General features: G+C 44.9%; 27 protein-coding genes, 11 long non-coding RNA genes, 4 other non-coding genes and 2 pseudogenes across 61 annotated transcripts in view; 25 read left to right on the top strand and 19 right to left on the bottom strand.

Moving 5' to 3' along the window:
- LOC106866507 overlaps positions 1 to 4131 on the bottom strand; it is a 9569-nt gene extending 5438 nt beyond the window's left edge. Inside the window, exons 1-2 of one of the 2 annotated variants that reach the window (XR_002964623.1) lie at positions 3783 to 4131; positions 3427 to 3651 (exon numbers count right to left, since the gene is read on the bottom strand). This is a non-coding gene — a long non-coding RNA (uncharacterized LOC106866507). Of the gene's footprint in view, positions 1 to 3426 lie in introns of both variants that reach the window. The other variant, XR_002964622.1, reaches the window with a different exon arrangement.
- On the bottom strand, positions 2382 to 2504 carry MIR7740 (microRNA MIR7740). Its single transcript, NR_127026.1, has one exon. It is a non-coding gene; the product is annotated as a microRNA MIR7740 (primary transcript).
- An 8318-nt stretch (positions 4132 to 12449) lies between the features above and the next one.
- Positions 12450 to 17652, top strand: LOC100829498 (cation-transporting ATPase HMA5). The gene is made up of 9 exons (XM_003570166.4): positions 12450 to 12796; positions 13261 to 13875; positions 14143 to 14572; positions 14843 to 15168; positions 15639 to 15697; positions 15789 to 16131; positions 16220 to 16420; positions 16537 to 16794; positions 16978 to 17652. Exons 1-9 carry the CDS (start codon positions 12515 to 12517, stop codon positions 17452 to 17454), a joined length of 2991 nt encoding a protein of 996 aa, XP_003570214.1. The 5' UTR covers positions 12450 to 12514; the 3' UTR covers positions 17455 to 17652.
- Positions 17653 to 36329: 18677 nt separating this feature from the next.
- On the top strand, positions 36330 to 38798 carry LOC112271532 (inter-alpha-trypsin inhibitor heavy chain H2-like). The gene is made up of 4 exons (XM_024460775.1): positions 36330 to 36930; positions 37043 to 37581; positions 37676 to 38022; positions 38133 to 38798. The coding sequence occupies exons 1-4, from the start codon at positions 36918 to 36920 to the stop codon at positions 38311 to 38313; spliced, it is 1080 nt and encodes a 359-aa protein (XP_024316543.1). The 5' UTR covers positions 36330 to 36917; the 3' UTR covers positions 38314 to 38798.
- A 2213-nt stretch (positions 38799 to 41011) lies between these two features.
- On the bottom strand, positions 41012 to 46890 carry LOC100826763 (glyceraldehyde-3-phosphate dehydrogenase GAPCP1, chloroplastic). The gene is made up of 14 exons (XM_003570158.4): positions 46665 to 46890; positions 46118 to 46191; positions 45967 to 46025; positions 45832 to 45870; positions 45414 to 45514; positions 44059 to 44171; positions 43229 to 43328; positions 42976 to 43122; positions 42758 to 42818; positions 42535 to 42632; positions 42316 to 42458; positions 41795 to 41878; positions 41623 to 41712; positions 41012 to 41530 (listed from the first exon to the last, which is right to left on the bottom strand). Exons 1-14 carry the CDS (start codon positions 46752 to 46754, stop codon positions 41476 to 41478), a joined length of 1254 nt encoding a protein of 417 aa, XP_003570206.1. The 5' UTR covers positions 46755 to 46890; the 3' UTR covers positions 41012 to 41475.
- Positions 46891 to 57869: 10979 nt separating this feature from the next.
- Positions 57870 to 64035, bottom strand: LOC100821310. 2 transcript variants are annotated; one of them, XR_002964621.1, is made up of 3 exons: positions 64021 to 64035; positions 58447 to 59701; positions 57870 to 58310 (listed from the first exon to the last, which is right to left on the bottom strand). It is a non-coding gene; the product is annotated as an uncharacterized LOC100821310 (long non-coding RNA). The 2 variants fall into 2 exon arrangements; XR_731172.3 differs by lacking the exon at positions 64021 to 64035 and adding an exon at positions 59783 to 59797.
- On the top strand, positions 60134 to 63367 carry LOC100823066 (receptor-like protein EIX2). Its single transcript, XM_003570940.4, has one exon. The coding sequence runs from the start codon at positions 60262 to 60264 to the stop codon at positions 63163 to 63165; it is 2904 nt and encodes a 967-aa protein (XP_003570988.2). The 5' UTR covers positions 60134 to 60261; the 3' UTR covers positions 63166 to 63367.
- Positions 64036 to 65219: 1184 nt separating the features above from the next.
- LOC100842651 lies at positions 65220 to 73871 on the top strand. 5 transcript variants are annotated; one of them, XR_001406640.2, is made up of 15 exons: positions 65220 to 65422; positions 66431 to 66638; positions 67257 to 67307; positions 67562 to 67692; positions 67775 to 67897; positions 68002 to 68124; positions 68997 to 69055; positions 69679 to 69842; positions 70338 to 70391; positions 71002 to 71111; positions 71594 to 71707; positions 71916 to 72041; positions 72277 to 72342; positions 73074 to 73123; positions 73377 to 73871. XR_001406640.2 is itself a non-coding variant. In XM_014900155.2 (14 exons), exons 2-13 carry the CDS (start codon positions 66462 to 66464, stop codon positions 72302 to 72304), a joined length of 1266 nt encoding a protein of 421 aa, XP_014755641.1. In that variant the 5' UTR covers positions 65221 to 65422; positions 66431 to 66461; the 3' UTR covers positions 72305 to 72342; positions 73377 to 73871. The 5 variants fall into 5 exon arrangements, 2 of the variants coding, with proteins under 2 accessions (XP_014755641.1, XP_024316542.1); XR_001406638.2 differs by having other exon boundaries at positions 65221 to 65422; positions 69679 to 69848; XR_001406639.2 differs by having other exon boundaries at positions 65221 to 65422; positions 69679 to 69848; positions 73011 to 73123.
- Positions 73872 to 84382: 10511 nt separating this feature from the next.
- Positions 84383 to 84748, top strand: LOC112271931 (the record flags this gene model as incomplete). The annotated part of the gene is made up of 1 exon (XM_024462193.1): positions 84383 to 84748. A coding segment is annotated over one exon (366 nt), but the record flags the coding sequence as incomplete, so codon positions are not given.
- A 6332-nt stretch (positions 84749 to 91080) lies between these two features.
- Positions 91081 to 91733, top strand: LOC100822752. The gene has a single exon (XM_003570939.4). It carries the CDS (start codon positions 91148 to 91150, stop codon positions 91523 to 91525), a length of 378 nt encoding a protein of 125 aa, XP_003570987.1. The 5' UTR covers positions 91081 to 91147; the 3' UTR covers positions 91526 to 91733.
- Positions 91734 to 93004: 1271 nt separating this feature from the next.
- On the top strand, positions 93005 to 96269 carry LOC100838294 (nuclear transcription factor Y subunit C-4). Its single transcript, XM_003570111.4, has 2 exons — positions 93005 to 93200; positions 94897 to 96269. Exon 2 carries the CDS (start codon positions 94937 to 94939, stop codon positions 95702 to 95704), a length of 768 nt encoding a protein of 255 aa, XP_003570159.1. The 5' UTR covers positions 93005 to 93200; positions 94897 to 94936; the 3' UTR covers positions 95705 to 96269.
- A 3431-nt stretch (positions 96270 to 99700) lies between these two features.
- Positions 99701 to 102971, top strand: LOC100822441 (MADS-box transcription factor 29-like). 3 transcript variants are annotated; one of them, XM_010235331.3, is made up of 8 exons: positions 99701 to 99772; positions 100206 to 100487; positions 101461 to 101530; positions 101646 to 101807; positions 101933 to 101974; positions 102097 to 102138; positions 102226 to 102515; positions 102617 to 102971. In XM_010235331.3, coding segments are annotated over exons 2-8 (795 nt in total). In that variant the 5' UTR covers positions 99701 to 99772; positions 100206 to 100299; the 3' UTR covers positions 102618 to 102971. The 3 variants fall into 3 exon arrangements, with proteins under 3 accessions (XP_010233633.1, XP_010233632.1, NP_001288325.1); XM_010235330.2 differs by lacking the exon at positions 102617 to 102971 and having other exon boundaries at positions 102226 to 102519; NM_001301396.1 differs by lacking the exons at positions 99701 to 99772; positions 102617 to 102971 and having other exon boundaries at positions 100300 to 100487; positions 102226 to 102519.
- A 479-nt stretch (positions 102972 to 103450) lies between these two features.
- On the top strand, positions 103451 to 109161 carry LOC100833582. The gene is made up of 11 exons (XM_024460721.1): positions 103451 to 103606; positions 103711 to 103809; positions 104038 to 104170; positions 104791 to 105154; positions 105238 to 105318; positions 105427 to 105536; positions 105625 to 105722; positions 106975 to 107247; positions 107356 to 107499; positions 107721 to 107785; positions 108658 to 109161. Exons 1-11 carry the CDS (start codon positions 103555 to 103557, stop codon positions 108883 to 108885), a joined length of 1647 nt encoding a protein of 548 aa, XP_024316489.1. The 5' UTR covers positions 103451 to 103554; the 3' UTR covers positions 108886 to 109161.
- A 429-nt stretch (positions 109162 to 109590) lies between these two features.
- On the bottom strand, positions 109591 to 111535 carry LOC100828497 (glycine cleavage system H protein 2, mitochondrial). The gene is made up of 4 exons (XM_003570078.4): positions 111329 to 111535; positions 110361 to 110449; positions 110063 to 110233; positions 109591 to 109969 (listed from the first exon to the last, which is right to left on the bottom strand). Exons 1-4 carry the CDS (start codon positions 111414 to 111416, stop codon positions 109841 to 109843), a joined length of 477 nt encoding a protein of 158 aa, XP_003570126.1. The 5' UTR covers positions 111417 to 111535; the 3' UTR covers positions 109591 to 109840.
- Positions 111536 to 117193: 5658 nt separating this feature from the next.
- Positions 117194 to 120568, bottom strand: LOC112272039 (pentatricopeptide repeat-containing protein At2g35130). The gene is made up of 8 exons (XM_024462561.1): positions 120139 to 120568; positions 119636 to 119853; positions 119188 to 119420; positions 118828 to 119077; positions 118590 to 118735; positions 118296 to 118501; positions 118065 to 118189; positions 117194 to 117939 (listed from the first exon to the last, which is right to left on the bottom strand). Coding segments are annotated over exons 1-8 (1779 nt in total). The 5' UTR covers positions 120141 to 120568; the 3' UTR covers positions 117194 to 117340.
- A 370-nt stretch (positions 120569 to 120938) lies between these two features.
- On the bottom strand, positions 120939 to 124960 carry LOC100823772 (phosphatase IMPL1, chloroplastic). The gene is made up of 10 exons (XM_024462562.1): positions 124625 to 124960; positions 124016 to 124083; positions 123677 to 123810; positions 122994 to 123082; positions 122808 to 122865; positions 122661 to 122713; positions 122326 to 122424; positions 122098 to 122211; positions 121524 to 121625; positions 120939 to 121267 (listed from the first exon to the last, which is right to left on the bottom strand). The coding sequence occupies exons 1-10, from the start codon at positions 124880 to 124882 to the stop codon at positions 121169 to 121171; spliced, it is 1074 nt and encodes a 357-aa protein (XP_024318330.1). The 5' UTR covers positions 124883 to 124960; the 3' UTR covers positions 120939 to 121168.
- A 2433-nt stretch (positions 124961 to 127393) lies between these two features.
- LOC112271940 lies at positions 127394 to 128155 on the bottom strand. Its single transcript, XR_002965497.1, has 2 exons — positions 128119 to 128155; positions 127394 to 127846 (listed from the first exon to the last, which is right to left on the bottom strand). It is a non-coding gene; the product is annotated as an uncharacterized LOC112271940 (long non-coding RNA).
- A 463-nt stretch (positions 128156 to 128618) lies between these two features.
- On the top strand, positions 128619 to 128822 carry MIR167D (microRNA MIR167d). Its single transcript, NR_126877.1, has one exon. It is a non-coding gene; the product is annotated as a microRNA MIR167d (primary transcript).
- Positions 128823 to 130558: 1736 nt separating this feature from the next.
- Positions 130559 to 133969, bottom strand: LOC100822858 (phosphoglycerate kinase, cytosolic). Its single transcript, XM_003570060.3, has 7 exons — positions 133809 to 133969; positions 133520 to 133716; positions 132378 to 132455; positions 132019 to 132279; positions 131425 to 131742; positions 131077 to 131235; positions 130559 to 130995 (listed from the first exon to the last, which is right to left on the bottom strand). The coding sequence occupies exons 2-7, from the start codon at positions 133712 to 133714 to the stop codon at positions 130801 to 130803; spliced, it is 1206 nt and encodes a 401-aa protein (XP_003570108.1). The 5' UTR covers positions 133715 to 133716; positions 133809 to 133969; the 3' UTR covers positions 130559 to 130800.
- A 469-nt stretch (positions 133970 to 134438) lies between these two features.
- On the top strand, positions 134439 to 137824 carry LOC100846921. The gene is made up of 7 exons (XM_003570054.3): positions 134439 to 134888; positions 135340 to 135399; positions 135611 to 135859; positions 136034 to 136110; positions 136705 to 136781; positions 136875 to 137007; positions 137171 to 137824. Exons 1-7 carry the CDS (start codon positions 134480 to 134482, stop codon positions 137324 to 137326), a joined length of 1161 nt encoding a protein of 386 aa, XP_003570102.1. The 5' UTR covers positions 134439 to 134479; the 3' UTR covers positions 137327 to 137824.
- A 773-nt stretch (positions 137825 to 138597) lies between these two features.
- Positions 138598 to 139172, bottom strand: LOC112271947. Its single transcript, XR_002965507.1, has 2 exons — positions 138980 to 139172; positions 138598 to 138853 (listed from the first exon to the last, which is right to left on the bottom strand). It is a non-coding gene; the product is annotated as an uncharacterized LOC112271947 (long non-coding RNA).
- A 2065-nt stretch (positions 139173 to 141237) lies between these two features.
- Positions 141238 to 141704, bottom strand: LOC112271946. The gene is made up of 2 exons (XR_002965506.1): positions 141610 to 141704; positions 141238 to 141488 (listed from the first exon to the last, which is right to left on the bottom strand). It is a non-coding gene; the product is annotated as an uncharacterized LOC112271946 (long non-coding RNA).
- Positions 141705 to 155365: 13661 nt separating this feature from the next.
- LOC100821208 lies at positions 155366 to 162747 on the top strand (annotated as a pseudogene).
- Positions 162748 to 164043: 1296 nt separating this feature from the next.
- LOC100820910 lies at positions 164044 to 165513 on the top strand (annotated as a pseudogene).
- Positions 165514 to 167134: 1621 nt separating this feature from the next.
- Positions 167135 to 170366, top strand: LOC100838095 (ribonuclease H2 subunit C). Its single transcript, XM_003570025.4, has 4 exons — positions 167135 to 167311; positions 167406 to 167498; positions 169320 to 169495; positions 169953 to 170366. Exons 1-4 carry the CDS (start codon positions 167170 to 167172, stop codon positions 170016 to 170018), a joined length of 477 nt encoding a protein of 158 aa, XP_003570073.1. The 5' UTR covers positions 167135 to 167169; the 3' UTR covers positions 170019 to 170366.
- A 235-nt stretch (positions 170367 to 170601) lies between these two features.
- LOC100836032 (porphobilinogen deaminase, chloroplastic) lies at positions 170602 to 174020 on the bottom strand. The gene is made up of 5 exons (XM_003570019.4): positions 173722 to 174020; positions 172501 to 172906; positions 171872 to 172075; positions 171177 to 171354; positions 170602 to 171085 (listed from the first exon to the last, which is right to left on the bottom strand). Exons 1-5 carry the CDS (start codon positions 173886 to 173888, stop codon positions 170967 to 170969), a joined length of 1074 nt encoding a protein of 357 aa, XP_003570067.1. The 5' UTR covers positions 173889 to 174020; the 3' UTR covers positions 170602 to 170966.
- A 4167-nt stretch (positions 174021 to 178187) lies between these two features.
- Positions 178188 to 180275, top strand: LOC100833581 (peptidyl-prolyl cis-trans isomerase FKBP17-1, chloroplastic). The gene is made up of 4 exons (XM_003570011.4): positions 178188 to 178505; positions 178815 to 178937; positions 179547 to 179663; positions 179934 to 180275. Exons 1-4 carry the CDS (start codon positions 178251 to 178253, stop codon positions 180057 to 180059), a joined length of 621 nt encoding a protein of 206 aa, XP_003570059.3. The 5' UTR covers positions 178188 to 178250; the 3' UTR covers positions 180060 to 180275.
- Positions 180276 to 182813: 2538 nt separating this feature from the next.
- Positions 182814 to 186184, top strand: LOC100831130 (OTU domain-containing protein DDB_G0284757). 3 transcript variants are annotated; one of them, XM_024461686.1, is made up of 10 exons: positions 182814 to 183163; positions 183401 to 183605; positions 183908 to 183981; positions 184059 to 184113; positions 184503 to 184577; positions 184697 to 184770; positions 184876 to 184924; positions 185478 to 185562; positions 185737 to 185793; positions 185906 to 186184. In XM_024461686.1, the coding sequence occupies exons 2-10, from the start codon at positions 183444 to 183446 to the stop codon at positions 185950 to 185952; spliced, it is 678 nt and encodes a 225-aa protein (XP_024317454.1). In that variant the 5' UTR covers positions 182814 to 183163; positions 183401 to 183443; the 3' UTR covers positions 185953 to 186184. The 3 variants fall into 3 exon arrangements, with proteins under 3 accessions (XP_024317454.1, XP_024317453.1, XP_003570051.1); XM_024461685.1 differs by having other exon boundaries at positions 182815 to 183218; XM_003570003.4 differs by having other exon boundaries at positions 182818 to 183218; positions 185909 to 186184.
- A 174-nt stretch (positions 186185 to 186358) lies between these two features.
- Positions 186359 to 189392, bottom strand: LOC100829907 (O-fucosyltransferase 23). Of its 2 annotated transcripts, none has more exons than XM_003569999.4 (2): positions 188952 to 189392; positions 186359 to 188347 (listed from the first exon to the last, which is right to left on the bottom strand). In XM_003569999.4, exon 2 carries the CDS (start codon positions 188067 to 188069, stop codon positions 186744 to 186746), a length of 1326 nt encoding a protein of 441 aa, XP_003570047.1. In that variant the 5' UTR covers positions 188070 to 188347; positions 188952 to 189392; the 3' UTR covers positions 186359 to 186743. The 2 variants fall into 2 exon arrangements, with proteins under 2 accessions (XP_003570047.1, XP_010233876.1); XM_010235574.3 differs by having other exon boundaries at positions 189129 to 189191.
- A 6239-nt stretch (positions 189393 to 195631) lies between these two features.
- Positions 195632 to 199898, top strand: LOC104583944 (F-box protein At3g07870). Its single transcript, XM_014900741.2, has 3 exons — positions 195632 to 195727; positions 197980 to 198936; positions 199309 to 199898. The coding sequence occupies exons 1-3, from the start codon at positions 195632 to 195634 to the stop codon at positions 199459 to 199461; spliced, it is 1206 nt and encodes a 401-aa protein (XP_014756227.2). The 3' UTR covers positions 199462 to 199898.
- Positions 199899 to 200352: 454 nt separating this feature from the next.
- LOC106866576 lies at positions 200353 to 202685 on the top strand. The gene is made up of 2 exons (XR_001407317.2): positions 200353 to 201646; positions 202177 to 202685. It is a non-coding gene; the product is annotated as an uncharacterized LOC106866576 (long non-coding RNA).
- Positions 202686 to 202846: 161 nt separating this feature from the next.
- Positions 202847 to 209461, bottom strand: LOC100846720 (putative E3 ubiquitin-protein ligase LIN-1). The gene is made up of 7 exons (XM_010235572.3): positions 208390 to 209461; positions 208158 to 208290; positions 204696 to 205675; positions 204455 to 204599; positions 204121 to 204372; positions 203694 to 204003; positions 202847 to 203208 (listed from the first exon to the last, which is right to left on the bottom strand). The coding sequence occupies exons 1-7, from the start codon at positions 209367 to 209369 to the stop codon at positions 203084 to 203086; spliced, it is 2925 nt and encodes a 974-aa protein (XP_010233874.2). The 5' UTR covers positions 209370 to 209461; the 3' UTR covers positions 202847 to 203083.
- Positions 206285 to 207070, top strand: LOC106866577. The gene is made up of 2 exons (XR_001407318.2): positions 206285 to 206494; positions 206590 to 207070. It is a non-coding gene; the product is annotated as an uncharacterized LOC106866577 (long non-coding RNA).
- A 1514-nt stretch (positions 209462 to 210975) lies between the features above and the next one.
- On the bottom strand, positions 210976 to 218454 carry LOC100826550 (protein JASON). Of its 6 annotated transcripts, none has more exons than XM_024461252.1 (12): positions 218237 to 218454; positions 217696 to 218117; positions 217059 to 217139; positions 216851 to 216976; positions 213811 to 214299; positions 213641 to 213704; positions 213434 to 213510; positions 212763 to 212855; positions 212609 to 212685; positions 211667 to 212498; positions 211500 to 211582; positions 210976 to 211399 (listed from the first exon to the last, which is right to left on the bottom strand). In XM_024461252.1, exons 5-12 carry the CDS (start codon positions 213868 to 213870, stop codon positions 211324 to 211326), a joined length of 1362 nt encoding a protein of 453 aa, XP_024317020.1. In that variant the 5' UTR covers positions 213871 to 214299; positions 216851 to 216976; positions 217059 to 217139; positions 217696 to 218117; positions 218237 to 218454; the 3' UTR covers positions 210976 to 211323. The 6 variants fall into 6 exon arrangements, with proteins under 6 accessions (XP_024317020.1, XP_024317021.1, XP_014755401.1 ...); XM_024461253.1 differs by having other exon boundaries at positions 217696 to 217762; XM_014899915.2 differs by lacking the exon at positions 217059 to 217139.
- A 393-nt stretch (positions 218455 to 218847) lies between these two features.
- Positions 218848 to 223053, top strand: LOC104583441. 2 transcript variants are annotated; one of them, XR_002964906.1, is made up of 6 exons: positions 218848 to 219494; positions 219645 to 219694; positions 219815 to 219869; positions 219950 to 219992; positions 220174 to 222404; positions 222587 to 223053. It is a non-coding gene; the product is annotated as an uncharacterized LOC104583441 (long non-coding RNA). The 2 variants fall into 2 exon arrangements; XR_731171.3 differs by having other exon boundaries at positions 218857 to 219494; positions 220174 to 221837.
- Positions 223054 to 234853: 11800 nt separating this feature from the next.
- Positions 234854 to 237531, bottom strand: LOC104583440. 2 transcript variants are annotated; one of them, XR_001407061.2, is made up of 5 exons: positions 237091 to 237531; positions 236342 to 236804; positions 236094 to 236245; positions 235810 to 235869; positions 234854 to 235346 (listed from the first exon to the last, which is right to left on the bottom strand). It is a non-coding gene; the product is annotated as an uncharacterized LOC104583440 (long non-coding RNA). The 2 variants fall into 2 exon arrangements; XR_001407060.2 differs by having other exon boundaries at positions 234854 to 235132; positions 237091 to 237530.
- A 1118-nt stretch (positions 237532 to 238649) lies between these two features.
- LOC100824392 lies at positions 238650 to 246281 on the top strand. 2 transcript variants are annotated; one of them, XR_731168.2, is made up of 5 exons: positions 238650 to 239008; positions 239107 to 239219; positions 239523 to 239644; positions 239823 to 240135; positions 244294 to 246281. It is a non-coding gene; the product is annotated as an uncharacterized LOC100824392 (long non-coding RNA). The 2 variants fall into 2 exon arrangements; XR_731169.2 differs by having other exon boundaries at positions 238651 to 239008; positions 244311 to 246281.
- On the top strand, positions 242632 to 243049 carry MIR7752 (microRNA MIR7752). Its single transcript, NR_127039.1, has one exon. It is a non-coding gene; the product is annotated as a microRNA MIR7752 (primary transcript).
- On the bottom strand, positions 246201 to 248822 carry LOC112271494. The gene is made up of 2 exons (XR_002964570.1): positions 247870 to 248822; positions 246201 to 246456 (listed from the first exon to the last, which is right to left on the bottom strand). It is a non-coding gene; the product is annotated as an uncharacterized LOC112271494 (long non-coding RNA).
- On the top strand, positions 247328 to 247447 carry LOC112272153. The gene has a single exon (XR_002965848.1). It is a non-coding gene; the product is annotated as a U5 spliceosomal RNA (small nuclear RNA).
- Positions 248823 to 248930: 108 nt separating the features above from the next.
- On the top strand, positions 248931 to 251090 carry LOC100841334 (4-hydroxyphenylpyruvate dioxygenase). Its single transcript, XM_003569953.3, has 2 exons — positions 248931 to 250174; positions 250622 to 251090. Exons 1-2 carry the CDS (start codon positions 249051 to 249053, stop codon positions 250806 to 250808), a joined length of 1311 nt encoding a protein of 436 aa, XP_003570001.1. The 5' UTR covers positions 248931 to 249050; the 3' UTR covers positions 250809 to 251090.
- LOC100846509 (urease accessory protein F) lies at positions 250941 to 252651 on the bottom strand. Its single transcript, XM_003569969.4, has 3 exons — positions 252494 to 252651; positions 251489 to 252332; positions 250941 to 251187 (listed from the first exon to the last, which is right to left on the bottom strand). Exon 2 carries the CDS (start codon positions 252267 to 252269, stop codon positions 251496 to 251498), a length of 774 nt encoding a protein of 257 aa, XP_003570017.1. The 5' UTR covers positions 252270 to 252332; positions 252494 to 252651; the 3' UTR covers positions 250941 to 251187; positions 251489 to 251495.
- Positions 252652 to 253522: 871 nt separating this feature from the next.
- On the top strand, positions 253523 to 255053 carry LOC100845803 (uncharacterized protein At5g39865). The gene has a single exon (XM_014900378.2). The coding sequence runs from the start codon at positions 253687 to 253689 to the stop codon at positions 254737 to 254739; it is 1053 nt and encodes a 350-aa protein (XP_014755864.1). The 5' UTR covers positions 253523 to 253686; the 3' UTR covers positions 254740 to 255053.
- A 4838-nt stretch (positions 255054 to 259891) lies between these two features.
- LOC100838791 (auxin-responsive protein SAUR71) lies at positions 259892 to 260872 on the bottom strand. Its single transcript, XM_010235565.2, has one exon. It carries the CDS (start codon positions 260770 to 260772, stop codon positions 260401 to 260403), a length of 372 nt encoding a protein of 123 aa, XP_010233867.1. The 5' UTR covers positions 260773 to 260872; the 3' UTR covers positions 259892 to 260400.
- Positions 260873 to 277260: the final 16388 nt, after the last annotated feature.

The raw sequence follows: 277260 nt of genomic DNA, 5'->3' as shown, positions 1-277260 counted from the left end.
GGCAGATTCTCAGTCTGCCGCGGCAGACTCTGCCGCGCCTTCCAACTCTGTCGTGGCAGATTCTGCCGCGTCTTCAGCAGCGTCGCACCCTCCTGCACCGCCACCTCGAGCTCGCACCCGCCTGCAGAACAACATCAAGAAGCCCTATATCCGGACAGATGGAACGATCACCTATGTGGCTGTTCGTGACTCTTCCAGCGAACCGACTTTTGTCGCTGAAGCTCTAGCTGCCCCACATTGGCACGATGCCATGAAAGCTGAGTATGGAGCTCTCATGCTGAACCAAACTTGGCGTCTCGTTTCGCATCGACCGGGAGTGAATGTGATTGATTGCAAGTGGGTGTTCAAGACCAAGCGCAAAGCAGATGGGTCTATTAAGCGTTACAAAGCACGGCTAGTCGCGAAAGGTTTCAAGAAACGGTATGGCTATGACTACGAAGATACTTTCAGTCCCGTTGTTAAGCCTACCACTATTAGGTTGCTATTGTCCATAGCTGTGTCTCGAGGCTGGCATCTCCGTCAATTGGATGTCCAAAATGCATTTCTGCATGGACACCTTGAAGAAGTCTTCATGAAGCAGCCACCCGGATTTGAAAGCTCAGACCATCCCTCTCACTTATGTTATTTGGAGAAGGCATTGTATGGTCTCAAGCAGGCTCCACGGGCATGGCATGCACGGTTGAGCTCTATCCTATGTGAATTAGGATTCAAGGCTTCCAAAGCAGACATGTCACTTTTCTTTCGGTGCCAGCAAGGTGTGACAATGTTCTTGCTCGTCTATGTTGACGATATCATCATTATTAGCTCAACCTCCAGTATGGCAGATGCGCTCATCCAGCAACTTGGCAAAGCCTTTGCGGTGAAGGATCTTGGTAAGCTTCACTATTTCTTGGGCATTGAAGTACATGCACGTGGGTCTAGCTTGACATTGACTCAGAAGAAGTATGCTGAAGAGCTATTGATCAAGCTAAGATGGATAAGTGCAAACCGGCATCCACACCTATGTCATCGAGTGATCAACTCAGTCAGGAGGATGGTGATCCTCTATCAGCCGAAGAAGCCACACATTACAGGAGCATTGTAGGAGGTTTGCAGTACCTCACTATCACACGTCCGGATATCTCCTTTGCAGTAAACAAAGTCTGTCAATTTCTCCAAGGACCAAGCTCGGTGCACTGGATGGCAGTAAAAAGGATTCTGCGGCATATTCGGGACACAACCTCACTCGGCCTTGTCTTGACAGGCTCATCGTCAAAGCTACTGTCAGCATGCTTCGATGCAGATTGGGCAGGAGATGCAGATGACAGGCGATCAACAGGAGGTCACGCGATATTCTTCGGAGGCAACCTAATTGCATGGAGCGCAAGGAAGCAGGCGACTGTCTCACGCTCGAGCACTGAATCAGAATACAAGTCGCTGTCAAATGCAACTACTGAACTTGTTTGGGTTGAATCCCTTCTATGCGAGCTTGGCCTCATGACAGATCGTGCTCCAGTACTTTGGTGTGATAACCTTGGAGCCACATATCTCTCAGCCAATCCTGTGTTTCACGCCAGAACCAAATATATCGAAGTTGATTTTCACTTCGTCAGAGAACGGGTAGCTCAAAAGCGACTGCAGATCAAGTTCATTTCCTCAAAAGATCAAGTCGCAGACGTCTTCACCAAGCCCCTACCGACGCATCCGTTCGTCCGGTGCAGATGCAATCTCAACCTCCACTACCCGGTTTCGATTGAGGGAGGATGTTAAATATGTTGTACAGATAGAGTTAGTTGTGCACTACACTCGTTAATGAGCTGTAGTTAGAGATAGAGTTAGAGTTGTTAGTATCTAACCTAACACCCTAGTCGGTTTCAATCTGAACTAATCTGTACCATACTCTCGATATATAAAGCAAACCAGCCGGCCTGTGGAGAGCTGTGCGATTCCAACCAATCCCCTGCTTCTGTTACGTTTTACATCTGACATATCATGCACTGACTCTATCATTAATTTAACTATATTGTCATCACACTTGACCCTCTTACGTTTGTCACGATTGCCACCTCTAGGACACTTTGAAGTGGAGATCTCACTGTTGGTGTCATCGGGAAGACAAATGTGAATCATAGTGCACTGCAGGATCAACCTTGACATCACTCACATTCTTATCACCAATAAAATCCTTGCCACGAGCAGAAACATGGTCATAAGGTGTTTAAAGAACTGTGAACTCTCCGGTAGCGTGCTTATCCTGAAATATGAACCCCATCTCATCAAATGAAGCAACGGGCACATTTTGTCCTTTTGCCTTTGTTCTAAACAACGGAAGAAAATCAAAATGTTGGTTCAATATCGAAAAGACATGATAATGAATTGAAATATATGTCCACATAGATTAGATGTAGTGCTCGCATTCTTCATCCGAACAACCTCTGTCTCATCATATAATACTATCTTGTTGACGTTATAGAAATTATACGATGAGACCGAGGTTGTTCAAATGAAGAATGTGAGCACTACATCTAATTTATGTGAACATGTATTTCCATTTATTATCATATCTTTTCCTTATTGAACTAAGATTTTGATTTATTTTTTTCTCCATCGTCCATAACAAAGAGAAAAAGGGCAAAATACATCAATGTGCCATTGCTTCATTTGATGAGATGGAGTTTATATTTCAAGATAAGCATGCTACCGGAGAGTTCACACGTCTTCACACATCCTACAACCATGTTTCTGATAGTGCAAAGATTTTTTTGATAATAAGAATGCAAGTGATGCCAAGGTAAATCCTGCAACATACTATGATTCAGATTGTCTTTCCTACGACACCAACAATGAGAGCTCCACTTCAATGTGTCCTAAAGGAGACAATCATGACAAAGGTAAGAGGGTAAGTGTGATGACAATGCAGTTAAATACATGACATAATCTCTACGTGATATGTCTGATACCATGCGTTTCACACATGTGACTAATCCGAACTAGAACCTATACAAAATAATTGGTGACATGGAAGAATACCACTTCTTCATTCTATTTGAGCTATAGACATCTCTGGCAACCAATGAACGGCTTCTATGTTGAAGGGAGGGCCCATGCATTATATCAAAGAGTGGCCACAGATAATTATCCTACTTACGTGCCTACTGATGTGTGATTCATTTTAGTTGAAACTCTAAAAATAAGCGTTTATTTGAGCATTGTCTTCTTGGAAAATAATGTGTATGTGCCATGCATGCAATGATGTGACAGATTTATCCATTCTGAATAACAAGATTGTTAGTCAATTTATTATTTACCAATCAATGCATTATCTCAAACTAATTGTCAAGTTACGGTGATTCTCTATGAGTAGTTATTTACAACTTCAATTGTGTATGCCTTCAACCATCTGGTAGTCTGAGCGAATGGATAAGCAAATCAACCAAAAGCACTTACCCGAGAGCGGTCGCCGGCGCCTCCCGACGCTCCGCCGCTTCGTCCGTTCTATACTGCACGCGCCGCCGGCGACGTGCCCTCCGCCTCCTCCCACGGTGGCACGGTGGCCGCCGGCCTGGCGCTCGCCACATCCCTCCCCGAACGAATCCTCCACTGAACAGCGCGCGGTGGCGCAAACCAACCGGGCGAGATGGAATCTGAGGCGCGAGGAATCACGGCGGCTGCCTGCATCGCATCAGAGGACGGTGATTGGCCTGGAGACGAAACGAGACGCTTTCTCCGCGTCTATACGGCCGCGGAGATGGGCCTGCAGAAATTCCGGCCCATGGCCTACTCTCTCGTTTGCGTAAATTTACATCGCCTTTGCTTGGCTGTTAACTCGCTGGGCCCCATTCGCCTCTCTTCTTCTTCTTCTTCTTCTTCTTCTTCTTCTTCTCTAACGTCTCTCCGGCGAAACACGCCGCCGCCGTCGAGATCCACGCATTCTCCCTAGCTGCTCCGCTGCCGGAGAGATTCAAAGGGGATTCGGGTCACGCTAGCTTTGCGGGCGAGCGATGTTCGGTCCGCAGGCGAGCGGCGCGGGGTGGCGGCGTGGGCGGTGACAAGCTGGAGGTGGATGCATATGGACGTACCCGACGACGATGCATCCACGTACTATTGGGCCCAGTGTGATCAGATCCTGCGGATAATATGAATCAGGCTGGATTTGCGCCCACAAAGCCCATCACCTCTGATCGAGATTGTTTTTCTTCTTCTATAGCAACACGTGTGATCGTGATGTTCCCGCGTGTCCCGCGTGCTTGATTTTCCTAGCTTGGGCGGTTGGGCCAGCTTCGTGGTACGATCGCTGGGACCATTGACGGAATTGGGCGACCCGTGAAGATTTCGTCCTGGGCATCCAGGCCAGACCCCAGAGGTAATTTTAGCCGGGCGAGCTTCAGTGAACACTGTTCAGCTTCGGGCAACGGTTGCTTCGATCTGGTCATCATCAAATTTGGCCAACTCCCATTGCCCAACCAGAATTTGCATCTTCAAAAGCTTGCCCCTTCGTGTACACCGTGGTATATCGAGCTAGAGACACACCGACACTCACTCACTATGTCCAGTGTGCATAGGATTAGATGAGGATGGAAGTCACTTTGTGTTCTCAACTGCAATTCTGCAGAACACTGCTGGAGATTGGCGCAACGTGATCATGAGCTCAAACCAAACCTACCGAACGACTTAAATAGCAACAATAAGGTCTTTTTTCACTAAACTTTATAATTAAGGAGGGCGAATCACAAGTTTAGTACTCTAGTACGACTTAAATAGCAAATAAATAAATAAATTTTCCTAAAAAATAGCAAATAAATAAAGCCATACTAAACTTGTCTTTTCAACCGTATTGCAATTCAATTATAGGTTAGTAATGTGCAATTGAAGATGGCTAAAGTTTATCAAAATTTCACACATTCAAACAAAAAATTATTCCCTTGTGAGCGCGTGCTGGTGACTCGCTTTCCATCAGGGCGTCAACTTAATTGTATACAGATTACATACAAATTGTAGAGGGGGCTAGGACCTCTGTGTTTACTATAACCGTGGATGTGCAACACACGTTTCAGCTAGTGAGAGAGAAAATGTCCAACTGTTTGTAATTTTAATTACTAGTACTCCCTCAGACCCATATTACTTGTCTCAAATTTTCCCCAAATATGAATGTATATATGTTTAAAAAGCGTCTAGATAGATGTAGTACTCCCTCCGTCCAATAAAAGATGTCTTAACTTTGACTAAATTTGAATGCATCTATACACTAAGTCATGTCTAGATTCATCTAAAATTTGACAAACTTGAGACATCTTTTGTTGAATGGAGGGAGTAATATTTTTCAAGTAATTCTTTCCGGAGGGAGTAGTAGGTTTGATTTGTAATTAGTTGAGGTTTCTATATCTGATTGAAAGTTTTCCAAATATCCACGCATAGGAGCTGAACAATGACCGTTGCTGCTCCGCCTCCCCCGCGGCGTGCCACTCCGGCCACCACGGCCACCCTGCTGATGCTGCCCTCCTCCCTTAAGACCACGCTCCCGCCGCCGCCGTCCATTCCGGCCGGATTCCAACCCGAGAGGTATGCCCCTTCTGCTTCCCAGCTGTTTCCCGCTGGCTCTGCAGCTGATGCGCCGCGGCAGGCGCGTCGAGTGCGCTTCGATCTCCGAGCTTCTCCCTTGAGCGCCGAGCGGGTGGGTGGTCTCATTTACTCCGGCAGCTCGCAGCTTTCCTCCGGCTCCTCGCGCGGCGCTTGCAGGCCGGAGTCAATGCATCTCTGCTCCTCTTCGAACTGGCCATGCCCGCCTACAAGCCAAGATCTGCTTTTTCCTGCTGTGGAGGATTCGTTGCAGGGCTGGCATTTGGTGAAAGCTCCATTCTGGTGGAGAAAATCGACTGCCACAAGATCTCCTCAGCTTTCAATGCGTCCCCGGTCATCTCCAAGTTCTCCTCCGCATTCAAGCAGAATCCAGCGCTCCCCACCCCACTTCGGCCTCAACCCCTTCAATAAAAGGCCGGAGAAGTTGAAGAAGCACCAGATCCGCTGCCACCACTGTCTTGCGCTGGGACACATCGCCAAGAACTGCCGTGACCCGTGGAGGTGCACCTCCTGCCTCCGCTGGAGTCACTGCGCCCGGGACTGCAGGCCGCGTTGCTCCTCCCCTCCGGCTCGAGCCCAGCGCGCTCCACTCCCTCCTCCTGCGCAAGCTATGCCTCGCTTGGGGGATGCGAGCACCAGGCCCGCCTAGTCACACTCGGTGGTTCAGTGCACGCCGGACATGCAGGTTCAGCGCGCTCATCTTGAGGGGCACGGAGTCATCGCCTGGCTCGATGACGCACGGCGCGGTGCAGACAAGGAGGCCATCGCCGACGCCATTGCTTCGCACTTCGGGATTCGCCGTTCCGACATGCGTGCGGCGAACCACCGCGATGGCTTCTTCCTCACCTTCGAGCATCGTCGCCACCGGGAGACCGTGGCGGCCGCGTGCTCCTTCACTGCCAGCTTCGGGGTCATCAACCTGCGACCGTGGAGTGCCAGCGCCCACGCCGACGACGTCGCCCTGCGCCACCACGTCCCCATCTCGCTGGAAAACGTGCCCCTTGAGGCATGGAACGAGGTCACCGTGCGCTCCATCCTCGGTGACGCTTGTGAGCTGCACTACTTCGACTCGCGCTCCCTGCGTCACGAGGACGCGGTCATCCTCGGCTGCTGGGCGTGGACGACGAACCTGTCCAAGATCCCTCTGGTGCACTGGCTGACGCTCACAGATGCGCCAAAATCCTCCACTACGCCGACGACCGAGCGTCCCGGGCTTCAGCACCGCATCCTCGTGCACCCGGGGATCCACGAGGACCACACGAAGACGAAGGTGGAGACGAACGAGTTTGATTGGACTTATGGCGAGATTGACGGCCAGGGCTCGCGACGCCAACGCCTGCGCTCTCCAGCACGTTCTGGGCGTTCCAACCGCAGGCATGACGATGACGACGACGACCAGCGCCGTGGACGCATGGACGACCGGAACTCCGGCTGGCGCGCCTTCTTCTGCAGCCGCTCACGTGTGCCGCGGGATGATGGCCGGGGTGGCCCCGATGGTCGCCGCGCCCGTGATGATGACCAAGACCGGCAGTGTGGCCGTGACGGCCGGCGCGTTCAGGAGGACCGCCGTCGCTGCCGTGGGGACCGCTCGCCCTCCGTCTTGCGCCCTTGCCGCCCCATCCTGCTGGGTCGCGGCCTCGCCACCCTCGAGACCAGGGGCCGCAGCCGTACACGTCGTGGTCCAGCAACGTCGCCCACGGTGGGCGCCAGGACATGCCTCTGGAGGCGCCTCGCCCGGCTTCGCCGATCTCGTCGCTCGTCTCTGCCTCGTTATCTCCTTCCGCACTACAGGTGGAGATGCCCACTGCTTCCCGCTCCGCTGAAGCTGCCCCAGCCTGTGACGCCTTCGACATTGATGCCTCAAGCTCGCCTCCAGGTTTTGGGTTCGGCGGCCGCCGGTTGGAGTCGGACCTGTCCGTGCCACTGTCGCCCACCCCCACTTTTGCAGGTTCGACGGCCCTGTCGAGGACCCCATCCCCCCCTCCTCCATCGCGACGCTCGACGAACGCCTTCCTCCGTCGCCTCACACAAGCCGTCCCGGCTCCCCTCCTGCCGACTCCTGCCATGGCACGTCGCCGAGCTGCCGAGGCCACGGCGCGGGGCCTCCCTCTGCGGCGCAGCGCGCGGCTCGCCTGCCGAGGCGACAAGGGTGGCAACTCGGTTGCTGCGGCGCGTACGGTGCTCCTCAGGCGGCTCGGCATTTTCGACGTCGGGGGCTCTGCGCAGTCTGCGGCTGAGTGCTACTTGGACCTCTTCACGGGACCCCTGTCGCAGGCGGTGATTCAGGCGATCGCCACCCTCTGTGGCCTTGATGCCCCGGTGCCCCTGCCGTCCGTCGTCGCTCTAGACAGGGCCGGCTCCATCGCCGGCTCCGCCCAGTGAATCACCTGCTTGTGCTCCTCGCCACCGTCGACGACCCTTATTTTATCATGTTGCATGTTGATGTTAGTCCTCATTACTGTTCGTGCCTAGTTGTCTGCTCGCTGCTGTGGGATGGCATGGCCCTTGTCGAGCTCTGTTCTTTTTTCGTCAAATGTATCTGTTGCTACTGCTGCTGTTTGCTACCATGGGATGACACGGATGAACCTGCTCTATTTATGTTAATCTGTCAAAGCTCTGTACTGCTGCCCCATGTATGCATCACTGAGTCTGCCTTGTTTTCCAATGGCTGCTAAAAATTGCAATATTTGTTCTTGGAACCCCCGGGGGTTGAACTCAGGTGCTTGTCAAGATGCAGTCTGTGCTGTTGTCCGTGACGCTGCTGCCACTATAGTTTGCCTTCAAGAAACGAAACTAGACTTCATCGACTCCACGACTGTTGCGCGCACCCTTGGTCACTCGTTCGTCGACAGTTTCGCGTACCTTCCGGCAGTGGGCACCCGTGGTGGCATCCTCCTCGCTTGCTCAGCTGACCACTTTACTCTCACTAACGTCGCGCTCACTGAAAACACCATTTCTGCCACCATCACGTCTCGTGACGACGCCACGTCCTGGTCAATCACGGGGGTCTACGGCCCTCAAGGGGACGCTGAAAAAAGAGCTTTCCTTCAGGAGATTCGCCTCATTGCCAACTCCATGCCTCCTAAGTGGCTGATCCTAGGAGATTTTAATCTCATATACAAACCTGAGGACAAGAACAATGATAACATCAACCGCAGGCTCATGACCTTATTTCGGAATGCTCTCAATGCTTCCCATCTCAAGGAGATAAATCTTAACGGTCGTCGGTTCACATGGTCCAATGAGCAAAGAAATCCAACCCTTACTCGCATCGACAGAGTGTTTTGTTCGGCTGTTTGGGAGGCGACGTTCCCCTTTTGCTTCCTTAGGTCGCTCTCTACAAACTTTTCAGACCATTGCCCACTGCTCCTTCATGCTGATCTCTCCATCCCAAGATTTCGTGGCTTCAGGTTTGAGAATTTTTGGGCAAGTATGCAAGATTTCCCTGAGGTGGTGGCCTCGGCTTGGGCAAAGCCGTGCTCCTCCCTAAACCCCATCCGTCGCCTTCACATCAAATTGTCCCGTACAGCAAAAGCTCTCAAAGCTTGGAATCGCTTGAAGATTGGAAACACTAAGCTGTAGCTGGCCATTGCCCGTGAAGTCATCCTTCGCCTTGACTGTGCAAGTGAGTTGCGAGACCTCTCTGATGAGGAATTTGCACTCCGAAAATTGCTTAAATCCCGGTGCCTTGGCCTCGCGGTGATTGAGAGGGCAAAGGCTCGTCAGAGATCTCGCTTGCAGTGGCTTCGACATGGAGATGCTAACACGAGTTTCTTCCATCTTCGGGAAGCTACGAGGCAACGGAAAAATTTCATTCAATCTCTTGCAACCGAGCATGGGACGACATTCGTGCAAGAAGACAAAGAAAAGATTGTTCACGACCACTTCTGTGCTTCTTTAGGTACGTCTTCCCCGAGGGGGTCGGCCCTCAACTGGCGGGCTCTTGGATATCAACCTTCTGATCTCTCAGACCTGGAGCTCCCTTTCACGATGGAGGAGATTAAAGACACAATTTTCTCTATGCCTATGGACAAAGCCCCGGGCCCGGATGGTTTTACTGGCCTATTCTTTCGCACTTGTTGGAACGTGATCAAGGAAGATATGACAGCGGCCTTGTCTCGTTTGCACTCTCTTCAATCTGATGGTTTCGCTCTCTTAAATACGGCCAACATTGCCTTGCTCCCTAAGTCTTGCAACGCCACTTCGATCTCTCACTACAGGCCGATTAGCCTTATCCATGGGGTCGCAAAGATCTTTTCAAAACTTCTTGCAAACCGGCTCGGCCCGAGACTCGACGACCTTGTTTCTGCTGCCCAGAGTGCCTTTATCAAGCGTCGATGCATCCAAGATAATTTCCTTTATGTCCAAAACGTGGTGCAGTCCTACCAAAAATCAAAATCTCCGGCTCTTTTCCTCAAGCTCGATATTGCTAAAGCTTTTGACACTGTCAACTGGAGCTACCTTTTGGAGGCCCTGACGGCTCTTGGGTTTGGACGTCGTTGGCGTGATTGGATCTCCTTGCTCTTTGCCACTGCTACCTCTCGCCCCCTCCTCAATGGCTTGCCGGGTGAAAAAATTTCGCACCGCCGTGGAGTCCGGCAGGGAGACCCGCTGTCCCCTATGCTCTTCATCCTTGCGATTGAGCCCTTACACAGGCTTTTCCACTTGGCCTCGTTGCAACAGGTTCTATCCCCGCTGCCTTCTCATTCGGCAAAGCTTCGTGTTTCTCTTTACGCGGATGATGCAGCGATCTTCATCAACCCCATCGTTCAAGACCTGCACACCACTCAGCGCATCCTTGAATCCTTTGGTCAGATTTCGGGTCTTATTACAAACTTCTCCAAATCGTCTGTGCACCCCATCTGCTGTGATCACCTTGACCTTGACCAACTGCTCCTCCTTTTCCCAGGCAGCCGCATGGGCTTCCCATGCCGCTACCTTGGCCTGCAGCTCCACGTTCGCAAGTTGAAGCGAATCCATGTGCAACCCCTCATTGACAAACTTGCAACGCGTCTACCGAGGTGGAAAGAGACCATATTGTCCTCTGCTGGCAGGCTTACCTTGACCAAGACGGTCCTGTCGGCCATCCCGATCTTCCACATGTCGGTCTTCCCCATTGCAAAATGGGCCATCAAGAAGATGAACAAAATCAACAGATCTTTCCTTTGGAAGGGCAAAGAGGAGGCGAATGGGGGTCACTGCTTGGTCAATTGGTCCAAAGTTTGCATGCCTAGGAAGCTTGGCGGCCTAGGCATCCCTGACTTGGAGAAATTTAGTCGTGCCTTGCGTCTGCGTTGGTTGTGGTACGAGTGGACATGTCCTAACAAGCCATGGGTTGGAATGCTCCCTCCGGTGAACAAATGTGACCGTGCTCTTTTTTCTGCCTCCACCACGGTGCAGATTGACGATGGTCGTAAGGTGAAATTCTGGCATGACTCCTGGCTGGACGGTTTGGCTCCCAATGTCATCGCACCTACCATTTTTGCCATCACTAGGAGGAAGAACCGTTCTGTGCACGATGATATTACCGAAGGGGCTTGGGCCTGTGCTTTAAGAGGCAAGATCTCCAATGCGGTTCAACTAGATGAGTTTGTCTCCCTTTGGTTGAGACTTCAAGGTGTGGTCCTGAACCCCGACTCCCTCGATTCCATCACTTGGCGTTGGACCTCACATGTCTCCTATACCTCCAGCTCTGCGTATAAGGCTCAATTCCTCGGCTCCATCCATGCCCAACACGCAAACACTGTCTGGAAAGCCAAGGCCGAAAACAAGTGCAAATTCTTCGCCTGGCTTCTTGTGCAGAACAAGATCCTCACCGCCGACAATCTCGCCATCAGGGGCTGGCCACACACTCCTGGATGTTCCCTTTGCACTGATCCTCATGAGACCGGGACACACCTTTTCCTTCGATGCCCCTTTGCCCGCCAGGTGTGGGATAAAGTCCTTGACCACTACAACTTCAACATCCTTCAGCAGGTCAAGCCTTCTGACTACAGGGACACTTGTGCCTCGTGGATTCAAGCCTCCAAGACAATTGACAAAGAAAGAAGACAATATTTCAATGGGATGGTCATTTACATCATGTGGAACATTTGGAAGGAGCGCAACCGCCGTATCTTCCAGACCGTGGCAGCTCCTGCTTTTGTTGTCACGTCGCTTGCCCGTGACGCAATTGATACCCATAGGCTTGCTTTCCATTGTGTGACCGTGCCGTGAGGTTTCTTGTGGTTCTTCGGTTTTTTCTGTCCGTCCTACCGGCCAACTGCGTTTGGTCCGTTGGGATAGTCTTTCTCTGTTTCGTCTTTGGCTTTTTTCCTTCTTTCGACCTTGGTCGCATGTACATATACTTGGTTTTCTCCTTCTAATATTGCATGGCAGAGCTCTGACTTTCACGGAAAAAAAAAGTTTTCCAAATTAGTCACAACATAAAATATGATGTAGTACAATATACGGCGTAGGTTATTGAAATGCCATGAGAAGATACACTTAGCCGATTAGACGCTCTACAACTTTTCACATTTGCAGCGTTTTTAAATGCAAATTCATGCATGCTTTGAAGAAGATCAAGGCGGATTCCACTTGGGCATGACCTCTAAGTTTTTGACGAAACTTTTGGTTTATTCGACGAGCTAGTAAACAGAATCAGATCATTGTTTTAAAAATCAGAATAATTAAACCAGCGAGACTGATTCCAACGGAGCAACACTAATGACCGAGTCAAACAAAATCAGAATGAGATTAACGCCCCCAGATACATGCCGCCTACCTACCCACCAGATAAAGCACTAGTATCTGCAATATTTGCGAGAACACCCTCAAACCCCACGAGCAATCTCAAATTGACCCCTCGCGAATTTCCCATCATTATTACACCACTCGCTTCCTCCTCGGTCTCCCCCCTCTTTCCCATTCCCCTCCAAAATAATTGCCTCGGCCAGCCCGCGTGTCCCTGACGGCCATGGCCCACCTCCAGCTAACGGCGGTCGCCGGCGGCGGCCGCGACGACGAGATGGAGGAGGTGGCGCTGCTGGGGCCCTACGGCGGCGACGAGGGGGCGGCGGCGGAGGAGGAGGGGGAGGCCGGCATGCGGCGGGTGCAGGTGCGGGTCACGGGCATGACTTGCTCCGCGTGCACGGGCGCCGTCGAGGCCGCCGTCTCCGCCCGCCGCGGCGTGCGGAGCGCCGCCGTGTCGCTGCTGCAGAGCCGCGCCCACGTCGTCTTCGACCCCGCGCTCGCCAAGGTTGGTGGTCTCCTGCTCCCGTGATCCCTACCTCCCTCCCTCATCGCCTCGGGCGCGGCAGCAGATGTGATTGGGATCTTGGGAGTCGCGCCCTTGCGCTGAATTTGGCGCTGTGGATGGGGAATTGGGTGGATTTTCAGCGTCGTGTTGGTGATCAGCCGCGGAATTTGGGTAGGTCGAGGCGGGAAAGTTAGCTGCGTTTCGTCGGTTAAGGTGGTTAGGACAGGAAATAATTTGGCGAGTTAGTTCTTCGTTTTGGTGCGGAACTCGTGCTGTAGCTTCCTGATTTTGGCTCGCTTGTCCATGTTTTCAAACTGGCGGTTCCAGGACGACAACCCGAAATGATACTTTGCTGTGCTTGGAAGCAAGTCCAGTGATATTCATCATGTGGATTGCAACATGAAGACTAATTTGCTTGTACACAAAGTTTCAGAAATGGAACTGACATATTTTGTTGTATGCAGGATGAAGACATCATAGAAGCGATAGAAGATGCTGGATTTGAAGCAGAAATCCTCCCAGACTCTTCTGTTTCCCAGCCAAAGTCCCAGAAGACTCTGTCAGGCCAATTCAGGATAGGGGGAATGACTTGTGCTGCCTGTGTGAACTCAGTCGAAGGGATCTTAAACAAGTTACCAGGTGTGAAAAGAGCAGTTGTTGCATTAGCGACCTCATTAGGGGAAGTCGAGTATGACCCCACTGCCATCAGCAAAGATGAAATCGTTGAGGCTATCGAGGATGCTGGTTTTGAAGCTGCACTGCTACAAAGTAGTGAGCAAGACAAGGCTTTATTAGGTGTGATAGGATTGCATACTGAGAGAGATGTAGATGTATTGTATGATATCCTGAAAAAAATGGAAGGCCTGCGGCAGTTTGATGTAAATTCTGCACAGACAGAAGTTGAAGTTATATTTGATACAGAAGTTGTTGGTTTGAGATCAATTGTGGATTTCATCGAGATGGAAAGCAGTGGAAGACTGAAAGCACATGTACAGAATCCATATGTACGATCTGCTTCAAATGATGCGCATGAGGCATCGAAAATGCTTCACCTCCTTCGCTCTAGCTTATTACTAAGTGTAAGTGTTTATACATGCTATCCTCTAGGTTTATGGTTTTCATGGCATCTCTAGTTCATTCTATATTTTCTGTTGATAGTCATACTCTTAGCATAGTTATCAGTTTTCACTGTACTTATTAACTTATGATCATATTACTAATAAATAGCAGCCCCATGTGTTGTGTCATCTTGCCCTGATACAATTGCCATTATGCCAAATGCAATTTAAATGAATTGTTGTTGTTTTGTTTGCATACTGATTTCTCTACTGGTTTCCTTGCACCAGATTCCAGTATTTTTTATGCGCATGGTATGCCCTCACATACCTTTCCTTAACTCATTCCTACTCATGCACTGCGGACCATTTCGTATCGGAGATTTGCTCAAGTGGATGCTGGTGAGCATAGTACAGTTTGTTGTTGGCAAACGATTCTATGTTGCAGCTTACAGAGCCCTTAGACATGGCTCTACGAATATGGATGTACTAGTTGTTCTTGGCACCACTGCGTCGTATGTCTACTCAGTTTGTGCTCTTCTTTATGGGTCATTCACTGGATTTCATCCTCCGATGTATTTTGAGACAAGTGCAATGATAATTACATTCGTGCTATTTGGGAAGTATCTTGAGGTGCTTGCTAAAGGAAGGACATCAGATGCAATTAAGAAGCTTGTAGAGCTTGTCCCTGCTACTGCCCTTTTGCTTCTGAAAGACAAAGGTATGTGATTCGTATTGCACGGCAACTTTGCATACGTACACTGACAATGATTAGCATTTAGCAGTCTAAGAAAGCTCATAGCCAAGTTATTTTCATATGGTCACCTTCTTTGATGTTTCGCGCTGGATATTGATACTTAACTGATCACCGTGCTTACCGGATATTAATACTTACTGAACTGGATTGCAGCCTTGCATGCATACTCTTAAGCATTTCAATTGTAGTTCGTGCATATTACACATCAACTCATAGCACTGTCCTTGAATCCAGATGGAAAATATGTTGGGGAGAAGGAGATTGATGCATTGCTAATCCAACCTGGTGACGTCTTAAAAGTGCTTCCTGGTTCAAAGGTTCCTGCTGATGGTACTGTAATTTGGGGTACAAGCCATGTTGATGAAAGTATGGTAACAGGTGAATCTGTGCCGATCTGCAAGGAAATATCCAGTTCAGTAATTGGAGGCACAATAAACTTACATGGCATCCTTCACATACAAGCAGCTAAAGTAGGATCAGGGACAGTTTTGAGCCAAATAATATCTCTGGTTGAGACTGCCCAGATGTCTAAAGCACCCATTCAGAAATTCGCTGATTATGTGAGTACATTTGTCTATTTATGAAGTTTCCGAGTTATGAAAGTTGTCTCTGTTCTAATCTTAAACCCGTAAAGCATTTTCTGGTTGATCTCATTATACTTCTGAACGGATGTACTAGTTAAACAACATTGGCCTAAGTGCTTATGTTGTATTTTCATGCCTCTGAGGAAATTATATTACTCGTGGCAGTTCTCATACATCAGTGTTTACATTCTGTTTCCTGGCATGACCTGGTTGGTTTATATCAAGTCATGAAGTCTTGGAAAGCAGTTTCTTATACTGATTCTTCTTATTCTAAAATATTTTTTTGGGACGATCTTATTCTAAAATATTACGTCTATAGATGCAAGTGATTGTTTTTTGGGGATATGTACATCCTTTTTAACATACCGTGGCATTTTGCATTCTATACATTGTGGCTATGATAGTCGTTCCTTTTTGTGAATGATGACGCTATATGTTCTTTTTAGGTGGCCGGCATTTTTGTTCCAATTGTCATCACCTTATCCTTGCTGACATTCTGTACATGGTAAGTTTCATGGTTCATGCATCTGTCTGAGGTCAGGGGCGTCAGGCTACTACTAATGTTCAGATTTCTCATGCATTGTTGACTTCTGTAGGTTTGTATGTGGGTCGCTGGGGGCATATCCAAATTCATGGGTTTCTGAAACTAGCAATTGCTTTGTTTTCTCTCTCATGTTCTCCATCTCTGTTGTGGTAATTGCCTGTCCATGTGCACTTGGTCTGGCAACACCAACTGCTGTTATGGTAGCAACTGGAGTTGGGGCCAATCATGGAGTACTTGTAAAGGGAGGAGATGCACTGGAGAGGGCTCAGAATGTAAAGTATATCATCTTTGATAAAACTGGGACACTGACACAAGGAAAGGCTACTGTAAAGACAACAAAAATATTCTCTGGAATGGATGTTGGAGATTTCCTCACGTTGGTTGCATCTGCTGAGGTGAGGCAAATATTCCCCAGGGAATTTTTGCTTATTCATAGAGACGTGCAAACATGGTAGTCTCACTATGTTTTTTCTGTCAATTTAGGCAAGCAGTGAGCATCCACTTGCAAAAGCTATCTTGGATTATGCATTTCACTTCCATTTCTTTGGCAAACTCCCCTCACCAAAGGATGGCATCAAGAAAAGAAAAGAAGAGATAGTCTCTCAGTGGCTCTTGGAAGTGGCAGAATTTTCTGCCTTGCCTGGCAAAGGGGTTCAATGTTTGATCAATGGGAAGAAAATTTTGGTGAGTTATATGATACAGCTATCCTCGACTTGTCTCTCTTAACCACTAAGGGAAAGAGTTTGATATACTCCTACACCTGAGTAATCTAATTATCTGACATGTAAATGTTTATGTAGGTTGGCAACCGTGCTTTGATATCTGAAAATGGGGTAAACATTCCTGAAGAAGCTGAAAGTTTCTTGGTAGACATGGAACTAAATGCAAAGACAGGCATTCTTGTAGCATACGGTGGTACTTTTATTGGCTTGATGGGTGTAACCGATCCCTTAAAAAGGGAGGCTGCTGTAGTTATAGAAGGTCTAAAAAGGATGGGCGTTTATCCAGTTATGGTCACAGGGGATAATTGGAGGACTGCACTAGCAGTTGCAAAGGAGGTCAGTTGGAATTCTTTGTAGACTTGTAGTGCAGGCATCAGCATTTGAATTTTTTATCCTAGCACAGAAGGCATATCAATAAACATGAGCTCTGCTATGCTGCCTAAGTGATTTCGTGAGAAATAAATTTATTTGTTAATTTGTTGCTGCTGATATGAACAAGTTGCTGAAACTACCGTGCAGGTTGGCATTGAAGATGTCAGAGCTGAGGTTATGCCTGCTGGAAAAACCGATGTCATCCGCTCTTTCCAGAAGGACGGGAGCGTCGTTGCAATGGTTGGAGACGGCATCAATGACTCCCCGGCCCTAGCAGCAGCCGATGTGGGGATGGCCATCGGTGCAGGGACCGACATTGCCATTGAGGCAGCAGATTATGTGCTGGTGCGGAACAACCTGGAAGACGTCATCACGGCGATTGACCTCTCAAGGAAGACATTCAGCCGAATCCGGTGGAACTACTTCTTCGCCATGGCATACAACATTGTTGCCATCCCTGTGGCTGCCGGTGCACTCTTCCCTTTCACTGGCCTCCAGATGCCGCCGTGGCTGGCCGGCGCTTGCATGGCCTTCTCGTCTGTTAGTGTAGTGTGCTCCTCGCTGCTGTTGAGGAGATATAGAAAACCAAGGCTCACCACTGTGTTGCAGATGACAGTAGAGTGATTTGGAACCTGACGAGCCCGTTTTTTTTGTTAACATTTTTACTTGAAAGAAATGAAAAGTTTCTTTTGTCACCGAGTGATGATACATTTTTGAAACCTGTGCCTGTAAATAGCATATGGAGTATATTACTGTAGTGGTATCTAGAATACTGGTTCTTTCCCATGGAAGATTTTCAGTTTTGCACTGGATTTAATTTAATTGAGTAGCGGAATATTATGAACTGCGAACTTTCTTCATGGTTGCTCCTTTTAACTTAGGAAGCTGTGAACGAATCAAGGGCACATTTCCCGTTCTAACGTTCGCTTTGCAGCTCTGCAAAATGGCTTCACCTATGATTCGCTTAGAAGATATTCCCAAGTTTCTGGTCACGCATCAGTAAAGACATAGGAGTATCATCAGTCAACTCCATTTTCATTCTCATTCCATTATTGTCAACTCAAATCTTTAGCTGCAACACCAACACTAGAAGTTTAACATGCATGAAACAACCCTCACTCAACTCAAGCCCTCTTCGCCGCTGGTGGCGGCGGACCCTCCGGTGGCGCTTCAGGCGGCTCACCTCCGCCGCCGCCGCCGCATTCCTTAGTACACATACAGTGACTGTGGAAAACGGTTTTATGACAGTACCCGCCGGTGTAGCCCTCGGTGACGCAGACGGCAACGCAGTTTGTGTTGAATTTGCACGGTCCCCTGAATTTTTGGCTGCGCTCCTCGCACAGCTTCGCTTCCGCGCCTGCTCAACCAACCAAAGATCACAATCACAATCTTATAATGCAACGACTTGCGAAATTCACACATGTAGTAGATGTGTATTAGGGTCAGCAGTGGAGACGTTTCTGAATGGACTCACCCAAGGTTATGGTCAGGAGGAGCAGGAGCAAGGCAGCCGCTGCTCCCACCTTGGCTGCCATGGCTGGATCAAAGATGAAATGTTCTTTTTTTTAGGGATGATAAGAAGGGAATGGTGTCCATAGGTGCCTATTTATACACAGCTTTGGGTGCGTTCTAATGTTTGCTACAATACATGGACTGCATCTGAAATGGATACGCACGCTGCTACAAAACGGTCTATATGCCACGCAACATCAGTAACGGGTCCGATGCGACCGTTACTGATAAAGAACGTCAGTGTCTGTCGTGGCCACGACCGTTACTGATGAACCGAGCGGGCACCATCCGTCCCCGCCCAGCCACACATCAATGGCGGTCGCGCGACACGACCGGCACTGATGAACACTCATAGCTCGCGAGTTACATCAGTGGCGGTCGTTTAAGTGGCGACCGCCACTGATGATCCATGCATCAGTAACGGTCGGACCAGCTCAGCCGCAGCTGGTCGCGTATTAAGTAACGGTCGAGGATTTCCCAACCGACACTGATGTTACTCGGGTATTAAGTACGCTGCGCTCAGCCGCACCTGGTCGCGCCGCGCGTCATGACGGACCAGCTGCGGCCCCTTCCTCTCCGGCGACGGCGAGGTGCCGCCCGACCGCGCCATGGCCGCCGAGCTCCATTTTTGGAGCTTCGGCGGCCGGCGCGCTCCGATATTCGAGCCCTAAGCTTCCCTCTCCCTCCCGATGTCTCTCTCCCCCCCGATCTCTCTCGCCGGCCTCAATTTCTCTCCGAATTTTCCCAATTTAAAATTTTTGAGCTCCGCGGCCGCCGGCCGAAATGCGGCGTCCTCATCGTCGCTCGGAGCTTCCCTCTCGCTTGCTTGCTCTCCCTCCCTCCTGATCCTTCTCGCCGGCCTCCAATTTCTCTACGAATGTCTCTAATTTGAAAATTTTAGTTAGCTCCGGTTAATTAGCACATTAATCTCTTTGTCAATGATTAGGCTAACTATTTTACTTTTTTGTTTTCTTGTGTATTGTGTTGTAGATCGAAGGATCGTTCTTGGATGTACGCGAAGGAAAGAATCAATGCTCGATGGATAACCGAATGGACGGTCTTTTTTGGAGTCGCGAAAGGTGATATGGAACGAAAAGGACTTTTGATGATGCGTTGCCCATGTCGCAAATGTGGAAACACATGCATGATGAAGCCTGAAGATGTTCAGATGCACGTGCTGGCATCGGGTTTTGTCGATGGTTATTCTCGCTGGACTTGTCACGGGGAGGATGCGGTTGATGTCGGTAGCGGTAGCGAAGATGATGATGTCCTGCGGTATGATCTGGCGAATGATTCCGAGGAAGAAATAAGGGTCGATGAGGAGGCTAATGTGAAAGGTGAAGTAGCTCCACGTGGCAGGATTGCCAAAATGCTAGATGACCCGTATCTACGGGACCAGCTGGAGGACCCCGAAGATGAGGCAGAGTCTTCTCAGTTCAAAAAATTGTTGGAGGACGCAAACACACCCTTGTATGATGGAGCTGGCGAAGAAAACAACGTGCTCGAAGTGACGCTCGAACTTTTGAGACTGAAGGCAGCATCATGCTGGTCAGACAAGGGCTTCACGGGCTTGTTGAGTTACCTTGCTTCGGTTTTTTCACAGCCAAATAAATTGCCCAAGAGCACATACGAGGCGAAGAAAATTACATGCCCGCTCGGATTGGATTGCGTGAAACATCATTCATGCCCAAACGACTGCATGATATACATTGGAGAGTACGAGAACCACGAGAGCTGCCACATATGCGGTGCATCGAGATACAAGAAGAAAAACGCCAGAGCTGGCGAAGACGATGGGGAAGAAGTGATGAAGGGCAGGCCGGCAAAGACTGTCTGGTATCTTACGACAGGTGGCCGAGTTGAGCGTTGGATGCAGAACGTCAAGGATGCGAGGTATCTCGTCTATCACGATTCGGCGCAGGTTGCATTCGATCCTGACGGGCACTACCGTGTGGAGGAGGCTGGGGTTCTAAGACACCTTGCCGATGGGACTCAGTGGAGGAACTTGGACACGGCATTTCCAGATTTTGGGGCAGAGCCCAGAAACCGGAGGCTCGGTCTCAGCACTGACGGGATAAATCCTTTCGGAAACATGAACAACAAGCACAGCACATGGCCAGTGATCTTGTTTGTCTACAACCTTCCTCCATGATTAATCATGAAGAGAAAGTACATTCACATGTGCATGCTCATACAGGGTCCAAAGCAGCCGGGAGTTGACCTAAATGTGTATCTGCAGCTAGTGAAGGATGAGCTGAAGCAGCTTTGGAACCCTGGCAGAGTGGTTTGGAACGCAAACAGGAGGGAGTACTTCACGATGAGAGCAGCTTTTCTGACCTGCGTGCATGACTACCCGGCGAATGGAAATACTTCATGCCAGGTGACGCATGGCTACAAGGCCTGTACAAAGTGCGGGGAAAACACGACATCGGAGAAGTTGCCCACTTCATCCAAAATTGTGTACATGGGCCACCGAAAGTGGTTGGATGCTAAAGACCCTTGGAGGGATGACAAGGAAAGGCTCAATGGGAAGACGGAGCACGGGACAACGCCGAAGGAGAAGTCTGATATGCAAATCCTCGAAATTGTGAACGATTTTGAGGTTGTCCCTGGAAAGATTGCTGTGAAGAAATATAAGAAACCTCAAGGCGTCGTGTGGAAAAGGAGATCCGTATTCTAGGACTTGGAGTACTGGGCACATTTAGAATGCCGCCATAGCATAGATGTCATGCACGTGGAGAAAAATGTATGCGACAGCATGCTGGGGTTGCTGATGAACATTCCAGAGAAGACGAAAGATGGACCCAACGCATGGAAGGATCTGGAACTCATGTCTATCAGGAAAGAGTTATGGGGCAAAGATCAAGTGTCGGTAGCCGACAAGAATGGTTTCGTGATGGTGACCACCCCGTCCTCGACCGGAGCCCGCCCCCGACGGCCTCCTCCGCCCCGAGCCCGCGCCTCCCCGTCCACGACCGGAGCCACCGCCGCGCCTCCCCGTCCTCGACCGGAGCCCGCCACCGACGGCCTCCTCCGCCCCGAGCCCGCGCCTCCCCGTCCACGATCGGAGCCGCCGCCACGCCTCCCCGTCCTCGACCGGAGCCCGCCGCCGTCTTCCTTCTCCGCCCGTCCTCGGCCGCGCCGTCTCCGTCGTCCCCACAGGTGCCGTTTTCCTCCTTTGCCTCCTCTGCCTCCTTCTCTGCTGTTAATTTAGGGTTACGATTAGGAGTAGGGTTAGGGTTAGGATTAGGGTTAGGATTCTAATAATGTAGTTCACTGTTAGGGTTTGATTCTACATGTTCACTGTTAGGGTTTGAATTAAAGAGCATGATTTGAATTATGTAGCTATATTCTTTAGTTCACTATTAAGGTTTGAATTATGTAGCTATATAATTTAGTTCATTATTAAGGTTTGAATTATGTAGCTATATAATTTAGTTCACTATTAAGGTTTGAATTATGTAGCTATATAATTTAGTTCACTATTAAGGTTTGAATTATGTAGCTATATAATTTAGTTCACTGTTAAGGTTTGAATTATGTAGCTATATAATTTTGTAGGGTTAGTACATGGAGCCTTGCTGCTGCACATTAGCTTTATATGATGCTATCATATATATTCTTTGTTGTTGTATATGTATACAAGTGTTAGTTTGCTGATTTGTAAGAGCATGATTTGTAATTTGTCGTAGTGGATAACTGAGTTAGATGGGCACGCATGAATATACGCATTATAAACATGATTTTTTATATGCTAAATATACATGAGTAATGAATTGTGGGCCCGACCATCATGTCGGGTCATTGGAGAAGGGGCTGGCCATCGTTAATTTTCGGCCGATACATATTTGATGGTTTTGATGGCATAGGTACGAAATGGACAAGAGTAGCCAGAACCCAGTTCTTGATCGGGAGGAGGTAGATCGTGTCGATGAAGAGTCTTCATCAGGAGAGCAAATTGCCAGCTCTGGCTCAGGGCCCTCTAGATCAGAAGAGCGCAACAACGAGAGTAACCCGCAACCTTCTGAAACTCCCGCTAAGAAGTCAAGGAAAAAGACGCCGAGGGGGAGCGACAACTTGAAGGAGTTCTGTTACGTGGTCACCCGGCACTCTGATAGAGGCCGCCCAGAGTCGCCCGAGAGGGCACAGAAGGCCTTCGCAACAACCTGAGGAGCCGTTGCACGCCAGTATTGCAAGATCACCGAGGAGTGGGGCGACATCTCCCAAGTCGTTGGAGACATGTGCATCAAGGAGGTTGCAAGGAGGTTCCAAGTCACCGACGAGTGGCGCGAGCGATTCCTAGCGGCCGTCAACATAGTAGTCCGCAATGGACTTGCTAATTGGAAAACCACTGCTAGAAGGTGGATGGACAAACCGTACGAGAACATCAAGAAGAAATGGTTGTCGGTAATTGATGAGGCCGAATGGGAAAAGTTCAAGAAGGAATCGTTTGACTCTGCCTTCATTGCGAAGAGTGAACACATGAGGGCGCTGCGCTTAAGGAAGCCCTTGAATCACAGGCTAGGGAGTGCAGGGAAAGAGGGGAAGAAGAAGGTCTGGCGCAAGCAGGACCAAATTCTCGAGGCGGCAGGCAGGGTGCCTCCAGTGCATGACATGCTGGAGGACCAACGTGCTAGAGAATATGCACGTCAGCACATGACAGCCGAGCAGTGGGCGGGCATTGAGCCAATGCAGCCGCCTGTTAAAATTTTTACGGTAAGGGTTCACGTGCATTTAGTTGTTTTCGGCGTTAATTATGACACCCCTGATCCATATAGACTCACGTCCCGTCTTATATGATAACAGGAAAATGCCCACAAATGGGAGAAGAGCAGGAGGTCAGAAACCTCCGACAACTCCATGCAGAGCAAGAGGTGAGAGTCGGCTGTGACCGCCGGCTTGCAAAAGGTGGAGCACACGGGCCGTGTTCTAGGAGAAGGCGAAGGGGCCTGCTGGGATGATTATTTCCCACCTGCTCCGAAGCGAAGCAGGGTCCAGAAAAAGCTCCCTGCTTCTTCTGAGATAATAGAACAAGCTAAGGCGGAGGCGCGAGAGCAGGCATCTATCGTGTCTCAAGAGGTGTCGCGGGAATATGCAGTGCAAGCCGTCCATTATTTGGTGTCGGCATTGGCCAAAGACCACCCCGCCCTTGGCGCCATACTCGGGGGAGGAGTGGAAGGTTTGAGGAACCTCCTTCCTCCTCTTCCTCCTCTTCCCCCGTGAAAGAGCAGCGCCGCCTCCGACACACGTATGGAGGACGAAGAAACCTACACCCCAGGTTACAGTGCGGCTCCTAGCATGGACAACCCCCCCGCTAGCCAACCTTCCCCAAGCGAGGGCAGTCGGGATAACAATCAGGGTCCGAGCGACAACATCCTTGTAAGCAATCTTTTCAAACTCTTTTTCAATCCTTACCTTCATGAATAAAGATCTTACACACATATGCCTTCTTCTTGTTACGCGCAGGCACCGGTGAAGTGTCGTATCCACGTTGACGAGCCTGGGAAGCCTGTAGGCGCCATTGGCCGCCTGATGCCCAGACAATCACCGCCACTGGTGCACGGCATTCTCATGAACGACGCAGAAGTGAGTGTGATGGTGGACTCCGTCATCGACGACCATCGGGATTATGCTATCCCGCTACCTCCGGAGGAAGGCATGGATATCCTAAGCGGTTGTCCAAACTACCGAATTATGTGGCCTAGGAGCTTGGTATCCCTCTACAACCACCGCCGGCCCTCTATGACTCCATCTCCCTCCGCCCAGAAAGGTACTTCTCATTCACCGCTCGGCCTTTCCCCTAGGATACTTCCTCCTGTAGATGCCGGTGGAGATGAAGAGCGGGCATTGTCGATGCCTGCACAGCTCAAAGATAGCCAGACCACAGGGTCGGCACAAGCTGGAAGCGTCCCTCCCACCTTCTCTCTCTTGGGTGCCGCTGAGTTCATGGGTGGCCGCAAGATCGATGACAAGTACAACGCAGAGGAGCAGAAGGCATGGGACAGTAAGAAGAGGCATAAAAAGAGGGGGCGCGGCGGCAAGACCATCAAGGAGTCCTCCACTGTCACCCAAGATGAGATGCACCATGTGCCTGACATAATTGGAGTCTGGGAGGACAATAGGCCTGACATTCTCATCAAGAACTCATATCAAGGCCAGAGATTCGAAGACGGATCCTATTTCGTGGCTAGGGAGTTCGACCGGGTGCTTATTTACTATCCTGGAAGACCGATGGTCACCGAAGATTCCCTGCGTGCCATGTCCAGAGAGATGCAAGAGCTTCATCAGTTCTACATGCAAGCATTAGCGGGTTCTGAACAGCATGCCCAACAGATCAATGTTAGAATCCCACGAGACTATGGCTTCTTTGACCAAGAAATTGGGAGCATTCAGGAACGTCCTATCACCTTTGGTGTGGAGTTCAATGAACTGTTCCACCTCTTCAACCGCCAAAAGCTTGATATCAACCTCTTAAGGCTGTGGTTTGTCTACCAAATAAGAGAACTGCGGTGATTGGAGGTAAAAAAAGTAGCCATTCTAGACCCTGCGATGTTCAGCTACGGTGACATCGGTCTTGAGTCTGAAAAGGATGCCTCAAGAACCATGGCATCTAAATACTTAGTAGCATGTCTCGAGAAATACGCGGACGACGACTTCATCCTCTTCTTCCTTAATTTGGAGTAAGTTCAATTTTATATATGGAACCGTTTGTTTTTTCTAATTCAGTCTTTCTTATACACCCTTAGATACTAAAGTTTTTTTTTTTTGAAAACAGAGACCATTGGGTGACACTACTCATTTGTTTGTCTTGGTCCGCGGTGTACTACTTCGATTCACTGCTTCCGAAGAAGGGTGTTCGAGGTAGGTTCTGGAAACCCATCAAATCACTCATTAACACTGCCTGGAAAGTGGCGACCAAGGGAAAACTAGCTGGTAAAGGCTATAAAGACGAGCCTCACCACAACCACAGGTTCCCTTGCCAGTAACAGCCGCCCGGCAGTGTGTTCTGTGGCTACTACTGCTGTCACATCCTTATGGAGAATGCCAGCATGTTCAAGCATGAGTGGAAGGGGTCAGTCGCGGCGATGGAAGAGTACTGGCGGTCCCGAATGACAATGGGACACCGACCTAAATGGGTCGTGTATAACATTCAAAAGGAGTTCGTCCATCTCATAAACAATGAGGTCATCAATCCTAGTGGGGACTTCTTCGATCATGTGGAGCAAGTCGTGTCTAGGGTCCACCCACGACAATAGATTCATTTGTATTCTTTATATGCTTTCATGAAATTTTGACACTTTGTAATTATGCTTCTATGAAATTTTAACACTTTGTAATCAATGTCGTGAAGTGAGTTACATTTGTATTCTTTATATGATGCGGCTTATGTACAATTGTATGCTTTAAATGATGTGATGTGATGCGGCTTTATATGTATTTTTCTGTGATAAGATACATTCTGTATATAATTTGCTGGGCTGTATATAATTTGCTGTGTATTTCCTGTGTATTTACTGTGGTTTTATTATTTTTTTAAATACCAAAAACGTATCAGTGTCGCTCGACCGACCGACAGTGATGGAGCGACGCGACACGGTCGTGAAATAGCGACCGCCACTGATGTATGTATACATCAGTAACGGTCTTTTCGAACCGTTACTGATGATGTACGAAGTTTGTAACGACGGCCTCGACAGTTACTAATATGAGTTTTTGACCGTTACTAATAACCATTTCCATTTTAAGTTCGGCGTTGGGCTAAGGAGGCCGCGTATATCGTATGCATCCTGAGGATTCCACGTATATCCATCCGTGTGCCCGCCGCATCTTGGCTCTTGGATAAACATCTCACGTAAATGTAGCTTCTTATCTTAATACAACATAAAAAAGGAAATTGCAACTACACCCCCGCCGAAACAATAGATGTGCAGACTGGTACTACTCCAGTTCACATCGATGTTTTTCTTCCATGTGCCGACGTCCGCCAGAATTTGACAGATAATTTTTTTTTGAGGGGTGCGTTTGACAAATAATTGTCAGTGCATCATGGTCCGCCGGTCGTTTGACGAATTTCTCCGTGCATCATCCACCGTCGGCCCATCCCGCATTGCAGCTCAGTCCAGCACATGTTCTACAGCAGCACGTTAGAAAAATACTGAAAATCATAGGCCTCAATCATTTCGGTCCACAAAAATAGCACTCAAAAAAATAATAAGATCATCCTTAAACAAATCGTGATGTTAGGAAACAACATGTCAACTAGTTAGGACATGACATGACAATTATGAACAAACAACATGTCAAGTATGACCAAACGATATGATAACCGAGGCTAAACGATACGGTAACTAATTAGTACACGATATGGTAACCAGGGGCAGGCGACATAAAGGTAAGACCAAACAACAAGACAACTAGTAGCACACGACATGTGCGACCAGGCCCAAACAATATGGTGATTAGGTAGCACACGGCTTAACAGCCGCACTTAATATGAAACGGAGAGAAAACAAACCGTAACACCATAATAATTAAGACCATCATGCCATCACAGGAAAAGATTAAAAACAAATCACATGTCAAGCTGACTCAATCGACCGAGCTAGCACTCGATTCACTAATAAAGCCTTGTCCCGTACTACAAACGCGAGGAATTAATAACAGTAAAACTCCCCCACGGATATATATACAGAGGATGTAAAAACCGGTCTTCCGATCGAAATGCGTCTATTATTCGCACGGTGTCACGTGCAGTACAGCGGGTGCCCAAGAAGAAGGTCGTGGATCGATCAGGCATTATTCAAGGGCTGGAGGAGGCGAGTGGGTTCGGCGGTGTGCACTTGGAGCAGACGCACTGGCTGCCCAGGTGCACGTCGCATTCCCCTTCCTGGCACCCGTCCGACTTGCACCCCGCCAGGCACTCCGCGTCGCACCGCATCAGATCGTCCCCGCCGGTACCATCTACACACGATTAATTACAGGATAATACGGTTATTCTAACCACTTAACCAGGGAACGGAGGCAGGAAAAAAAATATAAGAAAGGTCAGGAAAAATAATTTATTAGGCAGGACTAAAGCATAAGAATATGAATCTCTCATGTGATGAAATTGCAGAATTACGCAGGGATTGAAGTAGAAATACAAAATCATTAGGGGGGACAGGGCCAAGGCCAGCCTCCGCCACTGCACTTAACAAAGACATCTAGCCATGCATGCGTCCGAATTATGCTGAACTTTAATGATACGATGGTTGTGTGTATCGATTGATGCACAGGCCGGAGGTTTTTCTTCTTTTTCAAAAAAATGCGCCTGAATTGTGCTTGCTTGCTTACCGCAAGGCAGGAGGAGTGACAGTAGCAAGAGGGAGGCGACGATGGTGGCCGCCATCTTGGTCTTGGAGGCCATGGCGTACGTACGTGGCCTTGGTTGGGTTGAGTCAGTCGAGACGATCTGGTCTTGGCCTTGCTTGTTGGGCTGGACAATGCATGTAGTAGTACGAGTTTATATATGATACTCCATAATCTGGAGAATTTAATGTGCGCGTGATTTCTGTGTAATTAACGGAAATCCGGTATACAATGTGCAGATATGGTACGATCGATTGGCTTTGATGATTGATTTGGTACGTGTGTGTGTGTCAAGGTTGGACCTGATAAAATAAACTCGCAAAAAAAAAACTCGCTTAATTGGCAGCAAACGTACCCGGGAGGTTTTAACGGCTCACGGTACGAGGAGAAAACCAAATTTAGAGCTTGCGTTACAGGCTTAAACAGGAAGTTGCATGTACTTTAATTCTGTACTCCCTCTCTGTACCGAAATTATTGTCGCGGCTGCTTCACAAACATCGTTTTACAAAAACGTCCTCAGATTTACAATATTTCCAAGTCATCGCAGCCTTGAGGAGCTGCCCCTTGTCGCGTCACCGCCGCCGGAACTCGAAGGCCCTCCTCTTTCACTGCGCTCCTCCTCCTCGGGCTGCGGCGGGGCGGCCCCTGCTCACCCTCCTTCCCTTCCTAAACCACCGATCTGGGCTCACCGCTGCCGGATCTGGCCTCACCGCCGCTGGCCTCGACATGGAAAGCTCCCTCCTCCTTGTGGCGCGCGGCGGCGGCGAGGGAAGCGCATCATAAAAGAGAGGGAGAGGGGGGAGGGTAGCGCGGCAGGAAGAGGGGGTAGGGGAGCGCGTTGGGTAGAGGGGGAGCGGCGGAGTGGGGCGCAGAGGGGAGGGGGAGGGCGGAGAGAGGGGAGGAGGGTGGAGACGGGCTTATAATGGAAAAGATGGTGATGCTCAGTTGTAGAAAATAGAGGGTGCTTTTCACAAAATTGTCGCTGAGACAATAATTTCGGGACGAAGGGAGTATATGGGTTTTAACATAAGTGGAGCAATGCCTTTCAAAAAATATCAATTGATCAATAATTTAGAAAATATATAATATCGGTCTGTATTCGAACCGTATTGTAAACTCATCTGTAGCTATCCTACTAATATGAAATGTATGTGTTCTGTCAGCTCCGAACAACCTGAATCATCCATGTACATCTGCATATAACGGTCCAGAAACATGTCCAACCCAAAACAGGAAGCCCACTTTAATCACCGATCACTGATTGTAACCTTGTTCATAAGTAATAAAGCTCACTTTTGTCCCGCAAAAAGATAATCACCGATCACATCTGACTAACAATCAAACAAACACGCTAATCACTTATCACGTCTAACTATAATTATCTAGAGCAAAAAGTAAAAAGTACAAATTTCAGTTTTGCGCTATTAATTGAATCAATGACCATTCTATTTTCATGCGGGGAGAACTAGTTCAATAACATGCATAGGGGACCTATAGTTATACATCGCATATTTTTATTAGAATTTGTCTGGACATTCTAAATGATGTAATCTCTCCATCCAACAAAACATGTATCAAGTTTGTCAAAATTTGAATATATCTAGACATAACTTAGTGTATAGATGCATTCAAATTTAATCAAAGTTGAGACATCATTTGTTGGACGGAGAGAATACAGTACAATATTTTTCTCATACTCTCTCCATCCACGAACAGCTGTGCTTTAAGATTTGTCTTAAATCAAACTTATTTTTAGTACGACCAATTTTACAAAAAAAAATAGTACCAATATATATGATATCAAAGTTGCTATATCATAGTCTAGATGCTGCTGTTTTTTTTCTACAGAATTGGTCAAACTTTAAAAAACTTTGACTTGATATGAGTAGATTTATTCTCGGACTGAGAGATTAGGTAAGAAAATCAGAATCGCAGGAAAATGTTCTTCAACCCTTGGCCTTACATAAATCAACAGAGCATGGATTTTGCTGGACGAGAAGCGGCTTCTTCTTCGTGGAACGATAAGTTACAGCACACACAGTCACCCACATCGCCGGCGTACGTGATTTCGCAGAGACCGCCTCGGTAGCCGGCAGCGACGCATCGCGCCACACAGGCCTCACGACTCTGACAGGTGGGGTCAGAAGCCTTCTGGCACTGCTGGCTATCTGTTAAAAAAAATCATCAGTACGCACACGTAGATCGTCGACGATATTCTCAAAAACTTCACACTATTCATATAGCCACCCGAATTAGATTTTTTTTTTGCTTGCATACGCATTACTACTAGTTTCTTTCCTTTTCTTTTATTAATAATACGCATATACTGTACTTTTGCGTGTGCTTACCGCAAGGAACGAGGAGTGCCAAAAGCAAGATGGAGGCGACGATGGCTCGGATCTTGGTCTTATTGGAGGCCATGGCGAATACTTACCTCGATCGATCGGTGTTGGTTGATTTGAGAAGATCGATCTGGTCTTGCAATTAAGGTCGGGTCCTGGGTTGAGTAATATATAGTCTGGGAAATTAAATGCGCGCGGCTTTTATAAATGGAAAGGTCAAATATAGTACTACATCCATTTCATAATTCTTGTCGAAATGTATTTAGACACATTTTAAGAATGAATATATTCTTTTTTTTTAGCAAATTTGAGACAACGATCGGTCGGTATATCAAGGGCTTGATAAAATAAGATACGCTTAATTAATTAATTGGCATCAAATGGATGGTTTTAACGGCGCTGGCAGCATGCATGCATAAGAAACCAAATTCAGAGTTTGAATTACTGGCTTAAATAAGAAGCAATGTATTACATTTATTTGTTTACTTATTATTGGATTTTAACGTAAATGAGCACTGCATGCATTTCGAAAATACCGATCGATAATTTGGAAATAACATTTCTCCATACTCGTACCGCGCGTACGTATCCTAATAAAATCATGACTTGTGTCAGATCCAAACGATCCGAACCACGCATCAGTATCCAACGCTCCACAGCAGCTCCATGATGTGAATCATGCATGTGCCCATCTCCAGTTTCCTGAACCCTGGATCAACAATCAAATCAAAATAGGAAACCTGGCCTAATAAACTATCTGATACTTTTCTTGTGCGGGTAAACTATCTAATACTATTATTATCAGTCAAATCAATGCTAATCGCCCATCACTTCTGATAGTGAATTAAATAAATCTATTAAAATAGAAAACTCGCTCTGATCACTGATTAATCACGTCTACCTAGCTACTTGTGGGTTTAACAAAACACAACATGCTTCTTCCTTAACCCAAGGAAACGGTGTCTTCCTTTTGCACACGTCGGTGGCGCACCATGAACGAAACTCGATGCTGCTTCTGAATTTCCAAACCACGTCAAAACCAAGGAAACGTTGTTGACTCTTCAAGTAAAAAAAAAGGAAACGTTGGGCATATCTCCAACCAAAAAGTGGTATAAATGGCATGAATAGAGATATAAAAAAGTTAGAGTGGCATTTCTTCAAGTCAAGTTTTTGTAATGGCATATCTCCAACCGGTGGAATAAAGAGTGGCATAGATCCAATTAACCCAATATTAAATGGTTGTGTGCATCGATTGATGTAGAGGCCGGGGGTTGCCTTCCTTTCCGAAAAAAAAAGCTTTCAGGAGTGGATTTGGGTCAAAAATTCAAATGGGATAATTTATGAAACAACTTTTGTTAAATAGGGTAAAAAATGAAAAACTCACTAAATGGCGTAAAAGTTGTAAAGAAACTTAAACTTAGAGGTAAAAAAATGAAATTCACTCTTAAGTTTATTTCGACAGTACAATTTTTGTGTGCAATACTTCGCCCGTGGATAGAAAATCAGAACTGAATCACCGGAAAAATATTCGACATGTATAAGGATTTCAAAACTGAAAGTTACCAAGATCTAGTCAAGCCTTACATAAATCAACAGAGCATATTATTTTCCTCCGTGATCACGCCTGCCAGTCGTCAGACCTTCAGGTCAGGGTTTTGGCTAGATAGAGACGAGAAGCTAGCGGACAAATTGCAGCACACGCATTCACCCACATAGCCGTCGCCTTTGATCTCACAGTAGCCGCCCTGGTAGCGGCGGCCACGCATCGCGCAACACAAGCATGGCGACTGTGGCATGTGGGGTTAGAGGACGTCTTGCACTGCTGCCCCATCTGCATGAGTAAACAAGATTGAGTTTCATCATTACATACGTGTCGATCTCATTACTACAGATCGGGCCTTTTAAGCTCTTCCTGATCACAGACGGATTAAAAATTGTTTTATATTTCCTCCGTTTCATAATTCTTTTCTCAAATTTGTCCAAAATGAATGTATCTATTCTTAAAAAATGTTTAGATACATGTAAGATTTTGACAAAAATTATGAAACGGAAGAGTACTACGTATGAAACGAGCATGCTTAATTACCACAAGGACGAGGAGTGCCAGTAGCAAGATGGAGGCGACGATCTTGGAGGCCATGGCGAATGCTCGGTCTACCGGCGTTGGTTGATTTGAGAGTACCGACCGGTCTGGTCTTGCTTGCAAGGTGAAAGGAAGCTAAAGGCGTGTGTACGTTGGTTTGCTCGCTTGGGCAATGCATGCATGCATGTACGTGTTTATATAAGTAGAATATAGAAAAATAAATGCCGTGATTTTGCATATATATAAATGGAAATTTCCGGTATGCATTTGGAAAAGTAACAATTGATAATCTGGAAAATATTGTTGCCCCGTATTCCTCTTAAATACTAAAGCCATCCTGTTCTGGAAGACGTACTCTTCGACCCAATGATCTATGCCCTGCCTATAGATGCTCACTTGCGACTGAAGATAAAAAACCATTTGTTCTATCTATACATGCCCCGGCAGCGAGACCCTATGACGATCACTGGAAATAAACACCCTGCAGCTCCAGCTTAATCTCTGGAAAAACTGAAGCGGCTGCTGCCCTAGCTAACATGCTCCATTTGGCCACAGTTGAGCAATATTCAGGTGTCAAATTACCATTGGGTATGTAATTAATCATTGTGGGCTAGCTGTCAGTAGTTCCCGAAGTCTAAGTCAAATTAAGAAGTATTCCTAGTACTTGCGAAAATTAAGAAGTATTCCTAGTACTTCCGAAGTCAAATTTATCTATTTAATCATCGTTGGCTGTCAGTAGCTCCCGAAGTGGAGCCAATAAGAACTACTCGTTGTTATAGCTTTGGTATACGAAGTAGGCACCAACCATGTGGGCAGACGATACGAGTACAACAATATGCGTGTTGTAGTGGAGATGTGTACTTTCCGATCAGTGAATTATTTTCTTATTTCCGGATGAACTTAAATTACCTTGTATTCCATGACTCATGCGCAGAAGTTTCCTCGCAGGTCTAGTTAGTCCAGTCTTCTATAATAAATTGAAGATCGGATCTTCCATGTGATGGATACATCAGAATATCAGATCTGCGTAAACTGAACCATGGCTTACTCCATTTTCTTTTTGAAAATGGGATATTGCATTAATCAGATAAAGGATTACAACCAGCATCCGAGACAATCACGTGCCGCACGCAGGCAGGCACCGTCTCACGCAACACCCCATTACAAAGGTTCAACTTACTAAAGTTTGCAGGGGCATGAGCTGCTACATTTCCACATGTGAACAGGATCCTCACATGTGGCCATCTGGCTTAGTCCTTTCTTTGTAGAGTATATTGGCACTAATAAGAAGTCTTCCTTGTACATGTGAATCGAACATTATTTCCCGATCCCTTTCTGAGTACATTTGCAATAATTTGATAAACACGCATCCATGCCATTGAATACTCCACACTTGCTTAGATCGACTAGATGACACATATGGTCAGCTAATGGTGGCCATGATTCGTGAGCTTGTTAGGTAGATCTGGTCAGTAGTTTAAATATGTGTCCATTAATTAGGTGGATCTGGTCACTAGGCAACTGAAATTGATTCAGTGACTATACTTCAGGAAACAAAGAACAGATAAAAAGTATATTCTAGAGTTTATATACACGAAGTAAAACATACAGTTGCAGAGGCCGGAGGATACCCTAAATCTATTGTAAAAAAACATGTATTCTTCCGTCCAACAAAGAATGTCTCAACTTTGACTAAATTTGAATGTATCTATACACTAAGTCATGCCTAAATACATCCAAATTTTGATAAACTTGAAACATCTTTTATTGGACGGAGGGAGTAAGTAAAACCTAGCCACAAAATCGATTCCGAAGAAAGTTGAACAGCAAAAACCTCAATTATTGTTCTTTTTTTTCTTGTCATTGTAATAGTTCCATTGCCAAATATCTCTTGGCATCTATTTGAGCCGTCGGCAGTTGGTCTCTTCCGAAGTCAAGTCAGATTAAGAAGTACATCATCTTTGGTCATAGGCTCGTAGTGATGTCGGCGTATATTAGACCATCCACCATGTGGGCAGAGCTAGCTAGCTTTTAGGTCAAGTAAAATAACTTCTACAATCATGTGGGCAGAGCTAGCTAGATAGATCACAACACATTATAGTCCGTTTGTCAATGATATTCCCAGTCTGTATCACTATGAATTAGAGCTCAATGATGAGATTTTACCGAAAACTCATGATACAAACTCATTGTGTTCATTATATCGTTCCCAATACCAGTGACCGTGCTATCTTCTCTTCCCTCGTGTCGTAAGGTGAAGCTCATTTTTCTCTAAAGAAACTGATAGCAAGAAAGAAGAAAAATCATACCTTCCCCTGGTTGTACTTATTCCAATTTCCAACGGGTTAGTAAAATCCAACTGTTGGCACTGTCAAATTACCATTGGGTATCTTAATTAATCATACTGGGCTGTCAGTAGCTCCCGAGTCAAGTCAAATTAAGAAGTATTCCTAGTACTTCCGAAGTCAAATTGCTATCGGGTATCTATTTAATCACTTTAATCATCGTTGGCTGACAGTAGCTCCTGAAGTCAAGTCAGATTAAGAAGTACAGCATCTTTTGTCATAGGCTCATAGTGATGTCTGTTGTGTATATATTAGACCATCCACCATGTGGGCAGAGCTAGCTAGCTTTTAGGTCAAGTAAAATAACTTCTCCTGTAATAGTGCAATTAAATTTATAGCAAAACAAAATTAGAAAACAATATATTTCCATTTCTAATTAAATTAAAAAATAATTCAAAAAGCACAGAAAAGCTTTTGCAACAGACCTTTGATCTTTATGTGGGGATGCCAAAAGGCACACATATCCTGTGGTGTAGAAAGGTCAACATAAAAGTATTAGCAAATTCGATTATTGCACCTGGGAACTTAAAATTTAGTCAAGTCTGTAAGTTCAATTATTCAAACGTTGGAACTATTGTAAAACACATTCCGTCGCCCATGTCAGATCATTGCCTACTGGCCACGAGGCTTATGAGGCCAGCGGAGGAGGTGGAGGGACACGTATGAGATGAGGGATTTAAAACGACTTTAGCGGCAACCTAAAAATCAGCGCTAAAGCAGAAAATAGCAGTTCTACACGCTGTAGTGAGTAGTTGTGAAGTGGTACCTTGCTATAGCACCGTTGTAGAGCACAATTTAAAACTTAGATTACAACACTACAAGTGGTTTTTGATTAAATGTTTCTAGAATCTTTCCTGAAATATATAGATTTACCGTGATGTTAAATATTAGACAGAATAATCAAGTTTAATAATTGATGAGGTACGCATTATAGTCCGTTTGTCAATGATATTCCCGGCCTGCCCAACATATCCAATATAACATATCATACTAGTATTGATTAGCACGCTAGATGTGAGTGGGTTACAAATTTAGATAACTACAGGAACCGTGTTAAAACAAATTCATAAATCGATGTTTAAATTAACTACAACTAATGGCAGAAAATGTAAAATACATTTAAAAGCAATAAAACCTATGAAGTATGTGACAAAATGATGAATCAAAAGAGAAAAAAGACCCAAAAAATGATAAAATTGATGAAGGGGCATGCATGGTTTGCACGGCAATATGGCGGGCCTTGTTGAGGTGGCATGTTGCATGTTGAGATAAATCATATACTCTCTCCGTCCAACAAAAGATGTCTCTATTTGTCAAAATGTGGATGTATCTAGACATGATCTATACACTAAGTCATGTCTAGATACATCCAAATTTTGACAAACTTGAGACATCTTTTGTTGGACGGAGGGAGTAGTTGGAATCTCCTATTTAGATATAGTCCAATTGTGATCGATAGGAATTGATGTGGCCGTATCCAGGTACAGAGGAGACGGCACGGCTTGTAATGGGAAAGGATCACATAGGCCATCATGCATGAATAGAAAATTAATACTTGCGCCACCTAAATTTTCCGCTCAATTTTGAACATCTGCGGTAGTTACATTTATAGAGCTGTGAAATGCATATCTGTAGTTCACTTATTGACCTTCGGGTGCTGCCTCTTCCGGGTACCCTGCAGGATATTTAAGGACAAGTTAAAAGCACCTTCCTCACTGCTGTTCTCTGAAATATCAGAGAAAAATCGAAATGCAAGTGTTTTTACGTGCCCAGTCGTCGTAATTGCGTCATATTGAGACTTAGCATTGCTGCTGACTTAGAACTCTCATTTCACCGCGCTGTTCAAATGAAAACTACTCCCTCTGATCCTAAATTTTTGACTCAAGTTTGCCCAAATATGAATGTATCTATTCTTAAAAAGCGTTTAGATATATGTAATATTTCAACAACAATTTAGGATCGGAGGGAGTAGAAAACATCCCTGTTGCTTTGTAGTTTTGCTGCCAGAGGAATTGGTTAATTCTTTCCTCTCTCCCATGCATTCCCCTTGTAATTTGTAAACCCTGTACTATTTGTGCATTTTTGACCCTTAGAGTGAAAATTGCATCGCGAAATTGCTTTGGCTTGCTGCCTTGTTTGATTAGGTAGATTTGTATTGCAAACACTAGTACCTGAAATGAAAATACCATCCTCGTGTAGAATTACTGCATGGATGGATGGGATGGGAGAGGATTAAGTACGACGCACCCTCCTGTACGATGACTATATTTTAATGAAGAGGGCTCGGGTCTGTCTATACCTCTATCGATCCATGCATCTCTGTGTGTATATATAGGACAGAATAGGCATGGGCTATGAGAACAAAGCAGCAGCAGCAATCAGCTAGGTAGCGAGTGGAAACATTGGTCTTCAGAGGGAGCGCTCTAGCTAGGAAGATCCAAGTCCTCGTTCGTCGCAATGCCTCTCCCAGGTTTTGTTTGTTTGTCCGTTCGTTCTTGCTCATTCTATTAAAACCGGCCAAGTAGTGCTTGTTTGATGGGAAAATTATTAATGCCAATTTGTTTTTTTAACGCCGCTGACAGGATTGAAAGTGACCCATGATCCTTGGGCACCGAGAAACGTGGGGCAAAAAGGCTGGGTCGGAGACGAGGTGCTGCTGGTTCTCGAAGCCCCTAAAGTTACGAAAATGGATCCCAGAGCCCCAGTGGACCTGGTGTTTGTGCTGGACATCAGCGGAAGCATGGGGGAGGAAGATAAGCTCGTGAAGATGAAAGGCTTCCTGGACCATGTCTTGGATAACTGGATCAAAATTCGTCACCACGTCGGCATCGTCACCTTCAATGACCAAGTTAATGTGCTCTGCCCCATTACTCGTATGACTGCTGACAACATTAATACGATGAAGGGCAAGGTCAAACGGCTTAGTGCTGATAGCGGGACCAATATAGAGGGTGGCCTCAGGGAGGCCGTCAAGCTCCTCCGCAACAATGAAAGTTCAGGCCACGGCGGCGTGATCGTTCTCTTGTCCGATGGGGATGAGAACATAGGGAATGCTGCAAGTGTTGATGTGGAGAATATCTGGGTTGAAACGTTTGGTTATGGCAAGCAGCACAATGCAAAGGTACGTATACGTTTCATCATTTTATTATGTTTCTAGAATAGAATAGAAAACCTAGATTGGTGTGTTTAATGTTACATATATTTTACATGTGCAGTTGCTCTCAGATATATCAAATTCAAGTCATGATGGCGGGTACAATCCTGCTCTCGAGCCGCACGCACTGACCACGGCGTTCTCCCCGCCCTTCTTCGTCATCGGGAGGAACGTCATCAGGGACCTGGACCTGACTCTGGAGCAGGAGCCAACAATGGACGTCTCCAATTTAGTAGATCCCAACAGCAAGCGCAAGCTCAACCGCAACCGCAAGGAGCAGATCACGTCTAGTGCCAAGAAAGTCATCCATATCGGCTCTCTCTTCAGCGAGCAGGTCTACAGGGTCACTGTTTCTTGGCCGATCACGGGCACTGCAACTGCCATGACAGTCAATTGGACATACAAGGAGTATGCTAGCTAATCGCACTCTCCCGCATTATTGCATGCTTTAATTAAGAGTTGTGTTAGTATTGATCATAACTAATACTCCTATGTGTGTGTGTGTGTGTGATGTACAGCCCGACCGCCGCTAATCCAAACGAGCCGATTCATGGGACGCCAGTGGTGGTACCTCCATCGCCGAGCGCCTCCCCAGCCACCGCCTCGCCCCCATCGCCGCGCGTCGCCACGAGCTCGCCGCCGTGCTCCTTCTCCGGCGGAGGTGCCAGAGAAGATCCTAGCGAAGACACCCCACTATAGGAGCCACGGGTCGGCGTTGCCGATCTCGGGCTTGACATGGAGCCAGGAGAAATGGCAGCGGGGAGGCGATGCTTGGGGGCGAGGCGGTACGGGACAGAGAGAACGATGACGGGGAGCTCGGCGGCTGCGTGGAGGCAGTAGACGTGCAAGGACGGCTGCACGTCGGAGCGGATGTAGCAACCCCGTCCGTGGAAGTACACGAGCACCGACGGCCGCATGTTTTTTTGCGTTCATTAGGTACGACCATTTGTGTGCATGGTAAGTGTCAATTTGTGTTCACTAAAGATGTCAATTTGTGTGCATCATCGGTGACAATTTGTGTTCATTAAGAATGGCAAATTGTATGCATTATTGGTAGCAATTTGTGTCTATTAGGGACATCAAGAAAATAGCCTTTGTGTAGGGTCGTTTTAAATGGAGGTTGTCACTCAATTTAGAGTGGGGGGAGATGTGAGATGCAGTGGAGGTGTGGAAATTTGTGCTCATCACTGATGGCAATTTACCTGCATTAGTGGTGGCAACTTATCTGCATTACGGTGGCAATTTATCTGCATCAGAGGTGGCATTTTATGTGTATTAAGGGTGGCAATTTGTGTGCATTAAGGATGGCAATTTTGTGCATTAAGGTCAACAAGGAGATATGGTTTGTGCAGGGTCATTTTGAATGGAGAAAATGTGTGATACGGTGGTGCATGATAGATTTTGACCAAAATATATGGGCATGGTTATTTTCATATTTTGTGTTCATTACGGAGGACAATTTATATTCATTAGTGGCGGCAATTTGTGTGCATAAGAACATGTCGATAGGCTTTTTTGGGTCATTTTAAATGGAGGTGGTAACTCAATTTGGAGTGGAGTAGGTGATGGATGCAGTGATGGGTGCTAGATTTTGACCAAAATAGATAAACATACATGGTTATTTGTATTCATTAGTGGTGGCAATTTGTGTTCATTAGTGGTGTGAAAATTTATATGTATCACGGTGGCAATTTATGTTCATTAGGGGTAACAATTTGTGTGCATTATCGGTGACAATTTGTGTGCATTAGAGGATAACTATTTGTATTTATTAAGTGAGACATGGAGATACAATATGTGTGGGGTCGTTTTGAATCGACGTGGTATCTCGATTTTTGGAGTGGGTGCATGGTTGATTTTGACCGAAATATATAGAATGGTTATTGTGATCATTAGATTATGAAAGTTTGTATTCAATAGGAGTGCCAATTTGTGTGTATTAGAAGATGACGGAGAACATGATTTGTGTGTGGTCGTTTTAAATCGAGACGGTAGGTCAATTTGAAATGAAGCGGACGAAAGATGCGATGGTGGATTGTGACCGAAACGGACGAACGTAGTTATTTTTGTTGATCAGAGGATGGTAATCTGTGCAAATTATAGACTCGTACAAAAGATTACGGTGCACTCACACGAAACACAAACGCCTGCTGCTCGCATGTCGCATGCAGCTGCTCTGCTGTTCGCATGCTGATGTGACCCCTGCTGCTCACATGCAAACACATCGCGCGAAAGGGCCACAGCGTGGCATCATGCATTCGCGCGTGAAGGGCTACAGCGCGGCGTCGCGCGCTATTCCACCCCTTTATAGTAATGCTAGGCAAAACCCTCTTCGTACTAGTAATGCAACAAACAAAACTCTTCCGTACATCATGATTTACGAATTTACGCCATCTAATTCACAGATTGGAGCCAGTGGATTCACGAGTAGGATGGATGACAGAATCGCGAACTGGAGATGTGTACCCCCATCGAGCTCCATTCACGCGAAGTGACGAATTGCGAACAGTGAATCCAAATCGTGAACCAAGCGAACTCCGAATCCGGCAACTATGACGCCAAGTCGAAGCCACCCTCCCGCTATCGTGTCTGGGCTTTATCTGAACTTCCCTGTTTCTTCTCCCTAAACAAGATCATGACCTCCAAATACACTGCTACTTTAGCAAATTTGTACGTGGGGGATCCGCTGAATAATTAATATGGATAAAATTATCCCTCCATGTCTCCATTTTTTTTTCTGAAAGGAGGGGGGGTCTTTGGCGAGTGAAATGAAATAGAGATGCACATCGGCTGATAAGCCGGATAAAATTATCCCTCCGTGTAGGGATGCACATCTTATCTAGTTTTCAACTGATATGACACTGATAATGATTGAATCCAAAAGAGTATCATGATCGTGCCAAATTTCCTTTCCATGATAAGAGCGGCAGCTGTTATTGTTCTATCAAGTATACTCCGTAGTTGTTTGCGGAGGGAATCATCGATCGGCCATGCAAGAACTTGATAGAACTTTAATTTACTGGTTATTGCCAGTTGCCACGTCCTCTACATATATGCGTCGATCTTGTTAATTTGGCGAACTAATTAACAGGGTAAAATCTGGCATCTGTGCTCTTGGGTTTGAGGAATAGAAGTATGCTCGGGCTACGTTTCAAATTTCCAGAAGCCATCCCAGTCATCAAATCCCACATAATAGGGCCCAGCCCATCTTAGTCCAATTAACGCAGCAATATAAAATATTGCACACCTACGACGATGAAAATCCTTAAACGCTATACCTACTGCAAACTGTAAAACGATAAGTAAATAAGTGATTGCAACAAACCATGGAATTCCAAAGAAATGACCATCATTGCTTCTCCTTGTTGTGGAAGAGATTAAATAACCTGTTGCAAAATTGCTACAAGGGAGCATAATCGTAACCTTGATACTCCCTCCGTCCCTAAGTGACGTGAATTTGTATAAGAACCTATAGAAATCCATGTCACTTATTTCGGGGCAGAGGGAGTGCACTTTATCCTGTTTTAACTCAATACAAATTAACATCTATAAGTCGTATTTTTATGAAAGAAAATCATAATCAGAACACAAGAGGAATTTCTTTAAAAGCAACAAATGAAATGACCGATATATATGAGATTGACTCAACAGTTTCACCCCCCTGTTAAGAGCGCTATGGAGTAGATTTCATCTCCTGCTACAAACAAGTCATGGATACAAGTTCCCAGTTCTGCTTGTGTTCAAAGCCACAACAAGGCCAATACCAGAAAAAGGGGGGTGGGTGGGGGGGGGGGGGGGGGGGGGGGGGGGCGGGGGGGAGAGGACCCTCAAAATTGCAACTTCCCAGATGACTAGTAGAGATCAGTGCTTGGCAGTGACGAGAGCCATGTGGGCAATCAAATCAAGAACTCGGTTGCTGAAGCAAGAAAACGAAGCAAATCAATCCATAAGGTGGCTGAAGATTCAAAGGGGTAACAACTTGTTTGATGCAGCGAACAATACACTCACCTGTAGCCCCACTCATTGTCATACCATGACACGAGCTTCATGAAGGAAGAGCTCAGGCCCATGCCAGCATTGGCATCGAATATGCTTGACCTGACATGGTGGGGAGACATCATGTTCTAGTGCCTTTAGGACAAATAATGATGTTGCTATGTGCGTAGACCAAAATTCTTACCTTGTATCACCAACAAAATCATTGGAAACCACATCCTCATCTGTGTAGCCTAGGATGCCTTTCAGAGCACCCTCTGATGCGGCCCTGAAACACGGGCATATGGATGAGTTGATAATAGCAAAGACAATGTTATGTATTTTGTTAGATCATAAATAAATGACTAAAGGAGAAGCTAGTTCTAATTAAGAACACGACCAAGAGTCAACAAATCACACAATCCGTGTCTATGCAAAGAGCAACAAAATTGAACTTTATTTCAACCATATTTTGTCATCACTTTCTACTTTCTGGGAGGTTCACGACATTCTCTACAAATACGCATCCTACATTTTGCTGTGAAGCACTCCAACCATTCTGTTAACCTTCAAATTATAGGTGATTAATATACCAGTCAACTGGTGCATAAGCCAATGGATTACTAAACACAACAAGTCAAACTGATATGTAAAGAATTGATCAGTGAACTGAAGTATCCTAATAGAACAGGTAATGTGCATGAACAATGGGATGGTTCTACATACTTGATGGCTGCTTTCACATCGTCATAGGAGGCACTTTTCTCGAGCCGGCAAGTCAAGTCGACAACAGAGACATTTGGTGTTGGAACTCGGAAAGCCATGCCAGTAAGCTTCCCGTTTAGCTCAGGGAGGACTTTACCGACAGCCTGACAGGACAGTAAGACCCGTCAGTCTACAGTCAAAATCTTAACAGAAACAAGACATGCATTTATCTCAAGATACCTTTGCTGCACCAGTGGAGCTAGGAATTATGTTTTGACTAGCACCACGTCCTCCTCTCCAATCTTTCATTGAAGGACCATCAACAGTCTTTTGAGTGGCTGGGACACAGAAGAACAAGCTTGTTATGACACACTTAATCTGAAAGCAACAATTACTCGACACAGACTGCAAAACCACATCCACATCTGTGACAACTGACAATCTCAAAGTATAGAAAGAAAACCTGTTGTGGCGTGAACAGTTGTCATGAGACCCTCAAGAATGCCAAATTCTTCGTGGACAACCTGCATATAATAATTGATGAGCATCATAACAATGGCAGAGTAGATGCATTCATGCATCACCTGAGTAGTTACTGTGATTCTACTGTGCAGTTAGCTTGGCAGGAAGTACATAGTAGTTAAGCAAAAAGGCAGGATAAGAAAGTGGGGAAGAAGCGACCTTGGCGAGAGGAGCAAGACAATTGGTGGTACAACTTGCATTAGAAACGACATTCATCTTGGGATCGTAGCTGTTCTCATTTACTCCAACAACAAACATGGGAGCATCTGCTGATGGAGCAGATATCACCACTTTCTTAGCACCACCCTACAAATAAGGTAGCAAAAGTTTCAACATTGTGTTCATTACAAAGTAATATGGTTTGCTAATTACATGGCGTTATCAATGATGAATCTCTGCCACAGGTCACAACCTTCAAGTGTACCGATGCTTTCTCGATCGTCGTAAAAATACCAGAAGATTCAACAACATAATCAGCTCCAAAGTTACCCCAAGGAATCTCTGCAGGATCTCTGGATATCACGGGAAAAAAAATGCAAATTCTTAACACAGACGTAGCAAAAGGTCAAAAAAAGATCTGAAGAGAAAACTGTCAAAGCAACAACCCAGAAATATGAATTCAGTCACAACCATCGATATCCAAATCGAAGTCAGGAAAGGATCATGAAGTGCTCCACATATACCGCAAGCATGCACTGATATGGATATTGTGTATGTTTGTGACCGTGCAGAATATGAGGTTCTGAACTCTGAATCAGTAATTAGATAATCAACTTATATTACTTTGGACAGTTTATTCAATGTCAAGTTAAACACGCTTCACTTTTATTATTTCACAAGGTTATGTATTGTAATACTATCTGACCAGCTGAAAAAGTATAAGAGGACTTGTATCTAAACAGAGATCTGAAGTGAATATTTCTCAGTGGTCCCGAAGTGTTTCAAGTTTGCGGGGAGATAATATTTAGAAGTAGTATTCACAAATTCACAGGGTAAAAAGACAATCAGGGCTTAATATGATACTATCTGGTAGTAACCGCGTAACAAGAGCAGGTCTGGGTAAGTCAGACCATCTCATGAGAGCACAATGGCACAAGTCCTCAAGAACGACCAGATCCAACTTTACTAGTAGCAAGATTACAAGGCGACAATGTCATGTATATTCAGCTATCAAGACATTTAAACAAACTGCACAGTAATATGTCGTACAATCAGCAAAACCTGACACACTCCCAGTATTACCTTTTGCTTGTAATTGTGATTTTCTTCCCATTGATCTCCAGGGTTGAATCATCCACAACCTGAATGGATCCTTTAAATGGACCATGTGTGGAGTCATACTTGAACATATAGGCCTGGAGAAGGGGGTGAATTATCAATAAACGAAAACAAAAGTACAACAAAATGCCACACACACACGCAAGGATGGAGTTGTTACTCCAACACTGAAGGAAAACAATATAATGGTATAATTAAATTTTGCCAAATTCCAGTGCGGGTCCTCCCAATGGATGGTTTTTGTCATGGCACCTAATGGATAAAATAAGAATACCAGACGCATAAAATTGGATGGTTGAACCATGCTTATGTGCTCAGAACACAATGCATAGATAAGATTTTCCAGGAAAAATAATTTGCATCAATCTAAACGGATAGAGAAGATAATCATCTTTCTGGACTAACTCGCTACACAGTTATACAAAGCAATATGGCCCTTTTCACCAACAGTCTCCAACAAACCTGCAACAGGTACGCAGTAGAATAGGTCCCCTATAGCTGCTTGCTAGTGTCGCATGCTCATTCAAACATTCTGCATGCACTATTATATTATTAACAGTTGTCCATGTTGCCATTGGTCTCCTATAGCTCCTTGCTAGATTAACATGCTCATCAAACACTGTACATGCACTATATATATTATACCAATGGATACAACATTTGTTCGTGTGGCAAAATACTCCACTACATTCATGGTACCATAACATTCTCTGGCTCATGCCACCTTGATGATTTCAAGCATCCACTGCCCTCTACCTTTCACAAACTGACCTCCTCTTCACCAATGCAAAACAATATCTCCCATCTCCACAGTCAGAATGGGAGAGAGTAGTAAGTAGCTATGAAGAGGAGGCCAGAGCATGGAAGGTAGAAGGAAGTGATTTAGAAATGTGAGCCAGATGATTCTCTTATACCATGAACGAGAGTGAATTATTTTACCACACAAACCCCTCATTGATATATAGCTGATAGTACACTAAAAGGTTTGAATGAATATGTGGAGTTATCAAGAAAAACTAACAAGCAGCTGTACGAGACCTATTGTCTTACGGCTACTCAGCTAGTGAGGAAGTTGTTATGCTATTGGCAGACCATGTACATAGTGCTATGCACATAACTGCACAGCAGGTAATACCAGAGAGATGATCATCTCACAACACTGATATTCAAAGGTAAGAGAAGCAAATACTCACAAAATTCAAGGTACCTAGCACATGAAACAGGAGAAAAAGTAGAAGTATCACAAACACTGTTCATTTTAGCTGGACTTTTCATGGCATGCAATATGATAACTAAATCCTTTTGCATTGTTCCCTCACCATGTACTTAGCATCAACAAAAGGATCATTGACAGCCACTACTTCAATATCATCTCTACTGGTTGCAATTCGCAAAACCAATCTCCCAATCCGCCCAAACCCTGTGATAACAAAAACAAAGGGCTAACATCAATAAAATTGCATATGTCTTACTGAATGTGCTTTTGACTGTTGGGTACCAAAGTGTTTAACTACCTCAGTAGGCCTGGCGTGACCAGCTTACAGGACTGAGAACTTAAGATACAATCCCAAGACCTTTATAAGATGATAACTAAACTATTTCGTTTTGCCAATATTGTACTCGTATATCAGAAAAGAAAAATACATGGCCTGGGAATCCAAGACAAAAATGCAAGGATTAATATGTCCCATCTAGATTGCACAGTTTCTGCACCAGTTTTGTACACGAGATGCTCACCATTGATGCCAACCTTCGTCTTCTCTCCACTTGAATATTCTGCAGAGAAAAACAAAATGATAACAATATATTATGTAATAATCATTAACCAAATGCCACTAGAAGCTGTGATGTTTGATGAACCCAACAACTTACGTGGGACAACAGGGGGCGCCTGCGTAGCAATCGCTCTAAGTGGCTGGATGTTCCTTGCACTTCAGCACACAAGCATTAGATACAACACATAGTAATCTGGTATTGCAGTTCACAAGGTAGTGACTATTAGGCATCAGGAGCAGGCACTCACGACGAAGAGGAAGCAGCGATGGAAGGGAAGCTGCAGCCAAAATGGGATGAGCCCGTGCTCCTCACGCACGACACCTATGCATAGCAGCCAAATCCCATCAATACGTGCAAGCAAAAATGCGTATGACACAACGTCCATCAAAGGAAAAGGACAAAATGATTCAGATGATGTAATCGACAGATTCCAGGCGGGAGTGGAAAGGAACAAGAGCGGCGGCAACACATGTGAACCAAACTGCATCTTAATTCACCCCTTGGTTAAAATTCGACGAAATTGGTGCTAAAAATTAGATAGCCAGACTCGTATACATTCGCTTAAACCAATTTCAGCTCGTATGTTTCGTTGCAACCCCCAAAGTCCAAACTGCCAAAATTGCTGAATTCCCCACATGCGGATGCCGACAGTCTCACCAAACCAAAAGCGAATCACGACGGGGTCGAATCTAAAACGCGGAATGGACACATACCAACCGCATGAAGCCCCCCTACCAACCCGTAGCAGCACCTCGGCGGAGAGCTATATGCGCAAGGAGAGAGAGTGTGTCTACCTTGGCGGGATCGGCGGCGGCGCGGGATCCGGCGGCGGACGAGGACAAGACCGCCGCGGATGCGCGGAGGGGCACGGAGAGCGCCGCCATCGGAGGGGAAGGAGATGGAGATTGATTGGTGCGTGCGTTAGGGTTTGACCGGGGCGAGAGGATCAGAGGAGGGACCGCAGGAGGAGTCACGGGGAGGAGGAAGAGGGAGGCGGGCGGGCGGGCGGGGAAGGTGGCGACTCGTGTGCCTTCTTTTATAAGAGAGGGGGGGGCAAGGTGGCCGTGCAACAGCAGCAGCCTTTGCGTCGCCTACCCCCTCCACCGAATATCTCGGTCTTGGCTCCATTCGTATTTTATAAAAGAGAGAAGATCTTAGCAATTTTGGTTTGCGTTTCCCACGAAGAACAGCTGTTGCAGGGGATTGTTATTCGTCTAAGCGCTGCCGTTGGTAGAGACGACATTTCCGTGATAGAATAAAGCTAAATGATTTATTAAAGTGTGGACATTACTACTTGGGTCTTTCTGCTCTACGCCAAGGCTGCCCTTTGGAACAAAAGATGTTCATAGGAATTTCACGGGAAAGAAAATTTACAAGAAATTTTTCTATGATGCCTTTTGGATTGTGGATTAGCATTGAGAACTCAATAGAAATGTTTTCTTTCTTTTTTGTGGGGTTTCAAAACATTTGCTCAAACCTCATGATTTTACAACTCCAATACAACACGCACTACTGCAAAACACAACATATGTGATGGGTCATCAGTGACGGACGGGAAAGACCCGTCACTGATGACCCTCATCAGTAACGGGCATATCGTGCCCGTCACTGATGACCCTTTATCAGTGACGGGCGTGCCCCGTCCATCAATGATGACATCTCATCAGTAACGGGTGAGCAAGAACCGTCACTGATGATCCATCATCAGTAACGGGCATGGGACGTCTGTCAGTAATGGTCCAATGTAAAAACTTGCAAAATTCACAGATACAAACATCAATGGCGGGCACAAGCCCCTATACCTGGGCCGGCCCAGCATATTTTAGGGTTAAGGGGTTGGTATAAAGTACCCCCACCTCTTCTCTCCATTCTCCCTCAGCCCCGCCGCCACCCCTCTTCTCTCCCACGAACTCTCTCTACTCCCTTATTCTTCTCTTCCACGAACTCCCTCTGCTCACTTCTTCTCTCCCACGAAGGCCCCTCCTCCAATTTCATCTCCCCTGCGCCCAAGCCCCCCCTCCAACTCCATCTCCCCCGAGCTCATCCTCCGTCAGCCCCGCGGCCTTCCTCAACCCCGACGCCGCCATGGCTTACCGCCCGCCCCGGCTCCGCCTCCTCCGGATCCCGCCGCGCGCCCCGGCTCGTCCCCGCCGATCCCGGGTGCCGCCACCGCCGCGATGAAGGCCAGCCGTTGGCCCTGCCTGGTCCGTCTCTTGCCTCTTTCTCTCTCTCTCTCTCTCTCTCTCTCTATCTCTCTCTCTCTCACCTGCATCTGACTGACGGTGATGGGGAAAACATGCTGCAGGTGAAGGGGTTGGTGGGGGACAATGTGGTGACCATCCGGCCGGGAGGACCACGCGCGGGCTTCGCCTCTGGTCATGGCTGCCACCGACGCGGTGGAAGGCGCCGCCTCCGGTCTCCGAGGATGGGTTTGGGGCGCCGCCGGCCCCTGGGCCGGTCGTTTTTTTTTAATTTCCCCAAAATGCATCAGTGGCGGGCGTTCGTGTGTGACCGTCAGTGATGGGGTAAACATCAGTAACGGGTAGTCCGCCCGTCACTGATGAACACCACATCACTGTCAGGAGGTTAGTGGCGGGCGGCCTGCCCATTACTGATATACTTTTTTGACCGTTACTGATAGCTGTTTTTGTAGTAGTGACGTGTCTTTATTTCTCCTTTTCTCTTTCTCTTAAAAAGACTTACTTGTGACGCATCCAAAAGGTTGCAATTCTTGTGTTTCAGATTCCCATAGAAATTCAGAGAACATGACATCTAATTTCTGCAATTTTTCTATTTCCTGTGTTCTCCATATCCTATGTTCCAAATGGACCCTTAGGTTGCGGTCAATTCTCATAATCACGTCCTCCACATGCAATTGAATTTTTTATTGTTTGGTTAATCGATATTTCTGGAATGTTTATCTAATATATTGTTTGGCTAACAAAAAAAAAATCTCGATTTAGTGTGTATTTATCGACAACAGATTATAAAATGAGTTGAGCTACTTAAATAGAGCCTATAAACCATTATTCTCCTTTTTACCTTACACCGTAGCCTCTCACTCGGTTCCTCCATTCAGGACCATCCCCACGGCTGCTTATCATTCTCCTCATATTTCAACAATATATACCGTAGTCTTCTTTTTTGCGAGATACTGTAATCTTCTTAACAACACCTCTAATCTAACACTAAAAAAGACCATTGTCTATCATTGACGTCATCAAATTCGGATCTCAGTGTTAGGAATACAACAACTTCTGTTAGTATCCTGACTTCTGTTAGTATCTTGTATCCTAGTTTCGGTAGAATATAAACCGAACTAGAATCCATCTCAATCTATCTCAATCTTGTTGTAACAACCATGTAATCCTGTGTTGATATAAATACAAAGCACGCAGCCTCCTACGGGAGGTGAGGAATGCTTCACCATTATTTACATGGTATCAGAGCCTCTCTTCCAAAAACACATCTAGTTTCAGATCTACCTTATCCATCCACACCTAGCCATCCATGTCGACATCGTCGTCCATCCCGGCTCCGGTCGCCTCCCTTGGAGCGCCACCATCCGAGAAGCTGACGCGAGATAATTTCTTGCTATGGAAAGTGCAGGTGATGCCGGCATTGCGAGGAGCGCAGATGACCGGGCTTCTCGACGAAACCGAAGAAGCACCACCGAAGAAGATCTCCGTCACCAAGGGAGATGAGACGGTGGAAGAAAAGAACCCGGCGTACGCGTCGTGGTTAGTAAGGGACCAACAGGTCCTTGGCTATCTGCTCAACTCTCTTTCCAAAGAGATCTTGACGCGGATGGTAGGGCTCGAACACTCTGCTGAAGTCTGGGGCACCATCGAGAAGATGTTCTCGTCCCAGTCTCGCTCTCGGATCACAAATCTGAGACATGCCCTCGCCAACACCAAGAAGGGCAACTTGACGGCATCCCAGTACATCGCCAAGATGAAGGGGTTCGCCAACGAACTCGTTTCTGCGGGCCGCTCCATTGAAGATGACGAGCTCGTTGAATACATCATCGCCGGTCTCGAACAAGACTACAACCCGCTCGTCACCTCCCTCAACTCTATAGATAAACTCTCTGTAAGTGATTTATATGCACAACTTGCAGCATATGACACTCGTCAGGAGACGTTTTCAGCAAACGGAGGTGGCAAAGGGCAGTTCCAATCCTCTGCCAATAGCGCGTCGCGTGGCCGTGGCGGTCACGGCAGAGGCCGTGGCCGTGGACGTGGCAATGATAGAGGCGGTCGCAACAGCAACCAAGGCAGGGGGCGTGGTGGTCCTCCTACTGCTCCACGCCGTGACATCACTTGCCAGATCTGTGGCAAAGTGGGTCATCCTGCAAAGGAATGCTGGTACCGCTACGAGGAAGATGACTACTCCAACGAACGTGAGGCCAACATCGCTTCCTACGGGGTCGACACCAACTGGTACGTCGACACTGGCGCAACCGATCACATCACCGGGGAGCTAGATCGGTTGCACGTCAGGGAGAAGTACAAGGGCAACGACCAAGTGCACACCGCAAGTGGAGCAGGTATGGCAATTGAGCATATTGGTCATTCTATTGTGCCGACCCCTGGCCGAAATCTCTATCTTAGAAATATTCTACATGTTCCAGAAGCATCTAAAAATCTTCTTTCCGTAAATAAGCTTACTGCTGATAATAATGCATTCTATGAATTTCACCCAACATTCTTTTCTATAAAGGATCAGGCAACGAGGAGAACAATTCTTAGAGGACCCAGCCGAAGAGGACTTTATCCCTTAGTCCCTGCATCATTTTCAAGTAGTAGCAAGCAAGTTCATGTAGCCTCCAAAGTTTCTGAAATAAAGTGGCATAGTCGTCTCGGCCACCCTTCTTTTTCAGTAGTTCAGCAAGTTCTTCAGAACAATAATATTTCTTTTGTTAAAGATCATAATAACGATTCGGTTTGTGATGCTTGTCAAAAAGCCAAAAGTCATCAGCTTCCATATCCTGTCTCCACAAGTGTTTCTGTTGAACCTTTGCAACTCATATTTTCAGATGTCCGGGGCCCGGCAACCCCATCTATTGGTAGACACACATATTATGTTAGCTTCATTGATGACTTCAGTAAATTCACCTGGATATATCTCATTAAAAAGAAATCCGATGTATACCAAGTGTTTCACAACTTCAAGAACTATGTTGAACGAAAGTTTGCTAGAAAAATTGTTACTATGCAAACGGATTGGGGTGGCGAATAAAAGCTTAATGCTCTTTTTCAAACACTTGGCATCTCTCATCATGTCTCGTGTCCCCATGCACATCAACAAAATGGTGCTGCTTAACGCAAACACCGCCACATTGTGGAAGTAGGACTATCTCTTCTTGCCAATGCATCCATGCCCTTGAAATTTTGGGACGAAGCCTTCCTTACAGCCACCTATCTCATCAATATTCTCCCCACCAAAGTCATCAACTTTGAGACTCCAGCCGAGCGCCTTCTGTCAGCCAAAGCTGATTATACTGCTCTTCGAGTGTTTGGGTGTGCTTGTTGGCCAAATCTCTGGCCATACAATAATAGGAAGCTTGCTTTTCGATCAACTCGATGTGTTTTTCTTGGCTATAGTCCACTCCACAAAAGTGTCAAGTGCCTAGATGTCTCCACTGGTCGTGTATATATCTTCCGCGATGTTGTGTTTGATGAATCTGTTTTTCCTTTTGCAACACTCCATCCAAATGCCGGTGCTCTTCTACGAAAAGAGATCCTTCTTCTCCCAGAAAATCTCCTCCTAAATTTGGCATCTTCTCAAGGGGCACAGTAGGTATTGATCATATGCCAGATTTGCCTGCTCCTAATTGTGTGCAGGTCAATAATGAAGAAGGTGGAGAAAACCCGGGCGAAGATGATGCAAATTCAGGTGAAAACGGTGAAACCACTGAGAACACGGAGCACGAGGATGATTTGGAGCAATCTGCCTCGGATCGCACGCCATAGTCAGTAGAAAACGCGTCCCCTGCGTCCACCGTATCCTCACCTGCCACGTCTGCGAGCCCAGGTGGAAGCAGACAAGTCTCAGGAGGATCTGGCCGACATTCTTCATCGAGCAGCGCGCCAGCAAAACTCCTCCGATGGAAGCACGGGATCCTCTGTGCCGGATTCACCTACACCGTCACCTCCTGTGAACAGGCGAACCAGATTGCAGCATGGTAAAAGATTTCCAAAAATATGGCGAGATGGTATGATTCCATATGGTATGCTATGTTCCACAGGTGAACCAAGTAATTTGGAAGATGCTCTTGACGACAAGAAATGGAAGACTGCAATGGATGAGGAGTACACTGCTCTTATCAAAAATAAGACATGGCACCTAGTTCCTGCAAATCAAGGTAAAAATATAATTGATTGCAAATGGGTGTACATGATAAAAAGGAAATCAGATGGAACCATTGACAGGTACAAGGCACGCTTGGTGGCAAAAGGCTTCAAGCAAAGATATGGTCTTGATACCTTTAGTCCTGTTGTTAAAGCAGCCACTATTAGAATTGTACTTGCTATTGCTGTTTCTAGGGGTTGGAATTTGAGACAACTAGATGTGCAGAATGCGTTTCTTCATGGCATTCTGAAAGAGGAAGTTTACATGAGGCAACCACCAGGATATGAGAATATGCATGCACCATCTCATATATGCAAGCTTGACAAAGCTCTCTATGGTCTCAAATAGGCACCCAGAGCTTGTTACTCAAAACTGAGTTCAAAACTCCAAGATTTGGGTTTTAAATCATCAAAGGCTGACACGTCGTTGTTCATCTACAACAAGTCAGGTATCACAATATATGTTCTGATTTATGTTGATGACATCATGGTGACTAGTTCATCAAGTAAGGCTATACCAACACTGCTCCAAGATTTGAGATCTCATTTTGCTCTAAAGGACCTAAGAGATTTGCATTACTTTCTAGGCATAGAAATAAAACGGGTCAATGATGGCTTAATACTCTGTCAAGAAAAGTATGCAAGGGAGTTGCTTAAAAAGGTTGGCACGAAGGATTGTAAGCCAGCATCTACTCCCCTCTCCACGACAGAAAAGCTCTCAGCTCATGAAGGAGAACTGTTGAGCATTGAAGATGGAACTAAGTACAGAAATATGGCAGGCGCTTTGCAATATCTTACTCTCACAAGACCAGATATATCTTTTTCAGTCAACAAGGTGTGTCAATTCTTGCATGCTCCCACGAATGATCATTTAACAGCCGTCAAAAGAATTTTAAGATATGTCAAAGGTACATCAGGAGTTGGTATCACTTTCAGCAAATCCAACTCTACCTTGATCAGTGCATTCTCTGACGCAGACTGGGCAGGCTGTATAGATGGTAGAAGATCAGCAGGAGGGTTTGCTATATTCCTTGGTCCAAACTTGATATCATGGAGTGCTAAGAAACAAGCAACAGTTTCAAAATCTAGCACCGAAGATGAATACAAAGCATTAGCAAATGCTACAACCGAGACAATCTGGGTAGAATCTCTACTCGATGAGCTTGGAATCAAGAAGAGTCAAACACCATGTTTATGGTGTGACAATTTAGGCGCAACCTATCTGTCTGCAAACCCAGTGTTTCATGCAAGAACAAAGCACATTGAGATAGACTATCATTTTGTTAGGGAACGTGTTGCTAACAAGAAGCTGGAGATCAAGTTTATCTCCTCCCAGGATCAAGTGGCAGATGGATTTACCAAGTCACTGCTAACTTGAAGTCTTCGTGAATTCCAACGTAATCTCAACCTTCGAAGTTGTGATTAAGGAGGGCTGTTAGGAATACAACAACTTCTGTTAGTATCTTGACTTCTGTTAGTATCCTGTATCCTAGTTTCAGTAGAATATAAACCCAACTAGAATCCATCTCAATCTATCTCAGTCTTGTTGTAACAAACCATGTAATCCTGTGTTGATATAAATACAAAGCACGCGGCCTCCTACGGAAGGTGATGAACGCTTCACCATTGTTTACACTCAGTGCCCAATGTCTTGATTATGCCCTTTCTCTAAGGCCAGGAGGTGTCCATTGCCCGTCCGACTCCCCTGCACTCCATTCCTTCCCCGCCCCTTGCGCCGCTCGTCAGGCACAGATTGTAAAATGCTAGAGCGTTCGCTCTATGAAGCTAAAATGTGGACGTCCGCGATATTAGCCCTAGCCGTTAAGTATTCATAGAGCAGGTTTCAAAATAGGGTTTTCCATCAAATATTTACAGAAGAGCCCATCTACACTAATTCAATCATTGGAGCGTCGGCATGCCTTAGGTGGACATATCATCGTCCTATAAAAACACATAAACTATTTAATTAATTGATTTGCAGTCCTGTAAGAACTAATCAAACTGTTCTCTGTGAGAGCCGGAGCTTCCTCGGTCTTTGGGGCTATTCCTACAAGCCAACGGACATCTCGTCATCGTCCAACGTTGGTAATGGGGTCAAAAGGCCTTCGTTGTCTCATGTTGTTCCGGCAGCAAGGGAAAAAAATCAGGCTCTCCAGTTTCCTCTAGTTCTCCTTTAAAATACATTTTTCTACTCTCTTTTTTTGACAGCTTCCTCTCAATCAGCTAGGAACAACTTTCTTTTGATGTCCAGACTCCAGACAGTTTCGATATTTCTAAGGTAAACATATTTTTTGTTGTTGCTCCTAGCTAATAATCTCAAAAAATATTTGGAGAAAAAAAATTAAAGCCAGCTGGGGATGAGCTGTGTGGGACATGAGAACGTCATGATTTGCGCAAAGTTGTACATGCTGAGACTTGGTAGCACCAATGACGTGCCTTTTGATTTTTTTTAAGCATTTTAAAATACAAATCGGTCATACATAAACACATACGAACGGACGAGCATATTGTTCCTCACTGTCGGATCGTGGATATCTGAATCTCATAGGATTTCATGTCTCCAGAGCCCCTTTGAAATAAATCTCTACTATTCCTTAATTCTCAGTTACGTTAGTCCACGGTACGTCGTGCCTCCCGCTCCACCGGCAAAAAACCCAGCAAAACCAGCCCCTTCCTTCCGACGCACGCACGGAAAAAAATGCGAACCAGAAAAAACCGGACCCCATCGGCCCCGTTGTGTCCTTCCCCTTCCTCCTGATCTGACCCGCACGACCTGCCTTGCCCCCTCCCCTGAGTCCCCTCCTCCTGATCTGGATCAGAAGCAAAGGCCGCCGCCGCTGCAACTCTCCTCTGCCTCTTCGGCACCATCCCCGTGTCCTCCTCTAATGCGCCTTGAGCCGTCCGCGGCCGCGCCACAAGCCATCCGCCGCCCTGCAGATCCCCTCGCCACCGCCGACGACATTTCTCCGACCATTGTCGCCATGGCCTTACCTTGTCCTCGACCAACAGGCCTGTGTGACGGCGTCGGTGGTTCTGTCCAGACGCGGCGCGTGTGCAACGGCTGTTCTGGGGACTCGCGGCAGGGCGCGTGCATCGGTGGTTCCGGCGACTTGCAGTTCGTGGGTAGTTCATCGGTCCGCTCGTGTGGTCACCTACGTGGACTGCAACCGCCCCAATTCGGGGGGTTATCTCCTTCCGCATCTTGAGAAAGTCCAGGTACGAGCTCTACGGCTCTGTCTCATCTCCTCTGTGCTCCTATCGCTTTACACTGTTTGTACTTGGGAATTTTTACAGTTTCTTCTCCGTCCTTGATTCTTTCTGTGTTTCTCAACTATAGAACTCATATGTTGTTTCTTGTTTGTTTGTAGAACTCGGGTCACGAAGAAACGAAGCGGACTTGGAGGAGCTATGGTGAGCAATAGGTCAGGTCTGTTCCACTTTTCTTCCCTCCTGCCCGATTGCAACTGTGATGAATCTTCCTTTTATGATTGCTTCAATACACGTATTAGGATAATTTGTTGTCTTTCCCTTGGTCCCTCTTGAGAGCCAGCCAAGTTACCATCTAGCATCTTTCATAACCCATCACAACGATTTCTCTCTGGATCATTTTGTCTGTCCATTGCAGGACGAGAGGAGAAATCAATCCCATGCGGAAAACTCTCACATAGAGATAATGTAATTAATCCAATGGCTAAGTTGTGTTTACCATGCTTTTATCTGCACATCAGTGTGAGTGTGTACAGAAACTGTCATTTCCTCTTTCTACTGTCAAAATCATTACACAAATATGCTTCTATATTGTGTCTATTTTGAACATCTACGGCAAAGCGACGGAAACCACATTTTTCTGATTGGGAAATACATATCAGCAATCAATTTAGTATGTACTAGAATATACAAATGAACACCACTCTTTCCATAGAATGACATGGACTTAATGATCAAAATTCTACCAATTTGTTACCAAGTGAGCAGCTCCTAATTTTCTTATGTATACTTTGCTCAATTCCATCTAAGTTTCAAACTATCTAGCTGTGTGTGTTAGGATTTATAAACAAAGGAGTGTGTGAATTAATACAAGTTTGCTGCACTTATTCTTTGTATATTTTGCACGAAGTCTTGACCCCTGAAATTATGCCAGCCTTTGTGTGTAGAAACCGTTTCTAATTAACTGTTTTGTACTTTCAGTTTTTGTAAAAAATGTTTTGTGCTTCTTACACATAGTAAAGACTTGTCAAGATAGTCTCTGCAAAACTACTCTTGAAGCAATTGTCTTTGTCGGTCTAAAAACTGTACACCAAGATTTGGTGCCATTTATTTAGATTTCCAGGGAGGATTATAATGGTGAGAGTATTGGCAATCTGACATGTATACCTCTAGCCCTCAATCACTTTTTCTCCATTTATTTAGGTATCCAATGGATGTCTTATTAATCCATGTATGTTTATTCATTACTCATAATTTAACACAAAATCATTTTTCTCCATATACTCAGTAACACGACCTATCTATTTGTTGATGTGCACAACACACCTGGTAAATCAGGTTCCTTTGAGTTTCATATAAATAATTTCTTTTTAAAACCTCGGTGAATGTCAATTGCCATTGAGTAATTACCATTCATAGTTTCAGATAAACTTCATGTTGCTTACTCTGAGGATGCCTTGCTTATACCTTTTAGGTGGTAATGTCTTATCCATTGCAATTGGATCCTAGATGCATATGTGGTTGAGCATTGAAATTTCAATCTGCATTTTGTCTAGCTTGCAATTTGAATTTTGTCTGGCTTGCAATATTACGGTGAGATCTCCAGCACAATTTCAGAAAATTTGGTACGGTCTATTTTTATCTGATTTCGATCCAAATACCCAATATGAGACAGTCGATGCAGAGGATGAGCCAAGTGGTGCTAAGTGCAAAGTTAGGGTGCTCCATAACCACATCACCGAGACTGAAAAATTGTAACATGCTTGACACTGTTCTAGCCTGAGACATTTTTTCTTTTTGCCATCTATTCTGATTGCGAAACAAATTATCAAAGAGTAAAAGAAATTGTGGTTAAAGTTTAACTTAAGTGTGGGATCCTACATAGCGGAGCATTGGCCCGGGTGGTGCTATATAGTTTTCATAAGGAATGTATTGTTGTTTTCTGGAATAGCAGAATCTAGAGAGAAAATCTTCGAAAAAACCCGTTTCCAAAATGATGTTTGTTGCTCGTAAAAAAATAACAAAAAGAGAAAGTTTTGATGCTTGTATTCAAATGTATCACATTATTTTGTTGCTCCGTTGCAACGCACGGGCAATTCAGATAGTTTAATATAAAATAGGAGTAGATAGAATGGCAAAGTTGCCATTTGTTGGTTCTGGGAAACAAGTGCACATTGCGTTGCTGTTGGCGGAATGCTGCGCAAAGTCCGGTTACCTGTCTACTTCACGTGAGGTTTTGTGATTTTTCAGCATTTAATTAGAGAATGAGCTTGGGCCTTGGCCTATCACAGATCCAAATTCTAACAAAGCCAACATCCATGACTTCCTATGTCCTGTGACCTTAATGTTCAGATTATGTCACAGCACGAATCTTAAAATAATTCTTCTCCTGGTCCAGTAAACTGGAGGGAGAGATTTTCCACAGGCAATACAGTCTTATATCTGCCTTAATTCGTTCATACAACAAGACAAGCAGACAGGTCCCTTACATGGATACACAACTTTATTTTGTTTGATAACAAATTACATTACAGAAAGGGCGAAATATTCGAATACAAATACATGGAGAAACTAGAAAAGATCCGAGCAAAATAGAGAAAACACGAAGGCACAAACGCGAGCCGGCAACCCGCGAAGACGACCACGGCGGCACAAATTTATGTGTACTCATCCGAGTTTATTCATACTGTAACACATTGCATGTATCCATATTCTCGGCGCTGCGCTGCAGCCGTCAACACTGGATGGGCCCTATCCCGCATCCAGGATTGCTAGGGGCGCTGGAACCGGAACCGGAAGAAGGCGGGTGTCTAGAAGGCACCCTGCCGCTGGGGCGGCTCGGGGGAGCGTTCCTGATCCCTGAAGAGACCGACCCGTGTCCTGCAACATCATGCATGCAGGGGTTCAAAGGTAAGATTACTGACTTGTATAATATGCATGCAAATGCAGAAAGCTGATTTTATTTATTTATTTTTTGCGCTGGAGCAGAAAGCTGAATTTAGTCGAGCATGTATACCTCCCTGGACGGAGACGGTCTGCAAAGCGCAGATGATCATGAGAACAGCCAGAAACAAGGCGCGGAAAGACATCTTCGACATCTCTGCTGCTGCTCTCTGGGCTTGTGTTGGTGTAACCTGTGTCACTGTGTGTGCTGCACTCTGAGCTTGTGTGGAGTTGTGTTGGTGAAACAAGTGTGTGCTGGGGTTGAGTATTTATAGAAGAGGCCAGCCCAGCCTTCAATCATGTCCCACGAAGAGTCAACGCTGCATGGAGGTTTCTTCGTGGAATAATTCAGGGGCACCAACTTTAGGCTTTAGTGGACCTGGACAGAGATGCTGATGGGTGACCAACTTCCGGGAAACGCACCATCGATCAACGAGGCAGCATCAACCACCCAATACGTCCTGCCTCCTTTGTGTGTATTGCTCTAGTAAAGGAGGTTACGTCTGAAATCAAAAGGGGTACTACCTTGCAACTTGTAATATGATTTCTGAAAAATTGTGCAGTCTAGAATTGTTTTGTTTCCCTCAGGATGACAATACCCAGCTAGCTGTCCTAGTTCCACAACTTGCATTGTTAGAAAATTGTGTTTTCTACCATCACCAGAGGATGTAGTACATGGATCCTTCGTATTTGCAGTGAATGCCATGTACAGTTGCCAGTCCAGGAATTTCAAGAGATTAGGGAGAGAGGGCTATCAGCTGTCTCCGTGTCATTAGCAAGTTGGAAGATGCATCTGAACAAGTAAGTTGGAAGATGGCGCTAGCTGCCGAGAAGCAAGTTGGAAGGGCCAATGTCAAGTATACACATATATTTCGTTCGACTTATAATAACCGTCAAGAATACACATATATTTAGTACGAATATAAACTTATTATGGATCGGAGCTAGCAGTCCTCAACCACACAATCCCAGAGGGCAGTACCCAGTAGGTACGTCAAGTCAAAACTGTCTAGCATTTTTAACGGAAAGGAAAGGGAGAAACGAAGGTTCCGGCATGCACGGCGGTGCATCAGCACGTGATTTTTGGGTACGTCAGGCAATCTGTAGAGTGCGTCAAATCGCTTCATGGAGGCTTCAGTGTCGACTCTCACACAAAAAGAAGTTGGATCATGTTTGTCAGATGTAAGAATCATTGCAAGGAAGCAGTTCGATCCAATTCACAATCAAAATTCATGGTTATGTATATCTTCCATGTTAATATACGATGCCAGATGTCGGACCATTTTGCATCTGAGAAGTAGATTGTGTTATTGCCTTGGTTTTGGACTCTGCAATATAAGAACAACAATATTGTCACTTTGGCCAGCAAACTGTGATATTTCATCTACAAGTCGTGTAAAGTTGCCAACCCAGGAATTTTATACTGGTAAAGGCAGAGGGGGCTTTATTCCCGCATAATCACCTCCAGCACCCAAACAATTCAGTCTCTGCATGGTTTCACACCTGCAAAAACCGTCAACAAAGCAGTACGAATCCACAAAAAATGGCCATTGCTAACGGCATATCATAGGAAACCAAAACGTGATTATACTGCCCCCTGATTGTTAGAGCAGACCACGTCCCTGGTTATTCTTGGCAATGACAGCCCAACAACTCCTATTGACCAAGGGAAGCTTCCTGGTCGTCCCAAGGAAACCAAAACGTGATTATACTGCCCCCTGATTGTTAGAGCAGACCACGTCCCTGGTTATTCTTGGCAATGACAGCCCAACAACTCCTATTGACCAAGGGAAGCTTCCTGGTCGTCCCAAGCCATGCCCTCATCGGCTTTAGTTATGCAGATATCAAGGGGAAGCATCCATCCATCTATAGGCCTGCCAATAATACAATGTCACTCACCAGCCTGCTTATTGTCCTCGCAGCCACCAGTACCATATTCACTGCCGCCAATGGGAGCGGGAGCTGCATCCCGGCTGAGCGAGCGGCGCTGCTCTCTTTCAAAGCCGGCATCACAAGCGACCCAACGGATCTCCTCGGCTCATGGCAGGGCCACAACTGCTGCCAGTGGAGCGGTGTCATCTGCGACAACCGCACAGGCAACGTCGTCGAGCTCCGCCTCCGCAACACCTACATCTCAGCTGACACCCGACTGTTTTGGTGCGTGCCTGAAGGAGAACCAGACCCATTGCAAGGGAAGATAAGTCCTTCTTTGCTCGCCTTACAGCACTTGGAGCATCTTGATCTTAGTGGTCACAATCTTGGGGGTGTGGGCGTGCCCATACCCAAATTCCTGGCCTCCTTCAACAAGACTTTGACATACCTCAACCTTGGTTGCATGAATTTCGATGGAAAACTGCCTCCTCAGCTTGGTAACCTCTCTAGGTTGCTGCATCTTAACCTGGCGTCTCCTGTTTCCACTCAAACTCTCTTGCATTCTGAAGACATGTCATGGGTGTCTAACCTCCATTTACTAAGGTCTCTCGACATGAGTGGAGTGAACCTCACCACCGTTGGTGATTGGGTTCGGGTCGTCACCCTTCTTCCTTCTCTGGAAGACCTTCGACTCAGTAATTGTGGGCTCGGGTTACCACATCAACCTGTAGTGAATTCAAATAGAAGTTCACTACAATTGTTGTATCTAGATAACAACAGAATCGACACACTGAATCCAGCCTACTGGTTTTGGGATGTTGGTACGATCAAGGAACTTGATCTTTCAACAAATCAAATAGCTGGCCAAATTCCAGATGCAGTCGGAAACATGACAATGCTTGAGACACTTGCCTTGGGTGGCAATTACCTCTCAGGCATAAAATCTCAACTATTCAAAAACTTATGCAACCTGAAGGTGCTAGGGCTATGGTCAAATGAGGTCCAACAGGATATGCCAGAATTTGTGGACGGATTTCCTGGGTGTGCAAACAGTAAATTACGATCCTTAGATTTGTCACTCACAAATCTTACTGGAGGGATTCCAAGCAGTATAAAAAAGTGGAGTAACTTAACAGAGCTCGGACTCTCTAATAATATGCTTGTAGGATCAATGCCTTCGGAAATTGGTCATCTGAGTAATCTTGAGGTGTTGGTCCTACAAAACAACAAGTTGAACGGTTATGTATCAGAGAAACATTTTACCAGTCTATTGAAATTGAGGTATGTGGACTTATCTCGCAACTCTCTGCACATCATGATCAGCTCAAACTGGGTCCCCTCATTTAGCCTGAAAGTGGCTCGTTTTGCCGGTAACAAGATGGGACCTCATTTTCCATCGTGGCTTAAAGGACAGAAAGATGTTTTCGATCTTGACATTTCTGGTGCAAGCATAGCTGATCGTCTTCCTGGATGGTTTTGGAATGTATTCTCAAAAGTTCGATATTTGGATATCTCTTTTAATCAAATAAGTGGCAGGCTGCCAGGAACACTGAAATTTATGACTTCTGCACAAAGGCTTGACCTTAGCTCAAACAGCTTAACAGGTTTGCTGCCACAACTACCAGAATTCTTGACGGTCCTTGATATCTCCAATAACTCTTTATCAGGACCACTTCCCCAAGACTTTGGAGCTCCGATGATTCAAGAGTTTCGACTATTTGCAAATCGCATCAATGGACAGATTCCAACATATATATGTCAACTGCAGTATTTGGTAGTGCTGGATCTTTCAGAAAACCTTCTAACAGGGGAACTTCCCCAATGTTCGAAGCAAAAAATGAACACAACAGTAGAGCCCGGATGCATAGAACTGTCAGCTCTGATCTTGCACAACAACAGTCTCTCTGGCAGATTCCCTGAATTCTTGCAACAAAGTCCACAGTTGACACTGCTTGATCTTTCCCACAACAAGTTTGAGGGAGAGCTTCCAACATGGATAGCAGGGAACTTGCCATATTTGTCATATCTGCTGTTGCGGTACAATATGTTCAATGGTTCTATTCCACTTGAGCTCACTGAACTAGTAGAACTCCAGATCTTGGACCTTGCAAATAATAGAATGTCAGGAATTATACCTCATGAATTGGCCAGCTTGAAAGCAATGAATCAGCATAGCGGCATAAGATCTAACAACCCCTTGGCGAGCCAGGACACAAGGATAACATTGCACGCTGACAAAGTAAGAGTAATAAAGTATGATAGTGGCCTGCAGATGGTAATGAAAGGTCAAGAACTTTTTTACACCAGTGGAATGGTATATATGGTCAGCCTTGATTTGTCCTACAATAATTTAGTTGGAGAGGTTCCAGATGAAATAGCATCTCTTGTTGGGTTGATAAATTTGAATATCTCCCATAATCAGTTCACTGGAAAGATTCCAGACAACATTGGCTTGCTACGAGCATTAGAGTCTCTTGATCTCTCATTCAACGAGCTTTCAGGTGAAATTCCCTGGAGTCTTTCAGATATAACAACACTGAGCCACTTAAACCTGTCATATAATAATCTCTCTGGAAGAATACCCTCGGGAAATCAGCTACAGGCACTTTATGATCCAGAATCTATGTACGTTGGCAACAAATATCTTTGTGGGCCTCCTCTTTCTAAAAAATGCTTGGGGCCAGAGGTAACTGAAGTTCACCCTGAAGGAAAAAATCAAATAAATAGTGGCATATATTTTGGACTGGCTTTAGGGTTCGCCACGGGACTCTGGATTGTTTTTGTTACCTTCTTATTTGCGAAGACCTGGAGAGTTGCCTACTTCAAACTGCTTGATAAGCTCCAGGATAATATGCAACTGTCTGTGGCTATGATATCTGCTAAGGGCTATTGCTTCCAAAGCACTATTGTCACTCCCTAATGGTGAAATCACTTGATACTGGCTAGGGCTTTTGTCTTTTCTTCTTTTAATTTTTACTCCTGATCTATGATTGTATTTCGTGCTTTTCTGTGTCTACCTTGTACTACAAGGTCGATTATTGTAAGAACAAAGCATTGTTAGATATCAAGACAATTGAGAATCATGAAATAAATTGTCAAATAAATTAGTTTGCCTTATTTCACAACTAACATCTTGAGAGATACTACATTCCCAATGGTAATTCAGACCAGAGATTTAATTTGGGACATTCACATCATCAAACTACTATGGTATGTCACAGGTACGATCTTAGCTTGCCATGACAAAATCTAGGTAGCGATTTGCTACAAAGAATATGTTGGTGATCAATCGTCAATTTCGCAACTACTAAATGGCAGTCTTAAAGAGGCATGCAGTTGGATCGATATGGAAGATGATTTGGACCTATGAATCTCCTGCAACTGTTTGCGGTTCAATTTTAACAAATGATATGGAAGATGATTTGGACCGATGAATTTCTTGCGACTGTTTGCAATTGAATATTGACGATGGTAAAGGTGAAGCTATGAACAAACAGTGCGATACTGATGCCCAGAGTGGATTCTAGAACTAAATTTCGCAATTATGGGCCAAGACAAATATTAAACTCTGCACATCTATTTCACCGAACGGTGACCACATTTCTCTTTGAGATCCAAATCATCTTCCTTTGTAATATAGTATATGGCCTCCAAGCAATGACACTTTTTTTGCTGAAGTGAATTTTGTATTTCAATTTTAACCATGATATTGCCGAAGCTATCGTAGATTAGAATGTGGACAGTAGTTGATAAAAAAAGATAAGAATCGGCAGACCTTCATTGCAGAACTCGGTCACGAAGGCTGGGCTTTTCGTCGAACACCTGTTGGGTGTTGGTTCTGCATACTGATTCTTTGCGTACCGGCTGGCCACCGCTGCTCGTCAGCACTCCCGCCGAATACGCCGCACACGGGGAGACCAGCACTAACGCGCACCAGCGGCGTGGGGTCGCGGCCGACCGGTAGCGCGATGGAGTCGCGCGGCCGTGCTCCTCGTCCGCCGTCGCGTGGCCGGAGTACTGGTCCAGGTTGGGGGACGCGCGGGGGCTGGCAGAGGGCAGTGCTGCGATACTGTCGGCCTTCTTTGGCGTCATGGGCCGGCCCATACGTCCGGAACCATCTGCGAGACTTTTGGGTTTTGGTCCTGGAGACCTGGACTGTACGATGAACGCACATAGTTCTCGGTCGATTGCTCAATACTATAATCGGTATTTCTATGCTCTAAAAAAAATTCGGTATTTCTAAGGCAAAAATACTTTTGCTCAAGAAAAAAGGCAAAAATACTGGAGCATATTACCATTTGTATTCTTGTGCTTCTAGCTAACAATTTAACGAAATTACGGGGACGAGGGACATAAAAATACTTGAAAAAATATACTTACATTAAAGCTAGCTGGGGACCGTCTGGGGCATGAGAACGTCATGATTTGTGCAAGAGCCGTACGTGTTCAGACTTGATAGCACAAAGGACGTGCTTTGATGTTTTATTAAGCGCTCTACTCATCAAATCTGGTATGCAAACATCGACTCATTCAATTCTGTTATGTATATTTATGCATTTTCAATTGTTGTACATGTCTAGATATATGCATATCTAGACAAATCTTCGACAAACGGACAAGTAACGAGCATGCAAGAGCAATGCCGTTCTAATTCGTACGTTTTTCCGTGCGGTTGCTTTCACGTTGGTGCTTATAAATAAGATTGAGCGATGCCATCGGTTCTTTGGTTTTTGACTTTTGACAAGACAGCACCAAATCTCTGAACTGATCAAATGATTGATGATGCCAAAACAACACCAAATATCTGAACTAACCACCGAACAACGTCGCTTGTGTCGCAAGAAATCGGTCCATCCGATTTCTCGAGAAACCACGAGCCCAAATCTCAGAAGCCTACCAGCATCACGCCGTAACTACCCGACACGTGCCGCCGCGCGGCCCACAGGCCCACATTTAAACTGTACCGCACTCGCGCTTCTGTTGCATTGCCATTGCCACTCTCCTCCTCTTCCACTTTACACGCCTCTCTCTCTCCCTCTCTCTCTCTCTCTCTCTCTGGCTCTCTGGCTCTCTGCAATTCCCCATTCCACCATTCCTGCCACCGCCCCAAATCCCCTTCGAATCGGACGGAGCAAGCGGCGGGGAACCCTCTGATTCGGCTGTCTCCGCGCGCGCTGGTGAGCTCCTTTTGCGATTCCGCCGCAGCTAGCTTCTTCTCTTCTTCTCCGCCCCGTTCTCTTCTTCGGCAATCGAGCGTGGGAGCGAGGTGTACGTTCGAGCGGCTAGAGATAATGTTTTTTTTTCCTGGATGCTCCGGTTAGATTGCGAGCTGACGCGGGCTACTTTCTGCGGTGTTTGGTACGCTCGTTTTGTGTGGTGGCGGATTGGTGAGGCCAATGTGGTTGCTGTTCTGGTGATCTCACCGTGCGTGCGTGCGTACAGGTACAGCGTGAGCGTGTGCACGACGCTGTGGCGTGACTGGTACGATCACGCGATGCTGTTGCTGGATGGTTGGTTGGTTCGTTGGTTGGCCGTTCCCTCCCAGCATTTTTGGGTTATGTGGAAGATTTACTGATTTCGTGCATTTATTTTTGACGGAAATTTAGTGCTTGTAGATTGTGCGCCCTTTACGAATTTAAGGTATTCGACGATGGAACCTTCGTGCTTCACAAAATTTGTAGGAGCTGTACAGTTTCTCGGAACTATTATTCCTGGTTGGTTTTGACGCTAATTGTCCAATTTGTGTCCGTGCTGGCCCTGGCCCTTTGGGTTGCCATGAATTCTGTGTATTATTTTCTAGTGAGTTCCGTGTGCTCTTACGATATGCAACGTTTCTATCTATATACTGTATTTCTCTTTGTTTTCAGTGATTGTTAGATGCTGCACTATGCTGCATGTAGAGGAAAGATGAAATACATAGTTTGGTTTACATCTACTTGGATGCCCTCACATGTATTGTGATTCAACCGTTCATTCCATATTCTTACCTCTCATTATGTGCTTCCACTTTGTACGAAGTACCCATTCCAAGGTATCTGCAGACTCGTTATCTTGTCGAAACTGTATCACCCTTTATGTGAGTCCTGAACAAAAGGCCAATGGGGTCGTTATGATTCTTTGTATTGTACTTTAAAAAAGGTACCGCATGGCATCTGATTTTCACTTGTTTATTGCTTTCAATGTAGATCGAGGGGGACAACTATTGATCAGTACAAAATGCCTGTAAGCTTTAAATATTGGGATGACTGCTTGGATCCAGATGATCTGCGATTAATGTGGGCCGATCCTCAAGTAAGTAAAGAGTGGATTGACGCTGGAGAGGAGCAGGGACAGAAAGTTCACCTGTCACGGGATCCTGATGGCGAGGCATATCTGACACAAACTGAAATGATGGTGGGCGAAGTCGAACCCTGTAAACCTTTGTTATTGGTAGCTGTGGGACAACGTGTATTAGTGGAAACCAAATTGTTCGCATAAATCAACTATATCTATTTTTCCAAGCAGTATTTCTGCATGCCTAACATATCATGTCTATCTGTTATTTGGCTTATTCAGTTGAATAATCATTTCGATATCTTATATGCTAGTGTGGCAATTATAACAAGGCTATAAGTAGTGGCTAGATTCTAGGCCAACCAAGAGAAAATGCTACCAGTAGGGATGCAAGCTGGATCCCGCATATGTCCCCGCTTCTAGGCCAACCTCCAAATCTTCAAGTCAAATTTTGAGCAATTTTGAATTAGCAAGTCAATTTACGGGACCCCGCTTGCATCCCTAACTACCAGTACTGCCAGCTAAGCATTGAAGCGTAATGTTTTTTGCTATATTTAGCGAAGTGGCTGAATTACAGTTGAGAAGTTTGTTACTGCAATGATGATTGAAATAAGTTTACTGAGCTATGTAAATCAATCACAAAGCAGGGGTTATTCTTTTCTTATTTCTGTTTGCTTTTTGAACAATTAAAACCTTAAAATTTAAACTATTCTTACATAAATTCGTTGATTCTTTCAGGCAGTGGCTGCAATCACTGTACACAGACATTTCAAATCACAGCTAGACCCGGTACCAATTCTATTCTTCTGTATGTAATCATCGTTTGCACTTGTGTCTAAAATATCAGCAAAGTGACTGCTGGGGGACAACTATATGCTAACGTATGTTTCACAACACATTACCTATGGTGCTTCTCTGGAATAGATGAGTAAGAAATACTGGGACTGTTACTCTGAGATGGGTTGACAGACCGACAGTGCTGATATAGTTCAGCTATCTTGTTACTTGGTGAATTTGCTAAGTATGTTTCTTATTTTGTGCAGCATATGATAGGTGCCCTTGCGGAAATTGCAAGTGGAAGGAGACTCTTTGTGGATAACTATGATCACAAGACTAAGGAGACCAAGATGGGCATGATGCAGGTAACACCTGAAGTTGCTCAATGGCTTGGCAGGTACGCCTGGTTAAGTTCATTGTAGTAACTGTTTTTCTCTTCTATGTTGACTGAACTTATTGTTTTCTTCACTTTTGGTCAGGGAATTAGGTTACAAGAATTATGACATTGAACTTGAAGAAAATAATAATTTGCTCTACTGGCCTTTTGTAAATGTCTACTTTGGTGCAGCTTACGCAAAATGGCTCTTCTCATGTGATGAGAAGTATGTACTTTTTTTGTGCAGACAATGTTTTACTGTTAACTTTAATTTATGCTGTCATCCTGTATCTTTCTACTACCAAACAATCATTTGGTAAAATGTCGCAGAGAAAGAACTGAAGAATTTGTTGTTAGAGCTTACAAGGGAGGCAAAAAGAAGGCTACTCACAAATCATCTGCTCCCATTTTCCAGCGTTATCTTTATGTGAAAGAGACATTGTTGTCTATGAGGTTTCATTTTTAATATTCAACTTTAATTCTTTAATTTTGTTCAATGCACAGTACTTCTTTAAACTAAATTTATTTCCCTTATAACTTGTGGTTCATTAAGGTCCTGTCTTTAGAGGTTTTGAGCTTATATATGTAAGCCTAGTTAGCCCTCAGTTTGGGGAGTATTGTTTGAAGCTGTGAACTTCTTGAAACAACTGCTCCATAAGCCAAAACTTGACCTGATTGAAGTTTTTTTAAGCAACATGATTTATAAGTTTAGAGTAACTTTAGTCTTAGTCAAACCCCTAAAATGGTACCAGAGTTACCATGTATTGCCGCACTACTACAGTGACCTATAGAATGTGGTAACCTACACACTGCGCACCACTGATTGCTTTCTTTATTAATCATTTCTGTTCACCTAACATGTCAAAGTATCAAGCTAATGAAGTAACCAGTTTTTTTTTTGTTCCATGGAAGTCGAAGGGGTGTTTCTTAATGATTGTATCATTAAGGAGCATGTGTTCAGAGAGGTGCATAAACAAAAAATAATTATCTAGCCACCTACGACAGATAAGGTGCTATTTTAGGTAGTTTTGGTGCAGACAATGAAAATAAATAGATAATATAATCATCTAAGAATCTCCACAAAGTGGTGCTTGCATTGGAGGACTCTTGCATGCATGCTTAATGATGTGGACATATTCTCTCTTTAAGCATCCATGTAGAAGCATCTTCAATGCACTCTACATGACATGAGCACACCTTTTTTATCTAGATTGGATCTTCAACTCCTTATAATCTATTAAATATCTATCAGGATATTCCTTTGTTTTACCTTAGATCTAGGTTCAAACTTCTTGACTAACTGTTTCTTGCTATTTCGCTGGCAGACAACCTGAAAGTTTCAATGTGTTGACTCTTGATCTCCTAGAAAATTCCTCAAGTGCAGGTTAGATATTACTTTCTTGTTTTATTCAAGGTTTAGAATAGCTATTCATAGCTCAGTTATAGTGTTTTGGGACCTAAAAAGCTATGCGATGGGCCAACGTTTCGCTGTACAACGACTGGCTCTATAGCTTCAAATAGCTCTGCTATTTGACTTAGCTTATAACTAGAGATAGCTCAGCTATTCTACTTAGGTACATTTATGAGAAAATAGTATGGTATTTTTGAAATGAAACTTTATTTTTACGAAAAAAAACATATTATAGTGCTACTTTGATTATTTCCATACTTGAATCATGGTGCTATGGACTTGTATTAGTATTTTTAAACTACTGTTTTTTTTCTAATTTATTTGATATTGCTTTTTTCCCATGTGTATTTAATGTATTTTAAATTTTCATATTAAAACGCGACGAGGAATAGCTTCCACGGTAGCTAGCGATAGCCAGGTCCTCGCGATAAGATGCGATTTAAAACCTTGCTTTTATTTATTTATTTTTCTTTTCATCAGCATTGAAACGTGATCATAAAAATAACATGTGAACACCAAATGATGATTCTTACATTGATTCCAAAGAAGCTCCTTACAAGATTAAATGTGACATATGGTTCTCATCATTGTGTCAGGAGCACAGCTCATATGTTGGGATTCCAAAGTATCAGAGGAAGATATGGATGCAATGTGGAGTCAGCCTGATGTGGTGAACGAGTGGACAAAATCTGGCGAGAGGCGTGGAAATGTCCGCTTTTCCCATGATGCCAAGAAGAGGCCTTATCTTTCCCGGGTTGAGGTGAAGGTAGTGTTGATTTTGAATAATTTTTCAGTTATTTCACATTTGCTTGCACCAAGTGGGTTCCTGATTTTTTTTATGATAAATTTGATGAATTTATAAGCTACAGATACAAACCTCCACATATTCTTATGCTGGCAAAGTGGCAAGATTGTGGGTTTAATTTCATGAAAAGACAGATCTTGTGCATGCCATGAAACAAACAATAACAGTTGGTTCACATAGCCCATATTTTAGTACATCTGTGATTATTGTGTTGTCAACTTGTTGCACACTTTCTTATCACAAAAATACAAAGTTTCATGGCCAAATATTGTTCAGAGGATCATCTGTTACTTAAGTACCTTTATCTCACACCTTATTTGATAGGACCAACCTGACCCTATATCATCTCATCAGTATGGTCTCTTGATGGTTTCATGTATGGTGAATTTAGCTACCCACGCTCAGTTTTCCATTCATCATGAGCTAATGTGATTGTGAATTTGATCTCAGGCTGTTGCTGGAATAATCATATGGCGCCATTTGAGCTCAAGAGGAGTAACGCCAGTAAGTTTGCGATTGATAAATCGGTGCATGCTATTCTAGTAAACAAAATAACATCACAATGTGTCAATATCTAATGATACTATGTACTCCCTTCGATCCATAATAAGTGTCTTGGATTTAGTACAGAGGGAGTACTAAACTTGCTTAAAGACGTTGCTCTTGTATGTAATCATCAATGGGCCTTCTTTTATTGTAAATATGTAATGCGGTGCAATGGTGATCCTGTGGAATCTCTTGGCCCTTAAAACTCTGTTTTGCTGCATTGCATTCGTTTACATTTGGTAGTTCTACTTATGGTACTCTAGAATGAGTAACCATAGCATACTATGCTCTTCATATTTTTGGCTTTCAATTTATGTAACATGTATTAACCGGCACATTTCCTGATATTTAATTATAATAACATTTCCTTATTTGTCCATTTTCTGTGAAAAATAAAAGTTATGTCAATCTCGACTAATCGCTTTAGCATCTATGTCCTTGTAAAATTGGTAAGTAGAGACCTATATAGGCGCCTGGTCCAGTAGCATTAACTCTATCTTCAGAATATTCTACAGCCAGTTTCACCCTAAACATTTGTTGAATCCTCTATTGTGGTTTATTTGCACAGGAAGCTCTAGCTGCTCTTGCAGAGGTGTGCAGTATGCGCTTTGTCCATGGAGTACGTTCGCGGACAGGATTGATGGGAATAGATTACCCTACTGCTGCATGGCTTTACAAGTAAGCGCAACATCGAGTTTACCATTCTGCTTTCACTAGCCATGAAGCTGTACACTTTACCCAAACATTTTTAGGGAGCAGATTATGGGATCTTAGTAGGACATTAACATTTTGAGTGATACTATTCATTCTGAACCCTAGTGACAAGCTGAATATGGAAACTGTACATTTTACCCAAAAATATGTTGTCCTTACACAGGATAGCTGAATTACAATTTTGACCGATACTGTTTCATACATAACACACTTAGGGGGGGGGTGTCTAAGTATGACATGTAACACATGATATATTTTGGTCTGCTGCTTTCTATTACTTCAGAAGTAAGACAATCATACTTAATAGCATAATGTTAATCTAATAATCTGAATCTAACTGTGTTAGGGATTGTTAGTTTCTTAGGCTATCAGTTGCAGTGGGTCGATTTTATTATTACAGCTTCCATGAGGTTGTCCTCACTTGCAGTTTGCATTTGAGTATACAGAGATTGTTCGTATAAGGCGTACACAGTCAACTCTGTGGATGATCTCTACAATCCTTTTGCCTCGATGTATTTTGGAGCAGCTTACTTGGGATGGTTGTCGCAATATGAAGGAAGGTCAGTCTAAAAGATTAAACACATTTTGTTGTACATATGCATCATGCATATTCTGTACCCTGGACTTTGGTTTCCCGCCATAGACTTTTTAAAATATATAAGACAGAGCGCTCTAACTTTTTGTCAAAAATATGTATTAAACATGGTATATTTTCATCGTACTGCATTATGAATGGCAAACGGATACATTCTATGTTCATCCTTTCAGGGAGAGGAGTCATGAATTCATTGTTCAAGCTTATCTTGGGGGACCGGACAAAGTAAACCTTCAGGAGACTGGGCCGTATTGGAAGAAATTTCTGGATGCTTTAAAACACTATGAAGATCCGAAGAAGTATGCCTTTGCTTGTTGCTTTAAAGTTGGTTTTATTAATCAATCAAAACTTGGTTATCTAAGTAGCCACTCAATGGTCAGCGAAAATTTCAAACATGTCCCTTCTAACATATGTCTGTAAACAGCGAAATTCATTTTGGGCCATGCCAAACCTTAAACTAACATCCTCTTAAATTGATTTGGTTTGAACATTGACTTGCAACCACTAATCCTACTGGCAAATTTTACCTTTCAGGGACCAAACGGGCTGTTGTATTTTGTAAAGTTGTCTGATGTGTTCATATGATTGTGTTTGCTGAAGGTATGTATTCTTTCCAAGTCTATTTTCCCACTCTGTTTTGCTATGTCTGATTTTTGTCAGCAGCAGGTTTGTATGGTTATATTGTTGTCTGTCTTACTGAAAGTTGGAACACTTGTTGGAGTATCAAGGATTTCTATTACTTTAACATTGTTTTCTGGTATGGTGGGCCAATTCATCCCCTTTATTCCACAAATGTATGGCTTGTATATTTGTGCCTAGTCTGTACTGTAACTAGCATACAATTCACTTGACAGTTTATGCATGATATTGCATTTAGAATAACCACTTCTGTAGACAAGAACTTGTTTCCTTGTTGGGTACTTGAAGAACAAATGGGAAACTCTGAGACAACTCATTGACCTATGGTGGGCCAATTCATCCATTCCTTCCTCTCAATTCCGCATGGGTGTGCTAGGGTCTTGCTTATGTCATACCAGCCAACCAGTACTCTAGCATACCTGTACTCCCAAACTGTTAGCCCTGTGCCTCTAACAGCTGTTAGGAATTGGCAGATAAAAGGCAGTTAGATTGCATTATTGGACTTTGTTTATAAAATAAAATTTTGATTTTATTTCTAGATCCTCTTCTTGTTTTGCCTAGTTGACCGATGCATGTGAAAACACCAGTGAATTAGATGACTTCACTGTTTTTTCCCGTCTGAGTTGCAGAAAGGCTCATATCACTGTACCCAGGCATATAACTGTTATATCTTCTGGTTCCGTGCAATGCAGACCCCAAGCGGTAACTAGCAGGCCTCCTATCAAATGATCTTTAATTTTAGGTAAGTTGAAATAATTCTACTAGCTAGGAGTCGCCACTTGCAGTTATGAGTTTTGCTCTCACTATCCACATGACTTTTTGGTTGATCCTCGTGCAAATCTTGTTTCTTCTGTACCTTATTTTTTAGGCAATTCAATCTGTATATGGTTTTCATGTGAAAATCCTGTTTAAGTTCGAGACTAGTCTAAGTAAGGGTTCTGCTGGGACATCATTTATTATATATGAAGGCTGATCAGTGTTCTTCCGAATTTCAGAGTTCCTCTCCAAGGGTTCGACATTAACAATCGACACAGCTGCATGGATTTGACCATTTGTACCCTGGTCATGTGAAAATTATGACTGATGGCGTCAGCGCTCATAGAGCTACGGCCATGGCCATTTTTCCTTCCAGACAATCTAAGAATGGCCCTTGCTACATCATTCTTGTGTGTTTTGTATGTTGTAAAGTACATTTGTTGCTGTACAGGAAAATGTTTTCTCCCTAGGATACGTTCTGGCCATCTTTGTACTAGAAGAAATTGTTTTACAACATAAGTTTTCTTGTACTTTCTCCGTCCACAAAAGATGTCTCAAGTTTGTCAAAATTTGAATGCATCTAGACATGACTTAGTGTACAGATGCATTTAAATTTAGTCGAAGTTGAGACATCTTTGTTGGACGGCGGAAGTATAGAATTTCTGATTTTCAAGAATACTTACCGTCATGGATATTTGATAACCATTCTTTGAGAATGGAGGATTCATTTCTCATGAGACGCCTGAGATGAAATGGGCTTCTCATTTTATCCTTGCCCTCCTTGGTATCGTTTAACATTATATCTGAGCTTGATGACGGTATGGCGAGGCAGGATGATTTTATTTTATTTTACCACATGCAGTCCTGACCCTGGTCCTGAACAGAACCTAAACTAAACACCACGTTATATTCTGAGCATAGCCATGTTAATTAGCATGTACGCTCCAGTGCTTTCAGCGTTCCCAAAGCTGAATTCATCCTCCCGTGATAACAAAATGCACCGGAGCTGACAAATCTCTTCACTAGCCCCCAAACCTTAATGTTTAGCTCCATCTGCCGCACCAGTTTAGCACAATCGCCCGTGCCGTGAGCTAGATCGCTGGACGGTACAGACTCATGGGATTCCTGCCACAGCAGATCTAAATCCGGCCAATCAATCTGGGGCCCTAGCCATCAGCTTTCAGGTTGCATTCCTCCTTGGTTTTTAATCAACCATCAGAAACCAGACTGTGCAAGCACGTGAACCTGCTCTCTCTTACGAACCAACGTCCCACTCGCCAAGCAGCATCCGAAGCAAACCAGAACAGATCGATTAACCTGACTCATTCATTCTCAGAAGAAGAAAACGCTGATCGAAAAGAGTTCACTATGCAGCACAGTAACCTAATTCGTCCTATAAGAAAAAAGAAAGAGTCGAGATCGCTATGTAAACACTAATGTAGCACAGTAATATGCCGGCAAAGCATATCGGTACCCCCTTGGAAATGTGTCACGTGACAGCGACTCATCATCGTACCGGGAGAGGATGACGCACGGCCTCCACGGCGGCACCGCGGCACCCTCCCTTGTCGGATACCTCGGTCGGACGAGGACGGGTTAATAAAGTGCTGGAACCTTTTCTATCCATCGACCTTTTTAGAAGAAGAAAGAACTTTACTCGTGGAGCCCGTTTGCATCCAGCAATGAGCAAGGCCAATGTGAGAAGAATCTAGATAAAATGTTAGCATCGGGTTTAAGAAACCCAAAACTGGTCCAACGTATATTTTTTTTAGCATCACCTCATGGTACCCGCCCATCAGTATTTTGGTCCCACAAATTAACCCAAATAAGAAATCATCCGATGCTTTTTCTCTTCGTCTTCCTCCCAATCAATGGTGTTGGGACACCACCATCCTCCTCATACTACTAGTTCCATCTTCTTTCACTTCAATCAGAAATCACGCGGCCGTTGTCCTCCTCCACATGCTATTTCCATCTTTCCCTTCGATCGATCCATGGCGTTAGAAATCGAACGCGACGGCACGCAGCAGCAGCAGCCGGCGGGCAGGGCAGCGTTTGCTTCTGCCGTACCAGCAGCCGACGGGCGGAGCGAAGGAGCGGCCTCGCCGCGTGCGCTCCTGCCGCTGCATCTTCACCCTGCGCCGATGCGCCGTCCGCGTTGCTGGTGAGCGGCCTGTACAGAGAGAGGAGGAGGCAAAGGGGGATGGAGCAGGAGGACGCGCTCCGCGTGGGACCTACGGGGTCAACAATTCACTAGTACTCGGTGCAAGTTCTTGAGTCGAGTCTAAAACTTTTTTGTTAGCACTGTGCAGCTGCAATGTTTAGACCTGAGTCCAGAGATTCTTAGCACCGGTATAGCACCTGGTTTGACCAACATTGCACATGATCTTAATGTACTGTATGCTTTTTCTAGAGGGGGGGGTCAGAACAATATGCTTTTTCTAGGTAGCTAGCCAGCAAGCTCGTGTTCGACCCAATCCAGTTGAGTTGGGTATTATTAGGGCATCTCCAATGGTTGATAATAAGTAGGTACTAGTCTTATGTGGCGGAGAGATAGGTAAAAAAAATAGTACCTGTTACTTGCAGAAGTAACAGCATCTATGCGGAAACCAAGAACAAAAGGAGGATGACGTGTGGGTCCATTAGGAAAGAGAAGTGAATAAAAAAAGAAGAAGAGAGAAACCATAAAATAGAAACATAATTGCTTAAAAGTGCTTATGCACTTATTAGAAAGAATGGGCGCACAGGCTCCCGGGCCACCCGATATCTCTTGAACGAGGGGCACCGCCCGATCCTTTTAGGACAACCTGCGGCCTGCCCTTCTCTCCCGACTCTCTGTTTCTCTCCCGTCCCCATTTCTCTCCCAAAACAAATCTCAAATCTCGTCAGGTTGTGCTCGTGAGGGAAGTCGGCGGCGACGGGGGCGTCCAACGGTGAGTTGATACAGGGCGACGGCTTCCTGCGCGACCGCCCGCTGGCACCAGCTGCCTAGAACGCGCTGATGGGGGCAGCCCCGCCGCGGGCTCGTAGATCAAGGCAAGCACGGCTGCCGTGCCGCAGCAGACTGGTCAGGGTCGGGGGAGCGCCCGTAGACGGAGAATTCGAGCGCGCGGGCAACGTGGGTGTCGGCGAATAAGGACCAGGAGATGGAGAGCATGGCAAGCAGCGGGAGCTCCATAGGGGAGTTGAACGGGGCCGTGGGGATTTTTAGCGGTGTGGTTGGCGGAGTTTAGGGGCGGGGGGAAGAGGGAGCATGGCCGACAGGGTGGGCGAGGCCGACGAGGTGCTCGAGCTCACTGTTGATTTCTCGCCGCGGCGTCGACAGCCAACGGCGAGTGCCATAGGGGGTTGCAGCCATTTGGGAGGGCCTCTGCATGTCGCACGACGCCTTTCTGTGGGTTGAGCGAACAAGGTGCTGATACGAGCTCGGAGGGCGTGTTGACGACGAGGAACGAGCTCGGAGGCCGCAACGAGCACAACGATTTTCTCCTGATTTCACGGTTAGTCCTCTCCCCAACCCAGTGTCTACACATGCATTGTTGATTTGCATCTCCTAGGGTTACTGATGTCGTCGATTTGCATCGCTGCGTCTGCTTGTTTTGGTTGTTGATGTTGCCCTCGTGCGATTTGGGGGCTGTTGGTGTCAGATGTTGATTTAGGCTCCGCGCGGTGAGTGTTGCCAGGTGATGTTGCTCGCCCTTATGTTTTGTTGCAAAAGTAGTGACGCCGATCGTTTCCTTGTATTTTTTGCTGTGCTAACAAGTGCTAATGTAGAGTAGTTTTAGTTTGGAATTCATTGTTCATGGAGAAAATTCGCTGTTCCGGGGGCGGGGGGGGGGGGGGGGGGTTGTGGATTTTTGGGACTCGGTCTCGGTCTTAGTACTGGGATATCACCTAGAGTTGTTTTGAATTTGTTGCATGCTACTAAGTATCTATTTTTTATCACAAGTTGGTTCACTAACCAGTTATTATTTGACGATTAGTTGATTCACCAAGAGCTGAAATGTACGCTAATATTTAGCTGTTGCAAATTCTCCATGGAACTGTGTGTTTTATGGGTATAAATTCATCTGTACATTGGGGAACTATTATGTTTTGTGGTTTGTTTTAGTTATGGGGATATTAAAATATGCTAAACATATCGATTCGCTCTATGCTAAACATATTAATTCGATGTGTGTTATGTCGTCGTAAAATAAGAATTGAAATGCATATTTTTAGAAGATGTATTATGAGCGAACATTTTCTGAAAGCAGGGTCGCATGATTAGCAATTCAACTTGTTTTTAGCTTGATGCTTTCACAAGTTGCTGGACTACTAAGTTCTTTTTGAGTAAAAGGGGCATCTCCTAGCAAGATTTTGAATTAGAAGTTGCTATACTAGTTACACCTTTTGCTTTATCATATAGTTTATTTTCTGACCAGTCAACCCTGGTCTAGAAATTGTATTACATAGTCAATTTTCTGAAGCAATTTCTGCATCGCTGAGCATTCAGTTTTTGCTTTTTCATTTTCCTGTTGTAATTAGTTGCCTTTTCAACCACTCAAATATTTCCTGACTAAAAGTTGCATCTCTATCAAAATTTTGCATTAGAAGTTGTTGCAATAGGTACACTTTTTTGCTTTATCATATAGTTTCTTTTTGACCCGTCAACCTTTGGCTTCAAAATGAATCAGAGAGCCAACCTTTATCATATAGGGGCCATAGATATCGATACAGCCATTTTCTTTTCTTGCTGCAATTCAGCTTTCTACGATTAATTAGTTGGGAGATGTTTGTTCATAGTTACTTTTTAACCATCTAGCTACATTTTGTAATGTTTGTACATAGTTGCTTGTCCTTGCTATTATAGATTGTGCCTAGATGTCTTGTAGTTCTGAATTTTGTGGGGCCAGGTTTTGTAGATGTTATTGATGTCTTTGAACACTTGTTGTTTTCCTCCCCCCATAGGCATGACTGCGGCATTTTTATGCTAATGAATGCACAAATATGAGATGGGAGGACACCTCCTGAAAATGGACAATCAAAATTCCGAACATAAGAAAGTTATTCACCCATGTGTGGATTGATTCTGATAAAAACGACATACCATGGAAAACCGTCCTCAAACTCAAATAAGTAAGTCGCTCTCATCTCAACCATTTTAACACATATATGTTGTAACTCTGTTCACTAGTCCTTTGTTGCTTTATTCATCAAGCATAAAATCCACAGGGAGTGCTGCCATCTTTTGCTCATCAGCGTTTCCTAGCGATTTATTTTATTCATGAAGCAACAATTTTTTACTAGATTTTATTTTGCACTAATTGCTGTACTTCTGGTCATAATTATTTGTTAGGCATTTTGCTGCCATCTATCCTTTTTTGAGGGTTTTATCATTAGTAAATGAATCATATCAAGCAACTTCTAACAAGAGGGTCTAACATAATTGCTTTACTATGTTAGGTTTTTGAATATTTGTGGCATCGCCGATCAGGCAAACCATTGAGCAGCTGGTGTTTCTCTGTTTTTTCTTTTTCTTTATTATAAGTTGCTTTTATCTAATTGAACTCTAATCTTTTCCTAAACAGCAGTTGCATTATCATTACCGATTAGCAACTTATTTAGTAGCACTCGCTCCACCACTCATGAGTTTTTTATAAGTTGAAGTTGATCATGATTTTTGAATTTGATTTTGCACCACCCTTTAGGCAACATTTTGACAAACTTCGACTTGGAGCCACTTCAAAATGCTTGTGTTGTTAATTATAAGTTGCTTTTAGTCTCTTTGAGCAACCTTTTTTTTTACCCTTTCTCACAATTTGGATGACTGATTAGGCAAACTTCGGCTAGTAGTCGCTTCAAAAATCCTCGGGTAGTCGGGTGTGTTAATTATAAGTTGTTTTAGTCTCTTTGAGTAACTTTTCCAACTTCACTCGCATTTTACTTTTTTAAGTAAAAGTTGCATCTCTAGCAAAATTTTGAATTAGAAGTTGCTATACTAGTTAGCCTTTTTTGCTTTATCATATAGTTGCTTTATGACCTGTCTACCATTGACTAGAAATTGTATTAGAGGGTCAAATTTTGACTAGAACTTGCTTTATCATATACTCTCTCAGATCCTAAATTGTTGTCAAAATATTACATGTATCTAGACGCTTTTTAAGAATAGATACATTCATATTTAAACAAATTTGAGTCAAGAATTTAGAATCAGAGGGAGTATTTTTCGGTGATAACTAGTTGCCTTTTTAGCCACTCAACTATTTGACTAAAAGTTACATCTCCTAGCAGAATTATGAATTAGAATTTGATGCACTAGTTAGACTTTTTTTTAATCACATAGTTTTTTTTCTGACCTGTCAACAATTGAATAGAATTGTATTAGAGAGTCAAAGTTTGACTAGAAATTGCTTTATCATATATTTTCGATGATAATTAGATGCTTTTCTAGCCACTCAACTATGTGTAAAAGTTGCATATCCTAACAAAATTTCAGTTAAAAGTTGCTAGACTGGTTACACTTTTTTTTGCTTTTGTCACATAGTTGCTTTTCTAACCAGCCAACAGTTGACTAAATTGTGTTACAGAGTCAATTTTTTAAGTACTTTCTGCATTATTGAGCATTCAGCTTTTGCTTTTCATTTTTTCTGTGATATTTAGCTGCTTCAACCACTCAAGTCTTTGAGTAAAAAGTTACATTACTCGGTACACTAAGCAGCTTTTTCTTGCATTAGGCATCAATGAACACAATTGAGGAAGAAGAAGCAGCGGGAGTACCCGAACATGCTCAAACTTGGAATTTAGTGCCTTGTTGCAGGAGGCATAGTGCACATGATAGGCATCTTTCAATGGCAGAATCTCAAGGAGAAGCATCCTATTTATAACCACCAGAAGCATGCCCTTCCTCCCTGACCCAGATTTCAATTCTCGGGTTTAGGGACATGGATCCATGTGATATCTATAGATGCATATGAACATTTATTTACTCTGGGTTTTTTCCTATTTTTCTGCCTATTGTGTACATAAGCAAATTTGGGGGGTGGGGTGGGGGGGGGGATATGATCGGTGTGATTTGCAGCAATTTGGGAGGCAAAAAAACCCAGTTTAGATCAGCAAAAAATTTGGTGGAAAAAGTGATTTATCATGTTTTGCACCGATGAAGAAGTGTTTTTGTTACTACCACAACATAACCAGGCAACTTTTGTACATTTTCCCCTATTGCTTCTGTTCTTTTGCAAATCACAACTCATAATTAGGCTCATAATTTGCCCTGATCTGCAGGGTGTTTTTGGCATGGCAGGCTTTGTGTACAGATGCAGGTGATAGTTTTCAGTAAAATCAAGGAATAAGAACATGTACATGGGAGCAGATGATGGGGATCAGATGCAGGGGAGCAACATCTAAAATGCAGCAAGCAGCATATGGCTGCAGTATGTCTTGTGTTGGTGAAACAACAAAGCAACTTATGTAGGATAAAGTATTTTGACTACTTTTGCAGCTACCAAGGAGGGGGAAACATGGGTGATGGGTTTGCTTAATGGATGGCTGTGTTACAGGGGATTATGTGAGAAGGGGGCTCAACTAAAATGCTTTGTAGCTGATTTTTTGTGTGTATGTGTGCATCAGATAACCCTGTGTGCGTGCTTGCTTGTGCTGTTGCTTTTCTAAATTTGCTGTTACAGGGGTTTGCCTGAAGCACGACCATCCTCCTGACTCAATTTTCAAAGTTTGGGGTTAGGGATATGGATCCATGTAAAAGTTGTGTCCCGGCAAAAAACTGTTGGAAATATGCCCTAGAGGCAATAATAAATTTGTTATTATCATATTTCATTGTTCTTGATAAATGTTTATTGCCCATGCTATAATTGTATTGATTGGAAACTCAAATACATGTGTGGATAAATAAACAAATACCGTGTCCCTAATACGCCTCTACTAGATTAGCTCGTTGATTAAAGATGGTTAAGGTTTCCTAACCATAGACATGTGTTGTCATTTAATAACGAGGTCATATCATTAGGAGAATGATGTGATGGACAGACCCAAACCTAAACATAGCTTTTGATCGTGTCACTTAAGTTTAAGTTGCTTATGTTTTATTATGTCAAGTATTATTTCTTTAGACCATGAGATCATGCCACTCCCTAGTACCGGAAGAATACTTTGTGGGCATCAACCGTCATCTCGTAACTGGGTGATCATAAAGGTGTTTTTCAGGTATCTCAGAAGGTGCTTGTTGGGTTGTATGGATCAAGACTGGGATTTGTCACTCCTTGTGACGGAGAGATATCTCTGGGCCCTCTCGGTAATATAACATCCTAATGAGCTTGCAAGCATGTGACTAATGTGTTTAGTTGCGGGGGTATTATATTACGGAACGAGTAAAGAGAACTTGCCGGTAACGAGATTAAACTAGGTATGGCGATACCGACGATCAAATCTCGGGCAAGTAATATATCGCGAGACAAAGAGAATTGGATACTGGATTAATTGAATCCTCGACATAGTGGTTCAACCGATGAGATCTTCGTGGAATATGTGGGAACTATTATGGACATCCAGGTCCCGCTATTGGTTATTGATATTTGATCATGTCCACATGTTCTCGAACTCGTAGGGTCACACACTTAACGTTTCATGTTGCTTGGGTTAGATGAGATAAATGATGATGATATCGAATTATGATTCGGAGTCTTGGATGGGATCCTAGACGCAACGAGGAGCTCCGGAATGTTCCGGAGATAAAGATTTATATATGGAAAGTTGTTTTCAGGGTTCTGGAAAGTTTGGAATATTTCCCGGTTTTGACCGGGAAGCTTCTAGAAGGTTCCGGAGGGATCCGGAGGGTTCCACCTTGAGGCCCACCTATCCCTGGGCTAAATGGGCCTGTGAGGGAGCACCCTGGCCTTAATGGGCCGAGGGGCTAGCCCACAGGGCCCATGCGGCCAGGAGGAGAGTCCTGGCCGCGGGAGAGTCCTGGCCGCATGAGAGTCCTGGCCGTCGGAGAGTCCTGGCCGCGGGATAGTCCTGGCCGGCCACGCCTCCTCTACCCCTATATAAATAGAAGGGGGGGCAAGGGAGAGAGACACCCCAAGCTTTCAGTTGGATCTCTCTCCCCTGAGCCCTCCTCTCCTCCTCTTCTCACGCGCACGGCGTAGCCCTGCCCGTGAGAATATTCACCATAGTCACCACGCCGTCGTGCTGCCGGGATCTCGTCTACCTCTCCCTCTCGCTTGCTGGATCGAGGAAGGAGGAGATAACGTGAAGCTGAACGTGTGGATACCAAGGAGGTGCTGTCCGTTCGGCACTGAGATTGATCTCATTGAAAGTTCCACTACACCAACAACGATCTCGTGATCGTAACGCTTAGCGGTCTACGAGGGTATGGTGTTCATGATCCCTCTCGTTACATACATCTAGTATATATATTCTTGGGTTTCTTCCGCACTTCTCGTAGGAAATTTTTTGTTTCCTATGCAACGAACCCCAACAGTGGTATCAGAGCTAGATCTATGCGTAGATGTTTTGTACGAGTAGAACACAATTTAGTTGTGGGCGTTGATGTTCATATTGCTACCTCCTTTGTGCACTATCGGATTTCGCGGGATAGTGGGATGAAGCGGCTCGGACCAACCTTACTTGTCTTCGCACAAGAGACCGGTTCCGCAATTAACATGCAACTTGTATTGCATAAGGCGGCTGGCGGGTGTCTGTCTCTCCCACTATAGTAGAAATCTGATTTGCAATGGGAGGCCTATATGGTTAATAAGCAATTTGTATATCACCGTTGTGGCTTTTGCGTAAGTAAGAACGGTTCTTTTAGTGCAGCCCCTAAAGCCACGTAAAACATGCAACAACAAAGTAGAAGCGTCTAACTTGTTTTTGCAGGGGCATGTGATGTGGTATGGCCAAGATATGATATAATATATTTGATGTATGAGATGATCATGTTTTGTAATATTTCACGACTTGCATGTCGATGAGTTTGGCAACCGGCAGGAGCCGTATGGTTGTCTCATTAATTATTGTATGACCTTCGTGTCAATGATTTAATCGCCATGTAATTGCTTTACTTGATCGCTAGTAGTAGCAATAGTCGTAGTAGCAATAGTTGGTGGAGGCAACTATACATGACGCCCGAGGACCTAGGCGCCATGCTGGTGATGATGGAGATCATGCCCGTGCTTTGGAGATGGAGATCAAAGGCACACGAAGAGAAGGCCATATCATGTCACATTATTTATGCATGTGATGTTTATCCCTTTTATGCATCTTATTTTGCTTAGTTGACGGTAGCATTATAAGATGATCCCTCATTGTTAATATCAAGATAATAATGTGTTCTCCCTTAGTATGCACCGTTGCAAAAGTTCGTCGTTTTGAAGCACCACGTGATGATCGGGTGTTATAAACTCTACGTTCGCATACAACGGGTGTAAGCCAGTTTTACACATGCAGGAATACTTTGGTTAACTTGACGAGCCTAGCATGTACAGACATGGCCTCGGAACACAAGGAACCGAAAGGTTAAACATGAGTCATATGAATGATGTGATCAACATGCTGATGTTTACCATTGAAGCTACTCCATCTCACGTGATGATCGGACTTGGTGTAGTGGATTTGGATCATGTGTCACTAAACAACCCGAGGGATGTTGATTTTAGTGGGAGTTCATTAGTAATTTGATTAGCTTGAACTTATTATCATGAACTTAGTCTAATTGCCTTTGCAAATATGCTGTAGATCAATGGCTCGTACTACGTTCAATATGAATACTCTCCTAGAGAAAGATAAACTGAAGTTCAATGGAAGCAACTTTACGGACTGGTTCCGGAATGTGAGGATTATCCTCGAAGCTGCCAAAAAGGCTTATGTTTTTGATGCAGCGCTTGGTGCAGAACCCGCAGCAACTGAGTCTGCTGACGTTAGGAACGTTTGGCTGACTCAATCTGAGGACCACAATGTAGTTAGGTGCGGCCTCTTGCTTGGTATGGAACCTGAGCTCCAAAAGCGTTTTGAGCACCACTCGGCATATGCTATGATTGGGGAACTGAATACTTTATTTCAGACCCAAGCCCGTGCGGAGAGGTATGATGCCTCCGAAAGGTTCTTTAACTGCAAGATGGAGGAGAACAGCTCCGTTAGCGAGCACGTGCTCAGAATGTCTGGGTACGCCGACCGCCTGAGACAACTGGGAATTGAGATTCCTAATGAATTAGGCATTGACCGGGTTCTTCAGTCACTACCACCTAGCTATAAAAGTTTTGTGGTGAACTACAATATGCAAGGGATGGATAGGACACTTCCTCAGCTCCTCGCGATGTTAAAAACCGCGGAGGTGGAAATCAAAAAGGAGCATCAAGTGTTGATGGTCAATAAGACCACCAGTTTCAAGAAGGCAAAGGGTAAGAAGGGAAATTTCAAGAAGGGTGGCAAAACTGTTGCCACTCCCGCGAAGAAGCCCAAATCTGGACCTAAGCCGGATACTGAGTGCTTCTACTGCAAGGGAACTGGCCACTGGAAGCGTAACTGCCCCAAGTACTTGGCAGATAAGAAGGCTGGCAACGTCAAAGGTATATTTGATATACATGTTATTGATGTGTACCTTACTAGTACTCGTAGTAGCACCTGGGTATTTGATACTGGTTCAGTTGCTCACATTTGTAACTCGAAACAGGAGCTACAGAATAAACGAAGACTAGCAAGAGATGAGGTGACTATGCGCGTCGGGAATGGATCAAAAGTTGATGTGATCGCCGTCGGCACGCTCCCTCTACATTTATCTTCGGGATTAGTTTTAAACCTTAGTAATTGTTATTTGGTGCCTGCGTTGAGCATGAACATTATATCAGGATCTTGTTTAATGCAAGACGGTTATTCATTTAAATCAGAGAATAATGGTTGTTCGATTTATATGAGTAATATCTTTTATGGTCATGCACCACTTGTGAATGGTTTATTTCTATTAAGTCTCGATAGTAGTGACACACATATTCATAATGTTAATGCCAAAAGGTGCAAAGTGGATAATGATAGTTCAACATATTTGTGGCACTGCCGTCTAGGTCATATTGGTATAAAACGCATGAAGAAACTCCATTCTGATGGACTACTTGAATCACTTGATTTTGAATCATTTGATACATGTGAACCATGCCTCATGGGTAAGATGACTAGAACCCCGTTTTCAGGCTTAATGGAACGGGCCAGTGACTTGTTGGAGATCATACATACTGATGTGTGCGGACCAATGAGTGTTACAACGTGCGGTGGATATCGTTACTTCCTAACCTTCACAGATGACTTGAGTAGATATGAATATATTTACTTAATGAAAAACAAGTCTGAGACATTTGAGAAATTCAAGGAATTTCAGAATGAAGTGGAGAATCATCGTAACAAGAAAATTAAATTTCTACGATCGGATCGTGGAGGTGAATATTTGAGTTACGAGTTTGGCACGCATTTAAGACAATGTGGAATTGTTTCACAACTTACGCCGCCTGGAACACCACAACGCAATGGTGTGTCCGAACGTCGTAATCGTACTTTATTGGATATGGTACGGTCTATGATGTCTCTTACTGATTTGCCACTGTCGTTTTGGGGTTATGCATTAGAGACAGCCGCATTCACTTTAAATAGGGCACCATCTAAATCCGTTGAAACGACACCGTATGAATTATGGTTTGGCAAGAAACCTAAGCTGTCCTTTCTTAAAGTTTGGGGATGCGAAGCTTATGTAAAAAGGCTACAACCTGATAAGCTCGAACCCAAGTCGGAAAAATGCGTCTTCATAGGATACCCTAAAGAAACAATTGGGTACACCTTCTATCACAGATCCGAAGGAAAAGTGTTTGTCGCTAAGAACGGGTCCTTTCTAGAGAAGGAGTTTCTCTCGAAAGAAGTGAGTGGGAGGAAGGTAGAGCTCGATGAGGTTATTGAACCTTCTCTCGAATTTGAGTGTAGCGCAGCACCAGAAACTGTTCCCGTGCATCCTGCATCAGCTAGAGAGGAAGCTAATGATAATGATCATGAAGTTTTGAATGAGACAACTACTGAACTTCGCAGGTCGACGAGAACACGTAATACTCCTGAGTGGTACAATGTTCGTGTCATGAATGTCATGTTGTTGGACAACGATGAACCTGCGAATTATGAGGAAGCGATGATGAGCCCAGACTCCGAAAAATGGTTAGAAGCCATGAAATCCGAAATGGGATCCATGTATGAAAACCAAGTATGGACTTTGGTAGACTTACCGAATGACCGAAAGGCCGTTGAGAACAAATGGATTTTCAAGAAGAAAACAGATGCTGATGGAAATGTTACCGTCTATAAAGCTCGACTTGTCGCAAAAGGTTTTCGACAAATTCAAGGAGTTGACTACGATGAGACTTTCTCACCCATAGCGATGCTAAAGTCTGTTCGGATTATGTTAGCAATTGCTGCATTTTTCGATTACGAAATTTGGCAGATGGATGTCAAAACCGCGTTCCTTAATGGTCACATTGAGGAAGAGTTATACATGGTTCAGCCCAAAGGTTTTGTCGATCCTAAGGATGCTAATAAGGTATGCAAACTTCAGCGTTCCATTTATGGGCTGAAGCAAGCATCTCGGAGTTGGAATCTTCGTTTTGATAAGGTGATCAAAGGGTTTGGATTTGTCCAAACTCACGGAGAAGCTTGTATTTACAAGAAAGTGAGTGGGAGCTCTGTAGCATTTCTAATACTGTATGTGGATGACATATTGCTGATTGGGAATGATATAGAACTTCTTAAAAGTGTTAAAGGCTATTTGAATAAAAGTTTTTCAATGAAAGACCTTGGTGAAGCAGCTTACATATTAGGCATCAAGATTTATAGAGATAGATCAAGACGCCTGATAGGACTTAGACAAAGTACATACCTTGACAAAGTTTTGAAAAGGTTCAAAATGGATCAAGCAAAGAAAGGGTTCTTGCCCATGTTGCAAGGTAAGACATTGAGTAAGACTCAGTGTCCAGCTTCGGCAGAAGATAGAGAAAAGATGAATAGTATCCCCTATGCCTCAGCCATAGGCTCTATTATGTATGCCATGCTGTGTACTAGACCAGACGTGTGTCATGCTGTTAGTTTGACTAGCAGGTACCAAAGTGATCCAGGAGTGGAACACTGGACAGCAGTTAAGAATATCCTTAAGTACCTAAAAAGGACTAAAGAAATGTTTCTCGTTTATGGAGGTGACGAACAGCTCGTCGTAAAGGGTTACGTCGATGCTAGTTTTGACACTAATCCGGATGACTCTAAGTCTCAATCCGGATACGTATTTATTTTGAATGGTGGTGCAGTTAGCTGGAGGAGTTCCAAGCAGAGCGTTGTGGCAGCATCAACAACTGAAGCGGAATATGTGGCTGCTTCAGAAGCGGCACAGGAAGGAGTTTGGATGAAGGAGTTCATATCTGAACTTGGTGTGGTTCCGAGTGCGTTGGATCCCATGGACATCTATTGTGACAACACTGGTGCCATAGCCAACGCCAAGGAGCCGAGGTCTCACAAGAATTCCAAGCATATTAAACGCCGGTTTCACACTATTCGTGAATATGTCAAGGATGGTGACATAAAGATTTGCAAAGTACATACGGATCTGAATGTCGCAGACCCGTTGACTAAACCTCCTCCACGAGCAAAACATGATCAACACCAAGACTCCATGGGTGTTAGATTTATTACAATGTAAACTAGATTATTGACTCTAGTGCAAGTGGGAGACTGTTGGAAATATGCCCTAGAGGCAATAATAAATTTGTTATTATCATATTTCATTGTTCTTGATAAATGTTTATTGCCCATGCTATAATTGTATTGATTGGAAACTCAAATACATGTGTGGATAAATAAACAAATACCGTGTCCCTAATACGCCTCTACTAGATTAGCTCGTTGATTAAAGATGGTTAAGGTTTCCTAACCATAGACATGTGTTGTCATTTAATAACGAGGTCATATCATTAGGAGAATGATGTGATGGACAGACCCAAACCTAAACATAGCTTTTGATCGTGTCACTTAAGTTTAAGTTGCTTATGTTTTATTATGTCAAGTATTATTTCTTTAGACCATGAGATCATGCCACTCCCTAGTACCGGAAGAATACTTTGTGGGCATCAACCGTCATCTCGTAACTGGGTGATCATAAAGGTGTTTTTCAGGTATCTCAGAAGGTGCTTGTTGGGTTGTATGGATCAAGACTGGGATTTGTCACTCCTTATGACGGAGAGATATCTCTGGGCCCTCTCGGTAATATAACATCCTAATGAGCTTGCAAGCATGTGACTAATGTGTTTAGTTGCGGGGGTATTATATTACGGAACGAGTAAAGAGAACTTGCCGGTAACGAGATTAAACTAGGTATGGCGATACCGACGATCAAATCTCGGGCAAGTAATATATCGCGAGACAAAGAGAATTGGATACTGGATTAATTGAATCCTCGACATAGTGGTTCAACCGATGAGATCTTCGTGGAATATGTGGGAACTATTATGGACATCCAGGTCCCGCTATTGGTTATTGATATTTGATCATGTCCACATGTTCTCGAACCCGTAGGGTCACACACTTAACGTTTCATGTTGCTTGGGTTAGATGAGATAAATGATGATGATATCGAATTATGATTCGGAGTCTTGGATGGGATCCTAGACGCAACGAGGAGCTCCGGAATGTTCCGGAGATAAAGATTTATATATGGAAAGTTGTTTTCAGGGTTCTGGAAAGTTTGGAATATTTCCCGGTTTTGACCGGGAAGCTTCTAGAAGGTTCCGGAGGGATCCGGAGGGTTCCACCTTGAGGCCCACCTATCCCTGGGCTAAATGGGCCTGTGAGGGAGCACCCTGGCCTTAATGGGCCGAGGGGCTAGCCCACAGGGCCCATGCGGCCAGGAGGAGAGTCCTGGCCGCGGGAGAGTCCTGGCCGCCGGAGAGTCCTGGCCGCGGGATAGTCCTGGCCGGCCACGCCTCCTCTACCCCTATATAAATAGAAGGGGGGGCAAGGGAGAGAGACACCCCAAGCTTTCAGTTGGATCTCTCTCCCCTGAGCCCTCCTCTCCTCCTCTTCTCACGCGCACGGCGTAGCCCTGCCCGTGAGAATATTCACCATAGTCACCACGCCGTCGTGCTGCCGGGATCTCGTCTACCTCTCCCTCTCGCTTGCTGGATCGAGGAAGGAGGAGATAACGTGAAGCTGAACGTGTGGATACCAAGGAGGTGCTGTCCGTTCGGCACTGAGATTGATCTCATTGAAAGTTCCACTACACCAACAACGATCTCCTGATCGTAACGCTTAGCGGTCTACGAGGGTATGGTGTTCATGATCCCTCTCGTTACATACATCTAGTATATATATTCTTGGGTTTCTTCCGCACTTCTCGTAGGAAATTTTTTGTTTCCTATGCAACGAACCCCAACAAAAACAAACCCCTAAGCAACTTGTTATTTGTTATCCTATTTGTTTTCGATCAGCAGATTTGAGGGAGAAACTGCTTTTCTTTGCTGTTTATGTAGAGAGGGGGGCAATAGCTCAATAGTTTTGCTTGATTTAGGACAGTTCCACCCTCTGCATGGGTTAGAATTTGCTTGGATGAAGTATTCATGGAGGCAGATCTATTCTTTTGGAGAGAGCCTTTTTGTTTCGTGAGCAAGGCAGAACTTTGACGGGCTGGCGTGGGCTTGGAGCTAGGGAAGCAGAACCTGCGCACAGGGTGAATCGCGGGAAAAAACAGGTTGGTCGGACGTAGAACCGAACTTTCCATTTTTGAAAACAGGGACCAGCTATTTCCATTTATGGATGTGCGCCCTGGACACCTTAATAGTGAGCGGTCACTCCCTGCTCTCGTCCAAATATAAATTAGTAACAGTTTTGTCGTTGAAGATGCCTTATTCTCGCCTGGGCCTATTTGGCATCGTATGAAACGACGTATATATAGGTCCCTCGCTCGTTAATTTGCTCGTCCATCCATGGATCGATCACATGCATGCGTCCGTGCTGCCCAGTCATGCGCACGGCGAGTTGTCGAGCAAATATATATAGATCGAGGCTTCCATCCGGTACGTGCTCTCCTTGGCCGTGTGCCGATCGATGGGCACAAATATGGGGATGGGATCGGATCGGGGCGGCGTACGAAGTAGCGTAGGACAATGCGTCGACGTGGCTGCCTGACTGCCTGCCTGTCACGCTGGGCGCTACGTACGTACGACAAGGGAGGGTCCATCCGTCCATGACGTCCGACCCGCGTGGCTCCACTGCCAACCGTCCTGGGACTGCCCGCCACCATTCTGTTCCCTTCCCTCCAGATCCACTGCCCAACAACGTCAACAACAACTAAAGAGAACCCCATCCTCGCAATCTTTAAGAAAAGGTCACCCATTCCTGTTTGCGATATTAACGCCAAAACTTCACTGGCTTCCTTTCAAAATTAGACATTACTGCTCCGAAATTCTTTTTTGGCCTCATATTTGTACGATGTAGTAATACTACCTTAATTCCAAAACACATTGCATATTTTTTATGAAGATTTTAACTAAGAATTATCCCGATCTAGTCGCTCTAAAAAATATACATGGAGTAGGAATTTTTATTTTTCCAAGTATATTTGAAAGAATATTTTTCGTAAAGAAGGAGCACCCTGAAAGATATCGGTAATTAAAGTTTTTTTGAAAGCTTACTACTGCTTTTTGGCCAAATACTCTCTCCGTCCAACAAAAGATGTCTTAAGATTGTCAAAATTTGAATGTATCTGAACATGATTTATTATAAAGATGTATTCAAATTTAGTAAAAGTTGAGATAAATTTTATTAGACTTCGGAAGTACAAGTTTTAAGCAGGCTCAATCTTTCATCAAAAAGTTTTTTTTAGGCAGGATGACTCTATAAATGGCCGGCACACTCTACTCTCTACCTACCATAAATCACCCCCCACAATCACAAGCGACCGTCGCAGGTCTCGATCCATCCATTCCATCCTCACTGCCAACCCAGCGCGGCCATGGCGGCAGCAGTAGCAGCAGCAGAGAGCGCCCCGTCGACAGCCCCGTCCTGCCTCCACGGCGGCCACGCGTCCCAGCGGTGCTGCGGCGGCGGCGGGTGCGGGCTCGGGCGGCTGGTGCGCCGGCTCCGGCGGCAGGGCAGGCAGGCGCTGTGCGCGGCGGCCAGGCCGACCTCGTCGTCGGCGCTCCGCGGGTGCCAGCAGTACGACCCGCTCAGCTACGCGCGCAACTTCGACTCCGACGGCGCCGACGCCGACGCGGCCAGCCTCTACTACAGCTACACCTTCTCCTCCCGCTTCGTGCTCCCTCCGCCGTCCGCCGCCGCCGGCGCACCCACCGTCCTCGTCACGGCCCGGCCAACCGCCGCCAGCCATTAGCCCCGCTAATTTCCGCTGTTTCGCCGCCCTTACTTGTTGGGTTCTTTCCCTTTCCTCCTCAACCTCTGGAAGCTGGAAAGGCAACTTCTTTTTTGTCAAAAAAAAAGGAAACACTTTCCGGTTGAGAGGGGAGGGGAAAGGGAAATCAAGAATCCAAGATGATTGTAAATTAAGATGGGAAGAAGTTCATTGTTCGGTCGATCTGACTCTCCTAGAGTCGAGCCACGCTCAGATTAGCAAGATCGCGAGAGATATAGTATACAGTATCATTTCGTTTCTGGGCCGCAGAAGGATAGGAGGACAGAGTCTGAGAGTACTGCGCGGCGCAATGAATGCGCGCGAGCGGCGGGTGCCTGCCTGCCACACCGGCCGGCGGTGACGTACGCCATGGCCATGGGGATTGACGCGGCGGTGGCTGCAATTAATTATTGCCGTTTGGAATTTCACCCTCTGGTGGTGCAGTGATCTGTCGGCGTCATTGCCACCGATCGGGTATCGGCGGTGGGGGCGGGCGGGCGGAGAAGGAAGATGCCGTGCCTCTGCCTGCCATTGCCACCGATAGCCTACGACACCATGACATCGACGTGAAACGGCATTATGCCCTTGTGGTTGTGGCCCCGGCTGCCCCCGTTTGGATCTTGCCTCGCCACCCACAGCGGTGACATGCATTGATTCCGTTCCGGTCGGAATTTTACTGGAGATCCAGTGTTACTTCCGAAGTTCCGAGCAGGCGTTTGCTCAGACGTTCGCACTAGCCGCAGCACTCTCCATGGGCTGTAAAACAGTTTAAGTTGGCCCGTAATTTTCTTCTCTTATACGGAGTAGTTCAAGTTTAGCTTTGGTTAGCAAGTTTTCTTAATTTGCACAAATAAAACATCTTCATCACACAGCGACGTCTCAGTTCATAAAATTTATGTAGTCCAATGTTTTCTGTGTTGGATATGAATATAAAAGAAAGCAATCTTGCCATAGTTTGATTTTAGCGATACTCCTCATATTCTTTATTTATTTATTTTGTAACTACGTTTTATATTAAAAAAATCGTATTTTTTCGTCCAACAAAGTATGTCTCAATTTTGATTAAATTTGAATGCATCTATACACCAAGTCATGTCTAGATACATCCAAATTTTCAAACTTGAGACATTTTTTGTTGGACGGGATGAGTACGAATGTTTAGTGTCCCCTTTTTAAAGTGTACGAGTGTTAATTTTCAGACCTAACTTAAAACCTGTTGGGTTTTTTTTTTGAGAGGGCCTGTTGGTTTTCTCAGAAAATAAAAACAAAAACTTTTTTTTAGGGGAAACAAAAACATGTGCAGGCCTAAAGGTGACGCATTTTCAAGGCCCACGGACTGTAGAAAACGATGTCAGGCTTTCAGCCCAACCGATGCAGATTTACGGGCCATCAAACAAGGGCTCTCTCTTCTTCTTCATTCTTGGCCCATTACCGAAAATAAATAATCTGTGCAGCAGTCTCTCTCTCTTGACTCTTCTCTTCATTCTTGACCGACGGCGACCCGGTCTCCCGTCCCTCTCCCCTTTCTCTCTATCTCTCCCTCCGCCGACGCCGCCGAGGACCTGGGAGAATCCACCATCGGAGCAGGGGCCCTCCACCACCACCCTACTTCGCCACCGCCCTCCTTCTCCCGTGCAGGAGATCCGAGGGTATCTCGGTAACGGCTCTCCTCCCTGTTCCGCTCCCCGCTCCCCAATTCCTCTCTAGTCCGCGCGTGATCCCATCAGAGTTCATGCATGCGTGCGTGCTTAGATTAATCGGAAGTTTCTCTGCTGTTCCGTGTATGTTTGATGTGCTATCTGTTAACTGGCTGCTCCGTGCCTGCTGAATCGGTACGATTAGTGCGATTTGGAGAGTAATTCAGTTTTAGAAAATTAGTAGTACTCCTCTGGAAAATTCTGTGCGCTTTCGGAAGTTTATTAATGGATAAATTCATCAGTAGCCATGAGTCCATCACCATGGCCAAGCGATGGCACTGTGATCCGTAATCAGGCTAGTTGAGTTATACATCGAAGATATTTTCTCTTGGGCATGGCTTGTTTTTGTGTTTTCTGGGGTATAGCTTGTTGTGCCTGTTCTTTGCAACAAAACGATATTGTACTGCAGTTTTTTCCCCAGGCAACTAAATTTTGCGACAGACTGCATCCTTGTAGAAATAAGAGTCAATAAATTGGCTTACACAGTGTATTAAATTTGTCGTGCAATCCTGCGGTTTCTATGTATGCAAAATAAGTGTAAGAAATTTACAGTATAAACGTTTACAATGCTGTTTATGTTCTGTGCCAATTCAATAAGATTCTTAAATACAAGTTTCACTGTGGAATGGGCTTAGTTAGGATTTTTCTGGTAAATCTCACACTTGAACAAATAAGTATTGTTGTGGAGTGTGTTGCATCCCTTCCACATTTCTTAAGCATTGATTATACCAAGGTTCCCGGAACAAAATTTTAGGTTGTATGCATTTCTCAGTCTGATTTTTGGAGCGCATCAAATTATTCCTTGTTGTGCCCTGTACATCAGGGACTTGTGCCAGCTTTCCTTCGCTCAGGCCAAGCATGTGAATCATATGAAACTTCCCAATTGATATATTCTGGGAAATCCTATCAAGGTACTTGTTATTTGCCTTTAGAGAACGTACTAAACCATCTTTGGGTAAGTGGCGCTGAAAAGAGAGGACAAGATGACAGTGTAAATCACTTGGCATCTTGGTTATACGTAATAAACTTGATGACCTTGTGGATTTAGTTAAGCAAACTTTGTGCTTTCCATCATCAAAGTACGCATAAGTGAGCTGTGGCACAGAAAGATAAAGAAAGGCCTTCTTTTATGTCACTCCACCTTGACATTATTTTAGCTTTATACATGGTTTTGGCATCTAGCTGTGATATCGACTTAATTCAAAGCCCCTTCTGGTTACGCAAATACATGACACCGCCTTACTAATTTCGGAGGAATAGACCACCATAATACCACAATTTTGGGAGACTCTTTAGCCCAACTGAAGGTGTGTGGTTATGTGCCTTTTGTGTGTGACCTACTTGCATTGAAAAACCACAGACATATGATTCATACTCTACATGGATGATCTGAGGCTCTGATCTCTCTGTATGATTCATGCTTATCCATGTAACTTGATTTGTTAAAGTAGTCCAGCACGAGCCTTCTGTCTTTGTCCATACTCAACCTATTTGACCAATATTTCTGTCCTGAAAATGTTGTTTCATATAGGAGGGCATTCCCATACATCGACAATGTATTTGACAATTGTCTGATATATCATGTAATCTTGTTCTGATTTTTCTTATTAATCTAGATTAGACAACCACTGATCAGTACCTTAATTGTTTTCCCAGTGCTAGGAAGATCATTGATTTTGGAAGAACAAGATCCCACATGGAACCATCCTCGCAGCCCGAGCCTGTGATGGGTGTTGCTACTGCTGGGTCACAAGCATATCCTCCTGCTGCTGCCTATCCGCCTCCTGGCATGGTACCTGGAGCTCCTGCCATCATTCCTCCTGGCGCACAGTCAACAGTGCCATTCCCCACTAATCCAGCTCAACTCAGTGCTCAGCACCAACTGGTCTACCAACAAGCTCAGCAATTCCACGAACAACTGCAGCAACAACAGCAACAGCAACTCCGTGATTTCTGGGCTAGCCAAATGGTGGAGATCGAGCAGGCAGCTGACTTCAAGAACCACACCTTACCACTTGCAAGGATAAAGAAGATAATGAAGGCCGACGAGGATGTCCGAATGATCTCTGCAGAAGCTCCTGTTGTCTTTGCAAAGGCTTGCGAGGTATTCATCTTAGAGTTGACACTTAGGTCATGGATGCACACTGAGGAGAACAAGCGCCGGACCTTGCAGAAGAATGACATTGCAGCTGCCATTACCAGGACTGACATCTATGACTTCTTGGTGGATATCATTCCTAGGGATGACATGAAAGAAGAGGGCCTTGGGCTTCAAAGGGTGGGCTTGCCACCTCCTCCTGGGGCACCAGCTGAAGCATATCCTTATTACTATGTTCCAGCACAGCAGGTACCTGGAGTAGGAATGATGTATGGTGGTCAGCAGGGTCACCCAGTGACATATGCGTGGCAGCAGCCTCAAGGGCAACAGGTAGAGACCCCTGAAGAGCAGCAGCAGTCTCCCTGAAAGTAGCTAAGAGATGATACAGTGAAGTTATGACATGATCCTGAACTTAGGGCCTCCAAACTCATGATTATGTTAATTTATGCCCATCATTGTTGCCTGCGATGTTTACTTGATTAGCTCAAGGTTCCTAATGGTAGTTTCGATACTGATATGGCAGCAGTAGGAAAAGATTGTGATTTGGTAGGTGATTTGCAACTGATGTAGTAACAGTACCTTCTTCCCCCCTATAGTTTCTAATCCGATTTTCGAGATGCTGGCCTATGAAGAGCCTTGTAAGAATTGATTGGTGGAGATGCATGTGATGCGGCATCTGTTTGTTTGCCTCATTTACCTCTCATCATGCTGCCTGCTTTTCAAGAGTCCTGCCTTCCTGATTTGGCAGTTACCAAAGCATGAAGACTACTCTTGAATCATGGAAAACAGGTTGGTTCCTTTTCTTGTAATGGATCCTATGTCTGTGCGAAAGATAGAACTGCCTGTCTACTCAGTCTTCAAGGAATATTGGGGGCAGAAATTATTGTGCTTTAATGTGTGACCGTTGAATCAACATGCTTTTGAATATGTGTGTTTCCATTCTCCAACCTGCTTCATGAGCTCTGCGAGTGCATGGGTGTGGCATGTTCATACAATTTTATCCTTCTATACAGCAATTTCAGATTCATGTTCATAAGCCTAGCTCTTGGTTCCTGTGTATACTTTATCCACTGTCATATTTGTTGTCGGTAGGCCCCTGTATCAGTCTTTAAGAATCCAAGAAATAGAGATCAAAAGCATGAGGTGGTAGGGGTTTTACTTAATTAGTTTGGTCTGCTGCACCTTAATTAATGAAGTTACAGGGCATAAGGCAAACAACATGCTAGCAAAGGAGGCTACTAGCATTATAAGGTGATAGATATATTCCTGAGTTTTACCATAAAAAAATTATGTTCTTCTGTCTTGCTTTTCCCAATGATACGATATGGATGATACAATGCTACAAGTGCGCCATAGCAATCAATAGAACATCAGCACTGTACTATTAGCAATAGCATGAGGAATATCGGTATGCCTAAGATGGCATAATGGAGGGCATGCAAATTAAAGTCTCTTGGCTCAACATGTACGGAGTACACCCGACGGAGACAAGCGGATGTGTTTTCGAGCTTGCCTCTTGAACTGTTGGAGCTACTAGTTAGACTCCATTTATGACATCAAATGTGTACCTAAAATCAAGCAACTCTTGTCTCTCATCTGTAGCAAAAAAACAAAAAAAAAACACTCATCATCCTTGATTACTTCTTGGCAGTTGGCACATCATGACATCAATGCCAGTGTCATTGCTTCTGTGAAGTGGTGGTTGTTGCAAATCAGATTTTATAGTAGCATAAGCTTTCTTATTAAACCTCCTCATCGCAACCTTTTTCCACTTCCGGCGCCCTCTGATTCCACGCAAACTTAATTAGTAGCAGGAAAGAAGGGAGAATTATTGTGAACTGTTCTACACTTGCACTCCACATGATGCAACAGGAGGCGGTTTCTTTTCTCTATCAGGGCATTACAAATGGAAACCATATCCTTCTGTATATAGACAGCACTTGCAGAAAGAGTACGACATATGTGAACATTTTTTTTTTACTTTCGGGTCTCGTGTGTGGATGTGGATGTGGATGTGGGTGAGAATGCTCACTTACTAACATTTACTTCTGGAAGTACAACGACCGAGCAGGGAGATCTAAAAATTAACTGGCATGCTTACACAGTTCTGAATCTAAGTTTTTGTGGCCTGCTGGTTATACTTGTTTGCTCTTTGTGCATATGCTCAGAAATGGCACTGTTAACATTTCAATTCAAACATTCCCAAACATGAACAGTTCTTTAGCACGAACATAAATATGTGTATATTGGGCTTATGTGCATATGCATTAATTTGGGACAGGATCCATTGTAATGGTAACTAGCCTGAAGAGGAGCGAAGATATCTTGATTGGCCTAATTGGCTCAAAGGATTTTTTATTTTTTTACTGTTGGCTGCTGAAAAGAAGACGGAAAGAATTTGATTTGTTCAAATTGCTGGTTAATTAAATAAGCGAGTGACTAGGACGAGAACTGGACGTGGGTTTGCGCGTCCCGTGCGCCGCATGCCGTGCGGAGAGACCTCGCAGGATGATCGACAGAGAGGGTGCTCTGTACTGTACTACCTCAATTTCACATTACAACGTGCATAGTTTTTTCTCATTTGTTTCACAATACACCTCATTTCCGGCCAATAATTGCTCACATGCATTTGTTATTAACACAATATGAGTGGTCAGGCACTAGAAACGAGAATTTTCTTGATATAAGTGCACAAATTTATATGAGGTGTATTTTGAAACGGAACGAGTAACTAGCAATTCTAACTAAATCCTGCCTTAGGGGATAAACCCGATTTTAGGCTCCGGTAGATGGAATAAACTGTATCATAATTTTACCAAATTAAAGGGTAAAAAATGGAGTAAGCTATGCAAGCATGCATCATGGATGGATGAAAATGAGAGTTACCCAGAGAAGAAAGAAAATCTCTGCCAATTTTTATTCCCACCTTCCCAAACGGGAGCGCATGCAGGACTACACATCATCCCAGCACCCCATGTGGTACTAGGTGGCATGGAAAATCCCCACCAAGGCAAACGCAAAACCGTGTACCGCTAGGCGCTAGCTAGGGTAGTTTGTTCCTTGGGCGATCACTGATGGGATCGATCAGTGTCGCTGTCTCCGGCCGGCCCAGGGAAAAAAACTGCCCATTTCGTCGAATTCGGGCAAGCAAAGCAGGGTGGGCCCCACACGGTCAGACTGGGTCCACGTCTACGCGCAGAGAACCATGTACGTACACGCACTGGTTGTTCCGTGGTCGAGCTAGCAGCTAGGTTAGCTCATGGGCATGTTTGATTCGCAGGATTTTCAAAACGCAGGAATAGAAAAAATACAGGATCGAAGTGGCATGTGATCAGAAATACTACAGGATTTGGATGATGTTTGATTGTGCATAGAAAAAACGTAGGATTCTAATAAAGAGGTTGGAATGGATGAAAGTTTTCTTATGAAATCTAATGCAAATGAATCCTAAGGAAAAGTTCTTATGATTTGCAATCCTTTGAATCAACCGATCCGTATAGAAAAAATTCCAAAGGATTGGAATCCTCCAAAAATCCTATAGAAATACTTTGAATTTTGTGCTGCATGCTGCTACTGGCTAGTTGTTCCGTGGTGAGCCCATGCAGAAGGAATTAACGTCGTGGCATTGGCTAGCCCGGCCTCCTCGATCGGACTCGCATGTGTATATATTCTTCTGCCATGGGTCTGCACTGGCTGCTGCAGCAGCGTGTGGGGCTCGTGCGTATGTGCAGCTGCGATATGATATCATTGCATGCACAAAATTGCACACTCGCACATGTACTACACACAAACACGCACATGAACTGATCCTGCTTATATATGCATTGCATGGTGTCATGTGTGGATCACGGTACACATTTGACTCGATCAGGACGGCAGGACCCGGCCGGCTTAGAGTACATATGTGCAAGTAAGGAACAATGATTGCGCACATGCATGCATTTCTCAAGGAAAAATTAAAAGAATCGTGTAAACGAGAAGAGTATATATAGAGATTAACGACGCCAAGTAAACTCGATCAGTAGTGTAGATCAGGCTGCAGGAGAGGTAATTAATCACGCAATGCCATGGCGATATATATAGTAATGTGGTGCCTTATCAACATTGCTAATTGACCGGTGCTGCGAGACGACCGGCGTAAATTAATACCCTGTAAGCAAATTAAAGTGTGTTGTGTGTGTCTGTTCGTGCATGCAATGAGATTACCGCTGAGCATTTACCCTTTAATTTGTTTACTTTAATTTGGTCGGTCAGGCAGGACGGACGAGAGTGTAGCTGCTGGAGTACTGTAAACCTAGCTAGTAGTAGCCTTGCACTACTACTGTACTACGGTACTACACACCTTGCTCTCCTTCTATATATGTCTCCCCTTCTGCACCTCCTCCCTTAGCCTTTGAAGCAACCAAGCCGATTCGATTCGATTCGATTCACAAGGTATGTACATCCATCGATCGGGCTCAACACTACTGCTGCTGCTGCTGCTGCTGCTGCAGCTCCTACCTTCTTCTTCCATCCCTTCTTGATTCAGACAAGAGGAAAAAAAAGTTCTTCATTCTTTGGAAGAAGATTTGTATCAAGCTGAAGCCGGGATGCGGCATCTCTACATGCATCAAATTAACATTGATTTCTAATTCTGATTGCTGCGCACTTTAAATTTGTTTTTAGGGGCATAGTTAATTCTTGGAAGAGAGCTAGCTAGGGCCGCATCTACACATCCTTTAATTCTGTATTTTGCAGAAATTTCTTCATGTAGACGACTAGCTGCCTTGCTTTCTCGCTAGATCCAGTTCGAGCTCATGAAAACATATGCTTGGCTAACATTTTAACCCCCTCTTGTTCTTGTTCTTCTTCGATCTTCCTCATGCAGCACGAGATCAGCAGAAATTGCAAGGAGCGAGAGATCCCGAGAGCTTGCTTTCTTCTTGGACTAATTTTGGTACATCGTGAGGGCAGCATCAGGCATGGGGCGCGGGAAGATCGAGATCAAGAGGATCGAGAACGCGACGAACCGGCAGGTGACCTTCTCGAAGCGGCGGGGAGGGCTGCTGAAGAAGGCCAACGAGCTCGCCGTGCTCTGCGACGCCCGTGTCGGCGTCGTCATCTTCTCCAGCACCGGCAGGATGTTCGAGTACTCCAGCCCTACTTCCAGGTCCATTATTACTCTACTTCGATCTCTCTCTACATCTTTGGCTTATTACTTACACATGCCGCCTTCTTCGTGTGGATCTGCATGCCGCGACTGGCTACATGCACACATCTTTTTATGAATTGATTAATTTGTTGAAGTGTTGAACGGTTTCTTGTTGATTTCTGTAATGCAAATTAAGAAATACTCCTCTTTCTTCCAACCGTGTTTTAGGTTTTGCAGAGAATATTACCCCTTGTAGTTACTAGTCCCCCCCTTGCCTTTAGATCGACTGGTTTTCCTATAAATTTTTTCTCTCTCAGGTAATCAATTTGCTCATCCTGTACTGTATGAGATCTATTTGCTTGTACTTCATCTCAACTAAGTTGTCCCTAGCCTCCTTCATTTTAACTTTATGTTGCAATTTTGTTGAACAATGTACTCAACAATCGATAAAAAATGCACACTCAAGTGTGTTCAAGTATAGCAAGATCCGCATGATCCTAGCTAAGTTTCCAGAGTAGCTAGCTAGATGGCTAGGTAATTAAACTTTTTCACATAAAAAAAGTAGGTATATTAATTCAGTCACTCGTGAATGTGTAAGAAGAATTAATGTCTGTGTTTATATACAAAGCTCTATTCACATAGCAGCTCAAAGTAATGTGTAATCTGTTTAGTGAAGATGCATGCCAGATGATGAAGGGAATATGCTAGATCTTTTATACTATACTATATGTCATTGATCAAGCCTTTCAGGGTTTAATTTTTGCTTGATCTGGGATGATATATAGTACAGTACTTATCTATATTTGAACCTTTCACCAAATCATTCAAACCAATTATTAGTACTTTTAACTCAAATTCAAACCCATCGTACTGACGAACAACGTCGACCACTTTTTACATGAATTACAGAGCATAATTCATAACCAAGTAGATCTAGAAATCGACACATGGTACGTTTAATTAACCGGAAAATACACATCTGATGATGCAGCTTGAGGGAACTCATCCAGCAGTACCAGAACACCACCAACAGCCAGTTCGAGGAGATTAATCACGACCAGGTTAACACAAGAAAATCATGCAATGACAACTTTTTGCTAACGGGTTCATCATATAAATACTTGAATTGGGGATTTTTAATTTTGTTTTTGGCATGCACGTCACTTACGTGTGCAGCAAATCTTTGTGGAGATGACACGGATGAGGAACGAGTTGGAGAAGCTGGAGAGCGGCATCCGGCAGTACACCGGCGACGACCTCTCCTCGCTCTCCCTCGCTGATGTTGGAGACATCGAACAGCAGCTCGAGTTGTCCGCCAGCAAAGTCCGGGCAAGAAAGGTACAATTACAAGGTGTTTCAATTTCATGCCAGGATATGATATGATGTTTAGCATATCATTTCACTTTTGCACTGTGTACTGGGTGTCATGCAACTAATTGCCTTGTCAAATGTACGTTTTGCAGATTCAGCTCATAAACCAGCAGGCCGACAACTTACGTCGCAAGGTATGTGCATATATATGAATGGTTAATCCATCTCATCTGTACACCTGATCGATATCTGTACGAATACATTGTTAATCGCCGAGTGCGTAAACTGACTGAGTAATTCAAAAATTTGCATGCAGGGGCACATCTTGGAAGATCAGAACACTCTCCTGTGCCGCATGGTACTGTAATAATTAACCTTAAATTTTGTTCTTGAAGGAAATTAACATGTGTGTGTTGTGCTGCAACAATTGTGTGTTATGTTGCAGTACAATGAGAGCCAGCAGCATGGTGTGGGGGGCAGCGGCGGCGGGGAGGTGAAGATGATGGGGATGTCGCCGGTGCTGTCGATGCTGCCGCCGTCGGCCTTCCCGGCGACGCCGTACTACGGCGGCGGAGGCGGCGAGGAGTCGTCGAGCACTGCGCTGCAGCTGACCTCGCCGCTCCAAGCCGCCGAGGCTGCCGCGGCGGCGGCGGGGTTCCGGCTGCAGCCGACGCAGCCCAACCTGCAGGACCCGGCTTGCAGCAGCCTCCACGCCGGCCACGGCCTCCACCTCTGGTAACTAATTAACTACTCTTCTGTTAAGTCAGTCGTTAACTCACAAGTGTATGTGCTAGCACATGAAAAATTAATTAATTAAACCTGTATGTAATTTGCAGAGATCTGATCGTTGCGACGCGCGTGGAGAGATTAATTGGAAGGAATTAAGAAGGTCACGGTGGAGGGAATTAATGGAAGATTGATATGTCGTTATGATCTGCATGCATGCATGAGAAAGACTAGTACATTCATTAGTTTGGGAACTAGATAGTCCATCATATCATCTGGATAATATTAAGTATATAAGATTCGAGCTGTGTGTCGTGTGTGTCTCTGTTCTGTTACATCCATCATCTGGATAATGTTAAGTTGGGTACTTCAGCTAGCTAGCTAGTACTATTGGCTAGCTCAATTCATGTTTGTTTCTTCTAAACTCAGCTCAATGCATAGTTAATACTTAATTGTTGGCACGTATTCTCTTCGTTTCTAAATACTTGTCATGATTTTAGTATGAATAATAAAACAGGAACTCAAACCTGACAGAACAACGTGTATCACGCATGGGATCGATATTCACATAAGCAGAGGGTGAAGAAGAAGCGGACCTCAAACTTTATTTTCTGAAGAAGTAGACGATACAAGGAAAATTAACAAGCCCATATTTCTCGGAAGGTCTCAACGTGTTATAGGACATTGACCTTTTAGCAGAACTGAACAAAATTTCTTGCGCCGTTCCTCGTCTCCTCGATCCTCTGGAGATCACCTGCATGCCTTTTTTGTTTGAGAGCAAAATCACCTGCATGCCTGATTAATTAGTTTCTGAATTCGTGGCTCGAAATTACTGGGCGGAAATGAGACGAATGGGTTGAAAACACTGGGCCGCCTAGATGCAATGAATGGGCTGGAACAGATGTAGCTCACTCTTTTTAGGCCCAACACGAGACCGCTCTCGGCTCTCCCCAGCCCAATTTGAGAGGAAAGGCCGAAAGGCAAAGGCGGTGTTGCGTTCTGCGTCCTTCTCCCGGGAGGCGGAGGGTTAGTTCCGCCGCCGGCGACGATGGGCGGCGGCGAGGGCAAGTCGAGGAAGCGCCGCTCTTCCGCCGCCTCAGGTGCCTAGACCACCCGCCTCATTCTCGCTCCAATCGACCCGCCCGTTCCTCTGTTTCCGCGCGGGTGCTAATTCCTCATGTGTCCTCGGTTTTTGGTGGCTCAGGGAAGGAAGAGGAGAGGGAGCGGAAGAAGAGGCGGGACAAGAAGGAGAGCAGGAGGAGCAGCCGAGACGGCAGAGGCAGCGACAGGGGCAACGACAAAGGTAGGGTTCCTTCCTTCTGCTCTTCCTGTTCTCTCTCTGTGACTGGATGAAATCGGGCGTAAGTCACAGTTCCCGTATGCGATATATTGGCAGCATTGTGATTTCTGACTGCTACGGTGCACTTAATTATGTGGGGATTTGCTTGCTCATATACCAATGGATTTCCCATGCTAGATTTCATTTGATGTTGATGTGTATGTGGCTCTGCAAATGTTGTTTTGAGAACAGAGAAGGATTCCAAGGAGAGGAGTTCCAAGGAGAAGGAGAATAGCAAGCGAAAAGACAAGGATGCGGTGAGTTCTCTAGACGATTTGCAAGCTTTGTCAGAGGCTCAGAGCGTAGCAAAATACTCCCTCTGTTCCTAAATACTTGTCATGGTTTTAGTGGAAAGTTGCACTAAAACCACGACAACTATTTAGGAACGGAGGGAGTAGTTTGCAAGCTTTGTTAGATCTTGGGGAGTCCTTTTTTCATACATAAGTGCCATTGAATCTTGAGCTTTTTGCAAAGATCTGTCTGATAATGGAACGGACAGTGGTCTGAAATGTTGGCTTACCTTACAATTAGGGATGATTGGATGAACAGATGTGGTTTGTAAAAATTATTCAAAACACACGGGTAGTAGGTGAACTAAAATAAACTAATAAGCTAACAGATGTGGTTTGTAAAAATTATTCAAACACACGGGTAGTAGGTGAACTAAAATAAACTAATAAGCTCCAAGTCAATGTATGTAGCATGCAACCAACCGGTAAAACCATCCAGAGGCATTGTTGAAGCGATCATACAACTGATATGTCCTTGTTTTAGGTATGCTGCAGGCTAAGATATGGCTAATTTCTACAATTGTCATAAACTAACATAGAAGTCCCTTCATTGTCCTGGACAATTGAGTTCTATGGAAACTAGCTACAGCGATCTTTCTGGAGAAGGAACAATATATGATGGTAAAGTAAATTAGTGCATATTACTGCTTAATAGATGGCTAACGCTTAACGTCTTCGTGCGTATGATGTACTTCTGGGGAAAGGCTAGTGTTGTGACGCCGTGCAGTGCAGCTGTCAGGCCCGAAGCCTGCAGCGACCCGGAGTACTACACTAAAATCGCCGGCTACGTGGAAGTGGCGAGGGAGATGTACGGGGCCGATTACAATCCGAGCCAGCACGACCTGGATCCGGAAGTGGTCATAAGGGCGGGAGGAGGCAAGAAGCATGGTAGGTACTATATGGGGGAAGGCACCATCGGTCTGACCACCACTCCCAACCTCGCACAGATCAGGGCTCGAAGCACGAGGTCAAGTGCAAGTATACACACTCGTCCAGAGCCTGCACGACCAGAGATGAAGGTTAGTTCTTTTTCATTCACCATCTCAGGTCTTTACATGATTGCATTAATTGGAACGATGATGACCTTGTGATGACACTGTAGGCCCTTGCGGAGGAGTTATACACGGTTGAGCAGATGAAGCAGTGTATACTGCAGGATATGGAGCAGTTTATACCGCATTGTGTACAGCAGTGTATAGAGGATATGCAGCCTCAGATTCAGGCTGCAATGAAAGCTCAGTGCGACTATTTTTTGGTATGTTTCACGCACATGTTAGTTTCGTAATTGCAACTCTTTGTCTCTTCAAGAACAATATGCAGGCGTATTATGCTCAAAATAATATGGTGGCGCCTCCACCGGTGCTCAACACGCTATTTCTTCAGGGTTCTCCACAAACTCCTGTGAGTTCACTTGAAACTTTTCAATCACCATTCTTGCGTTTTCTTGCATTAATTAAGGGTCGTGGTGACTGTCTAATCATCTGTGCAGCATCAATCTGACCATGGGTCGAACGACCCTTCTTCTTCACAAGCAAGCCCTGCAAAGAACTCTCTTGGGGCATCCGCTCCTCCGATTGGCTGACTCCGGTAAGTTCGCATCAAACTTCGATCATCTTGTGGTCCCGTTACTTTGAAAACTTACTTTACTATGTCCACCCCTAGAATTACATGATGTAGCATCGCATATTGACATGGAGGCATTTTTTAGCTGAATGACTCATTCTTGCTACCAAGTCAACATTTTTTAGCCAAATGACAATTTTGGCTACAAAATGGTGCAATGATAACAAGAATAAGCCTTTGGGTTGAGAAATGAGTCTTTTGGCCACATGGCTCATTTTTTATGTGGTTCCCTTTTGCGACCAAGGCACCATTTTGGAGCCAGTTGAGGCTTTTGGCTTCGAAATGGTGCCATCTTGGCTTATCTGAGCCAAAAGGCTCATTTTTGCGACCAATGCACCATTTTGGAGCCAATTGAGGCTTCTGGCTTCGAAATGGTTCCATGGTGGCATTTCTTTGAGCCAAATGACCCATTTTTGCAACCAATGCACCATTTTGGAGCCAATTGAGGCTTCTGGCTTCGAAATGGTTCCATGGTGGCATTTCTGAGCTAAATGGCTCTTTTTTGCAACCAAGGCACCCTTTTGAGCCAAATGAGCCTTCTGGCTCGGAAATACGCTCGTTGTTACTTCTATGCCTTGGTTTTAATCTAATTGTGCAATTCCATCCGTCGATGGAGGATGTACAAGGTATTTGTCGAGACATTTGTGATGTATGAATATTTGTTTTGTAGTTGTCACGACAATTGTGATGTATGGACACTTGTTTTGTATTTGTCACGTCAACTGTGATGTACGTATGGCAAACTTGTGATGTATGAACAATTGTCGTGTTTGATCTTGTGATGGTGAATGTGTATGAGAATGATATGTGTCTGCATTGAATTGAATATGTGATCTATGGACACTGCAAATTGTATCTTATAAATTGTTTGAATTACAAGGATTAATGAGAAAATGAAAGAAAAAAATGAACCGAAGGCTTGGCCTTCGACAAAGCACTTAGGTTTTTGCCGAAGGTCTTGGCCTCACTAACGCGTCCGTTAACAACTCCTACGATGAACTTGTGTTGTTGGCCTTCACCGCATTTCAGGTACCTCTAGCCCGATCTGCTAAGCTTGTGCTTTAGTACATCTGTTATTTCTCAGAGGGTCTCAAAGTGTTATGGAACAAAATTAGCAGGACTGAACAAAATTGCTTTCGCTGTTTCGTTTCCTCGATCCTCTGGAGATCACCGCATGCTTGATTAATTAGTTTATGTTTCTTCCTTTTTAATGGAGATGGCGGTGGCTCGTTCCTAGTGGGCCGGAATGCAACGAATGGGCTGAAACTACGGAGCCTAAATGCAACGAATGGGCTGGAACACACTTTTTCTAGGCTCAACAGGAGGCCGGGCTCTCCCCAGCCCAATTTGAGAGCAAAGGCGGTATTGCGTTCTGCGTCCTTCCGGTGGTCATTCCCTTCTCCCGTAGGCGGAGGCTTAGTTCCGCCGGCGGCGACGATGGGCGGCGGCGAGGGCAAGTCGAGGAAGCGCCGCTCTTCAGCCTCCTCAGGTGCTTAACCCACCCGGCTCTTTCTCGCTCCAATCGACCCGCCCGTTCCTCTGTTTCTGGATTTCCGCGGGTGCTGATTCCTCCTGTCCTTGGTTTTTGGTGGCTCAGGGGAGGGAGAGGAGAGGGGGCGTAAGAAGAGGCGGGACAAGAAGGAGAACAGGAGGAGCAGCCGAGACGGTAGAGGCAGCGACGAAGAGGAGGAGAAGAGGAGGAGGAAGAAGAAGAAGCATGGCGACAAGGGCAAAGACAAAGGTAGGGTTCCTTCCTTCTGCTCTTCCTGTTCTCTCTCTAACTGGATGAAATCGGGCGTAAGTCATAGTTCCGTATGCGACATCTTAGCGTTGTGATTTCTGACTGCTACTGTGCACTTAATTATGTGGGGATTTGTCTGTGTCATTTAACAATGGTGCTACCATGCTAGATTTTATTTGATGTTGATGTGTATGTGACTCTGTATCTCTGTGTCTTGACAGAAAGGGATTCCAAGGAGAGGCGTTCCAAGGAGAAGGAGAAGAGCAAGCAAAAAGACAAGGATGCCGTGAGTTCTCTAGACGATATGCAAGTTTTGTCAGAGTATCAAGCAAAATAATTTGCATGTCATGGATCAAAGTAACTCCACTTGTTAGATCTTATGGAGTCGTTTTTTCATACATGAACTTCCGTGGAATCTTGAACCTTTGCAAAGGTCTGTCTGATAACGGAACCTTATGGAACAGACCGTGGTCTGAAGTAGAACTACACGGAAGAGTGGTGTTTGTTTATATTACAAGTAGGGATGGACAGATGCGGGTTGTCAAAATCATTCAAACACATAGGTACTAGGCTGAACTAAGTAAGCCAATCATCTCCATGTCAATGTATGCATAGCATGCAGTTGAAGCGATCTTACAACCGAATGTGTCCCTGTTTTTGGCTCTATGTTTTAGGTATGCTTCAAGCTAATATGGCTAATTTCTACAATTTTCATAAACTAACATAGAAGTCCCTTCATTGTCCTGGGCATTGAGTTCTGTGGAAACTAGCCAGAATTTATTTTGCATCTAAAGGCTGGATAGCAGCAAAATATTATTTTTTGCCGCCGAACTAAAATATTGATGTTAATTTAGGTGATTTTGTGTTAAGGTTATTGCTTTCTTCCTGCCACTTTTAAGCCTGGATTTGATAGAATTATACATGCCTGAAGGGATCTTGAGAGAACCACCTGGGCTAACATTTGTTAACTGTAATTTTATAGTTAACTGTGATTTAGCAAAAGTAGTACGTTGTAAACAAAGACACCAAGCACTGTATTTTTAATGCACCAGTTATCCTTGCCAGAACAGAACTTAGGCTAAGATCCTGACCTTCCTTGTTCTTTCTCTGCCTTTCTCAAATTCTCCGTGCCTCTCATATTGTTCCTCACTGAAGCAGGCTTTCAAAGAAATATCCAAAGATGACTATTTTGCAAAGAGCAATGAGTTCGCGACCTGGTTGAAGGAAGAAAAAGGCAAATATTTCTCTGATCTTTCTTCTGAGTCTGCTCGTGATATGTTCGTCAAGTTCGTGAAAGAATGGAACAAAGGAAAGCTGCCATCGCAGTACTATGAGGGCATTACTACTGGGCCACGGACAGCACACAATTGGAACATCAAGGTGTGAGACAGATTCTGCTTCTCTGTGCATGGCATGGGGGCCTCATGTGTATTGTTGACGAAACTGCCGTGCCACTGCCTGTAGCAGTTCTTTTTTCATCTTCATCGTTTTTGTATCTAATCCTCTATACAGAATAGTTTGGTATAATTGTTCCTAGCACTGCTGGCAGACTTTTTTTGCTGACTATTACTGACAGATCTTGGCAATGAGCAAACAACATTTGCTGTATGAGAAAATGTTGGTATTCAGGTGATAAGTGGTGGCACGACCCTCGTTTTGTCATCCATGTTCTTCTGATAATGCTGAGTTTGTTGTGAAGTCTTGCATTTCAATGGTTTATATCACTGGTTTCATCATGAGTTTTCTGTCCAATCTCACATACCAATGGTTTATTTCACTTTACTTCGTGGGTTTTCTGCAAAATCTTGCAAACCAATGGTTTATACCACCTGATTCTTCATTAAATTTTCAGCATTGGTATATGTGTCACAAATTTGATTTTAAGTTTTAGATCAAAACTCTCAATAGTGACTTCAAAATTGTAGGTGAGCTAGCTTCCTTTTAGACCTTTTCATTTGTTGGCATAAACTGATTTTGAATGGTTTACCATTTTCTTGGCTTCTTTCTGAATTCATCCCAAGATGTCCCCTTATACATTCTCCAGAGAGGAGACCATAAGAACATTCACTACCGTTCCAAGGAATTGGTATATCAAGGAATCAGAACAAAGCTATAACTGAAGACGAACTCATGGCGACACAAGAGCACGAAACAAACAAACTCAAGTGATATACAGATTTCGGATCTTGCAAGCCCTTGTAGAGCTGGCAATGACATTTATTCCATGTTTTGATCGTTTCTGGGTTGAGACAGCAGTTGGTAGAAAGTGCCCAACAGCATATAACGAACATCTACAAGGGTCAAATGGCAGATTCTGGTGTTCAGAAACGACCATTATTGCTCAATGCTTGCCATCTTCTTCCTCGCAGAATTTTGAGTACTTCTCGTCGTCCATCAGTGAGTTGAGCTCACCCGCATCTTTGACCTTGACCTTGATAATCCAGCCGCCCTCATATGGATTTGCATTGACCTGTGTTGAGAAAACATACAAGTCATTCCACATTTCAATTCCCACCAAAAGATTCCATCGACGAATGTCAGGCTATTGTGTGTTGAAGCTTACCAATCCTGGTTTCTCTGTAAGTTCATCATTCACTGCAATGACCTCTCCAGAAATTGGTGAGTTGATGTCACTGGTTGCCTTAACACTTTCAACAGCACCAAAGTTGTTTCCCTGAGATACGCATGTGCCAACTTCTGGCAGCTCCACATACACAACATCACCCAAATGGTCCTGGAGGCCAAAAACAATTCATAATCAACGCAAGCATATGCTGACTGAACAGTAGAGTGAACCATTGAATAATCTAACAGATGGCAGGCAAACCAGATAAATTTATTCTGAGGGATTGAATGCCAACCTGGGCATGGTCCGTAATCCCAACGGTTGCCAAATCACCCTCAACCTTCACCCATTCATGAGTTTCAGCATACTTCAGATCCTTCAGCACTAGATATAAAATGTCCCACAAGGACTCAAATTAGTGTAATATTCCATAACCACTCCAATTAGGGTCCAATTAGTGCTCATCCTGAACCATGCAGAGACGGCTACCTACTCTTGTTTTAGGAAAAGACAGCTAATAGTACCTACTAATGGAGTATAATAAACTTTTCCTTGGGCCCATTTCATCTGCTTCTCTACTCTGGTGCATATGATTGTGCAAACAATACAGCACTTTACTTGAACCTAAACAAACCCTTGAAGGTTGTAGGTCGCAATGTGAATCTTTCTGAGTAGCTTTCACAAGCATATTCCCAAAACTTAATGAATCTATCTGAATTCTGGAGTCAGAAACCATGCAGTATCATTCTGAAACTTCGCTAAATGATTTTCAAATGCAGCAAATGAACATCACAGCAGCAAAATTTTAGACATAGGGGCTACCCTGAATCTCAGGAAAATCATGAATCTATTAGAATCAGCTCAGACAATACAAACCCCAAAAAAAGGCAGAAATGTTGAGCTTTTACCACCGAATCAGGCAAAATCAGAAACGGCAACAAGATTCTTGTGCAGAAAAGATTTAACATGCCACCGGAGAAAGGACTAAAGCAAACCGGGAACACATAACGGTGGACATCTCTGGTGCGGTGCCGATGCGCACACGGAGTTCGCGGCCGAATCACCAGCGAAACGATTGTTTCTCTAACGGCTAACAACAACCCTTCCCTCCAAATCGGATCTTGGCAAGACATAGGGCAACAAGATCATGGCATTCCAGCACCAAGGACCTGTGATCCCAGCGCATGGCACAAGATATAGACACATACAAGCGCAAACAGGGTACGGCGGCAAGGTGGCAAGGAGGCGGAGATGAGAGGGTACCGGTGGAGAAGGCCCTGGGGAAGGTGGAGATCCTGAGGTAGGAGGCGGCGCGGGAAGCCCAGAGCAGTCTGGAGGAGGCCATGGCCATGATCCCGCGACGGAGGTGGAGGAATCGCTCGCTCGCTCGCTCGGCGCCGCCTCCTCTCTCTCTCTCTCTCCGGACCTTGGGGGTTTGGTGGTGGTTTCTGTTACGGGCTAACTTTTTTTGAGAAAGTATTTAGGTGGGGAAGAGGAGCAGAGGAGAGTTGGTGGAGCGCTTTGCACATTGCAAAAAATATTTCGTGGTGGGTCTTTTGGGCCCTCGTGGGCCTTCTTGTGTTTGAGCCCCGGTTTGTATGTACTGGGATTAAAATTTTGTTTTCGAGCTGTACTGGGATTAATTGGTTAGAGTCTTACCAATTGCACTTGTGTTCCAATCATACAAGAAAATTTGCATTTGTGTTCTACGGAGAATTTGAACTAAAACAACGACAAGAATTTTGTATCGGAGGGAGTAGTCGAGTAGATAAGTAGTATGTTCATTTGAGAGTAACATAAAGTTTTACCCGCTAAAAAAAATGTAGAGTAGTATGTTCAAATGTGCTGTCACAAAAGAAGTATGAGTAGTATGTTCAACTGGGCACTGGCCATCATGTCTCGCTACAAATTGATGTAATCTTGTCGTGGTATTGCTCACTAAGTATCATAGTTGAGCTATCTTTGTTCAAAAGAAAATGTTGCAGGTAAGCCAATGCCCGAAAGAAAGCAGATGGGAGAAGAGGACCTGCCGGCGACACGTATTGTACCCGTGTGTATACAAACAAATATGCAAGATAACAGCACGATTTAGGTTAGGGTTGTAACAGCAAGATGACACTTCGCCCGCCCCCATGATTTCCCAAACAACACAACAGAGAATTACCACTAGCTCGATACCCAAGCGGCAAATCAAAATTGGTGCTCAATCAATTATTTAATCCTTAATACTACTCCATGAATCACCAATCTGGTCGAGGGGGAGGATCTCCAACTAACGCACAAATATTCTGACCAGTCTACTCGCCGTCACGGGGATCAATGGAGATGCTGGCTTGCATGCATCATCGGAATGCGTAAACAATCGCCAAAGGCAGGCACAAAATGCCATCTGACACTGATCGGACTCTTTGCCAAGAGCGGCGGTTGGTGGCCGATGCGGACTCTGCACTTCTGCAGAAAGACAGACAGCAGGAGCTGGTGAGGTGATCCATCTATTCTAGTGACACACACTGAACTGGCTTTTCTCTTGCCCGCAAAATGAAAAAAAGAAAAAGAAGCTGTCTTTCTCTAGGGTTCTACACCGTTAAATTTGATGCAAGAGAGGTACTCGCAGTAGAATTTGTCAAAAGATTAACTGTTTGTCAGAGGATCTTTTAGGACATGGTGTCTATAAGAGGTGGTTTGCTGAGACGAAGGAAAGAGGATGGAGGGAGAGACTAAGCTGTCTATAGTAGTTTTATAGACAATCTTATAGATAACCTATAGAAAAATTATTTACCATATAGACAAACTATTTATCATTGTATGCATATTGTCTATAATTTTTAATAGAAACTTTTTTAGGCAGCTTCTAGACAAATTATTGTATATGTTGTCCAGTATTGTCTACATATGATATGGAGTAGTATTACAGACACCAGCCGTCTAAACCAATGTACATGCCCTTATATTCAAATGATTCAGAGGCTTTACGCTTGGGCCCATCATCACAGGGTTCACCTTACCGAGATAGTACCAAGTGGAGTACCAACTACCAAGTTTTTTTTTTCGAAAAGGCCGAGGCCAAATGCTCAAAAGTGCTTATGCACTTCTTGCCGTTGCCGGGCGCACACGGTTCCGCGCCGTCCGATCCAGCCTGGGAGAGGCGCCCTGTTGATTGAATTAGGACAACTCCCCCAGTCAGCACCGGGTCGTCTTTCCCTTTCGGCCTTTCCCCATTCTCGATCCCCCGATTTCCTCTCAGCTTCTCACGTGCGATTTGCTGGCTGCAGGCGGTGGTGGCTGAAGCGGTGATGGAGATCAGAGAGGCCCAGCATGGAGCGGCTCCGCGTTGGCGATGAAGGTAGGCGGCAAGCGGGGCGGAGCTTTCGAGTTCACAATCGAATTTGCCGTGGGGTTTGCGAGCTCATCATCGGTGATAGCAGCCGCAGGGGCAACGGAGATAGGCGTCGGACGGGGCGAAGCTGTCGAGTTCACCGTCAAATTCGCCGTGGGGTTTGCGAGCTCGCCATCACCCGGGGGCTTCTGCTTTTTGAGTTGATATGTGGTTCTCGCCGCGGGGTCGCCTGGCGAGGTGGTGGGGGCTTCACGAAGTTTCGCATTTTGAATCGGGGCGGCAGGATGCATCGCACTCGGTCGACGAATCGAGCGCGGTGAGCGCAGAGTATCTACTGTTGCATCAAGTTTTCACGGTTAGTTCCTTCTCACATCCTCCTCCAAACCCCCCGGTCTATCCTACTGTACTATTTTCTGTCGATTTTCGGGGGTTCTAGATTCGCACCATGATTCAATTTGCTATGTGCTTTGTTGTAAAATTAGAGCCGAAATACAGATCAGGTCAAGGTTTTGCTAACTGTTTGGCACCAGACTGGTTAATTTGATGGGGATAAGTAACTATTGTACTATCTAAAATAGCTTGCTATTTTTACTCCTGTCATGGGGTATGAGATGCAAATTTGTATGCAAATGAACCCTAATATATCTGCTGCAATGCTCCATGGCAAGGACTCTGTGTGTTTATGGTTGTAAATTCATTAAGTAATTCATTTGTTTACCGGTGAACTGTCGATTTGCGACTTGTTTTCTAGTACTGGGATAGTACCTAATTGTTGGCTTCTGGTTCCTGGATTTCGGCAACATCACTGTCCAAGGGTCAGCTCGTCCTATGAGGCTATGATGCGAACTTATCTCGGGTGGAAACCATGGCCACAACGTTGGCCAGGCCATCTTCTGCTTGTGGATGGCTATCGACAAAGTTCTCGGCTACACGGCCAGCGTCAACGGCAAATGGCACGAGTACGTCCAAAAACTAACCTCTTTGTTTTTCTTCTCTTGGGTGCGTTGCCGACTCATGTTGATGTCGTTTGGTTGTAATAGGACGTTCCCTTGGTTGAAAACTGCGATGTGTTGCAATGCTTGTGCAAATCTGAAGGGAGCCTTCGTCACTACTGTGGTACTACATACTCTGGTAGCCTCTCAATGCATGATGGTGCTTTTTATTTAGCACTGCTTAACAAATCTGGTTGTTACTCGCGTACGTGTTGGTTAGGTCCTCATTATCATCAGCACGACAGTGACGTGGGTAATCGCCGACGAGAAGCAGCTATATTTACCCTTTTTCTCACAAGTTGTTGGAGTAATCAACTATTTTTGAATAAAGTTGCATCTCTAGCAAGATTTTGAATTTGAAGTTGCTAGCCTAGTTACCATTTTTGCTTTCTTATATAATTTGCTCTCTGATCTGTCAACCATTGACTAGAAATTGCATTAGAGAGTCAACTTTTTGAAGCAATTTATGCATCATTGAGTAGTTTTTCTTTCAGTTTCCAAAAAAATTAGTTGCTTACTCAAAACTCAACTTATTTTTAGTAAATGTTGCATCTCTAGTAAAGTTTTGAATTAGAACTTGCTAGACTAGTTACTTTTTTGCTCTATCGCATAGGTTGCTTTCTGATCTACCAACCGGTGACTACAAATTGCATTAGAGAGTAAACTTTTTGAAGCAATTTCTGCATCTTTGAGCAGTTTCTACTTTCAATTTCTGTGATGATTAGTTGCGTATTCAACAACTCAACTAAGTTGCATCTCTAGAATTTTTTTGAATTAGAACTTGGTAGAGTAGATATATACCTTTTTTGCTTTATCACATCTGTTACTTTCTGATCTGTCAACCGTTGACTACGAATTGCATTAGAGTTAGAGAGTCAACTTTTGAAGCAAGTTATGCATCATTGAGCAGTTTTTGCTTTCAATTCCGATCTATCAACTATTTTAGTGAAAAGTTGCTTCTCTAGCAAAATTTTGAATTAGAATTTGCTAGACTAGTTACCCTTTTTTGCTCTATCACGTAGTTTGCTTTCTTATCCGTCAACCGCTGACTACAATTGCATTAGAGAGCCAATTTTTTAAGCAATTTTTGCATCATTGAGCATGTTTTTCTCTGTGATAATTAGTTGCTTATTCAACAACTCAACTATTTTAGTAAAATTTGTATTCCAGCCAAATTTTGAATTAGAAGTTGCTAGACTAGTCATCGTTTCTTTATTACAAGTTGCTTTCCAATCTATCAACCATCGACTAGAAATTGCATCAAAGAGACATATTTTGAAGCAATTAAGCATCAATTTGCTTTTGAATCGGTTTCTTCATATGTGTTGATTATAAGTTGCTTTAGCTTATCGACCTTTATTTTCAATTTTTGAATAGGAGTTGCTTCAGCTGTATTGATTTGCTTTCACCAATAAGCCAAACCATTGATCATAAGTTGCACGACTAACTAACTTTTGAGTTGGAAGTTGCTGGGCTAAGCACTTGTTTTTTATTAGAGTTGCTGGTCTATTGATCAAAAGTTGTTTCTAGCAACTTTTCCTCTTTTTCCATTAGATAGTTGCTTTTACTGATTATACAGTTTGCTGGACTAACCTCCTTTTTTTATGAGAGTTTGCCAGTATATTGATCACAAGTTGTTGGTCTGCCAAGTTTATGTTGTCTAGTTTGGTTTTATTCTTTTGTTCCATGTTGTATCAGGCATCATGAATGAATCTCTCCTCAACTTATGCATGAAGCAGTGCTTGTATGTGTTAGTTTCAGGCTACTGCTTTTTGTTTTGTAAGTGATAGTTCAGAATTGCTTTTGGTGCGAGCCAAGGTAAGATCGGCTCTGGATCATTGGACCTTTTTCTATCGGAATCTTATTTTTTTTCATTCAAATGTGTGGCACCTAATATGTGTTTTCTGTGAAGCATGTCCGGTTTTTTTACCTAGATTTTAATTCTGGGTGTAGGCAGCAGGAACATCGATGCATGCAACATGTTAGGCGGAGTATGTAGGATCATGATCATGTAGCAATTGGGCATTTAGGGTGTTGTTTTTAGGGAACATGCAACTTTGTTGGCCATTGATTCTCTGGGCCTGTCAACTACTCCTACATCACAATGAGGTGGGGTGCGAAGATAATTGCACAAGAGAGACGTTTGCAAATACCCGTTGTTAATTTTGGGGGGAGGACAACTTCTTGAAGTGTGGATCAGGGCAGACACAAGCTGAGAGGAAGAAAAGTGAATCAACATGGAGGAAGGAATAGGCGTTTTCTTTTTTTCTTTTTCCCTTGCATGAGGGGACAACTTTTGCTTTGCTACCCTTTACATACCGCCTGCGAGATGATTTTTTATTGTCTAGCTTTTCACTTTTGTTCTGGCTTAGTAAGGAGCAACTTTTACCCTGCCGTGACAGTCGGGAGCCTAACGAGCGAAACCACTGGTCGGGGGAATTTTTTCACGGGCAGCCACGCGACGTGCCGTCGGGACAAAAACTTGCCTTTTAAGGAAATAAGGACCGCTGGCTACCTTTATTGGGTGGGGTGTGCACCCTGGGCATCCTAATAGTGCTCAGCCACCTCGTAGCAGCGTATATTAAATTAGCCAACACTTACAAAACCATTTTTAAAATAAAATATAATTACACGCAAGTTCTTGTGGCAAACGTCGTTATCTTTCACCTGCACTCGTCGGTGACACACCGTAAACAAAACTCGATGCTGTCTCTGGATCTTCGAGGCAAGTCGGAGACTCGGAGCCAGGAGTTAACAACAATGTACACGAGTTGTCAGCGAAGCAGGTTTCTCCTCCCAAACCATGAAACTCAACGGCTAGTTTCGTAAAATTTCGATAGAAATCAGAACATTGGTCTGTATAGCTTTGTCTCGTTCACTTTTACAATTGCAAATCACGTTTTTCACGAACCTCGTGAGTGAACAGTTCATGAAGGATCTTGGTCTTCATCCAACAGTGAACAAGGTCTTGGCTTCCTTATGCATGGACCGAACAATGGCGGCGACCTGCTCCACCTGCCTCTCATCAGAGCACGCCGCCATGAGCACCTTGGCCGTGCCAGCGTCCGGGTAGCACCCAGCATCCACCATCTCCTCGAAGATCTCCAGGCACTTCCCGTACTCCTTCTTCCTCGCGTAGCCGCCCATCCGGGACGTCCACGACACCACATCAGCATCGATTCCCCCCTTCTTCCCCTTCCTCCTCCGGATCCCCTCGAACGCCGCCTCCATCCGCCCCAGGTACCCCGCGCGCGCGTAGGCGTTGACGGCCACGTTGTGGGAGCCCACGTCGGCGGACCCGGCCAGATCCATGGCGGCCAGGAGCCGCTCCATGTCGTCCAGGCGGCCGGCGCGGGCGTAGGCGTGGAGCATGGCGTTGAGGGCGAAGGTGTCCGGGCGGAGCCCCGACTTGTGCAGCTGCGCCATCACCTGCTCGCACCTGCCCACGTTCCCGGATCTGGCGTGCGCCGACAGCAGCAGCATGTGGGACTTCATCGTCGGCGCCATCCCCTGCTGCTTCAGCGACTCGAACGTTGCTTCTGCTTCTGCGGTTTTGGCAATTTCAGTTCGACATTCTTATCAGAGCAGAGCAGAGACATGATTTGTGTTCTTGAGTGAGTTCACAGAAATGCTTGGATTACAGACTGCTGGAGAATTGTTTCTTGCTTACCTCGATGAAGGCCGGCTCTGCCATAGGCGTCCACCAGGATGTTGTAGGAGGCTCTGTCAGGCTCGCACCCCATGTGCTGCATCAGGGAGAAGATCTCCGAAGCGCCTTGCGGAAACCCTGCCCGGCTGAATCCACAGTTTGCAGATCATGTTACTACAGTCCAGATCAACAGTAAGATGAACAAGAGTTTAAGTCTGAATTATGGGTGGCTGATCGATGGGGATGGATCACCTGTAAGCCTCCATGAGGGCATTGTAGGCGTAGACGTCAGGCTCGTGCCCGGCTTGCTGCATCTGCTCGAACACCTCCTCTGCCTTCTCGCACAGCCCTTCCCTCGCGAACGCGTTCACCAGGGCGGTGTAGGTGCAGATGTTGGCCTTGCACCCGATCGACTGCATCTCGTTGAAGATTTTCATCGCCGACATCGGTTGCTTCGACTGCAAGTTCAGAAATTCTTGGGGAACTTAGCAAAGCTGCTATTCCAAATAAATGTTTTCAGGTGATTTCATAGCAAAATCGCCTGACCTTCCCATACACGTTGATCATCAGTGTGTATGTCTCCGTGTTTGTTCGGCACCGCTCTTTCTTCATCCTCTGATACACCTCGACCGCCTTTACAGTGCATCTTGCCTTCAGCAAGCCATCAAGGTACGCATTGTATACAGTTGCACCTGGTAAATATAATATCATTTCTTAGTGTGATTGTCTTGACCTGAAACTCACTTTCTCTTGACAGACAACTTAGAGGAATTGGGTTGCCTACTTGGAGGGATCCCATGCTCCTGCATCTCGGATATCACGCCTTCTGCTCGGTGCAGCGATCTGGCATTGCAGTAGGCACGCAAGAGGAGGGCATATGTGTCCTCTGTTGGCACGCACTGGGCCTCCAGAACAGCCGCATAAATTGATTCTGCCTTGTTCAGCTGACGCTTTCGACCATATGCATCTATGAGCAGATTGTAGCAGATTATGTCGGGACGGAAGGAACTCCGGTAGACGATCCACTCGCAGACCTACAGACACCTCTGAGAAATCACACATAAAAAATGTTGTATCAAAGCTAGCTGAAATGACGACATGCGATGAACTGAACAATGGCGGTGTGCCGGTTTCGGGGACCTACTGATATGATCGGATCCCATTGTCGGTTCAGGCGGAGTTGGACAGCGACGTTGAGAATGTCATCCCACAGATTGTGCGTGGGAGGAATGTTGTCCAGTGATTCCCAGATTTTGGCAACGTCTGTTCCTTTTTGAACAAATTCTAGGATATCCTGTGCCATTGGGCTGAGCACAGGGAAGACCCCATCCACAAACCCGGAGCCATACTTCCAACCACGGCCTCTCATTGCACCCCCTGCATGAAACTTGAAGCTGTTAGGTCATTTCAGCGACAGAAAACAATGACACCTGCAAAGCAAATGTCCATTGGTTGCTGAGTTTCCAATGCAACAGTAGATTCAATCAAAAGACCACAGAGAATTTTCTGAGCCTAAGAATTCCTGGTAGGTTAAGTCATGGTGTGGTACTGTGGTATGGAAAAAAAGGGGAACTGAGTAAAGTCAGCATTACCCCTTTTCCGTGATATTTTCTTCCGATCGAAGGTCCTCGCAACGCCCTCTTTGTCAATGTAGGCGCCCTGGTGTTTCCGGTTCTTCCTTTCCCCGTATCCATAGGAACTCACTTCTGCGTCATGAAGGGTGGTAGTTCCTTGTTGTGTGTTTCCGCAAGCACAGACTCTCCATCTTGGCCCTGTGAACCGATAATACAACGAGGCCTCTATCCTTAACCTGCAAAATTGAGGATGGAGACAAGTGAGCATGACGGCAAACCAAGTTGGCTGACAGAAGCAGAACCAATGTGCTCTGTGAGAACTTCTAGTCAAGACATTCAGAAAGGAAACATTTTAAAGGGTTGCCATCCTGCCACTGATATGTGTCACCCAAAGCATAGATTGCCATATGATGAACAACAAAATCCCAAATAGAAACTCCAGGTGCCTGAATTGGCCAGAACTAAATGAAAATGGAAAGAATCAGATGAGCAGAAGTTCAAGAAGGTAGAGAGCGACTTACATGAGAACAGGGTGAAGGTTTTGACAGGCAAAGAGTGCAAGCCTGCAGCCTGAAGGGAAGCTATGCAAAGAAAGAAAAAATCGTTGAGCTCTCCCTCAACCTTTGCTTTAGCTTGTGGTCGCTTCTGATGGTGGTGGGAATGGTAGTGTGAGCATGTGAGATGCAGGGATTGCAAGAGGACAAAACTGAAATGTCTGCCAATGTTTTCTCTCTCTTTTGGTTTGTTCCATCTATTGGGCCATTTTGAGCCTCTGAAGATCCATCGTTCAGGTTCTCTTATCCAGAAGGCAAATAAAAGCTGGCTGCTGTGCTGGGACGTACGACATCCTCCAGTAAAATTGTTTTTGCTGTACTGGACTGCACAGAGCCAGTGCTAATATCCCCATGGCAGGACATAGAGTCTAATATTGGAAGTAAATTCATGTCAATTTCATGCATTTGCTGGTCGTCTGTAGCTACGAGCTTACAAGCTCAACTTCATAGTATCTTAAATGGATAGGAGTTCTGTTAAAGGGAAAGGAAAAATAAATAAATGACATCACATTTCTCCCCAGGCACTTTGGAATTCATGGATGTGTTTACATCGAGCACTGATAATATGAAGAATTCGACATAGTTTTCATATTATTATTGTACATCGCCGCCACCGGTTCTCGAGCAAGGGAAGAATCTTGTTCTTCCACAATCTTGCATTATCCATGATTTGTAATAAGTGTCAGGCATTTCGTACAAAGTTAGTACAACTTTGTACTAAATCCCTGACACTTATTATGGATCAGAGGGAGTACAATTTATGGTAGTGATTTTTGAGTTCTGACAAAGACAGCAGGCTGAAACTATACATCACTGGCACATAATATTTTCATACATTTGATTAAAGCAAAAGTAGTTTGATCGAAGATTCTTGAAGCTTTATTCCTTTTTCTGTAGTTTGACTTTTAACACCCCAGCCAGTCGAGTCAAATGACTTCAAAATGTATTGTCAGTCTAAGTACATGGCTATTGAGAAAAGTAGCAGAAGGGGTGAAACTCAGAAGTCGGTGGGGTACTTGTCTGGCTTAAACCATAAAGAGAAATCAATTCCTTTCTTCTTAAGATCTTCAGTAGCAGGTCGAATCCGATCCAAAAGCTGCAATTCAGTAAACAGGAGTAATTACCCTGAAAAAAACTCTCAAGAAACAACCCAACATAATTTTCATTGCTGCAGGTAATCTATACAGAATATGCCAAACTGCACAAACAACCTAGGCTTCGAGATCCCCTAGGATGATGGATTTGGATTCTTAGACCCTTTGGGAACATGACTGTCAATGCTTCAGATAGTACTAATATTATAGGGATGGTCTTTAGCAAATGAGAGAACAAACTACAGTTTAAGAACAGACCTGCTCGTGAACAACACCATTCGAAACAAGAACAGAACGATCAAAGACTGTAAACTCTCCACCATCCATGCGTGACACCACCCCACCAGCTTCTTCAACTATCTGTTGAAAAAATGACCAAGTTTGTTGAGTAACTATGCTAACAAACTCCAGGCAGTAAGAGTTGCTTAGATGACGAAAAAGGAACAAGTCACTCTACTCAGGATTAACAAACAAAATTCGATCTAACAGAAATCAAGGCTAAGCTAGATAAATACATTTCAAAATATATGAATCAATTTGATATATTTTGTTAGGAAAACTCTACATTCCGTTAGAGAAAATCAGTTTGAAACTGCTTAAAATGCACCTTTAAGATAATCTCTATAATTAAAAAAATCAACCCAAATAATCAGAAATTCAGAAATAGTAAATATAAGAATCATCATAACCAAAAAAAGGAATCTGAATAAAAGGTACCAAAAATTGAAAATAACCAAATAAGCCAGCCCCAGTTTCTACTGAACTGATGATTATTTAGCAATTCTGATTGCAACTATCGGTTGTCAACATTCCCATGTGCTCAAAAGATTACCAGAACGCCAGCAGCCATGTCCCATGGCTTAAGACGATATTCCCAGTAGGCTTCTGTGATGCCTAGACCAACATGGGACATGTCAGCAGCAGCAGAGCCTAGCCTTCGCACTCCCTGAAATAAAATGCATTTTTACAATAAGGCTAAAAGAAGCAGTGCAGGGAGAAAATTCAGTGTGAACTGACGGTAATACTCTTTTCTCACGAAAATGTGGAAACATTCACTTACCCTGCTAATGTCAGTAAATTCCTTGAACAAATTTATGTTGGTCAGCCATGCATCATCATGTTCATATCCAAATCCAGTTACTAGAAGAGATTGTTCCACCTAGAGAATCAATTAGAGATACTAAATTACAAAGTCAATACGCTGGTATAAACCATCTTTTTTTTAGAAACTAGGGGTTTCCCCCGGTTCCATTTTCAAGGCATGAACTATCTATATTACATGAATTCTGAAATACTCAAAAAAACAGATACATTGAGTCTGATCACCGGAAGATGTCATGGCAGACACATACTCGGGTGCATATATTGTTACTTGTATCAGATAAAATAGACTACCTTGTCTGTCGGACTGACATGAATCTTTTGCCCATTACAGTAAGCACCTTTGCCTGTTCAAGGAGCAAATGATGCCTTAAGATGTGATTCCATAGTATTCTAGAACCAGAAGAAAGAAGCCCGCCAATTGCAGATCAAGGATCCTACCAGAAGATGCAGAAATTGTACGAGTGCTCCAGCACATAGGCCCACCACAAAATTCGACCTAAATGGGATGATAATAATATGTGAGTAATGCAGAAATCAAACATTTCTATACTACAATGATTGATAGTCTGTGTCCCCAGTACTCTATAATCATATGGTTCAAGAATAATCTATGCATACACATACCACAGTGGCAGCAGCAGGCTTCCCTCGAAAAAGAACACCGATGGATACAGAAAAGCTGGGGTAACCATGTGCAAAGTTTGTTGTTCCATCTAAAGGGGGTTAAATTAGTATGTTAGATTGTTCAGGAAGAAGAGTAGAAAGCCACAAACTGACTTAATTGTACTAAATTTAAATATTTTGTTCCATCATCTCTAGTCAAAATGGATCAAAGAATAAAATCATAATGCCTCAAAGTTAGATACTCCCTCCGATCCATATTAATTGTCTCAAATTTGCCCAAATATGGATGTATCTATGCTTAAAAAGAGTGTAGATGCATGTAATATTTCGACGATTAATATGGATCGGAGGGATTACTAAAGTTTCTACTGGAGTAACAAAAGTTCAAATAAACTCAAAGGTCCTTCAGAGTACCTATCTGATCCCTGCGTGATTCCAAACTTATGAGTGTTTCAAATCTGTCTAACACATATAATTGCATACCAACGCATATAATTGTCACATCCCAAAGCAGTGAAACGGACTACCCCATGCAGGTGCACAGCTTGCATCTAGCAAATTAAGTAATCCTCAGAAATTCTCCGGCACTAGAACTGATGGTTATTCATGGCAGAAAATACTAATTAATCCCACTACACAAATAGTTGTTCATCAGATCATAAAGCGGAATTAATGAGCCAAACCTAAAGGATCAATGCACCAGAGATATTCAGACAAGGAATCTCCAATAAGGCCACCTTCCTCCCCAAGTATGAGGTGATCCTTAAAGTTCTTCCTCACAACTTCAAGAATGACTGATTCACTCAACTTGTCTGTGCTGAACAAAAGTATAGAATAATACATTCAAATGCTAACGTTATTTATTTACACTTTACAGTACTTATAAAAGGATGGAATTAGCGAGTGGCAGGAATTGAAATTACAAATGAAAACCACATTTATATATTGTGGAAGCACGTTCATATAACAGTGAAATCAGCAGCAGATGAAGAAATTACAATATACATGAGAAGCACTCTTACTCTGTCACCAGGTCTGCAACTCCCTTGTACTGGATATTCCGCGGCTTATTAACAGCTTCCATTACAACCTAAACTCAATGGAGAACAAGGAAAATCGACTTTAGAATTTATTCATCAAAATTTGAACAAGAAGGATGCAAGGAACTTCGTAAGAGCATGGGAGTTCCACATTTCCTCTGACACGAATGAGAAATTTTGGGCACTAAAAATTTGAAGCACCATGAACTACTCAAGCAATACAACCTAGGCTATACGCCTATCTATGTTTATCCTATCTTGGTTAGAAAAATAACCAATTAGACCTCTCTAAATAGTCAAGATGCTGGATTTTGTCAAATTAACCACTGCAAACCAATGCAACCAGTAGTTTCCCATTAAGAAAAAAGAACAGTAGTTCTTGGCAATCAGCACCAGCCAATTGAACTAAACGAATAGCATTTGTAAGGCCAAATTGCTCCTTATTGGTGCTCACGAAAGATAGGTTTCGCAATCGTAGCCACATTCCAAGCAAACGAATCAATCTACCTACGGAAGCTTACCCCGGGAAGAAGAACCTGCAATCATTTACCCGAACTAACCCCAGGAGGGTAAAACAAAGTTCGGACACACCTCAGCTCCGGCCTTGGCGGCGGCCTCGATGACGCCGAGCAGCTCGGCGGCAGGAATCGGGCCGGTGGTGGGGGCCGCCACCTTGGGGAACTTGCTGGGCGCGGCGGGCTGCTCCGACGCAACCGCCATGATAGGGCGGGCCTGCGTGGACCTGGAGGCGAGCGAGCGGAGGGCGAGGATCGGTACCGGTGAGGTCTTGGCATACTTGGGCAGGGAAGAGGCGATGGTGGTGGTGGAAGGGAGAAGATACCGCGCCATTGGTGCTGAGAGAAAGGGTTCGATGCTTTCCTGTTTTCTTCCTCCAACTGCACTTCTGTGCGTGTGTGTGTTTTATCTGCTCTCGCTCTCCTTTTCTTTTCGACAGTATATGCCATGATTCTTGTTCTTTGTAAACGTGCATAAATGCCATTGTTTTGCATATACTCCTCTCATCTAGATATACGTATTCCTCGATGTTGTGAGGTAGGTGGGCGTCTCTGTCCCTTTATCTTTTATACTTCCTCCGTTCTATATCAAGTGACTTAAATTTGTTTAAAAATGGACATATTTATATACTGGAGTAAAATACGTTTAGATACACACTCCCTTCCTGTCATATTAAGTGATTCAAATTTGTCTAAACATGGACGTATCCATGCTTAAAAAACATTTAGATACATGTAATATGTCGTCACTTAATATGAAATGGATGGAATAGATTAGGTTTTGTGATCTGTGTTTTAGGTTTGTCTCGATTGTTGTCCTCTTTCAAAGTGTGCAACAATTGTAATCGTACTCCATCAAGTAAGGAATGTTGTCTCTTGAATGCAGTGATATCAGGATATCAGCTATCCCTAGGTGTCGAGGACTTCTATTTCTCAGGCTTCCGCCGTTTCTTGGGGTCGCTCCCTTTGACATTGACGTAGATCCTGGACATCTTATGCAGGTTCGGGAGGATGTGGCGTGCTGTTCTTTTGGAGCATGTCATGGATAGGGGGAGCTGATTTTCTCCAGGATGCTCGACTCAAACGCTGATTGTAACCCCTCCACCCAGTATAGCTATTCCCTCCGTTTCATATTAAGTGATTTAAATTTATCAAATATATATTAAAGTGTTAGATATGTAATAAAAAATCATTTATTATGAAACGGAGTGAGTGAGTATAATTCTGCGCATAGTACTATTCGATACAAGTCCAACAAACGCGGCCTTGGCTTTTAAAAAAAAATACTTTTTTTTTGCCAATGCACACACCGAGCACACCATGTCGGTGTGCGGATTTCGGAGCTGACAAGTCCTCTCAAAGATCATATCATGATTCCATAATTAGTCAAAGTTTGAGGATAGCTGACCACATTTGCCACGTGGTGACACTGCCGTGCCGAGAATTTCTTATAAAGGGCTCTAACCTTACTTCCGTAAGCCCTGTGGTACTAATAGTTCGGATCAACACAGAAACATCTCGTTACTAGTACTAGCCATTTCCCGTAAGCTATATTGGGCCCCGCTGGATTCTGTTTTGGGCCTCAGCCTCGTGACCAAGGTGCACTCGACGGCAGCCCAAGATACTGGCAACAGCCCAGCCCAGGTTCTTGCCGGTGATCACCAGTGTTCGAGGACATGTACAATGTTTCATAAGACGGTTTTATCTTAGTCATTTCACGTCAATTAAAAAAGATAACAAAACATGTTGTACAGTGAGTTATCTCTTAGTGTTATATTTTCAAATTAATGTTTAGATGAATGAAATTAACTAAATAAATGCTAAGAAAAGATGATATCTAGTACAATGGTAAATTTGCGTTATTTTTGCCTTATCATTCTTGTGAAGAGATCATCTCTTAATTAAGAGAAGGCTTGTGACTTTTCTTCGTTTCTCTCTCTTCCACATCAGATTTTATCCTATGTGGCATCGCTAAGAAAAGGTTGAAGTCACCCCATTGTACACGCCCTGATAAAATGCTTCACCGGTGTGCTGCATGCTTTTAGATTAAGTTGCCAGTGTTCACCAATTGTTTGATGAAATATTGGTCTGATGCTCAGTTTGAGGTGCCAATACATGGAAAGAGGACTGGATGTTTTGCGTTGTTGAGTATTGGCTCAACAATTTGTTATGAAAAATTGTGCTCCAAGCCTCCAAATATATATGAGGGACATTCATTTTGTAAGTTCTCGTGCTCACAAGAAAAGGGTGACTAGTATGCTTGAAGTCTGCAAAGATTCTAGGATCATGTGTGGTCAGAAATTTGGATGATTCCAAGATATGGTTTTTGTTTCTTTCATTAATCTGCTGGTAGTATTCTTTTTTTCTGAAAGAGAGGGTTCACCTCCGATTTCTATTAGTATTAGAAACCATAAAGTTTCTACAAGTAAGAGTTCAGCAGGAAATAAAAGGTGGTAGTAGCATAGGTGCTCAAGGGAAAATAAAAAGTGTTGTAATCTGCAGAGTACAAACAGCAGCAGAAAGAGCCTAGAAACAGCACACTAGCGGCGCTGGACATTTACAAGAGTTTCTGATGTGTTGTTCGCTGCGACTTGGTTGGAAATATAATGTCTTTCTCGTCTGTCCTTGCAAACGATATTTAGTATGCAATGGTATACTTCCCACTCTAGCGTCTCGAAATTTCATGTTTTTCTTTCCTTAGCTCAAACTGAAAAAAAGTGCAGTCTCAAGATATGTTTTCCTAAGATGAACGAAGCAACACCTAGAGTCATATGTCTTCGAAATGTCAGCTAATTACTAAGATGAGAGTAATTTTTATTTCTGAAGAATAAGAGCACAAATGTAAAAAAAGAAAAATTATCATTGCAGAACACGTAAATATGAGGATCGACCGGACGAGGATCCGGTAAATCTATCAAGAGTTGATTGAAATCTATTTGATTTGATTGCATTTTTAATTGCTAACCACATTTGCCAACATTTGCCATGTGGCGATCTATCAATCCTGAGGTCGCGTTATAAACAGCTCTAACAGTACTTCCGTAAGCCGTGTGGTACTAATAACCCCAATCGACGTCGAAACAACTCGTCACTGGTAGGGTTATGTAGGCATGTTGGGCCACGCCGATGTCAGTTCTAGGCCTCGGCCTCGTTAGCAAGCTGCATCTGGCGGCAGCCCAAGGGACTGGCATCTCGTGTGTTTTTTTGCTCCTGACGTAGTCCGCGGCCTGGCAAAGCACTTCCTCAGTTCCTCTCGACGCTGCTGCAGGTTGTTCTATACTGCAGCCGCTGGGGCAGGCTGCAAGTGAGAAAATGCTGAAATCATTTGTGGGCAGTATGTATTTTTGCAGTTCATACCATATTTGAACTACTTTGTCACCACTAAACACCCAATTACTGAGTGATTGTTAAGTTTAGGAGAGAAATTTAAAGTAAACGGTGATGATGTTTCGTGCAAAAAAATGGCGACGTAGTGAAAGTCATGGCCTTGCAACTTGCATCCTTGATAACACATAAAGTAGAGCAATTTCTTAGGTTCACAACATATTTGAACTATGTGTACTTATTTACCTAAAACTTCATTATAATATTTGTAGAGGCAATTGCATCAGACGTACACAAACTTGCAAAATGCAACGGAGTAGCCCGTAATCTTAGCTGAGTATAGCCGTCGTGATTAATTTTTGTTTTAAATGCTCTGCGACTTCGGGGCCAAAAACCTGAAGACTGCTCCTGTGCGATCGTTTCATTTCTGAAATTGAATCATTTTTGTTTTCACCTCTCCCTGATGATCTACAAAAAAACAAAACAAACCAGAGTGAGCGGCAAAACGGCAGTGTCACGAGGTGTGGGCAGCAGGAGAGGGGCCACCCTTTTGCACCAACCAGCATGCACACCCCTCGTGCCATGGTTTTGTCTCTCCTTTAATTCTCCCACTGCTAAATCTCATGAGACATACAGGTAGATCATGATAGGTACATGCAAGCCAGTAACCACTTTGTCTCTCTCCCTCTCCCTCCTCCTAGCTCTCTCCATCGCCATCTCTTCTAAGAATAAACAGCTAGATATCATGGACGGCTCAATTTGATGGTGTGAGAGGTTGAAGCTGCCAGCATGATCTGATCACCGTCCAACGTAACCGAACACATGTCGATCGACTTCCGATTGCGCCGGTTATCTTGGTAGGAATATATATATATGAGCTTCCATTGCAAGGGTTCTTCAGATCATGTTGCAGCTTCACTCTCTCATCACCACCGAAAGATCCAAATTAAGGAGATATTGTGCAGGTTAATTCTCCTCTTGTTTCTCTCTTGTGTAGCTAGGCTGTCAGTTTTGTATGCATGGAATGAAGGTATGGGTTTCGCTTATCCCCATCTATTTAGTGTAAATTCCTCTTCTTTTGGTTATGATGTTTCGCATTTCTTAAGAGGTTTTACATCATATATTTAATCCTTTTATCCCAACCTAGCCTGGAGTTTAATTAAGTATTTCAATCTGATTTTAATTAAATGTTTCCAAGAACGATAAATCTAAGAACAAGGTAAAGAATGAAAACAATCATCAATTTGCCCACACTCACGTTTCAATGCTTTTTATTTCATATCCTAATGAGATCAAATCTCCTAAAGTTCTGCCTAACTTTGTTCTAATTCTCTGGAAATTAGAACAGACATGCTGTGTCTTCACTAACATTTCTTCCTATTCGAGTACTAGATTTGCAGTGTAAAGCTCCGCCAAAAACAAATTTAGTGGTGCGTGGGAATGGTAATTAATCATAGTAGTATCATTTAACATGCCTCCACATTTTGCTGTAGAATGGAAGTTACAATTTATGATTCTCAAGAGACAAAAAAAACTGAAATTTATATCAAGTACAGAAAATACAGTAATTATGACGAGTATAAAGAATATGTTTTTGATAACTGATATGCCGGCAAATGATAGTGTAAAAACGGCATGATGTAGGAGAGAAAACTACAATGGGGAACAAATTAACCAACTGCGATCATGTGCAGTTAGATTCCTTGCCTCCAATCATGCAACTCATACACTGCATTATTCACTAATAAAATCATATAATATGATTCTGATGTTGGTTCTTAACAGCGACATATCATCATGCCACTCCTCTAGCTAGGGTCTAGGGCCTCTAGGCTCCCTGTTCAGCCACATTAACGAGCACCGTGGAGGCCAGGGGCTAAATCATGATGCGTCATGAGATCAATTAATCTGTCTTCTAGAACACGCATCCAAATTAATAAAATGCTGCTTCATGTAATTTGTACTTAAAATAAGAGCGACCGGAATGTTGATAAAGCTACAGAACCGCCGCCGCAGGAAAACTGCTTTTATTCGTACTCCTAAATCATGTTTTTGTCTAGTTGATTAACACTAATGCTGCTTCAGTAATGCTTTGTCTAGTTGACATGAAAAAAGGAAAGGAAAATGCCCACAATTGGTTTTTTTGTTCATTACGTTAGCTCTCTAGTATCCTTTATTTGTTTGCCCTTTCTGTGGATTATTTTCATCCAAATATTTCCTACTTTCTTTACAGTTAGGCAGCTTGAACTGTTAGTGTGCCTGTGCATTCAGAAAGTGGATGAAAACATCAAAGTTGACTAATTAATGGCCATATGCTTTTGCATTGTCACGACTCACGAGGAGTTAATGGAGGAAGAAGAGGCATACAAATTAAAATGCCTAGGGAAAAAACCAATTCGCAAGTACAAATTGATGAACTGCAATCTGAAGTATATTTTCATTTTGACCGGGTAAGGATATTTTGATTGGAAAGATCATTCGACGCATTGTGTGTGCAGGAGCAAATTTTCCCCAAGGTCAGAGACAGTTCTTACAGTTTTGATTAGGCTTCCATAATAAGTAAGGCGATCCTAAAAGGAACAAGACCACAGAGGATTAGGTGCAATTCTCAGTCTTTAGGTCCCTACAGTTTTGCTGTAACTGATGTATATTATGGTTGTATGCAACCCACTGATGCACCAGATAATAGTAGAAACGCCAGCAAGAACGTGAAATAGAAGGCCAATACACATTCATGGGGAGATGCTAGTTTCCGATCACTTCACTCACAGGAGGAAGTCGGCAATTATTCACGACTCATCTAGCAAAAATTGGCGACAAGCCTATATCAGGTCCGCTGAAACATAACGTTTGCAACTTCACACCGAGGTACGAAACAAAGGGGGCACACAGCAGGCTGATAGGCACAATCGAATTAACAAAAGCAGCTTATGCCTCATCGAGGGCAAGAACACCCGGGAGTGGCTTGCCTTCCAGCAGCTCCAAGCTAGCGCCACCGCCAGTGGAAATGTGGCTCATCTTGTCGGCCAGCCCTGCCTTCTCGACAGCAGCAACGGAGTCACCGCCACCAATGATGGTCGTGACACCCTTCGCAGTAAGCTCAGCCAACTGTTTAGCAATAGCCTGAGGAAAGACAAACTGTACTAAGCAACAATGGCAGAAACGAAGAGATGATACATGACATAACATGAGATTTGTACTAACATCAGTGCCTGCTGCAAACTTCTCAAACTCAAAGACTCCCATAGGTCCGTTCCAGATAATAGTCTTGCAGGTGTCCAAAGCTTCACTGAAAGTCTTGATGGCATCTGGGCCAACATCGAGACCCATCCAACCATCAGGGATGGCAGAGGCAGGGACAACCTGTAAATGATGTTAAGAGTGAGCATAAGCAGGTAGCTGAAGACAAATTTACTTAGCATGTAGTAAATACTTTTGTGCATGATGTCAGTTGCAGGACAAATTACAATGAGATGATTTTTAACTAATTTCAGAAAATAGCATGCTCTCAAAAGGACCAATCCAAGGTGTAATTGTGTAAAGTGAACAGACCTTGCTTTCAGCATCTGCTGCAAACTTGTCCGCTACAACGACATCAATTGGAAGCAAGAGCTTAACACCCTTCGCCTTTGCGGTTTCAATTAGTGAAGTTGCTAGTTCAAGTTTGTCTTCCTCCACAAGAGATTTTCCAACAGCTAACCCCTGTGCTTTGTAGAATGTGAAGATCATACCACCACCAAGGATGAGGATATCAACCTTCGCCAGCAGAGACTCAATCACACCGATCTTGGATGAGACCTTGGATCCACCAACAATGGCAGCGAATGGCTTCTTTGGGTTGGCAACAGCTCCAACAAGATAGTCAAGTTCCTGGGATAATTAAAATATTAGTTGCACTTTAGTTTTCTAAAAAATCTACATACGCATCTTAACTTATCACCCAAAGGTTGCAAACTGAAGACAGCGAAGGAATCATGTTCTAGCCAACTTGTGCTCTTTAAAATTCTATTTCATCTCCTGTCTCCTACGATTGAATGAACTGCTTCTTGGGGTAATACCTTAATCTAAGCATGAGCTAACTACAGGAAGATGAATTTATGATTTCATGCAAATAATGAGCAGGAATGAGATTTATTTCAGCTATACCTTCTGCATGAGGAATCCAGCAACAGAAGGCCTCAAAAACTTGGTTACGCCCTCCGTTGAGGCATGAGCTCTGTGTGCTGTGCCGAAAGCATCATTTACATAAAGGTCAGCGACAGATGCAAGCTTCTTAGCAAACTCTGGGTCGTTCTTCTCTTCCTCCTTGTAGAATCTAACATTCTCTAGGAGTAGAACACCACCATCTGGCAAAGCAGCAGCCAATTTCTCAACTTCCTCACCGATGCAGTCATTGGCCATCACAACCTATTTACACAAACATAAACAGATGTAGTGTAAGTGAACTTAATCTAATTCAAAGAGATAACTGAAATAATCATGAGCTTCTATCTTCCATAACATACATCAATTCCAAGGAGCTCAGACAAGCGTGGAACAAGAGGCTTCAAGCTGAACTTGGGGGTGACACCTTTTGGGCGGCCCTGGAAATTACAATTATGAGTTACATCAGAAAAAAGAACACACTTTGTACATTGGCAACAGTTTTCCTTGTGTTTTTGATCATCAGATGCCAAGCGACCTAACTAACTTTTCTACATAAGATAATAAACTAGCCTTGATTTGAACAATAAACTTCTAATTCAAAGACCACAGCCTAAAGTTGATTGTTGAGGATGCAAAATCAGGTGCAAGCAACACAATTACTCATGATACAATAGAAACTGTTTAGTCTGAATAGTTGTAAGCTCAGTACACTACCGACAATTATCATCATGCGAAAGGCTAAAAGGGTAGCAGGAACAAAAATAATCGTATCATTCCATCTAATGTTGGAATACTATTTTTGACATGCTATCGAGACAACATCAAACAAGAATGCTCTGTATGTGACATGTGAAGTGTGGCGGCACAAACAACTTCAAAATAAGAAACACTAAACCATCACAATTGATGGAAGTTTATTTTTGGCACCTATCAAACAAAAGGAAAGTAAACAATGAAATTTGTTAAACAGAAAAGGGAATTGCGGGGGAAGCTGGACAGGCACATTCTTGAATTTCAATCGCCTCAACTGAGATATAACTACTTATCATCCCAATTCATATAATAAGTGAGGTCCATTACAGATTATCCACATAACTGTACTAACTAAAATTAACAGAACCTGTCCAACCGTACACTAATTATAGGCAGGTCCGCACGTAGTGACCTAAGGGGTGCAACCGTGCAAGGAGACTTGCTTACATATTTACATAGAACAAAAATGAACCACCTGGGCCTCATGTTCACATCCTCGGTAGAAATAAATAACTAACGCAAAAACTGTAGCCACAGGCGTAATGTCCCTAAAGCTCCAACAAAAGTTCAAACCAGTTTATATCCGCTGATCTAAAATTCTAAAATGACTCCAAAATTTGCACAGAACCACTCGATCTTATCCAGTCCTCCCAGAAATCGCAAATCCAACCATTAGCTTCTTATTAGTATATGCAGCATGTCACGGATCAATAAGCACAGCGTGGGTAGGTGGGGGCGAGGTGCTCACCAGATGGCTGGCCAGGATGACCTTGGCGCCCTTCTCGAGAAGGAACTTGATGGTGGGCACGGAGGCGCGGATGCGGGTGTCGTCGGTGATCTTCTGGGCGTCGTCGAGCGGCACGTTGAGGTCGGCGCGCACGAACACCTTCTTCCCCTTGAGATCCGCCTCCCCGAGGGTGCCCACGCTCCTCTTGGTCGCCATCCCTGCAAGGCCAACGAAGCATCGATCAAACCACAGCCCCGCGAGGTATCCACCGGCGGCGGCGGATCCGGGGCCGGCCGGAAGAGAAACTCACCGTGGAGAAAGGGGAACCGGATCGAATCGGCGGCGATCTGGGCAGGGGGGATTGGAGTGAGAAATGCGAAGGAAGCTTTGGATGGATGGATGTGGCTACGCAGGCCGGGCGATCCGGGGTTTCTTTATAGAAAGCGGAGGCGTGGCTTGCGAAGGGGAGCGAATATTCGGTGGGTTTGCCCGGGTGGTGTTTCCGTGACATGTGGGGTCGGTGTACGTGGGACCGCCTGGCAGTGGGTGAGGGCGGTTTATTCGGGGTGGTGTTTGGTGTGTGTCTTGGAGCAGGGGTAAGAGGAATGCGGCGCCTGCGGGTTCTCGGCCCATGGATTTCCTACGGACGGTCTGGATTTGATGGTTTTGGAGCGGCGGGGAAAGGAAGGGAAGCTTCTGGAATGGTTGTGCGTGGAATTGGAAATGACGAGGCTCGCTCGTCTTCTTGCTCCGACAGGCCGAGCTGGGAATGCCGAGTGGATAGCCCGAGAGGCTGTTGGGTCTGGCGAGCTTGAGAGAAACTGGGCCAAAACTGAAAACAAAGGCCTGCAATGGGGGAGTCTTTATGGGCCCTGCACAAATCGGCCCGGCCCAGGCAGGCCCGACGACTGGCAGGGGAGGACGCCACGTTGGCAACGACGGTAAGAGCAAAGCGGAGCTCGCACCTCCGAGACCGCACCAATGGCGACCACCTCTTGGCCCCCGCCGCTCGCCTCCACCGCGGCCAATCCCGCCTCCGCCCGCGGCCCCTCCTCCAACTCCAAGCGCTTCCTCCCCTTTCCTTCCCGCCGGCCGCGCCCCGGGCCCGGACCCGTCCCCCGCCTCCGCGCGGGCTCCCTCAAGGAGTGGCGCGAGTTCGAGGACGCCGTCGAGAGCAAGGACCTCTCCCGCGCGCTCCGCTTCCTGCAGTCGGTGGAGCCCGCGTATTCTCCGTCAGAGACACAGGTGGCGCTGCCCGTGCAGCCGGGGCGGGACTGGGAGGTGCTGGACGCATGCATCGACGCCGACGACCTGCGGCTCGTCGGCCGGGCCTACCAGTTCCTCTCCGACCGCGGCCTCCTCGCCAACTTCGGCAAGTGCAAAAACATAGGTGAATTGTGATCTCTCTTCTGTCGTGTCTTCTATGTGATAATTGAAGTCCCCATGAGGGTTTTGTTATGCAAAACTATTATCCTAATTGTTCAATTGCCTTCAAATTTGGACCTGGTTGGGAACTCAGTGTGTTAGCTGTTGCCATGAGCCTATGATGTCTGCAGGGTTCTTGGTAAAATCCAGCATTCTAGCTTGTATGAAGTCCCTATAGAATGCAAGGTTGCAAGCTACTGTGAAGTTTGTGTAGGAATTGGATGCAAAATCACGGGCTAGTGATGATTCCATGTACTGATTGAGTCCCATCGAAGGAATTCTCTTAAAATTTGGACGTGTCTTACAGTTTATATAGAGCCATGCACTCATAATTTTGCTTTATTCAAACTGCCTTTGCAGATTGATAGTTATACCCACTGACCATGACCAGTGTATATGCATTGCTTTTGCTGCAGTTCTGGAGGGACCAAGAGAAGTGACGCCAACAATTTTAAAGGAGATGACGGGCCTGGAAGGTGAGAATTGAGGCAGTATTCCGTTTCTTCTGTACTGTTCCTTATTAAAGATCGTAGTAGATCTGTGCTTCTCTTCTTCTTTTTTTGTCAATGTCACACTGCACTACTTCTTTCTTAGCAATGGATAGGTTAGATAGGCCGAAACATCAATTCAGAAGGACTTTCTTTTTCTTCTGTACCTCTTATCTGCTTCACATATTATTTTTGTCAGCTGCAAAGCTTGCGCCGAAGAAGTGGGGTCTCTCAGGAAAATCTCCTTATGTTCTGGTTACATTTCTTGGAGGTGTATCTTTTCTACTAACTCAAGGCATTGATGTCCGGCCTAACTTGGCTGCCATATTGGCATTAGCGACAGCAGATGCACTTTTGCTTGGTGGTACTTGTGCTGCACAAATATCATGTTTCTGGCCTCCATACAAGCGCAGAATACTTGTACATGAAGCAGGCCATCTTCTTACAGGTATTCCTTTCCTTAATTTCTCCCACCTTTTATATCATCAAGTTCTTGTAATCGATGCAACTTTGGATGGTGGCTTTCATTTGCTAGGATTTCATTCTGTGATCTGTATAACATCTGACTTCTGAGACAAGTTTGTTATCCTAACATTTCTTACTTCCATTGAACTTTGTTTAGCTTATCTAATGGGTTGCCCTATACGAGGAGTCATTCTGGATCCATTTGTGGCATTGCGAATGGGCATTCAAGGACAGGTACAACTTTTACCGGTTTTCATGTTGTGATTATATTATGTATTTATTGTTCTTATTGTGTTTTTATGTCTACTATCTGATGAAGCATTGCACTTTCTGTCATCAGCTTGCCTTCTCCAAATTTTACCTTCAATCTACTTAAAAGTTACTACTGTGCTACTGGTATTGCTAGCAAGTGGTGTAACTGAGTTCAATTTGCCCATGTTTCTACATACTTCCTCCGATCCATAAAAAGTCTCGCCCACTTAGTACAAAATTTGTACTTAGTACAAAATGGGCGACACTTTTTATGGATCAGAGGGAGTACCATACTATGAAAATTACAAGTATTTTGTTATCAAGTAGGATTTGGTTACAGTTTCAGAAGTCTTTGCGTATTTAGGAGGCATATATGTCTAACTGTACTGATAACTGAGACTTCAAGAAGATGTCTCGTATAAGAATATAGGATTAGATTTCCTTGCTTTGCATTGTACAGTTGTGGCACATTCCTTTAATATGTTCTTCTCTCTGAGGGATCTTAGATTTATGCCTTTCATAGAGATCTGCATTTAATTACAGAGATCTCAAGGGTGTTATTTCATACCTCTGCAGGCAGGGACACAGTTCTGGGATGAAAAAATGGAGAAAGAACTTGGTGAGGGTCATCTATCAAGTACAGCATTCGACAGGTACGTTACTAGGTAATATGTTTCAATATTGGTGGTTGGAGTTCTTCTACAACATTTCTGTTTGTTTTTTCTCAAGCAAGATCTTGATTGCAGATATTGCATGATTCTATTTGCTGGAATTGCTGCAGAAGCACTTGTATATGGGGAGGCAGAAGGAGGAGAAAATGATGAGAATTTATTCAGGAGTCTGTGTATTTTGCTCAATCCTCCGCTTTCTATTGCACAGGTCCATATTATTCTGTTGTATGTCTTGCCTACTAGTACCTCTGTTTCAAAATATAAGACGTTTTGGTAGGCCAAAATAGTCTACCAAAATGTCTTATATTTTGAAACAGAGGTGGTGCATTTTAATCAAAACAGCCTGTAAATATTTATCTGTTGTTTATCAGATGGCAAATAGAGCTCGCTGGTCAGTGATGCAATCTTACAACCTTCTGAAGTGGCACAAGAAAGCACATAGAGCTGCCGTCAAAGCGCTTGAAAGTGGACATAGTCTCAGCATCGTCATTAGGAGGATAGAAGAAGCAATATCTTCCGACAGATAGTTGGACAAATGCATCTCTCACACACCTGCTACTACCAATTAAGGTTTTCTTACATCTCTCAGCAAGTGCAAAGAAGTCGCACATAAGAAATCTTGGTACATATTGAGACAAGAACTAAAATTAAGCTAGGAATGCACATTAATCTTCAAAAAGATTATAATCTTTGATGTGGGTGAAGGAGGTCAAACCATGTGATCCATATATAGTCGGATCAATTTCCATGGAGCTTTGCAAGTTGGGAAGCAACCGTGTGGTTAATGTTGTTGCATACATGTATATATATAGGAGATCAATTTTTGTTGTGAGGAATGTTTGCGCTCTTCATGAATCATGAATATAAACATGTGTACTGTAGAATAGAAATGGCTCATCAGTTGCTGTGCAAAAGGGCACCCAGATTGTTCTCTTCCAGTAACATAACACGGGACTGTATATTTTCCAGAGACCAGAAAGTACTTATTTGACAGTTGATCATTCATCTTGTTTTTGACAGGTCAATATTTGTTCAGTTGTCTGGAACCAACTTTTGTTTCAGGAAAAGACAGATCTTTCTGGCCTGACCTTTAATGTGCAACACTCAAGTTAGAAATGATTTATTTATTTATTATGAAATTTTCTTATTTCTTTCTATAATAAAAAAGAGAAAAAATTATGCAACTCTCCAGCATGCTGCTGTGTTAGAACAATAGCAAAAATCAGGTCGACAAACCAAACCATCACACTATTGTTTGCATATATTCCATTACAACAAAGGTGGGGAAACATACAATTACAAACTATCGAGTCATCAAATATTCACTAAAATCATTAATCTTGAACTTTTATTAAAAATGAGGATATATAACTAACATACAATTCACTTCATTTGTTTCCCAAGTTTTGGCAATATCATAGCAGAAACACAAGACTGTCTGCTTATAAGATCGTAAAACACTTATTTATCAATTGTTTTAATAATACTCACTCCGTTACTAAATATAATATCCTTGTAGTATACTTATATGATATTTTAAATGTTACTAGTAGTACATTTTTTATAAACCTGGTCAGACTTGAAAAGGTTTGACTTAAAGACAAGATTAGAACATTTTATATTTAGAAACAGAGGTAGGGTTTGTTAAGTTATCTTCAACCGACCTTTTTTAGACAAAAAGACCTTTCTGGCCTGACCTTTAATGTGCAAGCAAGTTTAGTGTTCAATACTTGAGTTACACAGAGATTTTTTTTATGCAACTCTCGAGCATGCTGCTGTCTCAGAACAGTAGCAAAAATCAGGTCGACAAACCAAACCATCACATTATTGTTTGCATACATTCCATTACAACAAAGGTGGGGGTTTCTAGCCGTCCCTGCCTTCAATCGGGCGTCTCCCATTGCGACAGTGGTTAGTACATACGCATTGTAAGTTAGAATTGCATTGCCCGTCTCTGAAGTGCTCCATCAGGCAGGAACTCTTGCACTTGAATTCGAGGCACTCGATGTCCCGGTAATACTCGCTGGGCCTTTCGCATGGCGTCTTCTCCTTACCTGCTCATCAGTTAATCAATCAACACCCTAATTGTCAGTTTATGAATTGTATACAAAAAAATTTAGCCAATTAGGTTAGGATAGGTGTCGGGTTAATTAACATCTGTGTGGTAATTGTATTATTACCAAAACCAAAGGTGAGGAGGAGGAAGAAGCAGAAGGCGGTCGCGGCAAGCTTGCTCCCCATGCCTGAATCAGTAGTGAATGAAGGTGACCTGGGTTTTGGTGGGTGGACAAGAGTTATGAGAAGGTCTAGGTGTCTATTTATAGCGCTCGGGGGTCAAATGTGCTTGTCCTTTTTTTTGGCAGATAATCATGTACATAAATACCATTAGTGCGTCGGGAATCAAGATAAGCATGTCCATTAACATTGTGCTTAACTTAGAGCAAAGATAACAGTACAATCAGCTACCGGTGCAGTAACTAGTATGTATAGTAGTCTGTAAACATGCACTATTTATTAAGACTTGGCTCACGTCTCATTTCTCACAGGGAGCCAGTGCTGCAGCCGGTTGTTAATTAGCAGCCTGTTTCTCTTCCTTGTACTCTTATTTTCCCTCTAACTCAGTAAACATGTAATATTTAAACTTTTACAGTGTGTTACTTATTTTGTGCTTTGGTAGAGAGATAGAGAGCACGCTGAATACTACTGGAGTATCAAGTTGGAAGTTGGAACTTCTCAGAAAAAAGTTGGAAGTTGGAAAGGGCTAGCTGTTCTAAACTTCAACCTCTGCCCCATCACTTGTAGAAACATTTATCCGAGAGTTCTAGAATACGACCTTTAAGATTTTGCACATTTTCGAACAAATAATCTTTACCATTAATTTTGTTGAATACTACTACTCCCTCTGTTCCTAATTAATTGGCGCCGAATGTTTTGCAAAGAAACCACTGTAAATTTCAGAAATAAATCTGCAGTCCACGTTATATCAGAACTTTTTCGAAAAAAACCCTGTTATTTTTTGAAATCAACGTGCAGTCCATGTTTAATTGAAGATGTAAAAACAAAAAAAATTGAAGATGTGGACTGCAGGTTTATTTCAGAAATTTATAGGGTGTCTTTGCAAAACATCCGGCGCCAATTAATTAGGAACGGAGAGGCTACTTTTTTCTTATATTTACCGTCCGCTTGGTCGTCAGTCGTCACACTGTTAGTACGCATCCGGCACGATGTACGCATCCAAGGTGCACTATTTGTCTGCACTATCCGGCTTTAAGGTTCAAAATTTTGTTTTGGAGAAAGTTTTGGTACCCATCCGAAATTCAAAATTTTCAGTCCGGTTTTGGCACTTCAAATTTTATCTTTTCATCGATGGCTAAGATTAATTCTGGTCTTGCGGCAAGGTATGCGCCATACTGGATGATGGTTGTTCAGTACTCTACCTCTTTTCATTCTTGCTCTTAAGTTTGTTTGTTTTTTATCAAAAAAATGATTTTAATGAGAGGCTAAAAGTCTGTCTCAATTAATTAAGAGGGAGTTGAAATAAGGGTGAACACAGTCAAAAGAAAGCAAACCACTGTCAAGACGGCCAAAACGTAAGACTAGATAATACCCGGGGATAAGGTCCGAGGAATTTGGCAAGTGCCAAATTTTATTCTCCTGATAATTATGGGCGGTGTGGTTGCCACGTTTCAAAAGATTCTGTCAGCTCATTCCAAATTTCCCATGTCACAGCGAGGCAAACACCTTCCTTTGAAGGCCGACACTAGTGGTGTTGTGGAGCCATGATTCTTTGACGGAGGATATGTAGATCCAAGAGTTTGAGAGTAAAGAGGATGTGGATCCAAGAGTATACGTGCATAGTTTGGGAGTATGATTGTTGCTATTAACTTTAGCTTTCATTTTTTAAACGACGGCTGTTTTTGCTCGAGCTTTTTTTAATTGTCGCGCTTTTACATCGGAACCGGCGGATCTAGTGGCTCCGGCCACTGTAGCCTAGTCATCTGTTTTTTTTTCTGCACCTTCCGACGGGAACTGTATGAATCAAGCATAATTTAAATTACAAAACTATCACTCATCAAATTTTCGCTGAAATCATCAGAACATGTGCTCATTAATCTTGAACTTTTATTAAAAATGAGGACATATATAACATAAGTTACCCAATTTTTGGGAATTTTATAGCAGAAACCCGGGTCTGTCTATTTATAATGTTGTGGACCACTTATTTATCATTTTTTTTAATCAAAGTTGAGACATCCTTTATTGGATGGAGGGAGTAGATCAATACTTGTTAAGTTATGTGCAACCAAATTTTTTAGCGGAAAAGATCTTTCTGTCCTCACCTTTAATGTGCAACCAACTCTGGCGTTCAATACATAACTTATACAGAGATTACGCAACTCTCTGCTTTGTCAGAACAATAGCAAAAATCAGGTCGATCAACCATCACACAATATTGTTTGCTTTATTGCTTATATTCCATTTGAACAAACGCCGAAATTTAAGATTTCTAGCCGTCCCTGGCTTCAATCGGGCTTCCATTGACACAATGGTTTGTACATATGCATCTTAAGTAATTGCAGTACCTGTCTCTGAAATGCTCCCCAATGCAGGCATTCTTGCACTTGGATCCGAAACATTCGACGTCCTGGTAATACTTGCTGGGCCTTTCGCATGGTGTCTCCTCTTTACCTGCTCATCAATTTATCAACCAACCCTCTTAATTATCATCTTAAGAATTGCAAACAATTAGCCAGTTAGATAGGTTAGTTGTCGGGTTAATTAACATATGCGTAGTAGTAGTATTATGTACCAAAACCAAAGGTGAGGAGAAGGAAGAAGCAGAAGGCAGTCCCCGCGAGCTTGGCCCCCATGCTTGCGAGTGAAGGCGGACGTACTGGATTTTGTTGGGTACACGAGAGTTACGAGGAGATCTAGGTTTCTATTTATAGTGCTTGGGGTCAGATGTGATTATCCTTTTTTTGGCATCTCTAATCATGCACATAAATTTCGTTAATGCCTCAGAGATCAAGATAAGCACGCCCATTAACTTTACGTGTAAATTAGGTACAATTTATTGGTATTCTAGAAAAAAAAGGTACACTTTATTGATTACTAAATTTGTGTTTTCAATTAAACGAGGGCCCACATGGAGAGAGATAGGCAGAACGCGCGCTGAATGCCACTAGATATCAACTTGGAAGTTGGAACCTCTCTCAAAAGAAGATGAAAGTTGGAAAGGGTTGTTCTACCACCGGGCTATCACCTGATGGCCTGGCTAAAACCCGCACGCGGCCACTCTCATAGATCTTTGCACAAAAAATCAGTCTTAAACCATGGTATTCACGCCTTCGGTAGCAATAAAATACGGTACATCTTATTTTTTTCGTTAAATCATGCAATAATCCTTTTCTTTATTCTACCAGTTTAAAAGTGATTTAAACTGTAGGTTTAATCGGGTCATAACTACAACAACCAATACCGATTAGTAATATTGTGGAGTCATTGGGCAGTTACCAATGACTTAATGGCCACGGTATGGTTGTAGCCTTGTAGGGTTCATTTTAAGCTTCTTGACATGACAAAAGAAAATTTGTCGATGGATTTGGGGATATATCTCGAGTAAATTCGTGGAAGAACTAGATGAACCCTAGCTAGCTTAAGCTAAAGTAACTAGACGCTAGAATATATCTCAATTTCTCATCTCTTTCATCGACTGCTGCGGGTTAATTATATACCCCGTGAGCTCGTAGTTAACTGAATACTGAAACAGTTTGAGTAAATACTGTTTACTTTCCGGCAAGCCATATGGACCGTCGATCATCATTTATGTGTTCCGCTTCCATCTTAACCACTCTTTTAACTGATGAAACGTTCTCTTCAGCCTTTGACTTTCACATCTTCAGAGTTCAGAAATCCCCAAACCTGACACCGCCTCTATCCTTCCTCCACACAGATCCCTTCGTTGTCATTGCTGGCCAGCTCTTCCTCTTATGGCAATCTAAGAAGAACGAAATTCATGTGGAACACTAATCATACGAAACATTAAGAAGGCGGTCGATCGAGTAGCGGAGGGCCGCCCATGTTAACATGTCCGTCCGTAATGATCCAACCATAGTTGTCGATTTCATTTAACATCACATACTTTTAAGGATCACAAATTAATCTAGACATTTGTTTGTTGTTCCGTACCAACAAACAACAGATGCACCACCGATCTGCCCGATACAAGCTAGGCCAAATTTGGCCAACACAAATTTGCTATACTAATCTTAAATCTAAGCTGACTACTGCTACGGGTTGGATTCATCTTACTAGAGCTTCCAAATCCATTACCCTCGGGAATGAATGTTTCATCCCCTTCTTGAATTACGTATTAATCTGGACTAGGATAGGGCGAGCATCGATCAAAGGACGACGTAGGGAGTGGTGACACGTTACTTGCCGCTGTCGTTGGCTGAGACCAGAGCACCGAAGGCCGGCTCGTCTCCAATGCGCACAATCATCTTGATTTCCACCTGGAACGTGGTTTTCTCCCGGGCTATATGATTCTTTTCTGGTGTGAGTCTAGCTATCTGCAGTAATAAACATTGGGGAAGAAAACAATGAATCAGTAAGGTAAAACACATTATTATGTTGAGACGTCATATGCATTTTTAAGTCACTCATATAGCACATTTTGTTACTTTAGTTACTTTCATATTTCTAATCACATATATTTAATTGAATCACTAAGGACGGGTAATTGGACTGGTTGGAGGAGATGCTAGAGTTTAGAGTTAGAGCAGATGCACGCTGCAGTGGTGATGGCCGCGATCTAGACGCTGGTGTAGTTGGCGACCCAATGCAGAGCAACATAATTCATCGGCCCGGCATCGAACACGATCCCCTGGTCCATGGCCGAGTTGGCGTTGACGTGTCCTGAGCCCATGGCCGGCAGGGCGTTGCCAGCGTCCGTGATTGGCCGAAATGTGTTGTCTATATTGGACGCCGTGGTCATCATGGCGGACTTGACCATCGTCGGTCTCCACGTAGGATGCGCCGCGCGCAGCAAAGCGGCGACGCCGTTGACGTGCGGGCACGCCATAGACGTCCCCGACATGATGTTGAACTGAACGATGATGTCCGTGCCGTTACCGTCTACGTGTGCCAACGAGCCGGGCGGCCACATCGCCGGGATCTTGTCCCTTGACGCGAGCCACGAGAAAAGTAAGCTGCGACCACCCGGGTGTCGATGATGGTTTGCTGAAACTGGATAGTCGCCGTGGGATGCGCATTGGAGCCGATATAGCTCAGCAGCCCCACCGCGTCTCATGAGAGGATAAGGATGGCTGAAAATTAAAATCAAGCCTTGATACGTGGTCTTCGTCGTAGATCATGATGAAGATGGCAGTGACGAAATCGGCCTCGTCAGAGGTCATCATTTGCTTCTTGATATTGATCAGAGTCTTCCCAATGTTATTGCGGAAAACAAGAATGACGTTTTTGGTATAGTTGATGGCAGCGTCGATGAGTTTCAGGTTGATGTAATAGCATTATTGTATACCAACGGTATGTCCGCAACCCAGGTATTGATTTCCTGCCTTTCTCCTCGGCCATTTGGTTCTTATTTGGTATACGTCTAGAATCCTATCTGCAAGAATGAACATCGGGGAAGAAAGCAATAAATCTTATGTTCAGACGTCATAAGTATTTTTAATGCACTCATATATAATATTTTGTTATCTTAGTTACTTGTCACATATCTAATCGCATATATTTAATTGAATCTCAATACATGCATGTCTCGTAAACAGGGATGAATCCAATATCCGATATGGGGGCCATTGCCCCCAACTCAATTTTAAATATCTGTTATATATGGGGGCCATTGCCCCCCCCCCCCCCACCTCACCTCAATTTTAAAATATATGTTATATATGAGGGCCAGTCAAATACTAAATATACAACTCAATCATGTTAGATCATTTCTTTTCCCGTGGTGGTACATGTTCTATTTCTTGGTGTGGTACACCTTTAGTTATGGTACACTTCATGGGTTGACGGAGCACCCTAATTATATTTGTAGAAGACCATTAAATGCATGACAAGTGTCATCATCCTAAACATTATATTACAAATATTTATTTTTTAGAATACTTCATCACATCGGACTCTAAATATTTTTTACTAATATTTCTTACTTCTCCACGAAGATATTGGAATAGACTTTCATCGTACGCTGAGGTGTTTGATTACCCCAAAAACTGTAGTAGACTTATCCATTCGTCCATTGTTCTTTGATGTGCACAAATTCCATTTTGTCTATCATTATGTTCATTGTTGTGGTTCATTATGTTTGTTACATCACTGTACTCTGTGCGACTTTATCTCATCCTCTGCCACCCTAGGACCAGTGGTGGAGGCAGCGGATACCAGCAGGGCCTCCCCCCTAGGATTCAAAAATTATGCTTAGGTCCCTGCAATTAGTGTACTATAGACTGTTTTTTTTACGCTTTGGCTGTTCCTAATAACAGTTTTTTCTGGTTTGAACCTCATATACTCTCTCCGTCCCATATTAAATACCGAAATATTACATGTATTTAGACGTATTTTAGTATATATTTAGACAAATTTGAGTCACTTTATGGGACGGAGGGAGTGATTTTTTTCTGCCTCCGCCCTGCCAAGGACCATCTATAGCTAGCTTAGCTTGGGGTTTGCAGTAGTTTTGCTAAACATTTTTTTAGCTACCTTCTCCCTCCCTCTCTCTCTGCGATGGACATTTTTTATCTGGGTTCTGTGTCCCAAAGATATTGGACATCTTCCCAAACTGTTTGTTCGCCCTCTCTGTCTCCGGTGTCTTTTGGCCCAACCGCACGCCGAACCTGTCTGCCCCATGCAGCAGTAATGTTCCAAACACTTAGTACGGTGGTGATTTTGCGTGTCCTTTTTTAAGATGCCGGTGGCTGGCATGGCATTGGGTCAAGTAACGGGTTCATGCACTGAAATGAATAGATGAAAATCCGCTTGGGGTCAGGTACCTTCTGGGTAACCATGGCGCTGAAGAAAACAAAGCAAGGAGGAAGAGGAATTGTATGTATCTATGGCACGAAGGAGACATTTTTTGTTGAGTACAATACAGGCGGATCGTATACAACTGGAATCCTGTTTTTCACAACATTCTCAAAACTGTCTCTAATTTTTTTTCTCAAAACTAAAAACCATATACCTGACCATTCTCGAAACCATACAGTATTTTGGACGAGATTATCACACAAGGAACCATGCACTGAACCATTCTACAAAACACACAACAATCTCAAAACCCAATCGTGTGATCTCGCACACTGTTTTCATTCAGTTTCGGCAGTAAACCAAACTTCTGTTCTGCAGTGCAGCCCGTACTTTGCTCTGTTCGAACTTCAGAAACTTGGTTGCCTGTGTATCACGGCAGGTAGCCTGCCGGGGCAGCAATCTTACCCATTGATTATGCACAACCATCTTTTTTTAAGAAAATGTTTTTAGAAAAAGGACATTTCCAGCCTCAGCTTTATGTGCAACAACAATCTTTGGTGTAAAAAATGTGCAAAGTCCCAGGCTTATTTTTGTGCAGTTCTTGATTATGTTGTGTCTGAGAAACATCAAACATTAGGTGCCAACCATCCCGTGCATTATTTTCTGCATTCCATTTTCACAAAGGCACAATCTGAAAATTTCAGCTGAAGCATACATATCATACATTAGATCGACAAATGCGGGTAGTCTAGTCGTCCCTAGCTTCAGTCAGGCTTTCATCATGACACCGATTGGTATAAATGCATCTAGATTCGTTCAGGCCGAGATCGTGACACCGGTTAGTATGAATGCATCCAGGCTGCATTATGTGCTTGCAGTATCCGTCTCTGTAGCCCTCGCCGATGCAGGCAGCTTCGCACTTGTCCTTAATGCTCTCGACGCCTTCCAAGGTCTTGCTGGGAGCTTCGCATGGCTTCTCCTCCTTACCTGCTCAACCAACTCAACTAGTAATTAAAATGCTTTTCTGCATAAGATTTTATTTTTGGATGACAAGGGGCTCACCAAAACCAAAGGTCAGGAGGAGGAGGAAGAAGAAGGCAGCCGTTGCAAACTTGGCCCCCATGCCTGGATCAAGTTTGACTGAATTTAGTGATGTAGACTGAAAGCTCTGGCCTCTGGCTGTCTATTTATAATTCTTGGGGTTACATGCAAACATCATATTTTTAGGCACATAATAACGCACATAAATACCATTAATGTTTAATGCTTGGAAATGAAGATACACATATCCATTAATTTCACCCGTAATTGGCCGGCGATTTCCCCCTTTTCGAATTTATTTTTACCCGCAATCCATGTATACGTGGGTCCCCGCATGGCAAAGAGAGAGAACTAATACGGAGTAGCAAGAAAATCGAGAAATATAGCAGAAGATGAGTTATTCTACCACCGCGCAGTCAGATGTACAATATTATCTGTCTAAGATGAGTTGATGTTTAATGTTATCCAGTTCCACTGCCATATCCTATAGTTACTGCACAATGAAGTTTCAACATGTGGTTGTATAATCTTTTTGGATTGGTCTACCACTTGCTTTGGTCAACATGTACGAGTTCTTGAAGGCAGCGAACTCATGTGAAGGTGTTGTCAGAAAGCTTCTTTTCTGGTGTAAGTTTAGTTATCTGCAAAAATGAACATCGGGAAAGAAAAGGTACGATACATTATTATGTTCGGAAGTCATACATATTATTAATGCACTCATATAGCACATGTTGTTACTTTAATTACTTATGTTCGGAAGTCATACATATTATTAATGCACTCATATAGCACATGTTGTTACTTTAATTACTCGTCGCATTTCTAATCACATACATTTAACTGCATCTCAATACATGCATGTCTCATAAAAGGGATTAATCCAATATGTCCCTCTAAACACCGAATGTTGTTCAGAGCCAGGCGAAAAAAAAGAAGAAAATATTGTTTAATGCCCTTATTTATGAAGGGGTAAGGTGTGATATGAACCGTTCTTATGTTTTTCGTAAGAGAAAGGCGGTGTATTGAATTAGAGGTGTTGACTATAATATGTCTGAAAAACATAGTCACAAACTGAAAATTTCAACCGAAACATATATACGATCGAATCGACAAATGGACAAACCGATAGTCGAAGCATCAGAACATCAGCAGACGAGGAAACGGCAGCGTTAATCGGACCAAACCTCTGTCCAGTTTCTAGAAGGGTCAATCTGTATCACCAAACCCAGCCACAGTGGCACACTGCAATCTGTCCCTCTCACTCTCTCAGTGGCCACAAATAAGGGTAAGTGGGCGGATTTGGGACCCGAGTGAATTAGCTTTTGTGTACTCAACAGAATCCATTCACTCCAGTTCAGACAGGCATTCTTTGCGTGAACTGAACACCAGTTAGGTCTGACAGTCACACTCCTATATACGTCCAACATTAATAATCGCCTCTCTTTTCTGTTTCTTAGACTAGTTTAATATATGTGCATTGCTGCAGTTGTATTTCGATTGTATGTTTCATGTTTCATACGTGCCACTGAAAGTTTTGCCGATTTTTAAGATGGTAAATGCCACATAAAGAAAGGAAAAAACATCGATGGTAGACGGACCGCCGCCACCAACTGAAATCTTGAAATCTTTATAGAACTGAAAGACACATGTAAAATTTAATTTTTGTATCATATACTTAGATCGATATGAGGGTACTTCCCTACGGTTTGCTTATCTTTTTCATTTGATTTTCTTGTTGTTCCTCTACTGCTGCACAAGTCTAGAGATTGTCTCTGAACTACAAAACCAGAGCGAGAGCCAGAGCGAGGAACCAGTATTTTCGGTATAAGCAACATGTAGAGACTTGAGAGACGAAAAATATACTGTTCTATTTTAATTTTCTTGTAAGCATTCTTTGTAATTCTGCATTTTCTCTTTCTTAGTAGTGACATAACGTGCACGCTAAAGAGTCGTAAGATGTGGAGGGAAGTACAATTATTTAGATTCATCATATAGCATGCTGTGGTGGTGTCATCTGGGATCATGACATCTCTCCCCAATAACACTACGCCGAAGAAGCTCATCAATGCCGTCGCTGCTGCTGGCCGTCGTCGCCGCCATCGCCGGAGTGGTTGGGATCGTGGCAGCAGTAGCAGCCATCGCCTTTAATGAGGATGCAGCGGCCATGGTAGAAGCCGTATTGCTTGCAGCAGCGCATGCACTTGCCGGACTTGTAACACACGCCGGTGCACGGCTGCCATCTGATGTTGCACACCAGATCATCGCCCGCAACCTGATCCGGCACCTTCTCAAGTACTGCACAGATTTCACACGCATTAATTTGTGAAGCGAAATCCATCTAGGATTGATTAATTCGACTTACATACATAATGTGGTGATGAGAAGGATGGCCAGGAAGAATGGGGCAAGCTTCTTCTTGTTGCCCATCTCGAGTTTAGAAGTTAGAAGCTTCTAACTAATTCTTTGATGTGTGAGTGATTAGTAGGGGTTTTGGAGGCTTAGACTTCAGTGGTGTTTATATACACCTGGGAGTGGGTGGAGGAGGGTATACGCGCGTATTGGGCAAAGGAAAACCGTATGTAGGCTACTCAACAATCTGGTCCCGTTGATTGCTGAGACCAATTGAGAAGAAGCGTTCAGAAATTATTCAGGTTTAGGATGCTAAAGATTGGTCATTGAACTAATGAACTTGTTCAGGCAGGCTTCAGACTGTTCAGAGCCTCAACGTCCAGGATTCAACTCGAGAGGGGCAAGGGGCGAAGCCCAAAAAGAAGAAAAACTGAAGGCCGAGCAGCGCAAAATAGGCCCAAGGGATGGTTGTCTAGTCGCTGGGTCTGTTTAGAGTTGTTATTTTTGTTTTCTTGTAATAAGATTGCAGCGAGTAGTAAAACTCATTGATTGTATCGATTGATATCTATACCAATATATTAAATTGGAGTTGGTGGTGATGGTACGGTCACCGCCGTACGTCCATCCCTCAACAATCGATGCATCCCTGCATGGAAAAAACGGAGAGAAAGTCAAAGGCCCGCACAGCTTCGTCTGTGGAGCAAGCCAACCGTCCCCACCGAGCCCTTGCGGATCCTATCCTATCCTATCCTATCCTGGATCGACTCTGTCTCTCTCCCCCAGCGCTCCTCTCTCACACGCCTCTCTCTGCCGCAGTCCCTCTTTCCTGGCCATGGCCTTCATCCCCTTCTCGGTGCCCACCTCGCTAGAATTAACACTTATGGCACCGCACACCCGCTGCCCACCCCTCTCGACTTTCCCGTCCTGCGTACCCACGAGAAACAAGGAAGAGAGAGAAATCGCTCGCGACGATGCCATCGACAGTGGCGGTGGCATGGGCAGGGAAGTCCCCAGCGGCCTTCGTGGCTCCGGCGGCCAAGATCTCGTCGGAGTTGTACCTGATGGAGTACGACCACCCATGCCCAATCCCATTTCTATCCCCCTGTTTTTGCAAGATAAATATTTAAATTTATCTGCTATGGCGTTTTGGGTGCGGGCGTGCCAATATACTATAGTATACAAATTGAATTGATATAAACAAATGGGAATAGAAAAACTTGTATTTTGTCGATTCTTGACAATTTAAAAATTTCCTTTTCACATGTATTTTCTGAAGTGCGGCTTGGATAATCATCTGACTTTGACGATTGCAAGGATTCTTGATTCCTGAAATCTTGAAAGAATTTCAGTTAATTACATCTGCGGTATATATAATCGCAGAACACCTCCGATTAAGCTACACCAAAGTGTCAATGGTCATTTTTATAAAATCTTGAGCTCAGATCATCGCAAGGTTATGCAGCCAAACAAATAACACAAACACAAGGGACACATGTTTTAACGTGGAAACCCTAAATCGGGAAAAAACCACGGTGGCCCGGAGGCCAAATCCACTATATGATTGTTTACATACAAATGTGTGTTACAATGATTTTGTCTCATGTATAGCCGTATGAGAATTAATATCAGATGACATTTAAATCATGAAACCCAGCCTTGTCGGTCGGATATGAGAATCTAAACCTCTGGTCTCATCTGCGCTCTTAGCGACCGTGACCATCACGATATCAATGAAGATATTCGGTTGTACCAGACTAGCAACAAATCTCTTGACTTCTCTTTGGAGTTCATCTTGATCTAACAATATGACAATGCACAACTAATCTTTTCTTGCTTCGTCTATTCAACATTCAGCATGTGAAGGGTGATGGTGGCCACGGAAGGCACACAAGACTAAACAATGATGCTTCAAACAATGAATTAATCTCTATTTTCTGGTTCTTGTGATCAGCCTATGAAGCAGGGCTTCTTGCAGTAATCTCTTATGTGTATGTATGCCATCCATCGGCCACAATGTACACATGTTTCATAGAGCACCTGTGACCTTGGAGCTTTGCCCTTTCCAACCGACGATCCTTGGGAACGAAATAAAGATCTTCATGTGGAGACACGAGATGCCTAGCAGTTGTTGCCTCTTCTTCACAAATGAAGAGTGACCGTCCGCACGACACATGATGAGCCGCGGACATCACAAAGATTGTAGAAATATATGACAACGGTGTGGTCCATCAGTGGCGACGACACGGCGCCGGGTAGAGCCACGGATGCCATAGTATCTCTTTCTTTCTTTTTATTAACCATCTGTGACGACGAAACGGCGCCGGGTAGAGCCGCGGACCTCACAAATTTGTAAATGGCAATGGTGGTCCATCCGTGGCGACGACGCGGCGCCGGGCAGAGCCACGGATGCCATCGTATATTTTTCTTTTTTTTTATTAACTGTCCGCGACGACGATACGGCGCCGGGTAAAGCCGGGGACCTCACAAATTCATAGACGGCAATGGTGGTCCATCCGTGTCTGCGACACAGCACCAGGCAGAGCCACGGATGCCACAAAACATCTTTTTCTTTTTTTTTAGCCGCCCGTGACGACGACACGGCGTTGGGTAGAGCCGCGAACATCACAAATTTTGTAGAAGCACACGAGTACGATCGTCCATCCGTGGCAGCGACACGGCGCCGGGTAGAGCCACGGATGCCATAAAACTATCTCTTATCTCTTGTTGAAGATGCGAGATCGACCGTTAGGCCGTCCCGACGATCTGCTCTTGAAACGAAGGCACCGCTGGAAATTGAAGAGCATGATCTCCTTGCTGGCGCTGTACAGGAGCCTTGTATGACATCTTCTAACTCTTCTTCGTAATCAAGTATACTGAAGACTACTCGATGACACAACTGCAACACTCTGCATCGATCAGCTTGATAATCCCTTTGGCGGCCAACCTGCACCTTCCGGCTGATCTTCTCTCAAGGATCTTCCTTCTGCTGCAATCCCTGCAAGAGCAGTCGCCTGAAGCGATCTTGTCTTGAATATCCTCCTCCGAGTCATCTTCCGGAGGTGGCCGCCTGGCTTCTTCCTCCTCTATCTTCTGATCCTCTTCTTCATCTTGACGTAGTGCTGCTCCTCCGATTGCCTGCCTCTCTCCAGCTATCTTCCTCCCGCTGCTCTCTTCTCATACTGCCCTCATCTCTGCATCTGCATCTGGATCGAGGAAAAAAAACAATAGAAACAAAAGTATACGTATACCCATGCATGGTGGAGGAGAAGACGGCATCCTCGTTGATGCATATGCAAGACCCAAGACCAGCAGCACGTCAAGGACTTCTTTTGCTTCTGCGTGTACTTCGTGTTGTGTTCTGCTCTGAGAGCTATCCTTTTCTCTTCGTGCGCAGCTTGCCGCCGCCGCCGCCTTGGGCACGCGCTGTGATTAGCCAGCTGCGATGCGTGTTGGCTCTTCGTGTAGGGCGCCGCGGTGCTCCTCCGCCCCGCTCCCCCCAAAAGAGAGCAGCCGACCCGAGCCCTCCTTATACCTGGTCTCGCCGCTCTGGTTGTTAGCTAACAAACTCCCGTCCTAAAAGATCGATCGGGACTCCTGCCGTTTAGCATACGAACTGCCGGTATGCTTATCCATCTAACTCTTCAAAACGCTTGACTTATCCGCCCAGCATTGATGGACTATGGGGTGTGGATATGGTTCAAAACTTACGTGCTGTTAAACCGGCCTGGCTAGCTGATCGATCAATTTCTCCAAGCATGCAATGGGTCCCACCTTCAGTCTATTTGCTTGAAAGTAGTAGCAGGCGCATGATACCCAAGTCATGCAAATCCTCCTCACTAATACATGAACCAGTGTATGATTGATTTTGAGGAGCTTGTTTCTTTGGTGCACAACTACACATGCGTGTCTTCACCAGGACAACCAAAAATAATATAAGTGAAGGCTTGTATTCATGTACAAACTAGTAGCATTTTGAACATGTTGTTTGCAAACTATCATTCTTTATATAATTTCTGTCTTTGTTTCTACCATTTTTGCTAAAAAAATGTGACAAAAATCCATCGAACACCCCCATCTCTCTGCCCTTGCCTCAATCTCTCTGACCGTGGGATGCCAAGTGGACGCGGCTAGAGAACAAGGAAAGCGGGCTAAAGGAGTTGACTAGCTGGGCTCAAAGGATCTCGCCAGCGGGGGAAGGATGGGGTGGATGGACCGTCAGGCGGATGGAGGAGCGTGGCGCCGCTGGAGGTCAATGGCGAGGTGGAGCTAGCGGCTGGCGGCGCGGGGTGGCTGAAGGGGAGCGGCACCGGCTTGGAGCAGGGAGCAGAGGCAAGGGGCAGTTTGGATCCAGAGGAGAGAGGGGGGCGCGCAACAAGAGAGATAGCAAGGGGAGAGAGTGTGCCAGGGAGTCGGCTAGGGGAGAGGGCGCACATCTGGAGCTTGGGAGGGAGGAGGGAATCGATGGAGAGCATAGAGAATGGGGGCGACGGGGAGAAGAGATGGAGAGATCGGGAGCAAGAGAAAAGGTGAAGGGGATGGCTTCAGCTTGATCAAATTAACAAGCTTCTGAGTAATCTAACTTTTTTGATTTTTTGAGCGGGTATGTGTAGTCTAAGTTGATATATTTGTAATCCAGTTAATATTTGAAGCCTTCTTGTAGTATTTATTTTTAGTCACACATGTCAAAGCCTACAATATATTACTACGTTCGGTCCATTACTTACTTGGTGGCCCAAACACTCATTGGATTACCTTTTCTATCCGCAACTACATTTGCCACTAAAAAACTTGCGTGAACGCGAGCACAAACTTTCATATCTCGAAGAAGAAATCACCGTAATGAAAAATTTCACACGAGTTTGTCGATCCGTATCAACGCACGGGCATTTTACTAGTAATGTTGTACTCCCTCCGTTCCTAAATACTTGTAGTATACGGAGGGAGTACAATATTGAGATCAACATAAACTAGAAAAAAAAACAATGGGTCGAACACAGTAGAGGGAATACAGTTATTTAGATTCGTTGCGTAACATATCTCCCCATTACAACTCCACCAAAAAGAAGCCATCCCGTGCCGTCCGCGTGCTCATCAATGCTGCAGCTGCTGGCCGGATTTGGGCTCGTGGCAGCAGTAGCAGCCATCGCCCTTGGTGAAGATGCAGCGGCCATGGTAGTAGCCGAATTTCTTGCAGCAGCGCATGCACTCGCCGGACTTGAAGCACACGCCGGTGCACGGCTGCCACGGGATGTCGCACTTCAGATCGTCTCCGGCAACCTCCGGCACCATCTCCACTGCACAAAGATAGATATCCAACACATTCATACACAATTCTACATACATGATATACATGATTCCAACATAAATTTGAAGGGTTGAGCGTTAAATTTACTTACATGTGGTGATGAGAAGGATGGCCAGGAAGAATGGGGCGAGCATCTTCTTGCCCATCTCGAGCCAATGCTCTGGTAGCTTCAGACAGGAAAAGCTATTTTGCCGCAATGATCCCCTCTGTGGGGAATGATCTATTTATATCAGTCTTGGAGAACAATACGCAGGCGTACAATCGACTGATTGCTAGTACAAATCCCGACAGCTTCAATCTGTAAATTGCTGCCGGATATGCTGTAGTGTCTAACTGTCTACATAACATCTTGCCAATTTGCCATACAATCCGATATCCTGATAACTATCAAATCAATCATATTAATATGTTGCCATATAATCTGATTGCCTGGTACCTATCAAATCAAACATACCATGTTTACAGCTTCTAATCTTTTTTGTTTTTTTGACAGTTGCGCGAGTGATTGGTAGGGGTTCAGAAATTATTCAGATTTAGAATGCTAAAGATTGGTCATTGAACTTGTTCAGGCAGGCTTCAGAGCAAAATATGTGTCCTCCTTTGCTTCAGAGTTCAGAAGCTTCAACGACCAGGATTCAACTTTATATGTACATCTGGATAGGATAGCACAGAACGACTGAGATTATATCTCTTACAAGCGGCGGCAAAGTGACAAGGCACCTGGCCGGCATGGCTTGCACGCAACGGGCGACGTGGCTCATTCTACAAGGAAGAGGTGACAACGGGGTTTAATTAGCAGATTCAGAGGCAAAGCTTTATCTTCTTTTTTCTTTCGAAAAGGGGTGGAAGAAGATTTAGAGGCAAAGCCTGTAGCTTATCAGAATTCAGAAGCAGGCGCAGCAGCAAGGCCATGGCGTCTCCCCAGGCCGGCCCCGTGGCGTTCAAGGACGTGTTCCCGGAAGGCCACGACGCGCCGCTGGTCGATCCCCTGCCGGAAGCAGGCCACGTCGGCGTCGACGTGGAGGCCCTGCCGGACAACCCGACCCACGGGCTGCGGCTGTACCAGGGCACCTGGGTGCCGGAGAACTGGGTCGGAGGGATGGCCCAGATCCAGAGCGGCGGGCTCGCGGCCCGGCCCGGCGACGTGGTCCTCGCCAGCCCGCCCAAGTGCGGCACCACGTGGCTCAAGGCGCTCGCCTTCGCCACCATGGCGCGCGCGGCGCACCCGCCCGGCGCCGCCGACCACCCGCTGCTCCGGCACTCGCCGCACGAGTGCGTGCCGTTCATGGAAGGGTTCTTCGGCGCCGGGTGGGGGAACAAGCTGGACGCGCTGCCGTCGCCCAGGCTCGTGTCCACGCACATGCCATACTCTGTTCTGCCCGACTGCATCAAGAGGAATCTGGGCTGCAAGATCGTCTGCGGGTGTGTTTGGTTTAAGCCCCAACAAGGCCTACCAAAAAGTTGGCAAGTTTTGGCATGATCAAAACAAAAGCATGACCAAAATTTTGGCAACATGATATTGTTTGGATTGCAGCCATCGTACAATGACCAATTTTTGGCAACCTTTTTAATTCTACATTTGGTTTGTAGCCAACTTAGTACTCAAACGGTTAAGCATCATGTTTTAATTATTCATTGAAATTTTTAGCACGGTGTACTTCTCAGCGCAATGTAAAGACTAAGATCTTTGGTAATCATGGATTAAAGAAAGGTTTTTTTTTTCTGCTACGTTCGTTTGTGAGAGGATTAGCCGCCGTGGGAATAGGCTGGGGTAAGCTCACAAAAAATAAAAAAATGGAATAGGCTGGGACCCACCATCGATGGATGGATTAGAGGGAGAGCGGCCCTGCCAATTCTTGGGCGATGCTTTCGCCCGCCCTCCGACACGCTAATTCTTCCATAGGGAAGCCACAGGCGCGCCCGCGCTGACCTGGGCGAAGCAACTTTCGGGTCCCGATCCAAATGATGACCAAATGCAGCGGGCGAGCCAAAATATTGGTATGGCCAGCTTTGACTCTGAAGCAAACATTTTTCATTTGTAGATAAATATTGTAAATTGAGGTTACAGTACCTGTTAATCCAGCCTGATTCCTACCTCCATTTCACACATCCACGTTAAATAGCCTTGGCTTTTTTCATTTGAGTAACAACCTTACAGGCCGGTACACCATTCTAAACTTAAAATCACACTGACCATATATATAGGTCAACTTTGTTCTTCTTGTTTTACCTCGTCTAGTATAATTAAATACTAAGTCAATAGTCAAGGATGGAACTATAAGCACAAAGTCAAGATGAAACCGTGAATCTGAGGATATGATCGCAGAGGATATGTTGGCTGCTCTTAATTTGCTGCATAATGGAAGTAGGCCTGGACATTTTACTCGTTACTCGGAGAGTAGCTCGACTCGTTTGATACTCGGCTCGTTAAGAGCTCGTCTCGTTAGGCTAACGAACAGAGTAGAGTATCTCCTGAAACTCGCTAACACTAACGAGCTTAACGAGTCGAGCTAACGAGTCTCGCGAGCTGCTCGTTATCCGGCGAAGATCAATCGAACAAACCCTGTTACTTCGTTAGGCCCAGCAGTTCACTCCCGAACAGGCATCCCAACAAGCTATGCCAAGCCCACGAGGCCAAGAGTCGTTAGGGCAAAAGCCTACTCGAAAGGCTTCGTCAACCCGCAGTCACGCACGGTCGCACAGGGTCACAGCGCATGAGCACAGAGTCCTCGCCTCCTCGATCACCCCAGTCACCCCCGCCGCCGCCGTCCCTCCGTCCTCCGGCCGCCGCAGCCGACCCCCAGAGCCGGATCCAGCCGCAAACCCGCAGTACGTCCGCAAGTAAGCACCCCCGCTCGGCCCCTCCTCCTGCCTCCCTCCTCTCTCTGTCCTCTGGTTCAATCGGGGACCGCATACCACTGACCTCTCTTTCTCTCACCTGCAGGCTGCAGCCTCGCAAGTGGCAATGGACTCGGCGAAGAAGAATCGAGGGTGGCGTCCTCCGAAGTCTTCGTCGAACTCGCGATCGCGGTCAGATTCTCCATCAACAGCAACAAAGCCAACAAAGCCGCCACCACGAGCCCAAGGTACTGGACAACCTGTACCAGCACGTCCTCAAAGACCTAGCTACGTTGATGACCGAGAGGCGCAAGAAGATGCAAATACAATCCATGACCGAGAGGTGCACGACGCTGATGAAGATTTGGTAAGTACTAGTGTCTTTTGTTCTGTCAAATTGATTATAAATGGAACCATTTGATTGCTGTGCTATATGGTTGTACCCAATTGGTAGTTATTCATCTCATTGTCTTCCTTTTTGGTAGTTATTCAAGCACTGAATTATTTGTGTTTAAACTTTACTTTATTAGGATGAATGGATAGAGATTGAAGATGTTGATGAGGCAGAGAACCATGAGAACGACGAGATGTCTGATCATTGTCGTGGTGAGGATAACAAAGAAGAAGGTGATGATGTTGTTGATATCACGGAAACTCAGATGTCAAGGACAAAGGTTGCTGCTGGGAAGAGAAAGAAGAAGAGTGGGGTTGCTGTAGTTGCAAAGAAGAAAACTAGGGTGAAGCGTGCAGAATGTTGGAAGTACTTTAAATTGGTCAAAGCTGTATCAAAAAGGAGACCAGATGAAGTTGTCGAAAAGGCAAAGTGCTTAGGCTGCTTAAGTTTGTTGTGCTATCAAGGAGGGACAACGAGCTTGAACAGGCATAGGGATTCATGCTATCAGATCCAGAATAAAAGCCAGGTGCCTCTCTCATCGTTAACCATGAATATGATCATGCTGAATGCAAGATGATCATTGCAAAAATGATAATTGCACATGAATATCCTTTTAGGATGGTAGAACATGCATGGTTCAATATACTCATGAGATATATGAATGCATCATATAAATTCATTGGTAGAAAGACCATCTGGAAAGAATGCATGAAGGTTTATGTTTCTGAAAAAAAAATACTCAAGAAGAAACTTAGATCTGTTGAAAGCATTACTTTGACATGTGATCATTGGACTTCAAATCAACATTTGTGCTATCTAGCCGTGGTTGCCCATTTCATAGATGACGAGTGGTGCATGCAAAGCCGTGTTCTTAATTTTATTGAGCTAGATCCACCACACTCGGGCATTGTTATATCTCAAACTGTTTTTGAGTGCTGCCAACAATGGGAAATAGAGGATAAAGTAATCACTATGGCTATGGATAATGCATCCTCCAATGATGTAGCTGCTGTTAATTTGGTGGGCAAGTTTGCCACTAGGAGCTCACCTAATTTCGTGCTTGAGTATTTCCATGTCCGTTTTTGTGCACATATCATCAATCTGATAGTCAATGATGGGATAGCACCTCTTGCACCTTTGATTTCCAAACTTAGAGAGACTGTGAAGTACTTGAAGAAGTCACCGTCTCGCATGCATAGAATCATGAGTATTTGCAAGTCCCTTAACATTCCAATTGGAAAAGGGTTATGCCTAGATGTTGCAACAAGATGGGGCTCTACAAACAGAATGCTAGTTGCTCTCAAACAATATATGCCAGCTTTGAATGAGTATGCACTAGTGGATTCTACCTATGCATGGAACCCTAGTAATCGTGATTGGAATTTATTTAGCACTATTCAGCCCATATTGAATTCATTTGCTGAAGTGACCACATTTTTATCTGGATCAAATTACCCCACCGGCAACATCTTTTATCCATACATATTAGATGTTAAGATTGCTGTGAACACACATGCTATTCCATCAGAGGATGAGGGCTTGAGAGCAATGGGTAAAGCAATGCTTGATAAATTTGACAAGTATTGGGACAACAGCTATGCAGAAGAGCAATTATATGACAATGGGAGAGATAGAAGAAAGAAGAAGAAGAACGTGATGGTGATTGCTTGCATTCTTGATCCTCGGTTCAAGTTAAAGCTTGTGGAGTATTGTTTTAAAGAGCTGTATAGAGAGAATAAAGGATCACGTGAGGCAGAAGACATAAAAACAGAATTCTCTGCTCTTTTTTCCAAGTATGAGATGCAACATTGAGAGAAAAATGGTGAGAACAATGAGACTAGACAAACTTCCGTAATTTCAGGCGATTGAACACTTCCATTCTGACCTTGCTTCCAAAGAAAGAGAACCCGCTGGATATTTAGGAATTCAGACCCATAAGCTTGATCCACAGCTTCTCCAAGATTTTCGCCAAGCTTCTTGCGTCAAGACTGGCACCCAAGCTCCCTTTATTGATCTCCAATGCTCAGAGTGCCCTCGTGCAAGCCAGAAGCATCCACGAAAATTTCAAATTGGTGTCTAATGTTGCAAAGTCCCTTCACAGGAAGAATAGGGCGGCCGTGCTAATGAAGATTGATATCTCCAAGGCGTTCGATACTCTCTCTTGGGAATTTCGTTTAGAGATTCTCCAAAAAAGAGGCTTCGGTTCCCATTGGAGATCCTGGATTTGTGGCCTTCTTGCGTCTGCTCAAACCTCAACCATGATCAATGGCAGGAGGGGTGACCCCATTTGTCTCGCCCGGGGCGTTCGGCAAGGAGACCCTCTCTCCCCGGCTCTTTTTATTCTTGCGATGGATGCCTTGCATGCTATGCTTCATTGGGCATCTTTCCACAACTTGATGGCTGATTTGGGCCTCCACCGGGATGTCCCGAGATCTTCCATTTATGCAGACGACGCAGTGCTCTTCTTCTGGCCACTCCCCTCTGACCTGACAGTTATTTCATCGATCCATGGTCTGTTTGGTGACTCTTCCGGCCTCATAATCAACCTCTAGAAGTGTTCCATCTCCTGCATTCGTTGTGACGATGATACCTCAGATTGGGTGGCTGACCATTTTCGGTGCATCTGAAAAGATTTTCCTATCACATATCTGGGCCTCCCGCTGTCTACCGGTCATTTGCGCAGGGCGGACCTTTGGCCGTTGGTTGATAAGTTCACTTGCAAGCTGAAGGGCTGGAAGCCGAAGCTTCTCTCCACTGGTGGTAGACTCACTCTTGCTCGCTCGGTGCTGATGGCGCTTCCTCTCCACCTGCTCTCAGTCCTCCAACTTCCTAAATGGGCACTGACTATTCTGAATCGCAGATGCCGTGCATTTGTGTGGCGAGGAGAAGAAGAGATTAATGGTGGCCATTGTCTCATTCCGTGGTCCAGAGTTTGCCGCCCCCTGGAGGTTGGTGGTCTTGGTGTCCTCAATTTACAACTCTTTGGTACCGCTCTCCGCTGCAGATGGCCCTGGCTGCGTTGGGCAACCTTGCCACGCCCATGGTCCCTCACCCAGACCAGGGACGATAGTGATGCTGTCTCTATTTGCAATGCTGCCATATATATTCAATGGGGGGACGTAATCGAGTCAGATTCTGGACTAATAATTGGCTTCCGGGTGGACGCACCTTGCGAGATTGGGCTCCGGTACTCTTCTCCTATGTCCGCGACTCTGCATCTCCGTAGCTACCGCCCTCCACAACAACAGATGGGTTGGCGACATTAGAGGTGGCATCTCAATGCAGGCCCTTGTTGATTATCTCAAGCTTTGGGACATTGCTTCCGCGACATTCCTTTCGGTTGGCCAGCCCAACAAAGCGATCTGGCGATGCTCGCCCAATGGAGATTTCTCGGTTAGCTCCGCCTACCGACTCTTTTTTATGGCAAACACTCGCTTCGCCTGCGCCAAGCCCATTTGGAAATCCAAGGCTCCTATGAAGTGTAAATTCTTCATGTGGCATGTCGTTCACAAACGCTGCCTTACCGCCGATAATTTGGAACGGCGAGGCTGGCCAAATAACCAGCATTGCACCCTGTGCGTGTCCGAAAATGAAGATTGCTCTCACCTGTTTGTTCACTGCAGCTTCACTCAGTAGCTTTGGGCTCGCCTCAGACTCTGGTCGGGTGCCAACCTCCCCATTCCAGGAAGCCCTTTCTTGTGCACTGAAGACTGGTGGACCTCAGCCAGAAAACAAGCACCCAAGCACTTGCGCAAGGATTTTCACACATTCACGATTCTGGTGCACTAGAGGATTTGGAAAGAACGTAATTCCAGAATTTTTCAGCATGAGGCTAGCACAGTCAACCGCGTTTTTGATCTTATAATTGACGACCTTCAATTTTGGAGAGCAGCTGGTTGTATTGTTGCTTTGTAAGGGGCCGGTTGTCGGTGTTTCTATCCCTTCTGGCTGGTTGTTTTGTTGCCTTGTTAGAGTCCTGTGTTTTTCTTCCTCTGTGATGTCGCAGTTCCAGTCTGTCTGTGGTCACTGTTCTCTGAACCTGGTGGGCGGCACCTCGCTGCTCTTGCTGTACTACTTCTTTTCCTCTCTAATAAAAAAATTCGGCCACTGGCCCTTCGAACCGTGAATCTATCGGAGATTAGTTTTTTTTTGACGAAACAGCCACATCGAGTTATTTATTGCCACTAGAAGTGCTGAGAGAATCAACCCGAAAAGAGTACACATAAACACAAAAAAGAATAACGAGAGGAGTGTTGGGGTTTAGATTACAGTACCAAAAATGAAACTACGGTACATCTCCGGAGACGAGCTCGCCAAGCCCAGGAGAAACATCGCCCGAGGAAGGAAAAGCTTATGTTGAAAGGTGTATTCGGACATGTGTGAAACAAGGAAGCTAAAGGACTGAAGGCTTAGCCTCCCACTCAAGTTTCGTGTTTTTTTTTCCTTGTTGATCTCCTGTGAAAGAAAATAACATTGATGATCAGGGACCCAAAGGACATGGTAGTCTCAATGTGGCACTTTGTCCGAAAAATTCAACCACTGTCTCGTTCTCCGACGTGTTCGAGTTAACATGCGAGGGAAAGTCTACTTGCGGGCCTATTTGGGAGCACATCCTCGGGTACTGGAATGCAAGCAATCGTATCATCAATGTCGGCGATGATAACCGGCCTGAGCCAGAGGCGCCAACGAAGACGCTAGTCCTATTCCTGAGGTATGGAGAGATGTTGCAGGACACAGTCAGCAATGTGCGGAAGCTGGCGCAGTTCCTCAGGCAGCCCTTCTCTTCCGCCAAGGAGGAATCTGGTACAGCGAAAGCCATCGTCAAGTTGTGCAGCTTTGACGGGCTGAGTGGCCTCGAGGTGAACAAGACAGGAAACGTAGGGTTTCGTGTTAGGCTCCTGCGCCAATCTTTCTTCAGGAAAGGCGGTGCCGGGGACTGGGCAAATCACATGACGCCTGAGATGGCGTGCCGCCTCGACTCCGTGATGCGAGACAAGCTCCATGGATTGGGTCTTCATTTTGCATAAATGTACTTGTCTTAGTTTGCTCGTGGAAAAGTAACAAAACTTCCTGGATTTCTTAACGGATATTGTTGTTGCCTTTTTATTGTTACTGGAACATGAAGGCACGCGGTGCCGCGCCCGTCTATTATGACAACATATCAATCATGGATGAAGAATGTTACAAATTGTTCAAATATGTGATAAAAATTTAGTGGTTGGAGTTACAGTGTCTTGACACAGTTGATGGGGCAAATTTGTTCAAAATAAGAATTGTAGAAATTTGTTCAAACATGTGCAGAACAGATCAAAGGGTAATCATCCATCATCTAGCTTACAGTTGGTATATGTGTGTTTTGGTATATGTATGTTCGTTCAGATTTTGGGAGAGTTGGTGATTATTTGATTGCATCCATGGTCAGGGCTAATTGTTTACTGATGAGTCAGGATCAATTGTTTATTGAAGTGGCAAGAAAGCGTAGCCGTGGTAGAGCAGAGTTGTTTGTGTATGAACTTCTAGTGCACTTGTTTGGTTGAACTTTTGGCTGTCTTGGTTAACACACTGGAGTGTTATTAATGAGCCGATGATTGAGGGTGAATAGCATGTTATTAGTACTCTCTTAATTGCCCATGCACCCCGCGTGCACCATTATATTATCACAGGCAAAGACTCTTCTACAGACTTATTCGATCCTGCAAAGGAAATGGGTTTTCTTTTGCGTTTCTGATTCAGATTTTGATGCTTCTAACCCTTTAAAAATCACATTACTTTTAAAAAGTTAAAAACAACAAAATCTGAAACAGAATCCCAAACAAACAGGACCAAAAAACCTATTTTTTCCCGGATTCCTACCAACAGAGTACAGCCCATGCATCCTGCGCGCATCATTTCGGTCGGGCTGAAACGTATTTGGGCCTGCGTGGTTCCATGGGTGCCTCCTCAAAAAATGCAGATTTTTTTACATGTAGTGGTTACACATAAACTAACTAAATCAGTTGATAGATTAGGGACTCAATCACTCAAAAGTATAAATCTGAAATAGTTAAAGGGACATGATATGCAACATGCCAGCAACCGACATGAATCGGGACCTTTGCGTACGATTGTGCCGCAAGGTAAGGTAACCAGCACGCCAAGCTAGGCAAGGCAGCACTCACTATTAGCTATACTCTCTCCTATCCATATTACTTGTTTCAAATTTGAAGAAATATAAATGTATCTATGCTAAAAAGTGTCTGTATAGATGACCATTAATATAATATGGATCGGAAGGAGCAGTACATGCTTAGCCGATCGATCGAGCAGCTACCTAGCAGGCAGCCATGGCATCTCCCCAGGCCCATCTTGGCGCCGGCCCCGTGGCGTTCAAGGACGTCTTCGTGGACGGCCACGACGCGCCGCCGCTTCCCCTGCCGGAAGGACACGTGTACGTCGACGTGGAGGCCCTGCCGAGCAGCAACCGGGCCCACGGGCTGCGGCTGTACCGGGGCGTCTGGATGGCGGAGAACTGGATCCGGGGGATAGCCCACATCCGGAGCGGCGGGCTCACGGCCCGGCCCGGCGACGTGGTCCTCGCCAGCCCGCCCAAGTGCGGCACCACGTGGCTCAAGGCCCTCGCCTTCGCCACCATGGCGCGCGCCGCGCACCCGCCCGCCGGCGCCGGAGACCATGGCAAACACCCGCTGCTCTGGCACTCGCCGCACGACTGCGTGCCGTTCATCGAGACGTTCTTCGGCGCCGGGTGGGGGAACAAGCTGGACGCGCTGCCGTCGCCCAGGCTCATGGCCACGCACATGTCAAAGTCGCAAGGAAATAATCATTCGAATAGCAGTGTTCATAGTGTTTTTTTTTGTTTTGCCTTTTATCCCACACCCATCTACTTTATTGATGGCTTGTAAGAAAATAACAAAGTTGATGATCCGGGACCCAAAGGACATGGTAGTCTCAATGTGGCACTTCATCCGAAAGATTCAACCACATGTCTCCTTCTCCGACGTGTTCGAGCATGCCTGCGAGGGCAAATCTCTCTGCGGGCTTATTTGGGACCACATCCTTGGGTACTGGAACGCAAGCAGCCACACCGTTGACGTCGATTCTTGAGGTATGAAGAGCTGCTGCGTGAGACGGCCGGCAATGTTCGAAAACTGGCACAGTTCCTTGGGCAGCCCTTCTCCGTTTCCGAGGAAGAATCTGGCATGGCAGAGGCCATCGTTGAGCTTTGTAGTTTGGACAAGTTGAGTAGCCTCGAGGTAAACAAGGCAGGCGAGATGGGGTCGCATGTGAAGTTCTCAAGCCAGTCTTAGGGGCTGTTTGGTTGCCACCTGAGACAAACACGCCTGACCTGAAGCCTGAAGTTTCAACTGCTTGCCTCGCCTAAAGGACCTGACAGCGCAATTAGCCTGGCTCAGGCCACCGAAATTGGAGGCCTGACTCCGGCTGTTCAAAGCTACGCTAGAACCCACCTATGCCAACACAAGGATAACTCTGACACAACACATGATGCAGTAGCCTTTTCTACTAAAAATGTATTAGCATTTGTGAGGCCAGCAGCACCAACCAAAACAGCTATGTCTCAGGCATGCCTGTACAAGTAAAAATCATCAACTTCTCAAGCTAGTCTCAGGTCAGCTCATTTTCTCAGGCATGGTCCTCAGGTAACGAACCAAACAGCCCCTTACTTTAGAAAAGGTGGTGCCGGGGACTGGACGAACCACATGACGCCCCAGATGGCGCATCGCTTCGATGATGTGATGTGGGACAAGCTCCATGGATCGGGTCTAGCATTCACATAAGCTTAATAACTTAATTTGCATGTGAAAATGTACTTGTACTTGTGGGACTTTTTAGATTGTAGTTGGGTTGCTTATTTAAGACGAGGGATTACCGACAAATGCGTTGATTGATACACACAACCATTTTGTTGCAATGTTCAAGATTCTTACAGTTCAACGGTTACAAAGTGCATACAAAAACATTCTTTTTCTATTGCGAAACTGACTGATTTTTAGTTAGAGATGAGTTAACGTGCTCGACCGTCAGATCTTAATCCAAAAATATCATGCAGGAGAGAGGAAAGATCATGTGGCAACCAACCCGCATCTGGCTGTTTGGTGATCTCTATAAATCTTTAGTTTTCACTCCGAGGGGAAGAACCATGTCGACTTAGTTTTATTCTTCAGGACATGATAACATCCACCTGACGGAACTACACTAGTTTCTTCTTTTGAAAGGCGCGGAACTGCACTAATTTCGCCACTCATCATGTCATAGACGACAATAGGTGGGACTGCCGTTGACATTCAGCTTTTGGCAATCGGCACATGTGCAAAACCGATTGGAGTAGACACGGCTCCATGCCAATGCCCACTCGTGGCCGAGCAGAAACACACGATTACCTCCTCGGAATCTTGGATCATCGTAGTGCTCAGGCACCACAAGCGCCGCGGAGCAAGCCCGTCCAATGAAGAGAGTCTGGCCGCCCAAGTCCTTGACCTCTGACCACCGACCCTTGTAAAAGTCCGCCTCAAACACCCGCAGATCCATCGCCTGCCGCCGATCGGCCATATAATTCGTCACGCAAGGGATGCTCCATCGTACCATGAGCAGCTTCTGCTTGTCCGAGGACGTCAGAAGGCAGCGCTGGACATCATCGTCAGCGCAGCTGGTTTGTTGTTCCATGACAAGGACACAGTACCTCCGAGATAGTATCGGCCTCTCTCCTCCGACCAAGTCATGGGCAAAGAGATTCTCCGTCGAGTCTACGGCGATCGAAGAGCTTCCCATGGCAGAAGGCTATATCGTTGTAGAGAAAGCTCGACCCATCACCAAACGGCATGCAGTAATAAGCTCCATTTGAGCATGGAAGCGTGTTGGTGCCCGGCTGAAGAAGAAATACAGACTTGAAAACACCGTTGCCAAAGAGCGCGACGACGACACCAACTCTCGCCACGGTAGCAGACGATGCCGGATTCACAACGGCGGTCGGGGTAGCGGTAGCGGCATGCTGGCACCTCTATGGATCGCTCCATCCAAGGATGGAGGAGGAGGCAGCCTCTAGGCATGACGAAACGACCGCGCCGCTTATTGGCGACGATGTCGCTGTCGGCAAGGCTATGATGGACGCTGCCGTTGCCGAGGTTGATGATCGACGGCAACGCCAGCGAAAGAAACGGGCGTTGTTGATGTGTGGCGGGTCCGAATGGGATGCGAGACGGGAGAGGATGTGGCCCGCGATCTCCGGGTTTTTTTTTTTTTTAGGAAATACAATCGATCTCGCTTGATGGACAATACACACACACTTTTTTTAGAAAGGAATATGCGTGCAACTGCTCTAGCGGCCTGATACTGCTAATGGGCCGCACCGTGGAAAAGCCCAGGTAAGCGGCCCTTTGGAATAAGCCTCTCTAGGCGTGGCGGCTGCGCTGAATCGAAACCCCCCGCCCCGAGCCATGGAGCAAGCCACCCCTCCCGCCGCCGGCGTCGACCTGTCCCCGGCAGGCGCCGACCTCGGCCGGGTGCACCTCCTGCCCTGCGGCATCAGGCACAGCAGCGCCGCCGCCGTCTCCGACTACTTCAAGCCCAGGGACACAGGTCGCTTCCCTCGCCCCAAAGATCTGGGCTCCCTCTCACCCTCTTGTCTCTTTTGCCCGCTTGGTTCAAGAGATTGATGGGTTCCTGAATGTAGGTGTGGAGGTAGAAGGGGTGAGGGTGGAGGAAGCCTTCTTCCGCGGGAGGAAGCTGCAGGGCGCCACCGTCGCGCTCCCCGATGGCTACCGAGGTGAGCTGCTTCGATGTGGACTTCATATTCAGTTCGAAGCTCTTGATGTGACATTTTGGTCGATTCGTAGGCTCGTAGCAAAGTGTGCTTAGTCATGGAATGATGGGTAAAAAAAAAAAAACCTGCACTGCATACTCCAACTCTCTCTCTGCCGAAATCGTGCTCTCCTTATTATCGGTAGATTGCAGAAATTATGTGTGCGCTCCTGCTCGAAGTGGGTTATGACTTGACCGTCGTTACAATTAGTGAAAATATACTTAATTTGATCCTGCAATTTTGTGCTGTTAGATTGGCATAATCCATTCCAACAATCTAGTGCAGTAATGCTTATATTGGAAGCCGTCACAAGGAACATGAAGTTTTGTTTTGTTTACTGCTGAAATGGTCACTGAATGGTGACCGTGATCTTTCTCTTTTGTATCTTAGATATCAAATCTGTATGGACACAGAAATCTTAGATATCTTATTCGTCACAGAATGGAATGCCTTCTGGGAATACTAGGTTTGTTACAGTGATGACATGATAGTGATGGTTGGTGGTTATGGTCCATCCTTCTGCATCCTCAGCACAAAATCAGAGTTGGAACTACATGTCATGTTGATGAAAAAAGTTTGACCAACTCCACACGCTCCTTCCGAGCTAGGCAGTAGCTCTCTTCCTCCTCTTGCTCGTCCTCTCCAGAAGCCTCGTTGCTTGGCGAACTGCCGTTAGCCTCGCCTGCCTCCCTTCCCCTCTCCTCCGCTGGCGCCGCCCGCCGGAGTGGAAGGGGAAGGGAGGCATGTGCGCGTACAGTAGTAGTTAATGGTTTGTTTCCGATGTGTTTGCCATCGCCGTCCCGGAGCTCACGGCAAGGAGGTCCATGGAGTTCGCTTGCTACTGCTGCCAGGTTCTCTGGTGATGGTGCAGCTACCTTCTTGTTCTTCCTGGTGAACATTTGTTTCTTGCTCCCTTTAGATCTGGCTGTTTCCCCTTCCTCGATCTGGCCCTGGTCAACGATGGTGGCCAGGCTTCCGGAGAAGAGGAGGTCTGTGCGACGCGCAGATCTAAAGCGTCCATGGCAGAGCGTCGGTACCCGTCCTGCTCTGCTCTATTTTCCCCTCCTTTGTTGCTTTTCTCTAATAAAAGTTCCCACTTGGAATCTGCCCCTCTTTGATGCTGGAGCCATGGATCCAAAAATTATCAAGCTCCACTGCATCTTGTGCTTTAATTTTCTATGGATCTGGCCATCCGAGGGCCTTATTTGGTGCGGACACCTTGGTGTCGATACGGTTCTTCTTATCAGGTTCTCAAAATTTTGTTGGCAAGCTACGCCTCCTGTCGAGACCTCAAACCTCCCTTATGGGAGGCCCAGTTCCTGGTCCTCGGTTGCGACGGGAGTATGGCAGTCTCTCCTCGTGAGATTTTGGCACCTGAATCAAGCTTTGCAAGAGCTAGTAGCCGACACATGTGCTCCTTCAAGAATTTGGGCGCCGGCAAGCATATTCCTCCGGCTCCGTGGTGAGCGTCTTCGGAGGCAGTGCAGTGAGTTGATCTCGCTGTTTGGCAATGGGGTGACTACGTCGGACATCTCCGGTGCCGGCGACTCTTCGAACTTCGCCTTTGGGATTTCTGTTGTTCTCACACGTTGCCCCCTACGTGTCGCTTCCCTGCGTGGTTGTGCGACGCGTGGGGTTCTAGGCAGCCTTGTAATATTTCTTTACTTCTTAGTCCAGGCTGCTGGGGCTTTCGTACCTTGTCTGAATTAATATATCAAGTGGGCTCTTTCAAAAAAAAAACATGTTATGTTGATCGAGTTTGTGGTTCTTTTAAAATCTCTTTAGGTTATGTATTGGAGAAGAAGAGTGCAGCAAAGGATATGCAGAACATGGATGGGGATGCTAGCAATTTTGTATCCCGCGCAGAATTCCAGAACATAACTTACTGGAATCATGATGCCATGCCATCAGCAGAAGATCCTCTCCCACGCTGCTTTCATTGGTTAACCATTGCTAATGCAGTGAGTATTTCTTTCCAGATTTCGTTTGGCCCATTTTGAGCAGTTGAGTTCTTATGCTTCTGTACTATTTGGCTTCCATCACTCAAATTTTTGATAAATTCCTATTGGGCACGCAGTTCAGGGTCAGGGTAAGGCACGTAATACAATTTGTGGTGAAGTCGATATGATCCATGCTCATGAATTAACTTGTACCCTTGCTTAGTGAGTGTTGATTGTATCAGTAATTTCACTCTGTTGATACAGTCTAATGTTCTGTATTTTTGTTTGATTCTTTATTGATATTTTATTTCTGGACCTACTTGTGCTGAGCTTACAGTTGATTGCCATGCTATCTGTTTGTTTTATCAGTCGTACTTTAAATTTGTTTAGGCACAATAATAAGTACAGTAGTAAGCATCCACTGAAAGAACTTTTGGAATTATATCACTGTCCTAACTAGAGGTTCCTGTTCGTGCAGATGCACAAGCCAGTGACTGCCGAAGAGCTGGCTAACATGTCAGCCACGCCGAACCAGAACAGCTGACCAAGATCCATTACATAGTAAATCTGTAATTTGGTTCTAGCAGGTGAATCGTCCCAACAACCAACCTAACAAGCAAATTTACTACTACAATGAACTTGGAGATGTTGGAATGAAAAGTGAGCCTGTGAGGGCCAGGCACTCTGTTTGTTCCATGTTCTCTTCTTGAATAGGGAAGTTCCTGCATCGATGTAATGTTATGTTTAGTAACTCTTGTGCTCTTTCCTGTTCTACAGTCAAGATCCCCTCTCAGGCTATCTTACCTGTAATGTTGTGATACCGTGCCAGTGTAAACTTTAAATTTGTAATGGCTTAATATGATGTGCAAAAAATTACAGTGCCTTTATATGATGTTGCAAAATTCATAATTTAGGTCTATCAAATGATACAATAAAGAATACTTCTGCTCCAAGCCTTCAGAAAAGGGCCACAAGGTCAGTATCATTTTCACAAAATCTTCCAATATTGATAGTATATTTAGCACATGTGTAGCACCAGAGTAGCACCAGGTATGTCCTCAAAACATCAGAACCAGAGTGAATATTATCCACAGTATGTACCAACGATAGGTGGTGGGATTCATACATAAACAAGTTCAATTGGTTGCCTTATTGTAGATTTCGCTGGACTCGTGAAAGGACCAGTTTACAGGATAATAACCTTGGCAAACAGAAAATTATTAACCAACTATTTCTTGGAAAACAGCAATATTACGTCAGATTACAATGTTACAACAACACAACGTGACCGCGCAGAAGCCTCTTCCAGAATTTGATGAATTGAAGGATACCAAACCGCTGAACCGCATTCTAAATTCTAACCCGCAGTGCTAACAAAAACAGAGATACATATTTGAATGGGACAGCTCAATACGTGGTACAAACTTCTATCGTAACTATGAGAATAAGATAAAAAATAAATTAACACTATTCAGGCGGTGGTGGATATTTTTTATTGCAAGCCATCAAAGAAACCAGGCCCAGCCTTTGATTTCAGTTCATAGCCGGCATCTTGGCCAAGCGCAACCATGTCATCAAAAGTATATGTTCCACTTCTTGATGTCTCATATACTGTAAGAAGAATAAAGGAAGGCAAAAAATTGTCACTCTATAATAAATGCAGCAAATTCAATCATATTTCTAACTGAAAAATATATGATACCTATAGATCCATCTGGTGAGGCCAATAGCCCCCGGAATGAGCAATTGCCATCCTTATCACGGTAAGCATATGCCGCAATTGGAGTTCGGCAGTTACCATCAAGAACCGACAAGAATTCTCTTTCACATGCAACAGCTAATCGGGTATCTTCATGATTCAAAGAGGATAGATAATCCATCTACAAAAAGAAAAATGCAAGGAGGGAGGTCTCAGCATCTTTAGCTAGAGCCTAGAGGTGTGCATAAAAAAAATTACTCAGCCAAGAAGCTAGTGTGTTCTGCACAGCTCCAGGGCATTTGTGGAGAACACAAGACAAAACAGAAATATTCAAAATCCATGCTCTGTGAGTAGTTTCAAATAAAAGAAGTATCCTCTAAAAAAAGTAAGCAATATGGTTGGGTAAAAAAATAACAAACAAAAGGATTTGGGGCTGTGCTAGGCAAATAAGATGTGAGTAGTTGGTTGACAACACAGACTTGGGTGCAATTGTATCTGGGTGTTAAGAACATGATATGGTACAGTGGCCAACAAAGAACATGACGTACAAAATTGAGCTTACAACTTAATCAGAGGCGCATGCAAAATTGATGAACTAAAATGTAGCAGCATAATGCAGTACAAGCCAGATTTGGATATGGCAATATGCATTCAGCAACTATGATTGTTAATCTACTTTGAAACATTAGAAGACCTACCATTTTGTCATCGTTGGTCCTGCAAGCTATTCCGATAGCACCTTGAGCAACTGCTGGTAGCATCTCATCCACTGATAATACAGATGTTGCAGTTTCCGCCATGTTCAACCGTTTTAGTCCAGCCAGTGCCAACAACGTAGCATGGACATCTCCTTCTTTGAGTTTCCTTAACCGTGTCTGAACATTTCCTCTAAAGTTAACAACCTGAAAAGTAGTCAACAGTGTGTCATCATTAGTCAACAGTGTGTCATCATTTTTAAGCACTACTCAAACCGACAAGAATCTCTAATCAAAGCTGCTAGTTAAATTAATAAAACAGCACATATTACTACACTAGAAGACTAGGAAGTAGTCCGGGATTCTATACAACAAGAAACAAAATTGCAAGAATATCTCCTCGGCACATATGTGACATGAAACGACACACCTTCACAACAGCAATCTACAAGTATACATTCTTACACAAGAGTTCTCAGGTAGCATTATATACGGAAAATAAAAATGTATGAGTTTGCAGTGCTGGGGACCTGGGGTAGCAGTGATTATTTAAAGCATGGAAAACAACTACGAACAGACATAAGAAAAAAAAACTTGTATTGCATGAACGCAGTCATCGCACGTAAACTTACTTTTAGAGATGGATATTTATAAAGAATCTGAGATTGCCTCCGAAGGGAAGCACTCCCAACAACACTGCCAGCAGGAAGCTCCGCAAGAGTCTTTGCATTCAAGCATATGAATGCATCTCTCACATCTTCTCGTGGGAGGTTACAGGGCAATATCGTGCCTTCTGGTAGATATGTTGGGACATCTTTCATCGAGTGAACAGCAATGTCAATCCTTCCCTGCAAGAGTGCATCGTCTATCTCCTTGGTGAATAAACCCTTGCCTCCTATATCTGCCAGGGGTTTGTCCAAGATCATGTCTCCTGTGGTCTTTATGATGATAATCTCAACAGCACCATCTTCAGCTAACTCTGTGTGTGCAGCTTTCAGTTTCTCCCTAGTTTCATGAGCTTGTGCAAGTGCAAGAGGACTGTCCTACATAGCCAATAATTTGAATTATAGACTCGCATATTTAAGCAAGATGATATTCTGGTACAGAAAACAGCAGTGGAAGCACATCCAACAGAACATTGAAAAAGACAGCTAGAATTCAAAAATATGCTTCTCTTGGGGGTTTCTACCTCGAGTTCTTTTCTTTTCTTCAGCTTAAAAAATGAAGGCCAAAGCAATGCAAGCTTCCCAGGAGATCCAAGTCGAAATCAGATTCACTAAGCCAAAACAAGCAAAAGGCAGCTAAAAGCTACACCGACCGTGTATACACCCACATGGAACACACAGCTAGTTGATTAAACTCAAAAACACCAAAACGTCTCATATTGGCCCCAAATCGCACAGATAACATCTGCAGGTCCAGTTATGCTGATGGCAAAGAGTCCACTATTCAGCAGTAATTAGCACTACCAGGGTCAACGGCATGCTGCTCCGATGATATATCACGATTCCAGCGAAACGGGGCTAAAACGCAGATCTTGGTAGCCATTCTCACCAATTCGCATCTGAATTCACCCAGATTTCACAGTATCTGGCATCTGGAAACGCGATCGGATCAGAGCCGCATCTCAAAACCCAAATTCCCAGGACACAAAATAGGCAAGAAAAAAAAGTAAATCTACGAACCCCTCAAAATCACAGACAACTCCTCCACTACATTGCAACCCCCGAATCACGACCGAGTAAGCACATCAAGGCACGGGTTTTCACGAACTCGGCCGCAAAATTCGCCACCATCCTAGGCTCCAATCCCAAGAAGAAAGAAACACAGGGCAAAGGTTCGAATTTGTTCACCTCCCGCGCGTGCCAATCCGGATGAGGGAGACCTTGGGCTGCGCCTCGGCCTGGACGGCGACGGCGGCGCGCACCACCGCGGGGCACCTCCGGCGAGGGCGCCCGACGCAGGTCGGCGAGCCGAGGAGGGAGTGGTGGGCGGTGGTGGTGCACCTCAGCGTCGCCATCTCCGGCGGGAGGAGGAGAGGAGTGTGTTCGGCGAGGCGGAGGAGTTGCTAGAGAAGAGGAGGAGAAGGGTGCCTGCGCTGTCTGTCGGGCTCGGCGGGGGATGGATGAGAGGAGAAGATAATGCAAGGGAGAGAGATGAGGTTTATTGGATCTTGTAGGTATGTCAAAAACATATCTCTAGTCGACTTTAAATTAAGACACGTGCAAAAAAACAAACATGAATGGATGCGTAATGTAAAAGAAATTCATGAATGAATGTGTAAAGGTAAAAAAAACGATAAATCTATCTGGGGCACGTGCCCAGCCTTGTCTTTCGGTACGACATTTTAAACTTCGTGCATACGAGAGCGAGCGAGAGAGAAACCAAGGCGAGCAAGCGAGAAAGGCTACGCGATGCAGCGACTGGATTTGAGAGAGAGAGAGAGGGAGAAGGGGGAAAGAGAGCGGCAGCGGCATGCTCACAGCGAAGGCAGAGCGTGGCTAGAGGGCGGGGTGACTCCAGGCTTGCAGCTCCCGTTTGCCGTCGTGGTGGTCTGCTGCAGTGCTGCTACACCAGTGACAGGGCACACCTGAAGCGCCGCACGGCGGCTGTGCGGGGGTCAGTCGGAAATCAATGCCCTCGCGATCAGGCAGGCCCGGTATAGCATGGGACGCCCTGATTTTCCTCTGTTTGATTGGCAGAATTAATTGGGAAAATTTCATGATTTCAGTTTACAAATTGAAAATGATAAAAGAGATAACAGGGAGAAAAAAAGATGAATCGGTTCGTGGGGTGATGGGAAATAAAGTCCCAACTTCAATTTAACGAGAAAAGGTCAGAACGATGGAATCGAAGGAGAGATCAACCACGTCTGTGGAGTTAATGTAACAAAGCAAACCTGCCACAGAAGGAAGACGATATAGGGGATTGCGAGCTCGTTAGGGAGATGGGCCAGGAGGTGGCCAAGCACAAGAGGAGATGAATGGGCTCCAGCCCAGGTACATGTAAGCAGTTTTTGAGAAAATACTGGTGTAACCATGATCGATATGACTGTATGGATGCTTGCAACAAACACAAAATTGTCAATTAAATATAATTAAGCATAGTTAACTTGATAAATAATTATGGATAAAACGGCAAGTAGCCGTAGGCATTTAGGTCCAATTAACCTGACAAGAAGCCATTGCTAACCCGGCAAGTAGACATAACCAACTTGGCAATTAGGCACTGCTAACCTGACATGTAGACATAACTAAACTTGCAATTAGACATTGCTAACCTAACAACTAGACATAATTAGCCTAGCAATTAGGCATTGCTAACCTGATAAATAGGCATTTGGCAAGTAGCCATCACTAACCTGGCAAGTAGGCGTACTTAACCTGGCAAGTACGCATAGCTAACCTGGCAACTAGGCATTGTTAACCTGGCAAGTAGTCATAGGTAACCTGACAACTAGACATTGCTAACCTGGTAAGTTGGCATAGATAACCTGGCAATTAGGCATTTCTAACCTGGCAACTAGACATTGCTAACCTGGTAAGTAGGCATGAACGTGGCAATTAGGCATTTCTAACCTGAAAACTAGACATTGCTAACCTGGCAAGTAGCCATACGTAACGTGGCAATTAGTCAATGCTAACCTGGCAACAAGATATTGCTAACCTGGTAAGTAGGCATAGGTAACCTGGCAATTAGGCATTGTTAACCTGACAAATAGACATAGTAAACCTGGTGACTAAGAATTGCTAACCTGACAAGTAGACATAGTTAACTTGACAAGTATGCATATCTAAGCTGGCAAGTAGCTATCGCTAACCTGGCAAATAGGCATGTCAAGTGGGCATAGTAAACCTGGCAAGTAGACATAACTAACCAGACAAGTAAGCGTTGTTAACCTGGCAAGTCGGTAAATACGCATCGCTAACCAGACAAGTAGGCATGGATAAGCCGGTAAGTAGGTGCGCATAATCTGGCAAGTAGACACAATTAATCTGACAATCACACACAATTAACATGTCAAGTTGGTGTGGATAATCTGGCAAATAGACACAGCTAACCTGACCATTTTACACAATATTTTAACGATTTTTTAATGTGAAAATATGCGCAATTTGGAAGGACAAACAAAACGGATTCTTACGAGAGGAACACCGCCGCTGCGTAGTCTCCTCTGCAAACAAAAAAGGTGAAGTGAGATGAGCCAGAGACCTAAGCCAAACGCTACTGCCGGTGCCTGGAGCTGAGCTAGCTGCGAGCCTGCGAAGGAAACGCGCTGCGAGGCTATGCATATGCTTCTTTTTTTTTTTTTTAGCGAGGCTTGCCTAGCACGCTAGGCTGCTTCCGGCTGCTGGGCTAGCGAGGTGCTATTGGGCTACTTCGGTGGGCCGGCTGGCTGCTACTGCGCGCGGGAAGGCAGGCCCTGCTGGTCTGCCCAGCTGGCTGCAGTGCGTGCGGAAAGAAAGCGCTAGCGCAGCACGGGAAGGCGGGCGCCGCTGTGAATCGTTACGCATCGACGCCGCTGCGTAGCACGGTCCAAAAAAAAAAGGTGTCACAAAGTTAACTATACATGATTATGAATTTGCGTCAGTTTTCGGTGTCGCACAGCACCTCACGGGTGTTCTTATTCTTCCGGTTTTTGGGTCTGCATTTGAAGAGGCAGTCACTAACGTGTATGGAAAAAAAATCCTTCAGTCATTGGTTGGGAGATACTAAAAGAAAGTTGACATAGATATATTTGGCCATTTTTATTTATTTATTTCCAATTTTGTTTTTCTAAATAAATTATAACAAATTGTAATGCATACCTCATATTCATTCTCGTACATAGTTTGCCATGTTTGTCAGTCCCATGGTTCACATGTTATAGTTCAAAGTATACGTATTTTAACAAAGTTTTTCATGACACTGGTGATATTGTCTGTCAAATTTTCTATGACAATCACAATTCATATGAGGTTAGTCGTGATAATATTGAGCATTAACCTAATATGGTCTTGACTCTTCCATAGTGATTAAGTGTTGTCTAGCTTACCCTTGATCTTTGTTCACTATCTAGAGTGAGGGATTTCAGAACGCAAGAACAAAATAAACATAAGAAATAACATAAGAAACAAGATCATGTAAATTGCTTCAGGAAGTCAACTAGATGCTGCATAAGAAAAAGAAACCATGTTAATATCACGTAGTAATCGATAAGATAGTAGAAACGAATTTAAAATTGCTTTTCTTTGTTTAGGTTTGGTTTTCTCTAAAATCTATACTAGTAGTAAAATTCAATTCCTATAATTTTTTATTTGTTCCTCCAAAATATATTTTCTTCCATGTGACGGCCTCCCTTTGTTTTCCACATATTATTATGTTCCTATTGGCTCTTCCTTATCAATTTATTTCAAATCTTATCAGTATTTTCTTTGATTTTTTTCCTTTTTCCGCTCAACAAAAAAGAATCATCGCTTCTAACGTGGTGGAAAAAATGAAGCTAGGCTATGTTTGGTAGCTCAGTTTTTTCTCAGTATTTTGAGAATACCACGGTTTTTAGATATACTCTAGTTTTATATACATAGAGGTGTTTGGTCATCTAAAAAAACTACAGTTTTAATACCAAAGTATTCCCAAAACTGAGGTATTTCCTTTGTATAAAATAAAGAGGTCCAGACCTCTTTATTTTTTACAGAGCATGGGAGGAAAAAAGGATCCCGTCGTCGACGCATCTGGCTTCCACATCCTCGCCGATGGCCATTGGATGGTTGCCGCTGCAGATCCATGATCTATGCGTGGCCACCGCCGCAGCTCGCCGCCGCCGCTGCAGATCGAGGTGTGTCCTCTTCTGCTCTGGCGGCCGCCCTCCGCCACTGCTGGCGTCTCCCTCTGCCAATCGCCTCGCCCCCCCCCCCCCCCCCCCCCGCCGCGGGTCGCCGTGCCGCCGCCCTCTGTCGGTCGCCACGCCGCCCCTCGCTGTAGGTCGCTGTTTGAAAAGAGGAGCATGGGACACAGAAGAGAGAGCTCGGTAGAATGGAGGGAGACGGGAGAAGAGGAGGAAGGGGGGACGAGGCGCGTGGATTAGAAGATAAGCAGGAGCAGCGATGGGGTAAGGAGGAAGGGACAGCAAGGGACCGAGGGGTCACTGCTGCTGTTGAGAGAGAGAGAGGGGAAGAAGAAGATGTGCTGGAGAGATGTTTTTTTTTACAGCACCACCAAACACATCAATGTATTCTGAATACTCCAATATACTTGAGTTTATCAAAACTGCAGTATTTTAGATCTATAGTCTAAAAAACTGTAGTATTGCAAAACTATGGTTTTTAAAATACTCTACTATCAAACATACATAAATCCAGAAGTAAATAAACAAAAGAAAAAGGAAATAGCGGCGGCGTCCATGGTCCGTACTGCCGTCGCCGTCGCCGTTCCGGCGCTGCCTCCTCTGAAAACAATAACCGGAAACCTAGATTCAGCACCACCTTTCACGGTCACAAGAAGACGCCTCCTTCTCTTAGCATCCACCGTGTCCTCCCTCCCCACGGCTGCCGCCTCCGCCGCGGCCCCTCGATTCGGCGAGATCCCCAGCTCCGGGGGCGTGAAGGCGCTAGACCTCCGGGATGGTTCCGGCGAGATCCCGGTCGACGGCGACCAGGTAAAGGGCGACGCCTCTCTGCAGACTTGGTGCTTACTAGCAGCACGCTTCTTACTCCGTAGTTCTTAGTTGTCCTAGTTAACCAAGCTTACCTTGAAAATTGAAATTGCTCAAGTTCATTACTTTGATACTTACTAAGCTATCATGATACCAACAAGACTACAGTTTAATTTCTTCTTATGATCGAGGAAGACTTACAAATAAGTGCAGTGATTTCTTACATGTAACACTGTAATATTTGTGGCTTGAATGTTGTTAATTTTGAATAGGGCATACCATATGTTCTTATGGTTCCCTGCTTGTTTGAAGGTTGCAATTCATTATTATGGGAGACTGGCTGCGAAGCAAGGTTGGCGCTTCGACTCAACCTATGATCACAAGGATGAGAGCGGGGATCCAATGCCTTTTGTCTTCACCATTGGGTCTGGAAAGGTAAGATAAGGGTTTCGATAGGACTTTTCACAATAATAGATTATCAAAAACTTTGTGTCTGAATCACAGTACCGCACTACATCATGTAAATTTAGTTAGTGGAAGTCTGAGGCTATGACATATTGGAGTTCTTCTGTTCTCATCGTGAAGGAGCTTTGCTGTTTTCTTTTTGCGAATATTTTATGGTACTTTCTAGTACTGTAGCTATAGTACTAGCTTACAAGAAAGCATGCCAAAATAATGAATTTATTCTCCCAGAATTCCATTGGCTAAATAACAATGTAGGGATTTCCAAAGGAAAAAAAAGGAGGAGAGGGAGTTTTTTTTTGCGAAGAGGAGGAGAGGGAGTAATATCAGCTACTCTTGTTCTTTGGTATAGTCACTGCAGACTAACTGAACATTAGTTTCAAAACCATTAAACGCATCTCATAAAACATTCTGTTGTTATGGCTCTGGATCTTCCCTGGGAAATTATTCATCACTGTTGGTCTTGATGTGGATTTCTCTTGTTTACCTGATATTCTGGTAAATATATTTCTTGGGATGTTCGTTTCTAGAGTCCTTTTCAGGGTGATAAACTAGCCATAATTTAATACCTAAGCCTTGCAGGTTATATCTGGTATTGAAGCAGCAGTGAAGTCCATGAGAGTCGGTGGTCTTCGCCGTGTGATCATTCCCCCATCACAGGGATACCAAAACACATCACAAGAACCAATTCCCCCTAATGTAACTTCTTTGATTCCACAATTTACATTGATTATTTTATTTTGCTCAAGCTCATCTGGAGTTTCTCCAATCTAGGCAATTCCTAGTATCCAATGTGTTCCTTTCTGCTGTACAAGTCATGCATTCAGAAAGATGTTACCCTAGAACTATTAATGTTGTACCAACTCATGCATATGGATGTGTTTAGGTTAAGAAGATCCCATGTAAGTCGCCAAATGATGTGACAAGACATCATGGAGATACTAATTTTGTCCGTTGTTTCATGTGCAGTTCTTTGACCGGCAGAGATTATTTACTACTATATTCAACCCGACACGGCTCGCAAATGGCGAGGGTTCCACTCTTGGTACGGTCATCTTCGACATCGAGCTAATAAGCATAAGGCAGCATACATAACTCATGTGCTTTGCCAAGGCTACAGGCTGATTATGCTTCTGTAAATGTAATATGGAGAATGTATAGTGATTTCCTCCACATGTTAATCATTCTAAATCGCGCAGATACAGATGCTGTCCTACAAAAAGTAAGAACACTGTAAAAAAGGTCATTCGAAATCACTTCAGTTCTCACATTTCATCATTTTGCTGTGGTAATAACCAAATATCCGGTATCTTTTTCTGCTCCTCCATTCTTAGCTCAAACCAGAATCTCATATTATTTTTTGTCGAAAGACTGGTGGTTGCTTTTGACAAACAAAATATTATATATTATAGATGCTGTTGCAGCAGAGAACATGTTATGTGATGATACGCTGCTAGTGCTAGCTACTAATAATCAGCACTGGTCTTTCTCCGAATTTGTGAGAAAAATAATTAAGATTCTCTGCAGTGCATACCATGTGAAATTTAGTACTCTCTGTCTTCCTGATTATGATACATTTGTCCCTATTTTTCTAGGGAAAGAAGGGTAGATCTACATTACTTAGTAATGATGAAAACAAAAAAATTCAATGCACCCAACCCTATGAATTTCATAGAGAGAAAAAAATTGAAATTGCTATTTTGTTTTGTAAGTTTTCTGGAAAAAGAGAGTGTTATGTTTGTGCTGGTCATTATCCTCTGTTCTAAAATGTTGATATAAAGAATACCGGCATCACTGCATCGACGTTGCTAGATCTACCGTGAGATATACTTACATAAGGTATATTTAGTTTTATTTGAAGCAACATTTATCAAGAACTAGTAATGAAAATATCTACCAGCAACCTCAACGCCAGAGTTCTTGAGGACGTGTGTGGGGTACTGGGTTGTGTGTGGGTAGCCAAATGGAACGGTGTGGTGCGGTCATATTCTTTCACTTTAAACATTGTGGACAACTGTAATGGGTTTTGCTCAAATTTTTCGCTAATTATCTAGGTGTCTCTTCTGCTTAATTAATGAATAGAGGCATTTGGACTCCGGTTCAAAAGAAATATTAGTTTGATGATCATGTCTTTTTTTTCAGAACTAAGATAGTGAAAAGAGTTTTACCATGACTTTAAATACTAAGGTACATCCAACAAACCAAGAAAACACACAAACACAAGTGGAACATCCCCAAAATGACCTATAAATCATAAATCACTATTTATAAGGTTCGTTAGAGCCTCTTAGCATTGGCAAACCAGCACGACATGTACTCCGATCCGATGGCTTCCGTGGACGTTCTAGAGATTATATACAAGGTCAATGGGTTCATTGAAAACTATACAGTTTTCCTTCCCTTTCAGAACTTTCAAGAAACAAAAACAATTGTAACCAGACTATCCAATATGTTCTTCGATCATCTTATGTGATAGTACCTCTTTCTCTCCCTGGATTTTGTCACCAATCTTCAAACTGCACACCGATTCGGTTTTATGTTCTACTACATATATCAAGCCATTGCAAATGCAAGTGAAGCGGCCGTCCACATTTGATTACATGACATGTATGTTATATTTGGCACAAACCGTTGAAATAAGAGAGGGTATGGATGGTTTGGCGAGGACAACACAAAAAGATCTTAAACTCGTATAGTCTAGTTAGTTAATCACTCGCAAAACATGGGTATTGTGCTAGTCATGACTCCTATGTGAGGGCTACCATAATGCTATGGAGTTGTCAGGTCTCTTTAGACCTAGGTAGTTGTATCGGTAATAACTTATACATGGTGTCTACAAGAATGCTATGAAATTGCCGAAACTTTGAGGAACCCTTGAGTTGGCCAGATAATAACTCATTCATGATGCTTACTAAGATACTTTGCAGTCGACAAAATCTAGGAAAGTGTAAAGTTGTCACAATAAGAACTCATGTATGTTGTCTACCTAGATGATATGGACTCACACGGAACTATAAAGATGTTCTGATAATGATTCATACGTGGTGCCTACTAGGATATTATGAAATAGACAAAATCTGTGGAGTTGTAAAGTTCTCCTGACAATAATCACACGTGGTGTCTAAGAGGCATTCTATGAAATTGACGCAATCTATAGAACCGCAAAGTTAGACTGATAACAACTCATACGTGATGTCTATCGAGACAATACAAAATTGACAACGCCCGCAAAGCTGTAAAGTTGTCCAGATAATGACTCCTGCGTGGTGGCTACCAAGAAGCTATGAAATCGACAAGGTCCGGCCAACCGGAAAGACGTAGCGACAATAACTCATATGTGGTGGCCACCAAAATAAGAAAGAGGATGATAAGCATAGAGTAGCATGAAATCCCACGTTATTTACTAACGCTCCCGTGCACGGAAACCTTGTAAATGTCAAATATAACCCCTTGCCCCCTCTCTCCTCTATAACTCGAGCATTTGCTATTCTCTTCTTCCTTCCTCCCCCGCCCGTCCTCCCCTCGCGACGGCTTCCCGCTTGCCCCAAATTCTCCGGCGTCGATTTCTGTCAAAGGTGACGAGCCTTAACCTGCTCCGATTGTTCGTAGAGTTTTGTTCTATCATTTTATCAAAATATATTCTTTCCTGGTATGAGATACTCCAAAGTCTATTTTACCATAAATTTGTTTGCTATTCATTTTGCAAGAAGTAAATACAGAAAATTGGGATCCATCTGTACTAGTAGCAGCTTATGATGGGAATGGCTCTTGTTTATTGCTTGTAATTGTTGCCATGAAATTCCAGCTTTTGAAAATGATGACTGTGTATGTGTGCTTAGGATCTCAGATCTCTATTCTTCGTCACCGACCTTGTCGACGGTACTCACACGGCTCGGCAGAAAAAATTCCCCATCTCGCTGCCGAGCGCCCCACCAGCCCGCTCGCTCCGTCGCTCGCCTTCTTCCTCCTCGCGCGAGCGCCGCCGTCCCTCCCTCCCCATCCCGCTGCCGAGCGAGCGCCCCAGACCCCTAGCTCGTCTTCCTACTCGCGCGAGCGCCTCCGCCGCAGGTTGATCTCCCCTTCGGTTCTCTCGCTCCCGACCGTTTCTCCTCCCTTCACCCCACGAACGGATTCCGCCATTTAGCTCCCCGTTCCGTCTCCTTGATCTTCCCCAATTCGTAACGGAGGCAAAAATCCAGGTGCCCAACGTACCTTGCTCTACTGGGAACTCCGCCCGTGCACGCTTCAATCTTGGTATTTTATCTTGAGTGTCTAGATGGCTAATGCATAATGTTTTAATACAAGCTATTATTTGCTACTTGCCACCAGGCTTTTATGATTGTGCTTGGCTGTCCATGTTGATGTGCAGAGCGGTGTTCTTAACTTTCAGAACTCAAAATTGTTTGTCACCTAACTCTGTTTCAATTTCTTTGCAGCCTGCTGTAAACCATACATTCTCAATGTTCTTTCTGAGGTAGTATGTCTGAACAAAAGGATAATGTTAGTAAAAGCTCTTGCTCAAGCATTAGCACCAGTACTCAGGGGAGTGAGGAGGATGTGACAGTTGGTGCCATTGTAACTGAACCAAAGAACAATGGACGGAGTCTTGGAAAGCGTCTGTCACACTTAGATTCACTCCCGGTACTACTAATCTATCAGTTATTGAGCGTGTGTTCATGATGGTTTTGGTGCCTCTCAATAACTTCTAAATCTGCCATATTAGCTGGCAGAAGCTATTTCTTATTAAATCTAGTTATCATGCTACAAGTTCCTTACATATCTAGTACTTACTCCCTCCGTTTCATAATTCTTGTCTCAAATTTGTCCAAAAATAGATGTATCTATTCCTAAAAAGTGTCTAGATACATGTAATATTTCGACAAGAATTATGTAACGGAGGTAGTACCTCTGTACCAAGTTACTGATGTTGTCCTTATTGGCAGCACACTCCTCGAGTTAATGGGAAAATTCCTGATCTTACTTTTGCAAGTATAGACCATGTAACATTAATGGAAAGGTAAAGGTTGCATTTCGTTATTGCTTTGTCCCTCTGTTTTATGATAGGTTCATTTACCTCAGATTTCTTTTTGACAGATTGGGAACTTACGGCTTAGCTGAATATCAGATAGAAGGAGATGGGAATTGCCAGGTTAGTTTATGACACACTTTACAGAATAAGGCCCGGCTTGGAATGCTGTATTTTTGTGGGGGAGCTGGTATTTAGTTCAACTTTGGAGGGAGTTGAACTTAATACCAGTCCCTCCCAGAAAAAATACAACATTGCAAGCAGGGCATAAGTGTGTCTTTGAAGACACATGTTAAAAAGGACATTTCTATTACATTCCTTGAATTTATTGTTCATATAGGTATTGCTAATTTCTAAGTATTCTTCCCATATAGACAGATAAGAAATTTTCCGTAAAACATCCTCTTTCTAAATAAATGTTATCTTACAGTTATCATACTTCAGCTCTTCCAGGTCGAATTTTTATCGTGTCTTCAACGTTTCCCAATTTCGCTCGTGTGTTTTCTCTGCAGTTTCGAGCTCTGGCAGACCAGATATTCCGCAATGCTAACCATCACAAACATGTGAGGAAGGCGGTAGTGAAGCAGGTTGACCGCCCATCCCTCCCTTCATCTAATATATATTTTTTGCCTTAGCAGAATGTGTATGCCTTCACTATCTATTTTCATGATATCCGGTTACACTGAAATAATCTCTTCTGTTTTAGTTAAAGGAATACAGGAAACACTATGAAGGCTATGTACCATTGGATTATAAAGTTTACTTGAAGAAAATGAAAAGGTTCCATACATCCAGTCCATAGAAGATTTGAGATATCTATGATGTATAAGATTCAATTTTTTGCTCATCTCCTTATAGATAGCTATATTATTCATGACATTGTAGATCTGGGGAATGGGGAGATCATGTGACACTACAAGCGGCTGCAGACCGGGTAACATAGCACTTTCAAGATGGCTGATTTATTTCTATGAGTAAAAACCTTTGACTACATTTCTTTTTTTTTGTTATTTCTCGTTGCCCTTAGTTCCACCTGTAGATAAAATTGGATGTTTTCACATTCCTGATGGAATTCCTTTTGAAAATATGAAGCTAATAATATATTGATTGCATTATTTTTGTAGTTATAACTCTATTGTCCTTCTCTAAAATTATTTCTGTTATTATGGTTGAGTTTGGTAGACACTGAGCTTTTTTATCCTATGATCTACATGCATCTAATTTGCAAGCAACGTCATGTTTTTAATGCTTAGTTTCTTTTTTTTTTTCATGATGATCAGGCATGCTCTCTTATGTTTCGCATGCTTCATTTTAGAGTTACATGTTCTGCTACTTAGATGCACCTGGATATTCTTTCAAATAATATAATATGCCTTCTCATATGAATATTACATAAGTCCAAGCTACCAGTATCCAATTATTTCAATATTAGGAGGCGCCATGTATCAGTAATAATTTGTTTGATACCTTTTAATTTGTTAAATCAGTTTGCTGCCAAAATTTGCCTGCTGACGTCGTTTAGAGACACATGCCTAATCGAGATAGTCCCCAGGGATGTCGCTCCTACAAGAGGTTAGAACTGCATTCTTGCTTTTCCCAAAGCTGACTTATTATTTTCTATATTGGACTTATGCCCCATTTATTTGAACCACTTTGTTATCGTACAAACCTTCATTATTAGCAGCTAATATATCATCATCGTACACAGTAATTGGTGTTTTATCATTCCCTTGTTCCCTTCTGCAGAGCTTTGGCTAAGTTTCTGGTGTGAAGTACACTACAATTCCCTGTATGCAACTGAAGGTGAGGAATATTTTGCTCGACGATACCTGCCGGTTATAAATTAAATTTAGATATATAATGTAGTTTCTATGGCATTGCTTAGTAGACACACTCATGATACATCTGTTCTTAGCAGATCTTCCAACGCTCAAGGCTAAAAAGAAGCACTGGCTGTTCTAGATAGGCTTTGCTGGTTCATGGATTCGAGGCTTCCTGTTATTCTGTTGCATCCAGTCCAGCATCATCTGTATGTAAACATTATTTGATACTGCTGATGTTGTAAGTTGTATCATCGCCCTGATGATATCATGAGAATTGAGAAACATACTCATGTAAGCTCATGTACAGTGAAGTGCTGAAAGTTTTCTGTTGCTGATGAGACATTCAATAGAAATCATTGATCTTCTCAAGTCGTTGTTAGCCCAGGAGCTTTTTTTTGTCTCACAAATGTTCATATATGCTGTATGGGGTATGGATTGCTGTTTTTGTTTTGTCGAGACAGAACACATTCAAAGAAGAGTCTTTTCGAAGGAACTACAAAGCGCTAAAGAATCAAGAGTTGCCTTATGTAGGAACAGTGCAAAGGAGCAGCTAAACTTCAAAGAAATTTAGAAATGTTTCAAGTGAAGTCATGCCGCCGTACAGAGTGTTCGACAATGTCAAGCAAGCTGCTCTAAGTAATCCATAGAAACAAAACAAAGTATCATCACACAGCATTTAGCTCTGGAAACTAGAAGACTAAAAATTGTCGAATACAATGCTGTTCCGGAAACAACTTTTGTACACACTCACAAAGTATACAGGCAATTCTTGGCCAGAGTCATTTCAGAAGAGTGGGATGCCCCCGTGAATACACAGATTCTAGCTTGGAAGTACCATCGAGATCTTGCGCCTGCTCGTTTCTACAAGGTTCAGCCGAAAACTACCTCCCTGTGTGTGATTGTGTTTCAGTCAGATGGTATGTGTAAAAGTCAGTGGCAGGAGATGTTATTCGTTCCATAACTTATGCGCTGAAGGCTTATATCCGACATATCTGTCATCCATCGCTGTGGGCCGCCATCATCTCCAATGACATTGTATGCATAGGACGACAGGCCAACATTCTCACCGCATGAGCTTGCCTTCCCCAGCTTATATAACTTCTCTGTTCTAGACAACACTACAAGGTTGGAAAATGTCGAGAAGCTATTGCCAACAAACACATCCGCTCTTGCACATACCTCGAAGTCAATGGCAGATTTTATAAGATAAGGCTGCCTATCGTAGATGGTAGTAACTCCAAGTTTCTTTTTCTCATAAGCAATCATACCCACTCTCCAACCGCTGGTTACCGAATCATCTTCTAGAAGGCCGTCGGCAACTGCAAGATAAACTACAACTGGCCGGCGTAGATCAGTGATCTGTGATACCTTATGGATTATCTCTCCTTTACTGCTACAGATTTCATTTAAATTGGACCGCTGCTCCCACTTCTTGCAATGGATCATCCAATCTTTCTCTATTCTCATGTGAACAGCGATATACTGCACAGGCAGATCCGTCAAACCATCCATCTTGTTCTTATTATGAGAGATGGCAGCCTCATGTCTTGCTTTTCTCCCTGCCTCCCTAATCTTGGATATTACCTTGACTACTTCAGTTTCTACCTCAGGGGCTAAGGCAAGGCACTCAAAGATTCTGGCATAGTCTTTGACTGGCCAATGGTCAGGCCACAGAAACGGATGTTTCCCGGTGATATGAATTACTTCAGAGCCATCGACCACGCCCAATCTGGATTGTTGCAGTTGATCCAAGTCTCTCTCTACTGTCCACCTCCTACCACTTCCCTTTTGGAGTATGAAAGGCTCGGTGTGGTTCGAAACTTCTGAATACCGAGCTAGCCTTGCAAACCCATGACAACGGGCATTGAACTTGTTAAAGTCAAACACTTTGTCAAAAGTTATAGGCTGCAGCAAGTCAACCTCTTTATAGAAAAGCGAAGCACTAAGACTTGGCATGAGCAGGGACCTGTTCAGGTATTTCGCTGTCAAGCAGGCTCTGGCAAATGCAATCTTCTGATTGTTCAATCCCCATATTATCTGTGGGACCTCAACAAATTTGTCTTTCCGAACTCCAGGGAACAAGTCAAGGGTTGCTGACTCATAAAAACTCTTCTCAGACGAGTTAATGGCAAGAAAAGGGGAGACAATTGCTCTCAGAACAATAAGGCCAATGACTATGATAAGGCATTTGCAAATGACAGGCCTCGTCGGCAAGCTAATGTGCTTGAGATGCTTAAGGTCTTGTAGGATATTCATTGAAACAGTTGTTTAATTCCTTCCCATCTACAAGTTCATTTTTATCATCCAACGGTGCAGATTATCTCACTGCCAATGCCAGTGGCACATGACCAACATTTCACTGGGCTGTTGTTTAAGTACAAACTGTGCTGCTATTTAATACAACAAATAACCAAACACACCAAGTTCTTCCGGGGCACTGAATAATTCAGGTTTCAATCTCTGGTCATTCAGCTACTGATATAAGCTTCCTGAACACTTCTGTTAACAATTTAGTATATGCTCGACCAGAGAGGCTGCAAATGGAATGAAATGAAAAACAAAGACACAGTTCAAGGTTATTATACTGCCGAGCTTTATTCAATTAAAAATATATACAAAGTGGCAACATAAAGAACAATTTTTTCACTGTATTCCTTCATTAGGCGAACTATCTTATAACAATAAAAGATTAATAAATTAACCATAACATAGAGGAAGATTTTTTTTATAAAAAAAGATTCACATATAACAACATGCACATTAAGTTCTCATAAGATACCCGGTGTCAATGCACCTAGAGTCATATGGTTCATAGCGGTTGTGGGCATATGAGTAAAAGTTAGGCATGAAAACATCCACCGCTAAAAAATCCCCAATAGTAAAGCAAGTGTACACAACAAAGTTCTACTCATACGTGCTCACTATCCCAAGTTAACAATCACAAGCTAGCAGCTTTTTTTATGTCCAAGTTCCAATCATCATTTTCCTATGGAAGTCACTTGCTTAGTCTGAAAAAGTGGAACTTCACTAAATGAATGCAAATGAAAAAAACTCATGCTCGCTAATCAACTACTCAGAAACTGGATCCGGGATGCACATATCTACAGCAGCTGGCTAGCCGAAGACAGTCATCCTTACTTGGTTTAGAATCACGGGCGGAGGACCCGGTAGGGCAAGGTAGGGCTACCTTGATTTTTGCCTCAGTTACGAATTGGGGGTGATTAAGGAGATGAAACGGGGGGCTAAAGGGCGTAATTCATTCGTGAGGTGATGGGAGGAGAAACGGCCGGGAACGAGAGAATCCGAGAGATCAACCTGGTGGCGGGCGCTTGCGCGAGGAGGAAGACGAGCGACGGAGCGGGGGCGCTGGGGCGCTCGGCAGTGGGATGGGGAGGGAGGGGTGGCGGCGCTAGCTCGAGGAGGGAGACGAGCTACGGAGCTGGGGCGCTCGGCATCGGGACGGGGAGGGAGGGGTGGCGGCGCTCGCTCGAGGAGGAAGACGAACCACGGAGCGACGGGGTTGGGGCGCTCGGCAGCGAGATGGGCCAGGGCCGACGGAGGTTGCCGAGGAAAGAAAAAAGAAGAGTCTCGTGGTGGTAGATAGCTGCATAGCTTTCAGGAAAATGCAATCTGCAAACTATAATAGCGATAGAGTTGACAAAATCGGTTATGAATGACTATTTGATACACATACTGATTTCTTCGAATTTAACTTCGACATTTTTCTAATCGCGTCTCACACAAGCACCAATCAGAAATTGTATTACAGTAGTTACCACACATTTAAGAATACATTGATGCAAAATGTACAAACCTGCATGAGATGTCGCAATTATTGTATATAAATTGTTTGTTATTCAGATTAGTTCTAGCACAAGTTAATACATCATTGTTAGATGTTCATTTATTCGTGCCTTTGGATTTTTATCTGTGTTTATGATAAGCAAGCTAATTTTAAATATCACGTACGATGGCGATGACTACTCTGATTGATGACAAAAATATTTTTCCAAAAAAAATTAAGTGGGTGATGTTTCATTTATATATTGTTTAGTGTATCCCTTTGCATAAATTATTACCATTTTTCTTCTCCTGTACGAAATCATTTCATAAAAATTAGCAGCGGAGTTGCTACTATAATTAACTCATGCATATTTGTATTTGTGGCTTTATACCTAAGAAAAAATTGCAATAGATGTATTATTTGATAATTCTTGTACCGTTGCTAATGTAACAATGTTTATGTTCAGAAAAGTCTGTTTATTATGCCAAATATCTATGGGTGTGTTTATATCTCAGACATCAAGTTTCTAAACAAAAGATTTAAATCTGAGTTGATAGTATAAAAGGCGTTGGATCATTATCTGGATGTCATCCCTACTCCATTTTCTCCAAAGTTCGCTCTGAATCTTAAAACACGATATAGATCCAACGGCTGAACAATCTACTTATCCCTAAATAAAAATCAGGCGACTTAGATCTAACAAACCCGAATATTGATTTGATCTTTTAAGCATGTCTTGTTTTCCCTTGTAGTGAGTTAGAACATGTGTGTTGTGCTAAAATGGCCATTATTATTATTATTATTATTAGGCTGGCCCCGGTACAATACAACATGATACTTTCACGTATGAGATCCTTCGAAAATGACACCACCTATATATACTAACCGTTAAATTGGAGTTGCTGGTGATGGTTGGCCTCCGTAAGTCAACTTCGTTAAAATTACAACCAATATGTCATTGCCCGTTATTTTCTCTCCCTCTCGTCTTATTTGCGGTTCTTTTTTCAAACGAGTAAGCCCAAGCCCCACAAGCCCGATGCGTGGGGCGTGCCTGCCTCCGAGCAAAGCCGCCATGGCCGTTGCTCGCTTCCCCTGCTCTCCCACCACCGCCGCCGCCGCCAGCCGTCGGACCCCTTCTCGGCCTCCGCCAACCACCTGCGCACCCCCTTGCAGCCCACCCACCGAGGAAGCCGCTCTCTCTACCGTGGGTGTAGAGGAAGGTTGCGCTGGCGCCAAGGCTGAGCAGCGGATCTGACATCCGCCCGTCGGCCTCCTCCTCCGTCTAGCCGCCGTCCGTCGGCCTTCTCAAAATAAAATAGGACATAATACTTGTACCGTTAGATTCGTTATCAAAAGTACTTCATAATACTTGTGGTTTCATGTCATACAAACCACACCTTAACATAGTAATTTGTGGTCAAAACCTTGTCTTAACGAAAGCTAATATAACATATTTTAAGGAATGGAGGAAGTATATACATAACCTACAGATGAATAACGGGACGACCCATCGAGTATATCCATTGCCATAAACGTTGAACATAACCTAACTGTCCAGGTATATCCATAGGCATATATAGGCACACCTATATATGTACGGTAATGTACCATGATTACGGTTACGCTGAATATAAGGTAGGAGTAAACTTGGAGTATCTATACCAATATAAAAAGTACGAACCGTTCCCTTCACCACGTGTTTTCGTCGTCTGTCAAGCTTTTCTCGTCAAACCCCCGCATGCTGGCTCGATCGCTCTCTTTCACCTTTGTCGAACCGTTTATCCTCGTCCGAGTCATTCCCTGACCGACCACCTGCGATCATGAGCCAAATCACCGCCATCGCCGGTCCAATCCACCCTATCCTAATTCAGACAAACGCAGCCCGTCGCTCATGCTTGCGTACACGGGCCAGCGCCACCGCGACGCTGCGGACGGAGATCCCCTCGAGGATGGAGCATCCTGCGGTGGAGGAGGAGGGGGAGAAGCCCGCGGCCGTTATGGATGCTGCTGCTGCTTTTGTTGCGGGCGACAGGGGGCAAAGGCGTCGCTCGCCTCCTCGAGCATGGCTTTGGACGACGAAGAAGCCCTAGGGGCCCTCTCCCCCGACGAGGAGGACGACGCGCTCGACCTCCTCCTCGACGAGCACGACCAGGAGCCGCGTAAAGTACCTACTCGCTCTGCCCTAGCCCTACACACCGCTGCCTGCAATTCCTCCTCATGCGTGCGGGACCTCTCACCGGAGCCACAGGCGCAGCCCTACGACAACCTCGAGGACGATCTCGGCGACGTAGACAGCGGCGGCTGGAACCGCGACCGCTCGCCGACCCCCGTGCATGGCGACGACGGGGCCGGTTCCTCTTCCAGGCCTCGGAAGCGCCTTCTGAAGAAGGGCGGCAAAGGTGGCGGCGGTGGTGTTCTCGGCGACGAGCTAGAGGACTGGGGCGAGGAGGCGGCGGGGCTGGCGGATGTGGGCCGGGAGGACCATGCCGCCAATGGTCCTCAAGCCTCAAGAACCTCCCGAGGGGTGGCGGCAAGGAGAAGAATGAGAAGAAGAGGAGGAAGCAGGATAGGGTGGTGGAGTGGGAGAGTAGATCGTCCTGATCTGGTGGGAAAGGCGGTGTGGGTGAGGAGCAGGATGATGGGGAGAGGGAGATCCAGGAGCCGGCTCAGAGGATAACCAAGAAGATGTTACAACTGCAGATGGTGATAATTTCATTGATGACACCAGAGCTGACCCAGCTGGCCATTATGACAATGATAATGGCGCACGCACACGGACAGATTAGTAATCCATGGAGAAGCTAGCAATAAAGGTGCCCTTTACAGGGACAGGTATCAAGTGCTCTTCAGAGGCTGACTCGTGATAAATATTTCTTCAAGCCAGCCTTTGAGACCGTGATACCTAAAGAACCTTTGGTGCAGTCTCTTTTGTTCCTTGATATATTTTATTTTTGTTATATGAAATTACTTATAAAATTTTGCCCCCTTCATGTACATAACTTCTATAGAGTTAATTGGGCGCACTGTACATAACTTTTATAGAATTAATTGGGTACACTAGGCATGGATGGATTATGGGGGTCATATCACAGTTGAAGGAACGTCAGTTCTACTTTTAAGATCTTAGCGGCTCCAAGTGACTTATCAAATGCAATATCCTGAAAATCATTGTCATGTTACCTTAATTTAATTTGGTTCTCTTTTACTTTATTAGAGTTGTAATTGTAACATCAGTGAATTGTCAGTAGCGAAAAAATATCTTTCACATTAAATTGTCAGTAGCGAAAAAATATCTTTCAAAAAATGTGAAATGGACTGCAGCCGTGTTCAGAACCCATGCACGCGAACATAATACGAAGCGGTTAAATTGGTTTGCTAGCTAGGAGATCTCGACAGAAAAAAATAAAATCCCATAGATACAATCGCCGGAGATCGATCGATCGACCAGGATGGACGATACCCCCAATCCGCGCCGCCGCAAAACAGAGGAGCCGATGCCGCCGCCGCCGCCGGGCCACGTCGGCTCCTTCATCCTCCCCGACGTCGACGCCGACGTCGTGGCGGAGATCCTGGCCCGGCTCCCGCCCAACGCGCGGCGGCGCGCGCGCCTCGTGTGCCGGCTGTGGCGCGCCGCCGTGGACGAGCGCACGGCCACGAGCCTTGGTAGCCGCGCCAGGCCGCTCGTCTTCGTCGCCCAGCAGCTTGCCCAGACGAAGCGGCGGGACGCGTGGTGGCACTCGTCCGCGTACGCCATCTACGACGACCACGCGGAAGAAAGCCAAGGCCAAGGCCAAGGCAGCCCCAGCCCTAAGATTGTCTGGTCCAACAGCAACGACTATTCCCGCGCCGCGATCGGCATGGTCGGCACCCGCAACGGCATCCTCTGCCTCTGCAACAACGGCAACGCCAATGCCGGCGGCAGCGACGACAAGCCCCCCTTTGCTGGGGACATCACTCTCGTCAACCCCGTAACCCGCGACACGCTCGCGATCCCGGGGCCATTGCATCATCCGCAGAAGCAGGATTCAGTGTCTCCTGCAGCAGCAGCTGCCGGCCGGTCGACGACGACAAGACGGCGGTGGCACGAGACATACAGCTTCGCCTACGACGAGGACACCGGGCAGTACAAGATCCTGCACATCCCGTGCTATGACGACGGCCGCGGCAGCAGCAACGGGCGTTTCGACGCGGTGAAAGTGTTCTCCCTGGGAGATCCGTTGTCGCCGTCGTCGTGGCGGGATGTGCCGGCGCCGGCAGGATCGAGCTGCAGCCTTGGCAACGGCCTGCTCAGCGTCGGCGGCGCGGCGTACTGGGTCACGAAGGATCGGCGGAACGTCATGTCGTTTCACCTCTGGAAGGAATGCTTCACGACCAAGCCGCTACCGGGCGCGGACGAGCTGGGCTACAGCTTCCGCCTGGCCATGGTGCTCGGGGGACGGCTGGGCATTGCCGTCGATATCTATGCGAGGAATACAGAGACCGGTCACCAAAGCTTGACAAAGGTATGCATATATATATTTGTTGGTAGTACAGATCGATGTTCTTGAAATTAACCTGCATGCTTGCATCCTAAATTTTTCATGTAAAGTGTAAGTTACCTACGTTTCAAAATGTAAAATGTTCTACTGGACAAACATCTTAGAGTTTTTTCTTTGCGCTGGACAAACATCCTATAAGTTAAATAAAACCAATTTAGAGTTTTGTATGTTGGTAGATATAAATCTAGTCAAAGTTTAAAATTCTGACTTAAAACATCCAGAACATCTTATACTTAGAACCAGCGGTAATAATTTCTTCACCACCTGTTTTAATTTATTACTAGGACCACATTCTTATGTTGGATTTGGTCATGCATGCAGGTATGGGTCGCAGAGAGCGAAGGCTGGAGTGACCGTCAAGATATCCACGTGTATGGAGTGGAGCAGCGCCCAACGAAGCCAGACTTCGCGCTTGGGGAGTACATCCTGACAAACAAAGAGTACCTAACAGAAAGTTCAATATTACATGTGCATAAGCTGAAGAACGACAAGCAGAAGTTGATTTCGATAAATAAGCAGGAGAGTGGCACTGGAATAGTTACCAAGCTCTCTACAGGCGGCTCTAATCAAACGTTTGCCTATGTCGAGACCCGAGCGCCGTTGAGCACTTACAAGTTTTCGGGTGTTTAGAAGGTTAGTAGTTTTGTGCACGTGATTTGCTAAGAAATCATCAAGAAAAAAAATTAAAACTGAACACAACATGATAGTCAGCTTATTAACCGATGCTGTTAAGTCTGATGACAGCCTTTGCTGAATTTGAATTCTGAACCCAAATTCATGGAGATTAGAGAGGAAAGACAATAATAGATACTATGTAAGGGAAGATTATGACTTGAAATTTTAACTCATGAGGTTGTACAATTTACTTGTCAGCGGTGACAAGAGAAGTGTTAGAAAAAAGTGAATTGACGACCACCAACTCCAAACTTATAAATAGGAAAGATATCCGAAGCCTCTCAGCCAAGCATGCTCACATTAACCTGAAATTGCCTCTCAGCCAAGCATGTTCACGTCAACCTGAAATTGGGAATGTGGTCGACCTTTTCAGCTTAAATAATCTGGTCACTAGGTATAAAAACTATGGCAACTAAGTAGTGATAACCTGATAATAAGGATCAAATAACTTAGTCAGTACTAGCTGTAAAAGCTATAACAATTGAATAGTGATAAACAAACATGACAACTAAGATCATTTAACCTGGTCACTGGGTATAAAAAATAGAACCGCTAGTTTTTCATCAGAAGCTTGTGACTCGGTTTTTGATGCAGCAAGTAAGGGAAAAAGTTTCTTAATTGTTGGTATAAAAAAAGAGCAACGGATTTCGTAGCATTAGCTCCAATAAGGGCTCATTGTCATTATGTTAATAAAAAGTGATTCAGTGGTATGTTAACAAATTGGTCAATTACGAAAACTAGGCACTGAAATGTCAAATGGTTGATTCGCACCTCCAGGCATGAATGGACCATTGGCCCCCTAAGACCGCACCCGGACCGCCATGCTGGCCATGCCGGAGGGGTACCTTAGGGAGGCTAACATCAACAAGAGGCTGTACCCCAAGGAGAAGCGCGCACTGCTGGAGCGTCTCGCTTGGGTCGGCGACGACCACCAGCGCTTCAATCCTCTCCAACTATACCCGGGCAAACCCTGAACCGGGCCAGGTTTCATAAAGTCCGACGGGAAAACCTCAAGCCCGGGCCAGGCCTGGCCGGAAACCCGGATAAAGGACATTTTGGCGTTAAAATAATCATTTTCAGAAGAAAAAAAATGATTGTTATATCTATTTTTCCGAAAATACTCATTTTAATACCTTTCGGGCGGAAAACTCAGGCCCGGGCCCAGCCCAGGACGCCGGGTTGTTCGTGCCGAGGTCTATCTCCAACTAATCTACCGCCTTCTTCCTTCAGGCCTCCCCTCCGGACTCTGGTTTTGGTGATGTGTGGAATGATTAAATGTGTCACAACAATAAAAATGCTAAAATTTTGAATGGATGTTTTTGTTGGCCCGTATCATCGCACGGGGGCTCTGGTACTGTATGACACCACAATTATGATGATACAAGGTAGGAGTAATATAATGTCGAATAAGGTAGGAGTAATATAATGCCGAATCAAGAGCCACTCTACAATCTCAGTGGTTAATGATGCATGTCAGTATGATGTTACTAACTATGCAACTCTTTTGTGTGGATCTTTATTATCCGCCGCTATTCTAATAATTAGATTTCGAAAAATAATTTCAATTTCTTTTCTAAAAAGAATAAAAATGTTTTACATAAAAAAAAATTTAGTAAGATGGAATATGTTGTAGTAAAATAAAACCCTTGTATGGGCCGGGCCGTAAATTCTACGTGGCGACGACCAAGTCAGCATATCGCAAGCACAAGTCAAGACGTCTACGTGGCACGGTTAATCCTACGTGGCAGAGGAAGACTAGTCAACGAGTCAAGCCTCTCATGCCATGGTCAAAGGGTCAAATGAGTTAGAGTGGGGGGCAAGAAAAGTGAGAGGAGGGGGCCCTTGGTCCATGGTGGACCATGGACCAAGCCCTACCTTTCTCACATGGTGCACACAAAAGCTATGGACCAAAGGAGCTACTTTTATCCTTTTACCCCCACTTTTCTCTCTCCCTCAAGGGTAGCCATGGTCATTTGTCATGGACCCCTAGGCTATAAATACCTCCTCATGGGGGCATGTATCATTCACTCTCACTTGAATAAACTCAAAGGGAGAGGGCTAGAGCCTCTTGCAAAGACCTCTAGTTTCGAGATCCGGAAAGACGCGTTCGGCCCGGACTCAAAGGAAAAGGGGTTGGGTTAGAGTTTCGAGGGTATCCTAACCTTGATACTTGGAAAGACGCGTTCGGTCCAAGTACGAGGCAGCCCCGACGAACCTCTCGCCTAAAGGTGTCTTAGGAAGATCCGCTCGGACCAAACCCTCGGCTAACAACCCCCTCGAAGCCTTTCCTAACATAGGATTAAGTCGCACCCGCAGGGTCAATCGAACCTATTCAAAAAATATCGACGTGTCAACTTGTCCAAAGTGTACGGCGACATTCGCTATAAGACCGGCGTACACGTCCTACATTTATACCCGCACTTGTGCCATCGAGCGTTGGCACCCCTTACTCTAATTGTTGTCAAGAACAACAACATAATATTTATATGCAAAAAAAAGTTATTTTAAAATCACCTCTGTTCCTTCATTTTCAAATTATTACAAATATCAATTAACTGAGCGTTTGGATTCTTGGAGTTATCGTGTGATTAGCCTAGGATTTACCCTTTTAACCATATGTATTCTTTGTGGAGCAGTATGGGCTAATGAGGCGTGAGGATCCTATTGAAATTGGCATCCTAAAGAAACTTGGGTTTTTATTACTTGGACCATATTCGCAATTTATTTACATATAGAACAAATCAAAATTAGAAGGGTACGAATTCCGCACTTGTAGCTCGTTGGAACAAGTATAAAACTCCAATTCGTTGTACTTTTTCTGTTCCTAAATACTTGTCGTGGTTTTAGTGCAAATTAAAACCACGACAAGTATTTAGAAACGGAGGGGTGCACTAAAAACACGACAAGGATTTAGGAACGGAGGGACTGGTTCAGGACCCATGCATGTGAAACCCTAATTAATTAAAAAAATACGTGTCCATGATTACGAAGCGGTTGATTAATGTTTGCTTTCTCGCGAAAAAAAAAGATTAATTTGTTTGCTAGCAGATCTCGACATTAAGAAAGAAGATGAAAAAAACTCCTATATAGATACAACCGCTGGAGACCGATCGATCGATCGACCAGGATGGACGATACCCCCAATCCGCGCCGCCGCAAAACACGGGAGCCGCCGGCGACGGACCACGGCGGCTTCTTCCTCCCCGACGTCGACGCCGACGTCCTGGAGGAGATCCTGGCCCGGCTCCCGCCCAACGCGCGGCGGCGCGCGCGCCTCGTGTGCCGGCTCTGGCGCGCCGCCGTGGACGAGCGCACTCCAACAAACCTCCGGAGCCGCGCCAGGCCGCTCGTCTTCGTCCGCGCACTCGTCCGCGCAGGCCAGGTGCGCGCCCGGAAGCCTCGGCGGGACACGTGGTGGCACTCGTCGGCGCACGTCGTCGACGGCCACGACGACACGCAGAGCCAAGGCCAAGGCGGCCCCAGGCGGGTCTGGTCCAGCAAAGACTATCCCCTCGCCGCCATGGGCATGGTCGGCACTCGGAACGGCATCCTCTGCCTCTGCCACAACGACAACGCCGTCGGCGACAAGCCCCCCCTTGCCGGGGACATCACTCTCGTCAACCCCGTCACCCGCGACACGCTCGCGATCCCGGGGCCATCGCGTCAGCATCAGGATCCAACATCTCTTGCGGCAGCTGCAGCTGCAGCTGCCGGGTCGCCTCGGTGGCACGAGACGTACAGCTTCGCCTACGACGAGGACACCGGGCAGTACAAGATCCTGCATATCCCGTGCAGCAATGGGCGATTCGACGCGGTCAAGGTGTTCACTTTGGGAGACCCTCTGTCGCCGTCGTCGTGGCGGGACGTGCCGGCGCCGGCAGGATCGAGCTGCAGCCTTGGCAACGGCCTGCTCAGCGTCGGCGGCGCGGCGTACTGGGTCACGGAGGATCGGCGGAGCGTCATGTCGTTTCACCTCTGGAAGGGATGCTTCACGACCAAGCCGCTTCCGGGGCCGGACGAGATGGGCTACAGCTTCCGCCTGGCCATGGTGCTCGGGGGCCGCCTGGGCATCGCCGTCGATATCTATGCGAGGAATACAGAGACTGGTCACCAAAGCTTGACAAAGGTACATATTTTTATCCCCCCTTTGTTGATAGTAGAGATCGATCGATGTTCCTGAAATTAACCTGCATGCTTACACGGCAGCTAATTAATTAATTGCTAATGCGAGCTTGTATGTGAAGTGTTAATTACCTATGTTTCAAAATGAAAAATGTTTCAGTAGTAGCTTTATTCTAAAGGCAAACATGCTAAAGTTTTTTTTCTTTGCGCTGGGCCGACATCATAAAGTTAAATAGAACCAACTTAGAGTTTGTACTCCCAGTCAAAGTTTAAAAGGTTTGATTTAAAACGAATCTAGAACATCTTATAGTTAGAAGCAGCGGTATTAATTTCTTCACCGCCTGTTTTAATTTATCACCGGTACATTCTTATGCAGGTATGGGTGGCAGAGAGTGAAGGCTGGAGTGACTGTCAAGATATCCACGTGTATGGGGTGGAGCAGCGGCCAACGAGGCCAGACTTCGCGCTTGGGGAGTACATCCTGACGAACGAAGACCTGCTAACACAATCTTACATGCGCATAAGCTGAAGAACGACAAGCAGAAGTTGATTTCGATAAATAAGCAGAAGAGTGGCAGGGGAATATTTACCAAGCTCTCAACAGGCGACTACAATCAAACGTTTGCCTATGTCCAGACCCGAGCGCCGTTGAGCACTTACGAGTTTTCAGGTGCTTAGAAGGTTATATATGAAGCCTCTCAGCCAGCCAATCATGCTCACGGTAGCCAGAAATTGCATCTCAGCCAAGCATGCTCACGTTAACCTGAAATTGGGAATGCAGTCCAGCTTTTCTGCTCAAACTCGATGGCTGGTTCCATCTGGCATCTCGGTGGACTATAATATTCTTGTTTGCCTTTTTTTGTGTGTGTCTATTTTACATTTGTATAGCCAACTTGTTTTTTTTTTCTTAATCCCACGCCATTTTCTTTGTGGTGGCTTATAAACATGTTTAGCGTACAAGCAAGAACAAAAATCCGTTTGGAGGGAATATACTCCAAGGCTTTACAACTCAAGAAAAGAAACGCTTACGCTTCTTGTATTCTTCATCACCTAAAGAAGCTCTTCCTCTTAAGGTGTCTGTCTGTCGTCTGCAGCAGGCAAAGATCAGCTCCTTGGCTGTCCACGTCGCTTCTGGGAGGTCTCGCAGTGACTCTAATTTGTCTCTCAATGGCAAAAGCCCAATCAACCAAACATGTGGAATTGTAAAAAAATGTAACTCTTTAGGTTCATGATGTACTACGTAACTATTATCACAAGTTAATAAAGAGGTATTTTGTTTTTTTTTTAAAAACTTGTGGAACGAGACGAGTATACAACTCTAATCCGTTGGTAAGATGAGAACCCGTGCATGCGAACCCTAGCCAAGGTAACGAAATAATACGAAGCGGTTAATTAATTTGTTTGCTATAGGAGATCGATAGACATAAAGGAAAAGAAACACGGAGCAGTAGTACTGGATACAATCGCTAGAGATCTCGATGGACGACGATACCCCCAATCCACGCAGCCGCAACACACACGAGCCGCCGCCGCCGCCGAAAGACAACGGCTTCTTCTTCTGCCCCGACGCCGACGTCCTGGCGGAGATCCTGGGCCGGCTCCCGCCCAACGCGCGGCGGCGCGCGCGCCTCGTGTGCCGGCTCTGGCGCGCCGCCGTGGACGAGCGGACGCCCACGAACCTTAAGACCCGCGCCACAGGCCGCTCGTCTTCGGCAGCGAGATCGAGGACGACGGGCTGCGGCACCGGCGCGACACGTGGAACTCGTCGGCGCACGTCATCGACGACGCCCCGCAAAGCAAGGGCCGCCGCCACCGGATGGTCTGGTCCAGCCTGGAGTCCGGCGTCGACGAGGACTACTCCGGCGCCGCCATGGGCATGGTCGGCACCCGCAACGGCATCCTCTGCCTCTGCCACAACGACAGCGACAAGCCCCCCGCCGGCGCCATCGTCCTCGTCAATCCCGTCACCTGCGAGACGCTCCAATCCCACCATTGCAGCAGCAGCAGCAGCAGGATTCAGTATCTCTTGCAGCGGCTGCCGGGTCGACGACAAGACGGCGGTGGCACGAGACGTACAGCTTCGCCTACGACGAAGATACCGGGCAGTACAAGATCCTGCATATCCCGTGCTACGATGGTAGTGGCAATGGACGGTTTGACGCCGTGAAGGTGTTCACCTTGGGAGATCCGTTGTCGTCGTCGTCGTGGCGGGATGTGCCGGCACCTGCAGGCAAGGTTTCAGATTCCGATGAAATTTCTGCAATTTCGTGAAATTTTAGCCTTTCAGTAAAAAAAAAACCCGGTTAGTTTGGCTATGATTTCAGCCCGGCGTAGAATAACTTGTATAAACACTGGTTCTATACATAGTCATTTTTTTTTCCTTTTTGGACAAGAACAGAGCAATTAACTTGTGTAGCTTAATTGTGCTAGAATGTGCCGAAATTTTGTCCAAAACGAAATTGCCTGCAGGTTCGAGCTGCAGCCTTGGCAACGGTCTGCTCAGCATCGGCGGCGCGGCGTACTGGGTCACGGAGGATAGGCGAAGCGTCATGTCGTTTCACCTCTGGAAGGAATGCTACACGACCAAGCCGCTTCCGGACGCGGATGAGCTGGGCTACAGCTTCCACCTAGCAATGGTGCTCGGGGGCCGGCTGGGTCTTGCCGCCAATATCTATGCAAGGAATACAGAGGCTGTTATAGCAAGCTTCACACAGGTACACATTTGTTGATAGTAGATCAGATGCTAATGCAAGCTTGTATGCAAAGTATACTTTCGTTTTTAAATGTAAGATTTCTGACTTTGTTCCAGGTCAAATATCTTTAAGTTTGACCGAGTTCATAGCAAATTATACTAACATCTACTCCCTCCGATCCTAAATTGTTATCGAAATATTACATGTATCTAGATGCTATTTAAGAATAGATACATCCATATTTGGGCAAATTTGAGTCAAGAATTTAGAATTAGAGGGAGTACGGTCTTAAATATTCTCTCCGTCTAACAAAAGATGTCTCAATTTTGATTAAATTTAAATGCATGTATACACTAAGTCATGTGTAAATACATCCAAATTTTGACAAACTTAAGATATCTTTAGTATATACTATAACGATATATGTACGGATTTGCATTTAATAATGGAGTGACTATTTCATGTACTTACTTTCTTCACGGCCTGTTTTAATCTATTACTACATTATCACTAGTAATTCTTAAGTTGGATTAATTTGCTCATGCATTCAGGTAATGGGTCGCAGAGAGTGAAGGCTGGAGTAACTGTTACGGTATCCACATGCTTGGGGTGGAACGGCGGCTAACGAGGCCAGACTTCGCGCTTGGGGGGTACATCCTGACGAACCAAGAACTAAGACGAAGTTCAATCTTGCACGTGCATAAGCTGAGTAACGACAAGCAGAAGGTGCTTTTGATAAATAAGCAGACCAAGGGCAGGAGAATAGTTACCAAGCTGATCTCTACGGGCGACTATAATCAAACGTTTGCCTATGTCGAGACCCAAGAGCCGTTGCACATTTACAAAACAAGCTAGAAGAGGAAAAACTACCAACCGCCACGTCACGCACTCGCTGACAAGCCGGCCCCACCGCGCCAAGAGCGCACGCGACGGAAGCCGCAGAGCGCGAGGAAACTGCCTGGGCATAGAGATTGTAGGGATTTCTGACTGAAGAATATATGTCTTCGAGATCGAATATTAATTTTTTTTAAAGAAGTTTTATTTGTGATTTCTGGCTTAACTACACAACTGTTGAAGCATGGACACATGGCTCATCCTAATTAAGCAACTAAAGGCGTGTTTGGTAGAGTACCGCCTTGGTATTCTCACCATCGTACTAGTTTTTAGGTGTCAAGATATATATACATGGAAGCAAAAAACAACTGGTTAGCGAAACGGAAAAATAAGGGGGAAAACTGGTTGAAAAAGATAGATTATCATAATCCACCTCAATACCAAACTCAGCCTTAGCATATATGACCTATATCTCCTGCACAGCCATCTCTAGAGAAAGGAATACCCTCACAAGCAAGAGCAAAATTCTGTCCAAGGGAATAAACTCAAAGGCTTCACAACTCAAGAAAAGAAACTCTGTCTTCTTGTATGCACTTCTTCATCACTAAAAGAAGCTCTTCCTCTTCAGGCGTCTGTCTGTCGTCTGCAGCAGGCAAAGAGGAGCTCCTTGGCAGTCCACGTCATTTCTGTGAGGTCACGCAATGACTCTACCGTGTCTTTCTTCAATGGCAAAAGCTTCTCCAAGCACTCTGTCAGGAGGAAATGCCATTTTTAAAGAAAAAGTCAGGAGGAAATGTTCCCAGAAAATTGATCGAGCATTCGGGTTTCAAGCCAAACAGAGAAAGTAAGTTATTGGGGAAATGGAGCTTGATACTTAACAATGCCACAGAAGTATCATTATATTTCCCCACAGAAAGAAGTATCTCTGTTTTATCCTAATTAGGTAAAGCCTTATAATCACATACAAAAAAGCATTTCATTGATCGTAAAAATTGTGCATACGTAAAAAAAAAATCTTAGGACTTAAATAGAGTCTTAACAATTTATAAATACTAATTACCAAATTTGTCATCCCAGACAGTAAAAACTACATACAATATCTGCACACTGTAGCACACTGGTACTTGCATAGACAGTGTACTGTACCAAGTCTTAAAACTGTATCAGGAGATAAATTGAAAGGCAACTAAATCTAATTGCAAGAATATGTTGGAAATAGCAAAAAGAAATGTACCTGGATGTCTCACAAGGTTCAACAATGACAGCGAAGCAAGCACCCTTTCTTCCAAAACCCTGTCATAGCTTAAGCTATCTAAAAGCTTAGGCGCAAGAATGGAGCATGCCAAAGGCTGGAAAGTGTTGCATCCATGCAATGGTGAGAGGGAGCTGCTCATCCATGTTATGGTTACGAGGCACGCTCGGACCAAAGCTGGGATCCCATCAGATATGCAGTTTGACAGTGCCACGAGGAACCGTTTGTTCCCGGTGTTTAGTAACATGAGCGCAAGTTTCTTTAGCCGCTCTTCAACTACCTTCTCTTCTTCCTGGGAAATAGGACAATATCCGGGAATGAAAAGCTGAAGTTATGCAACAGAACCTAGTCTCCAAGCAGGGTTGTAAGGCAAATTATACAGCACCATTTTCAGGTCATGACAGCTTACCGCTCGTGCACTCTTATTTTTGAATATCTCCGTTCTTCTAAAGGATTCTGATAGGGAGCCATCTAAACCTGCTCTCTTTAGCAGCCATGCTTCTGCTATGGGTTTCCCTGAGGATGAAAACCGCCCTGCCAAGAGCAACAGAGCTCGAGCGCATTGTTCTTGCACCTTTCTGCTGTGTGAGCTATGCTCCAGAGCAGCTGTGATAGCGTCAATTCCTTCCTCTCTGTAAACGCTGTACTGCAAAGGATCTCCCTGCAAGAAAACCGTGATATGGCGATTGTACAATAGCTTGACTGAACAAAGCAGCAGAAGATCATTTTATTCAAGATGTTACCAGGAGATCGAGCTGAAGTAGCATGATGGCTGCTAATGGATGTTGGACAAGAGGAGCCTGCTGGAGATAAACCAACAGAATTTGCATTGTATTCAAGCAACCACCATTTTTCAGCTCCTTGAGGAACTCTACCATATGGGTTGCTCTGTTTGTACAAAGGAAATGATTAATTTTAATTCAGAATGTTTTAGATATACTTCTGAGAATCTACACCTTTATCAACAACGTAGACAGATTTTACCTGTTAAGGCAGATTAATTCAGTCAGCAAGTTAAGGGCAGCAGCACTAGCCTTCTTGTGATTTCCTATGAGAAGTTGAACAACAGGCTCCTTCTTCAGATTATCAGCTAAGTAGGATCTACAACTCCCATCAGCTTGGATACATGAGTTCAAGAGAGAGATGCAGATTTTGCTTTCGCGGGTATCACCAATTTCAAGTCTTCTCATCAGCATGTCCAAACCACCTAGAGCAATCATCTGGTTTGCATTCTCAACGTTTCTATCGACGTCAAAGCCCGTAAGGAGTTGGTCTAGGAAGTAGAATGCAGATGTTCTTGGAGAATATTTCACAGAAGATAGAAGTTGCACCTCATCCCCGGACTCCAATATGTGTAAGAGTTGTGGCATCCAGTCCATTGATAGCATCTGCTTAGCTCTTGGCTTCATCAAATAAAGCACTGCAGCTGCCTTCAGAAACAACCCGTTGCTCTTCAGAGTCAGAAGTCTCAAGAAAACCTCAAGCTGTGGATCCGCGTTAAGCACAATCTGCCTATTCACCTCATTCCTCAAAACCAACTCTCCCATGATCAAGATTGCTGACTCCAGTACTGCATCATCTGTGGAAATGAATGTAACCTCGAGAAGCCCTTGAATAAAAGGTGCACATGAAAGCCAAGTTCCAAGATTAGGATCTCCTCCTAAATTTGAACATGCTCTGGCAATTTCATGCACAGCATACTCGCACTGTGCAAGACTGTCTGAATTCGATACCACGGAAACTGCTCGTTCTAGAGTCATTGCTAGCTCAGTTCTGTATAGCTCTTTCTCGACAGAAACATTTCTTCTCTTTGGTACCTTAGGGTGATTAATGACATTCCTGCCTACATCTCCTCGACATGAGAGTAATCTGAAAGAGTAGGATTTGCGTGGTGTAGATGCTGTTTCTGGAATAGTGCTTTCTTTTCGAATGCTGGAATGCTTTTCTTGGAGCCCAATGTTTCTCTGTCTACTCAAAACAGACATAAGTTAAATAACTTCAAACATATATGGAGGAGTTCATAAAAAAAGGTATATAGAGGAAACGATTGAGCTTCTGTGAGAAATTAACAGTATAATTTGGCATGCTTCAAACATCAATGTCACAATGTGACACACCTATGGTTGAATGCTTTTTATTAAGGAACGCTTCAAAGAAATGTTTGATGTAGTTCCACTGTGTCACTTTTTATCAACTTTGACAGAAGTCAACTATTAGCATGAGTGTAAAGACAAATATATTTTAGGAACTAAAATTTGTGGGAGATATAACTAGCCAAGTAGTTCGATCATTTTCTTTCACTTTCTATATTAGTCAAATTAATGGATACTAACAGAGTGACCTGCACGATATTTGGAATTTGTTTGTACCAGTGACTGTTTTCAGGCTGATGATTCCTCTTCATGCAAAAATTTGTTACACCTTGTTTGGATGTAGATATTGAACCTTGATATTAGACATTGGCATTGTGGAAGCTCTCAATACCAAGATACAGGGCGTTTGGTTGGTTTAGATATTCATTCTTGGCATTGGGGCTCAATATTGAGCGCCCAGACATCAGGCAAAATTGGCTCGATCCCAATTCCGAGCTAAAACGCTCGACATTGCTAGATATTCGGGATTGCTCGTCCCTTCGACGGAACACCCGGGATCGACCCCCCGTGGACGCATTCTTTTCTCCCCCTTTCTCCTCTTCTCAGCGACACCTTATAACAGAAGCACGAGGGATTTGCCTCCCAGGTCCCAGCCACGCAGAAGTTCCTCCGTCGACGGCGGCGGCGCAGGTACGTGCGCGCGCCCTCCCGCTCGCATTCTCCTCCGGCGGTCCTCTCCCGCCCTGACGTTCTCCCCTCTCATCCCTCTCCTCCCCTCTTTGCAGCTGCAGGTCGACGACGACGACGACACCGACCCGGCGGCCACCGGCCGGCCGGTGCAGGTGGCTCAGCCCTCCTCCACTGTACGGCGCCAGGATCAGCAGGGCAGCAGCAGCAGCCGGGTGCCCGGGTCAAGCCCCTCCTACTCAGAGTCAGTAGCCGGCAGCCCAGAACTGAAGGGCCTCGATTAGAAGACGTCGAACTGCAGGAGGTTGTAATTTTGCTCTTTGGTTACGTGCTTGCTTTTATATTCCTAAATTGTGATTAGCAGCAAACTATTCTAGTATTGCTTACGAGGATCTAAAACAGGCAGCTGTACTGAATTATTCTGCTCCCAAGATTTGTCTTGTCAACTGAGAATTGCTCTTTGTTTCAGACTTTGTAATACTGCGTATGAGACTGTAATGTGTAAAGATGGTTATGTTTCAGACTCCATATTATGTTGATGTGATCATTGTGGTGGATTATGCATGCCACTTGCTATTATGTGTTGTCGTTGCCGTATTGTATTGAACAGTGCAATTATCATCATACAAGTTCAATTCATCACTTTGACCATCCAAACAAGATTTGGCATTCACCCTCAATATCAAGTTTGGGTTCCGAATAACAGAACATCCAAACAAAAATATTGGCATTCAATCTCAATATCAATATCATGCGGTATTGGCATTGTACTCAATTCAATGCCAAGCATCCAAATGTCTACATCCAAACAAAGCTTTATGGATTTTCGTTTGAGTTTTTGATTTTTGGATCACCCGGGAATATGTTTTGATGTCTTCCTTAACATAAAGAAGTTGAATTCTCTATGGAGATGATATATCCAGATTACAAGTATAACTTGGATAACAATGGAGCCATTGAGTAAGCTTTAACAGACCTTCTCATTTGCAGGTAAGCCTAATGTAGCTTACTGCAAGAGAACTACAGAAATGAATTCTTGTTTGCAGTTAACCCTAGCATTACTAGCAATGCACCTCAATCTCTCTATAATACTAATATTATACTACGGGCGTAATAAATTTCAACCAGTTAGCACTTGGCAACATGGAATTTATATATTTGTGAAAAACGTGAACTCGACAAATAAATAAAAATGACAACTAGGTAAACAGAAAGATATTAAAAAACTGTTTTCAGGCACAAATAGAGTACAGTGTTTTATAAAAGAACTATATTACTGTGGCATTCTAAATCAAGTGATGAATTTTGGAACGTCAGTTTTACAAACGAAATATCATATACTAGAAATGCTAGTACAATATTCTTCAGTTAAGTGGTAACTACAAACGGACCCTGCTTAAGCTTAAGCTAGATTTTTTTTGTAAATAACTATAAATGCAGCCAAAATGTCGTAGTCCACACAATAGAAAACAAATACGATTCCCTGGGACACAAACAGCTGTGTATCTTAATCATCAGGACTGCAACGAGTGATCACAACTTGTCGCTTGTCCGAAACATATTTGCAGTACTGATCCGAGACACGTAATCAGACATATACCGTTACAACTTACGAGGCTAGTCAGCAATTTAGCATGCAGGAAATATAAAAGAACTGTTGACTCACATGAGCATGCTTCTCCATCTTCAAGCTACCTGAATTTTCATCCAATTGCACGTCCTTATCCAAAACCAATTCAGCCTCATCAAACAGCTTCACATCTTCCTGCTCCAATGCCGTGCCGAAAACCGCATTGTACCTGTGAAAATCAGATAGGCTTATCATTTTTAACTCTAATTTCCTCATAACAAAGTGCAAAACAACCTACAGTACATCCACATTGTTAAGGTTCACGCACAGATTTCTGTTGATGGAGCTGGTGGTCCGCGCCGAAGCAGAGCGTCTCTCTTCCCACATGTCGAAACCCCCGGGGCCGGGCGTCATGGAAGGCAGAGGCACGGAAGGGAACGGAGGCGGCGGCGTCGTATCGCCGCATTTGAGCCACTCCTTGTAGTACACCGCGAACCGCGCCGTGCCGGTGTCCATCTGGTCGTCGTACAGCCTCTGCAGGGCCGTCATCCTCCGGCTCCGGTCCCAATCGGCGGCGCCGGTGGCGAGCTCGGCGGCCTTGCTGTCGCGGAGCCAGGCCTGGAGGTGGAGGAGGTGGGGCAGGAAGACGGTGGTCCAGAGGTCCGGGAGGAGGGTTTCGCGGGCGAGGCGCGGCGCGTCGACGAAGACCTGGAGCAGGTGGCGCGCGGCGAGAAGGGGGTTGTGTTCCATGGCGTAGGTCATGGCGAGGTAGAGCTGCGCGCAGGCGGCGAGGTGGGCGGTGGTGGGGGTTCCGCCGCCGGTGGTGGTGTGGGGCGGCGGCGGGTGGTGGTGATGGAGGGAGGCGACGAGGGCGAGGAGGCGGATGGAGCTGCGGAGCGAGCGGATCTTGGAGTCCCGTGGGGAAGGGGTGGAGTCGGCACCCGCGAGGTGCTCGACGCTGTCGATGGCGAGCTCCAGGTCGGCCAGCGCGGCGGCGTGTGGTGACGACGAGGACGGCGACAAAGGCAGGGCGGGGAGGCATGCGGCGGCGCAGTTGGCCCGGAGCGCGCGGCGGAAGTCGGGGTCCGAGGTGAAGCGCGCCGCGTAGCCGGACAGCGTCGACACCACCGCGTCCACCGTCGCGCCTGCCCCGTCGTTGGTGTCGTCGTTGCGGGCGGGAGGCGGCGCGTGCCTGCTCGATAGCGTGCGGCTTGGCGCGGCGGCCGGGGCCGCGGGAGAGTGGAGCTCGGAGCGCTCTCGCGCGAGCAGCTCCCCGAGAGAGGAGGAGGAGGATGGCGGCGGCGGCATCGTGTCTCTTGGGGGGCGAGGAGTGGCTAGCCTGTACTACAAGGCGGCGTGTCGTGCCGCTGCCGCAGCACTTGGGCGAAGCATTTTAACCAACCGGGAAGAGAGATGTAGAGTGATGATGCGCCGACAGATGCGCGGGGGCCCGCCGGAGGCAGCGGCCCCCACCGCCACGGCCGTGACGCGCTGGCGTTCGCAGGGCCGGCCGGCCGGAGAGCGCGCGAAATGAGGCACGGAAATCTTGTTAAATCTCCGTCACCTTTTAAGCAGGGATCCAGAGAGAATGACAGAGAAGGAGACGAACTAGGCTTAGATAAAGAGCGGATGGCTTTCGTGTGTCAAAACCATCCACTCACCCGCAAGCAAAATTTTCACGTATACACTCAGCCTGCTAACTGAAGCTCTTGTTCGAAACATGCTACTGTACTGTAGTTAGTAGTAAGTCCCTGATTCTAAATTTTTGACTTAAATTTGTTCAAATATGAATGTATCTGTTCTTAAAAAAACGTCTAGATATATGTAGTATTTCGACAATAATTTATGACGGAGGAATTACATGCATACATCGACGATTAAGCACCGCTGAAACCTCCGGCCGTGTATTACAGGACCATGGTGTGCACATGCAGGCGCGCAACATGAGTACATGACCCCAAGTAAAACAAACGAACCAAACCGATCGACCAAGATTACAACCAGCAGATAGCCACGCATACATATATACATGCGTTTGAGACTCAAACGCTTGTCGATTAATAGACTCAATGACTCATTACTTTGGGTAGAGAACTAGCGACCAAAAGGCCAAATACTCTGCGACAAGAACAGCACCCAGCTGATCGGCACTAGTCAAGTCGATCTAGACAAGCATGCATTGTCAAAATCAATCGACGGCCGTGCATCAAAGGGGACATGTTACATGTACAACCAACCAACAGCTGCATTTTCTGCGTGTATAACAGGGTAAATAAATTGCATGATTCCCACGATCGCTACGGAACCGAGCAAAGCAAGTTGCCGAGGAAAGGACAGATGCTACACAGTGCCGGAGCCGATCGAGCAGACAGGGCCAATAACAGTCGTCGTACCCGTGACCCTCATCCTGCGGCCGCATGCATGAGGATGAGGACCCCAATTAACATATGACCCATTTGAGCCTAGATCGACCCATGCACACACACATTTTTTAACCTTGATCTGGGCATGCAGCTCTGTCTCCTTGTCTTACTACTCTTACGTAGTACTTTGGGGAGTTGATCCGGTTTGTTTTTCAAAGTGCCAGGCCCTGATGTCTCGTTCTTTTCCTGATTGGGGAATATTAGTGCGCCCGTGGTTCCAAATTCCCCTCCAAAGCAGCTTGGAGCAGTGTCCAGGCGTCCAGCCGAGAGAGGGGAATCTATAGCGTCTGGATGACAGGATCAACTCACATGCAGAGCAAACCGATTATTACCAGTCATTCTTACCACTTACCGCTCGTAGAAACAAACCCCTTCTCCTGCCATCTGCCTGCCTTCAGCCATCCATGTGGATGCATGATTGGAATCGGGGGATCAAATGGCCATCGGTCAACAAATTCAAAGCGAGGCCAAGCGAGCAAAAACAAAGCATGTTCTGTCTGTGCAAGACGGTACTACGAGACATTCTTATTACTGCACTTTAAGCCGCAACCACCGTTGTGTTTCCTCGGCGCAGACCCAAGTAATATTACATCACAGCAGCAAAGGCGATTAAGAGACGCATATTTTCTTTCTTTCTTTTATTGATATAAGTATAACCCAGCACCAATCAATCAGCAGGTGATGTTCGCATGGTCCCAGCGCGCAGCTATCCGTACCATGTCTTCTGACGGAGCATAGTCTCGTTGAGGCGCAAAATTAACAAAAGCTTCAGTTCACGACGACGCCTATTATGTATGGATTGGTTCGAGACGGACAGCGAGGTTCTTTCAGACTGTCGATCATGGGGATGAAGCAGCTGCAGCTGCGAGGCTCTCGGCGTCTTCCTCGAGGTGGATCAGCTTCCCGCTGAGTTTCCTGGAACAATTGTCGATTATTTAGTCATGTGAATGTTAATTCTAAGGTCGTAGATAAGAGAACAACTGTTCATTTGGTGGGAAAGATGCAGGATATATACCTTTGATGGTGTGGTTTCTCATCTGACAAAACCTTCAACAGCCTCTCCTCGAACGGCGTGGCATGCCAACTCACTCTCTGGTCCTAATAACAGCAAATCATTAGAGTAAGTTATACAGATAACCAGGTATGCAAAGAAGGAAAATGTTAGAGGAAAGTATATAGTACCTCTTTGTACTTGGTTGTTGTGTTTGGGATCCCATTACCATCCCACGCCGCCTTGGGCAACAAGGGAGTAGGGTTGTCAATGTCCCAGTTCAGCCCAGAAGCTACAAAGATCGGCACATCCATGGTAGCACCGATCCCCTCGAAGCCTGGTTGCTTTCCCATGTTGCTGCCGTTTCCATTTTGAAACTCGCCGTCTGCAGATGAAGTCTTGATCCAGCAAGAGAGGCTTGCTACGCCATGCTTTCCGTTGTCAGAGCTGTTTTTCAGTAGCTCTCCTGAGACACCATCTAACAGCTGCTGGTTACCATTCTGATCCTTGGGTTCCTCTGGAGATGTCACTTCTTCGGCTTGCTCTTTGTTGCTGGCTTGAAATGAAAAAGGTGCAGAATATGGCAGCTCTGTGTTGGTCACTGAGGTTGGATAAGTTTCCTCAGGTTTCTCGGTAGAATCTGGACACAGGTATCTTCTTTTTGGAGGATTAGATGACGGCAGAGGAGAAGACTCATCTTTTAGTTCCAGCCACTGCAGTTTGTTCTCAACAGGTCTTAGAACTGGATAGATGAATTGTCTGTTGGTCCTCCCACGCTTTCCAGACTTGAAATTTCCCTGGTGTGCAGTATAAACTGTTCCAGGAGTCTGAATGTCACCTCTGATAACCAAAGGGGTAGGGAAAGGTGAATCAATAGAATCAAGCTTCTGGTTCATGATGTTCTGGCATGAAGACTTGTCCTGCAATGGTGGCCGAGGCACTGATTGAACTCCAATAACATGGTCAGCACCTTCATCAGTGCTCTCATCATGCTTCAAAATACCATGCCCATCACAACTGAACCTATATTGGAAGAAACAAAAAATTGACTTCGTGACCAACTAACCATACTAATGACACTAGTTTACATTACAGGATCAGCACATGTATGAAGATAGAAGGTAATTATTTACTCTTCGGGTAAGCATTCTTTATCTTCAGATGCAATTTCCTCTTTAATCTCCTGCCCGATGTTGGACATTTCGCAGCACTGTGTGTCAAAAAGGATATTTAGACAGGGAAATTTTTGACAAGAAGAACACAAAAACAGACTCGTTAGTTTGTTACCTCATTACTATCTTCTGAGTTGATTTGCTTTGAAACTTCCAGAATTTCTGGAGGGGTTTCTGATATTGTGCCACAGGATTTGAGATAATTTGCCTGGTTAGAGTGGAATGCCATGAAAATTTATTCAGCATGCCATCGATTAATATAAAGTAACGTCTTGGGTTCATATGAACAAACTAGCAAAAGTGAAGTGTAATGATGACAGACGTTAACCTAGAAACTCTTGGCAAATCAGCATCAGAGAACATTTCGAAGGTAGTTTAGTCGGAATGAACTATGCTGAAAACTCAAAGCCAGCACAATGTGATCTACATACAAGATTATAGTCCTAAATTCCTAACAGATCATCACATTATCCTGAACTACCTATACCATATAAAATACCAAACGAACTACTCCGTACTAAATGACACACATTATGATGCGTTTTCAGAAAAAAAATCTAGATAACTGACAATAGAAGACAGATGATGGCCCATCTAGGCTAAAACACCTAATCTATCCACGAAGACCACATCAACAGCATGCACATGACAAATTCGATCAGTTCAAATTTTATGCATCACGCTATTCAACTTTTTTGCTGCTACTCAGCGACAATACAGTCTGAATACTGATAGAGCTGCGCACACACCAATAAACATACAAACCGGAGAATGTTTTGTAGATACCTCTCGCCTGAGCTCCTCGTCGACGTCCCCGCCATTCCCCAAATCCTCCTTCAAGGTGGCTCTGCCCGCTTCAAGCTCTGAAAACATCACACACGCCACGCAGAGAAAAACACAAAAATCAAGAGACCAGCAGTCCATCTAGACGTCGAATCCGGTCCGACCGGCGCAACAAAAAATGTCAGAACAAAAAAATAAATCGAAACCCACTCGCAGCGTCGTCGTCGTCGTTGAGGAAGGCGTCCCCGAGCCGGCTCTCACGCACGAGCGGATCCTGAAACACACGCAGAAACGGACAGATCACCGCCGTGTGGATCGAAGATGAGAGGCTCCGAGGAACATGAAATCGCAGGGAGGGGCGGGGGCGGTGCGGCGCGTACCTGGAGACCGCCGCCGGAGGGGTCGGGTCGTGCGCGGAAGCAGGAGAGGAAACAGCCCATGGCGCTGAGAAAATCGCACCGCGAGCGCGTCAAGCTTGCGCCGCCGCCGCCGTCGAGGGTTTGGGAATTGGTGCTGGATCCCGAGAGGGAGTCGTTGGAAATGGAAAGAGCCGAGAGGGGAAGGGAGAAGAAGCGGAGCGCGATTTGAAATGGAATTTCGAAACGGAGGAGGCCGCAGTTCAGGGTTCAGATCGACTCGCCCTTGTAAAGACGGCAAAGCGGGCTGTAATTTGAAGTTGACTCTGGGCCTGTGGAGTTTTTGGGCTTCTGGATGGGCCAGTTTGATACTGAATGTCTTGTGCATTCGGCCGGCCAGAAGAACTGGTTAAAGGCCCAGCCGGTAGTGTCTGCGTTTCCTACCAAAAAGCCGTAGGCTCTCCTCGCCGACGAAAAAAAAAACGCGATTCGGGAGCTCTGAACTCTGTTCTGCTGCATGTGTTTTAGATGGAGCATAACTTCATGGGCCCTCGAGAAAACAAAAAACCGAGCTGTCTTTTTCAAAAGAATTTTCCAAAAAAAAACCATGGATTGTCATTCGATTACGAAGAAGAGTTTAAATCATTACAGCGGATGAAAAAACCAAAAAGGTTACTTGTTGCCCGGCTGAGCCCCTACAACGACATCTTTAGGGTCAACGGAACTCGCTGAGCCTCTAAGAAGGATCTCCTCATGAATCAACTGGGCGACCTGCAAACCGAGCTGTTTGTTTAAGAGCATGCTCGTCTCGATCCCTGCTGTTGGTGAAGAGGTGCATACATTTCGTCCTTTCTTTCTTGGCCAGACCAACACATGTTTCTATTCATAGCAGCATTAAGTTGTTACCATATTAAGTTCTTACAAGGTTGGCCGGCTTATAATTTTCATACATGTGAGTATTTGATGCCGCAACAAATAAACGCAAATTTTTCGCCTGGCTTCTTGTGCAGAACAAGATCCTCACCACCAAAACTCGCCGTCAGGGGATGGCCGCACACTTTTAGATGTTCCCTTTGCATTGATTCTCATGAGACCGGGACACACCTTTTTCTTCGATGCCCCTTTGCCCGCTAGGTGTGGGATAAAGTCCTTGACCACTACAACTTCAACATCCTTCAGCAGGTCAAGCCTTCTGACTACAGGGACCCTTGTGCCTGGTGGATTCAAGCCTCCAAGACGATTGACAAAGAAAAAAGACAATATTTCAATGAGGTGGTCATTTACATCATGTGGAACATTTGGAAGGAGAGCAACCGCCGTATCTTCAGACCGTGGCAGCTCCTGCTTTTGTTGTCGCGTCGCTTGCCCGTGATGCAATTGATACCCATAGGCTTGCTTTCCATTGTGTGACCGTGCCGTGAGGTTTCTTGTGGTTCTTTGGTTTTTTCTGTCCGTCCTACCAGCCAGCTGCGTTTGGTCCGTTGGGATAGTCTTTCTCTGTTTCGTTTTTGGCTTTTTTTCTTCTTTCGACCTCGGTCGCATGTACATATACTTGGTTTTCCTTTTCTAATATTGCATGGCTCCTGCCTTTCATGGAAAAAAAAATATTGTTGTTATCCAATGTTGTAGCTTTGTCAGTTCCGAATGGATCAAGATTGTTTCCAACTGGTCGACGTCAGTATATATGACCAAAAGAATAATGGATCAAATGCTCGATCGCTAGCAAGTAGGTTGAGGGAGGATAGGATTGTCAAGTTTCCAAAGCATAGTAAAAATTTCTGTTAGTGGTTTTTTCAGAATGTACTAGATCCTTATTAGTGTCAAATACCGATATGAAATTGTCCTAGTCAGATGAGTTATAGTCTTCAAGAATATGTTTGGATGGTTTGATGCGTCGTCAATTTTTCGGTCGCTGACCAAAAAATTGTTCTTATTTCAATGAAAGTCAATATTTTGGCAAGCCAATGGCCCACTGTCAAATATATTCATTTTTTTGGTCAAAGTTGACAAACTCACGGGCAAACAAAACGTCAACCAATATTTTGGCAACCAAATTTTTGTCACGGCATCTGGACTCAAACCAAACGGCCTCCAAATGTCATACTCAACACCGTTCAAAATAGTCGAAGACTGTACCGCCTAAACTATTTTTCAGAGGAAGAACATGAAGCAAAGGGGAGCCATAGATCAGCCTTGCAATTGCGATGTTTGTTCAGGGCCGAAAAAAAAGAAAACATTAATTATCCTTAATTATTTTCCAGAACAAGATCTGGCAACAATACAATACCGAGGAACTAGTGGATTCCCCCGCGCGTTGCTGCGGGTCATGCAGGAAAAATGATAATAAAACAAAATATTCAATAACATCATATTATATTTGATTCGTATTGATTTTGAAGTTAGAAAGATGAGTATGAGGACTCATGCTTTTTGTATCATCCGTAATCATTAGAGAAAGGTTGAACATGATTGAGTAAAATATGATACAGTAGTTGTTAGTAAGAATACCATCTTGTCTACAAATACGAATATCATCATATTGATTTAGTCAGCTTGCATCAACACATAAGATGTGATATGAGTAGTGGGAAATAAACTCTTCTTTGATCACTTGAAACATAGTAGAAAGCATCCAAAACAGAATGAAATGTTGTTCAAAAGAAGAAGCTACCTTGCCCAACCACTAGACCATTTTTCCTAATGTGTGACTACCCATATCAGTTCCAACATCTTCCGTTTCCAAGTTTTCAGTGCCGTTTTATTATAGTCTAAAAAATACTGTAGAGTGATTATAGATGGAGTTATGTTGCAACAAATTGGTTTAGGCAATTCAGATGTGTTACATAGTCTAGGACATCTAAAAAGGACATGGACATCTTGGTGTCCAGATTGTTGGTGTATCCTTGACCACACGTTTTGCAGACTTTGTACCGTTTAGAGGACCGAATCACTGCTTATATCTTCGCAATGGAACAGTAGGTAGCTCCTTTTTGTTTTGAAGGTGAATAATATTAATTTAAATGTTTTAGAAGCAATATTGAGAACTATGGGAATGAGTAAGTACCTGAAAGATGAAATTGGCAATGCAGATATTTCATCAAATTTGTGCAGTTTGCCTGCTGCTTGAATTGGATATAAATGCACAACTTGAGGTAGTCGTTGCTGTAGAGTTGGAATTTCCCATTTATATCTGAAAGTGGATATATGCTGGTTCAATAGGCAGATGAAGAGAAAAAAGATTTAAAATGTGGTAATTGAAAGTCTTGATGAACCTGTTTCTCTATTGGGTAATCTCTGGTATATCCAAGTAATGTATATTTTGGTTGCTGAACTTGAAGTAGCTTCTAGTTTTCCTATTTAAAAATCAATCAACGACCAGCCTGACCAAGTCACCAAGCCACGAACAAAAGAAGTAGAATAATCTACCAACCAGATGAATGTTACATTTTTTAATTATTAACTTGGTAGATACTAAGAACTACTAATGAAATGAAAGGGTGAAATTTGTAGTGATTGACATTGTGCAGTTCTCTGCTGCAGAAATAGAGTTGTCTGGTTGCCAATCAAATTGGCGCCGAGGGTCGAATTCAAAGATGTTGGGGCTGAGCTTATACAAAGTGCTTGAATAAAACTAATCAGAGTGCATATATATTGGTGCTCTAAAATCAAGATTAGAAAGTAAATATATTCCAGTCATCCAAGTAGAGCAGTGCGATTCGGCTGGCACATGCCTGTTAGCAAATGCCCTTGGCTTTTCAGGTGTATGCATGCCCTCTAAAATAGAGGATTTCATTGTACAATGGAGTAATCAGCCCATTTGCTAATGACTGCAGCAAAGATTTTCTTTTCTTTTTTCAGCCTACTAAACATGTACTCCAATAACTGAAAAGGGGAATCCTTAATACATACCTTGGAAGCGGCCTTGTTGGATGGAATCAACCACATGATGCAGCGATTTTCTTCACCCAAACAATGGCTGCAATGACGAAATACACGTAAAACACTACCAAATGAAAGATATAAGGGTCAAGATAGATGAGCCAAAAACTTATGAATGCTCGGAAGAAGCGGGGGAATTTCGTCACATCCGGCAAACACCAGGAGGCGTATAGGCAACGCCAACAATTGGATGAGAAGAGCTCATGGAAGGGGTCTCATATATGGGTTGTAGTACAGCATCCAGCAGATGGAAGCCATTAAATTCGATAGAGCGGCTCTTCGCATCCAGCCGATAGAAGCCATTAAATTCGATGGAGCGGCAAATCATTTTGCTGGAGGAAGCTAGTGGGGCTCACACGTTTTTGATGGACCACTAATTGGACTGGGATAATCTGTAATTAGCATTAAAAAGAAGCATTGGGACATCAGGAAGCTAAATCCAACCGGAGCAATTGCCAAGACTGAGCTACGTTTCAACAACAACCGGAACAATTGCGCCAAGATTGTGTACCTTCGCAGACGGCGCTCGGCAGCGGGGATGGCGGCGCTGGCGGGGGCGGAGCCCGTGGGCAGCAGGGACGCGGTGGTCGGGGATGAGCCCGAGGGCGGCGTGGAAGGCGCTTGGCGGCGGCCGGGGACGCGGCGGTCGGGGCGGAGCCCGTGGGCGGCAGGGACGCGACGGGTGGGGCGGAGGGCGGCAGAGCCCGTGGGCAACAGGGACGCCGTGGTCGGGGATGAGCCCGAGGGCGGCGTGGAAGGCGCTCGGCGGCGGCCGGGGACACGACGGCCGGGGCGGAGCCAGGGACGGCGGGGACGCGGTGGGTGGGCGGCGGGGGCGGAGCCCGGTGGGTGCAGCGCGAGCGGGCGGCTGGGGGCGCGGCCGAGGGGGCGGCGTCTTGTGCGCAAGAAGCGGTCGGGGCAAGACCGAGCGGCCAGACTAGAAGCAGTTGGGTTGACATGGGGAGTATTTTGCTGACGTGTACGTGGACGCTGACGTGGATAGTCTGTATGTTGAGCTTGCTAAAATTAACTGAATGTTCAATTTTTTTGCAGGGCCGAAAAAAAAACATAAATTATCCTTAATTATTTGCCAGAACAAGACCCGGTAACAATACAATACTGATGAATGTTCATTTTTTTTGAACGGTACTGATGAATGTTCATGATCACTGTACCGCAGCCCACCTGCACTCGCACCCCACACGCGCCGCCTCCGACCCACCCCCGGCCCCGAGCCCCTGCCGCTCCTCCTCGCTGCCGCCCCTCTTCCGCCGCCGCGTCCCTTCCAGATCTCCTCCGCCTTCGCGGAAGACAAAGCGGGGAGGCCTCATCCACCTCGACGCTTGCGAATTTGGTTCTCGCGCCTGGGAAATCCGGCGGACGCGGGGCAGGAGCTTTCCCCGTTACGACTCGCGTGCCGGCTGGGACGTTGCGGTTGGCGCATAGTCTAGGGTTTGCGACCGCGCTGGTGCTGTCGCGGCCGGAGGCAGTAGCACTAGCCATGGGCGACGGCGAGCGCCACGACGATGAGATTCCGATTACCAGCGCCGCAGGTGAGCTCGTCGTCTATTGGAAGCAGTCAATTCGTATGGGTTCAGTTTGGTTTCACCCTTTTTTTTGCTCTCGGCTGCTGTTTTATCATCTTTCCTTACCGATGACGATGAGTATTATGAGGAGACTGGCGGGTGGAATCACTTCCTGGGGTTTATGTTTGGCAATATTGACGATTCTGGCCGTCTGGCGACCTAGTCAACGGCTATCTTGATGAGGTAAAACTATGCTCAGTATCTCTGTTTTCCTGACTCGGAATCTCTTGCTTTCTTTCATCTGGCTGCATCTAGCAGATGATAAACAAGCATACATCTCTTAGCACTTATGCTGCGCAACACTGTCTTATGTCTCTTAATTGATGCAAATAGATTGACATGGCCGAATGTGAAATTGTTGTGGACCTCGTGGTGGTATACTGGTATGAATGCACGGGTTCTATCTTGTGACATGCAGTTTATTCTCTAGTTGTATTTGCAACTTAATGATCCGATTTCTGATGTTTCATTCTTATTACATTTATTTCTTTTTGAATTATCAGGATGCCAAGGAACATATTTTTGCACTGTCTAACAAGCTTGGTCCATCTCTGAAAGGTATTGATGTATGGTCATGCTAATTTGGTATATCTTTTTTTTTATCAAACAAGTTAATACAGTCTTATATGCTTATATAGATGACCAAGACGTCTCCAGCACCAGCTGATCCTTGTGAGCAAGGTAATTGACTTCTCCATATTTCCGTATAAATTGCATGCACCAGTTTTACTGGGTTGTTCGACAATTCCAATCTGTGAACCATTCATTACTTGTGCTGTTTTGACAGCTTAGGTTTTCTGTTTTCCATATAATCATATATTACACATAGTAGTTGACGTCCGATCTTTTTTTTTTTCTGTAGACTGATGAGAAAGCAGATGATACTGTTGACTATGAAGATATTGACGAAGATTATGATGCACCTGAAGTTGAAGCAGCTACAGAAGAGGACCATTTGCTATCCAATAAAGACTACTTCTCCTCGAATATAGTCTTTGCTTCACTCAATCCTAAAGCCACCAAACTTGGAACTTCTATTTATTCATTCTCAGATTGCTTTTTCTCGTGGAAAACAAGTACAAAATATGCCTATCTCATCTGTTGAAGTCATCAATACTCAATAACACCTTAAAGTTTTTGTTTGTATCTTATTTATATATGTTTCATCTTGCTAGTATATACAATACCAAGTGGCTAAAAAAAGAAGCCATTTGGAATGATTATCATGTTCCAAAAAGGAAAGCATAGACGGCTCAAATGGGATGAGAATAAATGTTTCTGTTTGCTAGTTGTTTTGGATTATGACCATATCCCAAATGACCGACTTAACCATTTAGATCAACATTCCAAACGGTTGCATCGCGGAAATCATGTATGCCTCATAAGATCAGTTCTGGGAGTACTTATCCCAAATGGTTTGCATTTGCTAACAGTTCAGGATAGCTTTAACCTTAAACAATATTCCTTGGACATTTGGGATGAGCTGTTTATTATGTGTGTTTCTATACTAATGTAAAGAAATAGTTTTAGATGGCAAAATGTCAAACAAATGAAAATATATCATTCTTTATTCAACAGTAACAAACCTTGCTCGCACATGCTTTACCAAAAACAAATCCTGCCGGCTCCCAGAAACATGGCATTTTGGAAGTGGCTTCAGTTTAAAATGTCTACAATCCACAACTTCCTACAATGTCAATAAAATATTAAGATTTCATCCTGGAAAACCATATTTATAGATTTCCCTCGCAAAGTACTTTAATAATATTAGAATGTTGTCGTGCTTTGTACAGATAAAATTAGTGATTAAAGTTGCATGGTGAAGACCATATGAATATTTAGAGCCTCGTATTTGGCGAACTTGAGGCAGTCATTTGCGTTCTACTATTGGTGGGTTTCAAAAATATACATTTGTGATGTGGTGGTTCCCCTAAGATGATGGTTCAATTTTCTAGTATATACTGCATGTGTTGGTCAGGCATTTAATTTAGTTTGATGAGTAGATTGTGTGATCACTTGTGTGCGGTGAGCCTTGAAATTTGGCACAAAACACGACACTCTGGGAGGCCTGAAGCTGCCTCCTGCACCCTTTTAAAGTGCACCTTCAAGTTTCAGCCGAAGATCTCCTGTTCCTGGGGTTAAGTCTCAGTTCTCACCAATGCAGAATCTGGTGCCAAGTTTATTGGCAATGGCACGGCTGATGCTGTACTGAAAGCCAAGGCACAACTGGAGGGGACTGATCTTCATGTACCTGATTCAGTTTCTCTGTATGAAACCAACAATCTTGTATCGCCAGAAAACACATCTTTGGACGACTTAGTTGTTTCAGATGATGAATTGGATACACTGGATACTGATAAATCCCGAGAGTATCTGGAACTGTTGAAAAATGCTGATGTCGCAGATAGCAGCACAGTCTGAAATGTTCTTCTACAGAAGTTTCTGATCTAAGCTCACTGAAGGGCACAGAATTAAGAGAGCTGGCGAAATCTCAAGGACTAAAAGGTTATTCAAAGATGAAGAAAAGTGAGTTGGTTGCAGTACTGAGCATCCTGACCTGATTCATTGGTGGCACCGTGGCAAGGGCATAGGCTCCTGCTTCAGCCCACTGTTTTGCTTCTCTCTTTTTTTTCTTTTCTTTTTTTGAGATCAACGTGCATGACGCTTTAGTCCTCAGATGATAATAATTATGAATTTACAACATCATTCCGAAAACTAGGAATAGAATATAAAAAACGAGAGACACTGCAATTTTGCTTCTCTCTTTCATTGGTGTGCACACAACCTTTCCGTTCCTATGTTGGCAAGACCAGGTCCTTTTAAATAGGATAGGACGTTGTAACTGAGCAAAGTTATCTTTCTGTTGTTCAGTGCTGATCTTATGCTGGTTCTTAGCTACCTTTGTTTTTTAGTTAATAAGCTGAACTCTTTGTTACTCAGTTGGCCCTAGATTTGTTTCTGTCTTGTACTACTGTTGAATAAGCTATACAGATGGAGTTGAATAAGCTATATATGCTTGGCAGGACATATGTTTCTCTGTTGTACAACTATTGACCTACAGAGTTGGCCCTAGATTTGTTACTCAGTGAACTGGTAAAGCTGCAATGACTAGGTGGTGTTGCTGATATTTTTTTCTGATTTGTTAGCCCCATCTAGCATATCAGGCTCGATGAAAACATGCTTCATTGTGTGCTAACTCTTGTCAATATCTCTTCATCAATATTAAAAAGGATACATGATAATTGCCTGATGTTTTCCTTCTTTCTTTTCTGCAGGATAGACAATCATTTGGCAATATGGCTCTCTGCAAGTCTGAATCAGCTGCCTGTCGCTTTTCTCATGAAGGGGAAGATAGTAACCAATCGTCCCAGACTCTCAGCCGCATTATTGATTCTGTTCCTTTTGTTGGCAAGGTAACAATCTCCCGCTTAACTTGTGGGGAGTGTTCCATTATCTATGTCGATATCTCTGCCCTCTTCTATGTTTTGGTTTCTGGGAGCTGTCAGATCTGGGGGATTGGACGGTTAGTTTACGGTCTCTCAAGCCTTATGGACCTGCTTCCTCCGCCTCCCCTCCTAGCATGAATGATTTCCTTGGCCCTGGTTGTGTGTGTGTGTATAAGCTGAGCCATTCTGATACGATCACAGCAGTGTTACCTAGCAGTAGCAAGTTTCTTTTCAGCAAGAAAAGAAAGCCCCTTCATTAGATAAAAGAAATGCAAATATAACGATTGCTTAAGCGAGGATGGGTGGTGCTACTGCTATGCGATAATTATGGCATCCCAAACGAGCTTTTGTCTAATATCGTTCGATGATTCGCTTCGAAATTTCTTCAGTCCATTAGGCCAATGATATATGTTGAGCCATCAGGTGCCTCTTAACCCTAATATTCTATACATTCGACAAGTTCCTCGCCGCCCTCTCTTTTTCCCTCAGATCTGATCTGGAAAATTGTCCTTTTGCTCCACTTTGACTTAAGCATGTCCATGACAACGGTTCCGATATTGATGATCTAATCATCACGCCGTCCTACATCGACTGCGGCCGAAACGGAAGTGGTGTTGGCACGCAGCTCATGCTCTCCATGCATGTCGTTGTCCTCTACGCCAGTTTTTGGGGTACATATTCACACCGCTTTCAAGCATTTTCTTATATTAAGTATGATATGTATTGTGTTGTTAATAAGGTATGATGCGTACTTGTATTTGAGAGATTAGGGTAACAGAGAAAAATGTATCATTCTCAATGTCTGTAAAACTGTAAATGATTAAAATACCATCTATTTTGTACCATAACTGTCCTCATTTGTTGTGTCACAATATAAAATAATCTGAAATAATTCAAGTACTTACGTAAAACAACCACAAAATTTAAGTATTACTTTGGTGCATGTTCTATGGCAATAAAATAACAATAACTTTCCATTCTTTCTTTCAAAGCTAGATGAAATATATCATGATTTTTTCCAATGGCCTGGTTATACCTATAATAGTGCCATATTTGGGTAGCAACACTTTAGTCTATTATTTACCCCCTCCGCTCCAAAATATAAGGCGTGTAAATTTTGTATGAAGTGAGACCAAGTTTATGCCGAATCAAGATCACTAGATCCACCATGAAATATGTTTTCATAGTGTATTGATTTGGTATAGATGTTGTATCTTTTGTTATGTCAACAAATTTTTGTGTTTCTAGTTTTTATTAACATTTGAATATGTTACTATAAATATCAATGTCTTCATTAGTACCCACAGAGTGAAAAGAGTGATCGCAACTTATATTATATTTAATAACCTCTTCTTGCATTCATAATTTTTGTGACGAATAAGTTGATACAATGCAATGCAACAATCACCTCTCCGACAACTCCAACACCACCCTCTATGTCATGTTCCAAGGCTAGACATACCTTCCAGATGAGCTATTGTGTTCCTTCATTTTCCTGTTGGGTTCAGCTAGTGATCTTCTTGTGTTAATTGTCGCTTGCCATAGTTGGTGTGTCGTTTTCATCTCAATCAAATCCATCTTAGGAATGCTATTCCCACCTGTCATCTTTCGGAATTATGCTGATCAGACAAGCCTTGTTAACTCCCAACATTTCGAACACATGGGAGCTCATTGATCTCTCCTGTCCAAGTACTCGTTCACGGCTCACGAGTCTCCGAAGTATCTATGACACGATGATGGTTGAAAGATGTTCTTATGGTCATGCCATTTTCTTCTCTGGTTGATCCCATGCCATTATGGATGTGTTAACTAGTACTACCATTTCAGCTTCACATCGACCATCGACCGAGCTCAATAACAGATCATGTCTCCACATGTGTCATTTGATTCATATCTTTTTGCCACTGCTCCGAACTGTCATTTTGTTGCGATTTGGGAGCCCCTCTTGGTTGCATTGCCATTATCGGGTAGCACATCTCAACTGGCATCTACGACCATTGCGGCACCATCACCCTCATTTAGTTGAAGATTAGGCATACCTAGCCCCAACCTCTCCTACCTAGAATCGATGGTTGTTGCGGCAGTCGGCCGCACGTGGCACCACCAACCAAATCGACACCACCAACATGTTTTCGTTTTGTACTAATTTGCAATTGATCGCCACGTGGCGGCTAATGTCATCAGACCCACACTATCAGATCCACAAGAAGAAATTGAGCAAGGGACTTTAATTATTATTTTTAAAGCTTATGACAAAGTTCCTTTCGTTTTTCCTACAAACCATACAGATGAAAGATATGTTGCTTCCTCGTTTACGTCCTTGCTGGAATGGCTTGGGTCTCGTGTATCACGCCTTAATCAAACTCGATGAGCTTACAACAAGAGCCAGAATCGGGAACCATGCTTATCCTCATCCGCCTCCACGCCATGTCAGCCCATGGGTGCTTACATCACCGTGTTGTAGTGTTCGATGAAGTGCCCATCCGTTTGTTGGTAAGGCCCACAGGCAAGATATAAAATTGGACCCTATAAACTTAAGCTTGCATTTCCCCCTCATCCATGTCTGGAAAGCAGCCGTACGACTGGACTTGAAAACAAAATCAAGGACTAGTCAGCTCCCTCTCCTCTATTTTATTAAATGAAACCGTCCAAACACACCAGAGCGTCTCAACTTCTCAGCTCTCAGTATCATACAAAGGAGAAAAGGGGAAAGCTAGAAGGTGTTGGAAGCCTGCATTGGAAGCATTGCCTTACTCAGCAATCTCTAGGTGATGCCAGATCTTCAGTTCCTCAACTATGGCATTATGATATTCTCAGAGGCCTCCGCTGGAGGTCTATGATGTGACGTACAGACGTGCACACCTATCCATCGTCTCATGGGCACCTCCAGATAGTAGTTGTTTCCATTCCTTAACATGTTTTAGTACTACACTCCATACGTTCTTGATGTTCAACCATACACCATTGTTAACGACAATTTCGTTTCAAAACATCCATAGCCCCCGGAGTTACAGCACAAATGGAGTAAAACACAACCATTATGTATTGATAAACCTCATGAATCCTAAAGTATTGGTAAACCTCTTCCCATGGACCTAGTCACCACAGTCATAAAAAAAAGATGATATGTGGATTCTAGCCATTCCATAGCACTATGCATAAAAAACATAGACCGTTAAGAAGAAGAGGGCGAGAGCAAGAAATCGAAAGGAGGTGCCGCCAGCTATGTCTTCTCACACAGTACATTAGCTAACGACTAGTCACAGGTGAAGCTATTAGTCTTGGCAGGATTGTGATTCACACTTGTTGCCTTACTAGGCAAGGGTTCTCAAATTCCTACTGTCATAAGCATCCAAATCGAGTTGGAGTAGCATATGTATGTATGCTGAAACCATCTAGAAGAAGGCATATGAATGCTGAGACCATGTTAAAAAAAGGCATATTTATGCCGAGACCATGTAAAAAGGGCATATGTATGCTGAAAAAGCTCACCATGCATTTGGTTACGTCCAATTAAAAGAACACACATATAGAACAAAAAAGCAAATTATTTAAAAACCTCACACGTCCCAAGTGTTGCATAGGTAAACTAATATTGATTAACAAGGTTCAACAAATAGCGGCTGATGGAGGAGCCTAGAAATAACATAGTGAGTGAACAAATACATCAAACCCCATGCACTGACCGGGAGACAACAAGTTACATTCGCATGATCTCATACCCAAGTTGCGAAAATTGTAGGGTTTCTTGAAAGATGGGTGTTGATCGTTTGAAGACGAGGTTCTTGTGGCCAACACCCATTTTGGGGGTCATCTGCTGGGTATGAAAATACTCCAGCCTTTTGATCCAACTGGTAGACTTGGCTACCCCTCAACCCCATCCTCTCTAGGTTCGTCGAGTGCCTTAGGTGACCAAAATGCTTGTGACCAATAAAGAACGCCTGCTTCTCCAACCATCCATCTGCCACTCTCACATACTTTGCGGGTTTAGTCGTCAAGTCAAGAAAGAAGGCTCCCCCGCTACGAACAAGCAAGAGAAGCATGTCTTCACAGGCCACCAATGTCCCACGAAGTTTGGATGTAGCTATATTATTGTCGTTAGTAACTTTTAGTGCCTCGAGACGGAGTTCGGGCAAGAAGCACACTGTGTACAACTTTGCACCTATCATGGCAATGACCTGACCTTTGAAGGCCACAATCTAATTGATCAAATGTGCTCCTTGATAAAGACAGTGCAACCAAGAGGGGCTCCCAAATCGCCAAACAAACAGACAGTTTGGAGCGGTGGCAAAGAGATATGAATCAGATGACGCATATGGAGGTGTGATGGTTCTGTAATTCAGCTCAGTCGATGGGCAAGGGGGAGCTGAAATGGTAGTATTAGTTAACACGTCCATGATGACATGGGATCTACTAGAGAAGAAAATGGCATGCCCATAAGAACATCTTGCAAGTGTCATCGTGTCATTGATACTTGGGGGACTCATGAGACGCAAGGGAGTACTTGGATAGACGAGATCAATTAGCTCCCATGTGTTTCGAATGTTGGAGTCAACAGGGCTTGTGTTGTCAACATAATTCCAGAAAATGACAGGTGGTAAGAGGACGCTTAAGGTGGATTTAATTGACATGAAAGCGGCATGCCAACTAGGGCAGACAGCAATGAACGCAAGAAGGTCACGGGTTGAACCCAACAGGATAAGGATGGAATGCAATAGCTCATCTGGAAGGTGTGCCCAGCCTTGGGGCATGAAATAGAGCCTGCTGATGGACTTGTCCGAGAGTTGGTTGGTTCCTCGCATGGTATCAGCTTTTGCGTCATAAAATTATGAATGCAAGAAGAGGTTAAAGATAATATAAATTGCAATTCACTTTCTTGGTACTAATATGTGCATGATATTTATATTAACATACTCAAATGTTAATAAAAATCGGAAACATAATATTCACTATGTTCTAAAATTTATACACCTTGTATTTTCAAACAGAGGGAGTACATAATATTTCCCCCTGTTATAGTTATAGTAGGAACCTAGAAAAAAATCATGATAAATTTCATCCACCTTTGAAAGAAAGTAAAATAAAGCATTGTAATTTTGCTGTCCTAGAATATGTAAAAACATAATACTTAAATATTGTTATTGTTTTGCACCGGTAGTACTAAATTTTGAACTATTTTGCGTTATATTATATTGTGCATGCAACAGATGAGGGTGGCTATGGTATAAAATAGATTGTATTTTAATCATTTACAGTTCTGCGGATATTAAGAATGATATGTTCCTCTCGGTTAACCTGATCTGTTAACTACAGCTGAAATCATACCTCATTACCAAATACAGTGCATATCGTAACTAATATAAGGAAATGTTTAAAGCAGTATCAATATTTACCTCAAAAACTGGCGTAGAGGACGGCCGAATGCACCGGGACTGCAGTTCTACCACCTCCGTCTTGGCTGCAATCAATGTCGGAGGGCGTGATGATTATTAGATCACGAATGTCGAAACCGCTGTCATGCACATGTGTAAGCCGAAGGGGATCGGAAGAACAGTTTCCAGATCTGACCTGAGGAAGAAAAGGAAAGGTCGGCGGCGGGCGGAGGGGGATGGGCGGCGGCGGGGGAGGGGGATTTGTTGAAGGTATGGGATATTAGGGTTAAGAGACAGCCGTCGGCCTAACATATATAGAAGGTGTCATGGGCCTAATGGGCTGAAGAAATAACATGGGTCACTGATCGATATTAAATAAAAGCCCATTTGTGATGCTCTAATTACTCTGTGTTACATAGTAGCAACACTGCCCATCCTCTAACCAATTGCTATATTTGCACATATATATTTTACCTTTTATCTCCAGCATTATTGATATATACATGTCCAGTTGACTGACAAAAGTTATTCCTTTTATTGAAAAAACATATTTCTGAAAAAGGGAAAATAAATAATCCAGGCACAAAACGCTATGCCGGATTGCCACGTGGCATGAAGCAGTGCAACAACATGACTGGACAATTAGACAAAGGAAGGTCTCTGATTGACGAGACGGATTATTTTCTTGCTGAAAAGACACTACGATTGAAACTTTACTGCTTGGTAACACCAGTGCAACTGTATCAGAATGGCTCAGCTTACGCACAGCCAGTTCCAGGGAAATCTTTCGTGCCAGTAGGGGAAGCAGGGGCATGAGAGATGGCCAAACCTCCCGGTGCACCTAGTGGCATATGCACCAACGGTGTTGGCCACACACATGTCCATCTACTTTTCCTAATCTCTGTACCCCTCTGTTAATTACGCCCACTTAGATCCCATCCCCACGCTGCCTCATTTCTCTCTCTTTCTCCATCCCATGCTGCCTCATCTCTCTCTCCATCCCCACGCTGCCTCATATCTCTCTCTCTCACCGGGGCTGGTGGTAGAGGCGCTTGCCGGAGAGGATCTGGGGGCGGTCGAAGAGGTGGAGAAGACGGCCATGCAGCCCTGGTACACGGGCCGCTCGTCCTCCTCCGCCCCATCGCCACCATGATCGATCTTTCTCCTCTTCTTCCTCTGTTGCTCGCCTTCCTTCCCTGCCCCCATCCATTGTTCTTGATTTTTTATCTGCCGGTTCAGATGTGTAGTGCTTTCTCCTTTGTCCCTGCATACAGAGGCATTGTTGTTGGTTTTTGATCTTTTTTCTTTAAATTGAGAATACATATCTACGAGGTATTGTGACTGATGAGTATCATGTGAGTTTTTATTTTAGATCCATCATGTACAATGATTTTGTGCTGTAATTTTGAAGTACCATCATGTATCATGTAATTTTGAATTTTTGTACTGTGATTTTTGATTTTTGAGTACCATCATGTACCTTGGGTACATGACAAGGTACTTATATTTTATGAATGTTTGTGTTGTGATTTTATACTGGTACATGATGTATACAGTCTTGATATGTGAGGTACTTAAAAATTGTTAAGTTACATGTGATGTACCCATACGATGTACTCGTCTCAGAAGAGGTACCAAATTTTGACAGATTTATTTTTCTGATACATGTGATGTACCACACTATGTACTCGTCTCACAAGTCCATGTACACGATGTACTTAAAAATCGTCTCATAAATCCAGGTACACGATGTACTTAAAAATTGAGATGATGTTGTACTAACTTTCATTTGTTGTACATGTACCTGACACACTGTACCTCGTATATATTTTTTACTAAACAAATTTGTTTTTTTACCTTTGTTTGATGTACATGTACCTGTCACACGTAATATGTACTATCGAATAACCTTAGTATCCAAAAAACAAATGTTAGAGGAAAAGGTGAGAACGAAAATACTATTGAATAAACTTAGTACCCAAAAAACAAATGTTGAGAAAAAAGTGAGAACGAAAATACCCATGTGTTGTGGCTTGACACAAATGAGAGAAAGAATCAAAGTAAACGAAAAAAGTAAGGAGAGAGAAAAGAAAAGGTTGTCAGGATCCCATACAAAAAGCCTGTGCATCTGACATCTTTTCTTAATCATGTGTCTCTAATAAAATATGTGCATCTGACATCTTTTCTTAATCATGTGTCTCTAATAAAATATGTGCATCTGACATCTTTTCTTAATCATGTATCTCTAATATAGTGGGGCCAGTGTGTTAGCATACCTATGTGAAAAATTGTGTGGCTACCATCGTAGGTGCAAATGCCATAGAAGACACCGCCTCGGCTTTAAAGAGAGATGGTAAACTAGCCGTCCAATCATGCAGATAGGAGTCTGTGAAGACAGATTGCTTTCTTCCCCTTCATGAGAAAAGCTGCAGGTAGCTACTGCAGAAGTGGACGCAGGTCCCCTAGAAAAGGAAGAAGAGAAACATCTGGCAATTATCATGTATCCTGTTTGTATTGATAAAAAGATATTGACATGAGTTGGCAGCTTGAAGCTTGTTTTGTATCGAGCCTGATACGATTGATGGAGCTAACAAACAGAAAAATATCAGCACCACACCTACCCATTGCAGCGCCGATTCTGTGGGGGAACAAGGATTACCTAGAAACAGCAGTAGTACAACAGAAACAAATGTCCCAGCTAGCATACAGCTTACCCAGTTGTGTTTATTAGCTACTCTCCTAAATTCTTCACTCAAATTTGCCCAAATATGGATGTATCTATTCTTAAAAAGTGTCTAGATACATGTGATATTTTGACAACAATTTAGGATCGGAAGGAGTAAAAGTTAACCATGCTTATTTACAAAATTCTATCCAAAAGGGCCCGGTCTTGGCAAAATGGGAAGGTTGTGCACATGCCCGTGAAAGAGAGTAGCAAAGTGATGTGCTCAATCAGGAGCCTATGCCATTGCCACCAATGAATCAGATCATGCTGCTCGGTACAGCAACCAACTTGTTTTTCTTTATCTTTGAATAACCTTTTAGTCCTGAAGATTTTGTTCTGTGACCTTCAATGAGCTTAGATCAGAAACTTCTGTAGAAGAACATTCCAGACTGTTAGCATGGAACTGCTATCTGCGACATCAGCATTTTTCAAAGGTTCCACATACTGTCTGGATTCATCAGTACCCAATGTATCCAATTCGTCATCCCAAACAACAAAGTCATCTAAAGATTTGTTTTCTGGCCATATAACATTGTTGAGTTCATACAGAGAAGCTGAACGAGGTTCATCAAGACCAGTCTCCAACGGTGCATTAGCTTTCAGACACCAGAATCTGCATCTGCATTGATAAGCTGGGACTTTTAGCCCCAAGAACTGGAAATCTTCGCCTGAAACTTGAAGGTGGCCTTCCTGATTACATTGCTTCTGTATGTTTGATCAAAATTCTGTTCTTTCTCATCACTGCTCTTCCTTCTTTGGTCATAGGGGCGTTTTCAGCAAATTAATGAGGGAGTCAACAGTACCCCTCTCACCCCGAGACTTTGCAGGTTCAGGCTTCTTGTCTTCTCTGCCTTTTCCCCTAGCTAGCAATTGCGTTTGAACCCTTCTAAATAACACTACAATTGGTACCTGAGCCCTCCTTGTTGAAGTACAGCTCCTTTGTCTGCTCTTACTCTTAACTTGCATTTCTGTGAAGGCGCACATTTCGTGGCCGGCTGGCGAGGGAGATCGATGATAGTACTACTGAAGAAAGCGAAGATGTCTTTTGTCTGATACAATGCCGGTTGAAGCTTCTATGAGACCAACAGCAGAAGTGGCACCAAATGGTGAAGCCATGTTTCCCGTACAGCGATGACAATAATAGTTTGGAAAACTATATAAAACATATAAGAAGGGTTCAAACGCAAATAATTTAGGGCCAGTTCTTTTAGCTTCAGCTTCTTCAGAAACAGCTTTATCTTCTCTGCCCACAGAAACCATGGTGGGGAAAAGCCATTGAGAAACCTGATTCCAGTTCTTTTTGGCTTCTGTCGTTTGAGCTTGCAATTGAAATTGGTTCGTCAGAAATTGAGGAGGCAAAGGGAGCCTGCGACTGAAGACCAACCAAGGGGCGGTGCTGGCGATGGATTTGAGGGAGGCGGGCGTCGTAGAGGAGAAGAGGAAGATGGCTGGCGGAGTAGAGGCTGCCCACACGGAGGCGGCAACCCACGCGGCGGCGGCGGCCCACTCGTCGGCGGCGACCCACGCGGCGGCTGCGTCCCACCTGACGGCGGCGGCGGTTGCTTCCGGTGGCCCACGCGGTGGCGTCGGTTGCGCCCGGCGGACCACACGAGGGCAGCGACCCACGTGGCGGCCACGAACCTGCAGGGTGGAGGAGGACCAAGGGATTCGTAGGAGGAGGAGCAAGGGTTTCGCCGGCGGAAGAGGTGGCCGACCCTGGCGGAGGGAGGTGGCCGCCCGCCCCGGCGGATGGAGATAGGCGAAGGGAAAGGCGCTGGGTCGGGCTCGAGAGAAAAAGAAAAAGATCGATCGAATCGGTACGGGGAACTTATCGGGTGGCAATCTCGTCGTAATTCGCTACATCTCCATGGGCGAAGAAAGGTTGGATTTTTAGGAAGCCCAGGAAGCTACCCTGGACCAGTTTTTTCTCATCTGAAGGATTTGAGGGGTTGGGCTGCTCCCAAATACGGGTTGTAATCGAGTTTTTTTCGGTTTCAGCCGTTGTGGACCTAGAAGTCCTTTTAGAAGCCGAAAAGAACTGGCCCTTAGTGAGATGAAGCATGTTGTAAGCCCAAGAAAACGCACATAAGGTTCACTTCAGATAATGGAAGTGGAGGCGACCACTTGTGACTAACTAACCAAGGCACTAAATCAAAATAGACGCTCTAATTGTTTGTGTATTGACAAAATTAAAATGGTCAGTGGGTTTTCTTGCTCACCACCCAGGTTGAGTTTAACAGCGAAGGTGCAGGTGTATACCGTGTGCAGCATATATTCTAATTGTTTTTAGGGTATTCTCTCTTAGCAAGAGGGTGCCCAACAAATCGAATGGTTTAAGTTATGTGTTCTACTTCCTCCGATCCTTATTTCGAAATATTACATGTATCTAGACACTTTTTAGGCATAGATACATACATATTTGGGTTGAGACAATTCGGAGGAATTAACTATATTTGCATTGAGTTTTGAGCTTAGGCGGTACTCGCTCTGTCCGGGTTTTTCAGGCGCGTTTGCGTTTTCACGCTCCTCTGAGACAAAATTGCCCCTCGCACGCTGCCCCCGCATGGTTTTAACTAGTGTGAGCACCCAATAAGACGGGAGATGTGCCTTGGCCTTGTCTTTCACTACGTGGGAAAGTGTGCAGGGCATGGCTGATTGGAGAAGTAATAATGTGGCTGTCCGCTAGTGAGGGCAGTTTTGGTAGACAAGCAGCAAATCGCAAATCCCGCGTATACCTGGACGCGGAGGCTCAAAATTTGGGCATGGTACAGACGGACGGAGGGAGTAGTAGTTCCTGTCTTGGTTTCTACGCATTATTTTAGAGCTGTGCGATCTAATTTTTATTTTGAGATGTGCAGTTGAAGACGGGAAGCAAAAAGAAAATCCAAATTGCGTGCGCAAATGGTGTACGACCTTAGCATTGGCAGGACGAGAGACATACGTGCAACAGGCCGGCCGGTGTGCACAGGTTCACCCGTCGTATATTTCTGTGCTTCGGGGTTAAACACCCACGAAGGACAAGCCGTACTGCGCTTCCCGGAGAGAAGCAGCAGTGCACGTCCGGATCACCTTAAAATTTCGTACGGTACTAGTACCACGGTGATACGGTAACCTGTAACCGTGATAACAAAACCATCGTGTCACGTGTTAGTTTGTCATCCCCATCGATCCAACTCAAGGCCGCCGCGTCCTCGTCCACGAGAACGACTGGCGCGGAGGATATGTATGCGCGTGTGACTAACCTGGATATCATAGGTCACGGGCGTCTATATGTCAATCTACGGAGAATCTACGAGGGCCTTGCCATTCAACCTTAATTATGCCGTTTAGATCCTCTAAACAAAAACGTCGTTTAGATGTTCGAGCGTTTGTGAATTGGTAGAGCAGACGTGCAAGTGTGGCCAGTTTCAAGGGGTCGATTATTTGGGCTTACCCTTGGCATACAGAGACTCTCATTGGGACTCGTGAGGTAAAGTAGGCTTCAAATGGCTTGAAAATCTCGCTGTCAGCACAAACAAAAAGTGTTCTTCTGGCTTCTCCTTATGGATAGACATCCTTAAAAGGAAAACCATTTATCTCCCGGATTACACGGGTGTCCTCTGTGGATCCCTTTCCGTGGAAGCTATAGATCACATGTTCTTTATTTGTTGTTTTGCAAAAGCCTGCTGGTCCTATATATCTCCGCCTAAATATCCATACTCGAGGCTCTGCTTTGGATGATGTGGTTGAGATCAAGCAAAAGCTAAATGCTTCGCCGTGAGATTGGCTGCAACAAACGCGGACGCTAATAAACACGCGGGTACACTCGTCCTATCCATATTAGAACTCCCACAAACACGTAGGTACAATTACCCTACGAAATTACGCACGCATACTACCACTACTAGTAAGTTGTCCGTGCGTTGCTACGGAGCACAAGATATACCCATCGCAGATAGAGAACACCGCAACCAACTCATCTAAATTAAAATTTCAAACTTCATCTGCAGTGTTCCAATGAAACAAAAGTACCAGAAAGCAAGAACATTACCACATGTTTTTCAGATATTCAGAGAACAAATGATGAACTACAGACGCATCATCTCTAAATAACAACAAAATGAACACTAACAGGAAGCAAGGACATTACATCGTGGAGGCATAGGAGCAAACTAAGAAAGTACATACACCTTGACCTTTTGCTTTTGCTTCTGAAAGTACCGAGACAAGCTTGTTGATTGGTGTCCAATGCAAAACTGAGCACTTTCCTTTTGACGGTATGCAAAATTGACCATTTTGCTGCAAGAGAAACCAAGAAAATCAAATGTTTGCGTGTCATATATGTCTCACGCAGAGCATCCAAGGAAGCTTGCATTTATCCTGTTGTATTTTTGTTGCCTTGAAAGCCATCAGAGAAAAGAGCAGCTTTCGATTTTGGGTTGGGTGGGGGTGAAACGAGATCTTGCCAGTACAGATACTCCAGAATGCTGCCACAAGGCGCTTCTTAGTTTACCTAGATTTCAGGAGAGAGAGACTGAACTCGGCAAAGCTGGCATATATATCGAATGCCGCCACAGGGCACTTGTCTCCAACGCTTAAATTTCAAGGGGGAAAAGGAATTGGAGTACAAGCCTTTTTCTTTTCCAGATACTGTAAATTGGAGATTCAAAACCGAGTAACATGTTTTCTTTTAAACACTATATACTATTGAATGGTATTCACATAGATTTGGACACAAAAATATGACAAATGTGCATATCTGATCTGATATTTTTCCCTAATTTATAGACACAGCAGGTAAGTGGCAAGTTCATCATCACACAAATTGTTTGCACAAAAATGTAAGTATAGAGAAATTCTTTTGTGCAACAGTAGGACGTGAACACAAATTATTTGATAAAACAACACAATCTGCCAGAACAAAACAGTTAGAAACTGAGAACACAATCAGGATTGGAAGAACAAGTTGAGCTTACCTCTTCTTGATTCTGAATAATCAAATTACAAGCATCTCATCCAAGTAGCGAGGTATATTCCTAGTTAGAAAACAAGTATTTTGAAATTCAGTACAAGGATTGTTCAGTAGGAGTTACCGTCAACAACACAAGGACCACAATGAACAAACTAAATGTATAAATGGCAACACAAGTAAAAGAAAGGTATAATCTGAAAACAGAGGTATTTTTGTATTTGCATGTTAACTAAACCATCAGCTGGTGGCTGCTAATTGTACGTAAAAGGGAAGGGAATGTTCATTTACACGTCATTGGTAGTATATTTGTAGTGTCACTATACCAACTTATGCTTTGAACGAAGAGAGGTAATCTCAAATAGCTGTTTCCTCAATTTTCTTGATGGTTCAGAAGTGTCATGCCCGAAATTGGGCATGACATGCTCATCTGCCCTCCAGATCTACAAGCAAAATAACAGATTTTTGTATTAGTTAAAAGAGAAAGTAAATCGAACAGAAAGCTCTCTAGATACATATATGCAAGAAGAGACTAATACCACACAGATGGAAATAAGATTAAAAAACTATTAACATTTGGGTTGCACTTGCAGTCTTGCACATTGTAAGCCAACAAAATGGACACTCCAGTTGTATGTTGCTGGCCTCTCCTTGACAAGACATGGATCTGAAGCAGCTGTGTTGTCCCCATGGTCATAAATCACTTTGTTATATAGTAAAATACGGCCATAATCAAACTGCAAAATGAAGCCATAACCTTGCATCAACATTATTCAGCTGCCAGCTCAGGCCATATGATAACAAAAATGCATGCAGATAGATTAGCAGGTGTACAAAAAAACTTGAGCGAAACATCTTCCTTTTTGCCATGTTTCTGGAGCCGCCAATGTAATCCTCGAGAAGTTGAGATGACCATGTCTTTTTCGGTAAGCTTTATTTTGTGACTGATGGGCCTCTCTCCACTTCCTGGAACTCTTGGAAACAGAGATCAACCAACGCAACCTAGCATATATTTAGAATGGCAGGATGTAACAAATAAAATTTCTGCACCATAGAAAAAGAAGTACTATCGAAAAATTAAGAATTATAAAAACTTTTTTCTTAACCTTTACTGTGCCCTAGAATCAGATTACAACCAAGGATCATTAACACTTAGGTGTCATCAGTAGCCAGAATAGAGAGAACACACAAGGAAGACGCACAGATCAAGAAATCAGATGACCAAGTGGGAGTGCAGGGGAAGAGAGAAAGAAATAGGATCGTGGGGACGAGTGAATTAAGAGGACACCTGCCGGCGGCGGCGCTAGGGAGAGGACCCCTCCAGTGGGCCAACCCATGTCCGCCGGAGGTCCAATCGTGACGGGGATCAACGGCTGGGTCGACTTGTGGGTGATGGCGCCACCGGACCAGAGCTCCTCCCTCGCATCCTCGTCTCCCTCTACTCGGGCGATCGCCGGGAACACCGTTCCGGCGGAGAAAACACGTGGGAGGAGACGGTGGAGGCGGCGCCTGGGATGGGAGGTGGACGCGAGGGGAAGAGGAGGCGGCTGCAAATTTTTGGGGCGGCGGCAGGAGCAGCTCGAGGAGTGTGGCGGCAGGGAACGGGATCGGGATCTCGTCCTCTCGAGGACGGCGTTACACAATCGGAGATCCGGCGCACTGGGCTCGCGGGATTTGTTGCGGGAATTACTGGCGGGATGAGAAGCGGGAGTACGAAAAGAGGAAGGGCAGTTTTTTGATCGAGCGGGACCGAGGGACGACGTACGAGAGGGGGCGACGTAGTAAAAATGCATATACGGCTGGGCCAAAAACCTATCTAACTTCCACTGGTAATCGACGCCGTGCCGCAAACCGGTGCAAGTTGCCGTCAAATCGATCGAGAATCACCGATCGTTTTTTCTCCCAGTCGCGACGCAGGCTACCAGGCAATTAAGCAGCACCGGCACGGTCGCTCATCGTCTAGATCTAGCCATCTAAGCGTTAGCAGTTAGCTGCCGCGGACGCCAGAAAATCTGTAAGGTCGAGAGCGCAGAGAGCCACCGAAGCCTAAACTATTATACCTTGAACCTCCAATCGAAGATCAGAAGATGACCGGCCACGAGATCCACAGCTGCCATGGCATGAGATAAGTTGTGCATTATTTACCCCCAGTGCTAATGCTTAATAGTGTGCATATAATCTAATTTCTTCTCTTCTGAATTGCTTTTCTTATTTCTCAGAGATTTCTTAGTAGTATTCTAGAAAAAAAAAGAGATTTCTTAGTAGGGAGTAACTTTTTAGCTTCATAGCTACTTATGAGGTCCATTGAGTTGACTGATGTATTTTTTGAGTTACCTGCCTTGTGTTTCTCTATTATTGAAACACTTTGTCTGGGCTTAAATTTTTTTTAGTGAAACTATAGTTAAGGCAAAATTTTGCACCCAAAAACATGGCTCCGTCCATGTTTGTCGGTAAAATTTTATACTTCTTACATACATACATTATTATTATCATAGAAATATTATTGGTCTCGAATCATAGTTTCGCACCGGCCCCCTAAAATCTCAGGACCAGGCCTGGCCGCACGTACGCTCACCCTATGAATGCATACACACTCTACCCCTAATTATCTTGTTTAGATCCTCTAAAAAATGCTGTTTAGATGTTCGGCATTTACCTAAAATATATCCAAATAAATGGAACATTCATGTCAAACACCCGAGGTACTCGTACCCTGTTACTTTTTTTTTAGGGGAACGTACCCTGTTACTGATCTCATCTTCCTGTTAAACGGGCCGAAGTACAGAGGCCCAGTTTTAGCTTCAATAAAATGAGGCCAGGCCTTGTCCATCCCGGCCCACCTGCCCTCACTTATGTGTGACCCCCGACCGCTTCTCTCTCCCAACCCCCTGCCGCTCTCGCCCTCCTCGCCGCCGCCGCGTTCCTTGGAGATCCCCTCCACCTTCGCCGAAGACGAAGCGGGGAGGCCTCCTGCCCTCCTCCACCTCTGTCCGTGCGGATTTGGTTCTCGCGCCCGGGGAAATCCGGCGGACGCGGGGCAGGAGCTTGCTTCGCTAAGGTTCGCGCGCCGGCTCGGACGTTTCCGTTGGTGCATAGGGTCTAGGGTTCGCGGCCGCGGCTGGCGCTATCGAGGACGGAGGCAGAAGCAGAAGCCATGAGTGACGGCGAGCGCCACGGCTACGAGATTCCGACCACCAGCGCCGCAGGTGAGCTCCGAGCCTATTGGAAGCAGTCAATTCGTGTGGAATCAGTTTGGTTTCACCCGATTTTTTTTGCCTGCTGATTTAGTCATCCTTTCTTCCAGCTGACGATCACGATGAGGATTATGTGCAGCCTGGTGGATGGAATCACTTCCTGGGGCTTATGTTTGGCAATGTTAACGATTATGGTGACCTAGACGCTCACCATCTTGATGAGGTAAAACCATGCTCAGTATCACTGTTCTCCTCACACGGAATCTCTTCTTCTTTTACCCTGGCTGCATGTAGCGGATGATAAACAAGCATAAATCTTTTAGCACTTATGTGTGCAATACTGTCGTATGTCTTTTAAATGCTGCAAATAGGTTGGCATTGCCGAAGTGAAATTGTTGTGGACCTCGTTGTAGTATGAATGCACGAGTTTTGCCTTGTGACATGCAGTTTATTCCCTAGTTGTCTTTGCAATGCAATGATCCGATGTTCCATTTCTTATTACATCTATTTCTTCTTGAATTATCAGGATCCAAAGGAACTTCTTTTTGCACTGGCTGACAAGCTTGGTCCATCTCTGAAAGGTATTTTGTTGTTTGCTTAAATAGATGACCGAGTCTTCTCCAGCACCAGCTGATCCTTCTGAGCACGGTAAATCACTTCTCCATATTTGCATATAAATTGCATGCACCAGTTTTACGGGGTGGTTTGACGACTCCAATCTGTGAATTATTCATTACTTCCTGCTGTTTTGATAGCTTTGGTATTCTGTATTCCATATCATATATCGCACTTGTAATTGATGTTCGATCATCTTTTTGTTCTGTAGGCCATGATGAGAAAGCAGATGACGCTGTTAACATGAATGTATTGACAAAGAATATGATGCACCTGAAGCTGAAGCGGCTACAGAAGAGAAGAGCACCATTTGCTATCCAAGAAAGATTACTTCTCCTCGAATATAGTGTTTGCAGTTTGCTTCAGTCAATCCTAAAGCTTCAGTGTTTGATGAGGAGAATCATGTGAGAATGAAAAACCACCAGTGATGAAGAACTAACCAATAATTATGAGTTTCATGGTGATTGTAAAGTTTCATTATTTGATGAGGAGAATTATAACGAGGATGAAGAATCACTCTTCAGGTGACAATCCAGCACATTTTTAATAGTACACTAACTTTGTTTTGTGTGTATTAGCTTCCGGTTCATTGGTTTACCTCTTTATTTGGTTCTCATCCTACTTAGGAGATTACTTTTCGACCTGATTACATCGGAGGTTTGTTATATCTGTACTCACGAATGTGCAGTGTTTATTTTGTTAGGTCTGCATGTAAAGCTCATGTCAGAAATAAAAAAGTTATTTTGTTTGGCCTGCGCACATTGTTTTTTGTCAAATTTCAGCAGCAATACTATTGTTTTGATTAGTGGTTTTCATTTTGAACTTGTGCAAACTTTGAACTTTTATTTATGGATTCTTTTAGATTACTTTTTCTTGTGGAAAACAGGTTTGTTTGGCCTGTCTCATATGTTGAAGTCAATGCTCAATAGCACCTTAAAGTTTCTGTTTGTATCTTATTTATATATGTTTGATCTTGCTAGTAGATACATATACCAAGTACCAAGTGGCTCAAAGAAAGAATTTGTTTGGAAATTGGAATGATTATCATGTTCCAAACTGGAAAGCAAAGACGGCCCATCTGAGATTAGTATATTATAGCTAGTTGTTTTGGAATATGACCATATCCCAAATAACCATTTAGGGCAACATTCCAAATGGTTGCATCAAGGAAATCATGCATGCCTCATAAGGGTTGCGTTCTTTTCGGCTTCTCCTAGAAGCTGCTCTCACCTAGCTTCTTGGAGAAGCTGCATCATAGATTTAGCTAGACTTCCAAAGTAGTTTAGGCAAACTAATTCGGTAGCCTAATCAAATTTAGGTGGCGGCTTCTCCAGGATGCTGGGTGAGGGAACCTTCTTAGAGAAGCCGGTCCAGGAAGCCTAAAGCCCTAAAACCTAAGAACCGCTTAGTATGACTTTAACCCTAAACGATGCTCCGTGGACATTGAGATGAGTTGTTCATTAGATGAAAAAATTTCAAACACAGGAAAACATATCATTCTTTATTATGTGTGCTTCTATACTAATATAAATCCCCTTTGTTTGGCTAATTGTCTGGTTGTGTTGTTGCATGCCGCATGTCAATCCGGCATAGCTTATTGTGCTTGGCTTTATTCATTTTTCCTTTTTCTTTGCATCAACAATTTGTTTATATTTAATAAAAATAATAACTTATGTCAGCCAACTGGACATGTGTATATATTAACAGAATGTTCGAGATAAAAAAAATGCGCATATAGTAACTGGTTAGGTGAGGATGGGCAATGCTACTGCTATGTCATAATTTGGGAATCCCAAACAAGCTGTTGTCTAACATTGGTCGATGATTCACATTTGAAATTTCTTTAGCCTATTAGACCAGTGAAAAGCTTCTATATATGTTGAGCCACCAGGTGTCTCTTAACCCCTAATACCCCTTAGCTTCAGCAAATTCCCGTCGCCCTCTCTTCTTTCTCAGATCATATCTGAAAAATTGCTCTTCTCCTCACCTTCGACTTAAGCATCCCCATGACAATGGCTCTGACATTGATGATCTAATCATCACGCTGTCCTACATCGATTGCGGCCGAGAAGAAAGTGGTGGCGGTGCTGCAACTTATGCTTTCTGTGCGTGTAGTCGTCCTCTATGCCAGTAATTGAGATATGTATTGTGTTGCTAATAAGGTATGATGAGTAGTTGTAATTGAGAGATTAGGGTAACAAAGAGAAATATATCATTCGTAATGTATGTAAAGTTGTATATGATTAAAATATCATTCTTATGTTGTTTGTAGTATATTAATAATATGATGTTCAAGAATTTACTGCCATCTGTGAAAAACTGCCACAAAATTGAAGTATTACCTTTGTGAACGTTCTACGGCAACAAAACTACAATTCTTTTCTTTCTTTCTTTCTTTCAAAACTAGATGAAACTTATCATTATTTTTTTTGAAGGGCCCGTTATACCTATAACAATGGCACATTTTGTTATCAACGCTTTAGTTTTATTATTTATACTCCTCGTTCCAAAATTCAAGGCGTCTAAACTTTCTCTGACTACACCATGAAAACATCAAAAGTTTGGCCAAGTTTATGGGAAAAATCAACATTTACGGTGCCAAATCGAGATCACTAGATCCACCATGAAAAATGTTCTCATGTTGTGTTGATTTGGTATAGTAGATGTTAATATCTTTTGTTATGTCAAGAAAATTTTGTTTCTTGGTTTCTATCAACAGTTGAATATGTTACTTTAAATATCAATGTCTACGTTATTGCTAGGAGAGTGAAAACAGTGATCACAACTTATATTATATTTAACCTCTTCCTACATTCATAATTTTGTGACGCGGAAGTTGATAGGTTATAACCAACTCACCAAAGACTCCATTATCACGCTCTATCTCATGTCCCAAGGCCGGGCATACTTTACACACGAGCTATTGCATTCTGTTATTATCTTTTTGGGTTTAACTCATGATATTCTTGCGTTCATCACTACCTGCCCTAGTTGGTGTGCCGTTTTCACGTCAACCAAGTCCACTTTATGAATGCTCTTCCCACTGTCATTTTCCAGACTTATGCTGACCAAACAAGCCTTGCTGACTCCAACATTCGAAACACATGGGAGCTCACTGATATTGCTAATCCAAGTAGTCTTTTCCGCCTCATGAAGAAAATGGCATGACCATAAGACATGGGATAGCTGGATCTACTTAACTGGTAGTACTAGTTAACACGTCCATATTGACATGGGATCTACCAGAGAAGAAAATGGCATGACCATAAGAACGTCTTGCAAGCGTCATTGTTTCATGACACTTGGGGGACTCATGAGGCACAATGGAGTACTTGGATAGGCGAGATCAATAAGCTCCCATGTGTTCCGAATGTTGGAGTCAATAGGGGTTGCATAATTCCGGAAAATGATAGGTTGGAAGAACACGCCTAAGGTGGATTTGATTGACATGAAAGCGACATGCCAACTAGGACAGGCGGCAATGAACGCAAGAAGATCACGGGTTGAACCCAACAGGATAATGAAGGAATGCAGTAGCTCATTTGGAAGGTGTGTCCAGCCTTAGGGCATGACATAGAGCATTGTGATGGAGTTGTTCGAGAGTTGGTTGTTGCCTTGCATGGTATCAACTTCTGCGTAAAAAAATTATGAAAGCAATGAGGTTAAATATAATATAAATTCCAAACTTTTCACTCTTGGTACTAATGTGGGCATTGTAGTTAAACATAATATTCTCTATGTTCCAGAATTTCACACCTTATATTTTTTAGCAGAGGGAGTACATAATATGTGCCCATGTTATAGGCATGGCAGACCCTTAGAAAAACTTAATGATTAATTTCATTCTTTTTTGAAAGAACGAAAAGCATAGCTTTGTATTTTGCTGCCGTAGAACATGTAGAAACATAATGCTTCAACTTTGTGATTGTTTTACATTGATGGTAGTAAATCCTTGAACTATTTCACCTTATATTGTATTGTACACACAACAGATGAGGCTCTATGTTATAAAATTGATGATATTTTAATCATTTACAGTTCTGCAGATATTAAGAATGATATATTTCTCTCAGGTACCCTAATCTCTCAACTACAGTTGAAAATCATACCTTGTTACCAAATTCAATACATATCTAATTAATATAAGGAAATGTTTGAAAGCAATACGATTATTTACCTAAAACACTGGCATGGAGGTCGGCCATATGCACCAGGAGCTTGAGTTGCCGCTCCGCCGCCACCTTCGTCTCGGCTGCAGTCAATGTAGCAGGGAGTGACTTTAGATCACTAATGTCGGAACCGGTGTTATGGACATGTGTAAGCCGAAGGGAGCGGAAGAACAATTTTCCAAATCTGACCTGAGAAAGAAAAGGAAAGGGCGGGGAAGGGGGGGGGGATAGTAGGGTTAAGAGAAACCTGACGGCTTATCATATTTATATAAGCTTTTCATGGGCCTAATGGGCTGAAGAAATAACGTGGTTCACTGACCGATTATAAATAAAAGCCCATTTGTAATGCCCTAATTATCACATAGCAGCAATGTGACCCATCCTCGTCTAACCAAAAGCTATATTTGCATCTATATTTTTACCTTTCATCTCTAGCATTTTATTGATATATACATGTCCAGTTGACTGACAAATGTTATTTTTTTATTGAAAAAACTTATTGCTGACAAAAAGGAAATATAAATACCCAGGCACAAAAGGCTATGCCGGATTGCCATGTGGCATGCAACAGCACAGCAACATGACTACACAATTAGACAAAGGAAGTTTTTTCTCTGGTTGACAAGACAGATTATTTTCTTGCTGAAAAGACACTATGACTGAAACTTGTTACTGCTAGTTGCAGAGGTTATTACCTTGCCAACAGAAGAAACGGAATCAATAATGCAGCTGGGAGTCTGGGATGATGGATTGCTATCTCCCCCTTCATGAGAAAAGCTGCTGGCAGCTTCTGTAGCTGTTGACAAAGAATCGAATGCCTGCCTGTCCTGTAGAGAAGAACAAGAAAAACATCGGGCAATTGTCATGGATCCTTTTTATATTGATAAGGAGACATTGAGATGAGTTGCAGCATGAAGCTTGTTTTAACAAATCAGGAAAAATATAAGCGCCACCACCTAGCCTTTGCAGCTTTACAACTCCACTGAGTGACAAATCCAGGGCCAACACTTTGGGGGGACAAGGATTACCAAGAAACAACAGTAGTACAACAGAAACAAATGTCCCAGCTTGCTTACAGCTTACTCAATTCTAACCGAGTTCAGTTTATTAGCAAAAAAACTAGGACAGCAATAAGAGATAGTGTAAGATCAGCAACGAGCAAAACAAAGTTAACCGTGAAAGAGAGTAACCTTTTAGTCCTCAAAATTTTGGCAAAATGGACCTGGTCTTTGGCAAAATGGGAAGGTTGTGCACATGCCCGTGAAAGAGAGTAACCTTTTAGTCCTCAAGATTTTGTTCTGTGACCTTCAGTGAACTGAGATCAGAAACTTCTGTAGAAGAATATTCCGGACTATTAGCATGGAACTGCTATCTGCGATCTCAGCATATTTCAGAGGTTCCATGTACCCTCTGGATTCATCAGTATCCAGTGTATCCAATTCATCATCTGAAACAACAAAGCCATACAAAGATGTGTTTTCTGGCGATATAACATTGTTGGGCTCATACAGAGAAACTGAATCAGGTTCATCAAGACTTGTCTCCTCCAGCGGTGCCTTAGCTTTCAGACAATAGACTTGGCAGAAGAATCTGCATCTGCAATGGTAAGAAGCTGGGACTTAAACAGGAGATCTCTGCCAGAAACTTGAAGGTGGTCTTTGGAAGGGTGCAGGACAAAGCTTCAGCCCTTCATGAGTACATTGCTTCTGCATGTTTGATCAAAATTCTGTTCTTTCTCATCACTGCTCTTCTTTGGTCAAAGGATGGTTTCCTGAGCAAATTAAGGAGGGAGCCAACACTGCCCCTTTCACCCTGAGACTTTGCAGGTTCAGGCTTCTTGTCTTCTCTGCCTTTTCCCCTAGCTGGCAATTGCGTTTGAACCCTGCTAAATAACACTTGAATCACCTGGGGCTTCTTGGTAGCTGAGCCCTCCTTGCTGAAATACAGCTCATTGGCTGCATTTTACTCTGAACTTGCATTTCTGTGAAGGTGCACATTTCGTGGCTTGCTGGCAAGGGAGATAGTAGCTGATAGTAGTACTGAAGAAAGCGAAGATGGCTTCTTGTCTGATACAATGCCGGTCGGAGCTTCCATGAGGCCAACAGTAAAAGTGGCACCAAATGTCTGAAGTACAAGTGGCCAACACTGTTCGAATGTGAAAAAAGGTATACTGGACGTTTCAAGTTTGTCAAAATTTGGATGCATCTAGACATGACTTAGTGTATAGATGCATTCAAATTTAGTCAAAGTTGAGACATCTTTTCTTGGACGGAGGAAGTAGAACATGTGCAAATCCCATAATCTAGAGATATAGGATATATTGTAGGCATGAGAAAACATAAGCAAGATTTACTTAGATAATGGAAGTGGAGGCGACCACATGTAACTAAGGCACTAAGTCAAAATAGACGCTCTAATTATTTGTGTATTGACAAACTGAAAATGACCAGTGGATTTCGTCTCGTGTCTCTGCGGCATCAACATAAAAAAACTTACACCCAGTTGACAGTGCGAAGACATTTGTCAAAGCTATGTATACGGTGACGTATCCGGTGCAAACTATTGTAAACCTTTATGGGGCAGCATTCATACATCAGTTCTTCTGTTCTAGACACAAATTTATGATTGGGCATTAGATTTTGCAGAAACGGTAGTCATTCGCCACTCTGATGCTACCTGCAAAAAAAAATTGTCACTCTGCTGCACTAATTTATCTTGTCTAGTAACAACACGTATGGCCAACCAATGCAGCCCTCAGGTTCAAAATTACGTGCTATTCACCCACCCAAACTATTTGGGGATTTTTTTCAAAAAAAAATATGCTGGTCAGATAGCAAGAAAATATTAAAAAAATACTGCCGTTTCCGTCGCGAAATTGCACGAAGCATGCAGCTTCTGCTCTGGCAGTTGGACTACAAAATCCAGCGATGTTGGTAAAAAAAAATAGCACCAGCAGCCCACGGTGTCTGGGCAGAACCATCTATACCCCTGCAGTTCTGCTAGTAAATACTCCTTCCCTTCCATGTTAAGCGACAGGAAATATTACATGTATCTACATATTTTTAGATATAGATACATTCATATTTGAACAAAATTGAGTCACTTAATATGTGATGGAGGGTGTAGCATCAACCACACAATCTACTCTCTTTTTTTTTTCTCAAAACCACATAATCTACTCTATCATGGGGAGGTGGTAAAAAACAAATGGGGGGAGAACAAAACGAACTGGAACCTCCTCGCGACTGAACTCACCAAGAAACGCGGTGCCACAAGCCCGTCCAATCCGTCTGAATTGTTCATATTTTCCTTTTTGAATGGAAAGAAAAAAGGAATTCGAGACATGCAGGATAGGTAGGGCCTTGGCGGGCCTTCTCTGCCGTTTGGTGGATGAGTTAGCCCAAAGAGCGTTTACCATGGGCCCAACCGACAAACCAGACGGAGCTTTCACTAAACAATTTTAGTCCCACATCGCTTCCGTTGTGGTTCTAACATCAGGCTAATCTCTTCATATAGGTCTGCGCATTCACCGTTAACAAACTCAAGCAGCTGCGTGGTGAGCACAGAGCGAACTATTCTTTCGCCTTTTACTAAAGAATACCGTGTGCGCGCCACAACGAGCAGCATACTCTAATTTTTTTTAGGGTGCTCTCTCTTAACGAGAGGGTGCCCAACAACTCCAAGTGTCAAGCGTTCAAACTGTGTGTTTCAGCCATATGTGGCTTACCTGTTTTGGTGGTTTCTATTTCTTTACGCTGTGCTTTGGAGACGTGCGGTTTCAAGATACTCATATATATTATTATTTCCGTTCAGCGTCTCAACTTTGATTAAATTTGAATGCATCTATATAGCAAGTCATTTCTAGATACATTCAAATTTTGAAAAACTTGAGACATTTTTTGTTGGAAGAAGGGAGTAGTTGTCTCAAATTTGTCCTGTATATATGTCTAAAAGGTGTCTAGATAGTTTGACACTTAATATGGATCGGGAGGAGTACCGGGGAAGCAGCCAAGCAACCACAAGATCCGGACTAGTTTGCGTGCGCAAATGGTGCACGAGATTAGCAGGACGAGAGAGAAATTTCCCTACCGCACAGGCTCGGCCGGTCGGTGTGCATCCGTATCCGCTGGCCGGTCCACCCGTTGCTTATCCGTCCTGCAGATCTCCGGGCTTCCGGGGTCAAACGCCCGCAGGGAGAACAAGCCGAGAACGGTAAGTGCTCTCCGGGAGAGGAACAGGAGTGCAAGTCCGGAACTCCTTAAAATTCCTTGCAAGTTACAACGAAACACTTGTGCCATCCCCAGCCCAAAGGGGAGAAGGAAGGACTGACGTGGACGATAAGTATACACGATGACACGAGTTTGTGTTGGCTGGTGGGCTAGTTGGCTCGAGCCAGCGTCTAGGACAATGGACAGTGCTACGAGATGTCGTGGTTAGGAATGCCTATGTGTGAACCTATCATTCACGGGTCTATTCCAGCTAGATTTTAGGTCGGCTAACTGAGCTAAAGACTCCATAGCTATGAAGACACCGATGCTTGGATCGCAGCAACCAGTCCATGTGGAATTTCCGTCGACGTCGTCTCAAAGTGATCTGGACAAATTCAGCTCACAGCTGGTTTGGATCCATCATTTGGGCATGCAATTCTGGAATTCATTTTGAGTTACTGAATTGAATCCAAAAACGAACTTGTTTGGTTGGCACGGAATTGGTCACAGGAATTCAATTTCAAATTTCATGAAATTGCATTGTAACTAACCCGAATTTCTCTTCAAAAACCATCATTTCTATGAAATTGTGTCTTACTTCACAAATCCAAGTGGTAGACAAACATGATTTTTAAACAAGAAATTCAAATTTAACCAAATAAAATCCTATCAAAAATTGGATTTAATTTCATTTCTACCAAATGAAATGAAACGATGGTTGTTGCCAAACAGGTTGTCCCGGTATTTATTTCAACTCCATTTTCTCCGTTGCTAAATACTTGTCGCTGTTTTAAAAACGGAAGGAGTACTTTCCAGCTGTAATCGTCCACCATTTCTCTAGATGCACTAGGCTGTTTGTACTAGGCAGTGAGTCATCTCCTTCATATGTAGCTAGCTCTGCCAAGACCCCACGCCACCAAACACCAAAAGACAAATCCCACCATCCCGCCACCACTAAAACCCCAACGCCCACGTGGCGCCATCTCCTCCCTTTATTACCCACAGCCCCACGCCTCCCATAACCCCGATCCACTACGCGTCCAGACGAAACGCGCCATCGACATGCCGCCCCCTGCGACTACCGCCGCCCCCGCCGCCGCGGCGGTGACGCCGGAGCACGCGAGGCCTCCCCGCCGCGTGGCCCGCGTCAACCCGCGGAGCGACCGCTTCAGCGCGCTCTCCTTCCACCACGTGGAGCTCTGGTGCGCGGACGCCGCCTCCGCCGCGGGCCGCTTCTCCTTCGCGCTCGGCGCGCCGCCCGCCGCCCGCTCCGACCTCTCCACGGGGAACTCCGCGCACGCCTCCATCCTCCTCCGCTCGGGATCCCTCGCCTTCCTCTTCACCGCCCCATACGCCCCCTCCCCCGCATCCGATTCCGCCGCCTCCATCCCCTCCTTCTCCGCCTCCGCCGCGCGCCAGTTCACCGCCGACCACGGCGGCCTGGCCGTGCGCGCCGTCGCCCTCCGCGTCTCCTCCGCCTCCGACGCCTTCCACGCCAGCGTCTCCGCCGGCGCGCGCCCCTCCTTCCCACCCGCCGACCTCGGCCAGGGCTTCGCGCTCGCCGAAGTCGAGCTCTACGGCGACGTCGTTCTCCGCTTCATCAGCCACCCCGACGAAAACACCGAAATCCCCTTCCTCCCAGGTTTCGAATCCGTCAGCAACCCCGGCGCGTCCACCTACGGGCTCACGCGGTTCGACCACGTGGTGGGCAACGTGCCGTCCCTCGCCCCCGTCGCCGCCTACATCGCCGGCTTCACCGGGTTCCACGAGTTCGCCGAGTTCACGGCCGAGGACGTGGGCACGGCCGACTCCGGGCTCAACTCGGTGGTGCTCGCCAACAACTCGGAGCGGGTGCTGCTGCCGCTCAACGAGCCCGTGCACGGCACCAAGCGCCGCAGCCAGATCCAGACGTACCTCGACCACCACGGCGGGCCCGGCGTGCAGCACATCGCGCTCGCCAGCGACGACGTGCTCAGGACGCTCAGGGAGATGCGCGCGCGCTCCGCCATGGGCGGCTTCGAGTTCCTCGCGCCGCCGCCGCCTAATTACTACGACGGCGTGCGGCGACGCGCAGGGGATGTGCTCTCCGAGGCGCAGATTAAGGAATGCCAGGAGCTTGGGGTGCTCGTCGACAGGGATGACCAAGGGGTGCTGCTCCAGATCTTCACCAAGCCAGTCGGGGACAGGTGAAAGCACAACCTTTAAAGCCTTTTCCACTGTGATTTTGGGTTCTGCTTTACATGAACCGTATGACAGTGGATGACATGCCCCTACTGAAACTCTTTCTAGTGCTATGATGGTATGATAGTGAGTGTCAATCCTATTGAAACTCTTTTCGTGCATCCATGCATATGCAGCTTTAGGAAGATTGAGACACCTAAAAGGGGAATAAAGCTCCCTGTGCATATTCAATTAGTTAGTGACAAGCCAATTTATCCCAGTCACCAATTTGTGGCATGGTGTGATACAGGTTAGCATAGACAGTTATGTACACAAGTGTAGGTTCAGATAGAACTATTGCGTAATCTGTAAATTTGAGTTCCAGTGCTCTAGTAACTTCTGACTGTAATCTTCGCTACCGTTGTCTACTTCCTGTGATCCCAAATCTAACTGCATCAGCTATTATTGTTCAGGCCAACGTTGTTCCTGGAGATGATCCAAAGGATCGGGTGCATGGAGAAGGACGAGATCGGACAAGAGCAACAGAAGGGTGGCTGCGGCGGGTTTGGCAAGGGCAACTTCTCGGAGCTGTTCAGGTCCATCGAAGAGTATGAGAAATCCCTTGAAGCCAAGCAATCTGCTGTAGTTCAGGAATCCTAGGATACAAGCTGGAGCTGGAGAGATGCTGTACTTCGTACCATGGAGCAAAACGAAACAATGTTCTTTGTAATGTGGGAAGCACAAATCTGTGGATGTTATAATTGGTGAAGCTGGAGACAGATGTATCCTATGTATGATGAGTGTAATACTCCGTAGATGGTAGACAGGGTCCCGGGGCTCACACAGAAGAACATAATGTATTGTTGCCATTGTTGTACAATCTTGCTTGCAAGTAAAATAAAGAAGAATCATACTGGGGATCTGTCCTCGGAATGCTTGTAATCTCTTGGTGCCATTTTTCCTTTAGCAAAAGGCAGTGGCCATGTACTTCTCCGGAGTAAAACTGTGGGCAGAACTACACCAAATTGCATTCAGCAACCTGAGAGAATCACAAGATCAGAAAAGGGTAGGGCTATCTAGCCTTGGTAGAAGACATCACTCATGTGAATGTTCAATTGCATTGCACAAGTCACCAGTTAACCATATGACATCTTATAGAAGGTGCTTTATACAGAGTAACACATATTCAGGAAATAAGGAGGTGCTACGTTTCAGTGGAATCCTACATCAGAATAATAAAAAAGCATGAATGGTGCATGTACCATACAATTGAGCCCTCTGCTATGTATGCTTGAAGACTATGTACAAATAGAGCGACATAGAAATATATGAAAGCACACCTCAATTTCAGGAGCAAAACAACCTAGAGAACATGTAAGCATGGCAGCCCTGCAGTGCGTCAAGCAGTGGCGCGGTCTGTGATGCTTCTGAGACATCACGGTCCCTCCATTTCTGCACCATCTTCTCCGCATCTGGCGCAACCTGGTGCTGCAGCACAGAAGCAGCAAGCGGGCCGATCAAATTGAGCCTTGTCGCGGCGGAGATCACATCCCGCATTGTCACAAACATGTAGGCACGCTGTGTTGTCTCGCAGTCAAATCCAACCAACCCGCATATCAAACCGAATAACGGCGCATGGTGAAACGACACGCTTGTGGAACCGAGGAAATTCTTCCGGAGATCCTGAAGTGAGTGAATCTCGGTGAAGACAGAGGCGGCCACCCTCAACAGAGCCGATCCTTGCGATGTCGACGCCTTCCTGCCGACTTCGTTCGTCAGCGTAGCTTCCAGCAGCTGATCTAGCTTGACCCATGTCGTGGCATCAGGAGACTTACTTGCACAGTACACAAATGGGAGCAATAGGCTGCCAATGTTCTCCAGGGCCTGGAGGAGAAATAACCTCAGGTCTTCTGGGTTGTTCACTATGCGCGACTGCATAGCAGCTTCGAGGCCGCAGGAGTGTGCGAAACCCCCTGTGGGAAGAATGGAGTCCAGTAGCTGCCACTGGCTCCAGAACAATTGCTGATTCATGCTTGATGCAGTGGCAAGCACTTCAGTCATTGGAGAATCTGCCGCATCGTCCAGTCTCATCTTTTTCAAAGCGGTGTGATCCCGTTCCATGAGTATCAACGGCAATAGATTGACCAATCTTCAGTACTGAGAAAAGTAAACTTTTCCTGGCACCTGGTATGGGTGAATTCGTCAGTTTAGTCGTTCGGAGATCCAAACAGGACCGAGGTCACTGCTTGGCATTTCATCGAAGACCACGAGGGCGTCGATCTGACGGCTAGAACGCAGGCGGTTTCAGCTAAGAAAATCGAGGGGTGGAGCAAAATCAGGCATACCTTTCGACGCGGAAGCTCTCGCGAAGCAATTCGCGGTGTATCTCCTGCACTCCGAGAGGCCGGAAACTTTCTGCTTTGGGCTACGAAACCCGTTGACTCTCTCAGTTGTTCGAAGCCTCGAACACTCTGCGAGGGGGGAGCGAATCATAGAAGGGTCTCGCCCCGGTACTGGTTTTTTTTTTAGGCAGTTCGTCCAGGTTGGGCCACGCTCATTCTCATTCCCTCTTGGCCCACGGACATCGCGAGCCTCCAACTTGAAGCGCCACTAAACCCATGCCTCGGCCTTATTGTCCACGAACGGTACGCTCGGCCCATTAATAAAACTGCTTGAATCGATTGTACGATTCATTCCCCAAAAAAAAATTAAAATTTGCCTGAGTCATTACTGATGCCAGTCGCTAGCCATCGCAAGTTGACTTTTTGCGTTCTCCGTCTGAGCCTTGTTTAGACATGTTTGCCATTGCGGTGAATTATCATAATTTTTTTTATTTGTTTTCTTTTGCTATTTTCGTGTTTGGTAAAAAAAAAATCATGTTTTCATGTGTATTTTTTCACATCAGATAATAAAATAAGTTAAACGCCGCTGAGTTCTTAACACTTTTTCTTTTGCTCGTAGAGGCTGTTAAACTATGCTGAGTGTGAAACTGTAGAACGTTGATTCTGTAATTGTGGTGCTAGCATTTGTTTCCTGCTAGTGCGTCAAACTGGATGCCCTTCCTTCATTCCTCCTAATAATCACTTAAGGACTTGTTACACTTAACGAAAATGGGGCTAAGCAAATTTTACTTTTCAGTATTAAGGAGTAGCACTTTCTTTCCCTTACATGAGTGTAAAAGAATACTGTACTCTCCTTTCTTTTTACCAAGAAAGATTACTGTACTTCTGTTTTGAGCTAAACAAGTAGCACGAAGTACTTTGTAATCGTTGGGGCGAACACACACGTGGACCAGTTATTGAATCGAGGTGTGACCGTGTGAGGCCGGGCCGGTGGCTGCTTTTACTCTGCGCTGCGGCGGCCCACATTTCGTCGTTCTTGTGTCCTTGATAATTCCAGGCGGGGGCAAAAGGCGTGCAGCGGCAGCGCCTTCAGAATTGAAATTTTGAATCCTCGAACCACGAACCCTCCTTCTCCCCCTCTTTGAATTTCCCTTTCCTTCTGTCCCTACCGCCGCCCAGCAGCTCGCAGGGTCGGGATGGGGTGCGTGTCGTCGACGTTCCTGGAGGACGACGAGCGCCGGATCATCGGCGTCTCCGCCTCGTCTGCCTCCCATGTTGTGTCCCTCACCTCCTCCACCTACGGCATCCTCGCCACCCTCGCCGCCGCCGACCCTAAATCCCCTTCTCGTCCAGTTCATACAACTCCTCCTCCTCCTCCCCCGCCGCCGCCTCCTCCGCTCTCCTGCAGATCCAGACCAGCACCACCCCCGGAGGCGCAAGCGGACTCGGATGAGGCGGAGGTCATCAACTCGTGGGAGCTCATGGCCGGCCTCCTCGATCCTTCCACCCCGGCCAAGAGCAAGTCCAGCTCCCCCCGCGTCACCCCCAACTCCGGCTGCTGCTCCAGGGACGACAGGGAGAAAGCCCGCCCGCCCCGCTGCATCCGCTTCCCGCTCCGCCCCATCGACGGCAACAGCAACAACACATCCTCCGCCGCCGCTCGCCTTCCTCGCCCGCCGCCTGTAGCGGCGGCGGCGGCGGCGGAGCGGTGCCCGCCGGGAGGCGCGCACTGCGCGGTGCTGTACACGACGACGCTGCGCGGGGTGCGGGCAACCTTCGAGGCCTGCAACGCCGTGCGCGCCGCACTGCACTCCCACGGCGTCGCCTTCCGGGAGCGGGACGTCTCCATGGACCGCGGCTTCCGGGACGAGCTCAGGGCGCTCCTCCTCTCCCTCCCCACCGCGCGCGGCCAGGGCCAGGCGGCGGCGGCGGCGGTGCCTCGGCTGTTCGTGCGCGGGCGGCACGTGGGCGGCGCGGAGGAGGTGGCGCGGCTGGACGAGGAAGGCGCGCTGGCGCCGCTGCTGGAGGGCCTCCCCCGCGCGCGGCCCGGCGGGTGGTGCTGCGACGGGTGCGGCGGGATGAGGTTCCTGCCATGCTTCGAGTGCTCCGGCAGCCGCAAGGTGGTCGTCGTGTCCGGCGCCGGTGGCGTGGACGGGAAGAGGAACGGGCGCGGAGGCAGCAGGGGCGTCGTGCTCCGCTGCGGCGAGTGCAACGAGAACGGCCTCGTGCTCTGCCCCATCTGCTCCTGATCAAACCTCCAAAAAATTCCAGCTTCCCCAGTTTACATGAGGCGAGGTCTATCACCAAGAAATTTCTGCCAGATGCTGGCTGTGATAGAAACTGTGCTGGGTGCCTGGGTCGAGTAATCATCGTTTTGAACATTGCATGCGTGAAATGTTCCCTGGAATGTTGAATGGAATTGGCAGCGCTCCTGCCTTTGTTTCTTGTATTGAAAAAAAAATGTTGGATGGAATGAGATGCTGTTTAGCTCCTACTCCTACTTGCCTTCATTAACGAAGCAAATGCAACAACGAGAATGGAAGTGGAACTTGCACCTATTCAATCTAGTGTGGTATTTCAATTCGATTTTGGGGTCAAGATGCTGCAATGAACTACATTTCGTCGTGAGATGCGCTATCATTCAACAGCAAAAAAAACATGCGTATCTTCCTTGTCACACTGCAAAAGTATAACAACCAGAAAGTCAAGTTCTCTGTTACAAACTGCAAAAAACAGTATCTGAACATATTAATCAAAACAAATTGGTAGAACCAACATACGCTTGTACTTGCATCGCACATAATGCTTGAGTTTGTATCTCACCAAGGACAACACAAATAATTCAGCTTGGTCTTTCTTCAGAAGAGAAGGCTTTGGAGACCAGCAGCTCGTTTCCAGCGATGAGGATGGACTGAGGACAACTTGCTTGCTCAAAGGGTTCACACGCCTGGTCAGGGAAGGCAGTTGTAGCTGGGCATCTGTCTGATATCATCAAACTGAGAGCAGCTTCCAAGCAAATCTTCAGAGCCCGGCCACAGCTACAGGGGAGAACAGGGCGCGAAGATTGGACACCTTCAGGCTTCAGTACACCATCCCTGGGAATTCAGACCCAGCACTGTTTGATTTGGTACTCTCTTGCATCTCTTCCTTGTAAATAATCTTCCATTTCTTGACTGTGCATAGGATCAGCCAGCAGACTTGGTTTAGTATCAAGCCATCTGGCATTGTTGAAACTGTTTCTGATTTTCCACAAGCAGCACCAAAGAACAGCAGCAGAAACAGAGTTCATGGCGGCATGTCGTCTGTTGGAATTCAGTATGTAACAATAGATTTCATTAAAAAAAAATCCTCAGTGCACATAAAAAAGCCCTCAAAATGATTCAGAATAGGACACGGAACACGGCTGTCTTTCACTAATTCTGTTTAGCATTGACAAATTCTTGAAGCTCTACACAATTTGGTTCAGTAATCTGATCTGAGCAATGGCATGTGGACACTTATTCAGTCAAATGAGACTTCTATTAGTCAGACACTCGACTATGCTAACATATGAGCAACACCTTGCCTTGCAGCTTCAAGAATGCTACTCGGCTTGTATTTACTGGCATGTCCGTCAACCATGAATACACAGTCACAAACAAGGTATCATGATATGATTTATTACATGGAGCAATAAAGAAGAAACTTGTGCTGCACTTGCCACATCACGACTCGCGAGTGGCAATCTGAATGATTGAGAGCGGCATCAAACGTCCAGGAAAAAATATTCTTAATGGGCAATATTTTTTTCAATCACAAAACAAGATTTTTATAAAAATTGCGTGTCCACTTAGCTTGGACAGCAAAACCCCTAAAACCCTCAAGGAACTGTTTGTACAGCAGTCATCCTAAACGATCCTCCAGCCATCTCTGGCGAACCGAACAATCCACTTAAACAAGTACTCTCTCTGACGGAGGGAGTACAACTGCCTCAAACAAACCAAACGACGATGCATTCCCAATTTTCGTCGGTTACCATGTCTTTGGCTTAGCAAACAGAATTCTAAAAAAGTAGTACTCCCCCTCAAACAAGTGCATTCTCAATTTACTGCCTCAAACCCCCTACCCCTTTACCTCAGGATTGTCAGGATTGACTCCCCAACAAGGTACAAGACGACCATTAGAGCAACTCCAACCGGCCCCTCTAAACGGCCCCCTAAACGGCCTTGGGGGGCGCCGGCGCCAAAAAACCCACCCAGCCGGTCTCTCCAATTTGTTTTTTCATCCACCGCAGCCCAAAAAGTTAGGCGGGGGGGGGGGGGGGTGTGGCGGCGAGCGGGGGCGCCGGCGCAAAGCGTTATTGCGGCGGGCCCGCCTTGTCAGTGACCAATTAATCGCCCCACCGGTTTCTCACCGGCCCCTCCTCGGCTCTCGAGTGGATTTTAATGGCGGTACCCCGCCGGTTGCCACGCGGCCGCGTTTATCGCCGTGTTCACACGCCCATCGGTTCGCATTCCGGCAATATAAAAAGGGCGACCACCGACGGTACTCGGCATTCTCCTCTTGGCGCCTCCTCTCCTCCCTCCCCGCCAGGAGACACCCCCGCCAGCACCGGTATGGCGGCTCCGGCGCGTCCCGCTCCCCCGGCTCCGGCTCTTCCCGCAGCGCCTCCTCGCCGGCACTGCGCATCAAGGAGGAGCCGGGGGGGGGGGGTCCGGAGCCGCCTCGCGGCCATCTGCGCCTAGTCCGGCCAAAGCCGGAACCGTAGTGCGCGCCGGTGTCGGAGTACGAGCGCCTGGCGCTCGAATGGCGCTAGGACAGCGACCTCGAGGATTTCCCGAGGCACTGGGCGGCGGAGCGCACCAGCGAGCGCGAGGCCGAGGAGGCAAAACGCCTCAGCCTCGCCATGACGGACGCCGAGGCGTTGGCGTGGAGCACCAAGGAGGCGGCCGAGAAGAAGAAGGCGAGGGAGAGGCCGGCGCCGGAGGTGAAGGTGGAGTCGATCGATATCGACTCCGACGAGGCCTACCTCGCCTACTTTAGCGACCTCGACGACTAGGCGGCCGTTTTTTTTAATTTAGAATTATGTAATAAAAAACTTTATGTTTAATTAAATTTTATCGATTTTAGTTAAATTTTGCCAAATTTAGCTAAATTTTGCCGAAATTCAATTTTTGGGGGAGTTTGTATTGGGGGTCGCGGCTAGATAACGGCGAAACCCTAAAGAAAATTCCACTGGCACCCCCCAAACGGCCTAAAAAACGGCTGCGCCGGACGCCAAATGGGAGGCGCGGCTGGAAATGCTCTTAGATATATCTTCCTTCCTTAAGCCGGGAACCCTCTATTTCGAACTGAACCCCAAATTCCCAAAGAAAGCCCTACATCCAACCACGAAACACCCGGCAACTGTTCCGCATCCATCCCTGCAAGTGCAAGCAGATTGATGAGACCCATTGCCGCCACCTCCTTACCAACGTGTCATCTCCTCCCTGAATCAGCCACGCCATGTGCACGGGATGCCGTTGGAAACGATACATGCAGCAGCAGCCAGCAGCCAGAGACCATCATGGTCTGCCTGCCTTCGGCACTTTGACTGCATGGGCACCCTCCTTCAATGTAGGCTGCTGCATCCTCTGCATAGCCAAGAGCCAACATACCACCACGCACATGACCTGATGCAAGGAAAATAAAATAAAAAGGGTTTCTATCAGTAGCAAGCAGTAAACTCTCTTCTCAGGAACCAATGCAGGCAATCCTTTCCATTTCCTCCCGTTTTTTGCATTTTTCTTGCAGCTGGAAGGTGGAGGAGCTGTGGGGAAACTGCCCTGGTGGTGCTGTGCTCACCATGTGACATTCAAGACTTTTTTCTGCCCTCCACACTGCCAAGTTGGATACAAAAGAAATGAGTTGATTCTGTCCTTGCATTGCATTTGAGAGAAATATTATAAGAGCTTGGCATTGATTGTGTATCTGCCATTCCTGTTCAAACCTGGAAAAATAGGCACCTGCTTACTTTATGTTTTGTATCGGATGCTTAGTTTGTTTTGGCAGGAGATCCAAGCACAGTTTGACATTGGTCCTGTCACAATCATTAGTATGACCAAATCGTCATCAAAATGATAATGTAAGATTAGTTGGTTAATGACAGGTGGGCTGCGAGTGGGACACTAGTGAATCTTCCTTCCTGTGAGCTAAGCCACCGTTAAGCAGCAGTTGGTAGTTGAACGCACTTCAATATCTCTGCACATGGTGATGCTTCTGCATAGTTGTATAATCCCATGAATTAGCCCACATTTCTAAAACCATGCATTTTGTGTTCCCATGTTTCAATGGCGGTGCAATGCATCTGAAGTTTCAGGGAAACCTGCGTACTGGAATTAGGTACATACATCTTATTTCTTTGATCTTGGTGCTGCCCGTAGCCAGGTCAACTAGGTGAGCAACATTGCATCAAATGTTTTTTTTAGAGTTTTGTTTACTTTCAGCAAAAGAAATAGGCCCACTCTTTTACGTATTCGGCAAATTTTCGTATCGATTTTGGCGAAAAAGTTCCTGCTCTGCTTTGCCATTTGTCCTACAATTTATTTCGGTGGTCAATTTGATCGCCTTTGCTTCAGGGGGACTTGACATTGATGTTCCATAGCTTGATGTGGTAGCCAGAAAATGAAAACCGAAAGTAACCAATATTTGCTTCTCCTCCTGTTTTCAGTTGTGCCAAACCATACCGTCCTTCTCATGACAGCCTGACGATCATTGAAGTGTTTCCCCAACACAAGACTGCAGTTTCTGCAGGATGCTTCTTTCTTTACATGCCTCTGTCATACCCATAAATATCTCTAATAAGCCAAGATGTTAATCCAGTATTCCAGTGGGAATGTGACAGTAAAGTTTCTATACACCGTACAAAGAAACCCAAAAGAACCCAGTGAGTGACGCAAATGAACAAAATCTTCTATGCAATCATAATGTGCTCCATAACAGCACCGTTGAAAACAATCATCAAAATGATGAACAATCCTCTGTAACCGACGAGCCAGAGACACGGAGAGTGCAATTCCGATTCAGGCTGCAGTTTTTTCTGAAAACTCAGCCTGCCTGAACATTATCATCTTACACCAGATCAGCAGTACAAACACTACATGTATATAGCTTGTCTTGATGTCAATAAAAGTGCAATTTCACAGTTGGCTCAGTGGACATGTGAATCTATCTTTGGGAGATTCTGCTTCACCCAGTATCTTTGCTAACTTTGCCCGGACCACCAAAATCGCTTGCCATCACAGCTTGCACCAGTGTCAACTCCAAAAATATGCAATGCGGCAAATCAGATCAGAGGATAATGTTTCGATTGCTCGTTTGATTTTCAAATATCTCCTAAACTATCTCCCGTAAAATGCCGATAAATCTCATCTTACACGGATCTGCACGATGTGAATCGAAATGGATAGAGAAGATGGAGAAATGACACATTGACACCAAATAACGTACCGCTAAATGTTACTACTAGCTCCAGTAACAATATGGCATTGAAACCAGCCTCAGGATAACATGTATGGTTAAACACTGAATACCTCAAAATCCCTAGCACAACACAAACTCAGACTCACTCTCAACTCCTCACACACTGAAAGTCCTAGAACTAGAAGGGGGCGAAAAAGGAACACCCAGTAGTTCTTCGCATTCAGCTACTAATGCCTGCAGTAAAACCAAAAAAAAAGTTACTACAAAGCTGTAGGCTAGGAGGAATCGCCAAAATCCCCATCCTGTCCTCGCTTCCATCAGCCAGCTACTCTTGCTCTTCCTCGGCCTGCCTCTGTATGTACAACCGCAATTCTGCCCAGCGCCCGCCCATGGGGATGAATAAAATCTGTCAGAAGGGGGAACAATCAAGGGCAGAATCTCCAGCGGCAGGCGAGGAAGGGCGGCGCCGCCTAGCACTCGGCGGCGAAGGGCTCTTCGTCGGAGGAGGATAGGCGGAGGAGGAGGCGGCGGAAGTCGGCGACGGGGCAGGGGATGCGGAGCGCGCCGGGGTGGCCGTAGCCGTACTCCTGGGCGGCGCGCCGGAGCAGCGCCGCGAAGGCAGGGCGGCCGAGGAGGTCCGCGCGCACCGCGAACCGCTCCACGGGCCCGCCCTCCTCGCCGACGCACACCGGCACGTGGCCCTGCGGCACCCGCGCGCCGCCGCCGCCGCCGCCGGCCGAGGACGGCGCCTGCTTCGCCGGGCGGAGCTGGCGGTACGCCGTGGCGGCGGAGGAGGAGTCGGCCGCGGCGACGCGCGAGAGTCGTCTGAAGAGGCGCTTCATGGCGCTGGGGGGACCGCGGCGGCGAGGAGGAAAGGGGAGTGCTTGGCGTTTGGGAAGGAGAGAGCAAGGGTCGGGGCGTTTGTTTGCAGTAGACTACAGGTACTGTGTGGGGGTTGGGGATGGTACCCTGCTTTATAGGGTAGAGGGGCTAGTGCTCCCTGCCACTTTTCTCTGCCTTTTCTCCTTGGTGCTATTATTTTTTCCAAACATTATATATATTGCTTGCTATGCACACACAGCTGGATGAGATTTAGTTAACATGTTTTAAAACTAGAATCACAATTATTATTTTTGAGAGAAGGGCGCGGGCTCGACGGCGAGGAGGCCGGGCCAGTTTGATTTTCGTAGATATCATAGATTCAGTTGCCATGTTTTAAAATTAAAATCGCACGCTTGTGATATCTTTGATTCAGTTACCATGTTTTAAAATTAAAATTAGAATCACGATTTTCTCCTTGCCACATTGCTTGCTATCAAACCGCAAATACTCTACGCGTGCGATATCTATGATTTTCGTCCAGCTCACGCCTGAGATCCAATATTTTTTTACTGGGATCCTGCCACAACGGTTTGCATATGCGTGCGTGGCTGCTAGGACGCTACGCTCGTTAATGCGATTAGTGGATAGAAATACTTGAGTGGGAGTGGGGGCATGCTCGATCGCGCGATCTCCCGTGAGGGAAATCTTCTTGATACGCAGCCTTGTTCTTTGAAAATAAAGTTGCACGCACTTGTTCTCTTTCCAAAGAAAGGATCATTTACACATGCGGTTTTTATGCATCATGAAGAGGAGGATGATTTTGAGCATCACATGTGGAACACGAAATTGTTAGGGTCTTATTACTCTCTCAGTTCTCTATTAGAGGGCGGGTACTTTTTTCTTCTTCTTCTTTTTCTTCTTGCACCTTTTTGCATCAAACGATGAATGACATATCCTAGTGCGTTTCTTTCCAAAATACCCCTCTAAACCACCGTCCATGAAATCAACCCGCAATTACTCCGCGCGCGTAACATCTTATGTTTCGTCCAACCCATGCCTAAGATATTATATCTAGCCGTGTTTTGCCTGCGACCCAGCGACGAATACGCGCAAGACGGCTTTTACGTATGCATGCATGGTTGCTAGGACGCCGGGGTCGTAAATGCGATTAGGGGATGGAAATACTCGAGTGGGAGTGGGGGGCATGCTCTATCGTGCGATCCGCCGTGAGAAAAATCTTCTCGATACACAACCTCGGTCTTCGCAAGAAAATAAGTCGCACGTGCTGTTTTGTCTTTTAAAAAAAAAGACCATGTACACGTATACAATTTAAGTAATGTTGAATTGTACAAATAATATAGGTAATGTTGAATTGTATAAATTCTTATGCAAATCCACGTCACTTATTTTGAAACGGAGGAAGAAAGTATTTTGGACCCACGAACACTTGCAGCGCAAGCCTGCCGAGTAGAAGAGGAGAAGGGAAGGACGTGCAGGGTGCGTGCAGCAATTTAAGCGTGGAGGGGGTGCCCGAGCCGAGCGGAGGCGAAGGGCAGTGTGGAGGGTACGGCGGGGTGGTACCGATAGTGTACCCGGCGGGTACAGGGAGACAAAAAGGCGGTGCACCGGACCCCATCGTGTCCACCACCCCTTCTTTAAACTCACTCGCCACCCAGGTACGGTTGGTCTCACAGCACACGAGCCAAAGTGCCAGACCTCGAGCCCGAGCCCGGCCGACCGATGCGACCCGGTCGCAAGTGGGGTGATGTGGACCCGCTGCCGTCAGCCGGGGCAATCGCGCGCTCGTGCCCGGCCGGGGCCGTGCGGCTTCCGTAGTCCGGCTCGTACGGAATGGTCAGCCGACCGCGACAGCCACGACCGACCGAGCTTATGCATGCACGCAAAAGGCTTCTCCTCCCTCCTTTTTCACCCAGCTGGCACGACAGCGACGTGCCCGTAGCGCGTAGCAGGCTCCATCCACAACTTGGAAAAATACCGTACTCCACCGTACTCCCTTGCTAGCTAGGCTGCCATACGGGCGGTTCCCAAAATTCTGCTGTCTATTTTGGCCCTTGGAAATTAAAAAGAAGGCGAAAATGTCATTTTGTTAGAGGATTTTATTTTTCTTGTCTTCCTTTCCAGTGTACGAGTACTCTATACGCTCCTCCTTGCGTAGCGTGTATTCTCGGGTAGATCTTCGTGAATACGCTCGACGGGTGCTAGCTGCCTGCTGGTCCTGGTTGAATTGGGGGCAACTGCGTACGTGTAGAGCTTGTTCTGGGCAGGCATCTGGCATTTTTACTTACGTGTGGGTATCGCCAGTGTAGGTTGCCTGTCCCAAACTGGAACAGAGGGCCTCTCTGTATCTTGCCGGGGACGAGATCGAGCTACTAGCACCTGAAATCTTGGATTCGCTATGCATGGGTTTGCATGCATGCACGGGAGATTATTACAGGCAAAGAGAGTCGTGGGATTGACTAACGGATTTTCTTATCTTCCGTAACTTGTCGTGATTTTAGTGTAATGGCCCTATACTTGAGATCGAGCGCAGGGTGCGGTCCGTACTCCGTACGTACGGTGGGGATCTATCCCCCGACATGCATGGTGGCCCATCTGGCCATCTCCCAGCAATATTGATCAGGAATTGAAAGCGCTCAGCTGCATGCATGCGAGAGACGATGCATGCTTTACCTCCCAACCGTTCCGTACATCCTGTACGTCCCTTTGTTGCATGGATTGTTAATTGCGAGAGGGCAAAGGACCCCAAAAGCTCGGACCGGATATTTATTTATTTTGAGGAAAAGTTCAGTGGCCGGGGGAGTACTCCATCTAGCTGGAGCATATATACAAATGCTCCTCCGTGTAGCGCACTCATATCTCATGGACCGGTACGTCAATCGAACTATGGAGCCGTTTTAATTTATTTTTCGTCTCGCAGAAAAAAAAGAAGAGAGGCTAGTAGCTAGTAGACACAGGACAGCTGTAGTGGATGCCGCGTTCGAGTGAGTGAGGAGGAAAAAAAGAGAAGAGCCATTGACGATGCGCGGTGCTGAACTACTGTTGCACATAATTTCTTCTACACGTTTGTGACCAAGTCCACGTACATTGGGCCCTAGCTAGCCAGGTGTAGTGAACGGTGCACAGTGCGTACACACGTAAAAGTAAAAACTGCCGCTTTTTCTGTCGATCGAGTTTGAGATCTATAGCTCGCTCCCTCGTTGATTATCACGGTCGGTTTTCTTGGCGTGTTCGATCTTGGTCGGATCCATCTGCGGTCCGACCGACCGACCGTCCGGCCTAGCTTCTAACGCAAACAGAAACAGGGACACAAATGGAGCTGCCGATCGAGTATACGTACGGCACGCATATCTTCGGACCTCCAAAGGAAAGGTACGGAGTATGTCCTCCACAGACACGGACAATTGCTTCGATTCTGATGGATGAATCGAGTGAGAAAGGCACCACCACATGCAGGCAGTATGTTAAACGACACGCATCTTAAGTACAATCCTCAGGCAGTTTTGGCTCTCAACATTGGAGCTACGTACTCCCTTAGTCAAAGCCGGGGTCGAGTTTGCCTTCTAGAGGGACCTGCTTGAAAATCTCGATCGACTATCTCTTGTTCCCGCGCACACAGATCTGATGGGGAGAGATGGAGATGGACCAAGGCCCAGTTTGATTTTCACGGTGGAGTGAAGGCGATAGCCCGCAGTACATCTATACGTGTCTTTTGATCTTTCTTCAGGTTCTACTTCCTTTTCCACGTCTTGTACAACTCCAATTCCGACGCAACGTTCAGAATAATCAATGGGGCATCGGAAGGGTGGCGCACCGCTTAACCCATTGGGGGTCCTCCCGTAGGTGGAAGCAAACACGATCCAGTGCTGTCTGTACGTGACATGCAAGGAGAACTACTCCGGTGTTAAACAAACCGCTCTCTAGTCTCCACCTGCCGGTACGTTAAGCTCGATCCTGACAACAGCACTGTCTGCAAGTCCACGTGGGGCCCCGTACCGTACCGTCCGGAATCACGGGCATGCACGATACGACGACACCACTCTGTAAAATATTCAGCCTCTCGCGCTTTCTGCAGCATGCGACCAAACAAGTTTATTCTAAGCAGACGGTATGTAGAAAGCCGTGCATCCTCCTCCGGCTTTTCATGTTCCTGCGACCTGCGTACTCCCCCTCCTCCTTTTGCGCTTTGCAGCTTTGTCCGTTTGAAGCCTGCGGTTGTTCTTTGACAAGTTGAGTGAGACGGAGATTATTTTTTCCAAAAAAAAAAAGTGAGACAGAGATCCCAATCCTACTGCATGCATTGCCGGCCTGCTCATTCTATAGGTAATTAAACAAGGTTATCATGACCGTTTCCTTATCCTAGTGTACGGGATTAGCACTACTGCTTTAATCCTTCCCGTACGACCGCAGGTACAGTACCTGCGAGAAAAAACTTGCGCAGTTCCTCGGCTCGAAAGCGACGACGACCACACGCCGTACGAAGCTCCCCATATTGGTCCCTCTGTCGTCGTAAGAGAGTTAGTGCTGTTAACAAGTCGGACCTTTAGTTTTCATTTGGAGAGCTCAACGGTCAAGCAAAGTAGGAGTAGTACGCATCTTTCTCTTAATTTCCTGGGTGAAAAGACGCATCGATCAACCCACTGTCAACGACAGCTAATTACTATAGCTCCATGCTGCTTGTAGTTGTAGATTTTCTTTTGACAAACTGCTTTATACACCATGTCTGGCATGGCCTACTAGCTTATACTACTGCGTCCCGCGTGTACCGCAATAGTACTCGTCTCTGTCGGTCGAGGGCTACTCGAGCTGGTTATAATTTTTTGTTAAATAAAGTCTGTATTAAACCTTCTTGACTGACCTCGCTAGTTGACAACTTCTAAAGTGAACACTAACTTTTTAGTCCCGAATCAACACCCTGGTCTTTTTAATCCAATCTGATTTCAGTCCAGGATTGCTGACAAGACGGTTAAAATTTAAGATTTTAGTGACTAAGTTTTTCACCGATACGTTCCCAATTCATTTTAACCTATTGCTACCGGCTTCGCGAAAAATATTTAGACTAAGTTGATATGTTAGTGTGGTTTCATTTTTGCATGTCCACGTGGAGAATTTGATAATATGGCTCGTGTTATTCCATTGATCATATGCCTCGTATTAGTTTGTCTTTGTCATTTGTCCCCTTCTACTACTAACTCTGTCTTGATCTTCCAAGCACAAAAAAGCCACGTACACTCATAAGTATGCATGGCGCCGCAGAACAAAATGAGGCATCTAAGTTTACTTTTCCTAATATCGTCTGCTAGAATGTTCACAACCTAATCATCTCTTTTAGTTCAATGAGTTTTCAAATAAAATCCTGAGCTTTGTCCATTTTGTAAGCAACTCTATTCTCCCAAACATGATTTGATTTCCGAAGATCAAGATCAAATGGGATCAATTAAGAAGAATGGGGGTGCTGATTTCATAAATAAAGAAGTCAGTGCTTATTTCAAACTCCGTCTACGAGTTTAAAGTTTGGTATGGACTTTTGCTCTTTAAAAGAACTCTTTCATGCAAAAATAATAAATAAATAAAGTGCATGGCTATTTCTCAGTCGCCTAATTTCTAAGAAAAAAATTTAAATCCCAGTTGACGCTCATCACATATGTTAGATTAAGGTCTAAATGCCATCCTCACTTTCTCACGTGATGACTTAATTTGCATTAAGGTTTAAAGGCTAAATTCGTCGAGTGATTATAGCTAAATATCAGACGACTTCTTCCGAATAGAAAAACCGATACATAAATGTACCTACCGAGCTGTGTAGTGGACCGGTTCCGCGTTCCAGAGAGGCGTGAGAACAAACAAATTTTAAGGAAGACAGAGTGACGGTGACGGTGGTGCACTGTTCTCTAGCTTGTACAACGCCCGTGCAGATCTTTTGGTTAAAACGGTGGGAGATCTTCAGACCAGTCGATTCTAGACCTGACCACCACCCAAGATCGATGCAGAAAAAGATACGAGGATCCTTTTGATCCCGATCGACCCTGATCGGTCACCTCGACTGCGAGCACGTACGTATATACTCCATGCTCTTCTTTTGTGCCTAGTCAAATCGATACGAGCAGTACTCCTTACGTTGCCGTCAGATCGAGCGGCAAGAAAGAAAATAAGTACCGCCTTGTGACGTGGTAGCTTATTACTCGACCGTTGACTGGTTGACCTGGAAGGGAACGTCGGTCATGGACGATAATCCAAACGCAGGCAATTTGCTAGTTAGTGCCATGCAACTTACACTAATCAATCAACGTAATCCATCTCACACATGTTTTTATACCTTGACTGAAGACTGGGGAGGTTTTATAGTGCCCCTAGTCAAAGCCGGGCCGGATTTGCCTTGCACACACTAGAGGATCTGCTCGATCGTTTAATTTGTTCCAAGAGTATGCATGCATGCGTGCGTGCCATCTTCCTTTCTTTCATTCTTTTTTTTTACGTAGAGTACACCTTAGATATGAAGTTATGAACCCGGTACTCGTTCAGATTCCATCGCAATGTCCAAAACACCAATTGATCAAATGGAGTCCCCAAGAGTGCACAAACAATCTAGCATGGAAGCGAGCACGGGCGTTGTACTGCTCGTACTCTACGACTCTATGTAGAGGTTGATACCTGACAGTTCGTTTCTTTCACAGGGCGTACCTGACAGTTCGCTACTTCGTTAATTAGCTCCAGACAACGAACACTGTCTCTGTCTGCAAAGTCCTCCTGGGTCCCGTGCCGTACGAGCACTATATACAATACGTGTACAATACAGCCGTAGTATCTCCTATAGATCGTGCCGATATTCTCTGCGTAGTCTTTGCGCTTCGATCGCAACCCTTTCTTTTTGTCTCTCTCTCCACGACTTTTTTTTTTTAGCCAATCACCGGGGCTCTCTCCACGACTTGAGTGAGATACGTAATACTTTTGGCGCGTGCTTCTGCATCCTGGATTCCCTGCCATAGATAATTACGAATAGAAAAATTACTCGTTTCGTTCCCTTATCTTTTTTTTTTTTGGAAAGACGTTGCTTGTTTTCCGTACCACGACATAGGACGAAAGCTGAACGGTCAAGTCAAGCGCGCGCGGCGCGTATTAGGATATTTTCTCCTCCCGGACTCATGCTATAGGTATATAGGGCATCTCCAAGGAAAACACTCCTCTCTATTTGTTCATTTGGTGAGTGTTTGAACTGGTTTGGCCGGTGCTGAATGTTTTCTGGTAAAAGGATCAGCTGTCAGACGGCTCAAAAAAAAAACCCCGTCGAAAGTTGAAACCACGCTAGTCAAGTTGAGTATCAAATCGATAGAATTCGGTGGTTAGTTGCGTTGGCATGCATGGTTGTACGTAGTGCGCAAACAGCTAGCAGAAGCAGACAGGTTTCAAAAGGCGCCATCATAATGCAAAAGCATCAAACATCAAACACAGGAATTTATCCTGCAACCCTTCTGATCACCGGCGCTCAACCATGGATGTCTCCTCGCATATGCTCAATTTTCAACAGAATTTCGTCACGATCTTTTGATAGGGAGAGTATATATATACATTTACCGCAGCGAGGTGAGATTAGTTCCACTCATGTACATGTGTATGTACACGTATACTTTTTCTGGCAGTCATGATCAATGAATGACTTCGGAATTAATAATGCATATATACTACTGTCCCCTTCCATCATTTTGTCTCAAATTGGTCCAAGTATAAATATATTTATTTTTAAAAATGTCTAGATATATGCAATATTTTGACGAGAATTACTGAACGGAGGAAGTAACTCTGCGTAGGATGTCCGTACGTGCTTCCGTCTTGCTGTCCCCGACATGGTAGCCCATGGATGTAATGCGCTGCACGGGAATTGAAAGCGTATCCTGCATGCGCGCGCTGGCTTTTCAAGTGCTTTCAGAGCTAGTGGTATTGCTTTGGACGTACTCTTGCCACCCAAAAACTTGATAGTAGTACTAGTATGACTAATAGAGCACTAATTATAAACAAGGTTGTTTTGTTCGTTATGTCCACTCATATATTACTCTCTCCGTACAACAAAAAATGTCTTAAATTTATTAAAAATTAGATGTATCTAAACATAACTTGATGGATAGATGCATTTAAAACTTTTTTTTTCTGTTGGACGGAGAAATACTTTTATTTTTCAAGCACCAGTAGCCAGACTGGCTAGCCAGTAGTAGTGCTCGTCTAACTGTTCTCCGTACCACGGCATGTTAATGTTAAGGGAGTGCATGCAATCGAAAGCGACGCGTAACCTTCTTCTTGAATCGTGTTTCGTGGCTCGGTCATTGTCATCGCCTTTTGATGGAAAAGGAAAGGTAACGAACGGTCAAACCGCAGATCGATCTTTTTGTTTAACTTTCCCTTGATAGCGTCAAGCGCAGATCTTTTGTTGTTTTTTGAGCTGGTCAAGCGCAGATCTTGACTTTGGGAGATACGGCCATACGGGCGCTTCCTTTTGGTTCCGGTCGAGATCAAGAAAGTTCGAAAGACTAGGGAGGTAGAGGTAGAGTACCTTAGGGTTAGGATTTTTTTTTCTTTTTCTTTCTCTTTTTTACCGAAGCTAATCTACTTCCTAGAGAAGCTCTGATACCAATGTTGAATTTCTAGATAGGACTAGGAGTAGATCTAGTCGGTAGATGGCTTTACTGTGAACAATCTTGGTTCGGGATTTTGAGAGAGAGAGACGGAGATGGTTACCTTCCCTTGGCTGCTTGAAGATGCCGGCGTGGACGACATGACGGAAAGGGAGAGTGACGGCGGCGGGGAGCGACGGCGGCGGCGGAGCTTCCCGTCGCTGTCTGCGCAACCCTAGATCGGTAGGGGTATTTCGGTGGGGTGGTGGCAACGCGACGAACCTCATAATCCGTGCCTCGGCCCCCCCCCACCTCGTTATATAGCGCAGCGCGACAGGCGCCCGCCAACCATATTGGGTTGGGCGCCCCCGATCAGGGCGCGTCAGATCTAGGCCCGTTGGGCCCACACGGTAGGAGATCACTCTAACATTCTCTCCCTTGATCTCAACTTTTCTTTTGGCTGTATACCTTTTGCTTTACTTGTTTCACCACCGATTAGTACGTAGAGCATGTTTCATCGTCTCAGCTCAATTGCCGATAGAATCAGACATCTACGACATACCTTTCCATGTTCAAACAAATTATGTTCTTTTCGGGCCATTCTTTCTCCAGGAATCAGAGGCTTTTCCTTAAACCCAAGCCGGCTAAGTGTTTCCTTGAACACACTGGGTGGTAGGCCTTTCGTAAGCGGATCCGCAAGCATATCCGTTGTCTTTATATGCTCGAGACTTATAGTGTGATCCTGGATTTTATCTGTCACAACATAATACTTTATCTATATCGGTTTGGTAGCATTACTCAATTTGTTGTTGTGAGTATAAAATACTGCAGGCTGATTGTCGCAGTACATTTTTAGTGGTTTGTCAATACAATCCACTACTTTCAAGTCGGGTATAAATTTCTTTAACCATATCGCCTGCTCCGTGGCCTCATAACATGCTATAAATTCTGCATACACCGTGGATGATGCAACTATTGACCGTTTGGAGCTTCTCCACGAAATAGCCCCGCCTGCGAGAGTGAATACATATCCAGACGTGGATTTTCTATCATCTCTGTCTCCGGAAAAATCTGCATCTGAATACCCTCTTATCTCTAGGGAATCCGATCTCTATGTGTTAGCATGAGGCCTTTTGTGCCTTGCGCATAAGGCAATGCTTTCTTTACCATTTTCCAGTGCTCTTTGTCTTGATTTTCTTGATATCTACCGAGTACCCCGGTGATAAAATCTAAATCAGGGCGAGTACATACTGTAGGCTTCCAACGGCCGAAGCATATGGAACCGCTTTCATTTGATCGATCTCATATTGATTTTTAGGACATTGAAATTTCCCAAAACTGTCGCCCTTGACTATAGGAGCAGGTGTGGCATTGCTCGCATGCATATGGTATTTCTTTATAATTTTTTCTACATATGCCTTTTGCGATAGTCCTAGAACCTAATTCTTCCTATCTCGGTGAATTTCTATGCCCAAGACATATGACGCTTCACCAAGATCTTTCATATCAAAATTTGAGGAGAAAAACTTTGTTTCTAGTAGTAGACTGACATCACTGCTAGCAAGCAAGATATCATCCACATACAAAATTAGGAAAAATGTATTTACCACTTTTAAACTTTGCATAAACGCAGTTGTCCTCAACGTTCTCTTTAAACCCAAATTTCTTAATGGTCTCATTGAATTTTAGTTACCACTGTCTAGAAGTTTGCTTTAATCCATAAATGGATTTCTTTAGGCGGCATCCCATGTTTTCCTTGCCTTCCATTATAAAATCCTTGGGTTGTTTCATGTAGACCTTCTCTTCTAAATCCCCATTTAGAAATGCCGTCTTTACATTCATCTGATGTAGCTCTAAATCAAAATGCGCCACTAGTGCCATTATTATTCTGAAGGAATCTTTGCATAAGACTGGTGAAAATGTCTCATTCTAATCTATTTCTTCTCTTTGTGTAAATCCTTTTGCCATGAGTCGTGTTTTGTATTTTTCTATATTCCTTCTAGAGTCATATTTGGTTTTGTAGACCCATTTACAGCCTACCGTTTTGGCTCCTTTAGGAATTTCCTCTAAGTCCCAAACTTCGTTGGAACTCATCGATCTCATCTCATCTCCATGGTCTCCAGCCACTTCGATGAGTGAGAACTACTCATGGCTTCTTCATATGAAGTGGGATCATTCTCCATATGAACTATTTCTATCTTATAAACTTTATAATCTTTTGGAATGGCTGACTTTTTAACTCTTTGAGACCTTCTAGGGGCCTCAATTTCTGGCTTTGTGCCTCTACATGTGGCGCATGTTCATGCTGCTGCACCTCCCTTTCATGTGCAGCAATGAGTTGAGTCGGCTCTTGACGGACAGGTTTCGGATCTTCACTCATTGTTGCCATGTGTGGAGTTGCAACAGGTGTCAGCATCACAATCTCAGGGATTGTCGGTGCGGCAACAACAGTTAGTGAAAAGAATGGCTCCTGAGTCATCGAATTAGGTGCATGCACTCTCTTCTCCACAAGATCAACTTTCCAGGGTACCGTGCTCCCCCTCATCATTTCGTCCTCTAAGAAGACGGCGTGTCTCGTTCCACAAACTTTGTGTATCTGTCTGGACAGTAGAAACGAAAACCTTTTGATCTTTCAGGGTAGCCAATGAAATGGCAACTTACTATTTTGGTATCCAATTTTGCAATATTTGGGTTAAACACTTTGGCCTCAGCTGGGCTCCCCCACACCCGCAGGTGTTGTCGAGAGGGCACTCTTCCTGTCCACAGCTCGTACGGTGTTTTGGGCACCGACTTGTTTAACACTCTATTGAGAATGTGAATGGCGGTTTTTAATATCTCCATCTACAATCCCAATGGTAATGTGGAATAACTCATCATACTGCGCACCATATCCATAAGGGTACGGTTACGCCTTTCAGCTACTCCATTTTGCTAAGGCTCGCCCGGCATTGAATACTGAGCAACTATTCCAGCCTTCTGTAGAAACCTTGCAAAAGGTCCAGGGACTTGGCCATATGGGGTGTGCCGACCGTAGTACTCCCCCCACGGTCGGATCTTACTATCTTTATCTTTTTATCATGCTAAATTTCAACTTCAGCCTTGAATATTTTAAATTTATCCAACGCTTCTGACCTTTCTTTTATTGGATAAATGTAACCATAACGGGAGTAATCGTCTGTGAATGTTATGAACGAATCATAACCATCCACACTTTTCACAGGAAATGGTCCACAAATGTCAGTGTGAATAATTTCTAGTGTTCTGGTGCTACGTGTTGCACCCTTTTTAATTTGTTTTACATACTTTTCTTTAATGCAATCGACGCATTGCTCTATTTTTGAGAACTCTAATGGAGGAAGTATTTCTGTTTTAACAAGTCTTTCTATTCCCCCCCTCGAAATATGGCCTAAACGACTGTGCCATAATTTCGATGATTCATTAGTCCTCTTTCTTTTCTTTTGTACCTTTTCGGACGCAGCAACATGTTCATTCACTTTACGCACAGAATATACTTTTTCACGTATGGATAATAAATAAAGCTCATTGTGAAGGAAGGCAACACCCGCATGATCATTATTAAACCATATGGCACACTTGCCATGTCCGAAATGACATTCATAATCAACTTTGTCCAAACGTGATACACTAATTAAGTTTCTGTGTAATGAAGGAACATAAAACACATATGTAAGCAGGATCGTGAATCCATCGGGAAGCTCCAAGGATATGTCGCTGACAGCTTCTACGTCCGCTTGGACTCCATTTGCAACTTCAATACATATTTCGTTTCTTTGCGTAGTCCGCGTCGAAAAGAATCCCTGTAAAGAATTTGCAACATGAACAATTGCACCAGAGTCAAACCACCAAGTAGATTTTGAAAACTGTGGATACAGGGATTCATTTACAAAGGAAATGGAGTTTATCTCATTCTTTGCCATTATTGACTTTAGCCATTCCGGGCAATTTTTCTTGTAATGCCCGTTCTCTTGCAGTGGAGGCATGTATCTTTGTCCACTGGAAAAGACTTTTGTTGTTGCTGATGTTGCATGGGAGCTTTATCATGTGGCTTTGAAAAAGAACTTTGATTGCCTTGAGCGAAGTACTTTTTCTTATTATCCCTCACATAGTTCAGTGAACCACCATATGAGGATATAATTATGTCCTCTTCCTGCACACACATGGCTATAGTCTTTTCAATATCCCACCGTTCTGGTTGCATATTGTAGTTGACAACAAAAGTGTCAAACTCTTTTGGCAATGAAGCCATAACCATATGAACAAGCATTGCAGGCTTAATCTTTAGATCAGCATCCATGGGTTTCAACTTAGAAGCCATGTTGCTCATCCTGAGGATATGCTCTCTTATGCCATGTCCTCCTCGTGTGTACTTTTCTGTCACCAGCTGCTTCAGCAGCTGGGTAGCATATATCTTTGAAGAACCAGTGAACTGACTCTTTATCTTTTCAAGATACTCCCCTACGGAAGCACACTCTGCAATTGAGCCCACAATAGCGTGCTCAATTGTGTGCTTTATGAAAGCTATGCACTTTTTGTTGGCGGTGAGCCACTTTTACATTCCTGATTGGCTCTGTAGGCTTTGGTGGCTGTGGTGTGTCAACCACCCAGTCCACCTCGGCACAAACAAAGGCCAGGTTCACTTTCTTTCTGCACTGAGTCTAGTTGTCACCCCTGAGGGTTGGTACGTCCTTGAGGCATCCCATCAAGTAGTACCCTCCTGAAACCGCAATGACGTGAGAAGATAACAACAATTGCATGCATTAATCCAACGTTGGTCAAAATTGATACATACTACTGTTTGTGCAATTTAATCTATATCATCGTTGGGCAGAAAATAGAATTAAATGCACCTATTAACCATTAATCATGATCATGCTATTAATGACGTTGGTCAAGAAAAATATCAGGATCACAATTAACATTAAAACACTTTTGATCATGTTCTTTTAATTTTAACAACACTTTTAGAACTACTTGCAGCGGAAACTATGAACAAAAACTATAACTTTATACTTTTCAGAAGCAATATTTTGCACTTTTCTATTTCCTAGAACAAACATCTCGTTGGTTCAGTTTGAATAGGACAAAATTTAGACCAAAATGTGCAAAATCTGAATATAAACTGTAAATAGATGCTCCTGTGAAAAAAAAAACTTTTTAGGTCAAAAAACCGCGCCTGGCCCACAGCCTGCCGCGCGCTCGGGCTCTCTTTTCTGGCCCGCACCCTTTCCTTCGCGCGGATCGGCCCACGGCCTCTTTCACGCTCGGGCGGCCCACGGCCGAGCTCCTCTGCGCACGCGGCCTGCTCGCTCGGTCTGCCTGGCCCACGCGGGCCACGGCCTGCCTCTTTCACACACTGGGTCGCCAGGCGATCCCAGCCGTCCATGTCGATCGGATGGCCACGCGTGATTTTCGTTCGTATAAAACGATGCAGGCCGAAAACCCTAGATCGGCCGAAACCCTAACTCCTCTTCAGAGCTCTCTCGGTGGCAGCGGGAAGAAAAAAAATTCGGCCGGCCAGAGGCCGCCCTCCGGCGACGGCGCGCAGCCCTGCCGTGCCCCCTCCTCTCCCGCCACCCCTTCCTCTTTCCTTTCTTTCTGGCGGCGGCGGAGAAAAGAGTGCCCGGCCGGAACCTGACCGCCGGCGACGGCGCGACCAGCTCCGGCAGCCCCTCTGCCCTCCCACCTCTTTCTTTTCTTTTTCTCCACTCACCCCCCCCCCCCCCCCGCGGCGGCTAGAGCTACCAGGCGGCAGGGCAGAGGACCCGACGGCGCCGCCCGTGGCGCCCTTGCCGGCGAGCGCGTGCACCCGACGGTGCGCGTGCCGCCGTCAAGTGGCTCACCGGCGGCACCTCTATCCCGGCGAGGAGGACGCGCGACGGCGACCGGCGGCAACCTCCCCCAGGTAAGAACTTTTAGGGTTAGGGTTTTCTTTTTCGGTTTCTTTTTCTTTCTCTTTTCTACCGAAGCTAATCTACTTCCTAGAGAAGCTCCTATACCAATGTTGAATTCCTAGATAGGACTAGGAGTAGATCTAGTCGGTAGATGGCTTTACTGTGTATAATCTTGGTTTGGGATTGAGAGAGAGAGAGAGGGAGATGGGTACCTTCCCCTTGGCTGCTCGAAGCCAGCGGGGACGACATGACGGAGAGGGAGAGTGACGGCGGCGGGGAGCGACGGCGGCGGCGGATCTTCGCATCGCTGTTTGCGCAACCCTAAATCGGTAGGGGTATTTCAGTGGGGTGATGGCAACGCGACGAACCTCATAGTCCATGCCCCGGCCCCCCACCTCTTTATAGAACGCAGCGCGACAGGGACCCGCCAACCATATTGAATTGGACGCCCCCGATCAGGGTGCGTCAGATCTAGTTCCGGTGGGCCGTTTGGCCCACACGGTAGGAGATCACTCTAATAGTACCACCGGCCAGACGTACATACAGTTTACGTCGTCGTCTTCTTCTTCTACTGTAGAAAGCACGGGCTCGTAGTAGTCTCCTGCGTGCCAACCGACGCTTCTCCTGTTCATATGCGTATGTCTTGTTTTGGCCCGGCAGGCGGCATTTCGAGCGCAAAGCATTATTTCGGGCCGTGCATTTGGTGGAGGAAACTCGATCTCTCCCGATGTGCCTGGTCCAAACAGTAATGGCTTTGGAAGTCGGCCGGATCTTGGACGACCAGGAAAGAATACTTCGCGCGCGCTCCCATTCCGTACAACGACATGTACCTCGCCTCGAGAGCGACGTACTCGCGCCTCTCGAAGCTCCCCCACGACATTGTTGATAGTAGTAATAAGTACGCCTGCCTTTCAGACAGGAAAAATTAATCGAAGCGGGGAGTGCTGAGCTGAACGGTCAAGGACAGACCGATCTTCACGGCACCATGCTGCTGAAAATATCTACAGTGTACACACTCTTTTTTTCTTTCTTTGCTGCACGCACCTGCAAGGGTAGTCAGACCAGGCCGGGTGGGTGTTTTGCTTTCGAGAAGAATATCGTGTTTGGCTCGATTCGGTCGTTCCGGCACGCCACGCGGGCCGCGGTTGATTTTTGGGAGCGGTACATGCAAACTTCGTCAGAAGAGAGAGCGAGAGGGCTGAGAGCAACAGCAATACGTGTCTCCGTCTGAGGCATTTTTGTAACTATATTTAAACTTGCCGTAATGCTGTTCCCCAGTCTCGAAAAGGAAAACCTGTTGTGTCCCGGCCCGTGGAGCGTCAGCGTCTAAGGCGGAAAGAAATGACCGATGATGCACGCACCACGGTTTTACATTGGCACTGTCTTCTGCAGAGCGCGTAGAAAAAGGCGGGGACAAGCGGAGTCAGGCTGAAAATGGTTCCTGTCGATTTTTTCTTACAGAGAAATAAACAGTCACGTTGAAAAATGTTTCCTGTCGGGTTTTTTTTTTTCGAAAAGGAGGAAAACCTCGGCCTCTGCATCAATCACGACCATCATATTATTAAAGTTTAACACAATATCATCATCCAAAGTTACATCTTAAAAATAAAACAAGAGACCAAGGAAGCAGCCAGCCTCAAGTCTAAGCCTAGCGTGCCACCTAAACTGGCTGTAAAATTCCCATGCTACCATCTTCATACGGTTGCACCCAAATTCCATAGACTCTCTGTCCATCATCGGAAACAGTAGGGACCAGGTACGGAGTCAGTGTGTTGTCCGAAAAATAACCTGCAAGAAATGTTTCCTGTCGATTTCTTGCGGAGAAATAAACTTGGGTTGAGATTTCACCCTTCTCTTCGTTCCGCTCCGTCTGGGGCAGTCCGTATATAAGCTAAGTACGGTGTATAATTTTTGAACGAACAGTAATTGTCTCAACTGTACTCGATTTATATCAAATGCAGGCACACAGTTTAAT

The sequence above is a fragment of the Brachypodium distachyon genome, chromosome 3 (assembly GCF_000005505.3).
Source record: "Brachypodium distachyon strain Bd21 chromosome 3, Brachypodium_distachyon_v3.0, whole genome shotgun sequence".
Taxonomy (NCBI): domain Eukaryota; kingdom Viridiplantae; phylum Streptophyta; class Magnoliopsida; order Poales; family Poaceae; genus Brachypodium; species Brachypodium distachyon.
Note: the sequence above shows the minus strand (reverse complement) of the source record. Positions and strands in the feature narration are given on the sequence as shown.

Bases quoted from the DNA above. Each gene is read 5' to 3' on its own strand.
- LOC100828497 (XM_003570078.4), bottom strand. From the start codon at position 111,416: ATGGCCATGGCCTCCTCCAGACTGCTCTGGGCTTCCCGCGCCGCCTCC. The intron at 110,234-110,360 runs GTTGGCATTCAA...TTTGGCCTCCAG, and splicing joins GGATTACGGACCATGCCCAG to GACCATTTGGGTGATGTTGT. The intron at 109,970-110,062 runs GTAAGCTTCAAC...TTCTCAACACAG, and splicing joins TTACAGAGAAACCAGGATTG to GTCAATGCAAATCCATATGA.
- LOC100841334 (XM_003569953.3), top strand. From the start codon at position 249,051: ATGCCGCCCCCTGCGACTACCGCCGCCCCCGCCGCCGCGGCGGTGACG. The intron at 250,175-250,621 runs GTGAAAGCACAA...ATTATTGTTCAG, and splicing joins ACCAAGCCAGTCGGGGACAG to GCCAACGTTGTTCCTGGAGA.
- LOC100822858 (XM_003570060.3), bottom strand. From the start codon at position 133,714: ATGGCGACCAAGAGGAGCGTGGGCACCCTCGGGGAGGCGGATCTCAAG. The intron at 131,743-132,018 runs GTATAGCTGAAA...TAATTATCCCAG, and splicing joins CTGGATTCCTCATGCAGAAG to GAACTTGACTATCTTGTTGG. The intron at 131,236-131,424 runs GTCTGTTCACTT...CATCATTTACAG, and splicing joins CAGCAGATGCTGAAAGCAAG to GTTGTCCCTGCCTCTGCCAT.
- LOC100823772 (XM_024462562.1), bottom strand. From the start codon at position 124,882: ATGGCGCGGTATCTTCTCCCTTCCACCACCACCATCGCCTCTTCCCTG. The intron at 122,866-122,993 runs GTATGTGTATGC...CATCCCATTTAG, and splicing joins AGCCTGCTGCTGCCACTGTG to GTCGAATTTTGTGGTGGGCC. The intron at 122,714-122,807 runs GTAGGATCCTTG...CTCCTTGAACAG, and splicing joins TACAATTTCTGCATCTTCTG to GCAAAGGTGCTTACTGTAAT.
- LOC100829498 (XM_003570166.4), top strand. From the start codon at position 12,515: ATGGCCCACCTCCAGCTAACGGCGGTCGCCGGCGGCGGCCGCGACGAC. The intron at 16,421-16,536 runs GTGAGTTATATG...ATGTTTATGTAG, and splicing joins TCAATGGGAAGAAAATTTTG to GTTGGCAACCGTGCTTTGAT. The intron at 16,795-16,977 runs GTCAGTTGGAAT...ACTACCGTGCAG, and splicing joins CACTAGCAGTTGCAAAGGAG to GTTGGCATTGAAGATGTCAG.
- LOC112271532 (XM_024460775.1), top strand. The intron at 37,582-37,675 runs GTACGTATACGT...TTACATGTGCAG, and splicing joins GCAAGCAGCACAATGCAAAG to TTGCTCTCAGATATATCAAA. The intron at 38,023-38,132 runs GTATGCTAGCTA...TGTGATGTACAG, and splicing joins GTCAATTGGACATACAAGGA to CCCGACCGCCGCTAATCCAA.
- LOC100842651 (XM_014900155.2), top strand. From the start codon at position 66,462: ATGCCTGTAAGCTTTAAATATTGGGATGACTGCTTGGATCCAGATGAT. The intron at 69,849-70,337 runs GTAGTGTTGATT...ATTTGATCTCAG, and splicing joins TTTCCCGGGTTGAGGTGAAG to GCTGTTGCTGGAATAATCAT. The intron at 70,392-71,001 runs GTAAGTTTGCGA...TTATTTGCACAG, and splicing joins GCTCAAGAGGAGTAACGCCA to GAAGCTCTAGCTGCTCTTGC.
- LOC100822441 (XM_010235330.2), top strand. From the start codon at position 100,300: ATGGGGCGCGGGAAGATCGAGATCAAGAGGATCGAGAACGCGACGAAC. The intron at 101,531-101,645 runs GTTAACACAAGA...TTACGTGTGCAG, and splicing joins AGGAGATTAATCACGACCAG to CAAATCTTTGTGGAGATGAC. The intron at 102,139-102,225 runs GTACTGTAATAA...GTTATGTTGCAG, and splicing joins ACACTCTCCTGTGCCGCATG to TACAATGAGAGCCAGCAGCA.
- LOC100822752 (XM_003570939.4), top strand. From the start codon at position 91,148: ATGGCGGCAGCAGTAGCAGCAGCAGAGAGCGCCCCGTCGACAGCCCCG.
- LOC100838095 (XM_003570025.4), top strand. From the start codon at position 167,170: ATGGAGCAAGCCACCCCTCCCGCCGCCGGCGTCGACCTGTCCCCGGCA. The intron at 167,499-169,319 runs GTGAGCTGCTTC...AAATCTCTTTAG, and splicing joins GCTCCCCGATGGCTACCGAG to GTTATGTATTGGAGAAGAAG. The intron at 169,496-169,952 runs GTGAGTATTTCT...CTGTTCGTGCAG, and splicing joins GGTTAACCATTGCTAATGCA to ATGCACAAGCCAGTGACTGC.
- LOC100846921 (XM_003570054.3), top strand. From the start codon at position 134,480: ATGGCGACCACCTCTTGGCCCCCGCCGCTCGCCTCCACCGCGGCCAAT. The intron at 136,111-136,704 runs GTACAACTTTTA...ATACCTCTGCAG, and splicing joins GAATGGGCATTCAAGGACAG to GCAGGGACACAGTTCTGGGA. The intron at 136,782-136,874 runs GTACGTTACTAG...TCTTGATTGCAG, and splicing joins TCAAGTACAGCATTCGACAG to ATATTGCATGATTCTATTTG.
- LOC100831130 (XM_024461686.1), top strand. From the start codon at position 183,444: ATGTCTGAACAAAAGGATAATGTTAGTAAAAGCTCTTGCTCAAGCATT. The intron at 184,578-184,696 runs GTTGACCGCCCA...CTTCTGTTTTAG, and splicing joins GGAAGGCGGTAGTGAAGCAG to TTAAAGGAATACAGGAAACA. The intron at 184,771-184,875 runs GTTCCATACATC...ATGACATTGTAG, and splicing joins TACTTGAAGAAAATGAAAAG to ATCTGGGGAATGGGGAGATC.
- LOC100846509 (XM_003569969.4), bottom strand. From the start codon at position 252,269: ATGGAACGGGATCACACCGCTTTGAAAAAGATGAGACTGGACGATGCG.
- LOC100836032 (XM_003570019.4), bottom strand. From the start codon at position 173,888: ATGGCGACGCTGAGGTGCACCACCACCGCCCACCACTCCCTCCTCGGC. The intron at 172,907-173,721 runs GTGAACAAATTC...TATGTAGGACAG, and splicing joins CGGATTGGCACGCGCGGGAG to TCCTCTTGCACTTGCACAAG. The intron at 171,086-171,176 runs GTATCATATATT...TTCTTCTTACAG, and splicing joins CTCACCAGATGGATCTATAG to TATATGAGACATCAAGAAGT.
- LOC100826550 (XM_024461252.1), bottom strand. From the start codon at position 213,870: ATGGGCTGTTTCCTCTCCTGCTTCCGCGCACGACCCGACCCCTCCGGC. The intron at 211,583-211,666 runs GTACTATATACT...TGCTGTTATTAG, and splicing joins CAACAACCAAGTACAAAGAG to GACCAGAGAGTGAGTTGGCA. The intron at 211,400-211,499 runs GTATATATCCTG...CAATTGTTCCAG, and splicing joins GAGAAACCACACCATCAAAG to GAAACTCAGCGGGAAGCTGA.
- LOC112272039 (XM_024462561.1), bottom strand. The intron at 119,078-119,187 runs GTAGGTCCCCGA...AGGTGTCTGTAG, and splicing joins AATGGGATCCGATCATATCA to GTCTGCGAGTGGATCGTCTA. The intron at 117,940-118,064 runs GTAAGCAAGAAA...CCAAAACCGCAG, and splicing joins CAGAGCCGGCCTTCATCGAG to AAGCAGAAGCAACGTTCGAG.
- LOC100838294 (XM_003570111.4), top strand. From the start codon at position 94,937: ATGGAACCATCCTCGCAGCCCGAGCCTGTGATGGGTGTTGCTACTGCT.
- LOC100838791 (XM_010235565.2), bottom strand. From the start codon at position 260,772: ATGAAGCGCCTCTTCAGACGACTCTCGCGCGTCGCCGCGGCCGACTCC.
- LOC100846720 (XM_010235572.3), bottom strand. From the start codon at position 209,369: ATGCCGCCGCCGCCATCCTCCTCCTCCTCTCTCGGGGAGCTGCTCGCG. The intron at 208,291-208,389 runs GTGCGTGAACCT...TGATTTTCACAG, and splicing joins AGCTCCATCAACAGAAATCT to GTACAATGCGGTTTTCGGCA. The intron at 205,676-208,157 runs GTGAGTCAACAG...TTGAGTAGACAG, and splicing joins AGATGGAGAAGCATGCTCAT to AGAAACATTGGGCTCCAAGA.
- LOC100845803 (XM_014900378.2), top strand. From the start codon at position 253,687: ATGGGGTGCGTGTCGTCGACGTTCCTGGAGGACGACGAGCGCCGGATC.
- LOC100833581 (XM_003570011.4), top strand. From the start codon at position 178,251: ATGGTCCGTACTGCCGTCGCCGTCGCCGTTCCGGCGCTGCCTCCTCTG. The intron at 178,506-178,814 runs GTAAAGGGCGAC...GCTTGTTTGAAG, and splicing joins TCCCGGTCGACGGCGACCAG to GTTGCAATTCATTATTATGG. The intron at 178,938-179,546 runs GTAAGATAAGGG...TAAGCCTTGCAG, and splicing joins TCACCATTGGGTCTGGAAAG to GTTATATCTGGTATTGAAGC.
- LOC100833582 (XM_024460721.1), top strand. From the start codon at position 103,555: ATGGGCGGCGGCGAGGGCAAGTCGAGGAAGCGCCGCTCTTCCGCCGCC. The intron at 103,607-103,710 runs GTGCCTAGACCA...TTGGTGGCTCAG, and splicing joins CCGCTCTTCCGCCGCCTCAG to GGAAGGAAGAGGAGAGGGAG. The intron at 107,786-108,657 runs GTGAGTTCTCTA...TCACTGAAGCAG, and splicing joins AGCAAAAAGACAAGGATGCC to GCTTTCAAAGAAATATCCAA.
- LOC100829907 (XM_003569999.4), bottom strand. From the start codon at position 188,069: ATGAATATCCTACAAGACCTTAAGCATCTCAAGCACATTAGCTTGCCG.
- LOC100823066 (XM_003570940.4), top strand. From the start codon at position 60,262: ATGTCACTCACCAGCCTGCTTATTGTCCTCGCAGCCACCAGTACCATA.
- LOC104583944 (XM_014900741.2), top strand. From the start codon at position 195,632: ATGCTGGCCATGCCGGAGGGGTACCTTAGGGAGGCTAACATCAACAAG. The intron at 195,728-197,979 runs GTCGGCGACGAC...AAAACACGGGAG, and splicing joins TGCTGGAGCGTCTCGCTTGG to CCGCCGGCGACGGACCACGG. The intron at 198,937-199,308 runs GTACATATTTTT...ATTCTTATGCAG, and splicing joins GTCACCAAAGCTTGACAAAG to GTATGGGTGGCAGAGAGTGA.
- LOC100826763 (XM_003570158.4), bottom strand. From the start codon at position 46,754: ATGGCGGCGCTCTCCGTGCCCCTCCGCGCATCCGCGGCGGTCTTGTCC. The intron at 46,026-46,117 runs GTGAGTGCCTGC...TGTGTGCTGAAG, and splicing joins ATCGCTGCTTCCTCTTCGTC to TGCAAGGAACATCCAGCCAC. The intron at 42,459-42,534 runs GTATCTTGAGAT...CTGTCCTGTCAG, and splicing joins GCTCCACTGGTGCAGCAAAG to GCTGTCGGTAAAGTCCTCCC.